Source organism: Emydura macquarii, unplaced genomic scaffold (genome assembly GCF_026122565.2).
Source record: "Emydura macquarii macquarii isolate MOO-44397 ecotype Brisbane River unplaced genomic scaffold, CSIRO-AGI_Emac_v2 contig_2422, whole genome shotgun sequence".
NCBI lineage: Eukaryota > Metazoa > Chordata > Testudines > Chelidae > Emydura > Emydura macquarii.
In genome coordinates this window covers 41122740-41411097 of record NW_027132559.1, presented here as the reverse complement: position 1 = coordinate 41411097, position 288358 = coordinate 41122740, and the positions used below count along the sequence as shown (strand labels likewise).

General features: G+C 42.0%; 1 protein-coding gene across 1 annotated transcript; it reads left to right on the top strand.

Moving 5' to 3' along the window:
• Positions 1–49311: 49311 nt before the first annotated feature.
• Positions 49312–255679, top strand: PIP4K2A (phosphatidylinositol-5-phosphate 4-kinase type 2 alpha). The gene is made up of 10 exons (XM_067562364.1): positions 49312–49758; positions 143435–143532; positions 144648–144744; positions 175260–175412; positions 196212–196358; positions 201316–201354; positions 224943–225056; positions 243681–243924; positions 244896–244999; positions 253378–255679. The coding sequence occupies exons 1-10, from the start codon at positions 49618–49620 to the stop codon at positions 253456–253458; spliced, it is 1218 nt and encodes a 405-aa protein (XP_067418465.1). The 5' UTR covers positions 49312–49617; the 3' UTR covers positions 253459–255679.
• The last annotated feature ends 32679 nt before the right edge of the window (positions 255680–288358 follow it).

Below are 288358 nucleotides of genomic sequence, written 5' to 3'. Positions count from 1 at the left end.
GACATAAAGTTGACAGTCAGTGGCATTCTTACTCCTGAATGGCCTGTCCCAGTAGTACCTTTTTAAAGCCAAATAATATTATTCATATTTGTTGGATCTATAATTTAAATTATTGGCCTTTTACAACAGTACTATCTTCCCAGGATTGAGAAATTGGTCACTCCATTGTCAGAAGTAACTTTCACTACAGTAATTTAGGCCTGATCTACACCTAATCTTTCAGTGGTGATGTTGACGTGGCTGGCGTACAGCTTCACGAGCCAGGGGAGCAAGTGGTGTGGTTGGTACCCAAGATCACTATTGGCAATTTAACATCGCCAGTTGGGAAAGAAAGTCTCTACTTGCAGCTTTCTGAACAGTCTTGTGTTCTTAAAGACACAAGCGTCATGCGCCTTCCCTGACCAGTCAAAATCATGTTGGTGAAGCCTCCTGGGTAATCCACCAGTGCTTGCATAACTGCAGAAAAGTAGCCCTTTCAATTGATGTACTCTGTTGCAAGATGGGCTGATGCTATAATAGGGATATGCACACCATCTACTGCTCCACCAAAGTTCAGGAACCCCATTACTGCCAGTCCATCCACTGTGTCCTGCACAGCAGGACACAATTAATGGCCCTACACACTTGCATTACAACTGCCCTGTAGCGGACGGGAGGTGTGACCTCCCTCGAAGATTGACGGTGAGGGAGGGCCACACCCCCTCTGGGAGGTGGAACCTGCCACACCCACCTGACCAGAAGCGGAGAGGCGTGACAGGAAAGGTAAGTATAAAGGGCGGGCCTTCCAGCTCAGTTAGGAGAGAGTGGCTAAGGAAAAAGGACATCTTTCCCTTGGTGCTGGGACTAGAGCCGGACCGCTGCCAGGGCTGTCCACTGGTTGGAGCCCCGAGGACCTGCCAGAACTGCCTAAGCCTGGCGAGCCAGAGGAGCTACTGGGCCCTGTGACCTGGAGGAGTTGCCCGATGCCAGTGATGGCAAGGGCCTACTGGGGCTGCCCCTCACATTCTACCCCAAGAAATGGGACTGCGACCTGGACCACAGGTATGCAGGTACAGGGGAGAAGGAAGTAGCCCAGGGATAGCCAACCTGAGTCTGGCTGCACTAAAGCTGGAGCACCGGTCAGCGAGTTGTGGCTGTAGCCCCGCTGACCCAGTGACAGGATACCCTGCCATTGTTAGGGCCCTGGACTGGGATGCAGTGGAGTCGGGTGGGTCTGCGTTCCCCTACCATCCTCATCACTTCCCTTGACCTGGGAAGCCTTGATAGGCTATAGCTGATTCACTTTGCCTGCCCTACCGTGCCTAAGGGTCTGGGCTATAGACTGTTTGCCCATCCTGCCTAGGGCTAGAGTCTGCTTACTGTGCCTACCCTGCCCTGACTGCAGGTCCGGGCCACAGACTGCTTGCTCGCCCCACCTGAGGGTTGGGGCCCAGGGCTTTGAGGTTTGCCCAGCTAGGCCGAAACGGCCCAGAAACTGCTCATTTCCCCCCATAGCCGACACCTCCCCACAGGATGTAGTGGCCAGGAGGTGTGGCCTCCCTCAGAGATTGACAGCAAGAGAGAGCCATCACCCACGCCAGGGATCGTTCACATGCCCCCACAGTGGATTTTCCCACTCCAAAATGATTGCCCACTGACTGGTGGCATTCTGGTGCTGCAAGTTTTCACAGTGCAATCACCACTCACTTCTCTACTGTCAGTGCAGCTCTCATTGTGGTGTCCCTGCGCTGGAAGGCTTGGGTGAGCTTGGTGCACACATCCAGGAACGTGGCATTTTGTATCCGAATGTTCTGCAGACATTGCTTGTCATCCCAAACCGGTATTATAATGCGATCCCACCAGTCAATGCTCATTTCTTGGGCTCAGAAGTAGTGCTCCACCATCTGCAGGTGCTCTGTGAACATCACCAACAACCTTGAATTGGTTCTCGCTATGTCCCATAGTAATCTCTCCTCCAAGAAATCATTATGTTCATGAGCGGACTTTGGGGGAGCCCAGGGGAGCATTGCTCCCCCCCTCCCCCCCAAACGGCAGCACCATAACCAGAGCGGGACAACCCCAATGGCAGCTCCACGTAGCCCGCACCTCCCTCTCGAGGCCTTGTCTCCTGGCAGTGCCGGGCAATGCGGAGCGGCTGCTGTTCTGATTGGTGCCGTGGAGTGGGCGGCTGTGGTGCTCCCCCATTTACTGCTGGTGCCTGGGGCTTCAGCTGCTTCTCAGCTCCCAGCCCCCTTTGACTGCTTGCGAAGCTGGTTAATGCTGCCCAGCTGGGGGACCTAGCTCTGGGGCTGGCAGAGCCCTCAGGGAGCAGCAACCACAGGGGGAGGCCCCTTCTGGCACACAGCTCCTAGCAGTGTAGGCATGACCTGAGTCATGCATACCAACAATTAGTACTTGATTAGGTTTCAAGATTGTTAGTATCCATAAACACCAATATGGGTTTATTTCATTATACAAGTTACCAATTAGAGTGTTACTCACTTCTGTCATTCTCAGCACATTGTGGAAACCATCTGACAATGTTTGGCTAATTGACTATGTATATTGACATTATTATTGCGACAGATTAAACAGAACAAAAGCTTTTGAGATTGGTACAAGAAGTGATAACAAGCTATGACGGGTTCAGATAAGAAAGGATAAATGTCTCTTTCACAAGAAAAAGATAGATTAATTGGACACTGTGTTAGGTGAGACAGGAATTCATCCTGTGTTGACAAGAAAGTTAAGGAAAGAAATTAAAGAGTAGAGAACCTTAGACCACTATAATAAGGACTGTTTCATTGTTTTTCCACATCACAACTCATGTATAAATTGGTGTATAAAGGGATGAAATGGATATAGGATCCTGGACAAAAGAAAGCTTTCACAAAAACTAAAGATGTGCAGTTCTTCAGTAGTAGGCCATAATGGGGCACTGCAAGCCACACCTTCTACCAGTTTTTATTTGTAACTCATTTACTTTTGTTAGTGAGACTATTTTATCTATAAAGTATTTGACTTGACTGTTGAGCTTTCTGCCAGTTTAGAAAATTGAATAGTATGATAGTTATATTGTATGTTTTTGCACCTTTTTGTTTTTGTCAATACCCAGGGATAATGATGATTTTCCTTGGATTTCTGGTACACGCTGTTCTCTCTGGTTTCTCTGTGGCTAACCGTTTCTCATGCTCTAAACCTGTCTTCACATTCTGAATTATTTTCTAACTCTAGGATAGTGAATCATCTGTGCAAAACTTCTCCTATGGGAGAAATTTATTCAAAACTGTGAGGTTTTACAACTATATCAACCCTCTTTTCTGAATCACATAAATTATACTATTAAATAGAATATAAGTAGAAAATTCTGGTATTATCTACTTTATTATAAATTGCAAATTCTGTGCACTGTAGGGTCTCTTATCAATAAGAATTCAGGGACTTGGTGGACCTGATTCTCCTCTGCCTTGCATCTTGTGCAGTCATTTACACCTTTCAAATGAGAATGGTAGAGTTTTACACCCACTTTGCAATGACTATGCAAGGAGCAGTGGAGAAACAGGCCCACTGTTCTCTGAATTTTCTTAAAGGCTTTACTAAATAGGAGAGAGGGTACAAATGTTGGTTTCCAAAAAGAGGGATGTTGTGACAATATGTGGCCTGACGAGGGGGGAAATGATAAACTTAATTCTGATTAAGGGTTAAATTTTGCACTTGCATGCATTTCTGAGACTGGCCATCACTGACATCTTCAATTATGTTGTAGTGCCACAGATTATGCAGATATGTTGCTTCTCCTGGTGAAGCTTTTGACTGACATAGACCGAATGGACAGCAAATAACCAGTGGTTATTTTCCAACAAGTTCACTCAATCATTTATCATTCAGCACCTCTTAGGTCAACTGGCAGCAAAAGTTGTTGGTTTTTTTTGTTTTTGTTTTTGTTTTTTAAATATGGGTACATACTACATTCATTTTCCATACATATTTCATGGTTATTTTAAATTAATTCACTTCAGACTGTGTTCATACCCCTTTTGTGCTATCTTTCTTTGAATAGTCACATGAATTAGCTACCATTCATGAGTGACCAAAGACATGGATTTTTTTTTTTTTGTCATTTTCATTGGCTATTAGAACCACTGTGATTTCAATAATTTCCACCCCACCATCAACCTCAGACTGGACCAGTCCACACAAGAAATCCACTTCCTGGACACTACAATACAAATAAATTAATAGCACCCTATACTGAAAACCAACTGACCGCAATACATACCTTCATGCCTCCAGCTTCCACCCTGGACACCTTACACGATCCATTGTCTACTAAGATACAACTGGATTTCCGCCAATCCCTCAGACAGAGACAAACACCTACTGGATCTCCAAAAACATTCTTAAAACTACAATACCCACCAGGGGAGGTGAAGAAACAAATTGACAGAGCCAGATGGGTACCCAGAAGTCACCTAATACAGGACAGACACAACAAAGAAAACAACAGAACACCACTGGCCATCACCTACAGCCCCCAGCTAAAATCTCTCCAACACATCATTAAGGATCTACAACCTATCCTAGCAGATGATCCCTCACTCGCTCAAACCGTGGGAGGCAGGCCTATCCTTGCTTACAGACAGCCCCCCAACCTGAAGCAAATACTCACCACCAACCGTACACCATACAACAAGAAACTAACCCAGGAACCTATCCCTGCAACAAACCCCGTTGCTAGCTCTGCCCGCACATCGACTCTAGTGACACCATCACAGGTGCTAACCACATCAGCCACACCATCAGGAGCTCATTTACCTGCACATCCACTAGTGTAATATATGCCATCATGTGCCAGCAATGTCCCTCTACCATGAACATTGGCCAGACTGGACTGTCACTATGCAAAAGAATAAATAGACACAAATCAGACCTAAAAAATGGTAACATCCATAAACCAGTCGGAGAGCACTTCAATATCCCAGGACACTCTGTAGCTGACTTGAAAGTTGCCATACTTCTACAAAAAAACTTCAAAAACAGACTTCAGTGAGAAATTGCAGAGCTGGAACTCATATGCAAACTAGACACAATCAGACTGGGTCTGAACAGTGACTTGGAATGGTTATCTCATCACAAGAAGTAATTGTCACTGTTCACACATTCTCACCTCCTAATCAATGGTTGGGGATAGGCCTCATCTACTCTAATTGAATGGACTTTGTCAGCACTTGCCCTCCCAATTGTTGTTTCTTACCCTTGGATGTATATATATACCTCCTCTCTGTGATTTCCATTTCATGCATCTAACATAGTGGGTTGCAGTCCACGAAAGCTTATGCCCTCAGAAATTTGTTAGTCTTTAAGGTGCTACAGGACTCTTGTTGTTTTTGCTGTATACAGACTAACACAGCTACCCCTCTGGAACCAAATCCGTGTCTTTATATTGGAGAGCTGTGTGATATGATCTATGCAATTTGAGGTCCAGACAGAGACCAGTCCCATATTTCTTTCACACCCAGTCATACAGACAATCAAATCCAAAACTACTGTGTTTGGACACAACTTAAAATCTTCCTCTGTTAGAGCTATTGTTTGTCAGGGCATTTCAAAGGTAGATTCATTTTGTCACAGTATTCTATGGATTCTGACTTTTAGTTCAACACTGTTTATTTAGCATTAGGTCGCTGTGGCAGGATCACTCCTAGGCTCGCAGCCAACCACTGCTAGGTCCCCGGCTGGGTGGACAAGACAAAGGTTTTATTCAGCCATCACCCTTTGTAGGTAGCCAACTGCAAGCAAGGCACTGGGAGCAAATTGAAACGATAGCCCCGCAATCGGCCCACCTTTCCTCAGGGAAGCTCCGGCTGGCAGCAGTCTCTCAAGCAGTTCCTAGCCCTAGCCAGGTTTCTCCTTTCCAATCAGCACAACATTTAACTGGGCTCTCCCTTTTTAGCCCTTCTCTCCAAATAGGACACCTATTACAGGATAGCAGGAGAGGGCTAACTGAGTCAACCTTTTCTTGACCAGTGTGGGATGTGTATACCTCCATCACTGTCCTTTGAACTGCTAATTGTCAATACAAATCTGACAGGGTTTATAAACCCCACACTGGGAGTGAAAGGGTTAAGGAACAACTCTGGCCATAGACTGCCCCACCCTGTCACCCCTGCAGGGGGTGCTCCAGGTGGAGGTGGGGCTTAAGAGGCACCAGACAGCTAAGAAGGGGGCTAAGCACGCAGGGAGAAGGACCTGGCTTCGGGATCTCCTGAGGAAGGACATGGAAGTTGCTCTTTTGAGAAGAGAGGAACCAACCCATTAGAACCCAGACAGACAAAAGGCCCCGTGTTTTTGTTCCACAGTACCTTGATTGCAGACTGGAAAAGGTTGAACTAGGGAGGACTATCTTAAGGTGCTCCTGGGTGCCTGACCTTGGCTACCCTCACAGGGCCCTGGCCCAAAGTCCAGTGGAGTGGAAGGGACTGGGTTCCCCTAGCACCCTCTAACCACAAGGTGCTACCTCCATCAAGCGCCAATCCCTGATCTGCAAGGCTTGTTCTTAATAGTCTACAAATGTAGTCCACAAAAAGTAGTTGTTTAAGTGCTTCCATTTAGTCGCTTAAAAAATCTACTGATGTGACTGATATCCTGTAATAAACAACTTGACCAGGAAGAACACACCTACAGCTGGTCATCAGTAATAGAGTATGAACTGCTGGTAACTAGAAATAATTTAAGGATATGTCTACACTCCCAGCGGCACTGCTGGCAGTGCAGGATTGGTGTGTGGTGGGTTTTGTTTTTGCAGATTCAATTGAGCAGTGGTGAAGACTTGCTCAGTTGAACCTGGAAGTCAAAGCCAGTAATCCACCTGGCAAGAAGAGTAGTGCTGCGTTGACAGGAGGGCATTTCCCATCGGCGCAGCACAGTGGAGACGCTGCAGTAGGTAGACATTAGGAAGTCGACGGAAGATACCCAAGCTACTATATGAGGCTTGCGTATCTCCTGTCAACTGCCGTCGAAATCCACGGTAAATGTAGACCAGGCCTAAAACTCATAGAATATATTAAATGCTTGTCTAAACTAAAATTTTAAGATGTTTGTTTTCAACATCTAACTAGACAATGCAGCGTGCTTTTAACACATGTTAAACTGGTTGAGTTAAGTCTAGGCTCCCCTCAGCTTTAATTCAAGCCACTTAACATGTGGCATGCTGCCTTGTCTAGATCAGATATTTAAAACATGTTTGTTAAAACATGTTAACTAATGTAACACACCTTAAAAGCATAGTCTAGACAAGTTCTAAAAGAATGTTACTGTATGACATGTCACCAAAATTGAGGATGTTCCTTTGCAGATTATACAGTAGCTAAACACGATGCAGAACTGATTCGTTTCAATAGATGAAGCATAATCATTAACTATGAATTTCTTGTTCTGTGGGTTTATGACAACTGTTCTTTTTGTTATAATGTAATTTTTATTAGGCTAATTTCTTTATTGTTATTATCAGTCTGCAGGTTACATACAAAGTAGACACTAAAATACAGCTACTCGCTGTAGTATGTAGTCCCTCAGCTAAAGGCATATTTTATCTCAGTGGGCCACATTCATCCTTCTGTAACTCCACTGGAGTCAATGGAGTGACACCAGGGACAAAACTGGCTCACATTCATCTGTATAATTCCATTGTAGTTACCCCAAGAAAAACAAGCTCCCGTTAATGTGGTGGCTGTACCGTGTTGGTTACATCTGCCAATTGTGTATCTGTGCTGTTTACTTGTTTTCTCTGGGTGTAGGATTTCACATTTATTAGTAGTGAATTTACCCTTATTGCCCACAACTCCTACTCCTCTTATGTCTCTTTGGGTTTCTCTTCCTCTATTTTTTGCTACCTCTCTGATTTTGGTATTATCTGCAAATTTCATCATAGCTGAACTTACATCAGAGAAGCAATCAGCAAAGAAAGACACAAAGAGGCCATGCAAGGTGCAGAGATACTACTTTTTAATATTTCCAATAAATGGACCCAGAAAGCTTGTGGAAACCCTACAGAATCCTAGATTGGGCTACAACTAATGGGATGTCTCCCTGTTTGAAAACTAAGGAGAGCCCTGAGTATTATTGCTATTGCTGTAGTTGTTCCCATTAAGTTGCTAAGGGGGAGATTTCCAAAAGTATTCAGGCACTGACAGATGGAGAGAGTTGCCCAGTGGAATTTTCAAAAGGACCCAAGCAGGACAGGCATCTAACTCCCCATTGATTTAAATCACTGAATATGCAGTAGTAAGGTCCCTTACATCAAGAAACCTGAAAAAAAGACAAGGGACAAAATGAGAACCATATTGCTCCAATTCTAAAGACACCCAAAGCACATGAGTAAGTCCAGAGATGTATTTTTATTCCTATTAATCTATTTGCTGAAGACTAAGCAGTTCTGAAGCACTTGAATTGCATCATTAAAACAAAAAGCTATGTTTATCTGTTTTAAGTGCAGTCTATCTGAACTATCATATGTAAAAAATAAATACAATGCTGTCTCTCTGTAAAGGTATATATTTAAACAGATATTGATATCCAAATTCTAGTTACAAAATCCACCTATGGGCACAGTTTTACCTTGGAAATATTTCAGTGTATATTCTAGTAACATCTTCTGTGTAATTTATCATACATGTATTTTTAAAAATACATTTTAGTAATTCAGTGTAAATAATTGTGATGTAAAAGTCATGGTGATATGTATTTTTCTACAGGATGCAGGTCAGATTTTGTCTATAAGGAACACTGGATTCTTTTTGGGCTCTATCAGGCAAGATGATGTGTGTTTTGTGAAAGACACTGAGCACACTCAATTCCTGCTGTAGGACTGTCTTTAGCCTCCCTCTTTAAATACGTTTTTGAAAAGCCTGTGTGAGCTCTTTTTTTAAAAAAAGATTCTTAATGTATTAAACACATGCACTAAATTATTATTCCCCTTCAATACAAAACAGATGACACAAGTAATCATAATGTATACAGAGAACTTAATCTAAAACAGCCTTGATCCATATCTGTAGCGCAGGGACAATTTATTTTCTTTTGTAGGTTAATTCCATTACAGGCTAAAATCATGAGGCAGACCTTAGTTATGTGAGAACCTACATTTCCATTGTGTTTTCAGTCTCCTCCTGACCAGTAACATTTGGATTAATCCTTTGTATTACCTTTTGACCAGGACCATGTAGGATGCATGACTGGTTCAGTGTCAGATTAATTTTACAATTTATTGTTATCTCATTTTTTTTGGTTGAAGTGTTCTCTAAGCTGCAACAGCAGAAGCTGCAGTATGATGTTTGGGATGCAGTACTGGAGGCTCAGAGAGCTAGATTCTGATCAGAATTGCCCTGATGTAAAGCAATTGAAATAAATGGGGCTGATTCTGCCCTCGTTTGTGATGGCTTTACACAAGTATAATTCCACTGACTTTGATAGTTTTTTCAGATTAACATCATTGTGAGAACAGAACTGGGCCCTCTGCAGTTATTCTGGAATTTTATTTATTTACTTATATTTCAAATGCACTTATTGCAAAGCTAGGTGCAATAGCTAGATAAAACCCCACAAACCTCAGTCAAATACAAAATGCATTACTAAAATAAAACTGCATCAACAGAACGGAAGTCAACAATCTATAAACCTTAATCAGAGCTCCTAAAAAACAACTCCTCTTCTCAGTCACCTTTTAGGTCTCCAACCTGGCATCTATTACAACCTTCCACCTTTCCTTTCCCCTTCAAGAAAGCTTGGGAGAACAGGTGAGTCTAGCAATGAGTCTTGAAAGTCACCAAATATAGGCACTGGCAAACTGAGGCGGGAAGCAAATTCCAGACATCCTTTCCAAACCAGTGCAACTGAGATAAGAATGTGGCCCAGAGACTTTGCAATCTCTCTATCAGTATTGATGCAGAGTCACAGTAACATTAAAAGGTGGGTAATGCTTAAGTGTTGGTTTATCAAGACATTTGATAAAACATTTCGTAAAAGAGCTATACTTATTTTTGTCATCTTACGCAACCATCCCAAATCACTTTATCAGTATATACTATACAATGGCAAAATGAGTTAGTTGTTTGTTCTTCTTAGCTGCTCAAATGTGACTGAATGGACCACTGTCTCTAAACTAGATTTCAGAAAAGCAGTAGCTTATGAGGAGAACTGATCAGTGGTGGCGTTGTAAATCAGACTGTGTGCAAGCCTGTGGCCTGATTGACACAGTCCTGCCCCTTTACCATACTCAAGGTGCATAAAGGGGTCATAAACTTAGCAACTCTGGCCACTGTACAATACCCCTTCCATTACAGCTTTCCTGGGTGGCCTAGAACCACAACTCCTCTTTAAGTCCCAGCTTAGGGAGTAGTATATGGGGGGCAGCCAGTGAGAAGCAGACATAGCCAGAGCACTGTGGAGCTCCAGTTAGTTCTGACTGCCACAATGATCCTCATAGCCAAGAGAAGCTGAGTGTAAGTTAAAGCAGCCCCAAGAGATGAACAAATATCTGTCAGGGATGGTCTAGGACAGTGGTTCCCAACCTTTTTGGCTCGAGGACGACAAATATGATTTTTATAATCCTGAAGAGCCACCAGTCTCTGCCAGCCACCCTCCTCTCACTCCCCCCACTGCAGCCAGTGGGAAGGAGTTCAGCAAGGAGGATCTCCCATCCTCCCATCCTGGCTGCAGCAGGGAGCCCTGAGCTCCACCTTGGTCCCTAGGCAGTGTCTCCCTGCTGCAGCCAGGGAGACGGGAGATCAGTGCTCTCCTCCCTCTGGCTCCAGTAGGGACCCAGTGCCTAGGGACCCAGCCAGAGTGCTTTGCTCTCTGCTGGAGCCAGGGAAGGGGAGCGTTAATCTCCTGTCCAGCCGGCTGCAGCAGGGAAACTGTGCTCCACCTTGGTTCCTAGGCAGCAGCTCCTTTCTGCAGCCAGGGAGACAAAGGATCAGAGCTCTCCTTCCTCTGGCTCCAGCAGGGACCCCAGCTGGATCCTTAGGCAGCAGCCAGGGGAATGGGAGTTCAGTGCTCCCCCCTCGCTCTGACCTTGGCGAAGCGCTTTGCTGTGCTCCCTGCTGCAGCCAAGGGGAGGGGATTACTGATCTCCCCTCCCCATGACTGCAGCAAGGAGCCTGCACCCTCTTTCAGCCCTGCAGCAACATGCTCCACCTGGGTCCTCAGGCAGCAGCAGCAGGTCCCTTCTGCAGCCAGGGGGAAAGGAGCGTGGGCCATTTTGAAAGCCCCCACGGGCCACGGGTTGGGAACCACTGGTCTAGAACATAGTTTCTCAACTTGTGATATGCGTACCCCTGGGGATATGCGAGACACAGGCAGGGGCTACTCGGAGAAAAACAGAGTGAAGGGGAGGTGGGTGGCAGCTGCCAACTTGTGGGGAAGCTGGGCGGCAGCCCCCGCTTCCTGCCCAGTCACAGCTCCCAGATGGGAGGCAGGTGGCAGCCGCTAGCTTCTGGGGAAGGCAGGCAGCAGCTCCCTGCTTCCTGCTGGGTCCCAGCTCCCAGGTGGGAGTATGGTGGCAGCTGCCTGTGTCTCGCAAGCTGGCCTCGCAGCTGGGTGGCAGCCACCCACGCCCCAGCTCTGAGCCGAGGGACAGCCTCCAGCGTCCCGGCTTGAAGATGGGCAGCAGCCGCCTGCCCACATCCCTGGGTCCCAGCTGGCGCAGAAGCCTCCTCTGCCCCAGCTCGGATTGGGTGGCAGTCGCCCACCTCCTGGGCTGGCAGCCAGGTGGCAGCCGCCTGCAATTTGCCCAGGTGGCAGCCTCCTCCCTGGCTCAAAGCCCACTGCCCAGAAAACTTGTCAGTTTCATTGCTCTAGCTTAGCAGGGAAATTGACAACTATGACAGTCCCAGATTTCACCAGTTACCCTCTTTTCCTGTCTCTCTCTCTCACCCCTTCTTCCTCTGAAATCTATGGCATAAAATTTGGCATGGCGCTTTATATTCCCCAGCATTGGTATGCTGCTCAAAGCTTCCTACCTTTGGCCAACATTCCCTCTAGCCCAGGTACATATTTGAGTTGCGCATCCCTGGTGTAAAGTAACCCTACCCACACTAGACCTGACATGTGTCATATTATGGCCTTATATACTCAGCCCTTCTTCCAAGATATGGCTCACAGACTGTAAATATAAAATCCCGTGGAAAATAGAGTGTTGGAGTACTTATTAAAATTTTCAGAAGTTAGGGGATACTTGCTACTTAACAGGTTGAGAAACACTGATCTAGATAATACTTAGTCCTGCCATAAGTGCAGGGGACTGGACTAGATGACTTTTTGAGGTCCCTTTCAATCTTATGTTTCTATGAATACCCTTCAGCAGGAGTTGAGGACACATGACACCTTTGGGAAGTTTCAGCAACTCTTAGGATCAAGCAACAGGTGCTGCAATAACTATACTAATTCAGTATGAATGCAGCCCTGTTTCAGAAAAGAAAACCATACTATCATTGAGAAAGTAGAATACTTCCATCACAAGCCCCTATTTTTCAGACACTTATGAAAAGTTGTGTTTTAGACTGAAATTTCTTAACCCAAATGTAACTTTACTCGTTTTGGTTTTGAATGGCAAGGAGTATGAGAATAGTCTATCTGGCCAATTTTCAGATATCCATCTGAGTTATAATTTTTCATATATTAAATTTTTATTTCACTAAAAATACAATAGCCACAAGAATGATACAAAACAAACAATGTCAGCATCCTGCACAAACAGGGCAAACAGAATTCTTTGTCTCTTACCTAAACCAAATACAATACAGTAATCTATTAGAAATGAGGCAAATCATCTCAGTGGCACCTGATTTTGTATTCATATGGTTAGGTTTGATACAACTTTTAGTCATGGAAGCCAGACACAAATTACAGCACATCAGTGTTGTGAACTGTGTAGGAGAAATCAGTAAGAGTAGGAGTAAAGTTATAGCTTTTTTTAAAAAAAGGCAATGACAGTAATGCAGTCAATAATGATTACAGTGTGTCTTTCAGTTTTCATTACATTCCTCTGCATTTCAAGTTTGCCCAAGCTCCAGTATTTAGTTGTCAATTTCAATTTTTTTCAAACCTGGTGCCCAAACAGAAGGCTCTATTCATCTTTTACACAATTGTTGCTCAGACAATTCTCCATTAAAGTTAATGAGACTAATTCAAACAACATAACAACTGTGTTTACTGATTTAAAAAATATTCTACTGATATTGAATTAATTAATATTCTGTAAAAGCATATTTTAAAACAAAACTGATGTTTTGAATTATCATGCCAGACAATAATACCTGTCTAAAAGCCTTTTAAATAGGTTTGTAAAATCAACTGTTTCTAATGACACATATTTGCAGTTATAAGAAGATCTTTTTGCAGTGATTATGCTGCCATTTCCAAATGTTTTGTTTTTGGATGAATGTGCACATCTGCCACAAAGCTTGATGTGTGGTTATTTTCTTTTGGAATCACATAGACCTGTCCCACAGAGGGAAAAGTTTTAGGGGCCCAATTACTCTATTAGATATTAGGCAAATCACCTCAGTGGCACCTGAGATAGGTGCAGATTTAAAGTTTTTTATTGAGTAAATGTTTCAAAAAATAACAAACAGGTAACCCATAGAGTTAAAGGGGCAAAGTTATACAACATCCAGGGACAATATGCAGGTTATCGGGAGGCATGGGGAGTGGTTGAAAGTCTGGGGAGAATAACAAAGGATAAGCTGCGGGGTCCTGGATGGGGGTGATGGTGTGGGCGCTAAGAGATACAAGGGAATATATGGGAATGGGGGAACATTACTAAGTATGTCTGTGGGTTACTTTTGGGGGTTTTTAACAAAGAGAGCAAATAAGTCCATACAAAGTGGTGCGTCCCTCATTAAGTCCGATGCTTCAGCAGTTGCTGCGTCCACTGGTGTGTCCCCTGCCATGTCCGCTGGTGTGTCCCCCGCCGCGTCCATCATGCTGGTGGTGGGTTGGGTCCGTCAGTCCGGAGGAAGGGTCCTGTGGTGGCGCTCCGTCCCTCTCCTCATGGTACTGCTGGTGGCCGGTGATGTGCTCGATGTAGATATCCCGAGACCACCGGATGGAGTCCGAGATCATGAGGCGACGCATGAGCTTGGCGTAGCGCCGACCCACACCACAGGGCCAGAGCACGGGCTCGTTGCAGGGGTCCCAGGCGCCCAGGGCCCAGACGATCAAGGCGTGGATCTGGACCTCGTAGCCCTGCTCCCTCAGGGTGTCGGCCAAGGGGGCGTATTTCTCCTCCTTGCGGGCTCGGGCGGCGTGGAAGGCCGGGCTGTGGTTCTCGAAGGGGACTGTGACGTCCACCATGATGATCTTCTTGTGCTCCTCGTCTGTGATGACGACATCGGGTCTCAGCTGGCTGTCGGTCCCGGGGATGGTGGAGTTGATGGCCACCGTGCCTTGGTGGGCCGGGATGGCCTTCGCCAGGCGGTCCTGGATGGTGTTGTGCCTCAACTGCCAAGCTCGGGAGTGGGGCTTGCAGCCGCAGAGGACATGGGGCAGGGTCTCGTTGACGTACCCGCACCTCCTGCAGCGCTTGTCCCGGTTCTACACTTGATCTTAGCCATGATCTTAGCTATTAATAGGCCGTTGTTTGAATCAGATTTTATAGATAACTGTGTTTGCTACTGTATTATGTTTACACAACATTTTTCATGCTGATCTCAACAGCAAAACTTCCCCTTACTCAGTAAGAGCAGGACCAGACGCAAGGCATAATATAATTATAGTCAAGAGGAGACTACTTAGAAGTTATAGAAAATTCTACATCTTTTGGATAATTTACTGTGGTGATTATCTGTTTAACCATCTCACACTTTTGTGGCAGACAGCTAACAAAATACTTTATTTAGTTTAACCAAACACATTATGCAGAGCTGTGAAATATAATATAAAATAAGTAATGCAGGCCAAAAGGCTTTATCAGGGAACAACCATAAATGAATGTAGAATGAATGTAGAATGTAGAACAACCATAAATGAATGTAGAAACAAGGTGTTTATTTTATTGTAAATCTGTCATGTGCTCTCAAAGGGCCAAATCCCACTCACCTTATTCATGAAGGTTTTCCCAACGATGGGTCAAAATAAAATACTTGTAAGAATCCATTGCGCAGCTGTGTAATGTAAAGACTGTTCATATTGAGGAGTCAGTCTGTTATTCACGTACAAGTGCTATAGAACTGTCAATTTTTAGATTTATTGAAATGAGAACAGGAGTTTCAGCACATGCAAATCAGTATCTAGCACCCAGTATTTTGGGGACAAAAGAGAACAATGGTTTGGCTGATCAGTAAAGGATGAATTTCAGAGGTTCTTGTCCTATAGTAAAATTTCATTTTAATTGTCTCTTTAAAATGTGTCTTGTTTCTGATACCACTGACTTCCTGAGAAAACTACAATCCATTGGTGATCTCCCAGAAAACACCATCCTAGCCACTATGGATGTAGAAGCTCTCTCCACCAACATTCCACACAAAGATGGACTACAAGCCAACAGGAACATTTTCCCTGATGATGATGTGGAACACCTGGTAGCTGAACTTTGTGACTTTGTCCTGACCCACAACTACTTCAGATTTGGAGGCAATCTATACCTTCAAGTCAGTGGCACAGCTACGGGCACCCGCATGGCCCCACAGTATGCCAACATTTTTATGGCTGACCTAGAACACCGCTTCCTCAAAACTTGTCCCCAAGCACCTCTCCTTTACCTATGCTACATTGATAACATTTTCATCATCTGGACCCATAGGAAAGAGTCCCTCAAAGATTTCCACCGGGATTTCAATAATTTCCACCCCACCATCAACCTCAGACTGGACCAGTCCACACAAGAAATCCACTTCCTGGCACTACAATACAAATAAATTAATAGCACCCTATACTGAAAACCAACTGACCGCAATACATACCTTCATGCCTCCAGCTTCCACCCTGGACACCTTACACGATCCATTGTCTACTAAGATACAACTGGATTTCTGCCAATCCCTCAGTCAGAGACAAACACCTACTGGATCTCCAAAAACATTCTTAAAACTACAATACCCACCGGGGGAGGTGAAGAAACAAATTGACAGAGCCAGATGGGTACCCAGAAGTCACCTAATACAGGACAGACACAACAAAGAAAACAACAGAACACCACTGGCCATCACCTACAGCCCCCAGCTAAAATCTCTCCAACACATCATTAAGGATCTACAACCTATCCTAGCAGATGATCCCTCACTCGCTCAAACCGTGGGAGGCAGGCCTATCCTTGCTTACAGACAGCCCCCCAACCTGAAGCAAATACTCACCACCAACCGTACACCATACAACAAGAAAACTAACCCAGGAACCTATCCCTGCAACAAACCCCGTTGCTAGCTCTGCCCGCACATCGACTCTAGTGACACCATCACAGGTGCTAACCACATCAGCCACACCATCAGGAGCTCATTCACCTGCACATCTACTAATGTAATATGTGCCAACAATGCCCCTCTGCCATGTACATTGGCCAGACCGGACTGTCACTACGCAAAAGAATAAATGGACACAAATCAGACCTAAAAAATGGTAACATCCATAAACCAGTCGGAGAGCACTTCAATCTCCCATGACACTGTGTAGCTGACTTGAAAGTTGCCATACTTCTACAAAAAAACTTCAAAAACAGACCTCAGTGAGAAACTGCAGAGCTGGAACTCATATGCAAACTTGACACAATCAAAATGGATCTGAATAGAGACTTGGAATAGTTATCTCATTACAAAACATAATTGTCACTGTTCACACATTGTCACCTCCTAATCAATGGTTGGGAATAGGCCTCATCTACTCTAACCGAATGGACTTTGCTAACACCTACCCTTCCCATTGTTGTTCCTTACCCTTGGATGTATATATATACCCCCTATATGATTTCTATCTCTTGCATCTGATGAAAGGGTTGCAGTCCACGAAAGCTTATGCCTGCAGAAATTAAATTTGTTAGTCTTTAAAGTGCTACAGGACTCTTATTGTTTTTGCTGTATACAGACTAACACGGCTACACCTCTGGGATTGTTTCTGATGGGTGTTTATGTGGATGAAAAATCATCTTGTGGTATCTGATAGATGTAAGCTCTGTTCCTGCATCTTATTGCTTGTGGGACTGGGGCTAATAGCTACATCTCCCCTGACTCAGTTTGCCTATCTGTAAAATGGAGTTAATAATTCTTCTCTACCACATAGGAGAGTAGTGGAGCTAAATAAATTAATATTTGTAAAACTAATTGCACTTCATGGGTGGAAGGTGATATAGAAGTGCAAGGCATTATTCATTAATTTGGTCACTCATCACTGGATCTCTCTCAAAAACTCAGGTATTCTGGTTCTTATTTTTCCTAATCAAACCCTCTCAGGAAGATTGCTCATCTCTGACAGTCTGAGGCTGAGCTACTGTACTTCAGCACATCTTTCTCTCTCGCACGTGTTTATGTGTAAACAATGTATTCACATATAGATTGCTATACCGGCTAAATGCTAGCATCAAGAAAATTAGAGCAGTGGGCCAAATTCTTCACTGGTGTAACTCTATTGATTGTATGGTCTGAACCTGGGACCAGCTGAGATATTGAATGAATTTGGTCCAGTCTTTTGAAGCCATTTTGTTTTCCTTTCCAGCTAAACAAAATATTTGCAGAATGCAGAATATAAACAGGGTTTCCTACTGTTAGCAATTCCACATAATTAATTTTGATTTTACTTTCAGATAAATGTACACTCAAAAGATTGGCAGAATGAATGATGTATGTGCACAAATCAGACACATAGATTAAAGCTTTTAGTTGATTAACTTAGCTGTGAATACTGCTGTAAAAATGAACAAAAATCCATTGTGTCCCTGGGTTATTGCTTCTCCACAGGCAATACCATCATGAGTGTGTGGGAGCAGAGGTAACAGCAAGTACTAGTTGTATGTTTTCAACTTATATGTTACAATAAATAGTGGCATCTGATGCACTGTAGAAATTGGTCTTTGCTGAAATAAGAGCTTTACAAAAAGACATAGGGAGTAATTCCAGGTATGTGAGCAGCAGGAATGTATTATAAAAAACAGACATCTGTAAAAATGCAATTACAAAATTTGTGACTAAAATCATTGTTGAAAGTTAAACAATTTTCAGATGACTTATCAGCAATTAATTGAGATGGTGTTGTCTGGAAAAACATATTGTGCTTCATCATAATAGAAGCATAAACATTGGACATGCTTTACTGTATCTACCTTATAGATAAAAAATGAAGAAAGTTCATTTCTCTCTATGATTTAATGGCCTAGGTTCTTAGCTGTACCAATATCCATTGAATGCAGCAGGGGACAGGGAGGGAGAGTTACTATAAAGGAATTGGCTGCAGCTCCCTGATCCTGGGGCTGTTTCTATATAAGACTCAGTGTACCATGATTTACAAAAGTATGGGGCTAGCTCTGGCCTCCAAGGGCCAGAACATCAGCCAAGAATAGCAGAATATGGTAGTGCTCTGGCCACATGCTGTCCTATCCATTATGACCCCAACATGCTCCTCCTACATCAGGAAAAGCACAGTGTGGGTTGGCATAGGAGCCAGCAGTCTCCAGCTGGAGAGATTCATTAGCATTCCAGCCACTTTGCACCAGTGGAACAGCAGAAAGAGCCTGGATCACAGAAGAGAAGCTAGCCAGTATGTGTATCCAGAATTGACAGAATCAAAAAGGGGAAGGGGTATAATAAATTTGTAAATGGTCTATAGGATAATTCTTCCAGTGTTGCTTATACAATTATATGTTATTGTAATTGTTGCCTACAATGAATGAGTGCATCAAATGTAAATATTCTAGCTCTCAGGGAACATGGAAGCTTATGTGTTAGTCAGTCATTGTGTTACAAGTGTCTATAGAATATGTGATAAGATAATTATAGGTGGGGCTGGTATTGGTGGGGCAATGAGACTGGGACTGGGAGCTGGGGAAGAGGGGAGGCTTGGACTGGGAGACCAGAGGGTGGAGAAGCTGGTATTTACTGGACAATGAGAAAGGGACTGGAACTGTGGGAGACTGGGAATGGGAATCCAGGTGGGAAAGAGAAGACTGGAACTGGTTGGGCAGGAGACTGGAAGCTATGGGGAAACTGGACTGTGAATCGGTGAGATAAACAAGAGGTCTAGGAGCCAGTTAGATTGGGGGAGGACACAGAAATTAGATTAGGAAGTGAGAAAACTGGGACTGGTTTGACTGATTGGATGAGGGGATTTGCATTAGCAACCAAATGGTAGGAGAATGGGTGTGGGGAGAAGAGAGACATCTGACAAGAAGCAGGGTTGTGAGGGCAAAACTGGAATTGGGTGGGCAAAGAGACTGGGACAAGGAAGTAGGGAAGGATTGGGGGAGTAACTGAAATTGGATAAGAAGCCCAGGGAGGGAGACTGCACTAGGAACCAGTGCGAGGAGAGAAGAAACAGATCAGATGAGAAGTTGGGAGGAGATTGGGACTGGGACAAGAAACCTGAGGAGTGGAGTCTGGGACTGGGTAGGCAAGGAGCCAGGGTGCAGAAGAGATAGGAGTGTCACAGGCACAGGCTGGAGGAGACAGGGCAGAAAGGGCCAAGCTTGGGGAAAACGGACAGAAAAGTCTGTGTCCAGTAGAGGACACTCCCTTCCAGAGTCTGGAATGGAACCGAAGAATCCTGAGTCTCACCATTCCTCTGCTGTCAACAAATATCCATGAAAGCCATGGACAATGCTATGATGGTGCCACTAATATGGAAGTCTGAGTATAAGGCATAGCAACCAGATTGCAACACGAATAATCATGAGCTACATGTACTCATTGGTATGGGTATGCTTTGAATTTGGCATGCGAGGCTGCTATTAAAAATAATACTCTAAGAGATACTCTTGAAACTGTTTACCAAATCACAAAATTAATTTAAAAATTACCCAGGTTGCTACATTTCAGGACTTTAAATATGTAGTATTAAGTTCATCACCAGGCATCTGTGTCCTCTGTCCAACAAAATGGACTCTTCATGCAGAAGCACTAGCTTCAGTTTCTGAGACCTACCTTGCACGGTGCGCAGCTTAGGAAGTTGTGAAGGATGCAATGAAAGATCCGGAAATTAGAGCTTGAACTGGTGGCACAGCAGCTCAAATGGAAAAGTTTAACTTCCACTTTGGTATGAAACTAGGTCTAAAAGTCCTAAACATAAGAGACAATGTAACAAAATGCTGCAAGAGTTGGACTGTTCTATAATAGAATACCTGTCTTATGAAAATGGCATTTAATTCATTACAATCCATCTGATCAGATGAAACTGGGAGCAACTTATTCTGGGAGCAAATCCACTAGAAAAGCTTAAAGTTGGTGATAGTCAGACTGCATGAGTGTCCAAGGAAGAGAAAAATTTCCAAGATAATGCAGCTAGGTAGAGGTGAACCCAACTACCCAAATTCAGCAAAGGAATTTTATAAATGCATCTGCTTTGAAGTAATTGATTTTACAATGTCCAGTATTTAATCAAGATTTGAACACAAAGGCTATAAAATTATTAAATATCTTGAAACACTGATAACTTTAAATGTAACAGAAATACAAGTTCAAGATGTTTCATGTGTACAGTTCCAATTCAACCATGATCAACTGATTATTCAGCTTCTGCTGCAAATCAGCTGTCAGCATACAGAAAGATTGCTGAAGTCAGTTCAGAAATAGCTTGCTCTGTCAAACTGAACTTCATTTTTTTCAGAACTGGTGAGGTTGATAAAAATTATTTTGGTAACCAGTAACCAATGCTGTAAGTGAAGGTTGCTTCAGTGCTCTATGTTGTATTGAAACATGTCTTCGATCCACAAGGGGACAATCATGGCTCAACAATGTATCATTTTACATGCGCACAGGACAAAACTGATGACTTACAATTTACAGATGTTGCAGAAGAGTTCATTTCAAGAAACCCCAGCGTGAAGATCGTTGTTTAGAACTTTTTTTTCAGATTTGTAAATCATTCTTTTTACTCTAGTTTAAACAAATAATGTTTTGAATAGTTTTGTACCATAACTAAATTTGTCCACCTGTAATAAAGTCTCCTATTTTAAACTCAGTGTTTTCTTTATTTATTCATGCAATTCCTAAAGCCCCCAGTTGTTTATGCTCATGCTGATACAAATTAAGCAGAGCCAGTTGGCATAAAACTGTATTGCATTTGACCAGGGTTGTGTGTATGATATTTTTACTTCACTGGCACATTTGAAGAAATTTGTTCCAGTGTGTTGAAACAGATTATAATGGAATCCAGGAATTGCACACAACAATGTAGCCTCTTAAGTCAGTTAGGTATATTGCATGAAACACAGATCTTCTGCAATGCTAATTGAAGCAAAGAGAATATCATGATTAGGAATCCCTTAATATATTTTACCAGTTTAAAAATAGGGTCAGAAATGAGTAAGAGCCAAATATTGGGTGAGATATATGGTTTTGAGGTGAGAGTGCTAAATACTGGCATACAAGATAATGGGCACTGTAAAAATACTCATAGTATAGGTATAGCCTTGATGTCAGTCTTCAGCTGTAATGCTGTCACTATCTACTTGTCTAAACATCTGTAGTGTAAGTTGACACTACAACAACAATACATGCCAGCACAGCAGTTAATACATGATCTTTTGATTTCCTTGCAAAAGCTATAGAGGGAAGAGGCTGCAACATATAACCTAGTGTTTTCATTTTCCAGGATCCTGTATAGTATTTCTTTTAAAATCTCTCTTTTATAGGAAGACCTGAAAAGGCCTGGTTTTGTTTTGATTCAGTTGTGTGGGATTGTGATTATATATGTATTTACCACTAGACTCTATCCCTTTGCTCATGGTGCATAGTACCTTATTCGGCAAATAATCTCTTTGATTTCAATAGCAATATTTGAGGAGTAAGGTTTTACTCAATGTATGGGTGTTAGAATCTAGCCCTTTGTGATTTGGGACTCATCTCGTTCAAGTCTCTGTAACAGCTAAAGGGCAATGTGGACTAGAAGAAAGAGAGTCAGGAGCTCCTGAGTAATATTCCTGACTGCCATTGACGTGTGGCCTTATCTAAGTTATTCAAACCTCTCATGTCTCAGTTTTCTCCATCCATTGAAAATCAATTAATCAGTTACTGTTTGTACAGTGCATTGGAAATGTAACCTGCTATACAAGTGCTAAGTAATTTTTACTTCTTTTTTGTCATAGTTTAGGAAAAGTATATGTTGGCAGGTGCTATGCTATACTTCTTAATAGCTCTGAGGTGGTTTCATTCCTGTCTGATTGCATGACCAGCAATTGTATTCAGAGTTTATTATCTGTACAGTACCATTAATGTACACCGTGCTATAAAATAGAAAAGTTGTGCCAAATAAATAATAGGTCCTTGCCACCCAGAACTTAGCATCTAACAAGGGAGAAAGATGGCCTAATGGCTATGACCCAGGAGCAAAGCCCTCAAGATGAAAAGTCCACTGTGGGAGGAAGCAGATGTTAGAGAGTAGCTACAACTTTCCCCTAGCATGGACCAGTAATGCCCCAAAGTGTGTGTTTCTGACTTTCTGATGAGGCAGTGGTTGGGGATTGCACTTATTCATTGCAACTTTCAGCAGCCTCTAACATCAAGGCTGCTGTGGAACTCCCCAGGCCTTGTCTAAGTTAGGAAAATAAAGGACCAGTTAGAACAATAACAATTTGTCATCTTGTATCATGCATTATAAAAGAAAATGTTACGGGACTCTTCCTTTGACCCCTGCTACCTTCCAAATGTAATATGCCTTTTTCTCAGACTACTCATTTTTCATTTCCAGGACCACAAATATGTTTTCCAGGAACAGAATCAGTGGCCAAGGCCACTCTAGAGGTCGTAAGCACAGTCCTTACTTAGGCAAAACTCCATCAATGTTTTTTTTTTTTCAGATTACAGTGCAGATTACAAGAGTCAATCCTTTAATTAGACCCTTTTACCCAGCCTCCTGATATCCTAAATCAAAACAATTTTCCATGGGAAAGCTATTTTTCAGGCAGGTCCTTTTTTCTGAACGCAAATGAAATTTATATGCATCCATTTAAAGTGCAATTTTACTGTGATAATGAACCAGTACCAAATGGCATCTTCTTACTCATCAGATCTATTCTTTGTGCCTATTCAGAGTGATGTCTGTTTATTTTACTGCAATATTTGTATTGCTTTTTACTCCAGTTAGCACTGTAGAACCAACACAACTAAGAAAGAATGAGTTGGACTCTGTTCCTTCTTGTGCATAATGAGCAGAATTGTTTACTAAGGTCAAATCCAGTCTGTTGCACAGGTGACATTGAAGGCATAATTTGTCCTGCAGAACTTTTATTACTGGAGTTGATGTGTGAGAAGAAAAAATATCCAATGCGATATTCAAATCTGATATTAAGTTTGTGGGATTGGCAGATAGCAAAAACATTTTGTCACTTGTAAACTCAACCTGTTTCAAACAGAAATCACTGAGACAACAGATATCATGCCATCTTCACAGTCAGTTTTCAGGGTGGGATTTTCTAAAGCACCCAGCCTTGGTCCAACTCTGCTCCCTCTTTTTGTAATCAGTTACCACTGATGTCAGTGAGAGCAGAGTTAGACCAATGCTTTGAAAATCCCACCATCACAGCAGAGCTGTACTTTAAACCAGTGGTTCCCAACCCGTGGCCCATGGGCCAAAAGTGGCCCGCCGCTCCCCTCCCACTCGCTGCAGAAGGGAGCCATTGCTTAAAGACCCAGGTGGAGCGTGTTGCAGCGGGGCTACAAGACCGGTGCAGGCTCCTTGCTGCAGCCAAGGGAACGGGAGATCAGTGCCCCCTTCCTCCTGGCTGTAGCAGGGAGCATGGCAAAGCACTCTGCCTGGGTTCCTAGGTGCTGGGGTCCCTGCTGGAGCCAGAGGGAGGGGAAATCAGTGCTCTCCTCTCCCAGCTCCAGCAGAGAGCAAAGTGCTCTGCCTATGTCCCTTGGTGCTGGGGTCCCTACTGGAGCCAGAGGGAGGGGAGCACTGATCTCCCATCCCACTGGCTGCAGAAAAGAGCCACTGTCCCGGGACCCAGGTGAAGCGAATAGGGTAACAGGATGCAGGCAGTTTCCCTGTTGCAGCCAGGGGAACAGGAGATTATTTAGGAGGTCCTTGCTGAACTCCTTCTGTCTGCTTGCAGTGGGGGGAGGGAGGCTGCTGGTTGAGACTGGTGGCCCTTCAAAGTTGTAAAAACAATATCTGTGGCCCTCAAGCCAAAAAGGTTGGGAACCACTGCTTTAAACTGTCTACAGTTCAAAATTGCTTGTTAGTCTAATCTTCCTGCTTGTGACTAAAATTACAGATTATTGGAGGCTCCAGCACCCAGAGCCGCATTACCTGCATAGTACTTTTCAAATAGTTTGTAATATTATATTACACAAAGGGTATAAAATATGTACGTCTATCAAGATACTTCTTGACCATTTGCTTTTACTGCACAGAAGAACTTTCTCTGAGATTTGACTGAATAACAAACTGACAGGCTGGAGAAAACCATTTCACCACCATCTGTTGTTGACATTAGAACTGTGGTAAACATCTCAAGTACATTTCAGAGAGTTGGGTAAGACACCCGAGGGGCAGGAATCAAGCTGCATATTCCAATAATTAATTTAATCCACATCCTATATTTAACATAATCTTTATCTATTCCAACAAAACGAGATCATTGTTATTGTTCTAAATTGTCATAATTCTTAAAAAGTTGTATATGAGCAGCACTTAAAGTTGTCTTATGGAAGAATTATAAGACTTTGCTGCTAACAGGGGATAAATGTTTTAGTCATCTTTTTTGTCTTCAATAAGCTACTTTAAAATATTACTAAAGTAACTGTTAGCAAAGTACAGAATGGAGTTAATTAGGGCTAAATCCACAAAGGGGACTTAATCTCAACATTGCAAAGCCTAATGTTTAGGTATCCTGCCACCTAATGGAACTCACTATCTTTAGTTAAGTGTCAAGGCTCCTTTGTGCAATGAATGGGAAGAGATTGGGTCCCTAACAATGGCATTTACAAAAGGCTGAATGGAGAGCTGCCTCAGCTAGCCAATAAGAAATGCCGAGGAGAGGACTAAACCCCACCCCTCAAAGGGATTTGTTGTGTATTTTGTGTCTTGCCTAATTGCCTAGGTTGCCGTAGCAACAGAGCTTAGCTTGTTGCTGTAGCAATAGAGTTAGACTATTAGGGGATAGCTCAGCCAGTCCTGGCTGGTTTTAGTGTTAGTTCAATAAAGACACTCCCTGTGTTGTATCTCTCTGTGATCCTGTGCTGATTTCTCTCTCTGAATACAAGCAATTAAAAGGAATTCAACATAACAAAAGTGGTGATGGAGGATGGGATCGACCTGTGCTGCACCGGCAAAAAAAAGATAAAAGTCAATGTAAGAAAAAGCTTTTTTGCTGTTTTGGGGGCTGGGCTGTTTACATTGACAGTTCAAACTGAAAAATAGGCTCTGCTTTGTTCTGACTGAAGTGAAGCGGACAGAAACAAAGCAGTGCTAGTGAATGGATATCACCAGCAATTATGTGTGAACAACCCCGACACACATGAATAAAAGACACTAAAAGACAAGAGAAAGAAAGGACGGCGGGTGGGGGGGGGAAGAGGGGCAGCAATGGCTACATTTATGGGGCCCCTGAGACCTTTTGATGAGACTCTAAAGGATTGGAACTCATATACTGAGTGTTTTCAGCTTTTTGTTATAGCAAATGAAATTACAGATGCAAAGAAGGTGCCCATTTTCTTAAGCGTTGTAGGAGCTAAAACCTATACTTTATTGCGCAGCTTAGTGCACCCTGCTAAGCCAGAGACAAAATCTTACAGTGACATTATGAAAATCCTGGAGGCACATTTTTCTCCAAAATGGCTGGTAATTGCAGAGAGATTTAGGTTCCACAAAAGGAATCAAGAAGAAGGTGAAACAATTGTGCAATATGTAGCAGCTATGAAAAAGCTTGCTGAGCACTGTGAATTTAACAATGTGTTAAATGACATTCAATGTGATAGGTTAGTGAAGCAATACAGAAGCGCCTATTGATAGAGGCCCTGCTCACCTGGCAGAAGGCCATTGAAATTGCAATCTCTATGGAGCTTGCCGGAAAGGAAGCCCAACAGCTCAGTGCATCGACCAGAGTGCATAAGGTGTCACAAGAACCTACCCACAAGACAGTGGGGAGCCGGGAATGTTACCACTGTAGAAAGTCGGGTCACCATGCATCAGAATGCTGGTATAAAGACCTAGTGTGTCGACAATGTGGTGAAAAGGGACACATTGAGCATGCCTGCAAACAAAAGAAAAGTGTCAAACAGAACAGGTAAACTGGAAAAAAAGAAGCCTGCTGTCTGGTGGACCAAAAAGAAAAATCTGCATGCAGTAGAGCAGACTCAGGATGATCAAAGTGATACCCAGTCAGAAGAAGTGCCACTCCATGTCTTGTCCATGGCAGCTGGCTCACATAAATACTGGGTAACCCCACAGCTGGAAGGTAAACCTGTACACATGGAACTGGACACCGGCGCAGCACTTTTGTTGGTCTCAGACACTGTGTATAAGGAAAAGCTAAAGCATCTCCTGCTTAAGCTGACAAAAATTGTTCTAAAGATGCACGCTGGAGAAGCTGTACCCATGTTGTGCACTACTGATGTTAAGGTGGAGCTCAATGCACAGATTGCTAAATTGACACTGTCTGAGGTGGAAGGCAATTACCCAGCCTTAATGGGAAGGTCATGGCTTAGGAAGATCCAGCTGAACTGGGCAGAAGTGTGCAGGATGGCTAAAGAAGAAATAGGTCTGACAGCTGTATCACAGAAACATGCTGTTTTTGGAAAGGATTTGGGAAATGTGAAGGGAATCACTGTGAAATTAAACATTAAACCTGACAGCAGCAAAATATCTAAAAGCCAGAACTGTGCCATATCATAGAATCATAGAACCATAGAATATTAGAGTTGGAAGGGACCTCAGGAGGTCATCTAGTCCAACCCCCTGCTCAAAGCAGGACTAACCTCAGCTATATCATCCCAGCGAGGGCTTTGTCAAGCCTCAGCTTAAAGACCTTTAAAGATGGAGATTCCACCACCTCTCTAGATAACCCATTCCAGTGCTTCACCACCCTCCTAGTGAAAAACTTTTTCCTAATGTCCAACCTAGACCTCCCACCCTGCAACTTGAGACCGTTGCTCCTTGTTCTGTCATCCGCCACCACCGAGAACAGCCTAGCCCCATCCTCCTTGGAACCCCCTTTCAGGTAGTTAAAGGCCGCTATCAAATCCCCCCTCATTCTTCTCTTTTGCAGACTAAACAAGCCCAGTTCCCTCAGCCTCTCCTCATAAGTCCTGTGCTCCAGCCCCCTAATCATTTTGGTTGCCCTCTGCTGTACTCTCTCCAACTTGTCCACAACCTTTTTGTAGTGGGGAGCCCAAAACTGGACACAATATTCTAAATGCGGCCTCACCAATGCCGAATAGAGGGGAATAATCACTTCCCGTGACCTGCTGGCAATGCCCCTCCTAATGCAGCCCAATATGCCATTAGCCTTCTTGACAACCAGGGCACACTGCTGACTCATATCCAGCTTTTTATCCACTGTTACCCCCAGGTCCTTTTCTGCAGAGCTGCTGCCTAGCTCGTCGGTCCCCAGTCTATAGCTGTGCATGGGATTCTTCCTTCCTAAGTGAAGGACTCTGCACTTTTCTTTGTTGAACCTCATTAGATTACTTTTGGCCCAATCCTCCAGTTTGTTTAGGTCACTCTGTATCCTATCCCTACCTTCCAGGGTATCTACCACTCCCCCCAGCTTAGTGTCATCCGCAAACTTGCTGAGGGAACAATCTACCCCATCCTCCAGATCATTAATGAAGATGTTGAACAAAACCGGCCCCAGGACCAACCCCTGGGGCACTCCGCTTGTGACCGGTTGCCAGCTAGACATGGAGCCATTGATCATATGACATCAGCCCAAAGGTTGAAGTGAACCTGGAGCACCTGGTCAAAAATGGAGTCCTAGTACCAGTTACCCACAGCCAATGGGCAACCCCAATCATTCCAGAATTGAAGAAAGATGACTCCATTCGGATTTGTGGGGATTTTAAGGTCACTATTAACCCAGCGCTATGTGCAGAGCAATACCCTCTTCCCTGCATCGATGACCTCTTCGCTGGCTTGGCTGGTGGACAAAAAGTTCAGCAAGATTGATCTGAGTCAGATGCATATTTACAGATGCACATCAATGAGAAGTCCAAGAGCTGTTGACTATAGTGACACATAAAGGGCTGTACCGATACTGTCGCTTACCCTTTGGAATAATGTCTGCTCCAACTTTGTTCCAGAGGGCTATGGACCAGATCTTGAGTGGCTTGCTGGGAATCCAGTGCTATCTTGACGACATCCTGGTCACTGGCAAGAATGAGGAGGATCACCTTAAGAACTTGGAGGCTGCCCTACAGAGACTGGAAGAGTATGGCCTACGAGTCCACAAAGACAAATGTGAATTCTTCCAGCCTTTGAATATTTGGGACATATCATAAATGCTCCTGGCATTTGTAAGGCTCCTGCAAAAGTCAAGGCTATTGTGGAAGCTCCACCTCCTCAAAACGTAAGCCAACTTTGCTCCTTTTTAGAGCTATTGAACTATTCTGGAAAGTTTATTCCACAGTTAGCAACACTACTAAAACCACTACATGAACTCCTTGGCCAGAACAAGGTCTGGAAGTGGACTGAAGCCTGTGATGTTGCATTTAACAAAGCTTAATGCGCATTGCTAAATTCAGAGTTTCTGACGCATTTTGATCTGTCCTTACCTCTACAGTTGGTCTGTGATGCCTCCCCTTATGGAGTGGAAGCAGTCGTGTCACACATTATGCCTTCGGGAGAGGAGAGACCCATTGCTTTTGCCTCATGCACCTTAAGTAAAGCAGAAACTAACTATGCCCAAATCAAACGTGAAGCACTGAGAATTGTTTTTGGAATTTGGAAATTTCACCAGTATCTGTTTGGATGGAAGTTCATACTTCTCACCGACCATTGATCTCTAACATCAATTTTTGGACCATGCACAGGCATTCCGCCATTGGCTACTAGTCGTATACAACGATGGGCATTGTTGCTTTCCGCACACACATACAAGATCAAATATCGGAAATCCACTCTGCACTGCAACACAGATGGTCTCTCAAGGCTGCATTAACCAGTTAAACATCAAGATATTGGCCAGAAAGAAATCTTCAACTTTGAACAGGCACAGAACACACCCATCACTGCTACTCAAGTAAATAAGGCAACTTGCGTTGACCCAGTACTGTCCCAAGTTATGGACCTAGTGATGCATGGAACATCTCTATGGGACTCTCAGGTCTCACCCGACCTTCTTCCCTACATGTCCAAGAGGGTGGAGTTACCAGTCCATTCTGGTTGCTTGTTGTGGGGGATGCACATCATTATTCCACCACTACTTAGATCACAGATGTTAGAACAGCTACATTCAGGTCAACGTGGACTAGTGCACGTGAAAGAAATTGCACGAAGCTACTTTTGGTGGCCTGGCAAGAGCCTGTACTTCATATCAGAGTGTGAGGAACACGCCTCAGTTGGTGCCCCTACACCCATGGGACTGACCTGAAAACCCGTGACAGGGTATTCACGTTGATTTTGCTGGCCCATTTGAAGGAAGCATGTTCCTGGTTGTTGTAGATGCCCACTCTAAATGGCCAGAAGTCTCTGTAATGCCGTCCACTACTGCTGAAAGTACTATCAAGAAACTGTGTGAAATCTTCAGTCATTTTGGTCTGCCAGAACAACTTGTGAGTGACAATGGACCGCAGTTCGTTTCTCAGGAGTTTGAAAATTTTATGAAAGCAAATGGGATACATCACATCATTTCAACACCATATCATCCATCCACCGATGGATTAGCTGAAAGGTTTGTGCAGACCATGAAACAAGCTTTAAGATCTGCAAGGGGACATTCGTCCATTCAAAAGCATCTGGACACCTTCTTACTATCCTACAGAAAAACACCTCAAGCTTCGACCAAAACGTCCCTGGCTTTTTTAATGATGTGATGACAGCTGCGCACTTGCTTTGATCTGCTGAAACCCATCAAAGCAAGACAAGTTGTGCAACGTCAACAGCAAAACCAAGTCATCAGACATGCACGCAGAGCAAAAGACCGAACCTTTAGTCCTGGATAGCCTGTCCTAGCTCGGACTATGCTTCTGGAGCTAAATGGGTCCCTGCTACAGTCATCGCCCACATAGGACCTGTCTCCTATACTGTCCAGACTGCAGATGATCTCACCTGGCGGTGGTATGTAGATCAGTTGTTGCCAGGTCATACATGTCCTAAGGACACATCTCCAGTTGAACTGCCTGACCTCAACATTACAGGTGAGATATCATCAAGTCAAGAGTCACCCGTTCCTGACTCCCCTTCTCCATCCACCTCTGCAGCAGATACAGCCCCTTCCCCTCTTCGAGCAGATACAACATCCTCACCTGTTTGAGCTACAAGTCCTGAGGCCATCATTAGACCCACACCAATAACACCTTCCGGTTCAAGAATGTGGAAACGGAGAGAAAAACTCTCTGATAGGTTCGGTTTGGGATACGGGGGGTTAAGCGAGACAGTGATGATTCTGGGGGTTTGCTTAACCAATAATCCCTTTATTTTATAATAAACAATTCTATCCTTATAATAAACAGTTCTATTTCTATAATAAACAGTTTCACAGCAAGCAATTACACAGCAAACAGTGATAGCAAAGGGCAAGAGAACTCCGTGCACGAAAGGACAAAATGTGCCACCCAAGACTTTAGCGTTTTGTGATCTCTCCTGGATCAACACGTGGCTGCCAGCATGTAACACTAGGGTGCCCGGTTTTGGAGCTCCCCAAAGAAGTTACAAGACAAACACAACAGAAAACAGTTAATCCATACTCACAAACATTATATACAGGTATACTATGCTGGCCCAATTCAGTTGCTGTTTGCTTTAGATACTGCAGACGGGAGAGAGCCACTGTGAGTGATCAGTTCACAGTGAAGCAGGCTAGTGAAGATGCGTCAGCCCGCCGAGCCGAGCCGACACGACCAAGAGATACGGGGGTGCCAGGTAGATTCAATTCCTCTCTGCCCTCTGCTACCTGGGTTTGAACTTTTATAGTTTCCCCTGGTCAGCAGAGGCTAAGCCCCATTGGTTGCTATTTGCTGCATGACCTTCTAAGGTCATGGCTTGGAGTTTAGCCAACCAGGTGCTCCTGATTTCCCAGGCAGGTATGAACCAGCCAACCAGGTGATTACAATTATCCTGGGCAGTTGCTGACCACGCACCAGCAGGTGGGGTCACTTCATTTCCTTATAAGGAGACTGGTACATGCGGCTCGTGCTGCTGAGTCAACCCTCCCCAGGCTGCCTCTTTATCCATGTGGGGGGGGCAGTGCATGTGGTGCTGCAGACGCCGCTATGCAATTCAGTCTCCACAAAGAACACTAGAAGTCCGCCATAATCCACCTAGAGAGAGAAGGTCTCCTCAACAGCTGGATCTTTAGCTAAGGCAAACCCATGTTATGGGGCAGAATAATCCCAGGGGTTTAGCCGGGAAATGAGGCAGTCTACCCTCATTCCCTAGTTTAATGATTGTTCTGTTAAATGGGTGTTTTCATTAAGGGGGGAGGAATATGTTGTGTATTTTTTGTCTTGCCTAATTGCCTAGGTTGCCGTAGCAACAGAGCTTAGCTTGTTGCCATAGCAATAGAGTTAGACTATTAGGGGATAGCTCAGCCAGTCCTGGCTGGTTTTAGTGTTAGTTCAATAAAGATGCTCCCTGTGTTGTATCTCTCTGTGATCCTGTGCTGATTTCTCTCTCTGAATACAAGCAATTAAAAGGAATTCAACATAACAGGATTAGATGCCTAATGTGTGCCAGAGGGTAGTGCCTCTTTCTGTTTGGGATTCACCACTGTGAACCTTCCCTGGATTTAGAGTCTAAGACGTTTCTTGCAAGAAACAGAGATGTTGGTAATGATGCCGCCCTCTTGTAACCTTTATCCCCCTGGCTAGAGCACTCATTCAGGATGTGGGAGACACAGCTTCATATCCCTTCTCTGCTTATTGTGGAGTAGGGATTTGAAGTCAGGTCTTCAAATTCCCATATAAGTGCCCTAACTGCTGGGCTATGGAATATCCTAGGGTAGGGTTTTCCTCAGTCTTTAGTGTTGAAGATGTTCCACTTTGTATAGATAATTAAATATTCATTGGAACAGGGGTCTCTCAGCTGACTTCCCTAACCCTAGGCTACAGAGTCAGTCTCATTCTTTCTCTGACCCAATGAGTATTTATTTGTTTGTATAAAGTGGAACAGCTTCAGCAGGAGAGACTAAGCTATGACAGTGGAGCTATGACAATTTATAGTAGCTGAGAATCTGCCCCATGGATCAACCCTTCTGATTTCTAGGCTGGGCCCCAGCACACTATTCCAATCACCTAATTTCCATTAGGTTACTGCCCCTTTGTTCCACTCTAGGGGCACGAAAGGGTTGTAAAGTCAGCAGATCCAGCTATTAGGGAATACCCCATGGTATTGAGGTAGTGCCTGGATGATCCAGAGCCAAAGTAGCAGCATTATGCACCCCTCTCCTTACAGCCCTTTGCAAAGAGGGGAGGTCAGTAGTATGGCTGGAGACCCTTGGCACTCTAGAGCAGCACACTGGAACCACAGGCAGTTGAATGTAAATTATAGTTGAGAATGCTGTAATTTATGCCATGGACTGTGCAGGTCCAGGCTGGGCCCAATACAGAGGGGACACAAGGATTCTTATTCTTATTCTTATTTTATTTATTTATTTATTTATTTATGTTACAGCAGCACCTAACAACCCCTACCAGGATCAGGCCCCCAATATGCCAGATGTTGCACAACATACAGTAAAAGAAAATATCTGCCCTTAAAAGCTTACAAACTAAACAGACAAATGAAACAAAGGGACAAAGAGTCCTGATCTCAGTTGGGATATCTGGATGCTACTGTAATAATAATAATAAATAAATAACAATAACCATTTTCTTCCTTAGTCTCCAAAGATTCTTCATTGTATATCGAAATGCTTTTGTTACCCACCCTTACACAATATGGTACTCTGTCTCCCTCTAGTGCCTGGGATACACAGAGCAGAATTATGAGTGCTACAGCCTTTAGTTTAACAGGTGTGAACCTTTTTTGATCCTGAGATCTCAGGTTCAATCCCTGCTGCCGGTGACCCATCCAGGCTATTGTATTACACACTGTATATTTTTTACAGTTTTATTATACTGTATAATATATCATATTTGCATTATCTCAGGAAAACAAAGTTTCTCTATGGGTCTGATTCTGGACCTGGTAATCCTGACAGGTTATTCAAATACTCTGGTTTTACATCAGTATAATTGAGATCAGAATATGAAGTTTGTGAATCTGATTCCAGGGTTTGGACACCTGGCAGCAGTTTGAGCACCCATACACTTAACAAAGTTAAATTTGGCTCTTTTTGGCTGCTAAGAAACACTGCTTTAAAAAAGCCACTAGTTTCGTTACTTTCATAACCCTCTTTTAATAGGCCTGAATTGCCAATAAAGAATTTGCCTAAAATATTCACATGCTTACCCTCACCTTGCATCCTGAGTCTCTGGCTATCTCCTCACTGCAGTCTAACTTTGAGTTGAGCAATCATGAGTTAGTCATGTTGCTTCAGAGTAACTTGATGGAGTGTGACAGCATGGCAGAACAGCAGTCAAGTTCCACTGTCATGCCCTGCATCTGCACTGGCACTGTATCCAGTTGTAAGACATGCAAAGATTTTTGGGTGCATATTCCATGGTTCATATCACCACAACACACTGAGCCATTGTATTCTTGCTTTTGGAGGGCATTGCAGAACAACTTGTCTATTTTCTCTGGGGGATTGTGGGTGGAAATAACCTAGGCTTGGGAAATTCATTTCCTGGCCAGGCCCAAGCTAATGTGATGTTACCTCCTTGTTCTGTAAAGTTTGGATCGTGCTCATCTTGGCAAAGAGACTGACAGCAGTTGGTTTTAATAGAGGCAATATTTCTTTGATGTGCTTCTCCAAAAGCTGCCACAAGAGATGGAGGTGGGTGTTTTAGCGGTGTCTTTTTGCCCAGCGAAGATGGCAGTTTGTTGTTATAAGCAGAAGGAGAAAAGGCCAAAACTATGTAGATGTGGAGCCATGGATCCAGGTGATGCTGTCTTTCATAGCAGACACACCTACACAGACCACTACTTCTGGGTCAGGACCACAAGAACAGTGGTCAGACTACTTTGTGATGGAAATATGGGATGACCAGCAGTGGGCCCAGAATTTTCATATGAGGAAAGCACATTCTTGGAACTGTATGAGAGTTCTCCCCATCTCTTGAGTGCCAGGACACCTGGATAAGAGAGGCAATAATGGCTCAGAAGCATGTTGCTATTACCCTGTGGAAGCTGGCAACTGTAACAGATCTGTTGGTAAACAGAGTAGGATGGACTCTTTTGAGTCCCAAAGTCATGAGTTTTGTTTGCTTCAGACCAAAGATTAACCAAAGCTTTGGTATTGCCACCTCGCCAGGTGGCTGCATGCTGACACATGAGCTTCTGGATGGGCATTCTTCTCACTCCTGCTTCAAACACTGGAGATGACCAGAGCTGAATGTATTGTAAGCAACATGGATCTGAGAATGCTGAGCAGAACCATAATAAGTTTGGCAACTTCCAGGAGGGACAGAATATGGATAGATGGCAAGACAAGACAAAGGCATAGATGCCCTGGGGGCTTGTGAGAAGGGATTAGTGGACCATCAGCTATTAATAATTGTGACTGGCTGTGGCCATGTGTTCTCACTGCAGATGTCTTGAGTTAGCAAAAAGCAAGACAAGCTAACTCATGGTTTGCCTTTTCCTCAGAGCAGGGTGGCATGACTGACAGTGTTGGTATCTGAACATGGAGCAGCAAACAAGTTAAACCTCCAGTGAAGACAAAGCCAGTGTCCACCCAACACTGTGGGATTGATTCACTTTTGCATTATTCCAGATTTTGATTTGCATTATTTGATTCTGCATTATTTCAGATTTTGATTCTACACCAGTTATGCTGGTGTAACACTGGAGTGATGCTATGCTGCTTTGATGAAACCCTTCAGCAGCCAGAAGTGGATGTACCTTAGTGTAAGTTAATTTATGTGGGAGCAGGATATATTACTTATCACTTTTAAAAGTGCTAATTCCTATGTCAGGGAATATGAAAAGGAGCATCTCATCGTAAATAAAAATTGATGTAGAAGAAGGTGGGGAGAGAAGCTAAAAGGGGATATTTAGAATCTCCTGTGCCTAGCGGTACTTGAGGCAACTCATTTTTCCCACTGCTGTCTGTCCAGAGCAAGATGTTTGACTTTATCATAAGTTATCTCCATGATGGTACCATCTTTTTTGATCATCCTGAAATAGGTCATTCCATGTTCTCCACACCTTCTCTTTCCTTCAGGTGGGATCCAATCTAAGATGTACCTGTAATCCTTCTGCCAGGTGAAGTGGGCAGCAATAAGAGCCAGGTTCAATACCCAGGAGTTCCTCTTCACAAAACAGAACCATCTTGAGCCCCCACCAAATAATCTGGGAAAACTAAACACCACTGCTGGGCCCCTCTAAGAGTTTGTCTACACTGCAATTAAATATCCATGGCTATTTTTATAAGCAAGTAGTTTTTAAGTGATGTGAAACTTGGGGGTATGCAAGACAAATCAGACTCCTGTAAGGGGTATGGTAGTCTGGAAAGGTTGAGAGGCACTGGTGTAGGTTACTTGGATCAGTATATTTAGTCTGCAGAAGAGAAGAATGAGGGGGATTTGATAGCAGCCTTTAACTACCTGAAAGGGGGTTCCAGGGAGGATGGAGCTAGGCTGTTCTCAGTGGTGGCAGATGACAGAACAAGGAGCAACGGTCTCAAGTTGCAGTGGGGGAGGTCCAGGTTGGACATTAGGAAAAAGTTTTTCACTAGGAGGGTGGTGAAGCACTGAAATGGGTTACCTAGAGAGGTGGTGGAATCTCCATTTTTAGAAGTTTTTAAGCTGCGGCTTGACAAAACCCTGGTTGGGATAATTTAGCTGATGTTAGTCCTGCTTTGAGCAGGGGGTTGGACTAGATGACCTCCTGAGGTCCCTTCCAACTCTATGATTCTATGAAACTCTGCTATCGTAGCAGAAGTTTTTGGATTTGTCTTTGGAGATGATGTTATTTTAAAATTAGCTTAATCTTGTGTTTAGACTGATGTTCCTCTTTCCTGCCTATAAAATGTGTAACCCTGCAATGTACTTTCCTTGTCCCAAAGTAGGCATAAAAAAGGGAAGAGAACACTCGTTTCTTCCTCTTCTTTTATCATGTCTTTCTTTCCTCTTAGTACTTCTCCTCCATTCCCTTCTTTGCCCATCTTTCCCCTCACCATCCATTTTCTTTCTTGTGTGTTTGTGTTTGTGGGTGCATGTGTCTGTATGTCTGCATATGTGCATAAGCAGCAAATGACTGGGACCATGTTTTTTAAATAATTGGTGTCTCCCTGCCAACTCAGTCAAACTGAAGAAGGAATGCAGCCTGCCAAGTAGGAAAATAAACTGGACTCTCTGCCCTATATAGACATAATTAAAACTTTATTTAGAATATTTAGCAGCCAAAAAGATCAGGACACAAAAATGTCATGTTGTACGGTTTCATTTACTAGAAACTCTCCTGAACTGAAATTGGAAGAGGTGACATCACAGTATGCCTAGGCCTGCCTTGCAGCACTGGTCTCTGTGCAAGAAACTGACCAGAAGCAGTATGAAGACAATAGCTCTGGTCTGCAATCTAAGCAGTATGGACATTTTTTCCTTTCCCTACCACAAATATTTAAATTTGTCTGGTTTTGAGGTTTTTTTTCCTCTTTTTGGGGGGGAGGGTGTGTGGGAGGGATGGGTTGTGCAGACTTTTATAAGTAAATATCTGTTTAATCTGAACAGCTGAATCCTTAGTAGTAGGTCATGGCTGATTCAAAGCCTCTAGTTAGTACCCTGAAGTTGAGTTTAAGACATTCCTTAAACAGTTACCACTTAGTCTGGCAGGGCTTCAGATGCCTGGAGGTTGAGTTGAACACAGTGTCAGACGAAGAAGTAATTGTCTGAGGAACTGAAAAGCACACTGGATTGCATGTACATCTCAAACAGTCATGGACTGTCTTTTCTTCTTAATCTTGGATTCAAAGCAGAATGAAACCTCTTGACTTTCTTCTTGCCATTTAACTCTCCCATTTAGTATTTGAGCTCTGCCTCAGGTATTGCAGGGCTGTGCAGCAAATGCCCTTGCAGGATTGCTATTTACATTTGTGCTGCAATTACTATAGCAACAAAAATGTACTTCCTCTGCAGTTTGCAAACTTTGACAGCTGACCTGCTAGCCTGATTTACAGAGGAAGTATCGACAGCAACTTCATCTGCAAATGTAGAAACTGCAGAAGTACAAGACGTATGCATAGCCAATTTGGACAGTTCTTTTACATTAAATTTCTGTTATTCTGATTCTGCAGTCCTTGGACATGAAAAACTGCCATTGATTTCAAAGAGAGTTGTGTGCCTTTGATGTGTTTGAAGAACTTTTTCTTAGAAATAAAAAAATATAGGCATTAGAAATGTATATACTTTTGTTCATTACTAATTGTATAGCAATACATGGAGGTGTGATGCACCAAATATATACCATATACAACTGGAACATTGCATGTTGGCATTTAGTGTGAGCTGGTAAAGACAATCCCTTAGAGCTTTGCTTTAATCCCATAATGCTGATTCTCTGTGCTCCCTGTGCAGTCATCCTTTTCCCGGTACATTCCCCTACATTACAAAGTGCTCTTATTTTATTAAGATAAGTAATAATGATTAAAATTACTTATCTAGCACTAGTAATAATGATTAAAATTACTTATCTAATGCTAGTACCTGGCACTTTGCAAATGAAAGTAAGACCAGGTATATACCCTGGAACGTTGATGATATTCATTGGACAGACGCAGTACAAATATTTCAAATGTAAGACATGAGAGCTGGAGCAGAAAGAAAAGTAAGAGATCATCAATGGAAGGACAGGTGAAACAAGTGGGTTTTAAGGAGAGATTTAATTCGAGCTAGTACCTGCCTCCTTTTGATTAAAAAGAAAAATCCAAGGCTGAAAAAAATGGATTCAATAGTTTTAAGTGATGAATGCTTAATTTTGGCAACCTGGAGCATGTGTATTAACATTTCTTACTCATTTTAAATGTTTTTAAAAGATCACTTTAAAAGGATGTACTTCCTGGGCTACCCAAGTTAGCAGCAATGAGGATGGGTGGGTGTGATACATAGTGGCTCAGTAAGAAGGTTTCCAGAGCACGAAATCTTTAGTATAGAATCATCTTTAAAGTGCTTTAGCATAAGCTTAGTTCTAAAGCACTTTACACTAGAACAAAGTGAATCACTCCATTTCAAGTAATTTACAAGCTCAGCAGACAGAGCATGTAAGTTCTGTAGCTGGATATCTGGATTCCAAGGAACTTTCAAGCTTCTCTGGTGATGTTGGAAGAACCTGTCAACCTAATAGCTCTGGATCAAGAAACTTACAGCTGTGCAGCTGAAGATCCTTGTACAGTTTTCAGTGATATTGTATTGTGTCTTAGGCCTTGTCCAAGACCTAAGACACAGTACACACACAAATTGTATTGTGTTAACTATACTGGTACTCCTCACTGATTCATCTCTCACCAGAACTGGGATATTCTGATACCAAACCACATATGCAGACTCCTAGCACAATTACATTGTCATCAGGATCATCAAGAAATACCACCACCCAGTGTTAACAATCACCAGGGAAAGAGGGGTTAGTGGGGAGAAGTTGTGTGACCAGCTCTGCAATGGTGTTAAATATGTACAACAACTATTTTTGTCAACCCTAGATTTATATTTGTATACTAGTCTAGTTAAAATAGTACAATACCCCTAGTCTAGATTCAGTTATATCAGTATAAAAGTGCTTATACAGGATAGTTTATCCTCATGAGGGAATAATAAATAAGCATATATGGCACCTTTAAATTGAATAAAACTGTGCCCACCTAGGGGTTGTAATAGTATAATTATTTTATGAATGACACCCCTAACCAAAATAGTTATACTGGTATAAAAACTGTGTGTAGACCAGATCTCATAAACATATATGTACATTGCATAAGCCCATACCCTCAGCTCATTTGCTCTATTAGAATTCACAGTGGCTTGTGCCAGCTTTCTTGCAGCACTTTTGGAGAAGGGATTTAGAACCCTGTACCCAGGCTATTAGATCATTCCTGCTTCTACCTCCCTTAAGGTGCAATGTCAGTTTCCTTTTCTCTGAAGTCCCTGAAGACAGTACATATTACTAAGGTCTCTCTCAACCTACCAGACTGTCAGACTATCAGCATGTGTTCATGGAAATCTGTTTAAGAAATCCCTGGATTTCATCCTTTTCCTCCTCTGATGTGATAACAACCCAATTCAGTGCCAAAATACAATAAAAATACATTACTTTCTCTTTCCATTTAGGGTAACTTTGAATAAAAGCTGGGTGTTCTGTTTATTGTTTAAGTTTCTCCTTTCCTATTCCAGTTTTTATCTCAATAATTATTTGCATTTAATAAATGTTTTTCCTCCCTCCAACAGATTACATGAGACCTAAGGAGTAGATCTTAAGCAGTTTCCCTTAAAGGTCATTTTCTCACTGATTGTTTTTGACATTTCTTGGAAGAAAATAGTTAATTACTATGCAGCTATAGAGAGCCTTTGACACAGAGGTGCTATTGCAAAATATTTCCTTAAGAGAATCATATATTAATTTACTGAATACTGCATATTAAACTCACTATGGTAGATAAAATTCATATGGGGCTTGAAGACACTAACTGCCGCAGGGACATACAAGGGACACTTCATGAGTAATATTGATGATTGAAGTAATAATACCGGTTCAAATTCCTGCTCTATACCAGGTAGGGGAAGGAGTGGTTGAACCTGGGTCTCCCATATTGTGGGTGAATGCTCTAACTACTGGCATAAAGGTTATAATGGGACCTTCTCTTCCTTAGTATTTTATGAGAAAGGGCTTAGGTGTCTAACTGCAGGAGAGTTCATATCTGTTAATGGAGATAGGCACCTCCCACCAACTCAGATTTTGGCACGCAAGTTTCTTTAAGGCGTGGGGCTTAGACCACATGCCTTTCCTCAGCATTTCCTGTTGGCTAGCATAGGTGACTCCCCACTCACCTTGTTGGCTTTAGTGAATCCCATTCTTAGGTGCCTAACTCTCCCAATGCATTGTATTGGAGCCTGGGTACGTAACTTGGGGCTGTGGATTCCATTAAGTGACAGAGCATCAAAGTCAGGTGTTGCAATTCTGAACTTAAGTTCCCTTTGTGAATCGAGCCCTCTGTCCCCATTTTTCCCCATTCCTAAAACATCATCCGCAGAGAGCTGTTAAATTGATCCATATTTGTGAAGTGTTCCTTCAGAAGTAAGACAGTATAGAAAGGTAAACTCTGTTTATAGTAACATTGAATGAAGTTAAATACAAGCATAACTTCTATTAAAACAATACATCATGACAATGGTAAATTATAACACTGGGACTTTGTGCTACGCCAAGGACAGCCCATAAGGAGGGAGGCAATCCACTTCCGGGCTGCTTACGGGGCCGCAATACGCCCTGGCATAAAGTACAGCATGTAGAACTTGCTTTTCTGTATAGAGCACTCCCCCCCACCACACACACTTCCAGGGCTGCCTATGGGCTGCTCAGCAGCAAGAACCCTGTAATGGCATGCTATGAGGTCTCCTCCTTTGGCCCCTATGCCAGGACTTGTAAGGGATGTGCAAGTGCCATAGTGGGAGGGAAAACATCTCCCAAAATCTTATGACTAATGAAAAAGTAGTTAGAGAAAGATGGAACTGAAAAACTATGTTTACCAAAGTAGATTAGATCTGCAGCAAACAGAAATTTTCTCAAAAAATAGGCAAGTAAAGCAAGTAAATAATTTCAGAGGGGTATCTGTGTTAGTCTGTATACAGCAAAAACAATGAGAGTTCTGTAGCACTTTAAAGACTAACAAATTTAATTTCAGCAGGCATAAACTTTCGTAGGCTCCAATCCACTTCTTCAGATGCAAGTAATAGAAATCATACCGGGGGGGGGGGGGGGGGGGGGGGGGGGGGGGGGGGGGCATATATAGGAGGCAATATATACATATCCAAGGGAAGTGATAACAATGGGGGAGATGGATGAAGGCAGGGTACTTGAGACCTAATTACAACCATTGAGTAGGAGGTGAGAATGGGTGATCAGAGGTAATTACTTCTTGTAATGAGATAACCATTCCAAATCCCGATTCAGATCCAGTTTGATTGTGTCACGTTTGCAGATGATTTCAACCTCAGCAGTTTCTCTTTGAAGTCTGTTTTTGAAGTTTTTTTGTGAGAGAATAGCAACTTTCAGGTCAGAGACAGAATGTCCTGGGAGGTTGAAGTGTTCTCCGACTGGTTTATGGATGTTATTATTTTTTATATCTGATTTGTGTCCATTTATCCTTTTGCGTAGTGACAGTCCAGTTTGTCCAATGTACATGGCAGAGGGGCATTGCTGGCACATGATGGCATGTATAACATTAGTAGATGTGCAGGTGAATGAGCCCCTTATGGTGTGAGTGATGTGGTTAGGACCAGTGATGCTGTCACTAGAGTCAATGTGTGGGCAGAGCTGGCAATGGGGTTTGTTACAGGGATGGGTTCCTGGATTGGCCTTCTTGTAGGGTGTATGGTTGCTGGTGAGTATTTGCTTGGGGTAAATAATGCATTTTATTTCTCAATCTGTATGTTTCAAAAATTGCTAAAAGCATGTTCAGGAGAATATCCTCCTAAATATTTTTGACATAGGAAAAAGAATATCTTTCTAAAAGAAATAAACTTCTGGACAAGCACAAAAGTAATTAAAAACCAGATAATTCAATGATGTGACATTTATAACATGATGAAGAAAAGAGGTGCAGATGAAAACATCCTCAAAGATAAAAATAAAGATGAATGATAGACAGATTCCTCTTTGAGATGAAAAATTCTCATTCAGATAGTTCCCCATATATGCTTACTTAATCTCCAGTAAAAGATCCACATTTTAAACAGAACTAAAATTAATTTATTTTTTGTTGTTAACAGCTAGACTTTGTAGTGGACATTATTTGAAGTATGGAATTGTGGTATAGTAAATTATGGACTGTCCTTGTACAAGAAAAGCTTTCTCGCTGAGTATGTACACAACAGAAGTGTGAGAAATAGAGGATAGGTATTTAGAAATTTGGTCACCCTTTCTAAAGGATGAGGACTCCCCAGCCAGCAAGCCAGAATCTTTAGCCAGGTTCTTTGAATATTAAATCTGATCCTGAATAAGTAATGTACAGTATAGTACGTTAATGTTTTATTGTAACTCTGCCTTAATTAAAATTTTAAAAATAAAATTCTGCATGTTTCTAGTGTAATATTCAAATTTAGATCCCTTTCACAGGAGACTTTGCTAAAAACAAGTATCTAGCTATTTATATAGGTTAGTATCACACATTAATTTAAGGCCAGCTACTCATTCCTTGAACAAAGCATGAGTAAACAGGCGTTCCCCAGGAAATCTACACCTGAACAGGGTGAGGTGAAGCTCTCCCACCCCACAACATGGAGCAAAGATATGTAGTAGCAGCCATTCCATGGTCTATTAAACAATGCAAAGTTGGTATTTTGGTTAGTGGATAATACTTTGCAGACGCACTGGCTACTCTATGAGTTCTGCACATGGAAGGATTGCAGGTTTGGGCTCTACTTCTTGTGAACCCAGAATGGGTTAACCATTTCACTGGCAGAAAGGAAGAGGTTAGCTCTTTTAGACTGCACAAGCTGCAAGATGGGCAGTTGTGGCTTGTTAAACAGCTTCGAGCTGGAACTGAGAGTTATGCTGCCTAAGTGGGGGAAGTCATAAAAAGGAAGCAGAGGGTCTGAGAGGAAGATAGCTAGCTGCTCTTGAGCTTCATCCAGACCAGAGGAAAAGAGTAACTAGGAAAATTAACTTCCTGCTTGAACTAAGGGGGTTTATATGACTGCCAGAGAGTGACCACAGTATAACTGTTTTTATTTGCTTGTTTTTGGACAGTTGAAGTAGATGGAAAGAAGCTGTCCAGTGTTATATTACATCTACGATTATAACCAAGAAAACTGCCCCATCACTGTTAATTTTCCAAGACTGGGCGTGGAATGGGTTTTCTATTTTTTGTTTTTTAAATAATTTAAACTAGCCCCTAAGGGTAGTTGGTGGTCTTGTTACTGGCCTCATAGTAGCAGATTGGGTTTCTTGCTGGGAAAGAAAAGAAAACTGGCAGTACTCAAATTGAAGCATCAGAGCCATATGTGCTTATGAAGTTATTAAAACTACTTTTTTCTATAAATCAATTTTCAATGTCTAGATCTTCAGAAAATATTAATTTTGCTGTCATTGGTCTTTGAAATTGTTTATCCATGTTCCAAGGGCCATTTGAAATGCCTTCCAGTGCTGTAGGATGCTGGGAATTCAGCAATTAACAAACATATCAGAGAAAGATGCTAGATAGTCAAGATTAGTAAAATGCTTATGCCTGTAAACTTATATGGAAATTATTACTGGTTACATACATTTTGTATCTGCCATTCCTAAAGGTATAGTGATTAACTCTCTCTTTGTATTCGTTAACTTTATGTTAAAGAAGTTTTCTTTAAAATATTGAATTGTTTCACATCCTTGCAGGTTTCATTTTCCTTTCTATAGAAGATTAAGGCACTTAATATATAGTTTGTTTTCACCATATGTTAATGTGTTTTAAAAGAATCCCAAAGAGATTCTAGAACTACAGGCAAGATTTAAAGTACCCCAGTTTGGCTAAAAGTGACATGTGCTTGGAGCAATTTATAAAGAAATGGACCAATTTATAATCATGCTCCAGCTGAAAGGAGTCTTTATGGCAGTTGGCCCAGGGAACCTCTGTGGGCCTTCTGTGCTTTGCAGCTGCAGAAGATAATTGCAAGTTTTAAGGGGAATTATCACCTTCCAGTAGCCAAGAAAAGCCTTACTTAAGAATTCTGTGATTCCCCCTTCTTCAAGATACAGTCCCTAACTCACCAGCACAATTGTCCTTAATGACAATCTGAATGCGTCTTAAGCCATATGCACAGTGGGAAAATACCATGTTAGAAAACATGCTAATATGCTTTACCATGATGCTAAAAACAGCTTAGCAACTAATGTCACCAGGAACAAGTCATGTTTTAAAGCTGGTTACCTGATTATGGTTAAAATCAGCTTCTCTTTGGCTGGTGAGATGACAGCCCCCTTCCTGTTTCAATCTACTTTAACCACTATTGAGGTTAGTCAGGGACAGCCAGTCATTCATACAGTATTGTTGGGGAAAAGAGACAAGTGCCCAGAAGCCCAGAATACCCTACACCACATGAAGAGTGAAACACAGACTGATACAGACAGGATGAAACACAATGAATTCCTCCAAGCCTATGCTCAGGCTGTATTACAGACCCAGAGAATGTTCCTTTCAGCCACTGAAGCTGCCAAAGCCCAGCCCAAGGAAGGATGGTAAACCAATACATCAATCCTGAGTGTCTACAGCAAGGGTAGTCAACAGTCAGACTGCAGGCCAAATCCAGACCTCTAGGCACTTTTGAACAGACCTCACAATCTTCTTCTTCTTCTTTTATTATCTTCTCTGGAGTCTGGGCCTTGATTATACCTTGGCCAAGAAATTTGGACCGTGACAAAATATAATTGACTACTCCTGGTCTACAGCCTGCATTAGAACCAAGTTCTAACAGCTGTAAAGAACTATCATCCTACTTCACTGAAAAGAACATGCACATCTGGAAAGGCTTCTCAAATAACCCGGATCCACCCCACTTGTATCCACCAACCAATAGCATGCATTCCAAAAGTTCAGTACACTCACCAAGAAATTCAGGACCCATCTCTGGTTGGCTATCCCATCCTGATGAATGAGGGCCTCAGTTATACATACCTTTATCACCTCTTGTCTAGACTACAGCAATGTCATATTCCTGGTCAGAAAGGCTTCAGTGCTTAGGAAACTCCATCTGGTACAGAATACTGCAGCATGTCTCCTCAGCAACAAAGGCTACTGCAAACACATAATACCTGTCCTCCACTCTCTACACTGGCTTGCTATAGAATTTCAAATCGAGTTCAAGGTCTTGGTCATTATCTTCAAGGTGCTCCAGAACTTATGCCGAGGATATCTAAAAAAAATTGAAATGAAGATTGTGGATAACAACTTTGTTCCTTTGGTACAAGGGAACTTTCTACAGTAAGGATGAAGCTCATCTGTCCAGGAAACATGGCTTTCTTGGGAACTAGTCCAAGACTGTGGAATGAACTCCCAGAGAAAGTAAGGACCATCACAAATCTCACCACCTTCTGCTCCAAGTGCATGGCACATTTCTTTGATCTTGCTTTCTCTCATCAGTGTATAGGGGTGTGTGTGTGTGTGTGTTATTATGTGTCTTTAATAAACCCCAAAACATTCCACTGCACACACTTCTGTATATGTGGGGAGTGGAATTCTGGGGACAGATGTGACAGATAGTAGTCAGGTTGCTTAATGCAGTATTGGAAGGCACTTTTGTCAACATAAGTAATGTCAGTGTAAAGCTGACAAAGTTATTATATTGGTCATACATAGTATGTGCTTGAGTTGGTGCTGTGTATATTAACTAGTAGTGCTTGCGTCAATGCAAAGTGTTGCACACCATGGTAGGTATCCCAGTGTGCCATGTGCCACTGTATGGCATGGTGCCTTCTGGGAAGGGTTCCATTCCATAATGCTATCCATATTCCATAAATTTTCTTGCCTTTTTTTTAAATCCTGCAAACTCATGCAGCACTCCTCGGTGTCTGTCATCCCTAACAAAAGCATGAAGCCCGAACAACTCTGCACTATTTTCACGAACATTGCAAATACAGGACGAATAATCCTCCAGTATTTTCAGACCCACAGAAGTAACTTCAACAGTGAGGGACATGACTGTTAAAGGACATAGCAAAAAGCAATTCAAGATTATTGATAGTATTCAGGGACCAGCTGCTTCTCGGCCCAAGATATAAGCACTGACTGGTGGGATCACATCATCATGCAGGTTTGGGACAATGAATATTGGCTGCAGAATTTTCAGCCATCCCTAGAAATCTTTGGGAGAGGACTGCAGACTATCTCCAGCAAAGTTTCATCAAAATCTCTCAGGAGGATACAATGGACATCACTGGGTACATAAACAAACTGCTCTACATGCTTTCCACACTCTGTATAACTCTACAAGGGAATGAAAAGCAGATGATAACTCTACCTATGTTTATTGTACCACTACTCTTCTGATATGAATAAAACAATGAAAAGTTGATACCTGAGTCTTGTTAACTTGGGGATGGGATGGGCACCATCTTCACATGTAAACTCTGTAAGGGAAAATGCATGCACACACTTATCCAAAGTTCCTTCCCTTTCATCAGGCTCAGCTGGCAGGACACACTAGACTGCAGTGGAGTCTCCATCAGATCCTCCATGCCGCATGTCTCCCCCTCCTTGCTGCTCACAGCAGGACTCTCTGTCTTGGGCTTCTGCTCACAGCAAGACTCTTTGTCTTGGGCACCATGCATGGTGGTCTGTGGGGTGCTCATGAAGTCTCCCAGTGTGGCATGCAGGTCACTGTAAAAGCAGCAGGTCTATGGCTCAGCACCAGAATGAGAACTGACCTCCCTGGCCTCATATGCCTGCTGCAGTTCCTTTGATTTCATGCAGTACTGCTGCTGATCCCTCTTGTATCCCTTTGCATTCCCCTGTGGAATCTTTTTGTAGATGTCCACATTTCTATGACTGGACTGTAGCTGTGCCGTGACAGCCTTCTCGTTATAAGTCCAGGAGATCCAATACCTCTTCTCTACTCTAGGCAGCAGTACATTTAATACATGGAGCAAGCATGGTCAGTTGGGCAGCTGAACATAAGAAGAGAGACTTGCTAAGTGTGTTTGTGGAGTGTTTTAAGGGGAGGGGGAGGAGAGGTGGCTTCCAGTCTCTGTTACTCCTGGGCTGTGGAGTTCACAATTGTGACCAGGTATTGGTTACTGTCAGGCACTGTGGGACAGCTGCTGGAGGTCTGTTAGGATTGACATAAAGAGACAAGGTAGGTGAGGTAGTATTTTTTTTTTGGACCAACTTCTGCTGCTGAGAGAGACAAGCTTTCGAGCCACACAGAGCTCTTCTTAAAAGTTGACATAGGTTACATAGTGTCTACAGTCACACTGTGTCGACCTCTATAGGTCAACCATGGTTGAACACTGTTCAGGGAGGTGGTTGGATTGCCTTAACTGGGTGCTTCTGTTGGCCAGAGATAAATCTGATGTAGACTTATGCACAAATAAGTTGACATGAGGCAACTTACTTTGACCAAACTTTGTAGTGTAGACCATGTCTCAGATACTACGGTGATGAGTACAGTATCAGAACCGCCATAGCATAGACTAGCTGCTGGGTGCTGAGCTCTTTTAAAAAATGGGCTCTATGTTTATTTTAGGCACCTAAGTAAGTGGTCTGCTTTTTCCCCCAAATGTGCTGAACACTCAGCAGCTTGCATTGCAATAGCAACTTTAGGCACTTTTTTTTTTTTTTTTTTTTTTGGTGAGTCTTGTTTTAGGAACAAAATAAAAAACAAACAACAACAACAACAAAAACTGGTCAGAACACATCTCCATGCACTCCTATATAACTTTATAATTTAAAAAAGAACTGTGAAGAATAAGCTGTGAAGTCCTTGTTCTTCCTTCTTCCATCCCACCCTATCTTCTACCAGAAACTGCAAAGATTAGAACACAGAATAAGTTCTAATACCTGCTTGGATGCAAGTGGGGTGGAGAATAAACACCCCTGTTTATCTGGCTTTCACCATGGTAAATAATGTTCATATAAAGGATGAAAGTTAAAGGGAATTGGAGAGGGTGAGAGACTCAACAATTGGTGGTTGTGTATGAGAATTCCTCTAGATTTGTGAGCTTCCATTTAAATCCGGTCATTCTGTTGTGTGCTCAGCCCACGAACAAAGCAAGATGTGCAAGATTCAGATCAATATGTGCAGTTCAGAAGGTGTTGGATACCTCCACCATAAATACATTAACAGTGCATGTTTGACCTTTACAAGGATGTGGAACCTGGATATTTGCTGAAGCTGTAATTAAGGTTCTTTAGTAGACAGTGAGGGAGAGGGGTGCGGTGACGTGTGTGTAGAGTTTCCTTATCAATCAGAGACAGAAGGAAGTGCCTTGTGAAGATGCCAGTTCGTCACTGTCAGTGTGTGTCTGGACACTGGAATGGTTATGATGTATCTTGTAATCTGGTATTTCCTTGCTGTTTAGGACCTGGGTGAAATCACTTAACTAACTGTAACGCATTTTAAAAACGGAATATTATAAACTACATATGACAGGAAAATGCCTTTTTTGCGGCAAGGCCCACTGATGTTCCCACAGGAAGGATCTTTAGACTCAGACTAGGCACCAGAGAGAAGATGGATCTTCAGGGGAAGCCCCATGGCGCTGATTGCCAGTAACGCCAGCGCGCCCTGACCCACAGCATGGGGCTGGGGCCTGACCCGGTGGGCAAGGCTGGGTCCCAGCAGCCCGTGTGTGTGTGTGTGTGCGCGCGTGTGTCACACGCAGGTGCCCCAGGGCAGCACAAAGGCGGGTAGCCGGCCGCTGTAGCGCCCGCTCCGTTATGGAGCCGACGGAGAGCGCGCGAAGGTGACGCGCTCGTGCCCCGCGAGCTCAGGAAGGTGGCGGGTCGAGCCTTCGCCAGACTGGCCCCCGTGACATGGAGCCAGCGGGCCCCTTTCTGCTAGGGAGGGGACTCAGCCGAGCTAGTTTCCCCACCAGCCTGCCCCCCCCTCCTTTTATTAAGAGGGTTTTTCTCCCCCCACCCACTTACCCTGACGTTACCCCCCTCCCCTCCCCTCCCCCTGCTCCGCTGCTCAGGGAGCTGAGAACCCGGAGGGATCAGGGAAGGGCAGAAGCGTCATTGTTGTTAGTGCGCATGCTCACCTGTCTCGGGCATGCGTGTTCGTAACGAGGGAACCGAATCTCACGCTGTGCCCTGAGCTGTTCCCGCCCTAGGGCGGGGCGGTCGGACGCGGCGAGTGCGGCAGGCGGAGGAAGCCTGGGGCGGGGGGAGAAGGAGGCGGTGCCCTTTCAGCGAGCGAGCGAGCGGCGCAGGCGGCCAGGCCCGGCCAGGATGCGCCTGGCATCCCGCTGTAGGCAGCCCGCCACCCCCGTGCAACGCCAGCCGCGTCTCCTCCGCACGGGCTCGGGGCGCTGAACCGCCCCCTCCGCTCGGGCTGCGCCATGGCGGCCCCCGGCAACATCGTGTCCGTCATGGCGAGTAAGACCAAGACCAAGAAGAAGCACTTCGTGGCGCAAAAAGTGAAGCTGTTCCGGGCCAGCGACCCGCAGCTCAGCGTCCTCATGTGGGGGGTCAACCACTCGGTAAGCGCGGGGCTGCCCGGCCTCGTCCCCGCCCTCCCTGCAGCCCACTGCCCGCCCAGGCGGCTGGGGACCCAGGTATCCATCCCCTCCTGCGCGAGGGCAGCGCCTCTTCTCGCGAGTGGGGGGCGCCTCTTGGGGGTCCCCGCGTGACGCGGCGCCGCGGGTGACAGCGGGTGTGCGGCGCCCTGAGCCGGGCTGGCGGGGAGCCCCGGGCGAGGGAGCCGCCGGCCTGCGGCGCTCGCTATGGGGCTGCTGGCTGGCAGCAGCTACCGGCCGGCCGCAGGGCAGCGCGGTGGCGGGAGCGGCTGTCCTCTGTCGCCAGCCCGGTGGCTTGGCCGCCGCTGCTGGGGATGGATGCGGCTCGCTGAGCAGCGGCGAGTGTCAGGCAGCAGCAGAGAAGCGGCTGCTGTAAAGGGGAGGGAGGGAAGAGGCGAAGGCGGCTCGCTAGCCGCAGCCTCACTCCCCCGCCCCGAAAGCACGGGTGTTCGTGTCTGAGCCAGACAGCGAGCTAGGGAAGTCGGGGGAGCGCTGTCGGCTTTCACTGCTGCAGTGCCCTGTCTCTGAATCAGCGATAGCGGCTCGTGGAGCGGAACCCGTGCGGCGTTAATCTGATTATACTGAGGCGGAGGAGGAGGAGGAAAGCTGAGACACCACCACCGCTGGGTCTTGGCAGAGCCATAAAAGTTTGCATGTCCACATGCATGTTGTCCCTGATCTGACCTGCTGCTACAGCAGCCGGGTGGGAGAAAAGTGCTTCCCTTCTCACGGTTTTGAGCTCTACAGTGGCTGGGTGTGTGTATATGTGTATTATGTACACGTCTCTCCTTCCCATCCCTCCCCCTTGTGTAACTGTGACGATTGTTAAAACGTGAAACTACTGAGGGCTAAATGTCTGCATTAAAACCTCTCTCCAGATGAGGAAAAGTGACTGCATGGCTCATCTTGAGTGCCTGTGGTAGCCTGTGTCCTATTGATCGGTGATGGAATTTATTAAGTAGTAGGCAAAATATGTATTACATATAAACAGAGGTGTCCATTAAGTTGCAATACTTATGATTTGGGCTGTTCTACCCTCCCAACAAGCCCTTTTCTTAAGCAGCCAGCATATTGGATGCATTATGGTAATAAAAAGCAATTATAAGCTTTTAACTGATTTAAGCAAAGGTTTCTGTTATTTGTTGGTTTTAAGAGGGTTTTTTGTGTGCTCTTGGGATGGTAAAACAGCCAAATGGCAACCTTTGCCAAGTGCTATATTGCTCTGCAGCTGATATGCTGTTATAACTACATGCCTTCAAGGAATTTAACATAGCCAGATACATAAATACTAACTGTGGCTTGTGAGTGTTTAAAATTGGGAGCCTAATAATGAGTGTCACATGCATGGGGCATTACCTGACTTAGGAAACAGCTTTACATCTTTAAATAGCTAATGCAGAAGGCTAATGATGTGGAGTCTAAAGATCACCTAAAACCAGGCATTGGGAAGCAAAGTCAAAAGCTTTTTGGTCTGTTAGCTCTGTTCTGTCAAACATGATATTCTCTATTAATGGAGTCACACAATTGATACTTTACTGTTCTTGCAACTACTTTATAGGTGATATAACTTGAGGTCCCTGGATAAAAACAGAAATTTCAGTGCAACAATAAAGTAATTTTACTACCAAAAATCAGACTTTCCTTGTCATGCCACCCAACAACTCCAGTCCTGCTTTTTTTGAAAGGAAACAAAAGGATTTTTTTTAAAAGTATGGAAAGGTCAATAACCTCATCCAGAACCTGCAGTCCTCAGTCAACAATCTAATAATTGGATCATGCACCCTTTAACAGACAACAAACTTGATGATTTTTTAAAATAAAATCTGTAGGTTCAGATTTCTTTACAATGGTAGAAAAGCATCATGATCTCCATGGAGACGGATAAAGTAAGTAAGTCACAGAGGCTATGTGACTTGCTTAAGAAAACAGAGGAGATTGGTGGCAGATCTCAAAATAGATTCCACACGTCCTGAGGGACAGTTTTATTTGGTGGCATCCTGTATAGTGGACTGGTAAGGGACAAGGCAAGTATCTATTGCCTTTTGTCACTTAAGCAGAAATTTTCTTCCATTATCAAGGAAGAAGCACTGCAGAACAGTAGTTGCCAGACTTGATTTAAATGTGCTTGATGGAATTCATTTTACACCATTCCTGGGAGGTGACGGGGAGGGAGGGGAGGGGGAACACACTGAATATAATGATGATATAGCACCTCTTCTCTTGTATGTGTATTATGCATATAAACTGTTTTCTTTCTTTAAAGAAAGATGCCCTTGGTTACAGTAGAATACTTGTGATCCGTAGCAGAAGACTGTACTACAAGAAGTGAACAGATCCTCAACTAGGAGTCTGTGCTGAGGAAGGAAGAAGGGAAAAGAGGTCCTATAGGGGCTAATGTTCCTACAACAACCAATAGTTACATATGTCAATTCCGGAAACATGACTATTACCAGTCCTAGCTGTTATAGAGCAGTTTGAATTATGTTTCCTTCAAACTTAAAGCTTTTGCATACCTGTTAGGGAAATATAGTACAATCTAAGTGCAAATAACTTATTTCTCTTTTCACCCCTTTCTTCATTTCTTTCATATATCTAAAATTCATTCTGTCCCACATATGTTTTTCATTCTGTTCATTGTCTTCTTTTCCTTCTGGGAGGAAAAAGCAGTCTCTCCTCACTGTTTCATATTCACCATCTGTGCCATTTTTCTTCCTAAGATGTAACATTGGGGAAAGAAGGTGAACTCTTTCTCACCTGCTGCACTCCTGTCAGGTTTTTCACATGGTGTCTCTTCTCTACTTCTCCCCACCCTCAAATAACTTGAACATTGAGGGTATGTAGTAGGACAAATTCTGCGACTGTGTGGGCATGAACAGTTCACCTCCTAACTGCACCTTTGTTTCATGTGCTCTGAAGAGACTGGAGAGCAGAGGTTCTGTCAGTTGACTAGATACAAGAGTGATGAGAGAGGTTGCATGTAGGAAACTATGCCTCTAGTGTTAAGATGAAAATTTCTATAAAGTTACACAACATGTAAGACAAATCTGATATGTAGGATGCAAGACTTTAGAGCTAAAGATGGAACTGTTGTATGAAATGCAAAACAGATGAGAAGCTTCCCTTTGTGAAAACTATCTTTCTGTCTATGAGGCATTCTGGACAAGAGGAGACTGTAATATTTGAACTGAAAATAAACTAAAAATATTGACTAGGGCTCAAGTAAAATATCAGTGCTTTAGCAGTAAACTTACTTAAAGTAGTCAATTTCATGTGAGGAGTGTATGATTCTTTGTTGGAGGGAAGTGGTTCTGGGTGTGAATGCATGATATACAAGTCTTCCCATGATCTGGTCACAAAAGGATACATTTATAAAGATTAGAGTGAATAAAAGAATTAAAATGCAACAGGCTAGTGTGGATATAATGTCAAGGGAGGAGGAAGAATTTTTAAATGACTTCTCATCATGGACAATGTTGAAGCAAAAGGACATCAGATGAGGGGAACTTTGAGGTTTATCCTGCAACAGAAAAGCAACAAAGTAGCTTTCAGCAATTGTACTGCTGTGCCAAGATTGATAATTTGACAGCTCAGAAGAAATCTGAAAGAAAGTGGGGAGATATCTGGATTCTTCAAGGACAGAGGTTGGAGATATTTCAGAGTCAGTAACAGAATAAACTGGAAACCACTGAAAGACTTGAACTATTAAATGAGTGCAGATATTACAAATATTTTTAAAAATGTGAAGTCCATAGTCATAGTAATGAGACTAGTTAACCAGGCATAAAATAGATTACATTCATTAGAGGATATAAGGTTGGCAGTAAATGAGACAAGAAAAAACTGAAAGGGGAAGGAAGTTGACAATGTGGAGCATAGTGAATAAAATCAGCTTCAGTGAGGGTAGTGAACAAAATACATGGTTTGGAAATTGTGGGGAGTTTTAAGAAGAGTTCTGAAGTATTACTTGTACAAAGTGATGTGTTCTAATTATTAACAAGGTTCAAAGTGCCTTACTAAGGTAGAATTGTGAATTCCCATTCCCAGGGTGGGGGGGTGGGGAAGGAATCCATCTGGATCTGTGCTTGCTTTCTCCTCCCCCCCCCCCCCCCTCCTGTCGTTCTGAACTGGCAAAAACAGTGTTTTGAAAATCTCCTGATGCTAAAAACATCAAGGTTTAATCTGAATCTTTGAATGAAAATTGATCTAAAATAAAAAAGAAAGTTATGAAAACACTCAAGTTCTTGTGTCTATTAGGAAACTAAGTTGTAGAACGATCTAGAAGCCTAGAGGGGAAGAATAGGTAGTTGCTGGTGACTGGAGAGAGATGAATTGTTAAGGAGGGGAACTTCTGGAAGGTGGGCAAATGTCACCTGATTTTAAAAAAAAAATTGTATTTATTTTTTAAAGCTGGCTAGCAAACCTGTTTTGGTCTTTATTGGTGACTTCAGTAGGTGACTCATCCGTTCTAACCAAGTAAATATGAAAGTTGCTACTCGATAGTGCAAATGCATGACTAGGGACTGAATTTGTCTCAAGATGCCTAAACTTGAGGGATGTGATGGGACACTAGAAAAATTGTTTACATTACGTCAGTGTATTCAAGGGCTAAAGTTAATGAAAACATTGTCCAGAATACTCAAGCAAGGAGAAAGAGAGTATTTGTGCTCATTTCAAAATGCCAAAACTGATTTATTTGGATTATTGCAGATTAAATGTGCTATTGAATGAAACTTTGCCTATTGAAGTAAAAGAGTAGAGTGTTTCTCCAGGTGAGAGATTTTTGGTGTCATAGTCACAATAATAACTTAAGTTCCTGTTTCATGTATTCTAGCAGTTCTCCACATGTGCATAATTCAGGAGTAAAATCTGTTGGAATTGGACATTTGAAAATGTCAATGCAATTAAAACAAATAGGGCTCTATCCTTGGTATAGAAGAGGTGGGAGGGAAGGGTGGAAGGCCAAGATGATTGTGTGCCAGCTTTGTGTCTTCCGGGTTGGCTTGGTCCCAGAATGAAGTTAGAATGACCCTGTGTCTACTTATAACTTATGTAAATTATCTACTAGGAGGTTGTTTTGTTAGATTGGATTTGGTGGAGCCCGGTAGCACTTCTAGGTACATTTCAACTGGCTGTCCTACTTTTGTCTGCTGTCTTGGTTGCAGTGTTTAAGAACTTGGATGGAGCCATCTGCAGTTTTCTTTTCTGACAGAAAAAGTGGCCCTGATATTGAGCTCCATTATAACTCCTTTGCACCACTTGGCATACATGCAATATGCAGTTGGCTTAGTCAAATAGGTTTTTACTATTTGCTATGACAACAAAAATAAAATGGGGTTGGGGACAGGGAAGGAGAATGGGTACCATGGAACTCAGATGTAATCATCTTAAACATGTGTGTGTGTCTAACACACTTAAACCTGGTTGAAAAAGAACTAATACCTAACACAATCCTTGGGCACGCTGAGGATGTTCAAAATTTTTTTTTGCAGTCACCATCAGTCTTGTGGATGGTTGGCTGATAAAAGGATTGGTGCCTCTGCTTCCCAGTAGTGGTATCTAATTTTGCATGAAATTACTGTTAATATGTTGAAAATTGCATAGAGCACAAGGCATGCATTTTCTACAGTTAAGGACATTAGAGGCATTAAATTTACAAAAGCAATTGAAGGCGGATTTGGAGGTACTTGACAGACTATATACTGTCACTACTGTTGAGTTGATACTCAACTCCAGTCTGGCTCAATCCATTTAACAAAACTGGAACCACGTGTAGACAAAGTTGTTTTATTTTTTTTTAAAAGGTTCTGAGAAGCTCTGAAATCTTTCTGTTACTTAGCCAATGTGACTGTTAAATATAAAGCTCAATGGTTAAGCCGGGAATGGGAAAGAGAAACAAACTTGGCTGATAGAATGTAATCTTGTTCGTTCTCTTCTTCGTTGAAAACAGAATGAGATTTTTACATCAAATCTGTGAAGGAGGTTGTTGCACCTAACTCATTCAAAGTGATGGAATATTATGGAAGTTAAAATGGTAGGAAATAGGATAGCTGATATCTTGTCCATTTTTAAAAGATGGGTGTTTCTGTCCAGCCAGCTCAGCATCAATCAAGCATGTTTTTTAGCACATTTGCATTGGTCTGGCCAAAATCTTGTAACAGACTAGGAGATAAATTAAATCAGTTTAAAATGTAAGGGTGGATACATAAGTGGCAGGTCAAATCAATTAGCTAGAAGTGTGGTTTATGGTGGTGGTTACTTACTTATAAGCTCTTTATTTTGGTTTAATATATATTTTATTTTGAATACATAGGCTTACAATCTGAATTGCAGTTTTTCATAAAATCTTCCCCCTTCAGGTTTCTAGGAATTAGGAAAAGCAACATAGAAAAGAGATTATTAGGTATCTACAATATCAGGAAGGATGATGGGAAGACTGAGAAAATATTACAACTCAATTGCAGTCTTTATTCTAAAGACTGTTTTTTAGATGGCGTTTTAAAGAACTCATCTACACATAGCAGCAGCATTTGCAACTGACATGGTATTCTACACAATCTATTGGAGCTGGCTCTGAGATTAGCAGTACAACTGCAATCATGGTTCGCTATGCTTCTGATCCGTTCCCTTCTTGGACTGATTGGTTTTGATCCAGTGGTAGAGAGACCATTCTTTCCCCTTCTTTATAATTTTTAAAGTAATAATGAAGACTGTTTAGCATCGGAAGATTTAAATCTGCAGCATTCTGTTTTGTGGCATCAGCTGTCTGCACCACAGGTTGCTCAAGAAGTATCTCTGCAGAGGAGGGAGGAGTCAGGCACATCAACTGTACTAGCAACTGCGTGGCTAGTGTTCATAGCAGTGATGAATACTATTATTGCAGTTGTCAAAATAGTAGTTTTTTGAGAGAAGGAAATGGCAATACTAGAAGCTGAGGGACTTTGATGTGAAATCAAAATATATTAATGAGTGACTTGAATAAAGTCTGTAATATCTTTTTGAAAGAAGCAGACACTAGGTTAAGGCTCTTTCCAAGGAGGGGGAGAGAGGAAATAAAATACGGTTGATTACACCAGCGGGTGTAGATAATAAAGCAGCTAATAAAGCAATTAGAACTATAAAAAAAAAAAAAAAAAGTCAACTGGGCATCATGCCCAGATACACTAAATCCTAGAGTACTGAAGAAAATAACAAAAGAAACAGGAAAGCCTTCCCTGGAAATCTAGTTTACGATGTTCTGGGCATCGCAAGAAACTTCTGCTCTTGTGTCCCCGGGGACGCCAGGAAAATACAGACCTGGAAACTTGAAAACTTCAGTTGTGTGAAAGGTATTAAAAATTCCTAAAGGAATAGGGACAGGACTGGTAATTCAGTAAAGGATATCCAACATGAGTTAATGAAAGGGGACCATGGGTACGTGACTTCCTTGTTGCAAGAATGTTGTGCAGTTAATATCCTCTAAAATACAAATACATATTTGATATTGCACAAAGATTAAGATTCATACTAAGTGTGATACAGGAAGAGCTATCAAAATCGATCTTAAAGTAGTTCAATGGGAAAGCTGTTTCAATCTGTAGTAATTTATCAGTTTATGAAATGGGATGTTGCACAGGCTGATCTTTTTCCACTTGACATAAGAAGTAGAGAATAATTTTCTAAATTTAACAGACTTACTATCTTTAACAGGGAGAGGCAGGATTTAGCAGCACAAACAAGTTAATAAGGAACATAGGAATTGTCTTACAGGTGCATGCTAGTGGTTCATCTAGTTTTGTAATCCATTCTCTGAGAGAGAGCAATATGAGATACTATAGAAGAAGGTAGAATAAGCCCTGAAGTGGCATGGTACAGAATTAACAGCCCGTAGAGCAGTGGTCCCCAAACTTTTTACGTTATGCCCCCTACTTGCCTGTGTCTGGCCCTCCTCCCCTACCCCCCCAGGAGTCAAGGCTGCGGCTGGGAATCGGGGGTCAGTAGTGGGCCAGGGCCGGAAGTGGAACTGGGGCTGGGCTGCAGTCGGAGCTGGGGGCTCATTAGGCTGGGGTTGGGAGCAGAGTCGTGGTTGGGTGTGGGGCCACGGCTGGGCCAGGTGCAAGGGGCCGAGCCTGTGGTCGCAGCTGAGGTCAGGTCTGGGATCAGGAGGGAGCAGCGGGGCCCTGATTGGAAGTGGAACCGGAACCAGGGGCCGGGACTGGGGCCAAGAAGGCAAGGGCAAAGTGGGGCTGGGTGGCACTCCCTCCCCATCCCCCTGTGGGGGTCTGGCTTGTGTCCTGCTTTGCCCCACTGGGGGGGCCTGCCCCATAGTTTGGGGACCTCAGCCATAGAGAAAGAAACTTCTTAAGGTCAATCAATAAGCGGCTGACTTATGCTCTGAGGCAGGAGGGTTTATATCCCTCCTATTCATTTGGGTGGCTCTTTAAATCCTATCTAATGTAACTGGCTTTTCTCACTGTTCATATAAGTGTCTAATCCTGTTATTCTCTTGGCTTCAAATATCTTGCGAGTTCCACAGGCTATTTATGAATAGAGTTACTACATGCTTGATGTTTTACTGTTAAACAAAATATAAATTCATTTGCCAGCAGGAGTTACTTTCAGGCTAGGGGTAAAATTGTCAACAGAGATGTCTCCAGAGAGGGTAATGGGGGAGTTTGGCTGACTTGTGTAAAGGCTATTAAAAAAGTAAAGCTATAAGCTATGTATATTATTTAGTCCTGAAGGACTTAAGAGTCTAATTTTTGTAATTGTGTGGCTTCTTCCTGGTTTTTAAGGGTGACCTGCAGTCTCTAAGGAGAAAATCTAATGTGTATGAATTTAGTGCCTTATATTAACTTTTAATTCTTATCTCCACTTGTTTCTGCTTTTTACTCTGGCTTCTTTCTAAAACAGTTGTGTAGTTTAAACTACTTTTAGATACCCCCTCTAACAAAACAACCATTAATTTTTCTCCTCCCTCACTTCACTGTGTTCCAGTAGAGGTTGTCCTGTAACTTATTGCAAATCTAATTGATTTGGTAGCTAGAACTTTGCATGGCCTTTATTGTTTTAATCTAGTTTTTTAAATGTATGCCATACAGACTCTGACTTAGTAAATAGTCTGACCTGCTTCAAATTTGAGAGATTTTTGTCTCCATGCTATACTTGGTACCAGACTTCAAGGGGCAAACTTAAGGTTGGATAGTTGTGTGGACTGTGTATGTTTCTTAACGTGGTAATGGATGAAGGGTTATGTGGCAGAGGGAACTGGATGAATCCCTTGTTTGTCCCTTATGGATCTTCAGTGTTTGGTCCTTACAAGAATTCTATACTTGTAAAACTGTCTCTGGTGTGTTAGCTGGAGTCTCTTGAAACATGTTTTCAACTTTAATGCTCTTCAACAGTCTGAGGTTCTTTCCCTTGGTCCCTCCTCTCCCCTCCCCATTTTAAATCAATTTATCGAAGTGCTACAGGAAGTGAGACTTGCTCTAACTGTTCTTTCGAAGTCTGCCAAAGCCGGGTTCCCCATTGCAGAGAGTGGTTAGTTTTCATGACTAAGTTTCCTCCACTAGTCCATGTCTAACCTAGGTATAACTTTCTCACTTCATCCCTCTCTTATGAGCTCATTACTTTTGGATAATGCTCCCATGTGCTCCTCCATGCCTTGCTGGTCCCTGCCCCAGTGTCATGACTCTTCCCTGACTTCTGTCCTGCATTTCTTCTCCAGTCTGTTCTGCTGCCTATCATCCAACTTGTCCCATGTCTTGCTCAGTCCAGCAGTAGCCCGACCTGGAATCAGCTGTGTGTTGGCTTATATTTTAAAATGATTGTTTGTAAACTTGTTATATATAACAGGACTGCTTGCACAAGTGTGACTTGGCTTTTGCTATATAAAAATGGAGTGGGTGCAAGACAAAAATAAAATATGGCATGCTCCTTTAAGATACAAGTACTTCTGTCTGGAACACTTCTTTGGTATGGCCCAACGTGCTGGAAATGAGAATTGGACTTTCTTTAGTTTAGTCCAAAAATGCTAAGGGACTTGTTTCAGCTGGGGTAGTTTTGTTACAAAGACTAGTAAGCAATGAAGTGATGCTTACAAAGGATTATCTTTACTTGCTTGTACACGGGCCTGGGATTTGCTTACTGTTTGAGCCTGGGAGCTTCTGCTTCCAGTTGCCTTTCTGAGACTGAGAGGGAGAAAGGACTCTGACTTCTCTCATGTACTCTTCTTAGCTGCCTTATTCCTATTCCTGACCTAATGAATCCTGGGTGACACCTTTTGTGCCTACCTAAGGGTGGAAGAATGTTAATTTAATATTTTAATCTTTAATTGTTCAGTGTATGACCCTAGGCCTTATTTATTGCACACTATTTAAACCCTGCTCTGAAGACAGGTCTTTTCTGCGGTGCTCATCCCCATAACACCTGAGTCCTTCAAAAACATTAACTTGTCTTCACAACTTCCATGTGGAGTGAAGGTATGGTAGTATCCTTATTTTATGGATGGGGAATTGAGGCACTGAGATCATGGTCAAAAGAATCCACTAATTCTAGGTGCCTAATTCAGTCACCTAGGACCTGATTTTTTTTGAATGTACTTAACATTATATATCACGTGATGTACCCAAAACACAGCTCCCAGTGACTTCAGTTGCAGGGGTAAATGCTCAGCATTTCTGCAAATCAGATCCCAGGTCACAAGCTGGGTAGCCAGAGAATGAGGAACACACTGTTAGAGACCCCCATGAAAAGTTTGGTTTTAGTGACTTGCCAAGCGTCATAGGAACTGTGTGGTAGACGTAGTCATAGAATCCAGTTTTCCAGGACAGCATTCATCTGCGTTAACCATAAATCCTTTCTCTTCCTGTGATTCCCTACCTCTTTCACTACACATCTTCTAACTTCTGCAGTAAATGAAACAGAAGTTCTGCATACAGCAGGCCTCCTTCACTACACAACCCTAATTCATCATCAGAATAGATCCATCCTGTTTACTGAATGGACAGAGGTCCTGTAGGGAAAAAACAGTATGCGGCCATGTAACTAAAGATTGTATCATAATGCAAATGTACACAGCGGGCAAATTAAGGTTGTATAGGCACCTTAATTCTGCCATTTCTTAACTTTTCAGTGATTGAATTTCTAAAATTAATGTTCACAAGTTTTTCTGGGTAACTTGCTAGACTTTTAAAAAAGCAAACTGCAAAAGCAGAAATTCCATCAAGATGGCATCTGTTAGCACAGGGGTGGCCAACCAGTCAGAGACGAGCCACAAAGAGCCACATTTACCTTTTCAGTTTCCTCTAATCTCTTACCCTCCACAGAAAATTCAGGCTGATCCAAGCTTGACAGTTTCACTTGTCAGTTTCCCCTCTCTCTTACCCTCTGCAGAAAAGCTTGTCAATTTCAAAGAGAAAACAGCTGCATGCCCCTTGGGGTGGGTTGGCCACCCCTGTGTTAGCACCTGTATGAGTCTCTAGATCCACTGAACAGACCTCAGTCACTTCACCTAACAGTGATGACTCATTGTCCAGTTCCCCCCTGTTCCTGGGCTCTTTGTCTCTAGCTCTTTGCCCATCCAGTCCCAAGACTCTTGTATCCCCTAGATCCTCATCAGATGGGTCTATCCTTTCCTCCCACTGGTATGCAATCCCAGCCTCCTTTGGGGTTAGACTAGATGATCTGATGCAGTGGTTTTCAACTTGTGGTCTGCAGACCCCCGAAGGGGTCTGTGGACTATGTCTAGAGGGTTCGCAAAAGACTTAGACTGAAAACTGAACAGAATTAAACTAGAGAGAGAGAGAGAGAGCGAGCACGAGAGCGAGCACACGCAGATTTCTAAAGGGGTCCGCACTGCCATTCAGAATTTTTTTAGTGGTCTGCAAATGAAAAAAGGTTGAGAACCACTGATCTGTTTGTCTGGCCTTAAAACATATACATCTTCTGCCCCACCACATCAGTCTGACATTCCTGGTATCAGAGCTCCAATTTCAGGGGAAAGACCTGTTTGATCCCCTGCAGACTTCGGCTGAATCATGCTCAGTGTGGATGGAATCATTGGTATTTTTATCTGAAAAGTCCTAGTACATAGGAGTATATTCAAACTGATTTCCTCCCTACCCACTGCCCCAAAGGGTTATAATTTGGGTGGACTTTCATGGATGGCAAAAAGCACATTCCTAACACACAAAATGAATGACTTCTTTCATTCTTGTCTTAAGTGCTCTGGCCTGACTACGCAGGTGTAGGATGGATATCTTCAAAATAACTTTACCTCATTGGAATTGACGAGGACTTGAAATTGCTCTCATCTTTTGGGAAGTAAATAGCTCTTGGCTGTTGGCCCTCGCTTCTGGCTGGGGGAAGGGCATGGACACATTCTTTTACTGGTAAAGGGGGGCATGAGAGGAAAAGTTTGGGGACCACTGCTTTACGTACATGTCAACTAAATCAAATATATAAAACCCTGTGTCTCTTGCAGGGAGAAATATCATAAGGTTTTGTGATGTATCCTGGAAAATTTGAGATCCAGAAACCTGTGAAAGATGATCATCATAGGGGCACACATGGCAGAGCTACTTATTTTATTGACCTGTTCAGATTATTGAAATTAGAAACTACCCAATAAGGTTAGAGCATCTCAGTAAAGAGCAAGCCATGTAACACATTGACTTTTTGGCTGGATCAAGCTAAATCTAAATAGGATGCAGATACACAAGTAATAGGGCAGAATCTTTAATATATTTATATATACAAAATTTAAAAAACCACTCACTCTCTCTTTCTTCTTCTCCTTGTTATGCTGCATAGAGCGCCACGGAAACTTTCCAGGTGAATTGCAAGAAGTGTTCGTATTAAGTGTTGTCACTGAAATTTTGTTCCTATTATACTTAGTATACTAAAAATTAGGTATACTTCAGCAGTTGGTAGGTTTCACTACCAAGACAGAATATTTCATTTTCAAAGGCATTCAAAACTGATTCTAAGTTACTGTGAAATGGCTCTAATGTTGTATAACTAAATTTCAATAGTCCATAGTTATAGGGTAAAATTGCATCCAGTGTGTGTGTGTGTGTGTGTGTGTGTGTGTGTGTGTGTGTGTGTGTGGGGTGACTTGAAAAGAAACCCCAAATATCCTTTTGCAGGGAGCTTACTTCAGCATTAGAAGTTATAATTTTCATCTGCATATTAGAGATATGCAAAGTTTGAAATATGGTAGACAAAGCCTCTTTGGCTTGCATTGGGACCCTCCATGTTCAGTGTGTTTTGATTACTGTTCTTTGTAAATAGGCTTGAAAGGATTACATTTTTATAGCTAGACTTCACCATACACACAAACAAACCAAAAAAACCCCCAAAACTCCATCAATAATAGAAATTTACAGATAGGCAAAGTAAGAAAAATGCTGCTTGTGAATAATATTTACTTTTTGTATTTTGACATGTAATGTTGTGTTAATGGTTTTAAAGGTTTAACTTAATCTCATCATCTGTCATTAAATAAGTATGTAACCCCTATAATTTCTTGCAACTGTTAAAATTTGAGTTGGTAAAAATAAAAATGCTTAAAATATCTACTGTCCATCAAAATTATTTAAAAAATTGAATTCTTCCAAGCCTGTTCATAATACTACAAAAGTTTGGAGAAATTTAATCCAGCAACTAAACAGCTAGTATCAGAGGCTGCATCTTGCTGTCTTCTGCTAGGGTCTCTCTTCCTACTTCTGTGTGCATTTTTTGTCTTGAGAAGAAGAAGGATTGGATGCTAATAACAAAAGATAACCGTTTTCCAGCAACAAAAATCTGAGAAACTGAAGCAGGCCATCTACCTGACTTGCATGCAGTTTACACATATCTCGCTCATGTACAGCTGTGCTTGCTTAATTTGAGATCTAGGGGTAAAGGTAGATGTATCTGGTTTCAGTAGGGGTCCCAAAATAGATAAGCCCTTCTTTCAATTTTAATTTAATTCATACTAAACATTTTTATTTGTTTTAGCAAAAATGTTGTACCTTCTAGTTATATTTAATACATGTCCACATGACCCTTTACCTGTAAATTATGTTAACTTTAGTTGTGCTCATAACATGCAGATGGCCTCCTGCTTGAAACTACACATGAAGCTTACCATATGGACTTAATTCATTTTTTCAGAATGTTGCCAGATTGCATTAATGAGTGTTTCAGTACAGCTGCAGTGTAACTCTAACTGGTTGTTTATGTACAATGCATCACTGCTAAGTAATTCTCTTAATAGTTGTGTAATGCATATTTATATTATAGGCCAAAATAATTATTAGCTCTTGGACAGTATTTCTATTCTGAGACTGAAATGTATACACTTTTTTCGGTAAGATGTGCCTTGAATTACAATGGTAAAGGACTCTTAATGGCTTATACTCTGTCCCCTAGGGCTACTAGCCTTGCATTACCTGCCATGACAGACATTTTGCACACAAGCCTTTACCAAACTACCTTCTCTCAACACAACCAAATGCTACATCAAACATCCACCACTGCTAATGGCATGAGAGTGAGGAGTGAATAATTCGGTAAAGTTGTGTGTGTGAAAGAGGAATAGAGTTAGTTATTATGCGTGATCTGGTCTACAGTAGTTGTGGTGTAGTGGTAAGATGTGTGCTTGTGGGTGGAGGAGTAGAGGGCAAGTACTCCTAGGCACCTTCACTTTTTACTTCCTTATTTCTATGGGTTTCAGGTGTGTTGTAAATCAATTAGGATTGCTACACAACAGTTGTATATTAATAGGTATTTAATATTTGTGCATATGCCTAGAGCCTCTAATACAGGCAGACATACTGCACAAAACATCCTTATTCTGTTATGATGGGTGGGCTCTGGGCTTAGGCCCATACAATCCTAAAAGTTCAGCTGGGGCTAGTAAGACCATATCTGTAGTTTTTCTACTGAGGCATAATATTCAAATCACTTCTTAGACCTAGCATCCCACAAAAGTACCAAAAAGGTCCTACATATAATCTGGAGATGTGTCTTATTGAGTCTATCTGTACTTTGTATATAATAGCTCAAATAAGACTGTAAAGTCTAGTATTCAAAAGTTAGGAAATTCCAGAAGTAACATTGTCCATGAAACCCTAACTCGGTCCCCTTTTTTTGTAAATGTATTGGCAGTTTTAGTGAACCAAGACGTTGGTGGCAGGGCCAGGGAAAGAACACACCTCCCTTGAGAACCTAGTCTTTTATGGCATTGGAATGTCCTTTCTGTTCTTGTGACTTGCTGTCTCATTCACTGTCCAATTGCACTGAGTGAAGTTGGGGTCCTATAGAACAAATTGTATGTGATCATGTAATTAAAGACAGCATCACAATTCACCTACATAAGGGGCTGAATTAATGTTGCACAAGCAACATTAATTCTGGCATTTCCTAACTTTTGAGTGCTTGTTTTTCAACCTTTACATACAAAAAGTACAGAAGAAAGTTATTTTCTTTGAAAAGGCAAACTGAGAATACAAATTACATCATGTGGAACTATATTGATCCATTGCTTGGGTCATCAATAAAATTGGAATTCAGAACCTCTAGATCCATTCTGCAGACCTCTACTTCTTGAATGGAGCAACTGGGCGCAATAGTAGGCTGTTATTCTCTACCAGTAAAAGGGAGTGCAACATTTTTGCCAGTGGCTTACAAAACTACTTACTAGACAGCAGGGGAATGTTAGGAATCAGTTTCTGTATGTTCCTCTGGAAGAGAATATGGTAATGGTTAGACAGCACGTCCAACCACGCCTCATTCTCAGGCAAAGTCACCACTGTCAGATAGGTCTTTCTGGATCGATGGAGCAGTCAGTGTAGATCCGCTTGATCAATCAGGAAGTCGACGCTGGTAAACTACCCCCTCAAGTGGTGCAGTGCCGTGAGGACAGCACGCAGAAGGGAAGCACAGCAGTTGACGGGAGTTACGCAAGCTATGCAGAGTAGTTTGCATAACACCCGTCGACTGCCGCTGAATCTCCAGGTAAGTGTCGACCAGGGCTCAGAAGAACCTTCTGAACTGTTTTTCTACAAACACTTTCTACCTCCAGTTGAATTTTTTTTTTGAGAGCAAGCCTGGGAAAACTTCAGTCCAAATAGTTAAAATTTGGCAAAGTTTTGTAAGAAACTTAGGAAATTTGCTTACAGTGGAAAGTGTTCGGCAATATTAACTAAAGATGTTGCTACCAACTATTTTTATACCTGGTATGTGTGTCTACTTCTATACCACCATGTTGACCATGAGACTGAAGAAAGATAATACCTAATTCTGAGTTTCTAATTTAGGGGCTCATGCTGAAACATATGTTTTTTTAAATCTAGAACATGGCTACATATGGGGAGTAGTGCATTTTTTATGGGCAACAATCGCAAACAATATGAGGTGCTCTATTTCTGTTTTTTCTACCGCTTCATTAGGGGCAGCACACCTAAAGTGAGGGAACAAGGAGTTCATCTGTCTGCAAGGTTACAAGGTCATTTAAGGTATCTAGTGATAGGTTAAATGGGGGAGTAATCTCTGTTCAGATGTTGTTTTAAATTAATTAGACTTTGTATTTTTGTGGGACTGTCTCAGTACTAAATGACATGCTGGCATTCTATACCAGCTTTATTGAAGGCTTTTAGGGTGTGTTTTTGAAGTGTCTTGATCTGTGAAATCCCAAAAAGTACCATGTGTTCACTCAGCACTGCACTTGGGAGCAATGTCTTCAAATAGTGTCCCTTTGGGTGCTCCACTTCAGGTGTGCCTGCACCCTGTGTCTTTGATTGGAGATTTTTTGTAGCAGTGCCTGTTTGGCCCACACATCTTCATGCTCCTCCCTGAGGACATATGAGGCTGTACAGGCAAATTGCCCTCAATTTCTTCTCAACTGCCTTTGGCCCAAAATGGAGTCTGCTGTGTGCCTGTTCTCTAATATTTGGCTGTAACCTTATAGTGTTAATTGTTGGAACAATTGTTTCTTTTTGTATTTTGTTTTCTTAAAAATTCCCCAAAACCTTTTTTATTCTTAGAAATATTTAATTAGTTAAGAGATTTCCCCTTCTAGGGTTACATTTTTGTTTGCGTTTGTTTGGGAATGCTAGACTTCCTGGGATTCAAGAGTTGCCTCTCCTGTCAGGAGACTGTTCTGATAAGTGATGGACACTCCCAGCACCTCCACTGTCTTGGTGATATGCATATCCCGTGTAAGTGCAAGATCTGCATTTTTTTCAAGAGTAGATCACCCCAAAATAGAGACATTAAGTTTAAACTGCTAATGAAGGAGCAAGCTTTATGTGCAGCTTTTGATCCAGGAGCGGAGGACCCCCAGGAAAAAGACCTCCTGGTACAGCTAGTGCCCTGTCCACATCAGTCACCAGAGATTGATAGAGAGGTAGGTGGTACTGTGGCACCAAATACATCTGTGTTACCATAGTCCTCATTTACATCTGCCTCTAAGCAGAAGAAGGTAAGAGTAGATCTCCAAGAAGCTCTCGGTCACCGTGTCACAAGAGGGCTGTGGAGACCTCGGGGCCCACCAGGAGTTCCATGCAGGCTCAGAGTGAGGCCGGTGTTACCTGCATAATATTTTGCGGCTACTTTTTGGTATTATGCTTCCAAAGAACACCAAATTTGTTACCCTAAAACTCTGCGACGCACAAAGCTCTGTGCCGGTTTAGTACACTAACAATACTGTTCTCAACTCTGTTTCTATAGGTGGGGTAATTAGTGTGGTCTGCCCTGGGAGTTTTATAAGGGTTTAGCAGGGATTTCCGTTTGCAATCACTGAGAAACTCCCTTGGCTTGCTTGCTTGCCTCGGTTTACCCCTGAGAGGACACAGATACAGCTCTCCAATCAAAGGATTGACACTTAAACAGCAAGTTCTTTGAAAACAGATGTCTCTTTATTAATTAATAATTCTAACACAGTTAGGTTTTTAATTGAAAGTCATTCAGAAAAACAGAAATAAGCATTTACCACAATACAAAATATTAGAAACTATATGGTATAATGATTCTAAAATTGCAACACAGCATTCACAACACACTATGGTGTCTGGTTAGCATAAGCTACAATGTTTATGAATACTTTATTGCAGCATATACAAAGTAAGAGCATATACCATAAAGAAATCCTGCATACATATGCAAGAATCCCTAGCACACTGCAATATTTGGAGCTTATTACAATGTGGCAGGTAACGCATACAGTAACAATACTATTCTAAACAATACTATTGCTATAAACTATCTCACATTGTGGGAGTGCTGACCAGGCAGTCACAGAATGGGTAGGGTGATCATTCAAGTGGCAGGCATCAGCTTTATTTGCAATTGTTCCCATATGTTCCTTATTATTAAGGAAAGGTCCTACTTACTCCTTCTATATCCTCCCTTTGTTTCATCTCTGGTCTGGAGCTACTATTGGTGCTGCTGCTGGAGCTATGGAAGCCGCTTCTGCTACTGCTGCTTGAGAGCTGCTTAGAAAGGCTGGATCTTCTTCTACCCCCACGATCAACACTGAAGTCTGTCAACCTTCTGCCTTATGTACAGTTTTGCTAACCTTTAGAGATCCTTGCTGATTGGTTGCTCTTCTACTGCCACTGGTTCTTCTTCTACTTTGGGCCAATCAGTTACCTGATATGCTAATTAGCTTAGCCTCTTATGCTAATTAGTTTCACCTCCTATGCAAATCAATCTAACCTCCTATGCTAATTTAGGGGTTGCCCTCTGTTCCTTCTACCTAGTGATCATTTCTAACCAATCAACTAAGGGATGAGATCAATTGTTGACTTCAAACCTGAATCCTAGCCAGCTCCACCCTTCTCATGTGCTGACCCCTCCCTTCATGTATCAGGAATGAATTTTCTCACCCCACCTTGCCTTCCTGCTATTGGTCAGCCTCTCAGTACCTCTATTTTGCTTTCTGCTCCTTCTGTTTCTGATGACATCATCAGCCACCATTTTGATTTCTACTTAAAACTTACTCTAAACTATCACTAATTACTATTTATCAGAAACCTTAATCTTAAAACTAACCATATAACTACTTATGGCTAATCATTATAATACCATCATTATGTTTATTCCCTTATTTAAAACAGATAAAATCCTTGCTAATTTTGCTCCTCTCCACCTGCATTTTCCAGCTGAATGGCTATAAAATAAAATGCTGTCTCTGCTGCTGAGCATCTTATATGAGTTAAAGCAAGCTAAACATTTCTCATATCACTGGTACCACAAAGGTGAAGAGGAGTCAGTTATCTAAGACAGACTTGATACCGAGTTCAGATACCCGTACCCAGAGGGGGCAGAGACAGGGTTGAACAGACCAAGCCCATCATCAAATAAAACTCAGTACTGATAACTAGAAAATCATTGGTATCAAAGACTGCTCATGTATCTCCAGTACCGAATGAATGCCATACAAAGTGCTCGGTACCAGCTGCATTGATACCGAAGCCATCTTCCACGGGTTCCCACTCAGCCCAATCTCTGATACCATCGGTACTGCAGTAGTTTAGGTACCCAAAGGATCTGATGATATCTTTTGAGCTGGAGTATCCTCTGTTAACTAGTGCTGGGGGGTTATCAGTGTCAAGACTCTCTGTCACCGACCCCTCTGTCACCTATAGCACCACACTTGCCCTCATTACAAGGGCTGCAAACCGAACAGCTATCTACCTCCTTAGAGAATGTGAAAGAACTCATCAGACCTCAAATTTCAGTGTAGGGTTCCCCTGCCTATTCTAGGACACATCACTCTCTGTCCTATTCTGACATATTACAGGAGGCTAGAGCTCAATGACACCCACATGGCAGGAGCACAGACGGCTGCCACCTCCTATGCCATTTGGGCCCCCTCAGTGGTGGTGTTGGGATCCCTGAGCATTCTGTCACCAACAATTTACATCCTGCCGCAGCACTGGAAGGAACAGAAGAGCCCATTTTCCTTAAGCCCCTTTACCACCACCTGTGCCAGAGAAAGAGACGTTTAAGGAACAAGAGGCAAGGGCCGATAAGAAGGTGACACCTCTCACTATTATTTCTTGCTCCTCTCCTCATGAAACTGTCATGCCTCCACCATCTCCTATGACAGACGACTTCAGGCAATTTTAGGACCTGATGAAGTGGATTGCTGACACACTGCAGATTCCATTACAGGAGGTTCAGGAATTCCACCATAAACTCCTAGATTTTTACACACTTAGACATCTGTGAAGATGGCCATTCCAGTCAATGAAGCTCTTATGGAGCCTGCTAAGAAGGTTTGGCAAACTCCTCCTATTGCATCATTTACCTGCATGAGTGTGGATAAAAAGTATTATGTTTTGGCTAAGGAATTGGAGTTTCTATTTTCTCACCTAAATTTCTCTGAATTCCCTAGCAGCGGGGGCTATTAATAAGGCAGAGAACATAACTCGAAGTGCACTCCATACAGCAAGGACCATAAGAGGCTTGATCTTGGTCATAAATCCTATGCTGCAGCACACTGTAATTCAGGATAGCAAACCATCAGGTGTCATAGCTAAATATGACTATTTGAATTATAACAAATTCAGTTTTTATTGAGCATCTGCCAGAAGATTATCGGGACCAGTTTAAGTCCATTATACAAGAGGGTCAGCTCCTGGCAAAGACATTGCTCCATGCTTCCTTGGATGAGGCAGATATTGAAGCAAGGTCTATTTCTGTTGCAATGGTCATGAGAAGGGCCTCTTGGCTACAACTGTTGGGTTTTCCAGGAGAGGTTCAGAATACTGTCAAAGACCTCACCTTTGATGGTCGCAGGCCCTTCGTGGGCTTGATGGATACATTTCTCCACGTTTTAAAGCCATGCTAGAACCCCTAGGGATTTACACCCTCTAAATAAAAGGAGATTTAGTAGGTCTCAGACAACCCAAACAGCATGCTCAGCTCCATATTCAATGTATCGTAGACCCTCTGAACCCCTTGCTAAGAGACTAAGATACTCAAAAAATATTCTGTTAGCTACACTTACATGTTTTCAGCCATCCCTGTCCTGCAAGCAACAGTTTTGATGGCTTGGTCTAGAGTCTGTTATCCAACCAACAAGGTCTTATAGCTGCAATATCTTTCCATCCTCTTTTTGGATGCCATTTTCAGGATACATGGGAGCATATAACATCAGACAAAAATTGTTTTGGAAGCCATAACATCTGATTATGCTATCCATTTAAAATCTATTCCTCTTATCCATTCCCTGTCCCTCTTCAGGGACCCTTCTCACAATCAATTGCTAGAGCAAGAGGTGACCTCTCTTCTATGTTTAGGATCAATAGAACCAGTTCCTGTGCAGCATGAGAAGGGGATTCTATTCAAAGTATTTACTGATTCCCAAAAAGAATGGAGGGTGGAGGTCAATTTTAAACCTTAGGTCTCTAAACAAATTTGTAAAGCAACAAAAATTCAGGATGGTAAACCTTGCAGCATTAATTCCTTCATTAGAAGTTGGTTCGTAACATTTGACCTCCCAAGACATGTTTTCATGTCACCATTCATCTTTCACACAAGAGATTTCTTTGTTTTCTAATAAGCATCAAGAACTACCAAATACAGGGTACTCCTTTTCAGCCTATCTTCAGCATCAATGGTATTTTCAAAGATTCTGGCAGTAGTTGCTGCTCATCTGCATTGTTTGGGTATAATAATTTTCCTATTCCTAGATGATAGGTTGATCTGGGCAGATCATATCAGGAAGTGTTAATGTCAGTAAAGATCATGTGTTTCCTGGGTCATAGCTTGGGACTTTAAATCAGCTTCAAAGTCCGTTTTGACTCCACCTTAGTATCTAGATTTCATAGGAGCTTCCCTGGATGCAGTGACAGGCAGGGCATACCATCCAACAGATTTGTCTCACTAGAAAATCTCATCTCAGAGATTCAGGACAGTCCTCAAGTAATAGAAAGAAATATGTCAGTTTGCATCTTTATAGTGCAGCATGCCAGATTACACCTCTGAGGTCTACAGGGATGGCTTTGAATGGTTTAAAAACCAAGCAAATGCAGTCTATACAGGTTACTGTCTGTTCCCTAAGGGGTTCTATAATAACTCAACTGGTGGAAGGATATGACCAAAACCTTCACTGGTATTTTACTCTTGCAGATTCTCCCTACTGCAGTGATAACATCTGCTACTTTACTTTTGGGTTGGGAAGCACATCTGGGACCTCACAAGGTGCAGGGAAAATGGTCACTACAAGAGCAGTTTCTCCACATCAATCTTTTGGAATTGAGAGCTGTCCAAAATCCTTGCCTACATTTTCTATCTTTAAATAAATCAGACATTAAAGATAGTGACAGACAATGTGGCATGCAAGTATTAATCAACTGTCGGGGAGGCACATGTTCCCCATTTTTCTGTGCCAAAGCAATAAAACTCTGGAATTGGTGCATAGCCAATCACATAGTCATCTCAGCTTCTCACCACGCACTTATTCAGAACACCATTGCAAGCGACCTCAGCAGACAATTTTTCCCCCACTAAATTACAAATGGGAACTGAACTCCAGAGTCCTTCACAAGATATTCTTTGCTTGGGGGTGGCCCGAAGGTTGATCTCTTAGCCACAGCAGCCATTATAAACTGTATCAGATATTGCTACAAAAGGGGTTTTGATCCTCCGTCCATAGATGCATTCCTCATCTCATGGGTGAAAAGACTTCTCTGTCAGTGGTTCTCAACCAAGGGTATGCAGTCTTGCAGGGGGTACATTAACTCATCTAGATATTTGCCTATTTTAAAATCAGGCTACATAAAAAGCACTAGCAAATTCAGTACACAACAAAATTTCACACAGACAATGACTTGTTTATACTGCTTTATATACTATACACTGAAATGTAAGTACAATATTTATATTCTGGTTGATTTTTTTCATAATTACATGGTAAAAATGAGAGAGTAAGCAATTTTTCAGTAATAGTATGCTGTGACACTTCTGTATTTTTGTCTGATTTTTGTAAGCAAGTAGTTTTTAAGTGAAGTGAAACTTGGGGTACACAAGACTCCTGAAAGGGGTACAGTAGACTGGAAAGGTTGAGAGCCACTGCTCTGTATATCTCACTGGCACCATTACTGTTAAAGATTCTCGACAAGTTTGAGCCAGAGACATGGCCAAGAACGGTCTCATGTATCTTGATCAGACTCCCCTCTCACCTTTCCTAACCAACCTCGGATACTGGTCAAACACTTTACCCCAACCTGCAGATTCTGAGGCTCCAAGCATGGTTCCTCAATGGTTGTCAGGAATACAGAGATCCTGGTGGAGGCACAACACATTTTATTAAATAATAGAAAAGAATCTACAAATTTGCAAATGGAAATATTATCTTTGGTGTAACAGACATTGGATTTTGCTGCCTTGCTCATCTCTTCCAAGGCTACTGGATTACCTATTGGAACTGAAAACATTGAACCTTTCTATGAATTCCATTAGGGTTCACTTTAGCAGCAGCAACAGCTTTTCACACACCTATAGGGGGATTTTCACTCTTCGCTCACCTGACTACAGCATGGTTTTTAAGAGGTTTATCAGATCTCTGGTTTGTGGAGAGATATTCTACTCCAAGCTGGGACTTGAATCTAGTACTTAATTGCCTTATGAAACACCCTTCTGAGCCACTATCTACATGGCTTTATTAGAGTTATCAATTAAAATAGCATTCTTGGTAGCAATCACTTCTGCTTGAAGTGGGGGGATTGAGGGCCTTAATGACTGTTATCAGATCTGCCCTTCACCTTGGGGTATGCTCATTTATTAGGGCTACCTTCCTGGAAGGGGTGTGTGATTCTACTAATGTACTGCTTGTGTTACCTGTGTGTTCATATGGCTACAAAAGCCACCTCCCAATAGAGCTATCCTGCAGGACCTAAGGTTTTCAGGGCTGGGTTCCTCCAGCACCAGATTCAGATAATCATATTCCCCCCTCACACACTCACACTCACTCACACACACACTCTCCGGATTAACTGAGTGCGTCTGAGCGGACTGGGCTATCAGCACTGTCAGCTGACCCCTTATGCATCCCTGAACTCAGCAGGCTGGGTGATACCACACTTTCAGTGGCCATCCTTATATGCCTCTTTGCAACGCACCAGAATAGAGCACACTTCTTGAGCAAGCTGGGTCCAAACAGCACTTTTTGGCTACTCGCCTTATTTGCCTCTGGACTCAATCAGGCTGGATCAAACAGCACCTTAAGCCGCACCCTTATTTGCCCCTGGACTCCGTAGGCTAGGTAGAGTAGCACTTCTCAGCTGTACTCTTCATATGCCCCATTTACACCACAATTGTTTTAGCAGTAACCCCCTTGATGAGCAAACCCCATAGGACTTTTGGGCACTACAGAGATCTTTGGCTTAGGTACGAGAAGCGTAGCTACAGAGCAATATAGGGACCAAGAACACAAAGGAGTACATGCAGTTTGGAGAAAGAGAAAGTGGCAACCAGTTTGATTATAAGTTAGGTATATTGCTAGGTATATAAAACTTATGTTACTAATAGTAATACCATACAAGGATTGAAAAACAATCAAATGCTTACAATACTACACAATTACAGTTGGGGTATTGGAGAAAGCTATCCCAGGTTTGATTACAAAAGTAGAAAGTTATACCTGGACTAAGAGAGAGAGGGAGAGAGACAAAAAGTGTGTTGGGGGACAAACGGGTGGGGAGTCGGCGGGGGCGGAGGAGGGCTTACCATTCCATGCAGCACAGAGGTTCCCAGGAACAGTCTGGTCAGCTTAGAATCTGGAATGCTTTGAGTCTGGCAGAGTCCCCAGCAGGATCAGTCAGGAAGAGGGGAAGTTACAGTGGAACTGATGCAGCATTTGGATCCAAGCATCAGAACAGAGCTTGAGTTTGAGCTTTGATAGGGGATTTGTAGATGCCAGGTTTGTTTATGGATAAACGATGTCTGGACAAAAGGAGCTGATCCTTCCTGGAAGGGCGTTTTTCCTTGAGAGAGAGCTCATAATGCAACCAGGTTTCAGTGTTTTGCATATCAATAACTAGAATGGTCTGATAAGTGCGGAGCTGGATGTGTACAGGTGTTAGTTCATTTACATCAAGAGTAGGGATTTCCCAACATGCAGTGCTTCTCTGCTTCAGCAATCCCAGAGTTCAGTGCATTCCCTGCCTTACCAATCCCAGAGTTCAGTGCGTGTTCCATCTTTGATGTAGATGAGACTTCTGTATGCCTCCTTTTTACATCTTTGATGTAGATGCGGCATAGGGAGTTGTATCGCCCTTGATGGGAGGGTTTTCCACTGCCTTTTCATATTGTAATACCTTTGATTTCTGGTTCAAGCAGCCTTTGGTTTCTGGTTCAAGCAGGGGCTGGTGTGTGTGTGGGGTGTAATTCAGGTGAGCCAGAGAGAGTTGGGGTTTTGCGCCCTGGTTCCCCAAGAACACAGAGCTGCCAGGTAACATGACAGATCCCCTATTTATGGTATTCACCAGAAAGAAAGTGTCACTGCGGGCAAGATTTTTATCCAAGGTATACCCAGAATTTCATATTAAACCATTCATCTCCAAGTTTTCTCCAAAACTGCACTGAACTACTAAAGAAGCCATATTCCATACCCTAGATGTCAGGAAGGTATTAGCCTTCTATCTAGCTAGGGCCAAACCATTTAGAAGATCTCCTAGACTATTTGTATCCATTGTGGACAGAAACAAGGGTTTGGTAATTTCAGAACAGGTTATCAAGTTGGATGTCCCTTTGTATTAAGATTTAGTATCACAGAACTCGTGTCCAAACCCTTTGAGAGTGACAGCACATTCTACAAGAGTACTAACTATGTCTATAGCCTTATTTAAAATGTACCAACTTGCTCATTTATTTATACTATTTCTAATCATTATACTTTGGTACCTGCAGCAAAATCACATGCTGTTGTAGGCAACGCAGTTCTCTTATATATTGGACTCTGCTCTAAACCTCCCTTGTCCTTAAGGGAGGAACTGCTTGAGAGTCACCTGAAGTGGAGCAGCTACCGGGACACTACTTGAAGAAATGGTTACACACTTTATGTAATAAATGGACTTCTTAGAGATGTATGTCCCAGTGGATGCTCCACTACATGCCCTCCTTCCTCTCTGCTTCTGAGTTTCTCTTGTGTGTCTTTGCAGTGGAGAAGGAACTGAAGGTGATTTGCCTCTGCAGCCCAAGATAACCTCAGGGTGAATGTATGGGCCAAACAGGCACTGCTACCAAAATCTCAGATCAAAGGCACAAGCGCACCTGAAGTGAAGCATCCACAGGGAGACACAGCTCTAAAAACTCCAGTTACTGCACAAGTAACCCCTCCTTTTGGGGATCAGTCCTTCAGGGAATTCATTGCTAGTCAGTATCCCAAGGGTGGGGCTCTGGAGAGAAGATAGGTAACTGGAATACCAACTCTTGTAAGATGCAAGTATAAGTATCTGCTAGAAGTATTGTGTGTGGTGTTGGTTTTTTAGGAAAACAATGGAAATAGCTATTGCAAAGGTTTTGCACTCATGCAAGAAAGGATCTTGAAAATTGATTGGAGGCCAGAACTGTTGGGCTGCCTATTTTCAGGATATGTTTTGAAGTTTGTAGCATTTTGGACAATTTTTCCTTTCCAGACATATTTGACTGACTCCTGTAAAAGTTGAATTGTACTTTATCTTCTGCCCATTTTGCTAGAGTGACCATATGTCCTGTTTTGGCTGGGATAGTCCCTTTTTTAATCCATGTCCTGGCTGTCCTGATTTTTTGGCAAAAATGGCCATTTGTCCTGTTTTGCAAGTGCAAATGGGACAAATGCCCACTTTTGTCAAAAAAAAGTGCAGCATGGAGGAGTGTTTGGGGTGGGGTGGGGGGAATGGCAATGCCAACCTCATGCAGGGGGAAAGCAAGGGTCGGGTGGGGGGCAGGCAGGGCTTGGGCAAGCAGTAACATCAGCTACATGGGGGTGGGATGGGGTTGGCATGGCTCAGGTGAGTGGCTCAGGCCGGCCCCACATGGGGTCAGGGGGAGGGCTTAGGCTAGCCCCATGTGGTGTCCCATTTTTCTTTTGAGAAATAGGATGACCCTACATCTCTAGGTTCTTATGTATTTCTGTTCATAACACTTCCCAATTTAGCATTATTAATGGACTGTAAGTAGGGGTGGCAGAAAACTAAAAGATGTTAAATAAGACCAGACCCAAAACTGCTGCACCAACTAAATACCTTCCACCAGTGAATTACACTGTTATGATTGAAAAGCCAATATGAATGAGTTTTATAGATAAGAATTCTTGACACTTGTCTCCTGACATTGTATTCAGTATGGCTATGAAAGGAATTGGCTAATTCAGGCAATACTGGTTGATATAACTTGTTGAGATCTCTATTCATTTCTCTCGAGATGATACTTCAGACCAGACATTGGCTACAATATGTTCACTTCACATGTAACTAGAAATTTATCTTCCCCTGGGACATGATTACAGTATTTGGTAACACTTGTTGCAAACCTTACTGAGCTTTAGAAACTTAGAAATTGCGCACATTTAGGGACTGCTTAATTTCACCTTTCACTGAAGTGCATTTGAGGTGGAAGGAGACAACCCCCACAGCAGCACTAGTAACGCTAAAAAATGTAAATACAGAAAGTGGAGAAATCTATATCCACATACAGAATAACTAAAATGGCCTAAATACAACTAGCCACACTGGAGTATAACCAGGACACAGACAGAGCTTTTGGAAAATTTTCAAGTGCTAATGGAGTATGAACGGTGATCAAATTTATTGCAGCCTCCAAGTCGTCTTGGTCTCTCAATTTCTATATATATAATGTGTTAAATTTTATGCCTCTCAGCAAGTCTTAATATATTTAGAAAAACAGTAACAATCCAGAAATATTAAGACAGGTAGTCAAATATTTTTTGTCAAGATCCACGTTTCTTGGTCAAGGTATAGTTAAGGTCCAGATTCCAGAGAAAATAATAAACAACAACAATAGACATGGTGTACTTACAAATCAAGTACATCAGGAGAGTTGGGGGTGTTGGCATCAAATGAAATGAGTGAAAGGATACAGCAAACTATATCATTTAATAGATGGTGATAGAAGTATAAATAGAAGACTTGCAGAGCTTCCTTAATCACTTGGGTAATGGACTGGTGAGTATGCTTATAAAATTTGCAGAGGACACCATGCTGGGAAGGGTTGCAATCATGTTAGAGGACCGGATTAGATGTGGACAAATTAGGGAGAGTCCAGAGGAGAGCAGCAAAAATGATAAAAGTTTAGAAAACTTGACCTGTGAGGAAAGGTTTTTTTAAAAAAACCCAAACAACTGGGCATGTTAGTCTTGAGAGCAGAAGACTGAGGGGGGAGACTAGTGAACAGTCTTCAAATACGTTAAGGGCTGTTATAAAGAGGATGGTGATGAATTGTTCTCCATGTCCACTAACTCTAGGACAACTAATCTGCAGCAAAGGAGATTTAGGTTAAATATTAGGAAAAACTTTCTAACTGTAAGGCTAGCTAAGCTCTGGAATAGGCTTCTAAGTGAATCCCCATCACTGAAGGTTTTTAAAAACAGGTTGGACAAACGCCTGTCAAGGATGGTCTAAGTTTACTTGGTCCTGCCACAACTTGGGCTGGACATGGTGATCTCTCAAATCCTTTCCAGCCCTACATTCAGATGATACTAAGATTTAAAGTTAGTAGATGAGCCTTCAAATGGTAATGTTGGGACATTCACTTGTTTTGTTTAAGATTTAGAAACCTTGTTTTAAGGAATGTTGGTATGTAAAACTTAGTCTCCCCTTCCTCTCCCCCCAATCTGATGTCTTATAAAAGATACTAACTAAGGCTAATTATTCTGATGCTGCTGCATGTGGCTTTGTCTGAAGTATCTGGTTGTTACATTCATGCAGCTGTGGAATTTATCAGACACTTAGAAATATCATACCTTTTAACAAGAGGTGAGTATGAAAGACAAGGATGAGGTTCCACTGGTGAGATCTTGGTACAATACTCAAATGAGAAGCCCATCCCCCTACCTACCACTCGGGAATATTTTCCCTCAGTTAGATCAGAGATCAAAACTCACTTTTGTTTGGCTGCTGAGAGAGATGACTTGAATGTGTTTATCAGAGTGACTGGTCTTTTTTTGTACTGTTTAAAAGCATGGGTCAAAATTTTCAGAAGAAATAGTGACTTTAGGGTGCCTCAGTTTTTGGGTGCCCATCTTGACATCTTAATGGGAGCCTGACTTCAGAGCACCCACCTGCTGAAAATCAGGTTCCATTAAAAAGTGTCATGGATTGGGCTCCTAAACTAATATTCATTTCTGAAAATCTTGACCATATCCGGTATACCCTGTAGCCTGCGGTAAAACTTGAGGAAATCTCTCATTTACTTCACCTTTTGGGATACATTTAACTGATCATCTTTATGGACTCAGACTGGGATTTTCAAGGGAGCCTTAGGAAGTGAGGTGCCCCTACTTCCACTGCATTTCACTTTTTCAGATTCCTTTGAAAATCCCAGTCTTGGTCTTCAGACATTCAAGATAGCTTTGAAATTAGCGTTTTATAAGCACAAAGTGGCAACTACAGGAGCTGTCATCTAGAGAACATCTGATGCCTGAAAACTAACACTATTGATTTTTAAAACAAATGTAATTTGCAGACTAGAGAAGTGGCTTAGTTTTGCAAGAAGCCCCTTGCAAGCCTGATTTTTAAAAATGGTTTTAGTAGGCAAGGTACTGTTGTTGTGTTGTATGTAGAAGTACTGCTCCTTCTACCTGTGCAGTTCTTATGCTACCAGTCTCTAATTCATGCTACTGATATCATATAGTACTTCTGCTCAAGGTTAGTGTTGCTCAGATACTTAACAAATGTTGGGTCTACCAGTTAATGAGTGAACTTAATTTTTCTATACCAACTTAGGAATTCATCTCCTGTGATATAGGGAAAGTAATTGGAGAGAATCCTCTGTTTTCTAATTAGAACAGTTATGGTTTTGGGATTTTTGTCAATGTTTACAGGCCCAATCCTGCAAACACTTATGCTAGTACTTAACTTGACTACCGTGACTAGCCCCGTTGGAATTAATGGGCCTACTCACAGTAGTAATGTTAAGCATGTGCATAAGTGCAGGATCAGATCATAGGGAGTATGTGTGGGTGTACGTACAATGGATTATATCAACTTTCTAGGTAGAAACATAAATTTTTGTTTTTTACCACTTACATTTTTATATATTATAAGATATATGAGTTCATTTGTCTAAACATATGCCTAAACATTTGTCTAAACATACTTTTGACATGATGAGCATTTTGCTCTAACTTTGTGTCTTCAACAGTATATACTGTTATTTTCTACTAGAGACCTTATATCTCAGAAATAAGTCAGTGAAATTACAATCAAATCTTACTGTATGACTTTTAAAATCTGCTGGCAACTGCATGGATTTAAGGTGCAATCTAAGAAGTGAGGTAACATTGCCTTTGAAGTGTTTCTATTTTAAAAATAAAATGTGGTGACTAATGCAGCAACATGATTGCAACAAATTACCAGTTTATAGAAAAAGTGAAGGAATATTTATTGTAAACATCTGTTAAAATAAATATCACAACTAGTAACAAGCAAGGCTTTTCAGGTAAGTATGTAGAACTTGGATTTTGTGTCCTAAATGAAAATAACTCGAAAAATCTTTGAAACATTCTTGATTAATTGAAGATAATTTTTAATCAGTTAACTGTATATAGCTGTAGAGCTGGCAACAATTTGTGTACTGTATTATATTAAGGCTTGAGATAGGGTTTAGTTTTCCATGTCATGATCTCGTCATTGCTTCAACCTTGCATTAATTCCCTAGTAAGAGTCACATCACTTTCAGTGCACTGGTGCTGAAAGGATGTGTATTGATGCTGTTTCATTTTGTTATATAAGTCTGAGTATTACATTGATTATTGTATTCTGTTCATGAAAAAATTCTCTTCTCTGGTTGTGATTCATTATTACATTAATCTCTTCAGTTTTATTTTTATGACTGGTTTTGACACCAGTAAATAAATTCATGTGCCTAAGTAAGATGGACTGACTCCTCATTAAGGAATATTCATTGCAATATTGAAATTCCTGAGCTGGAGCCTACCTATGTATAGCGAAATCCTCTTTTTGAAAGTTTAAACAGAAACCTGACAATATCTTTGTAGTTTTATTTGGGATGTGGGAGTGATAATATTTATGCACTACACCTTTGAAGCTATTGACACATCTATAGTAGGCTAACTCTTGTGGAAAAACAGGAATGTTTTGGAAAGAAGTTTAACTTTTTTGCAGGAGGATCAAATGTTATCTGAACTCTGTGGTCTCCATTTATATTGCATACACAGTCTCTGTATGATTAGAGACTTGTCTCTGGCAACTAAGATTCTGCCGTAAGTTGTTTGTGTTGCATGTACTTAAAACACAAACAATTACAAGTGCCTATGTAGGGTTTTGTTGAACAATACTAACAAAATTGGGAATGCAGAATGACTCCTAAAGCTTTTCTGGACAAACCATAGTAATCCACTAAAAATTAATAACTAAAAATCTATCTGAATTTTTTCTCCATTACAAGATTAGAAATTGAGGTTGATATTCCACTTCCTTCATACAGGTACCAAAATTATAAAGGCATAATAGTCTCATTCTTGAAACAATGTCTGAGTGTTTAAAATGTCCATTGGAAGACTTGAAAGCAAACCTGTTACATTCACTTTTGGATTGAGAACAGTTACCAATAACATGCAAAACTGCCTTTCTAACAGTATGGTCAGCCTTCATGAAACCCTGCATACAATATCCAATAAACATCAAACGCTTGTGGGTTCTGAGACAATTTTGGACAGCGTGTTAAAGTGCATATAGTTACTAAAATTCAAATAAGTTGGTTCATGGTGGTACGTGAGCAGTATTTATTGCCAATAGCAGTTTTTCTCCAGTGGATTTACTGAGTATTTAAAATTAATATTTTACTTAAACTGCTGTGCTAAAATGACTAATCTCCTTTAGTTTGTGAATGACTGATAGTAACAGAAATCTGGAATGGTTTATAAGGCTCATCCTCTAAAATGTTTTTCTTGACTCAATATGTCCAAATCTCTACTGCCTTGCAAAGTGCGATAGTGCTTTATAAGTGTGCTAAGTGTGAGTTTAAAATAAAGTGCTTCTATTTTGAGTGGGTAGCATTTTATACCCATGTAACTTTTCACCTGGTCTAGTCCTTTATATCTGTTTAGAGATTTGGACACAGTGCTCTTAGTCCTGGCTGTGCCGTATGGATGTAACCTTATACAGACCTCTAGTTCTTTGAGGGCAAACACTGATATCTAATGTGCTTTCTTGGCAGCTAGCGTACTGATCCTAAATGGATTTCAGACTCTTCTGAACTGATGTCAAAACAAGTCTCTGGTTAAGTAGCAGGTGTACTACTTATTACTTACTTGCATTATGGTAGTGCCTAGAGGATGCAGCTGAGATCAGGGTCCCATAGACAAGACAAACAGAAGGTATGTATAGAAACAGGCACAGAAGTGAAGCGACCTGCACAAGTTCACACAGCAGGTCAGAAGCAGTACTAGGAATTAAGTTGGGTTTCCTGTGCCCTATCCACCAGACCATGCATGTGTACTTGGTCCTAAAGAGCAATGTGACTGACACTCTGTATCTCAAAATAGGACCCTGGAATCCCCATGTTCACTATTGTGATATGATTATGATCTGTTTTGTACAAAGTATGCCTTGTGAGGTATCACTTGAGAAGTCTTAATCTGTTGAACATTATTATCCTGTTGAATTATATGTATTGCCATGGTATGTGAAGTTATGAAGTTTTGGGGGTGGGGTGTGTGTGTGTGTGTGTGTGTGTGTGTGTGTGTGTTACTCACTCAAATATATTGTGATTCTGAGAGATGCCCAGAGCTGACCTTTCTGTGGCAAGAAAGGAGCAACTAACACCCCCAAGATGGATTTACATTAGGACTAGCCAGCCATGTGTTGGCACATTAACCCTGGGGGTTTGTCACAGTGATATGGAGGCCCCTTGATATTTACAGAAAGCTTGTAGCTTATCAAGACACACAATCACTAATCACTGTGAGATGTATGTATGGGTAATATTCAAGGAATAATGTAACTATACTGAAAATATTCTTTTGGTCTTGGAGTAAAAGCTAGTCATTAAGGGATAATCTCTTGGTGATGCTCCATTCAAGTAAGGGGGAGTTGTTGCACCTCCCAATTACCTGGTAATGTAATGCAAGACTCGGTTGTCTCCCCTTGCTCCATTTCAAGACTATCAATGGAAACCTTTGGACACAACTACAAACAATTAAAAGCACTTGGAGGTAGAAAAGGAACATTACAATAGATGAGGGATTGTACCGCTTTATGAATAGACAAAGCTAAAAGACTTTCAGTATAACAACAGAATAGGGAGAGGCTCTCTTTATCCACACCCTGAGGAAATACCTTGTAAAACGGGTGTTCTCCTGAAAGTTTGTATCTTGGTTCCTGTGATGCCTGCCTGCTCTGCAATAGACAGAACTTCAGGGGGAAAACCTACTTTATAAGATAGAAAAGTTAACAATTAATATGTGTAGGCCCTAGTTTGTGTTTTTATGACAAGAGGCAAATACCTGTGGCTGACGTGTCAGGACCTCTGGTACCCAACTCTGGACTTGTATAATTATGGCATGTGGGCCCTTTGGGCACCCCAGCACTACCCCAGCCCAGCCTTCCCAGGGCATTCAAGGCACAGATAGCTATTCCTGCACCAGAGGCTGGAACTGTCCCGGCTTCATCACTGAAATTGGAGCCAAGAGTGTGCAGCTCTGGTGCGGTAGGCAGGGCAAAGGACAGATCGGATCTTCACATCTAAAGTACTGTGTCCAACAATGGCTAGATACCTATTTTAGTATTAGCGTGAACATTTTGTAAAGGGAATAGTGTTTTAATAACTTATCCCTTTACTTGACCTAGTGATTGGGAGCCTGAGATAGAAATGCAAAAAGGGGGCTGTGTACTTGTTTTTAGCTTCTTGATAACCAGTGTGGGTAATTAGAAGCACTGTTTGTGACTGGTTGGTGAATTTATTGCAGTGTTAGCCACCAGTTTGGGAGGATCTACTCTCCTTTTTGCAGCCTGCCCTGACCGTGGCATTTTCAGGTGCTACCCTGGGCACAGACAGGTTATACTGGTTTCACAATTTGTTAGATTTACCAATCTATGCTTGACTATGCACATCTGGCCTATAGTGATCTACCTCAAAGGTTTAGATGGCACAGCAGTAGTACAATGGCTCCAGTCCTCAGAGTGGTGAGGAGAAACTTGTCCTCTCCCCAGGCCCTCTCCTATTCAGTTCCATTGGGATCCACAGAATCCCCCACCCCCTTTTAATATCTACAAGACCACTGGGGGAAAGAATGAAATGTATCAGGCTCAGCTGCCAACAACATTCAGACAACATCCAATTATATATCATTCATCTTGGTGCAACCAACACCACTACCAAGATTAGCTCTTGGATGAAGAGCATCTGGCTCAAGATGAACCCAAATAAGGTTGAAGTGATCCTGGTTGGAAGGGGAAATGCTTTGAACTACTACTTCAGAGATTGTCTTCACCTTTCATTGAAAATGTACTGTTCCTATTTGTCAAAGTGCTGCAAAGCATCAGGGTCCTGTTTGACTCCTCCCTAAGCTTGGAAGACCACTTACCATTGACTAAAAATACCTTCTTTCACCTCCAGCTTGCTAGGAAACTGCCCCTTCCTTCTGGATGAGGGCTTGATGGCTGTGACTCATGAATTTGTCACCTCCACACTGATTTCTATAATGTACTATATCTGAAGCTAAATGTGACAATGCACGTGCTCTAGCTGGGATAAAATGTGTGTGCAATTTGGTTGCTTTGAGCCTCAAATACTTCCACTACCATTACTTCCCCCTCCTCCTCCATCTGTTTCAGTTCCCAGATTAAAGACTTGGTTCTAATATTAAAAGTAAGATTGATCAATATGTTGTTTCAGCTACATTCAAAGACTGAATTTCAATCTATGAACCCCTGAAACAGACCCCATTCTCTTGACCAATGCAGATCACAAAGTCCAGGATGAAGGGCACAAGAGCTGGAGACAAAGCATTCTCTGTCAAGGGAATGAGCTTTCAGAAAAATTAAGCGAGACTAGAGTCTTCAGGAAAAACTGCCAAACCTTCCTCTTTGAAAAAGCCTTTGCACAATAGCAAGAATGACTCTTATAACCTTGAGAGAACTCCCATACACACCAAAATAAATAAATAAAATAGCCGGAGATTTCATGAAGTCCACTAGGGACTCTGCTGTTCATTTTCATGGAATTATACTATTACCCACCACTGTAGTAAACTCAAATAGTAGCAGACACTAAAGTAGCTCCCAGTGAAATAAGTTGTTTTCTGTGTTTTACAGTCATGTCCTTTTTAAAATAATAGAAAATAGGCAGAAAAGCTTTAAATAGTGTTCAAGACAAGTTTATGTATTTAAAACAAATTTGTGCACATTATACTCTGCACAGAAAAATGTTGCCTTTGTAACCAATTGATTGTCAATAGCTAATGTGTATACTTAATAAAACTTATCAATCTCTTATATGGGGAGTTGAGGGCAAGGATAGCTGTGCAGAAAATGATTGTCCATTTCCTCCTCTTCTCGGTCCCTCTGTTACCTGCTAGTGTGCATTCTGTCATGGCCAAGATAACTTTACTGTTACCACTTAGCTAAATAAAAAGGTGCTTTTATTCTATTTCTCTGCTGCCTTTTGACACCATTCTCTTCTTGCTTGTGCAACTGTGCACTCCTGGCTGTCCTTACATTTTACTGACTTCTCCTCCAAATGGCTCCTCATCTTCAGCCTTGTGTCTCTTGGGGTTCTGTTCTTGGTTTTTCCCTCTTCTCTCTATTCTCCAAGGCAAACTCATCTGCTCCCATGGTTCTACTAACATCTTTATGCAACCAAGTCCCAGACTGACCTGTCTGCTTCCTCCTGTCCTGGATCCATCTCCAGATGGATCTTAGATGTGCCCCCACTATCTCAAACTCAAATCTGTCCAAAAGTAAACATTTCTTTGATTGTCCACAAAAATCTGATTTCAGCCTCTTCTTGCTCCCCTGCCTTTTACTAAATCATTTGTCTGTCTGAAGGTTTTCTCCAAGGAGGATTGATTAATTTTTAAATCAAAGCAGCTTAAATTAGATTTTAATTATTTAAATCATCAAGTGGGAAATCTTTTATTTTAAATCATTGATTTTTAAATTTGTTTTACATTTGCACTATAATTTTCCTAAAGAGGTTGATTCTCATTGGTTAGTAACTATTAAAACATGCTGATTTGCAATCAGATATACCTTTTATATTAAATTAGGTACTCTTTGATAAATAGAATACTGTATGTATATAGATTTTAAGCAATTATATAGCTTAAAATACTTACTCAGATTCTTAATTTTTACATTTGTTAGAAAATGGTGAATGGCACTTTTTATTTACTAGATTAAATTTTTGCTTGTGATTTATGTTGAACTGCATTTAGATGGAAATTAGAATTCAATTTAAAGTGCACAAACCCAGCATTTTAAAATTGTTTCATTACTTAAATAAAACGACCTTAAATTTTTTATATATCCAGCACATTTATCTTAAGCTTTTATATTTAAAACTGATTAAACAAAGAAAATATTATCTGCAATTAATGAACTGAAGTAACTGTTTTCTGGTCATGATGTCCTTCAAGATTTTAGAACTAGTAGAACTTCCTTATGCCTTTTTTTATTCATTGATAAGAAGAGTAAAAGAAGCTTTCCTGCTTTTCCAGCTGTCAGTTTCTCAGCTTTTAACTAGTCATTGAACTGAATTAAATGAATATACTGAAGTGAAGAATGCATTTTTTCTGCTCCTGTAGAAGGGGCTACTGCTATGATGTCAAAAACTGGCTAAGCACTTCCAACAAACTCTGGTTCCAGTACTTAGCCAGTGACTTGCTCCAGTTCAGTGGTTAAAAACTTTGGCGACAAACATGTACTACTCAATTTTTTTTCTTTCATTTATTTTTAATAGGTTATAGTAAGGTTAGGCCTTAACATAGGTTCTTCTTTGAGTGCTTGCTCATGTCTATTCCAGTTAGGTATGTGCATGTTGTGTGCACAGTCGCCAGAAGATTTTTTCCCCTGATGGTAGCCGTAGGGTTGGCTCTGGAGCTCCCTGGAGCCGCGCCTTCATGGCGTCCTATATAGGGCTCTGCGCCCCCCTCCCCCCCACCTCATCAGTTCCTTCTTATCGCCCGTGACAGTCAGCTAGAATCTGTTGCCTCTTGCTCTGCAAGGGTCCTTCCTTCCAGTGTTAGCCAACTCTCTTCCTGTAAATAATTAGAATAGTGTTAATCGTTAGGTGTTAAGTAATTAGAATTAGAATAGAGTAGTTATATTAGGCAGATCCCCTTAAGGGATCATTCCGTCCCCTTCAGGGGCCAGGGCATGCATCGGTCCCCTGGATTCAAGCCATGTGGGGCTTGTTAAAAGCCCATGCCCAAAAGTGACCTGCACACCACATGTCTTAAGTGTCTTAGTGAGACACACCAGAAGGACTGCTGCAAAATTTGCAGAGGCTTTCGTCCCCAAATGAAGGACAGAAGCCAAAGTTCCTCCTCATGAAGGCAGCTCTCCGTCCATCTCAGAGTCCATCGGAACCGGGGTCCAGCATGTTGACCTTGACCAGGAGCAGACCAGTGTCCGTTCGGGTTCTGGTGCTGAGGAAGGACTCTAGCTCACAAGACCCTCAGCACCGCAAGTGGTCAACGGCATCAAAGGTCACGGCGAGCTCACAGCACCACTCTGACACCCCTGTTCCTAAGAAGAAACAGAGGAAGACAGACTATTGCTTGCCCATGCCTAGACCATTGGGGCATGAGTGCTGGTGGAGTGCAACCTGTGCCGGGCCACTAAGGCACCACTCTCGTGACCACAGCACCGTTGATTCTGGCCTTGGACAGGGGTATGTTGAGTCCGGTGCTGACCAGGGAGTTGGAAAGAGGAGGACTTACAGCTACCATCCACCTCAGACACTTTCAAAGTGGCCAGGGAGCTCATTGAAAGCACCGGGCCGTTGCTGCAAACCTGTGAAAAGCCACCAGAGGTGGTAGAACCGGTACTGAGAAAGTGGGTGATATCATCAAAAGGAAAGCCGGTGATGATGTCCCACCAGCCATCACCCCAGCACCATTTGCTGACATCGATGGGCACTGCACCACCTTGATCCCCTAGGAGTGAATGTTCTGGATCCAATTCTGAGGCAGGGTCCTATATCTCACAGAGGAATCAGCACCAGGATAGAGTGTGGTACGGAAGCCAGGAGATGGCTCACCCCTTTTCCATGCCTTGGCAGGTCCCGACTCAGTGGCCCTTTTGGACCCCATGGGCCTTTCATCAAGCCCAGGGGCCCCAGTCAGGATGGTCTCTGTCTCTGGTGTCAGGGAGCAGGTACTGCCAAACCTAGTAGGAGATGCTTTTATGACCTGAAGCTGACATCGAAACCGAGTATGACCTCCATGGCACCGAATACGGTATCAGTACCGAGCTAGATGCTGCAGGCACCAACTCAGAACTAGAACACCGGTACCATGAGATCCCCTGAGCGCAGAGGGACAGGAAACTTCCCGATAAGGGAATCATCTTCCTCATCACCCAACGAGGCAGTTGTCGGCTCCTCTCTGGTACCAGCAGTGGAAGACAATAGGGCCCATCAGGACCTCCTCCATAGAGTTGCCCAAAACCTGGGGATCAAGACTTGGGGATCCAAGTCTCCGAAGAGGGATGGACATGACGACAGATACTCTGTCACCATCAAGACCAGCAAGGGTTTTGTCCCTGATAAAGATGATTGACAAGAACAAAAATGCACTGTGGCAAACCCACGCCTAGATTCCCTCTACCTCCAAAAAGGTGGAGCAGAAATACTTTGTACCCTCAAAAAACTGAGTACCTTTATACTCCCCCTTCCTCCTGGGTCTTTGGTTGTCGTGGCCTTGAACAAAAGGGAGAAACAGGGAAGCCAAGTCCCTACACCAAAACCCAAGGAGGCAAAGAAGATGAACCTTTTTGGCAGAAAAGTATATTCTACTGGGGGCCTGCAACTCTGAGTAGCAAAATAGCAGGCAATGTTAAATAGATATTCCTTTTAACACTGAGGAGTCCATGATAAAATTTACGGACTCTATTCCACCTGATTCCAAAAAAAAATTCTTGGCCCTGGTAGAAGAGGGTAAGATCAGTGACTCAAAACTTCATAATCTTAAAGACTCCTAGGCCACCCTGGGTCTACATATACCAGCACCCCAGAGGAGGCACTCTAGTCCTCAAATGCTTCCATGTTTCTACCAGCCCCAGCAAAGACAGGATTTGATCATACGAGAGGCAGGAACAATAGAAGGAAGCCTTATCAGACTTCATGCAGCCATGGTGGCAACCCAGTGAAACAATACCCTGGGCCGAAACATAACTTCTGAGGGTGCGCCCGGGGATGGTGTACCAACCCAGACCTTGGATCTTTTATCCCTATTATTTTCAAACCACTTATCTCACGTCTACCATGCATGGGCCCAGATTACGGCAGACTGCTGGGTCTACTCAGGGTAAAACTGGAATACTCTATTCAATTCAGCTCTCTCCCACCATCAAATTCCCCCCTTTCCCGTCCCTTTTCAGGGACACCACTCACAAGCAACTTCTGATTCAAGAAGTGCAGTAGCTCCTAAGAGTGGGAGTGGTGGAAGATGTTCCTTTGGAGGAAAGGGCTTCTACTCACAGTACTTCCTAATCCCAAAAGCCAATGGTGCGCTCAAACCAATCCTACAACTGAGAATCCTCAACAGATACAGGAAGAAGTTGAGGTTCTAAATGGTCTCCCTGGCATCAATCATCCCCTTTCTGGATCCAAGAAATTGGTACACCGTCCTCAATCTGAAAGATGCATATTTCCACTTGTCGATCATCTCAAGACACCAGGAGATTCCTCTGCTTCATGATCCACTGATCGTACTACCAGTTTATGGCACTGCTGTTTGGTCTCTTGGCAGCTCCCCGAGTCTTCACAAAGTGCATGGCAGTGGTGACTGCGTTCCTCAGAAGTTGGAAAATACAGGTCTAGTCCATACTTAGATGATTGGGTTGATCAAAGGTCACTCCAAACAATTAGTGGAGTTAGACATAGAATTCATTAAACTGACATTTGCCAGACTAGGCCTCCTGATCTGTGCCAGGAGTCCCATTCTCAGGACTGTCTCCCACCCTGACCCTAGTGACCAATGCTTCGGACACAGGTTGGGAAGCTCATGTAGGCCACCTCAGGAGCCAAGGTCTGTGATCACAAGAAGATCTTTCTACCTACATCAATGTGAGAGAGCTAAGAGAAATACAACTCGTCTGTCAAGCCTTCGGTGCTCATCTGAAAGGCAAATGTGTCCCGGTAGGAACAGACAACACAACAGTGATGTTCTGTATAAACAGATACCAGGGTGGTGCTCATTCCTCTCTCCTGTGTCAGGAAGCCCTCAACCTTTGGCACTTCTCAAGTCCCAGTTCAGGACATATGTAGGGCAGCAATGTGGTCATCCATCCACACCTCGCAGCGCACTACGTCATTACTCATCAGGCCAGAGATGATGCAGTAGTTGGTAGAGCAGTACTGCAATTGGTAACCCATTGAACTCCGACCCCGCCTCTTAAGGGGTTGCTTGGGAGTCACCTAATTGGAATTGACATGAGCAAGCACTCGAAGAAAAGATTACTGACCTTCTTTAACTGTTGTTCTTCGAGATGTGTTGCTCATGTCCTTTTCAAGACCCACCCGCCTACCCCTCTGTTGGAGTCTATTGGCAAGAAGGAACTGAAGAGGTGGAGAGTCGGTAGAGCCCTTATAGGATGCCATGAAGATGTGGCTCCAGAGCCAACCCTACAGATACCACTGAGGAAAAAACCTTCCGGCGACTATGAACGTGGTGCTCACACACCTAATTGGAATATACATGAGCAACACATCTCGAAGACCAACAGTTGCAGAAGGTCAGTAACTGTCTTTTGTCATAATTTCAAATTTATTTTTAAAAAGATTAATAAAATCTGACTTTCTGGAAAATTTGATAATTTTTATTTACCTTTCACCATAGTAACCAAGTGTTCAGTATAATAAATCTGCCCATTGCTCATTATCCTTACTGATAAATCCATTTCCATACCTTAGTCACCCCTCCTCTTGCTTACTTGTAACCTTTTCCTTTCCAGCTCTTCCTCTTCTCAGCTATCCCTCATGTCCATTCTGTCTCAAACATCACAGCTGAATACCTGTTTCCTCTCTCCTTACTGTTGTAGTTTAGCTCTTTTTTCTTGAATCCCTTAATTGTCATCCTGTCTCTTTCTTCATATTTAAGCATACTGTCTCCACTTCAACCCCAGTAATATGATCCCAGGTTACATCTGCTCTCACTTTTTCCTACTCCCCACATCTATTACCTACCCATCTTTTATGATCTTGCCCTTTGGACCAGTTCATCACTGCTGGGGATCTTGTGTATATTTTGTCTGCTTACAATATTGTTGTAGTCCTTTAATTAGATTTGGTTAGGAACCAAAGTAAGCTACATCAATATGAGATGTGTTTAAAGTGATTTAACAGTGTCCTCATGGGTTTGTGCCAGTTTAAATCTATATTTAAAAATACAACTTAATTTAAAAGGGGCAACTTTGTGTTTAAACAAGGCCTTGGTCTCTCCTACCAGTGGGAAGTGCCATGGATATAGAATGCTACCAAGTTATAGTAGTGCTTTACCACCACCACGTAGAGCCATGGTGCAAGTGCCTATCATCTGTCCATTGTGCTAACCTTATGTTTGAAATTGTCGAAGTCCACTCCCTTTTCACCTCTCCTCACCCAACAATCTCTCTATTTCCCCATGTGTTCTAATAAAACACAACTTAGTGAAAGACCATCTTGCAGTGTAAACTCTTCCGAGTCAGGGAATGTGCCTTGCTCCATGTTTGTAAAGTACTGCACTGCAAATTAAGAATCCTCTCTTGCTAGCAGAGAGAGACTAGTTTTTTTTACTTTATAGTCAATCAGTAACTGTGTTTGTTTTTTCTTTTTACCCCAGGGTAGCAGGCCACATCATTAGTAAATTATAAAAAATTGAGAGTTGGCTAGCACAATCTCGGTCTAGCTACAGCTTTGACTGGTACTATGCCTGGATTTAAGAAAAAGGCATTAGTTATTATGTTAATCATAAACAGTGCTGAGTTCATTATTCTAAATTGACTTGCTTTTGTGTATTAGATAGCTATTAAGAGACTGTGGTAATAGATTATGAAACAGGTGAGAGTAGTAGGTGCCATTATTGGCCCTGAGAAACTAGTGTAACATCAGGGAGAGTAGTTTTCTAGTTTGTTTTTTAAAGGGGATGGAGTAAATTTGGGGTCATCACCAGCGTTTTGTATTTTAATGTGTGAACTTATATTTGTAACAACTAATCTTTCTGCTTAAGACATGACAAATTTATCGTTTTAAAGAATTGTTCTTTTACTGATGTGGACAATTTTTTTGTTATTTTTATGCTGCACATTATAGATAACTTGAGAGCATAATATCTGTTTAGTGACTCTCCTTTTAGACACTTGGATATTTGTCTTTAAAGCCATTACTATTTTAAAAAACTAACTTCAATTACCTTGTTAGGCCAAGTAATTTCAGAGCTTCATAACTTATTATGGTTTATAAGTTCTAGTGCCACACTTAGAAAAGGGGAAACATTAATTTTGTTATTTATAAGCTGGGAGACAGTGTCTGTGGGCAGGATTTCTAGAGAAGGGCTAAATGCCTGAAACTAAAGCCATTCTATGTAGGATATTAAGACAAGAATTGACCCAGGGCTAAAGTAAGAGCTACAAGAAAAACAGCTGCAAGATTTAAAATGATCTAGGCTTCATATCTTAAAATTAAACTATTGTTTAGCTCAATTTTTTATTTCTAATATAAACAATTTGCAGAACATCAAGTATCCCCTACCTCTTTTTTGATTCGAAGATTAAGGTCAGAAAGGGACCATTATAATCTAGTCTAATTTCCTGCATCACAGAGGTTATGGAATTTCACCTAGTAATTCCTACATCAATCCCATAACTTCTGATCTGAAAAATTATTTTTTCTATAGCATTTACTACCATATTATCCAAACCCTGTCTGTGAGATGGAGATAAAGTTGAGTTTAAAGTGAGATAGATCAGGGCACCTATGTATTTACTGTGAGACAAATAAACTAGTTTCAGATTACCTTTTCTGCTACTTGTTGTTATGAAGGGGACCATATGAGATGACATACTGACAATGTTTTCATATAGGTCAATTGTAGCATCTTGCAACTAATATAGAAATAGGCTGGAACAGTCTATGCATTAATAGACTGTCAGTGCTCAGAGCAGAGTTCAGCATGAAAGACGTTTAAAATCTGACATCATTTTCAAGTTTTTGCTTTTGTGGCCCTGTTTGTCCATTACTCCAGATGACTCTATTGTATGGTCCTTGTTTAGCAGTTTACATGTAGTTGGGGAAATAAACCCCTAACATACTGAGCTGTTGGCTTGATTTTTTTTCAAAGGTGCTGAGCACTTGCAGTCTGACTTCAGCCAAGCTCTGTTGCGCTTCCTTCCTTCAATCTTAAGTAAAAAAATCTTCTAAAATCTGAACAAAAATTTCTCCAAAAAATTGAGAGAATACTGTATTGTAAGATGACAGGGTCCTACACCATGAGTGTTAGCTGAGCCAACAAGAGCTGTGCCTTAGCTGAGAACCTAAAAAAGTGGAAACCTCTGAAAATTAATCAAATTCAGAAAACTTCATTCAGCTCTACTGAAAGCTAGCAGACTACTTATGAAACAGCTTCAGAATAATGCTGTAGTCTGTAAAAGAGAAGCCAGCAAGATTCATGGACTAAAATATCTTGGAGAGTAGCCTCAAGAATAATCAGTCTTTATTACTTGCAGTATTTATTTTCATTTGGATTTAGGAGAGATGAGCTCCACCAGGTTAGCAAATGTAAAGAACTCTGAACCTAGAGATATTTTGCTTAGAGGGTAACCTCTTGCTCAGTACATCTGTAAACTGTTCAGTTGCTGTGTAGCATTTACACGATATCGAACAATGACTGCTCTTAAGAATAATGTAGAAATAAGATGTCCCATTTCTCTTGCGTGCACACTTCCCCATTTCTCCAGTGTTTTATCTATATACAGACTTAAGGAAGGAGTTACATTTCAGGCAGTATCTTTTTTTTCTTTGTTGCTCTTTCATGGGGCATGGAGGGAGGGAAGATTTTTAGTAAGCAATACCAGTTACAGTTTCGGCTGAGTTAGCAAAGGGAAAATCTAACAAATTGTGAAACCAATGTAACCCGTCTGTGCCTAGCATAGCCACCTGAAAATGCCAAAGTCAGGGTAGGCTGCAAAAGGAGAGCAAATTCTCCCAACACTGGTGGGTGATGCTGAAGTCAGACTTCCCAGCCAGCCACAAATAATGCTTCTGATTTCCCACACTGGTTATCAAGAAGCTAAAACAAAAATATATATAGTCCCCTTTACTGCATTTCAGTCTCTGGCTCCCAGTCAACCACTAGGTCCAGTAAAGAGATCAGTTATTTAACTCTATTCTCTTTACGAAAAAGGTTCCTCCTGACCCCAAAGGGTCAGCCACAGTACCAGATCAATATAAGTTTGGATCTTACCCAAAATACCACTCTACCAGCCAATCCTTTAGTAAATAAAATTAAAGGTTTATTATAAAAAGAAAGAAACAAACTAGAAGAGAAATGTTAAAGGATTAAAGCAATCAGATACATACAAATGATTTGAAAATCCATATATATCAGGTTTCCAATAGAATTGTGGAGTTTGCAGGCTTGTATAGTCCCCCTGGTGTACATCCAGTACCTGGATGGGTCTCAGTCCTTTGATTTACAGCTTCAGTTGTAGATGAGTAGTTGATCCAGAGGTAGGTGAAGACTGAAGACAAAATGGATGTGGTGCAGCTGCCTTTTATGTCCCTTTGCCATGCTGCTTGTGGAAATTTACAGAAATAAGATGGAGTCCAGGGTCACATGAATAAGTCCTGGTGACTCATCAGGTATATCCCTTGCGTCTCCCCCTGGGCCCATTGTACCTGTGAGTTTCCTTAATGGGCCATTAAGCAGGCTACTGAGGCTAGTGCTGCAGCCATCCTGTCTGGGGTGTCGCCCAGAAACACAACACAAGTTGAAATACAGATACATCAACCATATCCATAACTTTCAATACAAATATGACACATGCACATAAACAATATCATCATACTTAGCAAATTATAACCTTTCTAATGGTACTGACGTGGCCTATCTCATATGAATTATTGTAATTTTGACATATTGATGTTAAATCACATTATAAATGGTCCTTCTAATCCAGCCAGCAAAAAATCAAATTCTCCAGTTTTACTTTGAATGCTTTGCGAAAATAAAAGGAAACCTCATTAATTTAAGAAAAATAAACCCTACCTCTGCCCAGCTGAGAAACTGCAGGTGGCCTGATAATCCTCACAAGCCATCAGCAAATGCAGTAAAACAACCGTTTACTGACTTAACCTCATTGCCCTCTGCTAGTCTATCATACATCTTGTTTTGGAGCCTCCAAAATTTCCTAGAAAGCTAGGAAAGTGCGCTATGAAATTCCTTTGTCTTCATTGTGCAGCATATCTATATTTTCCTGGACAAGACTACAAGTCAATATAACTTTTTATACTTAACTCTCTGGCCACCCTTGTCCAAGATCACTGACTCCAGGCTGGAGATCTGACTGGTCTGCTAAGGCACCAGACCACTTACTGGCTCCTAGACATAACCCTCTACCTTAGCAAAACAATTTTTAGCTGTACTAAATGTTTGTGCCCTGACTGTCAGTTCAATATTTTTAGCACTGCAAAATGGGCCTGATCCAAACCTATTGAAGTCAATGGCAGTTTTACCTATTACTGATGGCCAGTGAGAACCACTCAAAAGCAACAATTAAAACAAAACAAAAACAAACAAACAAAAAACCAAATTATAAAATGTTAACTATTTTTCTGAGTTTATAAGCACACTCGTGAGAAAGAAACAGGAGTTTTCTTTTGTTTTTTTTTAGGTAGCTCTATTGCCTTAGTTAGAGAAATCTGAGCTTGCTTTAGAGACAACTTATTTTTATTTAAATTGGTTTTTTTTTTTGCAGACTGCAGCATTGGAAAACCACCATATGAAGTGACTTGTTATCCAATTTCAATGTTAGTAGTGTTTGGGTTTTTTTGTACCCTGTGCCTGAGGAGACTTGAAAATGTGTCTTAGCAGTCTTTACAGGATTTAGTGGAAGCAGTTCAGTTGGTTGGACGACTTCTCCTGTCTAATGTATGGTACCTCTAAGACCTAATATTTGTTGACAAATTTTTCATCTTTAGTGTTTTTAAAAATAAAATCTATGCTGTGCTTCAGTGTTCACTTTACACCAAGATAAGTTTTGGGTTTGAAGATGGGAAAAGAATGCTTGGAGCTGAGGGAAAGTGTTATCACTTGGTAAATATGATACCCAAAACCAATGACCCTGTCCTGTGGGGTACAGAGTGCCCTTCACTCCCATTTAAGTCTATGAGAAAGAGTGCTAAGCTTTTTTACCAATATGTCCTCAGCACATTAAATGAGTTAATGAAACTGTAGGCAAATTAAGTCTTTTCCTATTGTGAAGAGAAGCTAGAGATTTGAAAAACGAGAGGTCTGACATGTTGTATTGTTGACTATGTAGTGCATCAGGAAATACAAACAAAGCCAAGGAAAATCAGCAACCAGTGAGCCTTTGGAGAGACCAGAATCTTTGTGCCATCATGCAACATGATTAAATGGGGCAAAAAAGAAAAGCTGTTATTGCAGACCTGTAAAAACCTGTAAATGATGGAAGTATCTGAGAGGAAACAAGTTAGAGACACAGTCAGACAGCTTAGTTCTAAAAGAATGTAAAAACACTTTACAAGGCCATTGCCATACTAATGGAAATATTTTCAAGAAATTGATTAAGAAAGTAGTTTCATTGGCAGTAAACACTTCCCTGCCAGTGTTTGCAGTCCAAACACTGCAACACTGAGTAATGCATGCACCTGAAAATGAAACTGACTGGAAACTAGTTTTAAAAAAATCACTAGCTTGTACACATTAGTGAAAAGCAAAAGTGTAAATTTTAAATAACTGAGAAAAGTGCATTCAGATTTCTTAAGGCTTTGGTTTACAATCATCACTGGTTTTTTTAATCGTAGTAAGGTAATTTTATAGAAGCATTTATCTTCTCTTTAAAACACACTTTTCCATGTTTGAGCAAGGACTGTAACACCAACCTCTTTAGGTGTGCTATGGTGCCTGGTATGGAAGTTTACAAGCCCTTTCACATGATATTGGTTAAAAGTCCATGTCTTGGCACTATGTCAAGGTAGAAAACACTAATGTACTTTTCACTTTGAATGATGTACAGTGGTGATTGCTGTGATATTTTCACACTATCATGTAGACTAGCATATCCAAAACTAGTTTTTTTTATACATGATCCTGCTCTGTTTAAACTGTTAACAAGGTCACTCCCAGGATAGATGAACTTTAATATCCATATTTAGTTCTGTGCCATTAATCTTAATATTTAAAGCCAACTAGTCCAGTGACCTGACTGCAACCAGAAACAATGTAATTACTATGTATTCCAGTGAAAACTGACCTTCACTTTTGGTGAAATAAATATTTATTAGAAATGTGTTTAATATAAGATAGCAAGTAAACTGAAGAGTGCAAAGATATAAACAACCCTTCCAGCCATGTTGCTCAATAAGACTTCTCTAAGCAGTTCTCTGAATCAACTACAGTGCCTATTTTTCATATATACAAGTACAATTATACTGTCAATATAAAGAGAACACTTTAAAAAGTGAAATCTTTAAAACACTATCAAATAAGTAATTGCCATTATTTTGTTGTTCTACTGTACCACCTATATAAATATTGCCTTACCTTTATGTTACACTGAAATATCAAGGTGAAAGGACCCAATCAATGCTCATTAGTTGTATTTTTTTCATGGTGGGTATGTAACAAAATGAAAGCTTAATTATCACTTACAGTGGACTTACTAGTGCTACTAAATCCACCTGTCATGGCATCAGTAGTTATAACTTCTGCTTTTTATTCCTTTGAATTTTTCTGTGGTGATATGGACTAACCCCATCTGCTGATCTCAAAGCCAGAGGAGAGACTTCAGTTCAATACAATGGATTCTGGTTCAGATTCTCCAAAGGAAATAGTTGTGTTAACTAAGATAAACCTCTACTCTTAAATGAAAAGTTGAATAAAGTAAGTTACTACATAGTTAGTCTGTAGAGATCTCTGATGCCTCTCAGAACATAGTCTTCACCACTGTCTTCTGTCTTTGGCAGTCTCCTGCTGCTATCTTAGCTTCTTCCCATGTCATTTTGATAGCTTTCAGTTCTGCTTTTATTGTGCATTTCCCCTTTTTATATTTCCCTTAGTCTACTCATCGCCTTTTGCCCTGGGCTTTCCACACTGTCTATCTTGTTAAGTTGTTTCTGTTTTTCTTATATCTATACCCTAGCCATATCCCATTTTTGTTCTATAATTTCATGTCCTATTGGTTTCTGTTCTGTCTTCCTCCAGATTTTTTTTTTGGGCTGTCTGATACTGAGGATTTGCCTGAGGCTGATAATAAGTCTTAAAGTCTCCAAGTTTCAGCATCATGTACTAAGACTGACTTTACAGTGGTATTAAATATTCAAAGTTTAGTTTGGAAGACAAGATTTCTGTTTCTCCAGATCAGCCTTAGCATTACAAAGGCAAGTTTGACTTTCATTATTCTACTTTAATATCTTTGTCTGTTCCATTTGTTGCACTTAGAGTGCTGCCAAGTTATGTGAAATATCGGACCTCTATGTCGGTCACAGAAAACATTATTGGTGTTTCTTATTGTGTGTTGATTCTCATTTTTTTGGTTTTCTCAGTGTTGATTTTCAGCTCTATTGATTTGTTAACTATTTAAGAACATAAGAATGGCCATGCTGGATCAAACCAATGATCCATCTAGCCCAGTATCCTGTCTTCCAAAAGTGACTGGTGCCAAGTGCTTCAGAGGCAACAGAACAGGGCAGTTTATTGAACGATCCATACCCTGTCATCCAGTCCCAGATTCTAGCAGTCAAAGATTTAAGGACACTTCGAGCATGGGGTTTCATCCCTGACCAGTTTGGCTAATAGCCATTGAAGGACCTATCCTCCATGAACTTACCTAATTTTTTTTTTAACCCAGTTATAATTTTGCCTTCACAACGCCTCCTGGCAATGGTTTCCCCAGGTTGACTGTTCATTGTGCAAACAACTATTTTCTTATGTTAATTTTAAGCCTGCTGCCTATTAATTTCATTGGGTGACCTCTGGTTCGCGTGTTATATGAAGGAGTAAATAACACTTCCTTATTCACTTTCTCCACACCATTCATAATTTTATAGACCTCTGTCATGTTCTCCCCTCAGTTGTCTGTTGTCTAAGCTGAACAGTCCCAGCCTTTTTATTTTATCCTTAAGTGGAAGCTATTCATCCCCCTAATCACTTTTGTTTTCCTTTTCTGTAATTTTTTTCTATTTTAATATATTTTTTGAGATGGGGATGGCCACAACTGCATACAGTATTCAAGGTGTTGGTGTCCCCTGGCTTTATATAGCGGCATTGTTATTTTCTGTCTTAACTGTCACTTTCCTAATGGTTCCTAACAGTCTTAGCTTTTTTGATTGCTGCTGCACATTGAGCAGATATTTTCAGAGAACTGTCCTCTGGAGGTTGGCAATACTGCATGTGGGACTCAGACTTTGGATGCAGTTACAGACTAGTGACCACACAAGGGGGACTCTGCCAGGTCTGCAATATAAAAGAGGAGTTAACTCCTGATTTGCACTGAGGTAGGAGGAGAATCAGGTTGCTGAATACCTACACTCATCTACAGGTATGATTAAGGGCCTATTCCAAATTCCATTAAAATCAATGAGTCTTGTTGATTTTAATGGGAATTGGATCAAGCCCTTTAAACGTGTATTATGAGCTCCTGCATTCCACCACTTACATACCAAACTCGGGTAAATTTTGTTTTCAGCATAATTTTAAATAAAAGCAATAGTATATCTACTTATGTGGTGTTCTTAACTTAATACAACCAATAATGCAAACGTAAGAGGTAGGAAGGGAAGTGTAAATCCAATAGAGGAAGTACAGACCATCTTTGCTCTCTCCACCACACCCTTCCTCTCAGAAGGGGGAAAAAGCAAAAGTGCTAATACTCTGCACTGATGTAAATATTGCATGTGAACTACAAAATTACACAGAAATTGTAACTTCACATGTGCACACAAGACTTTGCTTCATTTTCCTGTAATAAGATAGTTGTTATTCTGGAACAGAATTGTTTTAAGATAGACATACAGAAACTGTTCTGAATGCAACTATTTAGATACTGTACTTTAAAATCAGATAAGAAATTGTACATCTTGAGTGTCTAGTACAACATTAATATAAGAATCTCCAGATAGAAAATATACAAACAGTATGCACAAAACTGTGCTCATTCTGCCAAAAATCTTAGCTAAATGAAAGTCAAAAGAACGCTCTATTCAGCACCGCAAAAACAAACTGAAAATTGTGGTTTCTTTTAGTTACTTGCTACATTTCATTTCCTGGCATCTTATTTTGCTGTGACCACTTCCACCATGTCTCTATTTTTTGTGCCTTTTCTTGATAAGTGAACACAGTTCACAGGTACAGTTAAAAAGTTTTAGAAAAATATTTTACTGCAATATACTTTTCAAATCTGTAAAATTTAAGAACAAATCAACTGGGACCTCTCTCTTCAGGCACACAAAAACAAGGAAATTCTTCTCCAATATTGCAGGAATCTAAAAAGAGAACATGCCCTTTAAGTACTACAACATGAACTACATACAATACCTAGGTCTTGTCTACACTTCAAATGCCTCAGTGTAGATACAGCAAAGGAAAGGGTTTTCCTATTGGCTTATGTAATCCACTGCCCCAAGAGGTGGTAGCTAGGTTAGGGTTAGGATGGCTTAACTACGTTGCCCTGTGCTGTGGATTTTTCACACCCCCAAGTGACCTAGGTGGTTGATTTAACTTTTTAGGGTAGACCAGGCCCATGTTACAACAGTGTAAGCTAAAGATACAAGGCAAGTGGGGCAGGCAGCCAGTCATAGACCTCAAATTTGCAAAAGGGCTGGAGCGTCTCATGTCATCACCAGACTGGCTCCAGTCCCAGCTAAAATGCTGTCATTAACCCAAAAAAAAAAAAAAAAAAGTTGGCAACACTTCATATGCTTCCAAGCCAGCTGGAGTGGGTGGCATCCAGTCACTCTTTCTAGCTCTGAGCCTCGAAAGCACATTCCTGTGTGCAGACCTTTTATCTGGCACTGTTCCTGGTATGTGGGACTCAGCAATCCAACTTCTGTAGGCCTTGCAACCAGTGATAAGATCTCCTAAGCTTCCCCAGTCACTTACTCATGCTCCCTGAGAGTTCCATTTTCATGGTTTGTAGTTTATTTCCTGGGGGATTATGTGGCAAGTAAAGTAAGGCTCAGCACAGGTGTTTCTAATACCACAGTAATTTACTTTTAAAGCCTGAACATTTGTAACTCTTATATGAAGTTGATAAAAGCAAACATCTTCTCTGATCTGAGTCTGTGCTCATCCCTTCTTGCGAGTAGTTAGGCCCAGTCAGTGTGTCAAGCAGGTAGGCCCCTCTGCCTTCTACAGTCTTCCTTAGCAGGTGATGACAGCTGTTGAGAGGGCGAGACTGAAAGAGATCCTGCTATTAAATAAGGTTTTTGTCCCGTCATCTGACAAATTGACCAGCTTCAGAATTTCCATCAGGTGGTTAGCTGGGAAATCCTGACCCTTCTGGGGTCCAAACTGGCAAAACCAGTTTCCTTCAGCCTGGCTCCCCCATGTCCCACAACCGTTGTTCCGGGGGTGGACCTCTTCTGAATGGAAGATCATTATAGTTGATGACTAAGGTTAAGATTTTGTCACGGTTATTTTTAGTAAAAGTCATGGACAATACACACACATTCACAGAAGCCATGACCGTCTGTGACTTCTACTAAAAATAGTGGGGAGAGGGACTGACCAAATGTCCAAGGCGGGAGGAGGAGAGCCCTAGCCCCACTATGGGAGGAGGAAAAGGGAACAGCAATCACGGTGAGTGGCTCAGGGTTCCCCGCTGAAAGCTGTGGCTCCCAGCTCCGGGGTCCCCAGTGCGGGTCCGCAGCTGATGTCTCTGGGATCCACTGCTGAGTCTGGTGGCTGCAGGGTATCTCCGCAGCCCGAGGCAGGTCAGGGCTGCAGGGGCCCACGGTGGCGGCTGGGCGCTACAGGGTCAACAGGGCTCTGGGATGCCCCTGTCACCTGTCGTAGCTTGCGGCTCTGCGGCAGTCTGTGGTGGCTGATGGCTCCAGGGTCCCTGTTGTACACAGCCCGCTGTGGCAGACAGCAGTGGGGTCGCCGCCATTGGTGGCTCAGAACTGGGGGGTTCCTGCCACCGAGTCTGTGCCATCCATGGCAGCTCAGAGTCAGGGATCCTGACGGTGGCTGAGCTGCCCTTCCCCCCAAAGCTCCAGGACCCTTGCCGCCTGTGTTGGCTGAGAGCTCCGGGTCCCTGTAGTCCCTAGAAGCTGTCAGCTTCCACCCTATGACCTGAAGAGGATAATTTTATGGAGATCTTTGGAAGTCACTGAATCTGTGACTTCCGTGACCTCTGACAAAATCTTATCCTTACTGATGACTCTTGTGTTTAAACCATTCAGGTAGGTGTCAGACATTGGAATAAGATGCCCTTGTTTTGCCTTTGGCATCTTTTGCAGGTTACATCCTTAACTTAACATGGTAACCTCCACTGAAAGTTGCAGTTTGATACCGACATATACTAATCCATCACATCCTAATTTTACTGCGAGCTCCATTAAGGTTTAAGGTTTTTCATTATATTTTTAGTTCTACCTTAATATCATGACATTTTGCTCTTATTCAGAATTGTTGCCATCTCCCATTACAGTCACTGGGCCTGAACCCAAAGGCTGCTCTCAGCAAGACTAATTTTTGTAGGTGAAAATGAGACTGCCCCTAGCTAAGATGTCTGCTGCCTCTTATTGTTTATAGCAGGGCTGAAACCAGGTTGCCCAGAGGGAAGATGGTTGCCCCATAGGCACTGTGTGAAGGCCTGACATGGGAGAGAAGAAAATGAAGGTGTGAGAAATTAACCTGTAGGGGTGGTAGGGACAAGGAAAATGTAGAAACAGCACAGAAAACTGAGAATGTGGGTAGCAGGAGAATGCTGCAGAGCAAAGAATGTGAAGGGTGATGCAGGAGATGGAAGAGAGAAGCAAATATGAGAAGCAAGTGGATGTAGGTGGTAGGTCGGGGACAAGAGACTGTAGGATAACTTACCTTTCCTTGCTTGTTAGGCAAGGTGATAGAATGGCAGCGTCACACACCTTGGGGGATAGGAGAGTAAATGTTAGTCCCTTCAGAATAATGAACAGGGAGGACTGCATTTTCATGTGTGTTTAAAGTTGAATTTTGAACTTGAGAATGCAAGTTGGAGATCGGTGGCTTCTCTGTAAAGATGAAAAACTAAGAAGGGAGATGTTGCAGTCCTGCTAAAGTTTAATCTGTTGGACACGTACAACGCTGCTGTATCTGGATCTAACACACTAGACCCACGTACTTTAAGGTTCTTGAGTGAGTATGCTCCAACTACTCTTTTTCAGTGGCCTCTCAAGCACACTTTCTGGGCATGAACTCTGTCTATTTACCCCTTCATAAAAGTGGGACCTTATAGTCCAGCTGTCCTAAACCCATTTGACCTGTGCTGACCCTCTTCTTTCCCCAAGATGCACCCCGGTTGCTTCAGCCCACCCTTTCCCAGAGCTCCAGTGTTGTGAGCATTATGGTTTACAGTTTGCTTGTCTGGAGACACGTGACACCTGAAGTGTGTAACACAGAGAGTTTGCAAAGGTTCCAAAACCAGTTACTCTTTACATTAGTCAGCACCAGAGAGAGTTATAGATCCAGACAAAACAGATCACCTATATGCCATCCCCGCCTCTCTTTGGATTGTTCTTTGAGTCAGTGTCTAAATCCAAGATCTTTCCTTCCCTCCTGCACATGGCTTCTCCTCCAGAAGGTTGAGTCTCTTGTCTCTTCTCCTTCTCTCTCTAAAGTGGTCAGTGAGAGACTATTCCTTTTACAGCAGAGACCGCAAACAAGTCCACATTCACATTGGTGTTTGCAGTCTGACACAGATAGTCCCTAATATCAAACAGAATTCATAAGATGTACATAAAACAGATTCTCTGAATTTACACAACCCAAAATGGTGACTTAAAATCTTGATTTGAGGCCTGTTTTTTTTTTAATGCTTGGGGTTGGCGATACTGCACTTAAGTGGAGTCTCAGCACTTAAAGGAGGATCAGGACCATAGCTCTTTGTCTGGAGACTAAAGGTTCAGGAGGGGAACCAATCCTGTGCTCATGCTGCTCTGCGCCAGCTACTTCACAAAAGGGCCACATGACTCTCTTGGGGTACACTTCTGGTGCAGTTGCCTCTCCAGTTGGTGTAGAGCCAGCTATGCTGATTATCTGCTGTTCTTGCAGAAGTCTCCACCACAGAGAATGTGCTGGGGCATGGCCAATGTATTCCTGTGCCCCGACTATTTCCCAGTTTCTACAAGGCCTATTGGGGGCATGGCAGCTGACACGCAAGTTAGGTCAATCATATGACGGTCCAAGCCAACACTGGAGGCTAAACCAGACCCCAGTTGTCCTAGGCTGAGTGCACACTGCCACCTGCTCTGTCTCTGCACCAAATTCCTGTACTGGTACAGGAATAAATCCAGCCCTGCACTTTGATACAGTACCTGCAGTAGCAGACTTATTTTTCCTAATCTGTGTAGTGCTCCTCACTACATTTAAAGGTAGGATAGAGCACAGGACAGCCAGCCCAGTCTGTGTACTTGTCTTTATCAGCACCTTCTTTGCTCAAGAGGTTTATATTTTTCATTTCATTTTATAACCTGAGTTTGACACCTTACTGGACTCCTTTCCAATCTTTTAAAATGAGGTAATTCTCTGGTTCGTTAATCTCTATTGGCATTTCAAAGAACTTGCTATCTGCTTGCAAGAACCAATTGTGGAAAGTCTATCATTCCTACTTTCAGACATGGATGGAGAGTGTCCTACTAGAGGGACACAACGGAGAGCTGTTCGAATCAGGGAGGCTTTGAGACACCATTTTGACAATGAGTACCAGTAATGTGTCTTCCTATAAAGCACTTTGCTATGCTTTATTAACTTGCTGCCTTGCATGGAAATTTTGATGATTGCTTCCTGACTGTGATTTGTAGTCTGCAAATGTTCCAGTTGCCACTGTGTATCCAGCACAAACCACTGTGTGTAGGAGACAAATATAGATTGTTTATCTTTCAGAGAGTATGTTTTTATTAAATACCAATGATAACAACACATAGAAAATGTTTGGTGAAAAGGGAGATAACAGTAAAGGCTCCTGATGTAGGCTCTCATAGCTGTGTGTAACTCCAGCTATAATTTTGGAAGCTGTCCGAAGGGATGGAGTGAACAGGGTACTGCGATGGGTTGGGAAGATGCAAGCAATGTGTGGGAGGAGTTTGGGGAGTGCAGTTTTGTATAGGCTGAGGGGAAGGGGATGAGCTCGCATGTATTCTGCATGTATTCTCAATGGTGGGGAAGCAGCTGTCTGCAGCTCATAGACGTTGAGGCTGCTTTCCTGCTTCTGAGATGGGAGTGGGGGTTGGCTGCCAATCAGCTGTTCGGTGGGACTCCCTTGTGGGTTGTCAATCAGCTGTTCCATGGGGCTCCCCTGTGGGCCAGCAGGGGAGCCCAGCTGAAGAGCTGATCGGTGACCTGAAGGAGAGCCCCCCTGAATAGCTGATTGGTGGCAAGTAGGGGAGCACCAGAGCCACAGTTTGACTCCCTTGCCTTCTGGTACACCTGCCTCAGTTTTCTTTATCTTTGCATGGCACAGATGTGTGTACCATTCGTAGCCCTTATCCATCATGCCACAAAAATCTGACTATAGGTATCAAATTTCCTATAGCTGGAGCAGAGCTGGGACTGCGCAGCGTACTCTCCCCACAAAGCCAGCAGATCCAACAACTCTGGGGCACTAAGTGGGAGAGTATTTGCTGCTTGAAGCTGCCATGGTCAGCTGGGAAGATGCGATTTGATCTCTACATGTTGAGCAAAGACAAAGTGGAATTTCCAAAATTCCTGGTCCTTTAAAAGGGTAGGGTTGGATGCCTATGTACCTGGCTGTAGGGCAGTGGAGTTCGAACTGCTGACCAGAGTGGTTAGGATGGGCACTGTAGGACCCCTCTTGGAGGCTATTTACAGCGACATAACCAAGTGCAGTGTGTACACTGACATTTTGTCGATCTAACTTTGCCATAAAATGCTCTATGCCTCTTGTCAAGATGCTTTTATTTTGTTGTCAAAGCAGGAGAGTTTTGTCAGCGAAAGGAGCATTGTAGTATATACACCTCCATTGTTTTGTCGATGTTGACTTTTGTCAGCAAAACTCTAGTGTAAACAAGGCCTAAATCTATAAGGTTCACAATTCATTTACTTGAGACTAGACTGTCAAACCTACTACCAATAGCAGTGGAAGTGTTATCTTCCACTAGGAAGATTGTATGCATGCCTTGTACATTTACTAACATTAATTGACAGATTAAGTCCAAAATGGAGGTTGAAGATTCATTTGCAAAGAACTATTTCTCAGACTAAGAGTAGGTCCGGATCGGCAAACAGAATGCAATTTCTTTAATCCAAATATATCCATTTTAATATTTATAAAATAAGACAGTTTTCCAGAAGCAAAGTTATTCATAACCAAAAGAACATCTACAACTCCAGCAAACCACACATAACACAGGGTTTAAAAGTGTCTAATGTTTGGTATTCTCTGCAATAGATATCTAGTAATATATGAGACATTCACGTCCTGTGGGCCAGGCTGAGATTCCCCTGGAATTTCTTGATACGTTATATTGATATCAGAGTTTTAATAATTCATGACCCACATCTTTCAAATCCCATTTTCTCTTCCTTTCTAGTTTAGAGACAGGCTGATCTAGTGTTTCTTGTGAAGCTATCTTGCTGAACTTTCAAAATTGTGACTGAGCAGCACTCAAAATGACCGGTTAAGAGCATCTGAATTATTGGCTGATTATGTTAGATCTGAAAGACCACCGGGGAGCAGTTTTGCAGTAAAACATTTGAGGGTTCTTTGCATCTTCCCTAAGTGGAGTATTTCTGTCCTTGTGGTTGTAAGATTATGCAAGCCTGCTAAAAGCGAAGTCAAACATCAAAACGCATAATAAAGAGATGCCAGATGTATTGCAGTGTGTGAAACGGCCAACTTTAACTGTAAAATAATTAAAGCAAACAAAAGAGACACAGAATATTGTTAGAACATAGTACAATCCAACTGTTTGCATTTATCTCTTTGTTTTTTTAATAAACCTAAAGTTAAGGTTAATGCCTAAGAGCAAACACTGCCATTAGCCTGTTAGTGTGATAGAGGAACCACCTACCACTCATCTAATGGTCTGCTGTGAGAATTTTGTACCTAGGCTGCTGCTCCTTTTAAAAATCATCACATGCAGTATATTTAAAGGCAACTATTTGGGGGTTAGAGAGGAATGCTGAATTGACCTGGGGAACAAATCTGTTTTCTTCACCAAAGTCTCTTTAAATTTACAAAAGCAACAACTCGACTTTAGTACTTTCCAACTTGTAATGAGTGCAGTGGTGTCAATTATGCAGTTATCACCAGAACAGTGTACTGACTCCATTATTAGGCAGTTTAAAATTAACTCTGACATCACCTCTGGTGCCAGCAACTATTCTGAATGCAATACTTGACTGAGCCAGTTATTATAGTGCTACAAAAAATCCTCATATAATTGCTAAGGTAATTTGAGTAACAGCAAATCAGCATCTTGAATCACTATTCTTTCATCAAACAGAAGACTCTCATTTAATATTAATAGTTGTCATATTTGAAACCAAAAAAATTGAGAATAATTACTGGGGGGAAAAACTAGTGAAGTATAAATGTGGATGTTTGCCAGTGTTCAAATAAATGGGTACAAACAGTTGACTGTTGTTTGCAATCAGAGTAGCTTCACTCTTATTTACACTATCACGCAGAAAACAAACTGCATTTAAAAATAGTCAGGTGTAGTTCATTGAACATTTTCACTTAAAGCTGCCCATTTGGTTCATTTCTAAATTATTTTAAATGGGCCTAGGTCATGCTAGTGGCTAATAATGGCATATGGAGCTTTTATCTCCTACTTCAGAACCAGGCCCGACACAGAGATTACTATCTTCTGCTTTGTGGCATATGTGAAATGAGTTGAACAGTTCTATTCCTACTAAACAGAAGTGATCATAATAAATAGCATTAGAGTTTATGCTAATTATGTAGTCTACTCCCTACAAAAAGTTAAAAATTCAATTATTTCATAGGGTTTGGGTTTTTTAACAAAGAAATTATAACATCATAAAAACATTCAGCTCAATCTTTTAACCCAGAGTAGGTAACTGTTGCTAGATTTTCCTGTCTCAGGATTGCTTGTTCCTCATCTAGGATTTTCTCAAGAGAGGCAGTTCCATTATGGGAGTGAGTGTGGGGGTGGGGCGTGGTAGTAACGATACACCTGTCTAAGACTCTGTCTACATTTAAAATGCTACAGCAGTACAGCTGCAGTGTAGCATCTGTGCGCACTGTAGCACTTCAGTGTACACATTCACTATTAGGGTGACCAGATAACAAGTGTGAAAAATCAGGACTGGGTGGGGGGTAATTGGTGCCTATATAGATCAAATCCCCTGATATTGGGACTTTCCCTATAAAATCGGGACATCTGGTCACCCTGCTCACCCTAACTTTTCAGTGTAGACTGGACCTTAGTGAGTCATCAGAATTCACTTACCTCTTTCCCATGATGATCAACACATGCTAACATCACGTTTCAGGTGAACACTGCCAGCTTGCTATAAACAATTTACTAGAAATCTCAGCAAAGAAGCCACAGAATGAACAGGCACTTGGGTGTGACTTCTCCAGGGCAACATTAGGGCATGCTGACCTGGTAGTGCATGGAAGGTTCCATTGCTATTAACCATGAGTATCTAGTCTGTGGATAAATGGAATATGGCTGGGGATGCGGTTTGTCCAAAGTCACATTCTGATTGGCCAGTTGGGCCTTTTTAGCAATGTCAAAATGCAGTTGTGCATGACTAGGATCTCTTGCTTAAATTTAAAAATATTTGCACAAAATCCTAGTGTCTGTTAATTAGGTGGGGGGAATTGTTAAGACAGGGAAGGTAAGGGAAACTGAGGATGAGAGGGATGAAAAGAAGCAGTTTGAGAAGGAGGGAAGGGAAGTGAGGAGTTGAAGGAGGAAAAGTGCTAATAGTTAAACTGAGTGATCTTCAAAATGCCAGGCTGCCATTTCAGAAACAGTTTGTGGCCCTTTGAGCCACTTTCAACTAATTTTTTGGGGGGTAAAAACTAAACAAAACTAGGAACGGTTTTTGATATTCCTTTGAAAGGGTAGCTGGATTTCCGGGTCAGGGGCCAAATGGGGAAGGCAAAAAAGTAGTGGTACTCTTTCAGTCTCCATCCATAAAACATTTTCTATTTGTCTGGGATGCCAAAATGAAACACTACCCACAGGAGACTGTGCAGTTATGCTCAAAATATGATGAGGCATGTTCAGTTGCACTCTTAAGCTTTTGCTCTTTCATGGCTGGAAGAAATAAGTAGTCGTGGTATCTATCGTACACCTTTCTCTTGTGGCACCATAGTGAGCCATCATTCAGATTGGCAGATTTTCATATTATGGTTATTCTTGTCTTTTCTTACATGTTTTGATCAGTGGTGAAATAATTAACAATTTTTATCATTGGGCATGAATGGGGCAGTTCATATCTCATAGCTCTTGTTTCAGACTCCCTAGCCTCAGGCAGATGTTACTGTATTAGTTATGCTCAGGTCACTTTTTAAAAGGGGTGTTTGCAACCATAAAAGCTAAAGAATAGCACTTAAGAAAAAAAGAAATCTGAGAATCTGGAGAATACAGTGTCAGAGGGAGAAATACCAGTATGCTATATTCCTGTGAAACTCCCAATTCAAGTCAAGTTTCTGGGAGGTGGGGTGAACCTTGAAAAGAAAACTATATTAACAAATATGTTCAACATAGAAGAGAAAAGAGTGCATAATCGCTCCCTGATACTGAGTTCACTGCAATAAATGTTGTGGTGCATGTCACCTTTTGAATTATAGATGCTCGTCAATTAAAGAGGCTTTCAAGACCTGATGACAATTGTGACTGAAGAAGAAATCATCATGCAGTGAATGAAAATGTTTAATTTTATTTCTTTCTGAACTGATTACTTGAAATTTAGAAGCTGCTGTTTCTCCATCCTGTTATCCTAGAAGATCGGCATTACAGTTAACAAAAATTTACTTGATTATCACTTTGAAATAGGGAGGATAGGTGAGACCTTAAATAAAACCTATACAAAATGTTGATTGATAAGACTGGTACTATAGCAACAACGTATTGCAAGAAAACCACAAAATTATCTGCTAACAGCCCATGTGAATCACAAGCTGCAACTTCAGAAGTGGATCAGTTTAAAAGACTGTTTTTATGCTGTAGTGGGCCAGATGACTGCCTTACACACTTCCAAAAGAGGACAGCCTACTGTAGTTTAGCAGAGGATGCAGCAATCCCACAGAATGTGCCATTTCCACAAAGTTTTCTAGGTGGAGAAATTCTAGTAATTCTTAAGAATGGTTTATGCTCCATAAAATGAAACTTCTACAAAACATTTCCTTGGTGTAGCTGGTCCTTTGTCTTGTGAATTATATAAATTCATCAACTGTGATAAAATGGGTTTGTTGCAGTTGCTACAAAAGGAGCTTGTAAGCCCTGATCTTGCAACTATGAAAGGTGAACATTACTATTTTGGAGTCTAATGGCCTACGAAACAGAAGATTACATTCACTGGTCCGGTTGCCAACACCTGGTTTACAATGATAAAATCTTCTTGTGTAGCCAATAGTCTTCACTGAAATTTGATTTAAAATGGCCAAATCAAGACCAGAGAATAAATTATAGAGAAGCAGCTACAGTAGAAGCTTTAGTGGATAATTTAATTATCATTGATAGAATATATTCCATTCTTCCCAAATTTCATGAAAGCTGATTAAAAAACAAATAAGGGATCATAAAATTCTTAGATCTAGGGCTAAAGCCATCTATGGATAATCCCTTAAAGTAATAGATGACAGGGATTTGTGGTCTGCTGAAAGGACTGGAATGGAGCATTTCATATTGATTGTTTTGAGGAATGGATTTCACCCCCACTTGAATTGAATGGTAAATAAGATCCAGTTTTGTAGTGCAATAGTGTGGAATCTCACAGCAGAAAATGAAATTGCTGTAACAAGCACATATGGGAATACTGTTTTTTCTGACTTGTACAATAGGTACTAGATGATAATGTCTGTGGGGAAGCAGACTCTGAAAACTACATCCGTTAGTGATCTTCCCATGTAAAAAGAACAAGCTGTTGCCAGTTAAGGGCCTGACTTTTTGCAAACCTTTTTATGAGAAGAGTAGTCTATTCACATAAAGAATCCCACTTAAAGTCAGTGGAACTACTTGTATGAGAAAAGACTCCTCCCTAGAGTCAAGGTTTGCACAATTGAGCCCTAAATGTGCATTACAAGTAAAAAGTGATGGCTGTATTGTTGCTATCCCTGGTTAAGTGAGGGTAACTTTTCAAAGTAAAACTTTTTCAATTATGAAACATCAGTATGTAGGTTGTTCACAAAGGATTTTAACGTCAGACTTAGATGATGTGAGCTAAGAGCTTTTAGAACAGCTGGAAAAGCACTAACCTACATAGTTTTTGGTTTTTATTTAAAAAAAATCTAATTCCACTTTGGACTTTAATTGTATTGGCTATTTCCGCTACTAAGTGGTAGTATATCCCAGGAGTGGTATGAGCTGTACAGCTTTGTTCTCTTTTCTTCTCATTCCAACCCTCTGCTGTTGATCTAAGAAGAATTTGATTGTTTAATCACTTGTAATGTCACATGTAATTCAGCCCATGTGTCACCGTGCCCCAGAGGGGCTACCAGGTTTAGGACAAACTGCTGAGAAATGGGGCAGACCCACCCCAAACTGGTGGTTATTCTTCTATAAGAAATACCAAGCCAGCAACAAAAGTAACCTTCTGTCTCACCATGCTGGTTAACAAGAAGTCAGAAAAGCAGTCTCCTTAATTATCCTAGCTTTTGTTTCATCACCCAGACACTAGGCTTTCTGATGAGTGGTTATTTAAAACCAATTTAATCAAACAAAGGGTTCTTACACTACCAAGAGATCAGCCACACAGCCAAGCCAATATACAACTCAGACCTTACCCAATAATCATGCTACTGCCAGTCCTTTAGTATCTAATATCTAAAGATTTATTCATAGGGAAAAAGAAAGAAGAGTTAAAACGATCAAAGAATCACATACGTACAATCATAGCAAAATTCTTGCATCAGTTTGCGGCATTGGTGAAATAAACTGCTAATTTGCAAAAAGTCTCTGGAAATTACCCAGAGAGCTCGGGGGTCATCAGTCCTTGTTTAAAGCTTATTTGTTAGAAACCCAGTCCAGAGAAATGAAGCAGGAGATGAAGAAGACAAAATGGAGATGGTGCAGCTGCCTTATATACCTTTTTCCATGGGAGTGGATGCTTTCAATCTCAGTTAACGTTTGTGGAAAATTACAAGTCCAGGTTCACACGAGCAATTCACATGTTCTTGCATGTTTTGTTGAGTCGTAGGAGCAACCATTGTCCATGTTCTGGCTGAAACATTCACATGAAGGCCCATTGGGTGAGGACAGGTGTCTTCTATGGTCTGTTGTGCAAGCTGTGTCCTTAAATGGGCTATTAACTTGCATAGTCCATTCACAATGTAGTAGGTTTTACCTGGTGGGTGTTATTCAGGAATGCAGCATATATGCAGGATGCAAGTACATAGTCAATATCTATTCCATCAGATACAAAATCTGTATTTCAGATACAAAACAATATATGCATATCAACGTGATAATCATGCTTAGCAAATCATAACTTTTCCATTGACACCTTACATGACATACTTTGCATAAGTGTTATTGCAATTGTATAACAGTGGGAGCAACAATATTATATATGTTTATATTTCAATCATACAACATCACACCATGTTCTTACCCAGTTGCCCTAAATTCATTTGCATATTTATTAAATAGCTTGTATTGGAAAGGGCAGGATCAATGCTGCTGTACTGTTTCTACACCATCCTCTCTTCTGCATTCTCTTCTCTTCTGCCATCCTTCTGCTACTAGATTATAAAGAGTCAATGTTGGGTGCTGGGCCTGAGACAGAGGTAAATCAGCCAATTGTAACACTCCACCTCTTCTCCCTTGCCCCCCACATAACTTATTATGTATTATTCATGAACACAATCCCCCTTTCATTTCTATTACACAATAGACTCTTCATTTGTTTAGTTGTGTCCCTTCCATACAACAGTTTTGTTAAATATCACCTTTTTTTTTTTATTTAAGTATCCAGTATTTGATCCACGTTGTTTTAATGGTATGAAATTGCTACAGAAAACTGTGATTTGGAATAACCCTTCTTCCATCCAAGTTAATCAGAGATCCATAATATTTTAGTTATTCTCTCTCACAAACTTTGTTAAAAACATGCCGGTATAGCTGGCAGGAGGCATGGGGGTCGGCCGAACTGAGGGAATGATTTCCCTCCTATTTTCCACCTTACCAAGTTAAACCTTCCAAAGCCCCTGATAAAGCTAAAGAGAAACTCAGTTGAGATGGGCTGTTCTTCCTGGAGCAATATTCCTACAAGGGTCAGGCCTAGAAGAGCATGTTCTTCTTTATGGAAGGTGGTTTTTATGTTAGTGAAACAATGTGAGCATTTTCTGGTCATAAAACAACCAACAGCATTTTCACAATTTGTTGCTTCATGTTTGGAAACTTTAGAAAAGGAAAAATCAGAGCTCTTGTTTTGTGTATGAAACAATTTATGCTGTTCTAATCTAATAGATGAAGAGATATTTATAGACTCCATCACTTCCCTCACAGTCTGTTCATTACTTAAAGATGTCCATTCCCCAAGTAGTGGTTTATACTATGTACATTGTACATTTCAATATGTCTTTGAACACTGAGGAAGTTCCAGAAGACTGCAAGAAAACTAATGTGCCCATATTTTAAAAGGATAAACGTGATGACTGAGTAATTATAGGCTTGTCAGTCTGATACTGATCCTGGGCAAGATAATGAAGCAACTAATACGGGACCCGTATAATAAAGAATTAAAGGAGAGTAATATAATTAATTAAAATAAACATGGGTTTCTGGAAAATAGATCCCGTCAAATAAATTTGATATCTTTTTAAAATGAGATTACAAGTTTAATTGATAAAGGTAACAGTATTGATGTAATAGACTTCTGTAAGGTATTTGACTTAGTACCTGATGACATTTTGATTATAAAGATATAAAATGAACATGACACACATGAAATGGCTTAAAAGTTGGCTCGCTGATAGGTTTCAAAATGTAATCATAATGGGGAATTATAAATGAGTGGGTGTGTTTCTAGTGGGGGTCCTGCAGAGATTGCTTCTTGGGCCTATGCTATTTAACCTTTTTATTAGTGACCTGGAAGAAAACATAAAACCATCGCTGATAGAATTTGCAGATAACCCAAAGATTGGGGAAGTAGTAAAAAACAAAAGGAGAAAGGGTCTCTGATACAGAGCATTCTGGATTGCTTGGTAAGCTGGGCTCAATCAAACTGTGTTTTAATATGTCTAAAAGCAAAGTCTTGCATCTAGGAACAAAGAAGGTAGGCCATATGTATGATGGGGAACTCTATCCTGGGAAACAGTGACTCTGAAGGAGATTTGGGGGTCATGGTGGATAATCAGATGAACTTTAGCTTCCAGTACAATGACCAAAAGAGCTGATGCAATCCTGAGATTTCCCTGTTTATGCATCCCAAATAGGACCAGAGAGGTTATTTTACCTATATATTTGGCATCGGTGAGACTGCTACTGGAATCCTGTGTCTGGTGCTGGGTGTTCATAATTCAAGAAGGATGTTGATAAATTGGCAGGGGTTCAGAGAAGAGCCACAGGAATGTTTAATGGATTAGAAAACATGCCTGATAGTGATAAACTAAATAGATTGAACCCCTTGAGTCTAACAAAGAGAAGGCTAAGGGATGACTTGATTACAATCTATAAGTATCTATGCGGGGAACAAATATTTAACAATGGGCTCTTCACTCCAGCAGAGAAAAGTATAACACGATCCAATGGCTGAAAGTTGAAGCTATGCAAATCCAGAGTAAAAATAAGGTGTAAATTTTTAACAATGAGTATTAAACTATTGGATTCTCTATCACTGACCATTTTAAAATCAGGATTGGATGATTTTCTAAAAAAATGTGCTCTAGGAATAATTTTTGGGGAAGTTCTATGGCCTGGTTGCCTGTGTATATAGGTCGTCCGACTAGATGATCACAATGATCCCTTCTGGCCTTGGAATCTATTAAATGTTAGTTGTGCTATTCCAACAGTACTTCCAGCCCAATCAAGTTGTATTGCATCAACTGTACTTTTCATTTGTTTTGGGAAGGAAGGGCAACTCAAAGTCTCAGAGGGAAATTGCCTTTGCATAATGAGGTTTGTTGCTTAGTTATGGCACTAAGGGTAGAGTTTCATTAAACAGGTAGTTGATAGGAGAAAGACAAAGCAGGGAAAATGTACCTGGAGGATTGCTATATTTGTTGCAGTTCATGAAATAAGGGAAATTAATTCGTACATGAGTTTTTAAAAAGTGTGTTTAAACAAGCCAGCCATGTCCTGTATGGCCCCTTTGTGGCTTGCAGTCAGCTGTAGACAGCCTGCCTTAGTTTTCACTCTTGTAGTGTTCAACTAAAATTTTATGTCAGGTTTTTCTTGGTGAAAAATCTCTCTCCTTAAGGATTGGGTTTATTAATATAAAATAAACCTCAGATAAAACTCAGAATCCCAAACAAAGTTCATTCATAAATCCATCCAAAACAAAGATGTCTCTTTCTCCTCCCAGACCTCCCTCCCTCCGTGGTCTGAGTTCTCCCTTTAGGAGCCTTTCCTCATTCTCTGTAATACATTGTACACAACTCTTATATTGTACTATACTTCTGTAGCTTCCCCCTTCACTACAGCCACCTGCTGCACTTTATAGGGAATTATTTGATATTCCATTGTGTGTGCCTTATTCTGTAATTAGGGCTGTCTAGCCCCCGTGCTCCAGACCTTAAGGGGTGAGCCACTCTGTTACAGTGTGAAATAAGCTCTTCAGAGTTATTTCTTTTTCTTTTTTTTTAATTGGAATGTAGCTTGTCAGAATTTATTGGATGAAATAGGGTCAATTGACATACAGAACTCTTTTTAAATTTTTTTCCATTGCTTCTCCCAGCAGTGTTTCAACTTTTTCTGGTTGATGGACATGGACATAAAATCTCTTTTTGGCATGATACATCTCTGTTTATTTTGGTAGATGCATTATCTTTTGTAAAGTTAAGTTTGAAACCTTTGGGAAAATAAATGATAAAACTTAGTATTTGTCGTAGAATGTCTTTAAAATTTTCAGTTGTGAACATGTAGTGGTAGTACTCTGTAGTTCTTTAACTCCCTATAGAGGCCCTGTGAAAGTCAGGGATGGGGGAGTGTTGCCTTTAAAAGTTGTGTACAATGTACTCTCTCCACAGTTCCTCAGAATGACAAATGGGGATTTGAGTTTTCTTGCAGGAAGTAAGAGTGGTGTTGAATTCTTGCTATTCAAGCTATAAACCTTTGCTGGCTCCAAAGAGTTCAGTACTATTTGTAACAAATCCATGTTGCTATGAAAAAAGCTTATTGGATTAATACAATGGCTATTAAGTGAAATATAAAATGAGCTTGTTAGGGTCATTATAAGGTCTTCTGTGCTGATATGAGAACAGATGCTGCATTTAAAAGGACATCTGTTTTGGGTTTTTATTTTTTGTTTTGCTAAAAGCATATAAACATCCCATGTGAAATGAGATCTCTTCCTGCCCTCTCAGTTCATTCTGGTTTTACATCCACTGACTGCAGCAGTAGTGGAAATATATAATTTTTAGTTCAGAGAGCGGGGTGCATTTCTTCCCTGTTTAAGGATGGTTTGGTGTAAGTATGGTGTTTTATGTGATTTTCTCATATGCTGATAAAAAATAAGATAATCTCCAAGTACGTTCTGCCCGTACTGAGCTGGTTCCCAGACACTGAAACCTGTTTGAGAAGTCAATGTTTTATGTGTAGCTTCTTGTTTAATATAGCTGGCTCAGGACTCTATATGAACTAGTCTCTTTTTGCTTTGAATTGATTATATATATAGTATCTCGGAGCCTGCTGGGACATTTTCCTGTTTAAAAATATCATACAGCAGCTTTTTAGTTTTTCCTAATTTTTGATGTTTTCAGGAAGGTTAGTGCTATAATTAAACTACTAGGTTTCTAACTGACACTGGATGGTTTTTCAAAAAATTTTTCAGGGAAGTGGTCATGGGTATTTTATCAGTAAGAGATGTATGTTGTCTTAAAGTATATAACTGCCTATGATGCACTTTACCATAGTGAACTGTTTATATATTAACATTGTGATTTCCACCCAGTACTACAAGAGCTTCACAACTACATTGCAGACTGCATACAGGGAATGTGTGGCGATTTTTTTTGCATTTAATTTCAAAATGAATTTGGTAAAATTACAATAGAAATATATTACCTTCATGGTAAGAGGCAAAGGCAAACTCAAAAACTGAATAAAACCCAGCTATTCAGTGTTGAATGCCCATGCTAAGCAGATTGTGTGTGTGGGGGAGGCATTTCATGCAAAAATTCATTAACTATGATTTTTATTATTTTTTTAAGGGAAAATACTCTTGGTACTTCCTGGTTCACAGAAAGTATTCAAAAATATGTCATTTCATTAAGTCAAAAGTATCCGCTACTGGCCCTGTTCAGTTTCCAGATAAAATTGTCAGAATCTGTTAAGAGGACTAGAGTTCACAGCCAGATTCAGAACCTAAAACTACAAATACAAGCAATGTTCTGGAGTTTCAGAAAGTGCATGAAATTCTACTTAAAATCACTTGTGCATTTGGGCCATTATATTACAAATGTATCTGCGCATGCAGCGCCTTCACCTCTGGGGAAGCCCCATTGACTTCAAGGTAAGAGGCTGACTGCCTGGATCCAGTTGCAGGCTTAGGGCCGTAGGTAGCTAGAATCTACTTTTAGGCTTGGCAGCTTACATAGCTATGATATGGACTGATCGGTCAATACGTTATTGATTACTTTTTTAACACAATAGTCAGGATCTTCTTTTAGTGAGAGTTCTCTTCTAAAGAAGTTTGTCTTAATATAACAAAATTAATATTTTAATGTTAAGTTCATTCTATTTTCTGTCACCAGCTTTTAATAATTTTTCCAGGCTATAAATTCCGTGAACCATATCTTTATGGGAAAACAGGATTATGGGCTTACATGGTAAAACTAGACAATTATAAATTCATCATTTAATGTTGACTTACTTACAAAAGTCTTTGCCTAATACATCTGCTGTGGATTTCTCTCCTGACTGAAATTGACAGTTTACTTAGGAAAAATCTTAACAGCAATTAATATCTTTTTAGCAGGATATTTCTTTAGGTCAAAATTTTCAAAAGAGGCCACTGATTTTGGGTACCTCTGTGTTTGGGTCCCCAACCTAAACTACATTGGGTCTGGTTCTCAGATGAGCTGAATTTCCACAACTCCAGCAAAAGCCAGTGGGAGTTGCAAAGATTCAGCACCTCTGAAAATCAGGTCTAATGTGTCATCAACTGGGTACCCAAAATCGTTGACAATTATTGAAAATTTGGGATTTAAGATAGTTCTACACTACAGACTTTTGTTGGCATAGTTACATTGGTCAGGAATGTGATGAGCTATGATCTGTGACTGACATAACTATACCAGCAAAAGCCACTAGTGTTGATGCTGTTATATGAGCAAACTGCATTTTTGCCAGAATAGCTTATTCTGCTTGTGGGACCTGGATTAAGCTATGCAAGTTCAAAACTGAAGGAGATGAACAACTTTTATGCATGGGATGCAAATTCAAATGTCAGTGTTGTTGATGAGATTCCTAAAATAACATAAAAAAAACAAACCACCTATAAACAAATTATTACAAGATCTATTCCAGGAAGAGTCAGATGTTAGTGTTTTGGATTCATCTGAGTAGAGATGGTCATGTAAGCCAGGGTGAGATGATTCAGGATAGGGATGGTCAGCTAAATATAAAAGAAACACTGTCAAAGACATTACTTTGTCTTTGCTCTTCACATATTCTCAAAATGCAATCCATCCTGTGATATAATGAAAGACCGTTGTTTTCTCTGCCTCTGTGTAGTTTTCCACAAGCATCGCAGGGGATTACAGTGGATGAGAAGCTGGATATGAGTCAGCCGTGTGCCCTGGTGGCCAAGAAGGCTAATAGCATATTGGGCTGCATTAGTAGGAGCATTGCCAGCAGATCAAGGGAAGTGATTATTCCCCTCTATTTGGCATTGGTGAGGCCGCATTTGGAGTATTGTCTAGTTTTGGGCCTCCCACTACAAAAAGGCTGTGGACAAGTTGGAGAGAGTCCAGCAGAGGGCAACAAAAATGATTAGGGGGCTGGAGCACACGACTTGTGAGGAGAGACTGAGGGAACTAGGCTTGTTCAGTCTGCAAAAGAAAAGAATGAGGAGGGATTTGATAGCAGCCTTTAACTACCTGAAAGGGGGTACCAGGGGGGATGGAGGTAGGCTGTTCTCAATGGAAGTAGATGACAGAACAAGGAGCAATGGTCTCAAGTTGCAGGGTGGGAGGTCTAGATTGGATATTAGGAAAAAGTTTTTAATTAGTGCGGTGGTGAAGCACTGGAATGGGTTACCTAGGGAGGTGGTAGAATCTCCATCCTTAGAGGTTTTTAAGATGCAGCTTGACAAAGCCCTGGGTGGGATTTTTTAGCTGAGGTTAGTCCTGCTTTGAGCATGGGGTTGGACTAGATGACCTCCTGAGATCCCTTCCAACTCTAATATTCTATGATTATACCCTAGCTGTTAAGACATTTTTGCATGATGGAAAGGGTTGTGACTCTGTTTTCTAGCCAATACTTTTTTTATTGTTGTTATGGGATGGAGCACAGGGCATCATAATAAGTAATTATTGGAATATGTGGGAAAATGACAAATAAAAACAAACTTGGTTCTAACCAAAAGGGTGATCCCGATTATCTCGTCTTTGTCCCTGGAAATTTGTTAGGCTATTGATCAATGTCAGTAAAGATATGCCAGCCTTCTTGCCTCATTGTTTTCATTACAGGAAAGTTGATGGTATATAATTTAGTAGGTGCATTAAAGTATGTTGACTTGAGTTTTCCACACTGAGTTATGAAATAGGTTTTTAAACATTTTCATGATATCAGCATTTGAGGTTCTGAAAATCTAATATTCAATTCTGGTTGTCATTTTAAAGAATGACTTAAGTGTGTAATGTGTCTTAAAGTACAAGTGTGTGTTTTAGATATAAACCCTTTGTTTTCTGCTTAAGTATGTGAAGCTCAGTAGGTATTAATGGCTTTAAAGGATAAGTTTATCTGAGAGACATGCCAGATGATGAATTTGTCAGTACTGGAAAGTCATTACCAGATCCTGAGTTAGCGTTCTCATTTTCTCTGTAGTCATAAATTATTTGATTGAAAAGTAAGGAAAGAAAGTTGCTTCCTTGTTTTTCATGGATGTGCTCTGTTCTCAGACAAACTGGGATTTACCAGTCTCACGGCAGTCCTTAGCAAAGAATTTTGGTTTATTTCAATTTTCTTTGGTACTTTGGACCAAATTTATATAAGCTCTTGCTGTGAACAGATGAGAATCCAGTAATTTCTGAGTAAATAAAACTTTATTAATTGGAGCATTTATAATATTCCTCAGGAGTACCCAGAGTTGAGGCCCTCTGCCACCACCTGCCCTTAATGTGAGGATGTCTTGTCTGTGTCTGTTGTGGGTCAGCTCCCTGAAACCATCCTCTTCTGACAACACAAGCTCTGCCTTCCAGGCTTCTGCAGGCTTCTCTGTATAGGTTAACAAAAGACACATGCCAACCTCTTGAGTCCTCAGAAAGTTCCCTGTAGTGTCCAGCCCCTTGTCCATTGAGCACTCAGAGAATTACCAGGCCTACTATCCCCAAAAGAACAGCACACACCAGAATCAGCTCAGGACCACCAGTTTGCTTAATACCAGAACTTATATACATTTACAGTGAAAACAAGAATGTTTATCATCAAAGAACAGAGATTCAAGTGATAGTGAGTAAGAATATTGGAAACAAATGGTTACATATAAAACAAAATCATAACTTGTTAGTTTACTTTCTAGAAAGCACTTTCTCTTCCTGTCTAAAGAAGCTTATCTCACCTGAAGTTCTCTCCCATGTTTTTAACCAAACCTGGTTGAGTCCCGTGCTTGCTTTTCCTGTTACTTTTCTCTCTGAAGTTTTCACAATCCTTCATTAGCATTCAGTTCAGACTGGTGAGGGAGAGTGATTGTGAACTATACAATATTTAACTTGCATGTAAACAACCTGTTAGACAAACATATGTCTCATAGAACCTGTTTTTCACCTTTGCTGATGACCAGACCCTAAACACAGACCGCAAGAACATAATATTCAGCTTACGTACATAACTCCTTACACAACATCTGTGCATGCGTTTCACAATGATATTGATTACCAGAATAACACTGGCTTTTATTTGAGACTTCACATGACATTCTTTGGCTAACTAGGTTGTACATACCAGACTTAGGAGAATCCAGGAACCCCTGGGCATTCCTCCTGTGTCCCTTGCTAGTTGGCACGAAGAGGTTCTAGCGTCACAGGATTGATAAGTTTGAATATGCTAGACACATGACCAACTATGCCAATTCAGTGATCCAGAGGAGTTGAGGAATACAAGCATACTGAACTTATTCGAATAGAAAGCCAATCATAAAAGCCCAGTAATAAATTCTGAAGTTACCATAGCTAGCAAAAAAGCCCTCCTTTTGCTCTTAAGGCTGCATAGTATTTTTTGTGTCATTTGGGGAATGCTTACACATACAAATTAAAACAAATTAAGTTTGTTAGAGAAAATAAGTTACATTCATAATAGCTAAATGGATCAAATTAGGGAGCAAAACCATTTTGGTTAAATTAACTTTCTCTGTCCAGTTGGCTGATGGAGGTCTTTCTATTCTTGCAGACCCTCAACTGTGGCATGTAAAGAAGGTTTTGTAGTTTGTTTTCTAGAAGTGGAGGGGTATTAAGTTGATGCCCAATTACACATGAGTGTTTGGAAGAGCATGAGATCTGTGAGCAATATCATATCAGCAGATTTAGTTGGGAAATTAATTCAATTCATTTTATTTATATGTATATCCATATCTTTCACATTATATATTATAAACTTTTAAGGAAAGGCAATCCAAGTATTAACCAGTTTGGCTTTCCAGATACAGATTTGTAACCTATTATAACAACAAAAAGCGTAATGCAGACATTAAACTCAAAAGATTTGAGAGAGTTTATTTTCCCTGAATCAAAGATGATGTATGCTGGAACATTAAAAAGAATGAATCATACACACACAACTTTTTTCATAGACTCAATATAGATTTGAATATTTAATCCCAGTTTTGAATGAGTGGTCTCCAATAAATTCTATGACTCAAAAAGACGGAGAGAAAGCTGTTGACTTAGAGAATGAATACTTGTATCCTTTTTCCATACTTTTTCATTACAATCAAATATAAGGCCAGAGTTCCTTGTTTCTTCAAATCTATGGAGCTTTTATATTTCATTTCCTTTTTAAGAATATTCTGTATCACTGAATTTGAATTACTCTTCACAGTCCTTTTTCAGGACTCTCCACAGCTAATGTAGACCCTATTATATTTTCTACAACAGATCCATGGTTTTAAATAAATGTATAAGTGTTCTGGAGCTAACTGAAAATTCAATCAAAAGTTGCAAAAAATCATATGTAAGACTTGAAATTTTTACAAAAAAATCTACAAGACAGTGGACAAAATTTGCTGGCCTTAACATACAAGAGATTAGGATGGATGGGTGGCCTTACTAGTGAAGTAAACATGGCCATCACTTCCTTTCTCCGGTTTGAGTGCTCTTTTCTGCCTCCTAACAGCATGGGGTGTTGAGCAGCTTGATTTTACTCCCGTTGGGAACTGTAGAAGACAATAGCCATCTTTACTAAGGTCTGCCTGTGGCCTCAATCCCATTGAGGAACGTTTGGTGGTGGCCATTTTTTCACAAGTTTCTCTGAAAGGGAGTTTTACTTGCTAGCATTGCTGAAGGATAAACTTAGTTATGAAAAATAACAAAAAATGATCATGAATTCAAACATTATTTTTAAAAAATTACTTGTTGCACCAAATCTACAGCAGGAGTGGGCCACTGGTGAGTGTAGGGGAAAGTGGATGACAGGAGAGTGCATGTTTTGGCTGCTTTCAGCTGCTGTGTTTATGGCCAATGCAACAAGCAATCAGTGAACTGGTGAATCTGGCCCTAAAAGTTAAAATTGAGAGGGGGAAAAAAAACCAAAACGCAATTCAGGTTCATACGATCTTTGAAACATTAAAAATATCACATGGTAGCCTTCACTTTGGGTTCTTGTCTAGAGGTCATGTATGATTTTTTAAAAAATAATTATTAAAAATCTAGGAAATTCCCAGACACACACTGTTAAGATGACATTAAGGCTGAAAGTATGTATTACCGGTTTAAGGTCTTGGGGAAAAAAAAGAGATTGTAGTTATCCCTAAAAAACTATTATTATCCAGTTATGCTAAACTAGTGGTTTTCAATCTTTTTGTCACTTGCAGACCCCTAAAACATTTTGACTGGAGGTGCAGATCGTTTTGGAAATCTTAAACATAGTCTGCAGACCTCCAGGAGTCCACAGATCACAGGTCGAAAACCACTGTTCTGCTCTAACAACAATCTTTCATGGACCCCTTAGACATAGTCTGCGGACTCCTAGGAATCTGTGGACCACAGTGCTAAGATATGGAAATGCACTTGCATCGCATCACATCAGGGTAGAATTAAGGTGAGAGAACTGGGCAAATTCCCTTCCTGGATCCTTTTTTGTAAATACGACTATCTGACAGGAGAAAAATTGGACATCAGTTGAGTAGTTGTTGCAGAGACTAATTCTGCTGTTCAGGATAATGTGATTTGTCTGTCAGTTGAAGAGCAGAAACGAGGCAACTAAATTAAATAGGAAGCTGTACAAATACAGAGACATCAAACAGTATTCATAAGGAAAATGATTTTTGCCTGGATTTGAGGTAATTGAAAGCTACAATGGCTAGGACAGCGGGAAGAGGTGTAGGGGTTAGTAAACTTTTGTAACAACAGTAGAAATTTGCTAATTCAGATTTCCTAATCTGTAAATCCAAGAAATCTCTCAAAAAACAATGGCTGTACCCCATTTCTTTACAAGGACTTGTTCATAATGCACCTTTACTTTTACAAAATAAACTACGATCTTTGAATGCAACATTTCTTCTGTATGTTACTGTGGTTATAACAGAGCTCTAGGAATCAAGGTTCTATTTTCAGCTCTGTCACTGACTTGTGTGACTGTAAGCAAATTCACTCTGAATCTGTTTGCCTAATTATGCAATAATTTACATGGACCAAATATTGGTTTGGCTAGCATGGCAGTGCGAGGGAGTTAAAAGGATGTAAGGCACCCACATGAAAGGGTAAATATGCTCTGCAGAGTTCCTACTTCTTTCCTCATTCCGCAGATAGGTTGACAGGAGGAGATGGAGGCATGGATCCCAAGCACGCAGCCTCTCCACCCCCAATGCTCCTAGCAGGTGTTGCTGTGCTGGTACATAGGGCAGCATACTCTGCATCAGGTACCGATCCAATGCAATTTACTTTCTCCCCAAAACATCAGGGAAACTGAGAGAGACTGAGTCTCTGAGTCAGTCTCTCTCCTTGGCTGATGGGGGCAGATCGCATAGGTACAATCTAGTCTAAAGTGATGCTGCTTATTATTATTATTAATCCTGGCTAATAGCCATTGATTGACCTATCCCCCATGAACTTATCTAGTTCTTTTTTGAACCCTGTTATAGTCTTGGCCTTCATCCAGCATCCTCTGGCAAAGAGTTTCACATTGTGTGAAGAAATACTTCCTTTTGTTTGTTTTAAACCTGCTGTCTATTAATTTCATTTGATGACCCCCTAGTTGTTGTGTTATTAGGAGTAAATAATACAAGAACTAGTTATGTTGTTGTGTTTTCACTTGCTAACCGGTAATATTTGGTAATCTGCAGTTGGGTCTCTAGTTGGGTCAGATTTTGCTATATCATGTAATTGTAAATCCAGAGTAACTGTTAAAACCTGTGGAGTTACTTCTGACTTATATTTGCGTAACTGACAGCAGAATTTGGCCCATTGTAAATTGCTATGGTTTTACTGTAGATTCATTATTTTCCTCTGGTTTTCAACCAGTACTAAATAAATTGTAATCATCAGCACTAAACATTAATACTAAGAAATTGAGCCTCATCAATATAGTAATAAATACAAGAGTTATCGAAACATAGGTAGTATCACCTTGATGATTTTTCAAACCCCAAATGGTAGTTAGAGGTTAGATGATATGTATGTTTAATAGGCAAATGGTTTGGAATATCAGCCTAATAATTATACACAAGCTGTGGTTTCCTTTGACATCAAAGTCTGACCTGTGAACTCTGTTGACACACGAGAAAAGGTCTTGTAGGATATTCTGAGACTTGTAAAATAAAATATAAATAAACATAAGTGTCTTTGTGTCTCTCTCTTTCTTTTCCTGAAACAAGGTGGGTGAGGTAATATCTTTTATTAGACAAGCTTTTGAAGTACAGAGAGCTCTTCTTCAGGTCTGGGAGAGGTACTAAGAGTGTCCCAGCTAAATACAAGATTTAACAGATTGTTTAGCATAAGTAGTTAGCACATTCTAAGAGACCATTCAAAGTGAAGTGGCTCATTAGCACCCCTGTAGTCAAAGGACAAAAATGAAGGTTGGTGGGCTACAGATTATTATAATAAACCTTAATTCCAAAGTCTGTATTAAGACCATGATTTTTAGAGTCTAGCAAAGTTATGAATTTAAGCTCCACGGCTTGTCTTTTGAAAGTGTTCTGCAGGTTTCCTTGGAGGATGAGGACTGGTAGGTCAGATAGAGTGATTGCTTTGTGAAAATTGTTCATCCACAGGTGAGATATGGGTGTCTTTGAACTCACACCAGGAAAAGATAAAAGACCAAATTCAAAATTTTGACATTTCCTGCAAATTGGAAATTCTGACTTTTGGCCAGCTCTAGCTGAGTTCCTGTTGGGTATACAGTACATGAAATGACTGAAGTCTCTTTTCCTATTGTACTTTTTTTTTTTTTTTTTTGGGGGGGGGGGGGGAAGGAGAGGGGTAGCGGGGGGCCTTGGGTTTTCTCTCTATTTGCATTTCCTTTTATAATTATAGCTTTCATGTAAGAATGTTGATTTCTGCCTGCTTATCTGTTAAGTTTTACTGGAATATGTCAGGTATAACTCTCTTGAACTGGGAAACAAAAGTTTTATACCCAAACAACACTTCCATAATGCCATTAGAACAAGATGAGCACTGTTTAGGAAGCTCCTTTGAACTTGTTTTCTTTAGGATGAGTAATGTTCTTTATGAAGTGTACTTGGTATATCACAGGCCTTTTTTGTGGTGATTGTACCTTGGGATTGTGTTCATGTGTCTATTGGACTGATTTTTTTGTAGAATCTACAATAGAACATGTAGGAAGTCAGCAAGGTATTTATGTATTTTGAGTGGGAAGTGTTGAGAGTTTTTAGAGGTTCTGACTGCTGTCTGACCTGGTGCAATATGATACATCCTAAAACAGCCTTTTCCTTTATACAAAGGTGAATATTTGCATTATTATCTTGGTGCCTTGTGCATCTTCCCCTTTTTAGATGCTCTCTTGTGAAGTTTTCAAGGCAAAGCTGATAAATTCACGCACATCTTTTAACCTATAGGAACTTGTTTCTTTTTTTAAAGTAATTAGAAAAATGAAGTTGGACTTGCTATCAATAATCACTTCCAGCAAATTTAAATAATAATGCAAGGTGTTTCAAATGGTGGATGAAGATATCAGCTTCTGTGAAAGATATAGTGACACAACTTCTTGTTAGTATGCAAGACACAGTAAGGAAAATATGTTGTGTTTAGCTATTTCTGCTCCCAAAAGTAAAATATTTTTATCAGTTTTGTGATGTGTTCACTGGAGTATAGCTTGCAAATTATGCTAAGTTGTTTGAACTATAACCATGTCCTGTTTTCTTTCTAATGCTAAATTAGAAAAAGTAAGATGAGCTTTCTTTATTGTGTGTATTGCCACTCATCCAAATCATTGTGATTTTGGCTGTATGCAATTTCTCTTTGTCTATGAGATTGTTTGTTTTAGAACGGCATTGTTTGGCTTTCGTAAGCTGCTTGGAGCTTTTTAAACACCTTTGCATCTCAAGTTTCTCACATACCTGAATATGGAACCTTTGCTCACTTGGTTTATCCTCCTTGTTATTGAACAGATTCCCTCATGGACATTAGTATCATTTTTATCCTGGCATTTCTAGAGTATCAGAGTATCATGACATTTAATCTGAGTTTCTCAGTTTCTGTTTGGTAGACTTGTGTAAAAGTTGAGCGTATTTGGCACATAAAAGGTGTAAATTTTTGCACTCAAATGAAAGGTGCAAGCAGATGCACAGAAGGTTTTTTTTTTAAAAATTACATTAGCAAAAATGTGGCATTACACTTGTCTGACTATATACAGCAGATGCACTGGATTTTCTCGAATATGGAAATATCCTATGTTTTGATTCCTTAAGGGTTTTTTGGATTTTATTTCTTAACATTAGGATTTGATATGACTTAGTTTTGGTACAGTTTGCTCGGTACACTTTCTTGAAAGAGAATGTCAACTTGAAATTACATAGAAAAGTAATGATGGCCGAATTATAAAATTGTGTTCAATTGGATGTTTTTGGGTCTGGATAGTCTCAATTTAAAGACAGACGTATTAGCAGGCTGTGGTGAATACCCAAATAGTGTGTCTAGTTCCACATCTTAATATGGATACATCTGACAGTGTGGTATAAAAAAACAGTCTCTTTAGTAAATAGATTGGGACAAATCTGTATATGGTAGCTTGGATGTATATAAGACAACAAGGAAACAGCATTTGTTACAACTAATTCTCTTCTGAACACTTTCTTTCTTTCCCATTTATGTCACAATATTCTGTTTTCCATAATGGATTCATGAACGAACGTCTCCCACCCCTGAGATACTTCATTATGTTCCTACCATTGAAAACAACAACTAAAAATTCTTTAATGAGAACATCTGTTTCTTAGCATGAATTAATATATCTTTTATGAAGTGTTTTATTTGATTAATTTGTACAGTAGTTCAGGGTCAGATCCCAAGAATCCAAAAGTAGCACATTTTTTTTTTCTTCAAAAATAAGTCACTTTCAATTGGTGCTTCAGTCAGAATACCTAAATACATAAAAATATTTGGTGGTAAATTAAAACAAGGTTGAAGATGTTGATGACATAGCATTTTGTGAAATTTCTGCCTTTCTATGTTAATATAGTTTCAGAAATACTTGGCTTCCCTAGATCTACTTTTCTAACATTGTTGGCTTTTGACAAAGCTGAGTAATCCAATCCAGTGACAGATATCGCCAGAAAGTAAGGCTAATACAAGTGATTACTGGTGGGTATTAGCATATGGATAAAACTTCTAAACATACTAAACTGTCAGCTAGGTAGGGTTTTTTCTCCATACATTTAAGTGAAAATAAATCCCAAAATATCAGTTAAAATTAAATACTTTAGACTATATATTCTTCAGACTCAAATAGTAGGTGTTAATTTAGAGGCTGATTTAGGGATTTATTTATACAGCATTAACTGTCTCCTATGACATTTGAACTCGTACCACATTCTGTAGTTACTGACAAAAGTCTGAATAGTTATTTTTACTTTGTGCTTTTTGGGTGGGGGGAAAAACCCCTCAAAGATCTGCATATTTGACTTCTAGCAGTTGTAAAAACCTCATATTTCAGCAAAGTACACTTTACTTGATATTTTTGAACTGATGGTTTTCCTACTGAATAACAGTATTTTAAACTTTATTTTTCTTGCAAAAATTGCTTTGAGTGCATCTTAAACTGTCAAATGATATTTAGAAAATGACCATTCTGGTCTGTGACAAACACAAATAAATGTCTTCCACAAAAATTGATTATCTGCTGATCCCTTTCACCCTTTCCAAGCCCATGAAGTGAGACTTCTTTGGTTTTAAAATAATCAACTCACTTTCGCTTCGTATTTTAATAGGAGACACACACTGTCCCAAAAGCAATACTGTGGCTTGGATTGAGACTACTCAACAGACTATCTTGTATGCCTGTCCCAACAAAGTCCCTTATGTTTTAAACCAAGATGATAACCACAGCAAAACAGGGACAGAACCAGAATTTTACTAACTGTACAAGACAGCAGTAGAATATTACCAATGATTAACACATGGAAATGTTGTCACCCTGATAACTACTAGTTGGTCAGACTTACCTAGTTTCCTGACTTGCCAAGAAGGCTCTGGAAAAATAACACATCAGCTGAACAAATAAGACTTATTAGACCCACTGATAAGGAAGCATCCTCTGAGGCCTTGTCTATACTACGGAGTTTTATTGACAAAAGTCAGTTTTTGTCGAAAAAACAGTGGAAGTGTACACATTACAATGTTCCTTCTGCCAACAAAACTTTCCTGCTTTTCTGACAAAATAAAACCACCTCAATAGGAAACATAAAGCTTTTTGTGGAAAAGTTAGATCGACAAAGTGTCAATGTAGACACTGCGCTTGGCTATGTCACTATAAATGGCCTTCAGGTGGTTCCCATCAATGCCCATCCTTACTGCTCTGATCAACAGTTTGAACTCTGCTGCCTTGCAGCCAAGTACACAGACATCAGTCCCCCTCCCCCTTTAAAGGACCAGGAATTTTTGAAATTCCACTTCCTGTTTGCTCAGCATGGAGAGCTCACATCACATCTTCCCAGCTGACCATGGTGGCTCCATGCAGCAAATGTTCTCCCGCTTGTAACACACCAGAGTTGTTGGATCTGCTGGCTGTGTGGAGAGAGGAGGCTGTGCAGTCCCAGCTTCGCTCCATCCCTAAGAACTTGGATACCTACAGTCAGATTTCTCATGGCATGTTGGATAAGGGCTACAAATGGGACATGGCTTTGTGTCATGCGAAGATAAAGGAGATGAGGCAGGTGCACAAGAAGGCAAGAAAGTCAAACCATCGCTCTGATGGTGTGCTGAAGACTGGCCACTTTTTTAGGGAGCTGGACGGCATTTTCGGCAAGCGACCCTATCTTGGCCACCAAGAGCCCCGTAGATACTTTAGGGGGACTGGAAACAGCGGCCAGCAGACTGAACCCTGAGGACGAAGTGGTGGATGAGTAAGTGGAATTGGAGGATGAGATGGGACACATGAAAGGGTCATTTCGTACCACGGCGAGCCAGGACCTCTTCTTGACCCCAGAGGGTTCGAGCCAACCTCAGCACTCTATCTCTGGCACTCATGATGCAGGAGAGGGGAGCTCTGGTAAATGATCATTTTGAGTAGATACTGCTTGGTTACATGAGGTAGAGCTGTCCTTTGCTTTGTTATATGATGAAAGTGGGTTAAGGGATAGAAATGTAGAAGACTAACTGTGGTTGCATGTGCTTCACATTCCCCAGTGCAGCTACGCAGTGGGGTGGAACAGTGTGTTAATGCACAAGATTTCACAGGACACCTGCAGAGAGATCTCAAGTAAACTTTCCTGGAGGTATTCGCCAATGCTCTGTTGAAGGTTCCTTGGCAGAGCTGCTTTGTTTCTTCCGCTGTTGTAGGAAACCTTTCCTGCAGGGACCAACGTGGCACACAGGTGAGCAGCATAGGGACCTGGTCTGAAGCCACCCAGGCAGGAAATGCACCCTTGTTTCCTTGCTTACCCTTAGGAGTGAGATATCACTTTTAATGACCTGCATGTGAGGAAAATAGTGGGAGAATTTACAATTTTTCCCTGAGTCACTTGCAGTGAAACCCCTTTTAAAAAAAAACACCAAGACCTTTCACCCCATCTTGAAGGCTCTCAGTCAGGCTGAACTCACTATGCTTAGGATGTTTGCCAAGTTGTGTGCTTGCCAAGGAACAACAAAAAGAGGTGTATTTTACTATTATAATTTGATGCTGTGAGTCCACTAACAATCATGGTTCTGTTTGTTGTTTCCTGTGCTTCTGCATATGTAGCCTTCAGGGTAATCCTGTACATGATGGCAGAGTGCCTCTGCCAGATAAGGAAGTGACTGAGGAAGAGGAAGCAGTACATGTTTCAAGAGATGCTCCAAACCTCAGACGATGAAAAACAAGAACATACTCTCTGAAAGATAAAATTTATTTTCTCCTACACATGGTGGTTGCTGCTGGAGTTAATACAAAGTGGCAACTGGAACATTCGCAGACTACAAATCACAGTAAAGAAGCAATCATCATTTTCATGCAAGGTGGCAAGTTAACAAGGCATGGCAGAGTGCTTTATGGAAAGACATTGCTGGTGCTCATTGTCAAAATGGTGCCCCAAAGTCTCCCTGATTCGAATAGCCCTGTGTTTTGCCTCTCTAATAGCCCTGGTATCTGGCTGTTCAAAATCAGCCGCCAGGCAATCCACCTCCACGTGCCACCTGTGGGGAAACATTTCACCCTTAGCCTCAACAAATATTATGCAGCACACAACAGGGTGCTATGATGATGGGAATATTTTCCTCGTTTAGGTCTAACCTGCCATAAAGGCAGCACCAGCGAGTTTTTAATCTGCCAAATGCACATTCAACTGTCCTTCTGCACCTACTCAGCCTATTATTGAAGTGCTCCTTTCTGCTGTCAGGGTTTTCCAGGTAAGGCTTCATGGGCCATGGAAATAAGAGGAACGCTGGGTCTCCCAGGATCACTATGGGCATTTCAGCATCTCCCATTGAATCTTCTGATCTGCAAAGAAAGTCCCTGCTTGCAACTTTCTATACAGGCCAGCATTCCTGGAGATGTGTGCGTTATACACCTTCCCTGACCACCCGTTGTTGATATCAGTGAAACGACCTTGGTGATCCACAAGCACCTGCAATAATATAGAGAAATACACCTCTCTATTGATGTTCTCGGTCACAAGATGGTCCAAAGCCAAGAATGGGATATGCATGCCATCTATCGCCCCATCGCAGTTAGGGAATCCCACTGCCGCAAAGCCATCCACTATTTCACGCACATTTCCCAGAATCAGAGTTTTTTGTAGCTGGATGAGATTTATGGTTGTGCACACTTGCATGAACGCAACCCCAATGGTAGACTTCTCAACTCCAAACTGATTAGCGACTTAGCGGTAGGAGTCTGGAGTTGCCAGCTTCCACACAGCGATAGCCACGCAATTCGCCACCAAAAGGATAACTGTCATTCTAGAGTTCTTGGGCCGTAGTGCTGGTGCGAGCGCCACACACAGTTCTAGGAAGGTGGCTTTGGGCTTCCGGAAATTCTGCAGCCACAGCTTATCCCGGATCTGCATAATGATGCGATCCCACCACCCAATGCTTGTTTCCCAAGCCCAATAGTGATGGTCCACTGTGCACAGCTGCTCCGTGAATGCCAAAAGTAATCTGGTGTTGTTTCCATGACACACAGCAGGGCAAACACTGCGGGTTCCTGTTTGGATTCGGGGTTCACGATATACTGCATGATCAGCCACATTGTGTTCATAACACTGAGCACAACAGCAGAGAGCAATGCAGGATCTGTCCTTTCATGCAGAGATGGTGGGCTCACAGTAAACATGGACCATTGAAAAATGGTGCGAAACTTAGTCGCAAGTCTATGGAATGATGGGACAGAAAAAACTGTATCATGAAACGTTGAGCTCACACTCATGATGCTTTACAATCCACTCCACCTTCCAACAACTCCTAGCTGCAGAAGGTGGTGAGTTGCACAGTGGGATAGCTAGCCACAGTGCATTGCTCTCACTGTAGATGCTAGAGCACCAACTGTGGATGCACTCCGCTGACAGAAGGAGCGTTATGTGAACATGCACAAGCAATGTAATTATTGTGGTTTATAATCATTGGCATAACTTTCATAGACTTAACTCTGCAGTGTTTCAGTCTTCAAATAAAGAATCTCCACCCACTCTCTCTCTTTGGGTGGAGTCCTTTTAACCTTGTGAAAGTCAATGGGCTGCTTGCATGGGGATTACTCTGTTGCAGATCATGCCTATTGTTTTGTCTCTTCCTGTATTAGTGTATTTTGTGCCTTTTGAAAGAGCCATATCAAGGACAATACGTGGATCAACCTTTCTCACCTTAAAAATCTACTATTTAGTATTTTCATCTAAGAAAGACAAGATGGGTGAGGTAATTTCGTATTGGACCAACTTTTGTTGGTGTGAGAGTCAAGCATTCAAGCTTACACAGAGCTCTTCTTCAGGTCTGCATTTTTCATCTTCAAAGTTCCATACAAACAGTAATAATCCTCATAGTATGCCAGATGGCAGGTAAGTATTTCTGTCGCCATTCTGCAGAGGAGGAAACTGAGATACAGAAAGTAAATGACTTGCACAAAGCCACAGGGGAGAATTGGTGTTGATGTTGGAGTCAGAACTCGTGGATTCCAGATTTCCAGTCTTTCCTGGAGTCTCTTCTCTCTGTCTCCCTTCTAGCCCAAGCTCAATGAGCCCTCAATGTTTAAAATGTGTTTAAATACATAAATTTGTTAAAAAAACAAAAAAACACCATGCATCACTTTCTTTCAGTCTAACAATAAACAAACCAGTTCATTTGCACTCTGCCTGCCTCAGGTAGTCAGATGATAGAGAAATTTCTACCCATTCACAAACAAAGATCTGGAAAAAAGTGCTACTCGTACAGCTGTGGCCATCTGCATCTGTCAAGAGAACAGCAACCTAGGTTTAGTTTATTGAAACCACTAAAGGTTGTAATTGAGACATGCTGTAGTGTTTAGCACAAAAAATCCAATACCATCCTAGCTTCAGCCCTGAGAGGTTGGTATGAAAAAGGATGTGGCATTTTAAAAGAAGTCAGAAATGTTTTGTGATTTTTAATATTTACATTGTCTCATCAGAGATGAGATATCAGATATTTATTGTATTCCATATAAAAATAAAATTGTTGGAATTTAATTGGAAAGATAACTTGCATCAGAAGCAACCATTAAGGATCGCTGGACATGCCCATTATGATTGTGTGATTCACATGGGGTGGAAACACAGACATTGGTGGACTTGGATCCTTCCCTCTTCTAAGTTTCTAATCAGCCACAACATCTATAGCATGTTATGCAAGCTCTTAGCTGCAATGTAAAAAGAAGATATCCACTAGACTATTGGAGAACAGAGTCATTGTTCTTTGTCTGCTCCATCTAAATATGCAATATAGACAGTGAACTGCTTTTATTGTACACAGCTTAAATGTCTCATTGTCTGCTTTGCATACAAGTAATTTATTGCTGTTTGTATTTTGACATAATGAAACCTAATGCTTAATTAGGTATTGCACTGGTAATCTAGCATTTAGAGGGAATGTATCTGAATTAAATAAGGGCCATTAATAATGTCTAACAACTTGAATATATTCATTACTTGATTTGAAATCATATAAAATGAGTTAGGTTTATTTAAAAATGTCACAGTATAAAATGATTTTTGGGAACACCTCTGTGTGCACTAATTTCAGAACCATTACCAGCTGAGTCTTACTACTTATTCAATGTCCAGTAGGCTTTTATTATTCCCCTATTTGCAGTTTAACTGCAGTCTCCGTTTTCCTGCCATAGTGAATTTAATCCTAAACCTGCAGGAGCAAAATGAGTTGCAAACACAAATTTTGGCTGCAAGCTCCCCTCTACCTGTGGCTGAACTGCAGGTCTGAGGAGATTTGCAGAGTCTGATATTTCTCAAATTGACCCATCTATTTAGAGGGGCAAAATTTGCCTTCCTTAAAAAGATAAATGCTTGTGAGTGTCTTTTTCATAGTGCATATATGGAGTATAATCTTGCTTAGATAAATCTCATGGGGGGGAGGAATTGAACTAAGGGAAAGTTTCCTAGGCCATTTGTCACTGTTGTGCAGATATTTATGTACTTTATATAATTAATAGACAAGTATTGCTAAAGAGCAGTCCTATAGCAGTATATGGTAAAGGCCTGTTACTGCAGGCAACCAGACTTCTGACTGGACACTACCAGGTCCCCTTTACAACTGAACTTTCCAGTTGAAAACTGGACACCTGGTAACCCTAGATTGCCATATCCCTCAGTCATATGATCACCTACTCCCCACAGGTGCCGCTGGCATGACTGCATGGCCAGCATCACAAGGAAGGTTTCCAGGCCCAACTAGGACAGAAACAAGGAGTATGAGCCTCTGGGACAATGCCTGCACTCCTGATTGGTGAATTGATGACCAGGGCTGTGACAGTGGGGTCCCCAACACTGTCAGTAGGGCTAAAGGGGGTCCGAGACACCTGGGCACAAAGTGCAGGGGAGGCTGTGATCCTGATGGGGCAGAGCAGAGACCCCCCCCAGCCGGGGCCATAAAGAGGAAGACGAGTGTCTGGCTGTGAGGGAGGCCACCCTGCTGCTTGGAGGTTGCCCCTGTACTCTCAGCTGGTGAGTGAATTAGTGAGGCCACAACAGCAGAGCTGCAGAGGGCTTCCTGCGCAGCTGTGGGGCCAGTAATAACAGATCTCTGCAAGCGCTGGGTGCAGGGGAAGCTGTGCTTGTGGATGGTTACCGATGGATATTTTTTCATTAATTTCAGTGTGTCAGGTGAAATCAATGTTTACCAATGACTAATGATTCAAATTGAATCCTGTCAAGCCTATTTGTACTGTACAATTAAAATCATTTGAAAATTAATTGTAACCCCCTTCTATTTCTGGGTTACTTGGGAGCCGGCAACACTCACCTGTGTGCAAAGGCGCCTAAGGTTGTTAACAGTAAAGGAGATCCTGAGTATTCCAGTGATGATGTAGGATAGGTGGGAATCCTCTATCCACCCCTCTGCTGCAGTCCTTTTACTTGTAACGGAATTTAAAACTGACGGTGCCTCTACCTGGCTGGCCCCTGTACACGCTCAATAGCGGGCCTTGGGAGCTTCTAGGACTAAACCTAGTCTAATAATTATAATAATCTGAGACATAGGTCTAATTTAAGAATTGCAATTATACAAACTAAACATCCAATATACTTAAATTAGAGTTAACACACCTTTACTTATCAAATTAAAGAAATATGGCATAACATACTGAAATTAAACATCACTATTATTTTAAATCCACAGGGGCAGTTGAATAACTCAATAAATATAGTATACAGTAATAAATGAAACTTGTCTAACTGGCATGTACACTGCCACTATTTACCCCACCTCCAGAGTGTACACTCCCCTAGAGTTCAGAACCTTAACCCCTTGCTTGCGTGGACACGCGTGAAGATCTGAAGAAGGAGACAGCGCTCTGTTGGTTCAGTGTACCAGTTCAGCCCAGTTATCAAGCTGGAGATTTGGAGTTGGCCCAACCAAATGTCAGCAGTCCTGGCCCTGCTTGAAGGGACTCTCTCTCTCTCTGCCTCTTCTCAAGCCCAGTCAAAGTCTCTCAGCAGTGCCCCTTCCTCTACAAGCCCTGCCCCAAAGAACGCGGGGGGGAGGAGGGAGGAGAGACACTCACACCACCTTCACTGCAGGCCCGGCTCAGTCCCTGCCCTGGCCTGGGCAATGCCACCAACTTCCGAAGCTCCCTGCTTGATCAAACCTCAGCAGACTCTCAGCAGGCAGCTTTGGGACTCCAGCAGCAGGCAGTAACCAGCAGCAGTCAGCCTGCAGCTTCCAGCCTTGGCTGAGCTCCACTGCAGCACCAAAATGGAGTCCCCCACATGCTTTTCTCTGACTCCCCGGAAGGGGAAGAGTCTCCCTCCTTTTTCCCCCAAGGCATCATGGGAGTTGTAGTCTCCCAGGATCTTCCCAACTGTAAAACTCCCTATTAAGTTCCAAGGCCCCTAAAGTACAGGGTGCCTACATAATATATAAAAGTCATCCTCCAGGGCTACTGCCTGGGGTTTATTTTCCTTAAAGAAGGTACAATTCTGTTAGTGAGTAGTTGACAGTGTTCTGTTTTAAATCATGAAAGAAAAAAAAATACAGCAAAAATTCACATTGTGACTGAAAAGAAGTCTGGACATATGCTTAATTTTAAGAGAGGGTGCCTCTCCCATTTCACTACAAATAGGAATAATTTTATTTCATTTATGCTCTAAATGATGTCTCTTGACTAATTGTAATTAAATTAATATATTTGGTTTTGAGTGGTTTTGCAAACAGGAATCTCTTCTTTCTTTTTCTCTGTGCACGAAGCCTGTATTAGTGCATCTTAATCAGCTTTTGTGGAAAATCATTATAGACTTGTGATTTCATTGCACTCAAGAGAAACAGTTAAGAAGAAAATGAATGTTTCATCAGTTTTATTTCATGATTTTGCCAGTGGAACAATCCCAACTATTTTATAAATTGTTTCGAGTTATAGCTGTTGTAATGCAGTTTTTAGTTTTAGCTGTTGGTATTGCACTCTTAACCTTGAAAATGACATTTTATTTCCTAATAGTTTTATGTTCTGTTTTCCCTTCTTTTTTATCTAATGGAATTTAAATCAATAACTCTTCTTTTCTTTACTTTCATGTGACCAAGGAGCATTGGTATAAGCACTACTCTGAGAGGCATGTATGTTTAACATCTGTGTAAAGGCACACACAAAATACTTTCAGAGGGGTAGCCGTGTTAGTCTGTATACAGCAAAAACAACGAGAGTTCTGTGGCACTTTAAAGACTAACAAATTTAATATTTGTAGACATAAGCTTTTGAGAGATTTCAGCTCTCTTCTTCAGATGCAGTAATAGAAGAAAAGAGCTGAAATCTCTCGAAAGCTTATGTCTACAAATATTAAATTTGTTAGTCTTTAAAATGCCACAGAACTCTAGTTGTTTTTACAAAATACTTTGTGACAGATCCCATATAAATATTACTTTAAATTCTGTGCCAGAGGTGGTCTTAAAATAAAAAGAGAGAATGAGAATGAACCTGTTATCCCAAAGTACAGGTTTGTCGTTGGTTTAAAACATGTAGAAGGCATAAAATATCTGAAGTTGATTGCACTATTAGGTGTCTTTAAAAGATGATTAATTGTTTTATTTATGTATTAGTAGTAAGTGAAAAAGTTAACAGCCCCCATTGTGACATAAGACTAAAAATTGACGGTATGTTAACTTTATTTGAGTTTTACTAGTTGTGTTCATATGAGCCTGAGGCCAGGTCTACACTACAGATTTCTGCCACCATAGCTGTGTTGGTCAGGGGTGTGATGAGATGTGATCCCTGACCAGTATAGCTGTGCCAGCAAAAGCTCACAGAGTAGACACAGTTATACTGGCAAAAAAGTGCTTTTGCCAGAGTAACTTGTTTCTCAGGGTGGGGAGTGGTCGCGGTAAAATAAACTATACCAATAAAAGCGTAGTTTTGCTATACAACAGTGTCCACATTAGGATTGTTTTGCCAGTACGGTATCTCGCATGCTATGCCAGCAAAACATTTCTGGTGTAGAAATGGCCTGATTCTGCACTCCATTTCACTGGTTTTATTTTGGCCTCTGAAGTGGTAATACAGCATCATAAAACAAGTAATAAAGTGGAGAATCAGGCCCTTTGACCCCCTGGTCCAGCCCTCCTGTATCGAGAGCTGCTTTATCTGTATGGTTCAAGTTTCCAGAGAGAGCTGATGACATGGCAACCCATTCTTTGTTGTATAGAGTTACAAAATTAGATAGGTCAAAACTAGCCTACAGAAAATATTAGTACCTGAAAATTAGATTTTGTGCTTGAAGGGTTTGTTAATTGATGGCCTGTACTGCTAGAAGGTGTCATTCCTTAGCTGAGACATTAAAGGTTACATTTGATTTTGTGCAGTTTTGTTGCACACGAAAAATCTGGAATAATTTTCTTGAAGAGACAAAGATAGCCTCAAATTATTGAGAACTGACTGTCATAAAGTCTAAGATGGAGTGAATCTTTTAAAAAAAAAAATCTGAGTCTTTTCTCAAATAAAATATTAAATCCCATTAGGTTGCATTCATGCCCTTTTCTGATGTGTTTTTCTTCATACTCTAGCAGAAGAGCTTGCTAGAAGGAATGTTTGTGAAAACTGTGAATTTTATGAGAGTTCTGGAGAAACTTTTATTTACATATAAAAAATTTTCTATTTCCACCAGACACCTGATTCTAAGAGTTACATGTATTCAGTCAGGGAACAGAAATGATACCATATGACCTATATATCCAATTAAAATTAAATCCAACACAGCTTGAATATCAGGTATCAATTTATCACACCATACTGCTCATGGACAATCTAGTATAGACCAAGACTTACTCATAGAAATTGTTCAGCAAATTAGAACAGTGAACAGATGAAAATTTGATAGTGTTCTGATAATTCATGAGTAAAAATGCTAAATTTGCTGACTAGATTTGTAAAGTAAATGGGTTACCTTTTTAAGATGTGTGCATTAAACATAATTAATAGTTCTTATTTTAATAAACTTAAAACACATAAGTATCAAGAAAAATTGAGTGTGTGCTCGACGTTGTTCGTGACCAGAATACAGACCTTATTGGTGCTGTTTTGACAGCATGTGGTTGTGCCTGCTTGAAGATCTGTTCTCCCTCATTCCAGGCAGCAGCCAAAATTTGACCTGTAGAGTGCCTGTCTTTTACTTGAAAGAACAGGACACTTTTAATACAGTATAACTAAAAGCTACCTAAAAGAGTAGGTAATTTCATGCAAGTAAATTTAAACATCCATGTTTATTAGATATCTATATTTTATTTTCTATATCATCCAGCTTTTTGTGTGATAGTTAAATATGTTCCTGTATCATTATTGAATCATTAGTGCAGGTTGTTCCAGTGAGAATTTGTTATGAAGAACAACGAAATCAACCAATGACTGCATATTAAATAGTAGTGAGTGCTAAATCAACAGTTTCTTGCTGCTTTTACTGGCCATTGTAGTTAATGAGTGTGTGTCAGTGATTTATTAGACTCTGTAGATGGTTTTTACAAGTAGGTCTTGAAAAAATTACCCAACGCCTACTAATATAGGGATTCTAAGACTGCTCATATTTCTGGGAGGAAGGAGCATTCTCCCTAGAACCTCTTGGATGCTGTGATATGTGCAGAGGGGTGCATCACTTTGCCTGTCCCCAAAAACTTTACTTTTGGTTCAGTTTCTCTGTTACATAACTTCAATGCCTATCTCTATAGTTGCTCAGAGCTTTCCAAAGCAGCAGTGGAGTAAAATTGATTGATTCTTATCAATTTCATTGCTGCCCTCAAGGGTCTGAGTAACTGCAATGAAACATGACAGGAGGAGCCCTGCTACCACTGGAGAAAGTTGTAAACAGGAGAGAGGCAATAGAGCTGTCTGGCTGCAGATTTAAGAAGTCAGCACTGCACTGATTTTCATTCACTTCACATTTGTAAGGGTTAAAAATATTAATTTTTATTTTGAGAAAAAGCTCAGTTTCTGGCAAGTTTCTGGCAAAAGTTCATGGCAAGTAGATATTTTTTAGGAACTGTTCACAAACCACTACTCTGATTCAGTGAAATCTTCCTGAAGAGTACCTCTCAGTGTGTGTAATATTTACAATGAAACTTCAGGAAATTAAAATCCTATATATTAGGTCATCTCCAGCCCAGTGCAGGATTATTCCCTGTTGGGCAAACTAAGGCCCCCATCCTGCATTTGTCTTCACGTGGAGGCTTTCCCATGTTTAGAACCTTGCTGAAGCCAACAATCCTATGCATGAGGACTATTAAACACTTGATTCATAAACAAAAATAGCCCATTTTCAGATAGTAGTTTATGTTGGACAGTTGTCAGAGACTGAAATTGTTTTTCCACTTGTTACAAGTTAAAACTTCTTGTTTCACTGAGAGCAACCAGTCCTAATTACTGTGTTTATTAAGTTGTGGTTCAAATACTGTGCAGGAAAATTTAGTAGATTAATAAGTACAACAAACATATATTTGTTTGCAAAAGGGGTGAAATACCTGTTGTTTTATTTTGATGTATGGAAAAAAATCACGTTTATTTTTAACATACATATTGGTAATGAACTTAAAGATGTGATAAGTGGGCATTTTTGAAATTTTAAATATAATTCTGAAACGTTCACTAGTTTAAAGGGATGCTATCAAGTCAAATTTGCCACAAGAATTTAGGCATTACTAAAACAACTTTATTAAAAAATTAAGACCATTAAATGTTTCTATTAATTTAAGAAATAAAATTACAGTGGAAACAGGGTAACCCAAATAGTCTTCCTCAGTGTTTGCATCCCAGGTGTAGCATGATTCAGAACTTGAAATTAACTAGGAACTGACTGACTGATTTTTGTTGTCCAGATAGGCAGGGCAAAAAGTAAGGTCCTAATTCTCCAATTTACCACAAGATGCACATATCCACTCTGATGCTAATTGAGACCTAAGTTAAATATATTATGTGCAGGATTGGAACCTAAATGAAATAAATATATAAAAACTTGACATTCTTTGTTTTAATAATAAATGGTGGTAGTAACATGGGCAAAGAAATTTGTTGTGTTTTTTGTTTGGTTTCTAATACTTTTAGCCTGACAATGTTCTTTTAAGCAATTGCTCTTTTTAATCTATATTTGGCTAGTAAAGAAAGATATCTTAGCTTTCTCTTATTTCTCTGCTCTTTTCCTTCCTACCACCACTTTTGACAAACGTATGAATGATGCTGGATAAATGAGACATATTCTACCACATAAAAAACAAAGAATGTCTTCACAGTTAAAAAGTGCAAGAAACATAAATGAGATCATTAGTAATATTATTAAATGATAACATGTCTGACTGGAGATAACTTCAGAAAGCTACTCAAATCATTTCTCGGTCCCATATTGCCTTCACAGCATTTCCAGGATCTGCTAACCCAGAAACGAAGGGCCAAGTTACCTCCGGGGAAGCTGCTTGTGCTATTGTTAGGCCATCACCTCAGCTCAAATCAGTATTATTGCCATCTCACAATCTTTGTTCTTAGCTCTTTCAACTCTTCATCCATTTTGGTGATATTAGTACTGCACCCATCAGATAATAATTGAAATTGAATTCAAACCCATATGTAATTGTCCTTAAAATATTCATTGCAAATAATGCTTAACCTGAGGTGTTTAAATGGTGGATTTAAACACCTCAGATGTTTAAGAAAAAATGTTTAAATCAAGGCATCTGTTTTCAATGAGGTTGCAGTAATGGGACTCAAGCACACATCAAGAGGAGAGGGGAGAGAATCTAGTTTATAGGTTGTAAGGGAAAGTAGTAATTGGTGTATGAAATTTGGCAAAACTTTGACAAATGATCTGGAGTAGAAAAATATCTCTGCCCAATAAACAGGAGCAGCATTTTCAGAGTTAAACACAATTTCAACTCTGATTTCACATTCTGATTGACATTCCTGAGAAGAAGTACTTTCCAAGAGTGCTTTGGAGGTTCTTGGCACTTACCACAATATAGATCATAAATGCTTTTCCTACTCTCTCCATCATGTCTGGGCCTCTGAACAAAGCACCATATAAAAAGCAATTACTGAAGATGCAACTAATGGCATCAGTCATTTTAACAATAATTCAAAGTAATGATGCCACTTTTAGTGATCAAACTGGACGCATGTAATTTTAAAATATCATTAATTTTTTCATCCAGAAAAATCTGAAATTGCGTTAGAATTTGTTTTCCTGAATTTACCACGTTTTAAACCAAACTAAATATACCGTCTTTAACATTAAATCATGTGTAGAAGGTATTTGTAAAGTGTCAGCAAAGCTAAAGTGTATAAAATGTTTTTCTCCCCCTTCTAGATCAATGAACTGAGCCATGTTCAAATCCCTGTTATGTTGATGCCAGATGATTTCAAAGCATATTCAAAGATAAAGGTGGACAATCACCTTTTCAACAAGTAAGTGCAAGTAACAATCCTTTGTAGAGGGGGATAAAACTCCTGGCAGTGATATTTTACCAAATTCTATAAACTCTGTTATTTTTCAATGGATTGTAGTAAAACTTTGCTGATTAAATTAATCCTGTGATAAACATAACCCTCTGTTATATTCTAAAAAGCAACAGCAGGGCCTACTGGGTTGTACTCTCTTGCCATATGGTATATTACCCATTAATATTTTATATATAGAAAATGGTTGTTCTCTTTATGATGAAAATATTTGTTTAGGTATTTTTAAATGCATAAATCTATGTGCAGTTATTTTTGATAAACAAAAAAAAGTTATAAATGAGAATTGAGGGTGGGATAAGGAGTATTTCAAAGCCAAATAAAGAATGTTCACCTTTTTATAATCCCTGATATGAAATCATATAAAATGTTCACAGTATTACCCCATTCTGTTATATGATAAACTATGGAATTAGTTGGAAATGTATTAGAATGACTTAGCAAAATAATGACTCAGTCATTTATTTTCAGCAATGTACATTAGTTGTGTGTTTCAGATGCAAAAGAATAGCATGTGCACTTTTATAAAGATGAAGGTTAAAAATATTCTAGAAAACGGAATAATTCCATTATTTTGTACTTCCTAATCTGTGGCAAAGTTCAAAGAGAAGTAGCAGCAATTACTCTTTCAGAGTATAACAGTAAGGTTAATGATAGGATTTTAAAGATAGTCTATCATTAAAGGAGTCCATGTTTTGTAAAAGCTTTGATGTTTCTCAGGTTTTTTTGGTGTCATAGTTGAATTCTTGTATAATCCAATTTAGAGTTTCTCCTAGAGAGCATTAGTAGGGCAAAGGGAAAATTGTTTCACTGTTTTTGAGTTTTTGATGTTAAGACTAGTCAAAATTGAGTATGTGTAGACTTCATCCAGTTCTTATGTAGCTGATTACTGAGCTCAATGTGTATGTTTATAAAAAAGAGAAAATAGTATGGAAACAATCCTGACCTGATATAGACTATAAATCTGTTCCGTCTCTGATTAGTACAAAAGTTTAAAGTATTATTGTCTTAAGTTATTTAGTCGAACATACATGTGAATTTCACTGTTTTTCATTCTATTTCAGAGAAAACATGCCAAGTCATTTCAAATTCAAGGAATATTGTCCAATGGTTTTCCGCAATCTGAGAGAGAGATTTGGAATAGATGATCAGGACTTTCAGGTAGGTTCGCTATCAAAATACCTGTGATGTACGATTCACAGTTCCTCTGGTTCTGAGCAGGAAAAAGTTAATTTGGGTAGAAGTCTGGCCACAGATGATCATTGGTTTATACTTCGAGAGTCTATGCCTGCTCATCCAGAGAAAAAATGGGCTTCTCTCATCCCTCTTAGTTATGATTAAGAAAGTATACTCCTGTCCTGTTCTGACTTTAAGATTGTCAGTGGCATAGTTGTGCTCATGCAAGTGCAGGAGCTATAGACCCACATGTTGAAATGATGAAGGTGGATTTTTTGTTTTTGTTTTGTTTTTGGAGTGGGTTGTTTTTTAATTATAAAACTCAGTGGAGGGGTTTGGAATCTGCTTAGGCATTTAATAATGGATCCAGGAGCAAAGCCCTAGTAGGGAGATGCCTGCTGGCTAGTCATCTGATGTAGACTATATTGAGGCAGAAAGAGAGTCTTGTGCTTCTTGATTGAAACTTGCTGAATTATGATGTTTTTAAGCAAAGTTTTCATTGAAACTTGAAGTTTAGATGAGAAGATTGGGATAACTTTTTTGCAAGCATTTTCTCAGAAGATTCGACCTGTTTCTCAATCCGCTATAGAGCTTGTCAAATTCTTCTGAATTTTGATTTAAAAAGAATCAGAGAAAACTTTCCATTTTTCGACCAGCTCCATAAGAAGGAAGACATTCTGTAATGTATTTGAGTTTAATATTTACATTCAGAAAGTTTCCTTGAAATTAACAGATCCTTCCATTGTTAAACTCATTAGGTTTTTGGTTTTATGTAGGTTTTTGGTTCATATTTGACTAATGGTGTTCCTTTTGACCAAGAGGAAAGTGGATGGTATAGCTGAGGGGACTTCCATGGAAAATATTCTGCCAGGAGCCCTCACCCATTTAGATTGGAGGGAATATAGCGCATACACCTCCAGTGACCACAGCTACAATCTGTACATTCTACTGGACAGAGGTGATCCCTTAAGTAGGCAGGTCCCAGGCTATTTAAGACTTTATAAGTCAAAAGCTATATCTTAAACTCACTTGAAGACAATAGGCAATCAATGTAGATCATGGAGCACCTGTATCATGTACTTGCAGTGAGATAGTCCACTTAATATGTGCGTCACCACATTCTTCAGTAGTAATGAAGCAAAGCTGACCTCATCTTGGTGATTACTAAAGATAATCAACCATCACAAAATGTGCAGTCTCTGTTCCATTACCTGGTTGAAATGTTACTATATGTGATCTCTATGTCCAGTCCAAACTAACCAGACCATACTGCATTTACTATATTGAATTTGTGAAATTAACTGATCACCAGCAATCTATAGACCAGGAAATTTTAGCGGAAAGTATTTGGTGAATAATTTCGAACAGCTAAGAAAATCAATAAAGTTATAAGATGTTTATGAAGGATTCTTGAACAGAAAGAGGCTGATTCAAATTATTTACTGTGAATTATTCATATAATGCTACTTGTTGTTTGTATTAAATTCTTTGTTAGTATTATGCTCTTAGAATTTAAAAAATAGAAAGTTCTATCTGCTGACTGTGCCATTCTAATGTTTCATTTGGCAAATATGGTTAACCTGTCCCCCATCCTAGATGAAGCTCACATTGAAACAGCTTCATTTTATTTATTACTTGTTTGTGCAGCTGAAGCAGCAACATTGAAGTCAGTGGAAATGTTCATAGCTTTGGGAATAGGGAATAGGAGTAGCTTCCTCCTGCTAGAGAACCAGTCCCAAATGACTTTTCCTTTGTGCCCCATAACCTCTGACTTGTATGTAAAAGTTTAAAAAAGAATAATAATTGCAAAACCTTAATGGAAGTAGATTATAAGAGAGGATGTATTCGCCATGTCTTTTCCAACAAAATTGCCAATTGATATTTAAGGGGAAGGTGTTTTCACAAATCCCACGCGAGCTATATATTACTTAGAAACAGCATCCTTTCTCCCTCCAATCAAAAAAAATGTACACACCTTAACATTACTATAACTGCCATGCCCCACATACTATTCACTGCAGCCTTAACTCTGCCCCCTACAGGTGCCAGCTTTCTATCACCTCCTTTACCAAACTACCCCCTCCCAATACAACACACTACTACACCAAACAGCCACAATTCAGCGTTGAGAGGGAGTAGTTTGGTAAAGGCATGTATGCAGGAGGGCAGATTGAGGCTGTGGTATGCAGTCTGTGATGTATAGTAGTTTGGTGGTAATGTTAAGGTTTGTGCCAGTGGATGGAGGAGAAGAGGGTATGTACTGTTAGCTGTGTGAATTTTTCATTTCTATGATCTTATGGCTTTGTGTCATGTATTTGTATACTATGTATGTGGCAACCCTAGATGCTTCACAAATAAGTTTTTTTGCATATTAATTATATGGTACTGCAGAGTTATGAACTATTATTCTTAATGGGAAACTAATGAGAGAGGAAGTAAATTGACCATCATGTTGATCATTAAGTCCCAAGCTACTAACTGATAAACTTATGAAGCCAAAACAGCAAATTGCACTCCTAGGGGAGGTATTTCTATCATAAGAGTAGATAGGGGACTTCTTAATGCACGCTCCATAATTGACCCCTTTAAGGTTTTGGAGAATTTAGATTTTCACCCCTGTTCTTTGGCAGAGATGGAAAGGGGTTGGTGCTCCAGAGAAAAAGAAGTGGGGTGGTTGTTACAGTTTAATAAATGGCATAGGCTAATGTTTGAAATGCTTTAGAAAATTAGGATAAAATCCAGTGTGTTCAAGGTGACAGTTGTCATAGCAATATGTATATAATGATAACAAAAATTTAACAAGGTGCAAAATGACCATATTTTCAAAGTCAAAAACCAGGACACTTCTGTGGCAACATTTTTCAGAGTTACAAAATAGTCATACAAAAGGCCTTTAAAAAATGCAAGCTGGTGTCAGTATGCCTTTTTCTGATTCAGTAACAACCGAAGCGTATTATTTGAAGTGAAATACTTTTTTTTCCTTTTACTTAGTGTTCTGAATGTATGCAGTGTTGTTGTAGCTGTGTCAGTCCCAGGATATTAGAGAGACAAGGTGGGTAAGGTAATATCATTTATTGGCCCACCTTCTCTCTCAGTATTCTGAATAAATTTATAGTGAAACATTGAACAAGTGTAATTAACATTCACTTTGATCAAAAGAGCCTTAATGGTATACTATATACACTTACTCAACTTTTTTTTTCACTCCACTCCAAACAGTTTATCACACTGACTGTTAATTCTTCTTCAAGTGCTTGCTCATGTCAATTCCAAGTAGGTGTGTGCGTGCCGCATGCACAGTTCGCCAGAAGGTTTTTCCCCTAGTGGTACCCATAGGGTTGTCTCTAGTGCCCACTGTAGTCATGCCTTCATGGCACCCTATATAGGTCCCTGCTGACTCTCCATCTTTTCAGTTCCTTCTTACAGCCTGTGACAGTTGCTGGAACCTTGCTTTTGGTTTGCATTTGCTTTGCCATTGTTCTCCTAGGAGTACCTGTAAAATAGCTGTAAAAAGTTGTTAATTAGTAGTATAATTTTAGAGTAGGATAGTTACTGCTTATCGGTTTTGTTTCCCTCTCCCCATCTTGGGGTGCAGCATGCCTGGCTTCGAGCCCTGTGGGTCCTGTAAGAAGCCTATGCCCAGGGACGATCCTCACTCATCCTGCCTGAAGTGCTTATGAGAGTCTTGCCAGCGGGATTGTTGTAAGATTTGTAGAGGCTTCTGCCCTAGAACCCAAAAGGAAGGAGCCAGAGATTTAAATTCCTGTTAATGGAATCAGCCCTCCATCCATGGAGCAGGGCCTGGTGGACCAGAGACTTTTCACTTTCCTTGCGAAGTGTGCCAGCATCGGTAAGGGAAGCAGCGCAGAGGCAGGACTCCACACTGAGAGATTTCCGGCACTGGCATGCCTCCCTGGCACCGAAAGACTTGATGCATGGAGAGACATGGCCCTGTTCCCATTCCCCAGTGCAGTGCAAGAAGCAGAAAAAGACGGGCAGGAGTTGCTCACCAGTGCGAAGGTCATCGGCGCGCAAGGGCTTGAGCAAGGTGCGATCCACGTCGGGACATTTAAGCCACAAACCCGCACGGAGACAGACAAGAGGAGGAGTTACAGCTTCCCTCCATGCCTGAAACATTTGAGGATGCGAGGGAGCTTCTTGAGGATACAGTCCCACTGCTCCCACCGAAGTGGGACTGGGACCAAGAACCGGCACCGAGAAGACCGTGGTGCCGTCAAAGGGCAAACCTGCCATATGGCGAGATCATGCTCCCCATGACCACGAGGAGCTACTTTGCATGGTGGCCCAGAATATGGGCCTCCGGGCTTGAAGGTTGTAGATGGAGCAGACCCTATAGTGGACATTCTGGACCCAGAGGGGTCCCTCTACAGTTGCTCTGTCACTAATTGACTATCTGAGAGACCACAAAGTCCTTGTGACAAGCACCTGCCTCTCTACCTCCTGCAGAGAAGGTAGAGAGAAAGTACTTTGTGCCTTCAAAAGACCACGAGTACTTCTACACCCACCTTCCTCCAGTTTCACTTGTGGTGGCAGCTGCCAATGAGCATGAGAAGCAAGGTCAATGAGGCCCCATGCCAAAGGGTAAGGATGCCAAGAAGTTGGAGCTCTTTGGAAGGAAGATGTGCTCCACCAGGGGCTCCAATTTCAGATTGCAAATCAACAGGCCATCCTCAGCAGCTATGCTTTGAATTCCTAGCAGTCCATGGAAAAATTCATGGAGTCAGTACCACCAGACTTCAGGACTGAATTCACTGCCATGGTGAAGGAGGGTAAAGTGGTGACAAAGACCCGGCTTCAGGTGGCCCAAGACGAGGCAGATGTAGCAGCTCAGACTATGGCTTTGGGGGTAGCCATAAGAAGGAGCTCCTGGCTGCAAACCTCCTGCACAAGGTCCAGCTAACAATCCAGGACCTACCATTTGCAGACCCAGCCTTGTTCTCATTTCAAACTGACTCCAAGCTGCAGAGCCTGAAAGATTCACGAGCCATGCTAAAGTCACTGTGTTTGCATAACTGGCACTCCAGAGGAAACATTTCAAGCAGCAGCCCATGTCTTGGTTCTACTAAGGCCAGCCAAGGCAGGATCCCAATCTCAGAAGAGGCAGAAAGAACAGGAGGATGACCTCATAACCATCTAACCAGGGCTCTGGACAAGCAAGGCAATCCGCAGGGTCCAAGCAAAACTTTTGAGGTTCTGCCTGAGGATGGTGCACCAGTCAGTGTCTCAGATCCACCCCCCTTTTATTTTTGGACTGACTATCCCACTTCTACCATGCATGGTCCCAAATCATGTCTGATCCTATGCACAGTGAAATTGGGATACTCACTCCAATTTTCATCTCTCCTGCCTTCCCATCCCTCTTCAGGGACCACCGCTCTCATGAGCTACTTCTTCAGCAAGAGGTGCAAGCTCTTCTGAGAATAGGAACAATGGAAGAGGTCTCTTGGGAGCTAAGGGGAAAGGGATTTTACTCCGATTATTTCCTAATCCTAAGAGCCAAAGGCAGATTTCGTTCCATTCTCTGCCTGTGAAACCTCAACAGATTCATGAAGAAGCTAAGATTCCGCATGGTCTCCTTGGCCTTCATCGTTCCATCTCTGGATCTGGGCAATTGGTATGCTGCCCGCAACTTGAAAGATGCATACTTCTACATAGTCATCTTCCTGGGTTTCTCCGATCTGTAGTCAGTCAGACCTATTACCAGTTTATGTTCCTGCCCTTTGGTCTGTATGCAGCCCCTTGGGTATTCACCAAATGCATGGTGATAGTCGTGGCATTTTTGAGAAATGGAGAGTACAAGTGTATCCTTACCTCAACTACTGGTTAGTCAAAGAATGCACCAGAGCTCAGGTGCAGGCGGATGTGAGGCTAATAAAGTCTACCTTCGACAAGTTGGGCTTTATGAGCAACAAACAGAAGTCGACACTCACGCCCGCCCAGTGGATATAATTCATCAGGGCAGTGCTGGACTGTGAAGCTTGTTTTCTGGCTCTTCGGGACATCATAGAAGATTTAAAATGTTATCCCCATACCACTCAGAATTACCTAAAGTTGCTGGAGCACATGGTGGCATGCACTTACGTTGTTATTGTAAGACTATGCCACAGGCCATTACAAGTGTGGTTAGCCTTGGTTTACCATCCAGCTCAGAACAACATGAACAAGGTAGTCTCGCTCCTCCCTTTTGGTGTTAGAGACCCTAGACTAGTGGTGCAACCCTCACATTATATGTGGAGGAGTCCCCTTTTCGGCACCCCACCCCTCACTATGTGTGGTGACAGATGCCTCAGCTTTGGGTTGGGGAGCTCATCACCTAGGAGAGCTGAGGACCCAAAGTCTTTGGTCCCAGGCAGAGCTCTTAATTCACATCAGTGTGAGGTTAGCTGAGGGTAGTGCGCCTGGCTTGCCAAGCCTTCCAAGGTCATCTAAAGGGCAAGATAGTATCAGTCCTAACAGACAATACAACAGCAATGTTTTATATAAACAGACAGGGTGGAGCTCGCTCCTAACCCCTGTGCCAGGAAGCCCACAGACTATGGGGCTTCTGCATTGCTCGATCAGGACATTTGGAAGCATCCTACCTGCCTGGAGCTCAGAATGCACTGGCAGACAGCCTCAGCAGGTCCTTCCTCAGTCATGAGTGGTTGATCTGCTCAGATGTGTTGAGCAGTGTCTTCCATCGGTGGGGTGTTCTCCACATGGACTTATTCGCCACAAGACTCGACAGGAAGTGCCTGCGGTTCTGCTCCTTCCAGAATCACAGCCCGAGGTCCATCATGGAAGCCTTCCTCATACCGTGGATTGGCCAACTGTTCTACACCTTCCCACCTACCCCGCTCATCCACAGAGTCCTGTTGAAGATCAGGCAGGAAAAGTCTGCTGTGATTCTGATAGCCTCTGCTTGGCTTCGCTAGCATGGGTACACCACACTTCTTGATCTCTTGGTGGACACCTCAATATTTCTTCCTCTACTCACTGATCTGATTTCTCAGGAGCATTGCAACTTCCAACATCCCAGCCTTGAGTCACTACACCTCATGGCATGGAAGCTCCATGGCTGAATCCCTGGAGCTAGCATGTTTGGAACTGGTTAAGGAGGTCCTCCTCGGCGGTAGGAAACCCTCCACTAGGGCCACTTTCCTAGGTAAGTGGAAGAGGTTTTTGGTCTGGGATTCCCAAAAGGACACCCAGCCCACATTGGCATCAGTTCTGACGATTCTGGACTATTTGCTACATCTCAAGCAACAAGGGCTATATTTGTGTCATCAATTAAAATCTGCCTAGCGGCCATTTCAGCATTCCATTCTGGGATAGCAGGTTGCTATCTTTGCTAACCCATTGGTTGGGTGTTCCCTAAAAGATTTGTACACTCTGTACCCACGTATGCACTTGCCAGTTCCCAAATAGGATCTGAACTTTGTTCTCTTAAGGCTGATGGGATCACCATTTGAACCTCTAGCAATGTGCTTGTTTTTCTACCTATCCTGGAAGGTGGCCTTCCTAGTTGCCATAATTTCCACCAGGAAGGTATTGGTGCTCACATCAGAACTACCCTATACAATTTTCTTCAAGTTTAAGTTTCAACTTCACTCTCACCCAGATTTCCTTCCAAAGGTGGTTTCCCAGTTCCATGCAAACCAGGATATATTCCTTTTGGTTTTCTATCCTTAACCTCACGCTAAGAGTCGGGAGCATAGACTGCATTCGCTGGATGTCAAGCATGCCTTGGCCTTTTACATTGAAAGAACCAAACCATTCAGGAAAACAACCCAGCTCTTTGTAGCAGTAGCAGAAATAATGAAGCGGCTACCTATTTCTTCATGGATTTTGTCATGGATCACTTCATGTATCAGGACTTGTTACAAGTTGGCACATGTACCTGCCCTGGCGATAACAGCCCATTCCAGGAGGATGCAAGCGTCCCGTGCAGCATTCCTGGGCCAGGTTCTGATCCAGGACATTTGTAAAACGGGGACCTGGTCATCCATTCACACTTTTACCACTCACTATGCTATTACCCAGCATGCCAGACATGATGCCACCTTTTGGTAGAGCAGTGCTTCAATCAGCAGATCTTTGAACGCCTACCCCTCCTCCTACGGTTTAGCTTGGGAATCACCTACTTGGAATTGACATGAGCAAGCACTTCAAGAAAAACGATTACTAACCTTCTGTAACTGTTGTTATTTGACATGTGTTGCTCATGTCCATTCCAAGACTCACCCGCCTGCCCATCTCTCAGAGCCAACCGGCAAGAAGGAACTGAAGAGGCAGAGGGTCAGCAGGGCCCTATATAGGGTGCCATGAAGGCACGACTCCAGGGGACACTAGCGCCAATCCTATGGGTACAAGGAGGGGAAAAACCTTCTGGCGAACTGTGCATGCGGCACGCACATACCTACTTCGAATGGACATGAGCAACACATCTGGAAGAACAACAGTTACAGAAGGTTAGTAACATTTTTTCCACTGGACTGTTTGTTCCTGGTAACCACAGAGAAGGGCTTACTCAATATAATGGTTCATCTTGAACAAACACTTATTTTATCAAAAAAAATTATAAATACTAAAAACCCAGGACATTTCAGGTGTGCTGCAGGAAGTTCCCTGGACACCAGGACGTTGTAAGTAGTGCTGGGCCTATCACAATAGAACTAGGATGTGATCATTTTAATGCTATAGCTCTGATGATTTTTAAAAATATACTAAACAAGAGAAGGTATTGCCCTCTGGGAAACACACCTATTTGATCATGGGACATCCTGCTTCAAACGATCTTTGACAGAGCCTGTATGTCTCTCAGCTCTCTCTTGGGGGGAGTTACTATATTGTTCATGGTGTGTGAAAACAAACAAGAATTTATAGTAGATGTTTGAGGGTTATAACCTATGACATTTGTATTCAGAAAAGACTACGCTGACATTTAAGTGCTGAATTGTGATTTTTATCTAGAAAATCTTCACATTAGTCACTCTTCAGAATCATCATTTGTACACTAGAGGACATTTAAATTGAATTAGACAATAAAAACATCTAAAATTTCAAAGAAAGGTAACACTCAAATTGAATACAGAGGAAATTGGCTTATTTACTTATTCTTATTTTTTGTTGTTGTTTGTATTGTGGTAGCACCACCAGTCATTGTCTATCCCTTGTGCTACTCACTCTTCAAGCACATAACATATCTGTCCCTCAGAGCTTACTTTCTTGATGGGTATCTGACATCTGTTGTGTCCTAATATAAAATCCCACTATAAAAGAATACAGATTATTTTTTCTCTCCAACAATAAATTGCTTAAGATAATGCAAAAGAGACATGTAGAGGGTGTATAATTCCAATAAATTGCCCAATATGCTCTAGAATTCTCTCTAAATAATTTTAGATTTAATTTTTTAGCTCCTAGGCTTTTCAGGGCAGGATTTTTGTTTTACTGTCCAAAGCTGAACATATCAATGCTACACAAATGATAATTGATGGCAATCAACTTTTCTGCAGTGAGATATAACTTTTTTAGGGAAAGTGAATTTCCTTACATTGTTAAAGGAGCATAATGAAATCTTCATGAAGGCAAACTACTTAGAGATTCGTACAGTGGGCATATGCTAGGAGGCATTTAAATTCTCTGTAGGAGAATTCCTATTGAGTTTTCAACACTTAAAATATTTGTGGAAGTTGCTTTGTGCTTGAAATCTAAATTGGGCCAATGCAGAGCATGAGAGAATTCTGTAAAGCTAGAATTAAATCTCATATTAACCTGAAGTGTTGTGAAGGATCTTGAGGTAGAGGGTATATGAATATAGAAATAAAGTTTGGCCAAAGTGTCAAATAGAGATTTTGTAGCAAAGCTAATACTTCAAACTTAATATGCTGACAGCAGATCCCACCAAGATATATGCAATATTATTGTTTTATATAGTGATCTGTGATCTTGAACAACTACAGTGGTGGGAATTCAAGTATATTTTAACCGATTAAATCTTCCCCCACCTAATTAGCAATAAGCCACATTGGCCAGCCTCAGAAAGTGAATTCAGGGATACCATATTCCCAATGGAAAGATAAAAAGCCTTAGGCGTGAGCTGACTTATGATTTAATTATTTTTAAAACACAAACTGCCACTTTTACTTTCAGTAACATATTGTGAAGCCTTTGAGGAAGGTTCACGTCCTAAGAGGAGCCATATCATTTGTATTTAAATCTGAGAGAGATCTCCACCTTGTCATTTTATTCCCCATTTTCCCTTCTAAATGACTTCAAAATAGTAGCTAAAATACTGATGGGTTAAGAGACGTCTTCCAGAAATAATCATCTGTGACCTATCAGAATTTGTCCAGGACTGAGAATTTGAAAAGGCTGTTCATCTTACTAGTGTGGTCCTGTTCACTAGCTGAACACATTATACTATGGAGCAAAAGCAAGAGTCTGCCAATTCATTAATAGTAGAGGCATTTTCTCTCTTAAAGGTATCCTCCAGGGTAGTTCTCTTTCACCCCTTCTATTCCAATTTTTAGAGAGACCTTGGCTCATTTAATGTGAAATGTCCCATTGAGAGGGAGGTTCCAACTTGGTAAAGAAAGGGATGTAATACCTTATTGCAGATTTTTCTACTTTATGCTTCAGATTCAACAAAGTGCTCCAATGAGCGTTGCTGTTTATAAGGAGTGTCCGGCATTCAGGTCTGAGAATAAATTGGGAGAAATCTAGTATTTTCATTGAGAGAAGAGATTATGGAACAGATGAGTGATTTACTCTAGATAAGTTTAAATACTTGGAATATGGTTCACAAGAAAGGAATCCCAATTAACTTTGAACAATGTCATCCCATTACAGAGCAAGATAGGACTAATATAGACAAATTGGCCCACTTACCTCTTTCATTAATCAGACATATCAGTGTAATTAAAATGAATGTTCTTCCCAAATGTCTTTGTTTTCAGAGTCTTCTGCAGATATCCTTGATAAATTGTTCCAGAGGATAGATAGAATTTATTCATAAGGAAAGATAAAACACCCAGAGTAAGTCTAAAAATAACTCTTCTACCTCATGAAAAGGGCGGGGGTTGGAAGTGCCATCTCTTAAGCTGACTGTGGCCCAGTTTATAATGCTTATGACAATGTAGCTTCAGGAGAACAAGGATTCTTCACTTCATAAAATAGCTTGTGAACTAATTAGCCCATAGGCACTAAGACATATCTTTTGATCTGATCCCTAGGAGGAATTGAGGCCTCATAAAATACAATGCTGTTCACACAACCCATGCAATCTGAATTTAAAGTCTTAAAGTCCCAGGGAATCTCTCCCCTGTGGATTCTGTTTCACAGTCCATATATGGGTGAAAGTCCTGAAGGCAGTCATTTCTTGCAGTGGGATGAGCTAGGAATTATGACAGTTCAGGGTCTATATAACAGACTCCTCTTTCCTTGAAGCAGCTAAAGCCAGCTATCATGTCCCTAGATCTTTCACAGGTTTCTCCAACTTACACATTTTATTATGGAGGAGATGAAGTCTAGGTTTTCTGGTGAGCCAAAATTTAACTCAAAGTTCCATAGCTACTGATGGTTCTAGTTTTTAAAAAGTTACTAATTTAATATAAACAAAGGGCTGGAAAGGAGAACTAAAACTAAATGGGAGGAAAACTTGAATGTACAGTACTCAGTGCAACAATGGAGTGATAGTTATGTACAAACAAAAATCATATAAATCAGTGCAAGACTGAGACTACTTCTCATCAATTTAATCATCCTAGCAAGGCTGCACAAAATACATGTTAGTTTTGACAAATAAGTGCATGAAGCTGGGATTTGTTATGGGAATGTAGAAAAGTTCAAATATTCTTGAGCACAATCTCACATCCGTTAGGAGAGATACTGAAAGTGAGGACTAATACTACTTTAGATATGTCTTTCGAACCACTTATCCAAATAAAGTATCAGACAAATTTTCTAGAAGTTGCATTCTTCATAGTCAGACTTTGTATCATGGGTCATTGGTACAAAGTTTCAATACCCTCACTGTGTGAAGGAACTTATCAGATTGATATTTCCTTGACCTTGGGGGAAAAAACACTATGAAATATTAGATAAAATTGTCAATCCTTGAAAAAAGGCATAATTAATATGTGGACCTGTCACGATGAATGAAGCAGTCTAGCCTAGGATAAGAGATGTGGATCTTTTGTTAGAAAATAAATCAGTAGGATTCTGATCTTTTTACCTACTGATAATGAGCAGCTATATATGTTATGTTGATATGTAATTACTGTGTCCTAGTCTTAGTAGCCTTTTGGCTCAGTTCCTAAGATAACCGCTGAGATACATGTTGAAAATTTCTAATAAAATAACTTAAAATGTATAAATATAATTATGCCCTGCTCCTCTACTTTTTTACTAGCTCTGCCTCCTGCTACTTCAGGTGACAATTTATGCTTCAGAGGCTAATTTTTTTTTCCTATTTGGAAGCTTGAATAGCGGTTTAATTTCAGCTGGTGCTGCCATATCTCTGAAAGGCAGCCTGAAGTACTTATTCCTAACTGCTCGGGATATTGGAGGAATATGAGAAATAAAGGAATGTGACTTTCTCTGAATTTTGATAATTAGTTTCCACTTTTCTTTTTGCTCTCTCAGCCCCCCAGATGGACTCTCCTGTTTTTATTCTCCTATCCCCTTTGCAACTGTTAGTTCAGATACTGTCCTCATTGTCAGTTCCCTCTGAGGCAGTGTGGCTGAACTCAAGAGCCTCCTGCAGTAGAATAGGAAGTGCTCAACTCTGGACTTCAGCACAGCATTTAATCTCTGAGTGGTGACTCATTTTTGCAATGTTCCCTACCTTATCAGTGGGTCTGGTGGTCCAGTGATATTAGAGTGGTATTTTGGAGGAAGGTGAGGCTGAGCTTGTCACCATCTTCTCCGTTGCCCTCAGACTTCACCCTGATTTCACTAATACTGATTTCAGGTTAAGAATAATAAATACAGAAAATAAAGTGATGTGAGATGGCACTTGACAAATCTGGTTTTCAGGGCTGAGCCATAGGTGGCTTTTGTGTACCGGTGGTTACCAAGTTGCGGTCAGGACATGCATAGTGGGGTCGGGGTCGGGATACCAGGAAGTCAGGATCAGGCACCAAGATTCAGTTGGGATTGCAAGTAGTGGAGTCGAAGATGAACTGGAGTGAGAAGTTAGGGTCTAGGGTTCACAGCAAGACAAGGTCTGGAGCAGAAGCAAACAGGCCATCTGCATTTTTGCTCAGAGAGTTCCCTATGATGGCTTTCAATACTCAGTCTCTAATATGAGTTGCAACAGATGATGGAATATTTAATCATTATTCCTAGCTCACGCACTAGAGACCTGGTTCTTTTACCAACTCAGTACCCTCTGAGCCTTGTTAAAGTGGAAAGGAATTCTACCTCTGAATTATCTATCCTACGCCTAATAGTGTAATTTATTGTCAGTGCTGTCCTCTAAATCAGAGGTCTTTCCCAACCCCTTTCTCTTATTTTCCTCCTTCATTTCCATCCTTTCTTTGCTGTAACAGTAAACTTCATTTTGTCATCTTCATAGGCAATCAATGTAGAAGACATCTGCCAAAAGAGGTAGGAAGCTTACTTATAAGATAAACACATTGGGTAAAATTCTGGCTCCACTAAAGTCAATAGCAAAACTCCCTGTGACTTAAATGGGGCCAGTATTGCTCCCACTGATCCTGTAGCATTCCTCGTGCTGACTGGCAGGGAGCAAGGGACGGATCTCAGAACCCATGCCTGATTCTCCTCATAACCATGAACTGTGAAATCACTAGGCTGACATAATGAGCTTCAGTTTTAGTCATCGTGTTTTGAGTACAACAGTATGTTGTACTCAAACGTACTGCAGCAGGCATATTACCTAAGCAAAGCTGACCCGTGTGGACTCCAAAAACAATTTACATATTGTTGGGGCTTGATTTTGATCTCAGGTACATAGTTGCATAATCACAGAATATCTTGTAAAGTTAGTTCTTCTGTTTGTTCATTTTAGCATTGTGTGTTTGCTTGAATGAGATTAAACTGTATCAGAGACTAGCATTTCTTCTCAGTACTTCTGGCCAGACCTCATGTGTAATTCCACTGAAAGTGAAAAATTTAGATCATAGTGAGTACAATGCCATTCAGTCAATTCCATTTAAAAGATTAACGTCATACTATTTTTCTAAATCTCTCCATGTTTCATCACAAGCAGCTAGAATTTTCTTCTCCTTGTAGAAAAAGCTGCTTTTCTGTGATAATTTTTATTGACTTCCTTTTTACTTAATAAAGTATTTGTACTGCATCCAACATGTAGCTTAAAAGTTTAAAGTGTTGAGAGACATAATCTTGAGTCTGTTATAGAGGTAGCAATTATTAAACAATGACATTTTCATGAGATATAGAAAAGAGTAAAGATTGGAATGAGCTAGTTAAACTGACCTTTAAATCTCCTCACTTTCTTTGAGACTTTGGCTAATCCTAGACCTCACACTGTGAAGATAAACATCCTCACTGTGAATTTATGGGAAGGGAAGGAAGAGCTGCACCAGCAGTTCTATATATATAAGATTAAAGCAGTATTTTGCCAGTTGTAAATGTAACTTTTCAGTGTAGAGTAAACCTCATCTCTCCTACTCTTTTGTGGAGGAGGGAATGGAGGTCCCACTTTTTCCCCACAAGAAGAATAACTTTATTTGAAACAAGTAGATCCAAATAAATATCTAACTTGTGTGGTACAAAATTGTTCAGTGTTGGCAACAGAGTTTTTGAGGTGTTGAAGTTACTTCCTTTCTTTATTATCTGGCATTAGGATAATTAACATTAGTGTATTAACATTTTTAATTAAATGAAGCTGCGTCTGTTATTGATTAACTTGTGGCTCCTACTGTATCTGAAAGTCTTACTAATGTGAAATATAGGAATAGAGAATTAAAGCTGCAAAATGTAAAATGGGTGTTTCATAGACCGACCTGCTTGTTGCTGCATATAATAGGGTTTTCAAGAAGTAGGTGGCTGTGTATCTGTGCTTTAAGAGTCTAATTCAAAACCATTTTAAGAAGGCAAAATAATGCCAAAATGATGTTGCCATCCAGGGCGCAATAATGTAAAAGCTGATACCGGATTCAATTGACAATTATATTCCTATCCTTTAATTTTTTTAATGCAATCAACATGTTTTGATGGAAAATAGATCTTGTCAAACAAACCTGATTTCATTCTTGATGAGATAAATTTGTTTGCTAAAACTAATTGCATAGAGGTAATAAACTTAGACTTTTGTAAGATATTTGACTTAATACCACATGACTTTCTGATTAAAAATTTAGCACTGTACAGTAGAGTGTATTAAATGGCTTGAGAACTGACTGACCGGTCTCAAAAAGTATTTGTCAATGAGGAATCATTTGAAGGGGGTATTTCTAGTTGGGTTCTGCAGGGAATAAGTCTGACACTATTCAACATTTTCATCGGTGAACTGAACGAAAATGTAAAATCACTGCTGATAAAATTTGTGGATGAGACAAAGATTGGCAGAGTGATAACTAAAGAGGACAAAGCTGTCATACAGTGTGATCTGGATCACTTAGTAATCTGGGCCTATTAAAAAAAATGTGTTTCAATACAGCCAAATGCAAAACTAGATATCTAGGAACAAAGAATGCAGGCCATACATATAGAAGGAGGGACAATATCCTGGAAAGCAGTGACTCTGAAAAGGATTTAGGTGTCACAGTGGACAAACAACTCATCATGAGCTGCTTGTGTGATGCTGTGACAAAAAGATCTAGTATATTCCTTGGATATATAAATAGGGGAGTAGTAAGTAGGAGTAGGGAGGTGATCTCTGTATATGGCAGTGGTGAGACCGATAGTGGAATACTGCTTGCAATTCATGTATCCAAATTTTAGAAAATATGTTGAAAAATTGGAAAGAGTGCAGAAAAAAGATTTGAAGCCTGGAGAAAATGCCTTAAATTGAGAGTCTTAAAGAGTTCAATCTGTTTAGTTTATCAGAAAGAAGATTGAGAGGTGACTTGATTATAGTTACCTTCACAGGGAGAAAATACCTGGCATTAAAGGGCTCTTTAAACAAGTAGAGAAAGTTCTAACGAGAATCGGTGCTGGAAACTGAAGTTAGACAAATTCAGATTAGAAATTAAGCACAGTTCTTTAACCATTGGAACAAAACTACTGAGAGAAGCGGTGGATTCTCCATCTCATGATCTCTTCACATCAAGATTGGATTTCTTCGTGGAAGCTACATGTTAGCCAAGTACAAATTATTTGGTTCCATACAGGACTAACTGGGTAAAATTTAATAATTTGTGATAGACAAGAGATCAGACTAGATCAGCGGTTCTCAACCTTTTTTTTCCCCCGAGTACCACTCGGGTCAGGTACAGTCAGGTCAAGTACCACTTGACCTGACTGTACCTGATCCGAGTACCACTCGGGAAAAAAAGGGGGGGGGGGGTCTCGTGGTGGTGGCGGGCCGGGGCTTGCGGCGGGGTTTCGCGGCAGGCCGGGGTTTGGGGCGAGGTTTCGCAGCGGGCTCCGTGGCGGAAACAATGCCCTCCGTCGAAACCCTTCCACCGTTTCCCCTTTTCGGCAGCAGACTTTCGCAAGGGTGGGTGGGAGTGCCCTTCTGCCAGCGGCAGATTCGGCGGCACGGTACGGCTTGCGTACCACCCAGCCTTCTTCGGCATACCACCGGTGGTACGCGTACCACCGGTTGAGAACCGCTGGACTAGATGATCTAATGGTTCCTTCTAACCTTAAACTCTATGAAAAACTCATTGCAGTCCAAGGAAAGATTCCAATGGACTTCAGTGCGCTTTGAATCAGGCCCCAAGTGCCGGACCTGTTGGTAATAGTTTAGAATGGGCTATGATCCTGGTGCACCTGCCTGGACCCAGAACTGTGCAGGAGAGACACCCCCCACCACTCTGGGGGACCCAGGCAGTGTGCACTCCCTCCCCCCCCCCAAAAAAAAAATTGTGGAACTTACATAGCGTTTCCCACAATCACATTGTTTACGTTCCTTGTATGCTATTCCCCTTCCCCACTCTGTGTCTGTTTAGACAACATTGTCTCATGTTTCCTTGTACTCCCCTGTCTGTCTGTAGCTATCTCTTGTCTTATACTTAGATAGTCCCTGCCCAAAAGAGCTTACAATCTTTTTGTTCTGTGTTTGTACAGCACCTAGCCCATGATGGGCGGGGGTGCCTGGGCCAAACCCAGGCAACATCCAGAGCAGAGAGCTGGCCCCAGGCCTACAGGACAGGAGCCATGGGAGTCACCGCTGTGGGATGAGTGAAGAAAGTTCTCCGTCTCCAGCACCGCTTGCCATCCTAGGCCTTCTGCCCCCCCAGGGGCAGAAACTAATCCTCCTTCCCCCAAACCCCAATATGGACAGAGTTAATAAAATGACATAAAAAAATTGCTCCAAAATAAAATGAAAAATTATTTTAAAAATTACAATTTCACTGATTCTTAAGCTACAGTAGAACAGAATGACCTTTCAATTCATTTACTAATGCGCATGTACTGCCTATTGCAATATAGGTGAAACAAATATAGTTGTGCTGATAAAGTTAATCTGCATCAAGAATGCTTTAGGGAATGAATTACTCACAAAAATCAGTATGGCTTTCAGTATATTTAATACTGCAGAATTAATGCTCTCATTTATTTTACTATCAAGTAGTTCTGTAGTGTGAGGCACATTGTCATAATTCTAGCCTATAGATGTTGAAGGTCAGATTAATTTCATGATCTTAAATAAAATCTGTTGCCTGCTCCTCAGTGCACATGTAGGTGATCTTTTTATTGACTTGTGCAGAGGCAATATGACATTTCAAGATTCCTCAGAAGGAAACTATTCTGTGGGCTGTGTGTAAATGAAAAAATTCTGTTATTAGAAGAGTCTTCAAACTTGTCAGACTGAATGTGTCTTCATTTGTGCAAGTAATTACTGTACAAAAGTTCAGCTTATTCTTAAAGTGATCTCAGAAAAGTATTCACAGTTACAAAGTAGAAAAGCTGTTCACTCTCCTGAGATCAAAATCCAATAGGAACAGGCTTAAAATTTCAGAAATTAAAAGTGAACAGGGAATTCAGCGAGAACTATTTCACTCAGAATAATAGACCTGGAATAAGTTGCTAAGCAAAGCAATTAAGTGGAATAGTATACATGAGATTGGCAGACATTTTAATCATGAGAGAGGGGATTGAGGCACCTGGCGATAAAACAGAGAAGGCTGGGATAAACCTAAGGGGGACAGGGTTTTTTTGACCTCGTGATCTTTCCCTGTTCTATAATGCTCTTTGGAGACTACATAGCTGTATTGCTCTTACTGACAGCACAATTAATAAAATGACTTGTTTGTGGTTAGTATGACTAATGCTTCACTATTGTATTGTTATGTAAACATGGCATTATGTACAGTAGCTGCATAATAAGTGTCCTATTGGTTCATAGTGAAAGACATGAAAGGACTTTTAAAATATCTAATCTATCCCCTTGCAAGGGTAGAATACAGCTGCTTTATAGGGCCGCTCTTAAATACATTTAAAGGATAAATCCTTCACTGCCCCTCCTTTCCCTAGTCTATACATTTCTAAAGAGGAACTGTTTGGTTTGGTTTCTTTCCTTTCTCTTTCTCTAATCAAGAAAAAAATTAGAGTAAGAGCAGGCCAGAAAGGGGGTGCATACTGTCTGTCACTTGCTATCACTTACCCCCATTCTATCTATTCCTTCCCCTCCACTATTCTTTCTATTTTTTTAAAGCTGCCTTGTGTCTGGGAACTACTTTTATCTGAGTTATATTTGAGATTGGGAAGGAAATAGGAAAAGACTGACAATCCGTTTATAAAATCCCATGTACAAGAGGAGTTATGCCAATTAGGGGTAGGCTAGTGCCAATATATACAAGGCTCTGGCCTTGACAGCAGCTAAGTCTAGAAGAAGGAAGAGCTGAAGAGACCTACGCTGCTTTCTTTAAGCAGGTCAAATCCAGTTATCTTTATATGTATCATGCATATTCAGTTTTTTATGGTCCTGTTTGCTCATTTTCACTAGCATGCTATAATAAAAATGATCCAGATACTCTACATTGCCACCAAAGTCTAGATACATTAAACAGTTGTTTTATCACTTTCCATCACAGAAAGTAGTGTGATACATTTTATCTCAGAAAAACATGTCTATGAATTAGGACTGTTTATAATCTATCTGTGCTAAAGAGCAACACAATTCAGGAAACACAACAGTATTTTTCAGTCTGCCTGTTACCCATAAATGCTGTATAAGTGACAATGATTATGTCTACACTAAAATAAGATGGTGGTGTTTTAAAAAATATTTCTATCTTCGAGTGATTGCTCATATGCATTCCAATGTAGGTGTGTGCGCGCCCCGTGCACAGATTCCCGGAACTTTTTCCCTAGCAAGCCCCGCATGGCCAGCTCAGGCGACCCCTGGAGTGCCGCGCTCATATCGCGGTATAAAGGGCGCTGCTGGCACCGCGGGTCCCCAGTTCCTTCTTTCCGCCTGTGACGGTTGCTGGAACTATCGCCTCTTGCTGCGTGCAAGTAGCTCATTCCCTAGTGTTTTCTTACTGTTTCAGAGTTGTTTTGTTATATAGTTAGATAAGTTAGTTAGTTATAGTGATAAGGTTAGAACCCCGGACGGGGTTCCTTCTACGAGGAAGTCATGCCGGGTTCCACAGGCTTTAAGAACTGTGACTTGTGTGGTAAAGCCTTCCCGATCAGTGACCCGCATGACCGCTGTCTCCGGTGCCTTGGCGAAGAACACCGTCGAGACAAGTGCAAAATTTGTAAGTCCTTTAAGCCTCGGACTCAGAAAGAAAGGGACGCGAGGCTAAAGGCAATTCTAATGGAGTCGGCGCTCCGTCCAGCTTCCGAGCCGTCCCGGTCTCCGTCGGCACCGAGTGTGTCGTCGGTGCGGAGCGCCCCCCCCACTGGCACCGCTTTCGGCACCGCCGCGGGCCTCGAAGGGGCCCAAGAAGACGGCACGGCCCCTGGCCACACCTAAGGACTCCCCACGGCCCGCGGAGGGAGTACGGAGACGCCCCAGCCAAGGGCCGTAGAGATTACTCTGGCACCGGGGTCTCCGTGCGGGCTGCCTCCCCCGACTCCTGGGGGTGGGGGAGTGCACCTGCAAGGGCCGTCGACACCGGAGGCGTTTACTGCGGCACGAGCCCTCATGGCCTTGCCCACGCCTCCGTCCCCCCCTCGGCTGAGGGACAAGGGACCTGCGTCTCGGGGCAAACCCGCGCTGGGTGGTCCCGGTGGTTGGAGACGCTCCCAATCCAAGTCTCCTTCCAGGCGGTCACGGAGGGTGGAGAGCGTCGGCTCCCCTCCGAGCTCTGACTCTAGGTCGTCGAGCGACTCGGCACCGCGGCACCGTGGGCGGTCCCGAGTCCATCGCCGGAGCCGCAGGTCCAGCTCCGATCTGAGCAGGGACCGGAATTCGGGCTCGCAATCTTTGGTGCGGAGCCTGTCCCGGCACCGATCCAGGTCACTGTCGGCCGTCTCGAGAGGCAGCGACTCACATCTGGCGGCACTGCTGCCTGCTCCGGCACCGATGGGCCCGGCGCCGCTGCCTGCTCCGGCACCGGTGATGGGCCCGGCACCGACATCGGGGCGACTGGACTCCCCTCATCGTCGGCACCGCTCTCGGTCCCGAGGGGGTAAGCGGCACCGCAAGTCCTCTCGCCGCAGGGGCAGGTCTGGTGCGTCGTCGTCGTCCCCGACCTCCTCGTATCGCTGGCACCGCAGACGTCGGTACCGGTCCACGTCGTCCTCGTCGGACCGCTCCACGCGCCGGCGACATAAGCAGCGCACGGGGGGCTCCAGCGTTAAGAAGGCGGTGCGGCTGCATCAGCCTTCCCTGCAGGCCGCCGGGTGGACCCAGGGCCCTTGGCAGTGGCCGTATTGGGGACCTTGGAATGCCCCTATGCCCCAGGGCTCGGTGTCACTACAATCGGTGGTGGCCCCCCCATTACCCCCAGCCCCTAAGGCTCAAGAGCAGGGTTCGGAGGATTCGGACCCAGGGGAGGGACCCTCTACTGCACCCCTACCTTTCTCTTCCTCATCCTCGCCTGATGAGGCAGCAGCAAGGGACCGTAAGGGGCCCCTGTTCGATTTCAGGGCCCATCAAGACCTCCTAAAGAGGGCTGCTGAGAACTTGGGCATGGCGTTTAAGCTCATGTCCGAGGAGGAGGACTCCCTCTTTGGGCCCTCGAGCTCTCTGGGACCCTCCCGGGCGACCTTGCCAGTACATGACAATGTCATGAAGATCGCAAGGAAACTTTGGCAGACCCCCTCCTCCCTGCCTTCCACTTCCAAGGGGGTGGAACGGAAATATTACGTCCCCAAGGAACCATTTGAGTTCCTCTACAACCACCCCGCGCCAAGCTCCCTGGTGGTCGATGCGGCCAACCAGAGGGACCGTCAGGGGAACCAGGGTAGCACTTCTAAGGACAAGGAGGGCCGTAAGCTGGACTTATTCGGGAGGAAGATCTACTCTACTGCAGCACTGCAGTTTAGAGTAGCGAACCACCAGGACCTATTTGGGAAATACAATAAGAACCTGTGGGCCTCGATGCAGAGGTTTGCCTCCCAGCTGCCCCCTGACCAGGAGGCAGACTTCTCCACTGTCCTCCAGGAGGGGGCTGCGGTGGCTACCGCTGCGCTACAAGCTGCTAGCGATGCGGCGGACACCGCCAGTAGGGCAATGGCCTCGGCGGTCGTGATGCGCCGCTGTTCGTGGCTTCAGGCTTCTGGCCTCACCCAGGAGGTTCAGCAGGCCATTCAGGACTTGCCGTTTGATGGCCTGGGTCTGTTTTCGGAGAAGACAGACGACAAACTCCACGCACTCAAGGACTCTCAGGTCACCCTGAAGTCACTTGGGTTGTATACCCCTCAGGCCTCCAGGCAGCAGTCCAGACCTCAGGCCCAGAGGCAACCACCACCCCCGCCCAGGCCGGCTCCCCGACCCGCCCAGCAGAGGAGGGGTCGTGAGCGCTACCGCGGTCCCAGCAGAGGAGGCCGCCAGGGGTCCTCTGCGGGGGCCAGCAGGGGCCTGCAAAAGGGGGTAATCAATCTAATAAACGTTTTTGACCCAGAGCAGGAGGGTAGTACTCTTCCTTCTCTCTGGGATCTTGGCCGGCCGTTTGCGGATAGGCTTCGCCCTTTCCTTATAGAATGGGAAGCCATTACTACGGACCGGTGGGTCCTGGAGGTGATTGCCAAGGGGTACACCCTCCAGCTTACAGCCTCCCCCCAACACCCCTCCAAGGCCGTCCCCCATTGGGGATCTAGCCTCGGTCCGACTCCTAGTGCAGGAGATCGAGTCACTCTTCGTGCTGGGGGCGGTGGAGGAAGTCCCAGTGCCCGAGCAGGGCCGGGGATTTTATTCTAAATATTTCTTAATCCCCAAGGCGAAGGGAGGCCTTAGGCCCATTTTGGACCTATGTCGCCTAAATAAGTATATTAGGCGTGTTAAGTTTCGTATGGTCTCCCTCGCCACAATTATTCCGGTCCTTGACCCAGGGGATTGGTATGCCGCCCTTGACTTGAAGGATGCATACTTCCACATCTCTGTATTACCGGCCCATAGGCGGTTTTTGAGATTTGTGGTAGCGGGACGCCATTATCAGTTTCGGTCCCTACCCTTTGGGCTCTCCTCAGCACCCAGGGTGTTTACTAAATGTATGGCTGTGGTGGTGGCCCACCTGCGCCGTAGAGGTGTTCAAATCTTCCCCTATTTGGATGACTGGTTGATCAGGGGGAGGTCGAGTTCACATGTGCAGCATAGTCTGCTTCTCACATGCGAATTGTGTGCCAGACTGGAGTTGCTTATTAATGAGCAGAAGTCCACACTTACTCCGGTGCAATGTATAGAATTTATTGGAGCCAGGCTGGATGCGGTACAAGCCAGAGCCTTCCTCCCTCAAGCGAGGTTTGAGGCGATGGCAGCCATCATATCTGATCTCCACCTGTCCCCATGATGACAGCCAGGCACTGCCTGCAGCTGTTGGGACATATGGCAGCTTCTACATATGTAGTAAGACTGGCACGATTGAGGCTTAGACCTCTCCAGAGCTGGTTGGCTTCGGTATACGTACCGCACAGGCATTCTCTAACTAGAATGGTCCTGGTTCCCCCACAGGTTCTGTCGTCCCTCGATTGGTGGAGGGACCCGAGGGAAGTGATGACGGGCGTTCCCTTCAGAGAGTTTACCCCATCTGTGACGCTCATTACAGATGCATCCGATCGGGGATGGGGAGCCCACATTTCTCACAACCAGGGCACCCAAGGGCTTTGGTCACCGGAGGAGAGAGCTCTGCACATCAACGTACGCGAGCTCAGAGCGGTCCGATTAGCCTGCAAGGCTTTCCTCCAATACCTGAGGGGCAGGGTAGTCCAAGTCCTCACAGACAATACGGCAGCCATGTTCTATGTGAACAGGCAGGGAGGGGCACGCTCCTCGGCACTTTGCCAGGAAGCTATTCGCCTCTGGGACTTCGCGGTGAGACACGGGTTTCATTTATCTGCCTCTCACCTCCCGGGGGTACGAAACAACGAGGCGGACCGCCTCAGCAGATCCTTTTCTCCCCACCCACGAATGGTCCTTACACCAGGACGTGGTGGCTTTCATCTTCCAGCGGTGGGGTACTCCCCGTCTGGACCTGTTCACTACAGCGGAAAACAGAAAATGCCCGAGGTTCTGCTCGCTCAGGGGTCGCGAGCCGGGCTCTCTGTCCGATGCCTTTTTGGTTCCCTGGACAGGGGATTTAATGTATGCATTCCCCCCCGTCCCGCTCCTGCCCCAAGTTCTCCTCAAGATCAAGAGGGACAGGGCGAACATCATCCTGATCGCCCCAGCGTGGCTGAGACAGCACTGGTACAGCGTGCTGCTCGACCTCTCCACCACCGAACCGATTCCGCTACCCAGACGGTGCGACCTGATCTCCCAGGACCATGGGAGATTGTTGCACCCCGACCTGGACTCCCTCCACCTCACCGCCTGGAGACTCTGTGGCTGACGGAGGGAGAGAGAGCCTGTTCCATGCAGGTTCAACAGGTCCTCCTGGGCAGCAGGAAGCCGTCCACGCAACTCACATATAAAGCTAAGAGGCTTGGGTGCAGCCCTCTCTCTCCTGCCCACCCCGAAAACCTCCGCCAATCCCCTATACAGGCTATCTTGGAGTACTTGCTGCAGCTTAAACTGCAGGGCCTGGCTTTGGCCTCCCTCAAGGTACACCTAGCGGCCATCTCGGCCTTCCACCAACCGATGGAGGGCCGCTCCCTATTCTCTCACCCCATGTCGGTAAGGTTCCTTAAAGGGGTGGAGAGGACTTTCCCTCAGGTGCGGGACCCGGTGCCACCCTGGGACCTCAACTTGGTCCTCAATGGGCTGATGGGCCACCCCTTCGAGCCCTTAGCTACATGCTCCCTTCTCCTTTTATCATGGAAGGTAGCCTTCCTGGTGGCTATCACCTCGGCTAGAAGGGTCTCCGAACTGAGGGCGTTAACCTCGGAGCCCCCTTACACGGTTTTTTATAAGGATAAGGTCCGGCTGAGGCCTCACCCGGCTTTTATGCCTAAGGTGGTGTCTCAGTTCCACTGTAACCAGGACATTTTCCTTCCTATGTTCTTTCCAAAACCCCATGGTTCGGAGGAGGAAAGGAGAGGACATTCGCTGGATGTCAGGCGAGCCTTGGCCTTCTATCTTGAGAGGACCAAGCCTTTCCGGAAGTCGACACAGCTCTTCGTAGCGGTGGCGGACAGGATGAAGGGCTCACCTGTCTCCACCCAGCGCATCTCCAATTGGATTACTGCCTGCATTAAGGCATGCTATGAGCAGGCAGGGGTACCCCTCCCAGGTGCGGTAAGAGCACACTCCACTAGGGCCCAGGCCTCTTCCGCAGCCTTTTTGGAGTGGGTTCCCCTGCAGGACATCTGCAGGGCAGCGACCTGGTCGTCAGTCCATACGTTCACGTTGCATTACGCCATCGTGGAACAAGCAAGGGAGGACGCAGGGTTCGGCAGAGCCGTGCTGTCAAGAGCAGGTCACCGGTAACTCCTACCCTCCTCCAAGGTACGGCTACGCAATCACCTACATTGGAATGCATATGAGCAATCACTCGAAGATAGAAAACAAGGTTACTTACCAGTAACTGTTGTTCTTCGAGATGTGTTGCTCATATCCATTCCAAACCCACCCCCGTCCCCACTGTCGGAGTTGGCAGAAAGAAGGGACTGGGGACCCGCGGTGCCAGCAGCTCCCTTTATACCGCGATATGAGCGCGGCACTCCAGGGGGCGCCTGAGCTGGCCATGCGGGGCTTGCTAGGGAAAAAGTTCTGGGAATCTGTGCACGGGGCGCGCACACACCTACATTGGAATGCATATGAGCAACACATCTCGAAGAACAACAGTTACTGGTAAGTAACCTTGTTTTATTCTAGTCTAGACTTCTCCTATGAGGTTAATATCTAACCTTAAAGGGGAAAAGTCCAAAATAATTTGCACATGTTTTGTGACATACTGTACACTAGATGCCACATATTACTTTACTGATATTTTCATGTCTGGCTTCTCTTACCAGCTGTCAGTTCATCAGTTACTATGTTAACCCCAGCTTCTGTCAGGATCTCCTTGTCCACTGTGTACAATTCCTTAATAGAAACTGGAAAGGATCTGTGTGAAACTGACATGAAACAAAAATGCCAATTGCCCTATTAAAACTATTTTTTACTTCCCTTTCCCACACAACAGTATCCTGCTTCTGCACCCACAACACACATGGTACTTATCTTTATTATAAACTGGAAATGTAGGGGCACAAATGTTTTGATTGATGGTGTCTGTTATTAAACCAAGAATCAAGCAAGCTATGCCAACACTCTCTAGGTGGGAAGGTGTCTTATTTTTTAAATTTATTTAATTTTTAGCAAAATAGCTGATGTGTTTTTCACTCCATGGCTCCCTAAAACTTTTCTAGTTCAGTATATTTCATTGACGTTTGTGTGCTCTATTCATTGTTTACAAATGTTGGCATTTGAACAAGTTTTCCTCCTTTACTCTCTCCGTTCCTGTCAAGCAGAAACATAAAGGATTTGCTAAGGGAATCGCTTAACTTCCACACAACATGTGAAGATTCTCATTTTCCAATTACACTAGTTACATTTATCACCAGTTACAAATTTCCAAAATTAGCATGGACATCAGAGCTATTGATTTCTCCCTTTCTCTCTCTTTCTTCTGGTAAATTTAATGTCCCATTTTTATACAAAAGTACCTACAAAGATTGGGGAGTTTCAGAAACACTGCAAAAAGTTTCAGTGATGAGGAGACTTTTACATTATGTACATGAGAACAATTTCTGATACCCTTACTTAAGTGCAGTAGTACCTTTCTTTGCGAGGAGAATCCTCTCCCTTTTATGTAGCTATGCTGAAATAAGTGCCCCTCAATATAGGTAAGTAATCTGAATTGGGCCCTTAATTTCTGAATATTGTGATTGACAATGTTGCTGTAGATTACTTAGTAGAAACTGAAATTTTCAGACTATAATGCCCTCTCACATTCACCTTCATTCACCTTTCCTCTTCCTTATTTCTGTAGTGGCTCTTTGGAACACACCTGTTTGCAGCTCTTTGTAAAAAATATGAATGTATAACAACTCGTCCTGCTCCTCAGCTAATTGCTTTCAAGATTTATGTCACAAGGCTCACAACTCCAAGGCTAGGGTTCTGAAGGAGTAATGTATGCAGAGAACTGCAGTTACTGACATACCCTAGTTTTATTTGTATAGTTACCAGAGACTAAGGTTATGTCTATACTGACGGTGGCAAAGTTGCTGCCATCAGATCAATCTTTCTGGATCGATTGAGCGGTCAGTGTAGACCCGCTCAATCGATCAGGAAGTCGACATAGTAAATTCACCCTCTCAAGTGGCATAGCACTGCATTGATGGGAATACAGTTCCTGTCGGCACAGTGCAGTGAAGACGGTGCGCAGAAAGGAAGCACAGTAGTCGATGGGAGTTATGTAAGCTACTCTGCGTAGCTTGCGTAACTCCCGTCGACTGCCGCCGAATTTCCAGATAAGTGTGGACCCAGGGCTAAGAAACCTTTTTCTTCTGGGATCAGTTGTAATTAATTATCCAGTAACTCCTGTTGTTGCTAACTGGATTATATCCAAATAACTGAACAAGAGTTCATGTGACTACTGTACATGGAACAATAACCTGTAATTTACTTTTCTAAGAAATAATTTATTAAATTAAATATTTAATCTTTGACATTTTTAAGTCCTAACATTTTTCTGGAAATTGTAATGAAGCTGACTGCTACTGTTTCCAGGATTTGAAAAGCTTCGATTATATTTAAAAAAAACCAAAACCTTAAGCTACATTTTAACCCATTATAGAAAAGCTGTGAAAACAGAACTGTTACACTTCAGAGTTATGGGGGAGGAGAGGAGTTGCACTGAGGATAATTTCTATGATCATCAACTTAGCTGAAAATTAGTCTTTTAATTATAAAATGAATGGAATGCTGAGCACCAAATGTAGTGTTTATATGGTTTGGTCCATTTACAGCCTTGTCTCTCAAAGACCACAATTTAAAAAAAAAAACCAAAAACTAAAAAAACAAACCCACACCTCAATGGCAGAACAGAGAGCATTCCTCTGGTTTTCTCCCCAGTGTGAAGTGAGGAACAGAGAGAGAAATTCACAGGAGGTTGGAACGTCTGAAAGTGGATGCAATACATAAATACATAATATATACAGCAATACATAAACTTACAGGCTTCCATTCCATTTGAAACAGTGACTCAGAACATGGTGTGCAAAGCCTATCCTGCCTATTCTGAGGAATCTCCACTTGGGCAAATGGGTGATAGAGAGCCTTTCCAGTGCAGGGAAGGAATTGGGCCATCAGTGGCTGCCCCAAAGTTCTCTGTAGAGCACAGGAGGGGAATGGGACATTCACTACCCTAGCATATTATCAGCATCCCATGTCTGTATGTAGAGGATAGGGGAAGGAATCATCCTGCAGCTGTTTCATCACAGATGTCAGGATGACCCCAGCTAACTGTGTTTGCCTATTTAAAAAAAAAAACAAAATAAAACAAAGAAACTGGCAAAGATTTTCTATTTTTTCTCATACACTCGATGTTATAATAAGGGCTTTCATTCCAGTAAAACTTGGTTGAGCATTACATTTATATTTGGTATCTCACTATTCTTGCCAGTCATTACCTGACTGAATAAGGAACCCTTGTGGAAAACCTTTTCACTTAGTATTTAGACCCTGATTCAGGAAAACCTCCTCTGTTCAGGACAGAACTTAAGCATGTGCTTAAGGCCCATTGAAGTCAATGAGATTTATGCACATTCTTAAAATTAAATATGTGCTCAAGTGCTGTCCTGAATCAGCACTATCTTCATTACAGGTTACATAATCTGGCTAACAAATGGCATCTAATATTCTATGCTCTTCACTGATAGCTTCTAACTTGGGAGCCGAATACTGCCTTTGGATCCGTGCATATTCTGCATTCAAAGTCTAAGGGACTTGTATATGTTTCTCCTAAGAGCAGATTTGGATCCATGCAGTGCTCAGAGATACTGATATATAAAATCATAGTTTCAGTAAAATGTACAGTAAGACTGGAAAGGTTTGTTCCTCTTTGGTGGTTTCTGCAGTAAATTAGAACAAGAAATGCCTTGCATTTGCATTGCCATTACTGTGAACATCTTCAACAATAGGTCTGGCATAAACAGCCATTATATTTCTACCAGTAGTTTTATTTTGCCATGTTGAGCCACTGAGATGTTATTTCTGGCGCATGATCTATTGTGTATTTAATGAAGGAAGAAGCAGAGATAATTGCCCCACTAAAAGGACCTCCATGTGAAATAGAAGATGATTCCCTTAAAAATAAACCTTTGTGTCCTTGTTCGTGTGGAATGAATGTGCTTATAATCACTTTCTGAAAACGTTCTCATTCTTGCAGTGTGACCCTGCATCTATCTCTGAGTCTTTTTGAACAACATGCTATATTGAAAGATTAAAATATATTGTACTGTGTTGTTACTGTAATTATTCTGCCTGTTAAAAGTACTAAGACATGATATTTGCTGGGACTATCGCCATTTAGTAATTTGCAGTTGAAAGTTGCAAAGCATACATTTATATCGTATACAAAGTTTTAATATAATTCTCTATGAAAATGGCTTTTCATTCAGAAAACCAATAAATTGTATATATTTAAAGGGGATGGGGGTTGTTTTGTTTATAGCAGGGTATGTTTGAGAAGAATGGCATTATGTGCACTGAGGTAGGGGGTTGGATTTCTTTTCATTGTAGCTAATGGTAACCAAAGTGGGGACTGCAACCTCAATGAACCCAAGGTGTTACAGTCTCTGAATATATTCCAAGAACTCCTACCTAACTTGATTAGTCTATTTGGAGTAAAGTCTAATTTTGTGGAGATTTAAATGGGGTGTCAGAGTGGTATTTTATGTTTTTACTACATGCTGTAACTTCGTTATCACTATTATTATTTATATAACTTTTAAAAATTATTAGGTACTATGCTAGGTATATACCGACCAGTATAAACATATGTAATGAAAGTTATTTCAAACCAATGGTACACTATATTTGTTGTATTTTATTGTATAATTTCATTTTGCTAGTCTTAATGGTAAAAGTAACTCTGATCTGGCTACTGATTGGTTTTCCCTAAAATGCAGGAGAATTCTTTACCTTGTTGGAGCTTAAGGTCACACAAGCATCAATTTAATAATACTGGCTAATCCTGTAGCATTTTGTATCTTCAAAACATTCTATAAACATCAGCTAATCCTCCCAGTTCCCCTGTGAGGTAGATAGGTAGGTACCCTCATTTTACAGAAGGGGAAATAGACTGCACAGTAATGTGACTTGCCCAAGGCCACACATCTTCAGTTTCAGAGCTGGGATTAGAACCCAGGAATTCTGACGCTCATCTCATACTTTGTGTGCTAGGTCACACTGACTCAGGCATTAGCTAATATTAATATGACACTGCTCCAGCTGATTCATCTTGTATGTGCAATTATTGTGGTGTACTGTTATATTTCAACTGTTTTATTCCTTATTTAATTTTCTTCCAAAAGCTAACTGTTTTTTTAAATAAAGTGTAGGAGATCACTGTAAATTTACTTTACAAATATCATTTAATACTGATCATTTTCTCTTTGCAAAATATTTTGTGAAATAAATGTCCATTCAGCCAAGCCAGCAGCATATTGTCATTTTGGTGGAACTGAGCAAGGTGCAAATGTTTTGAAAGAGAATAGAAAACAAATTTGAGTTTACTGTATGCATTTCAATTACAGTGTGTTTTTTGTCTGACATGTTTTCCTTTTTTTAATTAATTTGGCAGAATTCCTTGACGAGAAGTGCTCCACTTGCTAATGATTCTCAAGCACGAAGTGGTGCCCGTTTTCACACATCATATGACAAAAGATATGTCATCAAAACTATAACAAGTGAAGATGTAGCAGAAATGCACAACATACTGAAGAAGTATCATCAGGTAATGTGTTAGTTACTATCACGAGGGGAAGTATTAAAAATTTTAATTTGGAAATATTTTAATTAAAATCTCTGTGATAAAGGAAGTTGAAACATTTTAAATGTGTGCTGTGTTGGCTGCAGAGATGCTGCATTATTAATGTATTGTCAGTTAATTTCAGATTTTTTCTTCCTCTGATATGTCAAAAGAGCTTGATAAGTGATTGTGATAATAGGACCAGTTCAGATTCTTTAGTTCATTTTCCTTTTGTGTGTGTCACACTGACTGTCTCATTAACTAAATGCTGCTTCTTTATTTTATTAATACTAATTGCAAGTGATGAATGTTGTATTTATATGAGTGTTTTGTGCATATGGAGAATACATGGTGATGTGTAAAAAGGTTTTATCAATATGAATTTGAGGTAACCATATTACTCGTGTGGCAAAGCCATGAGAGGCTAATGCAAGTCATCTCAGATGAGTGCTGATAAAAACCATTATACTGTGCCAGCATGTATTCTGTATACACAATATAGGGAAAATACCTAACAAATCTTTCGGAGAGGTAAAGAAAATTGATTGATACTATTTTTCATATCCCCATACCTGTTAAACCAAGCTCTCAACTGCATAAGCCTTTGTTGAGGGGGGGAGAGGGGAATGTGGATTATAACTACATCTTAAAAATATCTAAAAGTTGCCTAAAAAAGCATCTTCTAAAGGAGTTTTTCTCCTTCCTTAACTTTTGGTGATTTGGAGTAGTGTGGAGGCATTGGAATGGTAGGGATGGGATCTGGCTTTGTGTGTGGACAGTGCCGGAGTTTGGGCTTAAACTTGAATCTGAGCCTGGGTTTACAGTGCAATGTAGTGTATCCTAAGTGGCTTCAACGTGCTTGCTAAATGCCATGTTGCTAGCTCTTGTGATTTTATCATGCATTTTGTGATGTTGGTAGTTTTTCTTAAGGCCCCAGCTCTATGACTGACTGACAGTACATGAGAATCTCAACTTCTTCTTTGAGTGCTTGCACATATCCATTCCACATTAGATATGCATGTGCCCTGTGCATCATTGCCAGAAATTATTTCCCTCCGTGATGCCCGTCGGGTTGGTTCTAGCACACATATGGCACAGTATAAGGGGTCCAGCCGACCCTGACTCTCTCAGTTCCTTCTTATCACTCATGATGGTCACTAGAACTGCTCTTCTTCCGTCAGCAGGCTACATTCCGTGGTTCTCATTTGTCAGTACATCCCTTCCTTTTTTCTTCTTCCAAGTAGTTATTTCTCAGTTGTTGGTTGTAAATAGTTATTTAGAGACTCACTGCATTAGTGGAGCTTCCTCCACTCCCAGAGCCGGGTATGTCTCGGTCTGTGGGCTTCAAGCCCTGCGCCTCCTGTGTCAAGATCATGCCTTTAGACAACTGGAGTGTGGGTCGCTCAAAGTGCTTGGGTGAGACTGATGTCAGGGATCGCTGTCAGATCCCCTGCCAGTTCAAACTGCGTACAGAGAGAGACTGGGAGGTTAAAGTCCCTCCTTTAGTGCCCAGGCCCTACTTGGGGCTGAGCTGGTCAGATTCAGGACCGAATATCTCGGCATTAGTACAGAATGCTCCCCCTGCCATAAGGGACTCTCAGCACCATTCCCCGTCACTGATGCTGAGAAAGGAACATAAGCAGCAACTAGCTGATGGGGCGTTCCCCAACTCTAAAAACGGCCAATCATGGGTAGAGCAGCAGAGTGCGACCTGAGTCTGGCCACTGCTCTGCCCCTGCTCGACAGACTGTATTGTTGACTCCATCCTGTTTGCAGGCTCCATTGAGTCCCCAGAAGAGCTCTTTTTATATATAAACATCAGAGAGCTCAGAGCAGTCTGTCTAACATGTCATGTGCTCTTACTCCACATTGCAAAGAAGGACATGAGGACACTTACGGACAACATGGCAGCCATGTTCTACATCAACAGGCAGGGAGGAGCTCGTTCTTCCCCCTTGTCAGGAGGCTGTTCACTTCTGGGAGTTTTGCGTAAAGCACTCACTCTACCTTGAAGCTTCTCACTTTCCGGGAGCCCAGAACGAGCTGGCAGATCACCTCGGCAGGTCTTTCTCCACTCACCATGAGTGGTCCCTCCGCCCCAACATAGCAAAGGTCATTTTCCAGCAGTGGAGGCCTCCCCTCGTGGATCTGTTCATGACCAGGCAGAACAGAAAATGTCACCAGTTTTGCTTTCTGCATGGCCACAGCCTGGGCTCGCTCATGAATGCCTTCTTACTCCCCTGGACAAAGCACCTGTTCTGTGCTTTCCTCCCTTTTCCACTTGTGCACTAAGTCCTGCTGAACGTCAAGCGGGACAGAGCGAGGGTTATTCTGATAGCCCCAGCCTGGCCATGTCAGCACTGGTTCAGCACACTGCTAGACCTGTCAGTAGTGACTTCGGTGATGCTCCCTCCCCTCCCAGATCTGGTCTCTCAGGACCACTGTTGAATGCGCCAGCAAACCTCAACATCTTCCACCTGACAGCATGGAAACTCCTTTGTTAAAGCCGTCAGAGCTGGCCTGTTGAGAGCAGATCCACCAGGTCTTGCTAGGCAGCAGAAAACCATCCATACCTCACCAAGTGGAAGCATTTTTCCATTTGGTCATCACAACAAGGCCTTTCACCCACTTGGTCATCTCTTCATACAGTGCTGGAGTGTCTGCTTCATCTGAAACAGCAAGCTCTACCAATTTCATTGATTTAAAGTACAACTCACAGAAATTTCAGCATTCCATCCCCGGCGGATGGCTAATTGGTTTTCTCACACAAAATATCCATTTGTTTCCTCAAGGGCTTAGAAAGGCTATTCCCACAAATTCAGGAGCCCATTCCTCCATGGGACCTAAATTTAGTCCTATGAAAGCTCACAGGCCCTCCCTTCGAGCCCCTGGCATCATGCCCCCCTGTCATACCTTTCCTGGAAGGTGGCTTTTCTGGTAGCAATTACCTCAGCCAGGAGGATCTCAGAGATCAGGGTCCTTACATCAGAAGGATAGTCTTCTTGAAGGACAAGGTGCAGTTCCACCCCCACCCTGTTTTTCTCCCAAAGATAGTTTCACAGTAATCAGGCTATTTTCCTGCTGGCTTTCTTCCCAAAAACCACACGTAAATAGGTAGGAGCAGCACCTCCATACATTGGATGTTAGACATGCCCTAGTGTTCTATACAGAAAGGACAAAACTGTTCCATAGATCCATGCAGCTCACTGTGATAATAGCAGACAAAATGAAAGGCCTACCCATTTCAGCTCAGATGATTTCATCCTGAATCATGTTGTGCACACGTGCTATGAGCGGGCAGGCGTCCCTCCACCAATCATTCTGTCCACTAATTCCATGAGGGAACAAGCTTCCTCAGCAGCATTCCTCAGCCAGGTACCGATCCAGGACATTAGCAGAGCAGCGACCTGGTTGTCAGTGCATACTTTTTCTTCCCACTACACCATCACTCAGCAAGTTAAGTATGACCCTGGTTTTGGTCGAGCTATGTTGCTATCTGCATATCCATGAACACTGAGCCCACCTCCTATAGCATTGCATGGGAGTCACCTAACGTGGAGTGGACATGTGACTCGAAGAAAAATGGTTACTAACCTTTCCGTAACTTGTTTGAGATGTGTTGCACATGTCCACTCTACAACCTGCCTTTTTACCCTTCTGTTGGAGTGGAGTTGTCCAGCAAGAAAGAACTGAGAGGGTGCAGGGTCGGCTGGATCCCTTATACTGTGCAGCATCAGAGGGCACAAGAGTCAACCCAAGGGTACCACTGAGAGAGAAAAATTTCCAGTGACTCTGTATGGGATGCGCACACATCTAACATGGAATGGACATGTGCAACACTTCTTGAAGAGCAACAGTTACAGAAAGGTTAGTAACTGTTTTTTCCATTTAAGAAGATAAAAAGCAAGCAACCATCTAGCCTGTATAGTGCAGGAAAAACAGCTTATAAATGATCACTCTAAAGGCTCAAAACCCCAAAGGCAAATAAAAATCACATGATTTTTAAATCAGTTTAATTATTTTTGAGGAGACCTGATTTGTGAATACTTGGAATTGACCGTCCTGTCAAACTTCCCTATGAGGGGCTTTTTCCCGCTTACTCTCTCTCTGATGCTCCAGTCCAGTGTATGAACTCCATTTGGGTTCAGAATGTATGCTGGGCCTAAAAAGCTGTGTGTGCTTGAGAACTACATATTTGATGATATCACTGTTATACATTTTGCTGGAGGTTTGCAGCACATTAAGACCATCTTTGGATCACACTCCTGCAGTAACTGAACTTTCTTTGCCCAAGAAAGACAACTACAAATGGTCAGAAAAATTTTGACAGAACATTTTTGATCAGAACTTGCCAGTTTTTCAAAATTGAAACACTTTGGTGGAGTTGATTCGATTTTGCCAAAGGTCCGAAGGAAACCTGTCTGCTTTCCTGCCAGCTTGGCCGCCTGGTTCCTCATCAGTCCACCTAGTGGGCTGCTGGGAGCCCTGGCTTCCTGGCTCCACAGCAGCCATGTGCCTGGAAGCCCTGAGAGCCTTGACTCATGGCTCCTAGACATCCCGTTGCCCCAGAGCTTCCACGGTCTATGGCTCCAAGACAGTCTGTCAGGCAGACCACCCCAGAGCTGGAGCTCCTTTCCCTTTTACAGAGAATTCAAAAATTTTTGGTTTTAGTTCTGAATCAGAACAAAGCCATTTTTCAAAATATCAAAATCCTCTGCAAAACAGAATTACTTCTCCCTCCAGCTCTACAGACAACTTGAAAATAGTCAGAGGAAGGACAATGTGTAGTAATAACAATATTACTTTACTTTAGATTTGAAAGTCGATCACTAATGAGCAGAGCTGCTGCTTTAGCAGCAGTGAGGCAGTTGGAGGACAGCAGGGAAAGCTGCTTTCCCAAAGCAACTCAGTGGCTGTGGTGCTGAAAGGAAAGGTGGGGACCCTACAGTTTTTGCATTGTTCACACTGCTGTTCAAATGCTTCAGACTTTCATCAGGGGATTGCCTTCATGGTTTTTTGGACTTTTCCTATGACTGTCTTAGCATTTCAACTTTTGACCTGTGAGTAATGTTACCTCCTCACATCAGGAAACTCCATCCTTAATTTCTCCTGTTTTCCTCTTGCTAGTGGAATTTTACTTTCAATGATGGAGTTCATTCTCCTGTCACTCTCAAAACACTATGGTTTTGAAATAGAAATGGTGTGCTATGAGAATATGAATTGGAAATTCCTGAAATTGAGGTAGAAGCTCCTTTTACAGTATCAGTGAAGTAGGACAGAGTGAGGACAATACTACATAGGAGAGGAAAGAGAAACCAAAAGCAGGAATAGAAAGAGGCAGCAGAGGAGCGAGGCACAGAGAGAAGAAGGCAAAGGCTGATACTGAGAAACAGGACAAAGGTGTCGTGATCTCCCTTTCTTCATTCATAGCCTTCTTTAAAACTTCTGTGAAGTGCATCAGTGACTATGCATGAAATATAGAGCACTTACAAAAAACTAAACATTTTATTTCTTCACAATTGACCCTTCAAACGCTGGATTACGGGCCTTCTTTTCAAATTTTTTATAGATGTGCATAACTGTATGCACAAATGCAAGAGTATCTTCTGTGTGCACTGGTGGATCTGACACAAAGTGCAGACCTACACAGATACTGGAAGTCAGGCCTGTTATGTATTTCAACTCACTTGCTGTATTGACTAATGTTGCAAGAAGACAGCATTTTCCTGTTTCTTTGGTGCCAAGCACATTGATGGGGTTTATTAAATAGTACCAGTGGTGGTGTGTGAGATTAAGATAATCTCATTAATCCTGAATCTTAAAACAAAAGCTGTGAGAGCAAGCATGATGGTATGCAGGTGACACTGTCAGGGAGGGAGCAAATTAAGAGAATGCAAAGCTTTACTCTCTTTTCCAACTTCTAGGAGTGGAGATGGAGAGAAATGCTTAAACTCCTCTCCCAAAAGAAAGAAAGGAGAAACGTTTCTGCTTTACAGCATCTGAGGGACATGGGAAAAGGGAAAGAATGATGCTCCGTCCTCCAATCAGCCAGAGCAGTGTAGAAGGGAGGGTGAAGGAAAGAACAAAGCTTCCACTCACTCTTAGCAGCTGGGGCAGGGAAAGTGGAGGAAAGAGAACAAGGCTCCTGCTCATTCCCACCAATCTTTGGTATGTGGGGGAGGAGGCTTCAGATTTATCACATCTGTAAACCAAGGTCATAAGGGAGTTTGGCCCTTCATCCTATGGAATCACAAAAATTCAGACAGGATGCCTTAAACTAAAACTGTGATAAAAATGCTAAATTCGGGCAGGATGTCTTAGAACTACAATAAAAATGCAAAATCGTTGGTCTATGTTGTAAGACATTAACTACCTTTGTAACAGCACCCAGCCATACCCTGTTAGATAAATAACAAGTGACTATATGTGACTCAGAACTCCCTGGCACCAGAAGAATCACCGGGACATGCTGGCACCGTGAGACCCCCATTGTGTGTTATAAGTACCCTATGTGCGGTAAATGACCTGTTAAGTATTAGAAACTCCACTATACGATCTATATGTAAAAAGGAATCTTAAAAACCTATATAAGCCACCTGTATTTTGTACCAAGGCAAAGTTCCAGAGATCAGCACTGGGACATGCTCTCTGGGCTTTCCTATAGCTGTCTGTGTGTATGTCACAATTAAAGTTCTGCTTGATCCAACCCTAAAAGAGAAGCTGCGTGATCTTTTCCACAACAATCTGATTCCAAGGCCAGCACTCTGAGAAGTACTGAGTGCCCCGTTTCCAAGCATTTGGGGGTGCTGCTTACTTGGGCACCCTCATCAAACCCCACTCAACAGCCTCTCATTATTGCATTTAGCTAGTAGATTTATTCCCCTGACTAGTAAATATCTGATTTTTCAGGCCCTGCCTCTTACACATTACTCATCATCATTCTACTGGTCGTCATAAGGCAAACTGTAAGTTTATGTAAACATCTATTAACCTGTTCCTTCTGATATTCTGTTTCTTAGAGAAACAAAAATTTACAAAAAATACTGGAGGAGTCAGACCAAATGAACATTTTACATAATGTTTCAGTCAAAGTGTTCATACTTGTGAAATTCTTCTTTCCAACACAGCACAAGCAAACTAGGAAGGCTATCACATATCTCAGGATCTGACATCACAAGCCACTCACTAATTGCTTTCATTGTCATCACAATCTTTTGGTTTGGGTATTAATTCATAGTTACCTGGATATATTATCCCTTGCTTGTTTCTCTCCATCTGTATAAATAAAATATAAGATTAATGTATTTTTATTTTGCTGAAGATATGCACTGTCATTTTAGTAAAAGATGATATTGTGAAAACTTCTTAGTTTGACAGTTTAGCTATTAAAGTTATTCTCTAATTGTAACTTGTGCTTTTTTAGTTGATAAAGCTTCCAATTTTTTGTCATAGCTTTGATTTCAAAGCATTTGATCTGTAAATCAGTGCAGCAAACTGAAAGTGTTACTCAGTTTATTTGTCCAGGTAACTAATGGTAATCTTTATTATCTGTGGAGTTAATGATCCAAATTTTGAGAAGGTTGAATTAGTTAAAAATTCAGATTACCTTTCAGAATAATTCAGAGTAAACCATTACTCCTTTCAAGAGTTTGACTGAAAGATGAGGCTAACGTGAATGAAAAATTCTTGGTGATGTTTAGTTAATGTTTGTATGGCATTTTGAAAATGTCAAGCTCTAAGTTAATAACTACAGTAATAGTAATTAATAAGACATCTTCACCAAGGTACATAGATGGACTTCACACCAATTAAAGAGAACCAAATATAAGAATGGGGAGCATGTATTACTTGAGAATGACTCTAGCCTGATGGTTCAGGTACTCACTAAGATGTGGGAGATACAAGTTCAAGTCTCTGCTCCAATGAATTACTTATTAATATGTGTTATGTCATTATTACTGTTGAATCTCTAGTAACTTGATTCAGATGTTTGGAAAAATGCGGTTGGTATAATTTTTGGATATAGCATTAAGTAAAAATACTTTCTGCTTCTAACATGCTTTTTACTGAAGAATTTCAGTGCATTTAACATGTTAGTTAAGCTTCATAAACACTCAGAAACTAAGGCACAGAGCAATTTCAATGTATGGTATTTTTGATAACTTGCTGTTAAAAGAACAAAGTGATTATGATAAAGCTAAAAGAAAAGTTAAATCCAAATTATCAAATTAAATCAAATCCTGTTGCAATGGCATTTGTATTGGAGTTGTTATATCAATGCCCATATACTGTATGAAACTGCCACTGGAAAAACAAGAATCAAAGTCTTTAGAAGTATAGTATCTGGTCTCAGACTACTTTTCAGTAACTTGTCAATGGGACAATTAATATTAATATATTGTGTGATGACCACTAATCCCTAACCAGTCAGTCTTCTGCGCAGTGCAAGTTGGTGGATATTTCCAATATGTAGAAGGTAAAACTGAGTTTTCACTCCTACCAGATTATTATCCTTTTGTGTTTAAATTTTCCTGGACTCACAGCCGTCTCCCTGGATGATGGATTTCTACTACAATATTGAATAGCATTCTTCAAAACCTGTAACGTTAGACTTCTCCCCTTTTACAACCCTATTACTGCTATTTTAAATAAGACTTTCAATAAAATAGCAGAAAATTGATAAAAAGATCAAATTTAATTAACACTAGAAACTAGCTATATTTAAGTATCCACAATTAAAAAGTTAAACTGAGCTAGTCTTGAAAGAATTACATGAAACATTACTATAAAAACCAGAGGGATCACTATATAAAAAGCAGAGAGGTGACTGAAGCTTCAATCTGAAGTCTCTCGTCAATTCACCAGATGGGCCTGGGACGTTGCTTTCATTCCTATAAAAACCTGCCCAGTAGTGAGAGCATTCACCTGGGACAGAGGAGAGTTAGGTCTATGTCCCTGCTCCAAGAAATGTTTGTTTATACAAAGTGGAACACATCAAACAGGAGACACAGAGAGAGAGACCCCAGAATACCCAGTAGCCTGGCTCCAAAAATTCCCAGCCTGCTCCTGACTGGTTGTCTTTTGCAGAAGGCCTGATACAGAAGGAACATCTAATTTGAGAATCCTGCCAAGATGCAGACATGTGCTAGAGCTCCAAGCTGCTCAGCAGCATCAGGACTTGGCAGTTTTGCATCTGCCCACTGGCAGAAATTTAAGATCTAGGGAATTTAGGCACCTCTTAGGTGGCAGCTGAGTAGGGGATTTTGAAGCTCTCAGTGGTTTCTAAGTGTTGGACTTTACCACCTAAATTGGCAGTCAGTTAGTGCATACTGCCAACGTTTAAAATTCTGTCTTGTATCAGGAGAATGGAGGATAAGATCAGTATGCAAAGTTCACTAGGGAACTTTTAGTGCACATCAGCAGGGTCCATGTGGAAAGTTAGCACACAGCATGCTGGAGTTCTGTAGATGCATAACCCATCCTGCTGCACAGTAACTGTTTGTCTAGACAAGCCCTTAATCTGGATTTTAAAAAACAAATGTAAAGGAAAATGTTTATGTTGGCATTATGCTTTAACCTACATTTAAAGGGTCCTTTTAACTATAAGACTTTTATTTTTCATTAAGGTTCTAGACTATTTTACAGGATACATTTAGCAAGACATTATATCAAATTTTCTAGCTTGTCAGAATTTTAAATGTTGAGAAGCTTCTGAAAATTCCACCTGCAAATTATAGCAGCATTTTTACAATACTGTACTATAAGAGAAAAAGGCTTCTTAATATAATCTATTGTATAAACATAGTCTCCAGTTTTAAAGCTTCTTTGTATAGGATTTTTAAAAATTAAAGTGTACTTTGAGAAAATGTAGGCAGCTGATGATTTTCAATAGAAGTTACTCTTTAATGACTAAACAGATTAAAACTGAAGTCTTATGACTGCTATAGTTTATCCATTTTCAAAAGAGGCGGTGTAGGTTCCAGCATCCTAATTTATCACTAGGGTATAATTCTACAAAAAGGCAATTTGATGTTCTGTTAATAATAAAAGGGGGAAAAATACCAAGTGAATAAGGAAAAGATAAAATGGGTGTGCAGCAAAATCTTCAGCATTTTAAAAGCATGAGATGCTGAAGAAACCATGAGGTGTTAAGCCTTGTCTATTCTAGAAAAGTTGCACCAGATTGATTTTAAAATTGATTTAGTTTGTGCATCTTCATTAGGAGGTTGCATCAGTTTAACTAGATCATTTTAAAATCATTTTAGTTAAACCAGTGTAATTTTTCTAGTATAGACAAAGACCTTAGAGCTTGCAGGAAAGTGCAACCCATCAGTCAAAATGTACATAACAATGCTGTGGAAAAATGAGGTTGGAATATGTTAGTCTTCAAAGTGGGGGGCCAGTGTAAAGACAATACCCTGATGACACATGAAGAATTTGAGCAGCAATGACAACTGAAAAACTTTTGTGATTCTTTTGATATTGCCATATAGCTTTCCAAAGATATTAATGTAAAAATTATTAAAACTGTAAGTGCCTGACACAAACAGATGAGTTTTTTTTAAAAGTACACAAGGACATTTCAAACAGCAGACAGTAATCATAAAATCATAGAAATGTAGGGATGGAAGGGACCTTGAGAGGTCATGTAGTCCAGACCCCTGCACTGAGGCAGGACCCAATATAACTAGACCATCCCTGACAGGTGTTTTTTGTCTAACCTGTTCTTAAAAATCACCAACGAAGGGGATTCCAAAACCTCCCTTGAAAGTCTGTTCAAGAGCTTAACTACCCTTATAAATTAGAAAGGTTTTTCCTAATATGTAACCTGAATCTCCCTTGCTGCAGATTAAACCCATTACTATTTGTTTTACCCTCAGTGGACGTGGAGAACAATCAATTACCATCCTCTTTATAACCACCTTTAACATATTTGAAGACTAACAGGTCTTCCCTCAGTCTTCTTTTCTCAATACTAAATGTGGCCAGTTCTTTTTAATTTTTCTTCATAGGGCAAGTTTTCTAAACCTTTTGTAATTTGTGTTGCTCTCTTCTGGAGTCTCTCCAATTTGTCCACATCTTTCTTAAAGTGTGGTGCCCAAAACTGGACACAGTATTCCAGCTGAATTGACACCAGTGCCAGTAGACGAGCACAATTACCTCCTGTGTTTTACATACAACATTTCTGTTGATATATCCCAGAATATTAGCTTTTTTTTGCAACCATATCACATTATTGACTCATTTAATTTGTGATCCACTGTAACTCCCATATCCTTTTCAGCAGTACTACTACATAGCTACTTATTTCCCATTTTGTACTTGTGCGTTTTTTTTTTCTTCCTAAGGGTAGTACTTTATTGAATTTCATGTTGTTGAATTCCGCCCAATTCTCCCATTTGTCAAGGTCATTTTGAATTCTAATCCTGTCTTCCAAAGTACTTGCAACCCCTCCCAGTTAGATGTCATCCACATATGTAGTAAGCATACTCTCCGCTCCACTATCCACATTATATTGTCATACACTGGTACCCAGGTATTGAAAAACAATAGTTTATAATTTGTACTACCGTAGCACCTAGGAGCTCATTGTGCTGGGCTCTGTAGGAACACAGAATAAAAGAAGGTCAAGTCCTAACAGAATGTATTAGCATAAAATCTCTGAGGAAAATATTTGTTAAACTTGTGCATAGTGTGAGACATTAACTAGCTCAGCATATATATATTCAGAATGATCCCTGAGGCTCATCAAAAGTCAACAGAGGAATAAAAAGTACAAGGGGGAAAAAATGTTACTTGGGAATGTGACTGTAGATTGCCTGAACAGGGAGGAAGGCTGGAGGAACACACATGAATCTTCTGGAAGCTTTATGATGACATAAAAAGTAACTAGAAGAGAGACTAACTAACTGTTGATACATCCAGATTTTCAATAAAATGAGGTCCATGAAGGGATCTAATGACGGCTATTGCTAAAATGGAGGAGGCTTTAGTGAATTCACAATGAGAGAAACTTGAAAGCCAGCTCAGAGCATGAGAAGCAGCTAAAATTTCTTATGGATAAGGATTTCAAGCCTGTGGGACCAAGGGGCACAAGATTATTCCATTGCACACCCACCCTTCTGGTCTCATCATGAGTAGCTGCCCCGGCTGGCTGCATATTTTCTCCCTTGCCCCAGATAACTGTACACAGCAGTGGTACCTGCTGCACTGCCTGCTGTCTCTACGGCCACAGACAGCCTATAGTGAACAGCACTGTGCAGTGCAGTGGAGAGGGAGGGAGAATGCCCAGTCAGCAGAGGCATGGAAAGGTGGTGAAAACTGGAGATGGGTGGAAGGAGATGGAGAACAAAGAAACAAGATAAAAAGCAACAGCAAAAAAAAAAAAAAAAGAAAGAAAGAAAGAAAGAAAAGCAGAAAAAATGCACCAAGTCAGACAGAGGTAAGAAAAGAAAGGAGACAGAAAGACAGGTCAGAGACAATGCACAGAAAATAGGTGAGAGAAGGCAAAGGACACCAGGGCATGGTGCAAGACTATGTGGAGTTCAGGAGCTAGCACAAATTCATTGTATAGGGGGTGTAATCTAGGATTTGAGTCTAAGGTTGAGAGCCATTGCTGGTGGGAAGGAATTTTCTAGCGCAAGTGAGGGAAATGAGCTGGAGAAAATCTTTCAACCAGAAGATGATGATTACCAGCCAAGGAATCTGGATAAGCCACTTGTAGAATAGGAGACCGTGATGTCCTGACATCAGACCCGTAGGCTGGAAGAGAAAAGAGAATCTTCATTCAGATTGTACTTGACTTTTATGTGTGTTCTGTATGTATGTACTAAAAATGGTATTCTGATATCATTCTGAGGGCTTGTCAACAGTGTGAGGATTTAATGTGCACTATGGGATGTGATTTCTGAGGCACCCTGATGTGTTGAGCATGAATTGGTGGGTGTAGTCCCTGCTGGTATTCACTAAAAATTCCTTAGTGCACTTAATGTAGTATTATTTCAAACAGTACTACATTAAAGCACACTAGGGAACAATCAGGGTGCAACAGTAGTGTCTATATGGACCAATTAATGTGCAACACATCAGTACACTTTAGAAGTTACATAGAGCACATTACTCCATTATCTAGACAAACCCAAGATGGGTAGTTCTTGAGGAAGTAACCAACATATCGGAGAAGCACAGAGAAGATAGCGGTAATTTTTTAAGCAAAATAAGGAAATATTATGTGCCGAGTTACTTCTATTCAAAAGATAAGTCAAGAATCTTAAATTTTTTAGAATATTAGTATGACTGTGTGTGTGTGTTTATCATCTTGCAAAGGGAAAAGGTTCCTAGGTGTTCCCCCAATGGTCCTTTATGGCAGGACTTTGCAGGGAGTGGAGAAAAAACTACAGATTTTGGGCCAAATTCTTTGCTGACTTGAACTCCATGCAAATCATGAGGTCGCACAGGGTGTTTTCCACACACAGTATGGCCCTTCGTGCTTACAATAAAATAACTGTTCTGTAAAAATGGTCTTGCTACAGAAAATCAGGAGAACCAGAAAAGTAAAGCTAAGCTTAATTACTACCTACTGGACTGGAACTCTTTTTCCTGAAAAAGACGACCACAGAAAACTTTAAAGAACAGTTATCTATTATGTTACTTCATTGAGTTTAAATACATACATAGGATGAAATCCTGGCCACACGGAAGTCAATGGCTAAACTTCCATTAAATTCCACAGGACTGGGATTTTACACATAGTTGTTAAATATTTACCCCATGAATGTTGTGTGATGTGTCCATTTTAAAGAGATATTTAGCCTGCAGCTCATTTATCAGAAATCAGTGTTTTATGTGAGTGTTCCTGCTATCAGACCTGTGTCCTGGACAGACACAAAAATTGGTGATCATCCATCCAGACTAACTTTCAAATTGATATGTAAAACTAAATATTATGTCCTCTTGCGGCCTCGTATCTGTAAGAATCTGAGCTCTAGGACTGTGAGTTAAGGACATGTGCCTCAGAACTGTGTTTATGAAAAACTGAGCTAAATGAGTGCAATTTCATTTAAATCTCACACCGTTTAACAATGAGAAGCCTCTTTCACAGCTTTTACAAGACTCATGATGTATTGCAGATATCTCTTGCATTTATTACTTTTCATTGCTTTCTTTGTCTTGTAATTCGGCTAATGAATCCCTTCACTGGGTCAGCTACATGCCGAGTCAGATAATTTTCCTGTTAAATAGTTCATCGGTTTGATAAATTCCATCATACTAGGGCTTGATAAAACAATAGCACTCAACCCTATTCTGAGCGAATGTGTGAGCCTATGTAAGGTTCTTTTTTTCCTTCTTTTTTTTAATTTAGAGACAGTAATTTGTTATAACACAATTCTCTGATCTAAATTTTCCAAGAGTAGGATTTTTCAACCTGTTTTTTCCCCAACACAATGAGATGTTTTCTGCTGTCTAGGAAAAGGAAATGAAAGGGAAGAATGAGCACAAAGAGCAGTGTCTACTGCTGCTTCTTTAACTTCTCCAATGTATTTTTGAAGTTATATCACTAATCAGTTTACCACCCCCACCACTGCTTTAATCTGTACTATTGCCATTTGTGCAATTTATAACTTAAGTCCACTATAGCTTTGGTCGCATTGCTGGCAGTCTTTTTGTAAATATCATAATTATTTTAAAGGGATAACAAGGAAGAGAGAGAAAATCCAGAGTACATACAGAATTAACATTTGCAGAGTACCTAATTAAGTGAGAAAGGGATGTTGAATCTTAGACTATGGAGGAATCAACAACTCTTCCCCACTCAGGCTCTGGGAGATCAGGGGTCAACTACCTGCAATATCATCAGGCTGGTGTTGCCAAAGTTCTCCTGCAGAAAAACTTTTCTCTTTTTTGGAGGGAGGGCAGCAGCCTTATATATCCGGGATGATCTGGAAAGGGCACAATTATTCTTCCTGTAATTGAGTGTCACCATTGCAATTGTATGCCCTGTGTCACCACTGCAGTCCTCCTAAGAGGTCACCAAAGTCATCTTGCAAAAAGTGGAGGAGCCAGGATCTGTTATTTCTAAGGCAAAAAGATGCAGAAAAATATTTTGGATTGAGGAGAACTTTGAGACTGAGTTTATATAGCACATAAAGGAGGATTTAAGATCACAAACATTTGTTACTCATTTCACCTTTGATTTGTGTTAACGAAAAGGTCATATCATTGCCTAGTTGAAAACTATAGTTGGATGCACAGCTGGCCAAATGTGCCCATATACTGATGGTACTTTATTTTGTTAAATGTAATACAACCTTTCCACTGTGCAGAAAATCTATGAGAAAAATTATCTATCCAAAGTAATAAGAAAAATGGATAGTAGGGTGTTTCATGCAATGCCCATGTAAGAAAATGGATTTTATACACATAAGGGCTTGTAATTGTATTATTAGCTAAGTATTATAAATATTTTCACAAGGCTGCTTGATAGAATGGTTTTAATGTTCTTTAAAAAAGAATTAGCCTTTATTATTACAGGAGTGAAGGTCTTCTCTTTCACTGAAATTAAGCAGTCCTGCTAAGTATATACTGGCTTGTTTTCTAGGCTCACTTTTATTCCAGCTCTGAGCGGAAACTTCAGGAAAACTTTCCTAAAAAGCACTTGAAGTGACTAAATTGCTACTTCATTTATATCAGGATGGACAAATTGAAAATCTGCCAACCGTGGCCATCAATGCAAGTCCTGCTGGGCTCCCACCCAAAAAGATGATTCACTTTACCTCCTCTGTGATGCAGAGATGGGGGATATATAGTTTCAAAGGTAGGAAGTTCTAGACCAACCTCATAGATTATGGCTGCAAGTGGCATTCCTCCCTTTTCCCTTTGTGTCTCCCCATCAAGATAAGAAATGCTATAAAGTAAAATTTGGGGTAATCTCTAATATTTTTTTAAGTGGCAGTTGTACAAGTCTCCACACTCAGTCAGCAACAAGTAGGAAAGAAAAGTTTTTATGATGGAGCATGCTCTGTTAGAAGAAAGCCTCTTAAAACTCTACAATGACATGGCCAAGTACCTCTTTAATCCTCCTAGTGCCCTTTGAGCTATGCTCGGGGAAGGTTCTAATATAAAGAATTCTACTGGTAGAGTCAAAACTGATCACTTTGTCTGAAATGTACTAACAAATAGCTAGCTTTAACTTTACATTCCAGTAAGACATAAATCAGATTTCTTCTGTTCCCCTCTTGCATAATACCAAAGAGAAAAGATCATTTACATCTTGCTACGTGGGATATGAATTTCAGGGAGTAGACCAGAGTTGTTTTTATGCTTACAGTAAATACTTTGCATGTCTGCAATGTTAACACATTGTTATTTTACAGATGGGGTTGCTGAGGCACAAGAAGTTTAAGTGATTTGTTCCAAGTCACACAGCAAGTAGCAGAGCTGGGCTTGAGCCCTAACAGCTATGAGGAAGGATTTTCCAGTGTTTAGGGCACTAGTCTGGGACTTCAGATACCCAAGTTCAACTCCCTGTTCTGCCATGGACTTCCTGTGTGACCTTGGGCAAATCACTTAGGGATAGGTACACAGAGGAATTAGGTGCTGCAACATCTAATTCCTAGGTACCCTGCCTCCAAGTAGAATCGACAGTCCTGAGTTAGGCACCCATGCTCACCATGCATTGTATGGAGAAAGTTAGATTCCTTAAAAAAAAAAAGGGATTCACAGAAGTTTGCTAACTGAGCGGGGAGCTGCCTAAGCTAGCTAGCACCTGTTTCCTCACCATGTTCTAAACTCTGCCCCTCGGAGGAAGTTAGGCCCCTAACTCCAGGCTGGAGGAAGGTACCTATTGCCACGTGGGATTCACAGCTGATAACCCTTTCCTGGATTTAGGTACCCAAGTCAAGTCAGCCCTCCCTTACAAACAATTCATAGATTCCAAGGCCAGAAGGAATCATTGTCATCTTCTAGTTTGATCTCTTACATAACACAGGCTATAGCTATCCCCAAAATAATTCCTACAGCATATTTTATAGAAATCATCCATTCTTGATTTAAAGATTCCCAGCCATGGAGAATCCGCCACAGCCCTCGGAAATAACCATTAGAACAGTTTATCAAGGGTCATGGCGGATTCTCCATGGCTAGCAATCTTAATTTAAAGATTAGATGTTTTTCTAAAACATCTGTAGGAATTATTGTGGGGAAGTTCAATAGCCTGTGTTATACAGGGGTTCAGACTATATGGGAGAAAGGCCCATTATAGCCAATAGCCCAGGGGTTAAGGCACACACCTGGAAGGTGGGGAAACCTGTTTTCAAATCCCCACTTTGCCTGATTTGGAGCAGGGACTTGAACCCAGCTCTCCCACAGCCCAGTTGATTACTGTAACCAGCAGACTATTGGATAGTCGTGGAGAGTCTTTCTCAGTCTTTTCTGCTGAAGCTGTTCCACTTTGTATAAATAAATAAATATTAATTTGGCCAGAGAGAACAAAAGTGAGAGATTGACTTAGTAGCCCAGGGGTTAGGGCATTCACCATGATATGGTGACCTGGGTTCAAGTCCCTGCTGCAAATCTAGGAGAGTAGGGATTTGAACCTGGTTTTCCTATATCCCAGCTCAATGTTTTAACAAGTGAGCTACTGGGGGACAAATGTTAGGTAGTGTGCCCCCCAAAAGGCCCTTCCCTTGTGTATGGACTAGGCCTGCCCAGAGAATGGCTATTGGATCAGGTCCCACATGTGAGAGAAGTCGGGGGAACACTTAGTTTGAGAATCCCACCAGGGTGTGAGCACAGTGGCATACCGGGGGTCTCCAGTGCCCGGGGGCCAAGCCTGCATTTGCACCCCCCTGCCTCATGCCATCTCTCCTCCCCCCCCGCCACCCTCCAGCTGCCCCGGGGAGGGGGGCTCTATACCTGGGGGGTGGAGGGATGTGAGGCCAGGGGGGCGCAAATGCAGGCTTGGCTCCGCCCTCCCATTTACCCGCCTCTCCCACTCCAGCCTGGCAGCAGCTTAGACAGGGAAGGCCTCACCCCCATGGGGGGGCGGTGCAGGAGAGGGAGCAGCCGCCCCTCAGCCTTCTGTGCCTCCCGTCTGTCGTAAAGGGCCGGCCCAGTGCCCCTCATTTACCCGGACAGGGCAGCCTCACCCCCGTCTCCTGCGTGTTGTGACGCCCCTCCCCGCAGGCCAGCACTTGGGAGTCTCCCCCTCCACCCACCTCAGTATGCTACTGCTTGAATATGCTCTGCAATATTAGGACTTAAGCAGTTTTGTGTATGCTCACCAACAGAAACTTGGATGGCCATGGGGACTTTATCAGCAGAAACTTAGGTGTCTACAGTGATAGGTGGTAGCTGAACAGGTATTTTGAGAATATCAGTGGTGCCTGAATGTTGGATTCAGGCACCAAAAGAGGCAGTTAGGTGCTTAAGTAGCTTTGTGGATCTAGCCCTTAATTCTCAGTTCCCCATCTGTAAACTGGATAATGGTACTTCCTTACCACACGGGCACTCGGATGCCATAGTAAAATGGCACCATAAATTCCTTACATGGATAGACCATTCTACCTTTACAGTTGAACAATCCATGGACAGTTTCTTCAGCACAGAAATTCTTCCCCAGTTGGATGTTTCATTTTCAGGGTCATCATGGAAAACAATCATCCCAGTGGAGCCAGCACCTAGAAAATGTTTTTATGAGCACAATTCCCAACCTGCTAGAGCACAAATATAAGACATTAGCCTTTACAATATATGCACATAATGGTGAACATAACTCAATAATAGAAGAAGCTACTTGAAATAACGTGGACTTCACTTTTAAATGGGTTAAAAATATTCTATGACCTCAAATTTAGTATTTTTATGTCAATTTATGGTGCTAAAATCTGGAAGATAATACCAGGTTTGTGTGTAACAGTGATATGTTTGTGGCTAAAATGAGTGATATACCCTATAATAGGTGTAGTGTAGCATGCTTACAAGGCTAATGACAATCATGTAATCAACAATTTTTCCTCTATAACTCAGGACCTTTGATCAAGTGGATACAGAAGTTGAGTTATTAGACACTGTGCACTGATTAAATCATCTTTTGAGCTTTTATCTTTAGTCTCCTTGTACTGTTTGGCACATAAAGTGATTCAATTTCTTGATCATAATTTGTTCAGCTCATAGTAAATTCCAGCTCTGCTGTTTACCTATTTTCCTTCAGTTCTTGCTGGACAGGATTGTTTTCAGGACCATTTTGAAATTTTTCCTGAAAGTTAGCTAAAAATTTTCATATAAACAGAATTTCTTTCTTTAGTGTCTCTAAAACTTTATATCAGAATAGTGACAATGAGTGAGACACATTCTTTAGATGTTAGCAGAACACTAAGGACTTGGAAAATCTGCAGGGCTCCACAAGAGACAGACCAATTTGTATGGCCTTCTGGATTTGAAATTTGATAAGAACTTTCCTAGAAAACTGCACTTAAACATGTTTCTTATTAAAAAGATGCTAACATAATTCCAAATCTCATTGTAATCTGAGTTTGAGTATCTTTGTCAAATGGTTTAAATTGCTGTATTTAGGAACTTGATGTAAAATCACCTGTATTTCAACAGACTGTGCTCTGACAACAGTGGTTATTTTGGATGCAAAAAGGACAGAGGCTTTAGGTTTCACCAAACACTACTAATTGTTCTGCAGCTGTTTCTACTTTTAGTAGAAGCTTTTGGTAGCACTTTCTTTCCCCATCTTATAAGGATTTGATTTTTTATTTTATTTTATTTTTGTTAGGGCCATCTGATTGAGACTTATATAGGATTAAGATAGAGAGGAGCACTATCAGTTCTTTTTCTGTTGTCTCATACCAGACCGGTCTAACTTTCGTCTTATGTTTTTTCCAGACAGCGGGAGGGAGGTATTTGAATTAATGTTCAGATTAATCTAGTTTTGATACTTGAAAATGTGTTTTTAGAATAACTTATTATTCTTTCTTAACTTTTTTCTTGATGAATTCTAGACTTATTTATGCTTCCTTTAATATTGTTTCAACAATACTCTCAATTACTATTTGGAAGACAGGTGATATCAGAACTGTGATGGAGCACCCTATGTCTGTAGGGTGATAGACTCTCTTCAGGGGTAATAGCCTATCTGTGAAGAAACATGGGGAAATTAAATATTCTATAAATAAAAAGCACATGTATTCTACATTTTTTTCTGTCTGCTGGAAGTATTCTGTGTAATCCTGAGTTGCCGACTTAACATGGGAACTAGCACAAAGGAATTGACAGATACCATTTGTTGTTTATATACACTGTAAGCATACAATATACTAAACAGGTATGGGGGAAATTATACCAAACAAAGTATCTACAAACTAAAGGCAAAATCCAGTACAACAAAGAGTAAAACAAACTGGAGTAGTGTTTGAAAGGACAATTTCTCCTTTGTATGAGATCAAATTGTGCTGATTTTGGTATCCTTTGGACTGATAAAACACAAAGTACTGTCAATTAACACAATCAAAAGTCTACCCTATTCTGAAAAGCCAAGGAATTCAGTAAAGGAATGCTGGTAATATAAAAAAGATTTTGTTTTTGACAGTGGTCTACAAGTACCTTTTGTGTGGCTTGCCTATGACAGTGGTTTTTGTGTGAATGCAGTGTGTTTGGACACTTGATTCTTCAATGATTTGTATATCCACATATGACAAACATGCAGTATATATATTTGTCTCTTTGTGCTTGATTTTTTTAAAGCTTTATTAATTTCAATTTTTTTTCTGTCCCTTGTAGTATATTGTGGAGTGTCATGGGATTACACTTCTTCCCCAGTTTTTTGGCATGTATCGGCTTACCGTTGATGGAGTTGAAATATATATGATTGTAACAAGAAATGTGTTCAGCCATCGTTTGTCTGTTTATAGAAAATACGATTTAAAGGTAAGAAATAACTTTGGATATAAATAATGGCTAAAATAGTCATTAAAGTAAGTGTAAACTATTCTATTGAGTGTTTTAGACATTGGTTGTTGCAAAGCACAATCAAATCTGTTAAATGAATATTGTTCAGAAGTTATGTTGGTTACTTCTAAAATAAAGAAAACTTGTGGTTAGCTAAACCGGAAAACATTTTAATACAAGTTACACCATTTAAGCTGTATCAGGCATCCTTTAACATTTTAAGAGTTGTAATTGACTAGGTTTAGCAAAATGTCTATCACTTATTTAGTTTTCAAAGTGATAGTTCATTTGATATGTAGGTAGAAGAGTTGGACTGAATTGTTTTCCCAATAAAAAATGTTTGGCTATTATTTCTAATTCTAATTCAGCCAATATTTAATATATAATTCTTAATGAATTCTCCAAATGTATTTTTCAATCTCTTTTCTTACGGGATTTTGTTTTAATTTCCTTCAAAGTCTTTCCTGATATTTCTAGACAGTCTTTTTAGTAAATGTCATTTCCACACATTTGACTACATAAGTATGTCTACAAGCTCATCCAAAGATTACTTAGTACTGTATATTACTGAGAGAAGTGTTATACTACAGAATGCATCATCCCTTCCATCTCCACCTATTGCTGCCAAATAGTTACCTAGAAAAGGTGTCACATGGATGTTTCACCCAAGCTGATTTCTCAGAACTGACTGGCAGGTGGTCAAGAATTGGCTCATCAGTGTCTAGCATTATGGCCACAGTGGGGGAGACTAAAACACGAGAGGAGATTACTAGGGGAGAATGGGAATGCTACTTAGTTGTGCTATGAACTCTGTCTTTCTCAAATAGACACTCACATTCATGCTGCCCTTTAGTCCACCTTCAGTTAACTAGCTGACACAGGCCATATCTTGATCAGTAAAGATACAGGAGTTTGTACTGAACCAAAAGCACACACATTGTGGGAGCCCTCCAAAGGTGTTTCAAAGAATGAGTCAGCAATCTTTAACTGAATTAGAGATGGATGATTTATAAAAGATTTGGGGAGGATTCAATTTAGAAAAGCGTCCAGATGCTTAACCAGTGATCTTTGATCTGTTCAAAATTGGTTTTATCATAAGATTTCCAATACTTCTTGGCTTGACCATATTGGAAATACCCAAAGAAATGCTCTCCTCATTTTATATTCTTGTCTTGAGCAAAACTTGGAAAATACAGAGAGGCATTTCAAGTTTGAGGCCATTTGAGCTCGTTTGCTCATCTGTAACTATCATCTTCCTTGTCAAGCCAGTAGGCGCAGTGTCTCCCCCTCTCACAGCTCACCAAATTTTTGTATAATTTTAGACAAAACTATCTCAGTTATGGGTTAGGGTTGACATGCAGTCAACACATATCATAATTAGTCTTGTTCCAAAAATGGGGAATTTGGTTTGTTTGTGTGCTGCTTGGTTATTTAATATTATGTATTGTGGGACTTGTTTTTCTTCTTTGATGTTATTGAATTTTTAAGTATTTGTCAGGGTACCTAGAGTGCTCTGATAGGCACCTCCTGTTATTGTATAAATGTGTTGTTTATTTGTATTGCAGTAGTGCATGGAGACTCTAGTTTTATTGTAGTAGTAACACTACAAACACATCATAAAAAGAAATGTAAAGAAAAAATCTGTCACATTTAGCTTACTAAACATAGCATTTGTTGCTAGTTACCTCTCCAGCTACGTCTGTACTTCTATTAATTTGTCCAATTGAAGAAGGAGAATCCAAAAGTGCTTTGGTGGGAAGACTCTTATTTCACAGGCTAGGTTATTCTTCAGGATGAACTTTCACCAGACAGATTTACGGTGACGTTGGGCATAATAGTACTAGAAAGAAAATAATCATTGTTTTCTAACTTGGTTTAATGTTACAGTGCCTGCAAAGTCCATGGGAGCAGAGGCCATTGTAGTTAACTGAACATTTTCAAGATACATTAATTGAGAATTTACACTTCTATTTTTTCTCTGTGTTGTTACAAGGAAGATCTAAGATTACTATAGCTAAAAGAACTTAGAGACAAAGGGTGAGATTTTCAAAAATACTCAGCATTGGCCTAACTCTGCTCCTGTTGAAATTAGTAGTAAAACTTCCATTGATGTTGGTTGGAGCAGTCAGGCCAACACTGAGCACTCCTGAAAACTTTATCCAAAATTTGGTGTAAATTTTTTTTCAGTTTGAATACTTTATACATTTGACCTTCTGTATATAGCCATTGTCCCCAGTTGTTTGTGAATGCCCATCACACAGCAAGAGGGAGAAGACAAATATTTTTATAAGTAAGAAAGTATGATTGTAAAATCAGAAAAATTGGCAAGATTTAGTGGAAAAGGCAGTACCTAAAAGTACATTTAATTAATTTTGTTTAAATTAGCTTGATTTCAAGTTTAATAGTGTCCCTTTAACTTTAGCTTTTACAGTTTTCCTTTTTGCTTTGTTTGGTTCTGAACTGATCTTTCTTCCAGACAAGTAGCCCCTGGCAATAGATGGGAGTGATATGACGCAGAACACAAAAAAAAATGTGTATAACTACCTAATTCAAAGGGCCTCCTCTCACTGGGTTATTTTGGCAGCTTATGATGTAGTGAAATGAAATCCCTGCTCAGTTTTCCATATAATATAGCTAATGACTACTGTCCATACATCTGTTCTGTACATCTAGTTCCCCAGATACCTCTCTACAAATAAAACATTGAAGCATTTGGCTTTAAAATGTGTGTAGAGAAAGGGAAGGCTATGAATTTTTAGGATCATTACAGTTAGTATCCTCCTTTTCAGCATTTCTCCACACTGCACGTACACTGCAACAAAAGTACTCAGTGAATGCTTTATAGATCTTGTGAGGCTGTTGTCTGCATGCTGTAAAACATATTAATTATTTATTATTATCCTTAGCCTTATTTATTTCAAACATTGCCTACTGTGTGGGAGGTACATTCAAAACACTTAAGAAGGACAATTCTTGATCCAAGGAGCTCACAATCCAGGAAATAAACACACACCTTTTTTTGTCACTTGCAGCTTGCTCAGAATGCACAAGCATGTTTGCTCACTAGTTTGAGCACAGACCATTTTAAAACAGCATTCAAAACTCTATAATCAGACATAGTTAAATCCCACTAAGGACAAAGTCTTGATAAAACCACTGCTGATCCCATGTTTGTATATATATTTTTTACTTTCCTTTCTAGCTTTACATCACCCCTAATTTTATATTTCACAGTACTGCTGTACAGTGCTTTCATTGCTTTTGTTTGTACTTTCTAATATTTTAAATATTACACAGTATATCATATTGTCACAACATCCTGTGTATCTTAGCAAAGTGTGTTAAAATAAAATAGTATAGTTATCATATATTCTCCTTCCATATTAGTGACACTGCAATATAGGCACACAACACTTAGATGTCTGTCAAAGAAAATGAGCCTCCCAGATGTTTTCTTACTAAAATGCAATAGGATTGGGTCTGAGGAGAGAAACCACAACAGGAGGAAGAGAATGGTTGTAGAATACTCATTAATTTAAACTTACTTCCTCCCCTTCATATGGGTCCTCTCCATCCTCTTCAAATTATTGCAGCAGGCCAAACAACCTGAGCTGTGTGTGGCAAAATAACCACTTTACCACGTGATGGGTCCCCTGGGATGCCACCTGGGACTGGGATACCACTGTACCTCCTTAACTCTCTAAACTGGGATGTCTCCCACACTACTTTGCTGGTGACAAGCAGCAAACCCCTCCAGGTGCTTTTATCACTTAGCCTGACAGTAGGTGGAGCCCTATGCCCAGCTAGATTGCATGAATGCTTTCAGAGTCACTCACGAATCTCACAGAGAGAGACCCCAGCCAGTTCACCCCAGTTCCCTGCCCTCCCCCCGAAGTTGCCCTGTCCTGTCCTGGTCAGAAGTCTGACCGGTAAGTTTATCATCCGGTTCACCCTTCCCTCAGTGTGGAGGAGACATTCACCAACTTTTTTGTTAACTGAGCGGGGATTTTTCCAAACACTTCATTGAAACACACTGTTTAAGTAAAGAATATAAAACAGATTTATTAACTACAGAAAGATGGACTTTAAGTGAGTATAAGGAGTAGGCATAAGAAATAAGATAGATATCACAGAAAATAAAGATAAACATGCAATCTAAATCGTAAATCTTTAACACTAGCCAATATCTAGATTAAGCAGTTTTCTCCCTCCACTTGGATGTTCCAATTCTCAGTATACAGGCATCTCTCAAGCCTGGGGTCCAATCTCTTAGTCTTCCAGCATTCTTGTTGCTTTCAGCGTAGATGTGGGAGGAGAAAGGACAAAGCATGCAGCCTCTGTTCCTTTTATATCTTCTGACCATGTGGCCACTGGACGTAAGTCTAGACATGTCCAGGTGGGCTCTGCTGATGCTGAGTCACCAGATTGCTTATTCCCTCCCATGGGAGTGAATCATAGAGTTGAGCAATCTTTATTGTATAGTCTTGTGCAAAAGTCATTGTATAGTAAATCCTTTATTTACAGCTCCTTTGCTGATTGATGGCTGCTGAACCCCTCATAGGCAGGGGTGCCTCCTCTGTTACTAGTAAGCTTATAACATATTGTAATAACAGCCCAATTTTATAACTTGATACATACTAGCAATATGAATATTTTGACAGCACAATGGGTTTTAGCAGATTATGACCTCTCTTTAGATATGTTACATGGCATGTTTAATATGTATTATTACAACTATGCAGAAATGATGAATATGGGTTTACAGTGTGCTGCTTTGGAGTGTAGTGTGTCACACCACATCTCTGCCAAATAGTTCTCAAGTTCAGGACGCAATTTTGCCAACCCATTCTGTACCCAGTTCTGATAAATTATCTTAAAAGTTTTAAATTTATTTCCTGTTATGTGCACATTTTTAGATCCAGTCTTTCTGTTTCAGGGCTCTACTGTGGCTAGAGAAGCCAGTGACAAAGAAAAGGTATGATGAATTTACATTTCTTGTCCAGTTACTTATCTGCTAACTTGTTTTAGGGCAAGTATGATTGGTGCTCTTGTGTGCTTACCCTTTCTTTTCCCTTCTGTTCTACTCCTTCTTACCCTTTTTTTCCCTCAACTCTGGTTCATCTATTGAAGCCCTACAAAGTTCTGTAGTGTGATTATGATATCAGAAGTAAGATTTCTAACCATCAGGGGAGTGAAGTTCTGGAACAGCCTTTCAAGGGGAGCAGTAGGGGCAAAAAACCTAACTGGCTTCAAGACTGAGCTTGATAAATTTATGGAGGGGATAGTACAATGGGATAGCCTAATTTGGCAATTGACTGATCTTTGACTACTAGCGGTAAATATGCCCAATGGCCTGTGATGAGATGTTAGATAGGTTGGGTCCTGAGTTACTACAGATAATTCTTTCTGTGTGTCTGGCTGGTGAATCTTGCCCACATGCTCAGGGTTTAACTGATCACCATATTTGGCATCAGGAAGGAATTTCCCCTAAAGGCAGATTGGCATAGGCCCTGGGCTTTTTCGCCTTCCACTGCAGCATGGGACACGGGTCACTTGCTGGTGGATTCTCTGTACTTTGAAGTCTTTAAATCATTATTTGAGGACTTCAGTAACTCAGTGTTTGGTTAGGGATCTATTACAGGAGTGGGTGGGTGAAGTTCTGTGGCCTGCATTGTGCAGGAGGTCAGACTAGATGATCATAATGCTCCCTTCTGACATTATAGTCTATGAGTAAGTGAACAAATCCACCTCTTCTTCTCCACCTATCCTCCTTTTTTCCTCTCCTCTTCCCAGGTCCTTCTGTTTCTGCCCTGTGAAAAGCTTATTGTTGTGACTTGTGGCATCAGAAAGTTTTCTCCTACTTCCTCCCCTTTCTTCTCTTGCCACTTTTCATGCTGCAGTCTTATGGATAATCTATTTTATTTGATGGAAATGACATCCTTTCTAGAGTGACTATAACATTAAGAGCCAAATTTTGAAATGTGGGCACCTCAGCATTACAGGTTAAGCCTATATTTGTGTATGCAAGCTGGATAACTGTGATCCTGTGACAGACTTGTATGCATATGCAATTATGGCCATTACTCACAGGACAGGTTCCCATTCATATTTTGTGGATACAACTTAGGCATCCGTTACTGAAAATGTTTCTCTAAAAGTAAGATCTCCACCTTCTGTTCTGTCTCCCCATCTCTATCCTCTCAATTCATTTGGGCACTTCAATCTTACTGGTTTTTAAAAAAAAACCTGAATTCTTAAATCTTTTTTTAATTACAAAACAAATCTTTGATCCACATTTTGTTAATGGTTTCACATCTACGCTCAAATGCACTGATTGAATAATAGAGATTGGAGAAATTGTTGTAGGTACATACAGGAAACTGAATATTTCTTTATATATGACTTAGTAAATTGATTTCTAGCTATATAAATTTCAAAATATTGGAGAAGATCAAGAATACATTCTGCTTATTTTCCTGTTTTCCTACTGAAGCTTTATAAACTTCCCCTTCCTCTGGTTGTAAGAAATTCCTGAATTATGCCATTGCATGGGATCACATAGCAGCGTGGGGTCAAAGACCTGGTTTTGCTTTTCCCCAGGCTCCACTTTGGTATTTTCTTTAAATGGAGCATTAGTTATGGTGTCCTCTGTGGGCTTTGGAGCCCTCCTGTGTAAATCACACTGACGGCACCGATGAGTTCGAGACAGACATGATCAACTGCAGTAGCAGTGAAAGCTACTAACGGCTCGTTGTGACTCAGATAGAGGCTTTTGTTTTAGACCCATGAGAAACTCTCTAAGTATTATTTTTCTCTCCCTTCCAAGAGGAAATGACTGGACAGTTCAGATCCTCCCGCATTTTCTTTCAGCATCATCCATCTAGCAGCTCCCAAATGTGAATTGGAATCATCATGACAGCTGATATCTGCATTTATCTCCCTTCTGCATTTATCTCTCTTCTGCATGAGTTCGGTCAAGACCACAGCTTGAACAGTCTTTATTTTTCTGGTCTGCTTTTATTTTTATAGCACAACCAGTGGTGTTTTTAAAGCTGAGTGATTAACCCTCGACTGTTTTGGAATGACAGCTAGTGCACAGTAAAGACATCTGCTATCAGCACAGTGATAATTTAATATAAATGCAAAAAACCCAACATCCCAGTATGTAAAAACAACACTTGAGATAATATAACATCAGACAATGTCAAGGATATTCAAATTGCTGTGGAATCTAACTTGAGTGCCCTTGTGTTGTAGAGAGTCTTAAGAATATTGAGTGATTGGTATATATCACATGGGGGTACATATTGTGTTGGTATAAATACAGTTAGTATGTTAATGGTAGGACTCTCAAATACACAAAGCATTGACCTAACTTTGCTTCCACTGAAGTCAATGGTAAAACTCCGATTGATATTAATGGGAGTAGAGTTAGACCAATGCTGAGCACTTTCAAAGATCCCATCCATAATCCTTATTTTAATTTAGGATGAAATCCTGGCCCCTACTGAAGTCTATTGTAAAACTCTCATTGACTTCAATAACACCAGGATTTCACTTTTGATTTCTAGTAGTTTTTTCTTCTTTGATGGAAACCTAAAAAATACAAATAAAAATGCTGCCCAAAAAATCTGCAGTTAACATCTGAATGGCTGAAATTGTATTTTGTAAAAAAATAATCTGATTTGTTGATTGTAGATCAAAGCAGGCCTAATGGTGCAGGCAATTCAATGGGTGTTGTAAGCAGGGAGTGCCTGCAGCATTAAGTCCTGAGACCAAATATTCTACAGCTCCATCACCCCCAAATGCAATGGTGATGCACCAGTAAAATGACAGATTAGCACTCTGTGTACATTTTTTAAAAATTGACATGGTTTAGGAAGAATCTAAACTTTGCAGAAAGAACATTTTTAAAACTTCTATTTGTAACTGGATCCCAAGTTTTACAAACTGTTTCAATGGAAAAATTCCATTTTTATTTTTTGTTACCTTGTTTTCTATAAACACCAGAGTTTGTCTGAGCTGTGTCAATTAAAAGGATCATAAGAGTACACTACAATCTTCTATCGATCTTTAACATCGATGTTTATAGGGCCCAAATCACTGTCGTGTCTAGATGACAGTGTCTTCTGCTACGTGCCTTGAGATCCAGTCGTGTTTTAACCCAGTGTAATTTTAGTCATAGCTTAATGGTTTACTATTTAAAGTGCAATCTTTTTAATCTCTGTGTTTTACACAAAATATTTATTTTATATCTTTAAGTAAAGTAGCAGAATCTGGATTATGTGTGTGTGAACCCTGGGTCTGTATGGAACCAAGCAGGATCATAAGGTTGACCTATGTGGATCCTATTGCACAGTCAGAGCCTCAGCATGGTATAAAGACTATATTAGTCTGAGTTAGTGATGGCTACATTACTCATGAGTGGCAAATACAAACTTTGTACATCATTACTTATTTCCTGTTTGCCACAAAATAAAAGGTATTTTAAAACATTTTTATAATGATGCTGAGTGGGCAAGAAAACAAATGTTTGGTGATGTCGTATGCTTTTTTAAGAGAACTATCTAAAAATGACATCTTTTAAAAATTAAGTTTACATCCACATTTTCAAACGTTGCATCTTTGGTGGGAGTATAGTCTCAAATCACTTTTGAAAATGTAGGAATGTCTGAAAAATTATAGTTTAAAAAGAAAAGTGAGCCATTTTTAGTTAGCTCTCTTGGTAGCCTCTGACATCACCAAAATATGTCTCTCTCTCCTGTTAAGTATCTTTAAAGAAATTCTTAACTGATTCAACCAAGAAATAAAAATATCTCACACTCTTATCTGGCGTGGTAATTTATTGGTTAAGTTTTATCCTGATGCAAATTAAAACCACCTACTTCAGTAATAAAGCCCTGAAATTACCTTCAGAATGAAAAACTCCCAATTAATAATGGTACTGTCTACCTAGGTATTCTTAATCCATACATAACTATTGCATCTGAGCACCAGGGAAGTATTCGAGAGGGAGGAGTCTTTTGTGGCTAAGATTTAGGGCTAAGAAGTTAGGCCCTGCTATAGATTTATTATGTGCCCTTCAGGACATCACCTATGCTAAAATTTTCAAATGTTGATGACTAAAGATAGGCTCCTAAATTCATATTGAGGCATTCAAATGAGGAGCCTGATTTTGAAAGTTGCTGAGCACTAACAGCTCCCATTAAAATCATTTCATGTAGCTTCAATGGGAACTCTAGGTCAACTTCATTCAGCACCTCTGAAAATCAGGGGAGTTAGGTGCCTAACAGGGATTCAAAATTTTAGATACTCTAGCTCGAAAATGTTAACCAAAATGGTGATGTTGCTCAATACCTTTTTCTGTTTGTCTTTAACAGTTACAATGCCCATAAATAAGAGGTAATTAATTAGTTATGCCATGAGCTTTAATGGACCAAGGAAGTAATAAATCAATTAAAAAAGCATATTCAATCTCTGCTTCTTTCTCTAATTTTCTAGTACAAAATAGTTGTCAAGGTTCAAAAATTATTTTTTTTTCAGGAAGAGGGGCCAATTGGAATGAGTAATTATTGAGAACTTTATTGTTTTCTGCACTATTCTCAGTTTTTCTTTTGTTTTACTTGTCATACCTGTTTAATCTCCTGATGTGTTAATGATACTCTGAAGTTGTCATTTCAAATATTTTGTGATGCAGTGCCATCCCTCAGATGTCACCATGACACACAATTTTTGTGATTTATATTAGGAGTGATATTTTAATAATAACAGCATCGCTTTCATTGCAACAGGCATCATAACCTAAATGTACAGATGTCTTGAATTTTAAAAGAACAGTACACTTCAACAGTTGTCAAATTCTGACAACTGCTGCTTTCCTTTTTTTATTCTTTAATTTTCTTTTTTAAAATAGAGGGCATTTCCTATTCATGCCTTGAACAGTTTTGCCCTCTTTAAGTGAGACAGAGATAATGTGGAACTCCCTGGTGGTATCTCTTTTCACAATTGTGCTGCACTTCCAGTGTGACATTAAATTAGTAATTATAGCTGAGTGTAGTACTTCTGACAGTCTGAGCACACTGCCAACAAGTGAACTGCTCAGCAGGGAATTTGGAGAAGAAAAAGAAAACATAACTGGACTGTCTTTTTTTCTTAAGGAGGTAGAAGTGATTATTTAAACATCCTATGTTCCTTTCTTGCTAGACTGCCTTCAAACAATTTTATAACTAGACATCAATATGCATTTTTATGCTTAATCTTCTAAAATCATCATATCACTGCTTGAACTGATGTATACTCTTATTCATAGAACAGTAACTATATCATGAAAGCATAAATCTACTAATTAAAATAACAATGGATTTGCTTTAACATAAGAACTTTTCCATTGATGCTGGTTTGAAAAGAAAATGTTGCTCTTGGCAGTTGTTGTAAATGTTTCTTAGCTATTATTAATCTTGGCAGCTCTAACTCAGTACAAAAAAGATTTGGTGACTCTTGTGAATTTTATGTGGCACCCATGCACAAGCAATTCTCTGAGGCTGGACACTTTTTTCCTATTACAGTTTGAGGGTTACATGAGAATTAATGTCTGTGTATTACAGTTAAGTTATTACATCTAGGAATATCTTTCATACCCACTTTTCAGCATTTCTTTTGTGCCCTGTAAATTACAACATATTATAATTAATTACTACTTTTACCCGATTCCTGAAATCACAGTTATAACTAAGATAAGTGATTGTAATATCAGAGCATTTTAGCACAATAGCACAGCAACTCAGTCTTATTCCAACACTTCAATTTAAGGGTATTTTTCTTTTGCTGTCAATAAACGAATAGTTAAAGGGACTTCATCAAGTTCTAAAATTTGACCTACTTTTTCATTATTTCAATTTAAAGTTTTTGTAATTCCATAATAACATTACTTCTGCTTCGAGTGCTTGCTCATGCCCATTCCCAAAGTAGGTGTGTGCATGTGCCACATGCACCAGTGCCAGACAGCTTTTTCCCTCAGTAGTACCTATAGGAGATGACTATAGTACCCCCTGCAGCGGCTGCATATAGGCGCCATCGACTCTCCCTTCCTCTCAGTTCCTTCTTGCTGACAGTGACAATGCTGGAACGTCTCTTGCCTTTGCAAGTTCCCTTGCTAAACCTAGTGGTTTTTTCATTGTTCTAGTTGTTAGTTAATAGTTAATACTTTAGTTTAGTTGGTTCCAATTGTTAGTTGTTAGAAGCCCAGGGTCAGGGCATGTCCCATTCTCCAGGGTTTAAACCCTGTGCTTCGTGTAAGAAGCCAGTGCCGAAGAGCAACCCCCATCAAAGTTGTTTAAAGTGTCTGGGAGAAGCGCATGTCAGTGACAGTGCAAAATCTGTAAAAGTTTTTGCCCTTGGACTAAGAAAGAACAAGATATCCGTCTTAAGGCCATCCTGATGGAGTTGGCACTTAGACCGGTGTTGGAGCCCAGTAGATCTGACCCGGTACCGAACGTGATGGCCTCAGCAAGCAGCGTTCTGCTGCCGCCCTGTGCCTCATCTCAGCACCGATCACTATCTCCAGTACCAAAGAAGAGGCAGAAGGAGGTTCGCATGGAATGGGAATGCTCTCCTACAGAAAAAGTGAAAGGGGACCAGGCGGGACCCGGGTCGGGTCACAAATCCTCCCCACCTCAGAGGGGTCCCTCACCGCTGCAAGCATCAACCATGGCACCGGACCCTCCACTGACTCCAGGAAGTGGTGGAGGCCCTCACCTCCTGGGGGTACCATCAACCCCAGAGGCTTTGAGTCTGTGAAAGACCTCCTGGCATTGCCCATGCCACCGATGTCGAGGGATAGTAGGCCACTCTGAGATTCAGCACCAGCACCAATGGGCAACGTATCGAGGGACAGATCTGCCTGAGAGTCGCCTTCTTCAAGGCACCGTTCACCAATGCACAGGCAGTCCCCGGAGTCAAGACCGCACTCTCCGGGTCAGGACAGCGTTAGCCTGGGCTTCCGCTATCAGTCTCCTGAGGGCCAGCACCTGGTGGAACACCACCATGGACCCCCGAAGCGATGCAGGACACCAACCTTGCGGCATGTCTTCCCGGCACTGCGGCCCCACTCACCTAATCCATACAAGAAGCCAAAGGACTAGAACAGGTCCCGGCATGCCCAACACTCGGGCTCCCCACACCACTCTCTGGTGCCGGAGCAGCATGCCCTGCATGGCATCGTGCGATATTTGGTCTCAGTAAAGGAGATTCCCCAGGACCTAAAGGGTCGAGGATTTTACTCCCGTTATTTCCTGATTCCAAAGGAGGGCTGAGGCCTATCCTGGACTTAAGACACCTCAACAAATACCTCAAAAAGTTAAAGTTCCGTATGGTTTCCTTAGCCACCATCATTCCCTCTCTGGATCCTGGCAACTCTTTCACATCACAGTCTTCCCTGGCCACAGGAGATTCCTACGGTTTACAGTAGGCAGCTGCCATTACCAGTTTGCAGTGCCCCTCTTTGGTCTTTCAACCACACCAAGAGTCTTTACCAAGTGCATGTCGGTAGTGGCAGCATACCTCCGAAGGAGAGGGGTGTAAATGTTCCCTTACCTGGACAATTGGCTCATCAGGGGCAGGTCAAAGTCCTAGGTCCAGGCTGGCATCATGATAACCTGGAACGTCTGCCAGGTGCTAGACCTCCTAATAAACAAGCAAAAATTGACATTAGTCCCTGTACAGAGGATAAAGTTCATCGGGACAATGCTGGACTTGTCCAAAGCCAGAGCATTCCTTCCAGAGGAAAGGTTTCTGGCTATGATGGACATTATAACTCGCGCTTCATCTCATCCCCTCATGATGGCCACGTGGTAGCCTGCACCTATGTGGTCCCCAATCCCAGACTGCACCTCAGACCCCTCCAGATGTGGGTGGCATTGGTGTATTCTCCAGTCAGGCACCACCTGGACAGGGTACTTACAGTTCCTCCGGAAATATTTATCTCTCTGGTGTGGTGGACAGATCCATATCTTGTGCTCTTGGGAATGCCTCTTGAGATGCTCCAGCTGTCAGTAATGCTGATTTCCGATGCTTCGGACAGGGGATGGGGAGCTCACTTGGGTTCCCAAAAATCCCAGGGCATGTGGACCTCAGGGGAATTGCAGCTACATATCAATATCCTGAAGCTCAGGGCAATTCGTCTAGCTTGTACAGTCTTCCTACCACATCTTGCCAACAAGGTGGTGCAGATACACACAGACAATATGGCCTCCATGTATTATATCAACAGACTGGGGGAGGTGGGATGTCAATCTCCGACCCTGTGCAAGGAGGCTGAGTTTCTGGGATTTTTGTGTCACTCACAACATTTACCCAATCGCAATACATCTCCCAGGGGTCAGCAACTCTTTGGCGGACCAACTCAGCAGGTCCTTCTGCTCTCGCCACGAGTGGTCCATCCACGCAGAGGTAGCATCCTGCATCTTTCAAAGGTGGGGCTTTCCCCAAGAGGACCTCTTTGCCACCAGGGACAACAAGAAGTGCCCTCGCTTTTGCATCCGTCAAGGTCTCAGTGCAGGCTCTATCACAGATGCCTTTCTCTTCTCCTGGGCGGGGGACCTCTTGTATGCTTTCCTGCCAGTACCACTGATCCACAAAGTTCTCTTGAAAATGAAGAGGGACAGAGTGCGGATTATCCTCATAGCTCCAGCGTGGCCCTGGCAACGTTGGTTCGGAATGCTTCTGGAGTTAGTGGGACCCAGGCATTGGACCATGCCAGTGTGGCCGGATCTCCTGTCTCAGGATCAAAGTCACCTGCTCCACCTGGAGCTGAGCTTCCTGCATTTGACAGCATGGATGCTTCATGGCTGAGTCAGGAGGAGCAGGCCTGCTCAGCCCAAGTTCAGAGCATACTGCTAGAAAGCAGGAAGCCGTCGACCAGATTGGCCTATAGGACTAAATGGAAGCGCTTCACCTGCTGGGCGACCGAACGTAGTGTGTCCCCGGGGGAGGCGTTGATCCCAACAACTTTAAATCTGCTCCACCTAAAGCAGGGGGGATTGACCTTCTCATCCATTAAGGTCCATGTAGCGGCCATATCCACTTTTCATCCCTTAGTGGAAGGTAGAACAGTCTTTTCACATGAAATGATGGCCAGGTTCCTTAAGGGATTGGAAAGGCTGTTCCCGTCAATAAGGGAGCCTTCTCCCCAGTGGGACCTGAACTTGGTCCTTTCTAGACTCATTGGTCTTCCCTTCGAACCTACAGCCTCGTGCTCCCTTACTCATTTGTCCTGGAAGGTCACCTTCCTGGTGGCTATTACATCCGCCAGACAAGTTTCAGAGATCAGGGCATTGAGATCAGAGCCATCCTACATTGTGTTCTATAAGGACAACGTTCAACTACGCCCGCACCTGGTCTTTTTGCCTAAGGTAGTTTTGCACTTTCACCTCAACCAGGATATATTTCTACCTATCTTTTGTCCTAAACTTCACAGCTCTAATGAAGAGAGACACCTGTACACTCTCGGTGTGAGACAGGACCTGGCATTTTACATCGACAGGACCAAACCCTTTCGTCATTCGACGCAACTTTTCATAGCTGTTGCAGACCGGATGAAGGGACTGCCAGTTTCTTCGTGGTGTATCTCGAAATGGATTATGGCCTGCATCCAAACCTGTTATGAGCAAGCCGGTGTCACACCTCTGGGGTCCTTGATGGTCCATTCAACAAGAGTTCAAGCCTCGTCTGCGGCCTTCCAACCTCATGTGCCCATCCAGGACATCTACAAAGCAGCTGCCTGGTCATCGGTACATACTTCTGCGTCCCATTATGCCTTAACACAGCAATGCTGGCTTGGTACAGCAGTGCTCCGAGTGTCACGTCCATGAACTCCTGCCCGCTCCAGAGATACTGCTGGTGAGTCACCTACTTTGGGAATGGACATGAGCAAGCACTCGAAGAAGAAAGAACAGTTACTTACTTGTAACTGTTGTTCTTCGAGATGTGTTGCTCATGTCCATTGCACACCCGCCCACCTTCCCCTCAGTTGCAGTTCCAGCAAGAAGGAACTGAGAGGGAGGGGGAGCCGATGGCACCTATATGCGGGCACATATGTGTGCCGCTGCAGTGGACCCTAGAGTCAGCTCCTACGGGTACTACTGAGAGAGAAAGCTGTTGGGCACTGGTGCACGTGGCACGCACACACACCTACTTTGGGAATGGACATGAGCAACACATCTCGAAGAACAACCGTTACAAGTAAGTAACTGTTCTTTATTTCATCTGAAGATTTTAAAGTACATTACGGACATTAATTAACCCTCACAGTATACCTCTGAAATATGTCTTAGACTCATTTACAAATGGATATCAAATTGAAGTACCGTGAGATTGTAACTTGCCCAAGGTGTCTCAGCAAATCAGTGACAAAAGTTAAAATTAGAAATCAAGAGTCCAGACTCCATTTCCCCTACTCCAACAACTAAATTATATTACCCTATGATTCTTCACAAAGCAAATTATTTTAAAAGTTTTTTCTTTAGACTATTTTTTTTTAAAAAGACTGTGCTGTGAGCCCAGCACTCATAGTGTGTGTGTGTGTGTGTGTGTGTACCTACACCTGTGCACAAAATGAAGGGAAAAATTAGCAAGAAAATCAAGTCCAATAGCTAAAGTGAGTTTGCTTAAGAAAAAATTATTTAAAAAATATTTGAATTATATCTTGATTCGAAACTTTACAAAAGGAAAAGAAAAATTAGAAATTGTTGTTATGACAATTACATACCCATGCCACTGAAATACAGCCAATTGTTTAACAAAATGTTTGAGTGCTGGTCTTTATCTGTATTCCACTGTGGGTATGCATTCTGTCCATGCACCCAGAGTCAGAGCATTTTTGTAAGTAGTGTCCATTGGTTCGTGCATGTGGCCTTGCCCCCCTCATGTTTCCAACCAAGGGCATAAAGGGCAGAGCAGATTGACTAGCTTTCCAATTACTTCTTATCATTGCATGGCTTGGATTGGAACCTCCAGTGTCTGGACCTCTCCTTCAATTTCCTTCAATCTGTAAATATTTCAGAGATTGCCTTTAGTGCATTTTGTATATAGTTCTTCATAGTTAATCATTTTTAGCAAAGTTTTTCTAGTTAGATTCCCTGCCTTGAGGAATTCTTCTCCCACCCCCCCCCCACCCCCAATATCCTGTTATGGGTATTGGACTATGCTCAGAACTCCAGATTTAAAAAATTGTGTGTCCTGCCCCCTTTCCTTCTTGGTCACCAATGACCACCAGCATTGCTTGTACTATGTTGGGGAGGAACATGTCACCACAGGGTGTAATATCTGCCACTCTTCTGACTTAGAAAGCACCTCACAGAGAAGACCATGAGGGCAGAGTCACACCCAGACCCAGGGATCTCCCCACAGTATGTCGGCCTGAAGTGACACAGAATGTAAGGGAGTCCATACCCACAGACCTGCCCACCCCATCAGGGTCTCGTCGTGAAGGCAGAGAACATTCACACAAATATAAGAGCAAGTCTCCCTTTATGTCTGCTTCAAAGATGTCTGATGCAGCTCTGGCTAAATTGAGCAAATCTATTCATTCAGCCCATAGGATTTAGGATATACTAAGTCCCAGGGCCATGATTCTTAAGCCTATAAAACCAGGGCTCTATCTACCAATTCCACTGATGCTGGTCAAGTCCAAAAGTCAAGAATCTTTTGGTTCAAGCATAATGAGAGCTTCAGCCACTGGCGTTAATGTTGCTGTCTCATGCACTGGCCATAGTCATCCTCCCTCCTACACTCCCCTCAGCACAAATGGGAGTTCAGAGACTTATCCTCCCGTGTACTATGTCTTTCCTCTTCCTGAGCCTCAGTTTTCCCCATCATCAGGACCTTCTTTTACTATGGTGATTTTGACTCCCCAGGGGAAGTTACCTATGACAGAAGCCTAGCCCCTGTTCCATCTACCAGCTGCACCTTTCTTCCATTGGAACAGTCGGTACTGTATTGGATCCAGACCCTTTTTTTTCTTTCTCAGAAGAATCCAAACCACCAGCATCTCCTCCTCCAAGAAACGTTAGTCCATTCAGGAGATCCAGATCCTCCTGGTACCAACCACCACCTCAACATTTACTTAGGGACCGGTGATACAGCATGTTTTGTGTACCTCCACAACACCCTTCTAACCCAGCTTTTTGGCCATACTGGGGAACATGAGACCATATGCCTGATATACAGAGCCCATTCATTCTGCCAGGGAGTCATTCCATCATTTCCCTCTGAGAGAACAGTCAGAATTTCCTCCTGACTCCATGGAAGAGGAAGACTACAAACTGGTTTCATTGGTCCTGGCAAGATTGTCTTCATCTCCCGATGAAGCAGTTATCCAGATGAACATAAACAATTTCAAGATTTATTGCACAGGTGCCAGAGAAACTCCAGATCTCCCTAGAAGAGGTCCAGGACTCTCAGCACAAACTCCTGGATATCCTGCAATCCACTGGGTCCAGTCAAATAGTACTTTCAGTTAATGAAGCTATTCTGGAACCTGCTAGTGTGGGCTGGCATACACAAGCCATGTGCGTTCCTACCCCCAAGAGGGCAGAGAAATGCTGTTTTGTTCTAGCCAAGGGAACGGAATTTCTCTCTACCCACCCTGCACTGAAATTTTTGGTCATCCTAGCTGCCATGGAGAGATCTAGACAACAGTATCCTAAATCCACTCCTTCTGACAAGGAAGCTAAATGTCTAGATGTCTTAGGAAGAAAGGTCTTCACATCTATCAGCCTCCATTTTTGCATAGTGAATTAGCAAACGCTGTTTGCTAAGTATGATGATCTAAACTATTCCAAATTCACAGACTTTGTAGATAAGATACCAAAGCTGGACAGAACTCACTTCCAGGTTCTTATACTACAGGGCAAGCTGGTGCACAGAACTACTTCAATCAGCGATTGATGCACCAGACACATCATCTAAGGCAATGGCAATGGCCACTGTGATGCACCCTGGGTTATAGCTACACACTTTAGGATTTCCCAAAGAGGTCCAGAACAGGAGGACTTGCCCTTCAGTGAAGCCCATCTTTTCAATGAGAAGACAGATAAGTCCTTATTTACTTTAAAGGACTCCAGGACCTCCTTCTGCTCCCTGGGAATATGTACACCTGTCCCAAGAGGAAATATTACAGATAGCCTTACAAACATAGACTGGCGGCTCAGCAGTTTTATCACCAGTGATCTTTCGACCTTCCTCGTAAGAGACAATGGGTATAGAAGTATCATTTCCCTGCATTTTCCATGTCCTCAGCACCATCTCAAACCCATCTCCTGGCCAAAATAGACGCAGAGATTCCACCATATCCTCATGATGTCAGATAATATGACAACTATCTTTTACATCAACAAACAGGGTGGGATGAGATCCAAACCCCTGTATGCAGAAACAATCACCCTGTGGAAATGGTATATTAGGAATCGAATCACTCTGTCAGCAGCTTACTTTCCAGGAACTCAGAATGTGTTGGCAGACACGCTCTGCAGGCATTTCACCATTCATCAGGAGTGGGAGATGCACAGTTCAGACAATGCTGTCCTTCCCTGGTCAAACCATCTGAGCCATGCCTTTCCTCCCTTGCTGCTGTTACCTCAAGTCTTATGGAAAATTCATCAAGACAAGGCATGAGTCATCCTCATCACCCCTAGTAGGCCCAGACAATTTTGGCTCGCAAATCTCATTCCCCAATCTGCATCCAGTCCTTTCCTGATTATCTTGACAGAGGAGAAAGGTAGGATCAAACATCCCAGCCCCAAAAGACTTCATATCATGGCTTGTTCTTTGGATAGGCAGCAACCCTAGAATGTTCCTGCTTTGAGGACATACAAAGCATCTTTAACAATAGCAGAAAATCTGAGCAGCATTTGAGGAGGAGAGGAGTGACTTCATTCCCTTGACATAAGAAGTGCTCTTGCCTTCTAACTGCAAAGGACAACACCAGTCAGAAAATCATCTAGACCAGTGGTTCTTAACCTTTCCAAACTACTGTACCCCTGAAGCCTGAGTCCCACCCCCATGGGGCTGAGGCATGTAACTTAGTTTCATGGCGCCCCTGTGGCTCCAGGCAATTGCCTTTCTTGCCATCCCCAATACCAGCTCTGCACTTGCGACCCCTCTAAACCCCAGGTTGAGAAACACTGATCTAGACTTTTTCTCACTATAACAGAATGAGTCCAAGATCAAGCTATCTTCCCAGATTATCTCTAAATGGAGCTTGGGCTGTGTCCTTCTCTGTTCCCAGTTGTCGCATCTTTCTTCCCTTCATGTGATAAGGGCTTATTCTACAAGAGCACAAGCAACTTCAGTGCATCGCTTCAGAAAGTGCCTGTACTTGACATTTGCAGGGCACCTATGTGGAGTTCCATCCACATGTTTGGGAGACAGTATGCTCAGGTGCAGAACTCCTCCGCTGACCCATTCTTTGGGACTATGGTCCTCCAAATAGATCTGCTGTCAGCATCCCTGCACCCTCCTCCTTCTTGTGTACTGCTTGTCAATCATCCATAGTGGAATACACACTAGAAGAAGAAGAGAAAGTTACTTACCTTCTAGTAACTAGAGGTTTTTCAAGACATATGATCCCTATCTATATTCACTACCTGCCCTCTTTCCCCTTTGCTTCAGATCTTTACTGGATTTGTGGTAGAGAAGGATTTGGAGAGGTGGTTGGTCCTCTCCACCCTTTCTGCCCTCAGTCAGAAACATGAGGAGGACAAGGACACATGCAAGGACCAATAGACTCTGCTTGCAAGAATTCTCTAACTCCAGGTGCATGGAGCACATACAGATGCATGGTGGAATATAGCTTGGATTACCCATACAGAAGAACCTCCAGTTCTATAAAGGAAGTAAGTTTTCTCTTCCACCTATGCAGTCACTTTTCATTAAAATTGGTGCTTGTAGTCTTTTCCTCCTCTCCCTGAACATATTTATCTGATGCGCCACATAATTATAATTGATGTAGTGAATAGTTATGTGGTAAATTGTATTTTGAAATTACTTATGATTTGGTTGCTTTTCAATTAATAGTTGTCTCAAATTTAGAAATAATTCTCAAATTAAATCAGAAGGATTAACCTGTGGTTTTAATTTATTCCAGGTGTCCAGCTCAATTAAAAATTGATAAAATACAGGCACTTCTATGTTCTATCCTGCACAACATGCAGCAAAATAACATTAACCTTTGAAACTCGTACTGAATTAACTTCACTGAGTATTGAAAGGTGTATACTCATATGTGCAGTGCCCCATCACCACCTCCCACCTTCCTAACCTGCCTGCAGTTTCTTATTACAAATCCTCTGCACCCACTGCTAAAGCCCTCCCTTTAAGACAGAGCAATCCACACAATAAAATCTTAAACTCAGCCTCCCATGCCTCTAACTGGTGAAAACAACAGATAGACTGCAAAAAACCCCAGACAAATGCCCAAATGACTTTCCCCTTCTTTTATGATAGTTGTCTGGTGCAGACCCTCCTGTCCAGCTGCAGAACCCATCCATGACACTCCAAACTTCAAAATATATTTAATTAATATTCAGCATTTCTTTTTCAGGATACAACCTTCTTTCCCTGGGGAACACAATGTAGCAAAGCAGCCAAAAGTAACAAAAAGGCTGAAGTTACTTGACATTTATAATTAATTTATAGAACAAGAAAATTATGTGCAAAGGAAGCTGGTGCGTGGCTGATTACGGGCATTTTTATAACAGCTTGGAAACCAAAGCAGTTGACAAACTATGGGCCCAGTCCTGCAAACATATAGACGTGTGAGTAACTTTACTCATTTGAATAGTCCATTGAAGTAAATGAGACTACTCATGTCAGTAAAGTTACTCACATGCATAAGTGTTGGCAGCATCAGGTCCTATGTGCATATAGCACACTCAAGTCCAGCCCCCACTGGACTGAAATTTAGCAACTAATTGTCAGATGGTGCACTTGACAGCAATAAGGGGAGAGTAAATTCTGGCTGGTCACACTTCAGTACAAACACTTGTTCATTCAGAGACTTAATTGTCTTGCAGAGATTATCACAACCAGGAAACTATCTGAGGTGTCAGATTTAACATTACCCATGATTGTCACTGTGGATAATAGTGGACAAAACCCCAAAAGAATTACTTTTAGCAAAAGAGCAACAAAACAAATAATTACTATTTTAATTTGATATTGATTGGAGAAGGTGTTGAATTAAGATGTCTGTAGAGTACATGAAATCAGACACAAAATATTTGTGTTCACCTAGAAGCAGATTCTGTATTTCATTGTCTGTCTTTCAGGAAACACTTAAATGTTGTAATATTTTTCTCTGATTAAATGCAAAAAGGTTATATAGAAACAGTGACGTGATCTCAATCATTGGGATGGTAAGAGGCGCAAGTCATTGTTTATCTCCTTAAGTATATAGATTTTTAAAACTCAAAAAATGTATTTTTTAGGAAATTAAATAGGAATTGCAATATAAGACTCATTAGTTATCCAGATCCTAACATAACTGTCTAATTTTTTGCATGTGCACATGAAAAATACTGCAGTTATTAGAATAAAATTTTACACATAACATAACTGTGACCTCTAATTTTTTTTAAATTGCTCAAGTCTGAAAAGCTGTTATGTAAAAATGGCACCTTCTTATTTGGTAGATCTTCTCCTATGTGTATTAAGAATCATAACTTTAATGACAAAATTTAGATTTTAGTACTTTTTATACCTCTTAGTGTTACAGTTGACACAGCTAATAGAGTGTGAATTGGATTCTTTTCCTTCATATGCATCACGAGCAGAATTGCTTACCATGTTTCAATGTTAGACTTGTGCCATGATTTGAAGAAAATGGGGTGGTACAAGGGTATTTCAAGTCCTATTTTTGCCTACAGAGCTGTCATTACTGATGGTGATGCAAGAGAATGAAAAATTTGGCTCAGCTCTGATTCCACAATCCCATTTTTAAATAGTCACTCTTTCAAATAGAAATGCACTTTGGTCCTATCCTGCAAAGTACAGAGCACCTACAGTTCCTGTTTCCTTTGACTAGAGCTGTGGGTGTACAGCACTTGGCAGAATCAAGCCCTCTAAGACTTAAACATGATAAATGGCCTAATATCTGGCAACTTTGCGTCATGGTATATAAAACCTCCTAATATCTGAATTAATAGATTTTTAATAAAAATCTATTATCTTGAGCACTATTGATTAAACTTCCTGCATGTTTGTTAGTTTCATACTTTTTAGGAATCTGATATATTATGTGGTCAGCTAAGTAATTTCTCTTGACCTAGACCTAGATATTATAAAAGGTCCTAAAGTTGTATTTTAAAACTGATACTGTGAAAGCATATTATAAAATCAGATGACTCATGTTACATTAAAAAGTACAAGTGGCATTGAATTACCTGTCATAATTTAATAATTGTACAATTGTTCTATAACTTAGCACACTATGATTTTCATTAAAGATCTGGGGAAGTTTTGTTAGAGGCCAGAATCCACTTTTTACATTTTGTTCTATACCTCCAGCAAATTTTGAGCTTTCTATGAGTTGTGGACATTAATTATGTTTAATATAAAACCAGAATAAATTAATATTTCACATGTCCATGCATCTTAATTTTTCAAAACGTCACACTATAGATTAGGCCTTGTGGCCCCAAACCACAAACATACTTAGGCACCTAAATCCTGGGTTTAGGCTTCTCTGTGATCCACACAACTCCTGCTGAATTCTGTAGGTGCCTTAAATCACTCAGTCCCTAAGTTTTTGGAGTAAAAGTTCCCTCAGCACTTCAGTTATGCTGCCTCACTCTAGGCAAGCAGACACCTATCTCCTGCCTAAATCCAAGACTGATCCACAAACTGGGGGAAAATAGGCAGAAGAATGCCTATCTCATGTGCAGGGCCTAATCTGGTAGGTGTGTTTAGAGGCCACCTACCTGATTGGGTGCCATTCAAAATCTGGCCACCAGAGGAGGGGGGGTGATGGCAGCAGCAGTAACCAGTTTATCTTAGTAGTTAGAGCACTCACCTGGGATGTTGGAGACCTGTGTTCAATTCCTGAAAGAGGAAGAAAGGATTTGAACAGGGGTATCCCACACCTCTCATGAAAATGCTCTAAGCACTGAGCTATGGAAAGTTCTGATGTGGGCCTTACTGAATCTCTCCTGTTGAAGCTGTGGTTAAATATAATGAAAGCATGATTGGAGCAGGGGACTGAATGCTGGGTCTCTCACCTTCTAGTTGGGTGCCCTAATCACCAGGCTCTAACATCATTCTCTCTCTGGCCCAATGACTATTTAAGTATTTACCCATAGTGGAACAATCATTGGGCCAGAGAGAGGAAATATTGCTGTAGCCTGGTGGTTATGGCTCCCACTCAGGTGATGAGAGACCCATGGTTTAGTCCTCTTGCTCCATCTTTCATTATTTATCCAAGTGCAATAGCTTCAACAGGAAAGATTGAGTAGATCCAAAATCAGAATATCCTGTGGTGAGAGCACACACCTCAGTGGTGGGAGACCCCTGTCCAAATCCTTTCTTCCCTCAAGCAGAGGAGGGAATTGAACTTGAGTCTACCACCTCCCAGACTCAACCATTGAACTAAATGTTACAATATCACCACTGTCACCACCTCCTCCTCTGAACATTTTGTGTGGCAAGAGAGAGGATTAAACTGAGAGTGAAGGCGCAGAGAGAAAATCCATTATTAATTAAGTAGGAGTAGTTATGTATTCATCTCCTATGCAGCTTTTAAAATATGTAGTTCTTTAATATAGTAATATGTTTATTATAATAAATTACAATATCGGTGACTTTCTCTACCAAGGGGTTTTCTTCACTGGAAATATTTGAGATGTCATCAAAAATTGTCAATTATTTCACTAAAGCAAAGTCTCTGTAATTTTTCATCTGAATACAGAGTTTTAAATGGACACATGGAAGGAAGTGCTTTTTCCCATGTATACCCACTTAATTGCCTTTGTGCATGGGTAGAACGTAGGTATCCCCAAATCTTTGCATATCACTTCATACAATATAGGTTTTTAAATAACAGTTTAAACCCCATTCCAGTAATAAATCTGTTTTGTTTAAATTCCTAAATCTATAATGTCCCATCACTTTCACAGATATTAATTCAATAACTTTGTTGATGGGGGTAATGGTTGTTAATACTAATTTTGTATTACAATTGTACCCCATCTTGCCAAGGGCCATACAAACATATGGGAAGACATGGCCCAGCTCAAAAGAGCTTATAGTTTAAAAATATCAAAACCAGAAGATGAAGGATGCAGGCAAGAGATACAGCATACATGGTCAATGTGACAATTGGCATGTGGTATGTTTGTTCCAGGTTTATTTTACATATGTATAAATTGTGCTCAGCTACTCCTCTTCCTAGCCATTGTTAGCGGTTTTGGGGGTTTGTTATTGTTTGTTTTTTACTTATTATTACTTTAAATGCCTCATTTATAGTGTTACTTGGTGCTTAATCTATTAATTTAGGTATTTACATAGCTTTTATCACCATAGCCTCTCAGTGCCTCATAAACATTAAAGATTTTCACAGCAAGCCTGTAAGGGAGGGAAGTGTTGTTATCCCAGGTTTAAAGATGGGAATTCAGGCACAGAGTGGTTAAGGAGAAGGTGTTCAAAGGTACAAAGGGAAGTTAGACACCCAACTTTCACTGAAAATCTCCAGGAGTTGAACTCCTGACTGCATTATGTGCCTTGGAAAATCTCCCCCCAAGGCCTTGTACTGAAGGGCAAAAGGGGTATGTTTTTCATTTGTGTTAGTTCAATCATGTTTAAAGACAAATTGGCTGGTAGTATTATAGTGGTGGGGCCTAGGCTACCACATTGATAACTAATATGCCATCAGATGTGTTAGCTTGTATTTTAATGAATATTATGTGGGTTTTTCTATCACAGTAAGCTAACTTGAGTGAAAGACACGCTCTTTTTAACCCATCAAGACAAGGCCCAAATGATTCACCCAATGTCATACAGGAAGTCTGTGGCACAGCACAGAACTGAATTTGGTGCCTTAACCATAAGGTCATCCTTCCTCTTCCTCCCTACCATTTGTTTAACATGTTAATAGTGCCTATTTTATTAAAAGGGTGGTTCTAAATTAGTTCTGACTTTTTAAATATAAAAATATTCTAAAATCAGGATTACTAGTGACTTCTGTGCTGGAAGGAAAGGGAGTTTGGTTGCTTTTATTTTTTCATTGCTTTGTCTCAAGTCTTCACCTAATTCCATATCAGTCTCCTTCCTCCAGTCTTAAACATTCCACTCACTGGATCCTTCTGGCTTTGGCAGCATCCCTCCATCCCTGTCTGCCAAGTCAGCCTACAGAGTTATGTGATAATTTCCTAGATGGAGAGCAATAAGCTTTACAGCTGCTAGTCCTGAATATTTTATCTGCTTTTTCCTCCTCTTTTCCATCCCAAACTACTTATCCAAGCTGGCCAGGGAGATAATTGATATATGCTGTCACATTATAGTAAACAGCAACCCACTGTTTGCTTCTAAGAAACCTTCCAGATACTACCCTAATGCCTTTGGGTTAAACACCAGAGTGCTTCAGACAGGATTTTTCCTCTCTGGAATCTGGTATGGATGGACAGGAACCTATAACTTCTTCTCAAATGTCTTTTTTTTTTTTTTTTTTAAACAAAATGGGAGGGACTTTAAGAACAAAGTTATAGGGCATTTTAACAAGGCAGAAAGTAATATATCCAAGATAGTAATAATCCACAGCTGCCAAGTTCAAAGCTCAACTTTCCCAAAGTTCATGGTTGTTGGGATCTAAGTGTTCAGTTTGGGGCCCTCTCTATACAAAAATCTTTGTGGTTTTTTTTATATTCTCTTGATATGTGGGGAGGGTGAATCATATTTTCTGAACAAAGGCAGCTACGTTATTCATGCCAGGATGAATAATGCACAGCCCATAAAAACAAACCCAAGGAAAGGGATTTGTTGTATTGTGGAATCGAAACATCCCATCCCTTCTTTTGTTTAGAGGCAAAAGAGTTTTTCAATATTAGAGGGAGATACAAAAATATTTGAGAGGGTTACATTTTGCGGCCTGTCTGCTATGGCATAGTTTCTCAACCTGTGGTACGTGTACCCCTGGGGGTACACATGACACAGGCAGGGGGTACCTGAGGAAAAATAGAGTGAAGGGGAAGTGGGTGGCAGCTGCTGACTTCTGGGGAAGCCAGGCGACAGCAGCCCGCTTCCCGCCCAGTCACAGCTTCCAGCTGTAAGGCGGGCAGCAGCCGCTACAGTCCCGGGAAGCCGGGCTGCAGCCACCTGCTTCCCGCCCAATCCCAGCTGGGAGGCAGGTGGCAGCCGCTGGCTTTTGGGGAAGGCACGCGGCAGCCGCACGCTTCCCACCTGGTCGCAGCTGGGAAGAGAGGGGCAGCTGCCAGTTCTTGGGGGAGGCGGGTGGCAGCCACCCGCTTCCTGCCAGGTCCCAGCTCCCAGGTGGGAGCCCGGTGGTAGCCTCCTGCATCTTGCGAGCTGGGCTCGCAGCTGGGTGGCAGTCACCTGCGCCCCGGCTCCGAGCCGAGGGACAGCCTGCAGCGCCTCTGCTTGAAGAGAGGCAGTAGCCACCTGCCCACATCTCTGGGTCCCAGCCGGCACGGAAGCCTCCTCTGTCCCATCTCGGAATGGGTGGCAGTCACTCACTTCTCGGACTGGCAGCCAGGCAGCAGCCGCCTACAGCATGCCCAGGTGGCAGCCCCCCACCCTGGCTCAAAACCCAGTACCCAGAAAACTTGTGATTTCACTGCTTTAGCTGAGCAGTGAAATTGACAACTATGACAACCCCAGATTTCACCAGTTACCCTCTTTTCCTGTCTGTCTCTCTCTCTCTCTCTCTCTCTCACCCCTTCCTCCTCTTAAATCTATGGCAAAAAATTTGGCGTGGCGCTTTATATTTCCCAGCATTGGCATGCTGCTCAGAGCCTCCTAGTTTTGGCCAATATCACCTCTAGTCCAGGTACATACTTGAGTCGCGCACGCCTGGTGTAAAGGTGGTAACCCTACCCGCACTAGAACTGACATCTGTCATATCACAGCCTTAAATACTCAGCCTCTCTTCCAACATATGGCTCACATTAGTCTGTAAATATGAAACCCCGTGGAAAATTGAGTGTTGGGGTACTTATTACAATTTTCAGAAGTAAGAGGGTACTTGCTACTTAAAAGATTGAGAAACACTGTGCTATGGTACTATCACTCTGAATCCTTTGTTTTTCATGTATTTGGGGTGGGGGAACAGAGGAGAAAAACTTCTAGGTCACTTTTTCCTTCTTGGGTTTATGAAGAACAAAATAAAATGGTACATTGGAAAGTATTGTACTTAATAAGGTTATAAGCAATGTATTGGCATATTTTTCTTGAAGCTACAGGAAACATTCCAATAGGCTGTTGTTAACTATGGGATTGTTTTTCTTTCCTGTTTGTTTGCTTTTTAGGTGTTTGGGGGGGAGGAGATTGGTGGGTTCCCCCCGTTATTTACTCTCAGTAGAAAGATTGCAGACTAGGAGGGAAATTTTGGCTTTTATTGAAGTTAGTCACAAAGGCCCAGATCCAGAAAGATACTTAGGAACCTAACCCCAGAATTAGGTCCCTGCTTTAGACACCAGTGCAATCCACAGAATTCATGCTAGGCTGCCACCTAACCCTGTAGATGCCTAAACTCACTGAGTGCCTAAATTTTCTCCATAAAAGTTCTCTTGGTGTCTGAGCTGCTGCCTCACTCTGCTGTCCAAATACCTACCTCCTTCCTTAGCGTCAGTGTAGTCCACAAACTGGGGAAAGATAAGCAGAGAGTGCCTATGGTGCTGAATCAAGCAGGCATGTTCAGGGGCTGCCTACCAGATTGGGTCCCATTGAAAATGTGGCCAGAAGAAGAGGTGCTGCTGCTGCCTTCTAACCTTTAGACTAGTTGTTAGTGCACTTACCTGGGATGCAAAAGACCTGGGGTCAGTTCCTCCTCTGTCTAAGGGGGGATAGGATTTGAACAGGGGTCTCCCACACTTCTCAGGAGAGTGCGCTAACCACTAGGCTATGGGAATTCTGCTGCATGGCTCCCTCAATGTCTCCCATTGAAGCTGTTCCACTGTGGATAAATAATAATAGGTCCTTCACAGTTAAATTTACTGAGAATGAGTTTTGTAATTAGCAGACTTTTTTACAACATTGGTGAACTGTGAAAGCAAATTAGGTTTCCATTAAATTCATGAACAAGTGAATATGATGCAGGTGTATTTTGATTACACTGAATGAAGCTATAGATATCTGCATTTGAAGTGCTAGTGCTTTCAATTGTCATAGCTCACTAGTGCCCTCTTTTGGTTATTAGTGGCACGTTGCATTTGGGGAGCTGTTAATCCTGCTGTGATCTGAGCAACCTTTTTCTGCGGATCCAGCTTGAAAAAGCAATTTCAGTGCACTCATATTTGTGTTCTAGCTCTTATTCATTGGTTTTGGTTTTTGCATTTGTTTTAGGCCAAAGAGCTGCCAACATTCAAAGACAATGATTTTATTAATGACGGCCAAAAGATTTATATTGATGAAAGCAACAAAAAGATGTTCCTTGAAAAGCTCAAAAAGGATGTGGAGGTAAGAATGTAATCTGCTCAATTTTTATATGATTATACCATACTGTGTAGGAAGTTGAAGATACCCTAGGAATTCATATGTACAGCTGTGCAAAAAACATTTGTAGTTCATAAATCATAAATGAAAGCTCTTGTTTAATTATTAGGTAAAATAAATCTGTCAGCACAGACCTCTTTAAATGAAACACAATCTAAGCTTTCAGGAGTGATCATTAATAAAGATCCCTTCTACCATGGATGGTTGTCATACATTGCCCATGCCCTTATGATGTGATTGTATTTAAAATGTACAGGCTTTAAACTGCATAATACCGCAAGGTAAGTATTGTTAGTTGTATTTTACAGATGGGGAAACTTGAGGCATAAAGAAGTTGTGGCTTACCCAAGGCCATACATTGAGTCAGAGGCAGGGAACACAGGTCTCCCAGCTCTCATTCCTGTGCTTATTCTATGTGTTTATCAATATACCTGTCAATCATTTAGTTTTATACCATGCTAATTACAGTAGTATGAGGGCCTTATGTTTGTATATATTCCCTCATTATTCTAATACTGTATGTTTCTACTACATTGAGCACATAGCCAACATTCAATACAAAATTACTGGTTTGATGTGCTATTTTCAATGAAAAACTTAAAATACTGATTAGGCTCAGAGTAAAATAATTTTATCATAGCTGTCTATTCAGCAAATAAAGTTAAGAGGTATTTCCCTATCTTTTGAATAGAGCTCATATCAGTATGGCTTTCAGGCTTAACAAGGGCCTTCAGCTTTTTATACGGAAACATTTTTGTGCATTGACATAACTGTCTGATATTAGCACAGCTCTGGGATTTGTATTTGTCAGTGAAAAGCTGCTGCAAAGCAGCACAGACTATTGTGTGTGTGACATTTACAAAATGGTCTGGAGGTTAATTTTTCATCAGTGGAGTGGTAGATTTTGAATATATATCAAATAATCACAATTGTGTATATATAATTTTATATAAAATACATTAATCCAAAAGGTTTGTCTTCCAATTTTTAGCATCTTTAGGATAGGTCAAATGTTAGACTTAAATTCTTGCGCCTTTCTTTAAGCGTGTAACATTTTTGCTGACTAAATTTTTTACGGTAAATAGGCTTCACACAAGTTGTAAAGAAATTGAATGAATACAGTAGCTGTTTTATCTCCAAAATATAGATCATGTGTGGTCTTCTACATAGCTTTCATTTACTATGTTTTAAATATGATGACAGACGCTAGAAGGTCAGTCTTATAGTCACATTTTGAGTGGCTTCTATAGTATTGACACATTTTTGAAATCCATACAAAAGATTCATTAAATTTGTATGCAGACAACTATAGTGAAGTGACTTGACATCTGATCCGAATAATGGGAGGCCAGAATTTAACCTTGTTTTTCTTTCATCAGTTACCCTGTTCTTATTTAGATAGTTAAGCTTAACTGCTCAAAAAAGTGAGTGCAATTTCTACCAAAGCATAAACACTCAAATTTGAGAATATATTTTAAACAAATGCATAGCACATAATAAAATCATTATTTTATTCCACAGTATTTGTAGTTAAACACACAAAGTGTAACAGTCTTCAGGCTGTACAGTTTAGCTTTCCCCCTTTCTCACTGAGTACTGACCCCATTTCTCTGTAATTGTGTGTTGTCTCCCACTTCTCCTTAATTTCCAAACTCGTTGAGCCAGCTTTCTGTTCCTATTGCAGTGACGTCCTCTCATCCAGCTCCATATTAAATTCCCGCCTATCTGGCTTTTCACTCTACTGAAACTCCTCACAAAAGGCACTAAGGAACTCTTCTTCCATTACAAGTGTAAGGATCTCTTCTCCATGCTGAGTTTCATCAATCTCTGCTGCCTTTTACACTTCTTGAGACCTTCTTTTTCCTGAGTTTCCATTACAACTGTCCTTTCCTGATTCTGCTGTTACCTTCCTGATTTCTCTTTCAGCCTGACCATCAATAGCTCAATCATCTTTCTTTGTTGATGTTTCTCAAAGATCTGTCTTTGGACCCCTCCTTCTGTCGCTCACCTCATCCACTCCTGTGGTATCTCATCACCTCTGTGTTAACACTCAAATCTACCTCTCCATCCCTGACTTCTCCCCCCCTCTCCAGGCTCAGATCTCTTCCTGTTGCTAGCATCACCTCATGGATGTTCTGTCACTTCCTTAATCTAAAAGTGGCAAAAATGACTTTTTATCTTTTCCCCTAATCCTTCCTCCGGCTCCCTTTCTTCATCAACATTGACAACTTTATCCTCCTCCCTGTCACTTGAGCACGCGACCATGGTGTTATCTTTGATTCCTCCCTTTCCTTCTCTCCTCACAATCAGGATCTTGACAAACCTTATCATTTTTCCCTTTTCGGTGTTTTTATAATTTGCTGCTTCATGTCAGTCCCCTCTGCCCAAACCCAGTCTCAAGACATAATTCTTCAAGTAGTGTCCCTATGAATGCTCCACATCAGGATATGCATGCGCCCATACGTTGTTCATTGAAAAATGTTGTCAGAGGTGACTGCATGTCTGCACCCACACCACAGACGCCCTTGTGCCCTGATATTAGGTATATAGGGAGAGACAGACCCACCACCACAGTTACCTCTCAACTGCCTGCAGTTCATCACAGCTTTTGTTAGCTGAGCCATGCAGCTTGCTACACCTCACTTTCTTATACTTTTTTTCTTTTAGTTCTTTCTTAGGGTTTTTTTTTTGTTTGCTTTTTTTTCTATTATTAGCACAAGTTCATGCTTTGAGCAGGTTCTCTGTCCTCTTTCTTTGTTTGCCCATTTTGGGCTCTTGGGGCTTTTCCTCCCAGGTCTCTCAGCCTGAAGTGCAGGTTATGCCCAAGACCCTGGGCTTCAATCCTTGCCAGACCTGCCTCAGGGCCTTTCCTCACAATTATCTGTATCCACTGCTTGGGAGAAACCCACATTCTTCTTCGAGTGGTGTCCCTATGGGTGTGTCTGCATCCCCGTGCTGTTGATCTGAGAACTTTGGTAGCAATCCGTCCCGCCTGCCATGAGGCTAGCCAGTGTGCGCAGGTATTCTCTCCTTTTTCTAGAGACAGAGCTCAGAGCTGTCCATTCACAGATTGTTAACTCCCTATTTTTTTTTTTTAATTTTAGCATCCCTTGAAACATTTTTTCCTTTATTACCTTGTTTGTTTTTTGTTGATTGTGCCAAAAAAAGAAAAGAAAAGAGAGGATTTGCCCCCCCCCCCCCCGCCCCTCGCCGTCAAGAGTATGCCTGGCTCTCCAGGCTTCAAAAAGTGCCTCAGTTGCAAGGAATCTATCCCAGTGACTGACGAGCACTTGCAGTGCATTTGCTGCATGAGAGAAAAGCACAGTCCACAAAGGTGTGGTTGGTGCCAGCAACTAAAGCCCAGGTCCAGGAAAGACGGAGTTAAGGCTCAAACTCCTACTCATAGAGTCAGCTCTTAAACCTCAGATCCCAGCAAAATGTCTTATCATAACCTTCTACTTCAAAGGCAGGTGATCCCAAAGAGACAAGCCACTCACATAAGGCTACTAAGAAAGTCTGTGAGTCCCCTCAGTGAGCCCCAATCAAGCCGAAAACCATCTCCGACTCTATCAGTACCAACAGCACTGAAGGGCATGCATGATACCAAGCCGACACAGCAAGTCAATCTGCTGAAAGACCCAACTGGCATGGGCAAAGTACCAGTACCATGACGGCATGGAAGGCATAGAAGATTCACCCCAGGAAAAGCTACATCGGCACAGACATGGGCACTGGCACTGACCCCAGAGCATGTGACACTGATGGATCATACAGCTAGGTCCACATCTTCGACTCCATTGATGCAAACCTCTCAATACCGACATTCACCACTGGTACTGATGCTGTCCGCACTGCCGGATTTCTGATGCGTAGTTGATGTCTGGGTGTCTGATGCAGCAGACTTACCCCTACTCAGTACCAGGACTCCGGCACTGAGTTCTCCCAGAGCACTGTTCTTGCTGACATCTCCCTGCCGTGCACCACCTTTATCTTTGTCGAAGTCGGAAAGTGAGCAAGAGGATTTGGATTCCTATCACTCTTCTTACCCAGCGTATGGGACCCAATCTCATTATGGGCAACAGGCGCATTCTCCACGCAACCCTCACCTTCCATGGTTTGGCCAACCGTGGTACCAGCCACCAGCTGCCTACCCTCATTGGCCATACTGGGACTCTTGGCAGACTCAGAGGCAGCAAGCCTCCCAGGTCCCTAGCATGGCATGCCAACAGGCAAGGAGGACACCCTCCTTCAGCTGTGGCTTCAAAGGCTTCAGAACCCTCTGAACAGCCAGGGGAGGAAGAGGTAGAGGCAGAGGAGGAAGAAGTTCTCAAGCTCACTTCTCAAAGCCCTCACCAGACAAGGTGGTGATGCCCCCTCCACCATCCATGGCTAATGATTTTTAAATCATTTCAGGACCTAGTTCAGAAGGTGGCAGAAGCCCTGCAATAGAGTTGCAGGAGGTGACTGAGCCTCACCACAAATTGATGGACATTTTACACTCTTCCACCTCTGCCAGAGAGGCTCTCACAGTAAATGAGGCATTCTTGGACCCTGCCAAAGTCATATGGCAGACCTCTGCATCTGTCCTGCCAACATGCAAGCAGGTGGACAAAAAGTATTATGTGCCGGTAAAAGACACGGAATTTCTATTTTCCCACCCACCTCCCAATTCCATCATTGTGGATGCAGTTAATTCTAGGGGCCACCAGCAACAATCTAAGTGGACCTCATATGACCAAAATGGGAAACATAGAGACCTATTTGGGCAAGAAGGCATGTTCATCAGCCACCCTCCATTCCATGTAGCAAATTACCTGGCCTTGCTGGCAAAATACGACTACCAGAATTATACAAAACTCAGTCCCTATATTGAACAGCTCTTAGACCCCCATAAAGACAAATTCAAGGCCATAATCAACAAGGGTTCAGCTGGTGGCTAAAACATCTCTTCAGTAGGCATTAAGCACGGCCGACATGGTGGCATGTTCAATTTCCACAGCTATTGTTCTGAGACAGGCTTTGTGGCTGCATTCATCTGGCTTCCATAAAGAGGTCTAAACCATGATGGAGGACCTTCCTTTTGAAGGGACAAAGTTATTCGTTGAGAAGACAGATGCATCCCTTCACATGTTGAACGATTCGTTGGTGACTCTTCAATCCCTAGGGATATACATGCCAGTCTACAAGAGAAAATACAGCCCTCAGCTGCCATTTTTAAACCCCGGTCATCACAATATGTGTCTCAGTACTCATCACAGAGCTTACAAGTCATAGAAGAAGAAACTGAGGTTCCTTAGGCGAAAACAATTGGGACCCCAACCAACTGAATCTCAGCCCTCCACCTAGAAGTGTCAGTTTTGATGAGTGGTTGAGGCACCGGTAGAACACTCTCCTTGCAATTTCATGAGGGAAGATATTGCCCGTTCTCGAGACAGCCTTACTCCATTCTGCAGCATATGGAAACAGATAACCTCCAACAAGTGGGTATTGGAGATTATCCAAAATGGATATGTCATTCATTTCTCCTCCTTCCCCCCTCCCAAACACCCTTCCCTGTCCCTTTCCAGGGATCCTTCTCATGAGAGTCTACTACATCAAGAAGTAAACCATCTCCTTATTCTAGGAGCTATAGAATCTGTGCCTGTACATCTTAAAGGTAAAGGCGTCTACTCTCACTACTTCCTGATGCCAAAGAAAAAGGGAAGTTAGAGACCCATACTGGACCTTCGAGTGCTCAGCAGATACATCAAAGTGCAGAAATTCAAGATGGTCACTCTATCAAAAATAATTCCAGCATTAAAGAAAGAAGATTCATTCTCAGCCATTGACCTTCAAGATGCATACTTCCACATTTCCATCATACCGAGTCACAGGAATTATCTCAGATTAACACTGGGCCAGGACCACTACCAGTACAGAGTGCAGCAGAACCCCAGAGTTATGAACTGACCAGTCATTTGTAACTGGAAGTATGCAATCAGGCAGCAGCAGCAGAGACCAAAAAAATCCACAACCAAATACAGTACAGTACTGAGTTAAACGTAACTACTAAAAAAATAAAGGGAAAGTTTAAAAAAAAATTGACAAGGTAAGGAAACAGTTTCTGTGCTTGTTGCATTTAAATTAAGATGATTAAAAGCAGCATTTCTGCATACTAAAGTTTCAAAACTGTATGAAGTCAGTTCAGTTGTAAACTTTTGAAAGAACAACTGTAATGTTTTGTTCAGAGTTATGAACAACCTCCATTCCCGAGGTTTTCGTAACTCTGAGGTTCAACTGTATTCCCTTTCGGCCTCTCATGGGCCCCCAGGGTATTCTCCAAGTTCCGTTCAATAGTGGTGGCCGACTTATGCTCTCAAGGCATTATGATTTATCCTTACCTGGATGATTGCCTTCTCAGGGCACGGTCCTTTGCAGAGGCCCAACAAGTCACTCAGGCCACACGGGACCTGTTTCTGAATCTGGGCCTAAAGATCAATGAAAAAAATTGTCCTTAACACCAATACACAGGCTAGAATTCATAGGAGCTGAATTCAAATCCACTCAGTCAAAAGTGTTCCTACCACATCACAGATTTCTCAGTCTCTCCTCATTGATAGCGACAATATAGTCCAGCCCACAAATTTCGGCCTGACATTGCTTCCAGCTTCTGGGGCACATGGCCGCAAGCACATCGGTCATTGCTCATGCCAGATTACACATGAGATGCCTCCAAGCATGGTTCAGTTCAGTTTCTAGGTCGAACAGAGACAATATAAACAAACTTTTATTGATGCCCAGCAGGGTCAAGTGATCCTTGGACTGGTGAAAAGACCCGGCAAACATCTGTATGGGAATCACATTTGCTCAGTCTTCCCCATCTCCACGCCTGACCATCCCTCATAGGATGGGGTGCACATCTGAGTGGTCGCACAACACAGAGCAAATGGTCCCCAACAGAGACAAGCCTTCATATCAACCTGCTCAAGCACAAAACAGTCAAAAATGCATGTGCTCACTTCCTCCCACTGATCAAAGATGCACACAAGGGTCGTGACAGACAACATGGCCTACATGTATATCATAAACAGACAGGAAGGTGCCAGTGTAGACGGGCATTAGCAGCTTTTGTCAGCAACCGAGCAGAGAGCACAAAGAAAATGGTAAACAGACGTGATGCATGGCTGACCATGGCTGACTTTTGGGGTATCTGGAAAATGACCTTTTGTGGTGTCCAAAAATAGTAAAAATATCTCATAGAAACCTTAACCGCAAGATGTTCCAGATGCCTGAACAATAAACTAAACCACAAAATGTAGATATAACAGGTGTCATGGCAACATAACCTTAGACAAGTTGTGGGTGACTTTTAAGAACAATCACATGTCAAGGCAGCAGGTACACAGGATGTGGTCAGGGTGTGCTGTCTTCTTCTTCCTCCCCCTCCCTTTTTCAATGACCCGCTTGCAATAAGGAAATTGACTGCCACTGCTACTGTAAGAGTTAATGAAAAGACAGTGTATAAATATTGGCCAGTCTGATTGTGGAGAAGAAAAGCCTTCTGAAGTCCAAAGACTGACCTCATCTTGTACTGAAGGAAGGTACAGAATAGAAGACCCCTCCGGTGCAGAACTTTGACTGGCCAGCAAGATCCATCAGGAGATTGTAACATTGGTTTGGTGAGCTATAACTTTTGCTGCTGTATTATCATTTATCTAATCTATGCTTAGCAATTATAGTGCAATAGGTTAATAAAATGCAGTCTCTGTATCAGACGGATGTGCTGTGCTCTCATGAAACCCGTTAACACCTTTTGAACCTTTTAAACCTAAGTCAGCGAGTTCTCAGGAATTGGAGGAACTGACAGGGGTTTGTTTCTTTCTCAGGGAGCCCTCAGGGTTGGGGAATTTGTAACGGTAGGCAGTGAGCCCTTCAGGGTTGGGGAATCTGACCTGCTGACCCAAGGCCAGGGTAACCCCACGTCTCATTTCCTGTGTGTAGAGGCACTAAAAGTATAGATTTGGTGCATCTCTCACAACGTCCTATCATCAGCGGCCTACCTACCAGAAATACACCACATGATGGCCACAAATTTCCACACAACCACGAATGGGACATAGAAACAGTAATACTACGTGACATATTCTGACATTGGGGAACACCGGTAACAGACCTGTTTGCTACTTAACAGAACAAGAAATGTCCACAATAATGTTCCATGGGAGACCCTCTCCTTCTTCCTTGGGATAAGGGCCTTCTTTATGCCTTCCCCCATTCCCTCTATTACTGAAGGTCCTGTTGAAAATAAGAAGACAGAAAGCAAACATACTGATTGCTCCCACCTGGCCCAAACAGATGTGGTACCCTTATCTGACACAGCTGGCATTATGTTCACCTAATGACTCTCTCCCAATTGCTCCTTACCTCCTGTCACAGAATGAGAGATGCACTTTCTGACGAATTTGTGGATTCTGCGACTCAAAGCATGGCTCCTTCATGGTTCCAGTACATAGACAGATCTTGCTCTGAGAAGGTACAGAAGGTGTTATTACACAGTAGAAAGTGAACTATTTGTCATACCTACCTTCAGAAATGGAAGGGGTTCCAGATCTGGTGCCAGCCCAAGCGTGTCACCCCAACTGCAGCCACCCTGTCGATTATCTTATACTATTTTATTGGCTTTAAAGAAGTTGACTCTCTATTAGTTCGCTGAAGGTTCATCTGGCAGCTGTTGCAATCTTCCACCAGCAGGTAGAAGGCTACTCAATCTTCTCCCACCTGACTATGTAGATGTTTCTTAAGGGCATAGCAAACCTCTTTCCACAACCCAGGCTCCCCACTTCCCAATGGGATGTCAGTCTAGTGCTAAAAGGTCTGACTAGACGGCCATTTGAACCCTTGCCCACTTGTTCACTAACTCACCTTTCCATGAATATGGCGTTCCTTATCACCATCACCTCTCCCAGAAGGATGGGAAGATAATGGCTTTGATGGCGCATCCCCATTTTACTGTGTTATTCGCGGAGAAGATCACACTTAGACTACATCCAAAGTTCATTCCCAAAGTGACTTCTGCATTTCATCTAAATCAGCTTATTCAGATTCCAGTCTTTTATCCCAAATTTCATGAGAGTGATAGGGAAGCCGTCCTCCATATGCTCGACATGAAGAGAGCCTTGGCCTTCTATTTGGACAGGAGAAGGGCTTTCAGGAAATCCTCGAGACTTTTCCTGTCTGTTGCAGATAGGTCAAAAGGCACAGCAATATCAACTCAGAGACTCTCTAAGTGGGTCTCCAGCTGTATTAAGCTCTGTTACCAATTGCATAAGGTAGCTCCCCCATCTTCAACACACACATATTCTACGAGGTCAGTCTCCTTGTTGTCACCTTCTCCAAGGGTATCCTTATATCAGAAATCTGCAGAGCAGCTACCTGGGCATCTGCACATACCTTTGCAGAACACTATGCCATCCTGAAGGGATTTGGCTGCAATGCCAAATTCAATGCCTCAGTACTATCATCTGTATCAGCACTGACTCCAAAGTCCCTGCCTCCAGTGGGAGTCAGCTACGGTGGAGCACCCATAGGGAAACTACTTGAAGATGACGAAGTTATTCATCTTGTGCAGTAATGATGGTTCTTCGAGATGTGTGTTCCTATGGGTGCTCCACAACTCACCCTTCTCCCCTCTGTTTTGTAGTTCTAATAATTGACGCTGCAGTAGAGAAGAAACTGAGGAGGGAATGCCCACATACACTGGCTAGCCTTGTGACAGATGGAGAGCAGCACATGCGTGGGCAGGATGGACTGCTACCAAAGTTCTCCGATCACCAGCACAGGGGCGCAGACACACCTACAGTGGAGCACCCATAGGGACACGCATCTTGAAGAACCATTGTTATTGCACAAGGTGAGTAACTTTCTCATCTCTCTAAATGAAAAATCTGCTTAGGATTTAAAAGCAGACATAAAAAATTGAGGGAGGATAGACTTGAACTCCTACTCATGGAGCACTCTCTGAGCTCCCCAAGGTCTGAGTCTCCTCCCTGTACATCAGTTCTACCAACCACCTCTGCTTCACCAGTGAGCAAAGATTCTGGAGGCTCAGGGGTTTTCCCCAGACCTTCCAAGAAGAAAATACTCATTCTCCAGAATGAGAAAAGAAAAGGGGAAAGTCACCTCCGTGATCTGGGTCTCAAGAGACTTCATGTCCCAATATGGAACTGAGGCCTCCCTCTGGGACCATGACTACAGTACTGACTAAGAAGACCACATCACATACCAAGAAGCCATCTATCACGGCATTGACATCAGCACCTGACTTAGTGCTTCTGAAAGCCAGAACCAAGGCAAAGTCCTCATCGGTAACAACTTCCATAGCCAGAAACAAAAAACATACTATACCTATTTAGGTGCAGTCTCCAATACCACCTAATATTCTTACTCCTGAGGAATCACATCCAGGGTCCCCAGTACCAACCAGACTCCTATCTCACGAGGATCTCTGAATCCTCACAGAGCCCAAATCACCATTATGAAGAGGTATTGAGAGGTACTCCCCGCCAATACTGACCCACCTCACAGAGCCTGCTTATCCTCCATCCATTTCTTCAACAGTGATTCATCCTCTAGTCCTCTAGTCCCAACACAGTCCTCTAGTCCCAACACAGTCCCCATGCAGAGTCTTTGAGGACTCCAAGAGATACTTCCAGCTGGTACTGTAACAACTTTCTCTAGCATGGCCTCACCAGCCTTTCTTTCTAACCTCAGTATCAACACAAATGCAAATCTCTTCCCAGGGCCAGGTACTGACCTAACCACCAGTATCTACACGCTACTCCCACCCCCAAGGATACAAGGGATGACACGTCATCTGACTCAGAGGTGTCTGTACATGGTTCCTCCACTTTCCAACCTCCCTCCCTAGAAATTCACACTGAAGAAGGAACTTGTAGCAGGAAGTATGATACCATGGCAAGGACAACCTTGGGATCCTGCACCATTCCCTTATGCCCCGCCACAATGGGCTTACTGCAGTGTTTTTCAACCTGGGATCCGCAGACCCCTAAGGGTCCACAGACTGTCTGAGATTTCCAAAGGGATCCACACCTCCATTTAAAATGTTTTAGGGGTTTGCAAATGAAAAAAGGTTGAAACCCAGTGGCTTACTGGAATCCTTGGGCTCCTTATGGTGATGCTTTCTCCAGAGAACCATCCCAAAAGAGGTCATGTCAGGAACATCAACCGACCCCCCCTAGATCTTTCCCCATAGATACATCCTCTAGAACAGGAACCAGTGGAAGAGGAAGAAACACTACCTTCCTACAAATTCTCCTCATCACCAGACAAGGCTGTCATGCCCCTTGCCACTCTATCCCGATGACTTCATGGCCTTTCAAGAACTTATAAAAAAGGTAACAGACACCTTATAAGTCCCGTTAGAGGAGATTCAGGAAACCCAATGCACCTTTTTGAATATCCTTCATTCACTTCCTCAGGGCAAGATTGTCTTGCCCATCAACGATTCTTTGCTTATTCTAACACACGCAGTGTGGCAAACTCCAGCCGCTGTCCCACATGTGTAAATGAGCTGACAAAAAGTACTGCATTCCCCCACAGAGGCTCAGTATTTTTTTTCTCTTACCCACCTCCCAACTCTCTGATGGTAGAGGCTATTAACCAATAAAACAGGTAATGTCAGTCCCGTTCAACACCATCTGATAAGGAACTAAAATGGTTAGACCATCTGGGCTGTACGGTCGTCTCTCCCATTTCCTGCCTTCCTGGGAGCTCATCACTTTGGACAGATAGATCCTAGAAGTAATTTCCACAGGCTATTTACCAACTCCTTACTATCTCTCAGCCTCCTTCTCTGTCTTATGAAGACCTCTTGAGGCAGGAGCAATACTCCTTCCTAGTTCTGAGGTAGATTGAACCTATTCCACTGGACTTTGTCAAGAAAGAGTTCTACTCTCAGTACTTCCTCGTCCCAAAGAAAAATGGGAAGTGGAGACCAATTCTAGACCTCATCTACTCTCAATGATTCAGAATGGTGACCTATACAACAAGAATTCCCTCTCTGGCTGTGGGTGATTGGTTTGCTTCCTTCAACCTTCAGGATGCCACCATTCATCTCTCACACAAATGATTCATGTGTTTTGGGGTAGGTAAGGACCACTACCAGTATCACGTCCTACTCTTTGGCCTCTCTACTGCGCCAAGTGTCTTTATCAGAGTTCTGTCGGCTGCAACACCCTATCTTTGCCAGATAGCTATCCTCATCTTTCCCTAGTCAACGACTGATTCCTGAAAGGTGTGTCAGTTATTGAAGCACAGACAGCTTCCAGCAAGGCCCTGTCTCTGTTTCACTCTCTGGTCTCCACCTTAACATGGAAAAGCCTACCCTAACACCAATGCAACATATAGACTTCATCATAGCCACTCTGAACTCCTCTCCTGCGAGAGCGTACTTACCCAGGGACAGACCCACCACAATATCCAGTCTTGTCTCAACAATCCAACAGAGTCCACAAACCACTGCAAGGGCTTGCCTACAACTTCTGGACCATACGGGAGCCTGTACATTTCTTACTTCCTTAGCAAGGCTTCACTCTGTCTTCAAGCATGGTTGAGAACTGTATATACCCTCAACAAACAGTATCCAATCAGGTATTTTGGAAGGGCCTCAATTTTCTGAACTGATGGAAGGATCCACAGAAGGCATGCACAGGAGTTCTGTCTGTATAGCCTTCTCCCACAAGGATTATCACCACAGATGCTTCCTGATAGATTGGGGTGCACAGTTCCAAAACCTCGCAGCTCAGGACAAATGGACTCTTCAGCAGGTTATCCACCATATGAACATATTGTTGCTCAGAACAGTCTATTACGCTGCCTGTGCTTCCTACCACACATCAAGGACTACCCAGTCAGAATACTACTAGATAATAGAGCAGCAGTGTATTACCTCAATCTGCAAGGAGGTGCAAGATCCCAATCCTTATGTGCCAAAGCCATAAAACTATGGAACTGATACATATCACACCACATACAAATCTCAGAAGTTTATCTAAGAGGACTACAGAACACAATGTCATATTCCCTCAGCAGACATATCAGTCATCTGGCCTTTTAGCCATCTGGACCACTCCTTTGACAACATAGCCCTGTTCACTGACCAAACTGATGCCAGACTACATGGGTTGAAAGACTCAAGGGCCATGCTGTGATCCCTGGGCTTGTACACACTATCATCTGCCAGGAAGCACTTCAGGCCCCAACAGCCACAGATGTTCATAGGACCACCTTGTGGAGAGCCCTATAAAAGAAAGAACGGGGTTACAAAAGGCACTAAGGCTATTCATCATCTATGGCCCCCCAATTGGACTCAAATCGCCACCACCAAGGAGGCAAACAGAACTTTTGAAGGCACGCCTGAGAGAGACCTACCAACCACTACCCAGGATCCAGACTCCCTACTATTTTCCTCCCGTTTTACCCCCTTCCTCCCAGCCTGGACTACCATAACGTCAGATCACTGGGTCTTGAATATGGTAGCCGCTGGCTACACCCTCCAGTTTACCTCACTCTCACCTCTTTCCCCATCCCTCTTCAGGGACCCCTCTCATGAGCAACTTGTCACCCAGGAGGTGCAGGCCTTCTTGCAAGAAGGTTCAGTGGAGGAGGTTCCTTGAAAACTGAGGGGGAGAGGTTTCTATTCCCACTACTTCCTGATTCCAAAGGCAAAAGAAGGCTTGAGACCTATTCTGGACCTGAGAGACCTCAACAGATACCTCAGGAAGTTGAAGTTCCGTATGGTCTCTTTAGCCACCATTATCCCTTCTCTGGATCCAGGCGACTGGTATGCTACCCTCGACCTAAAGGATGCCTATTTTCATGTCTCCATTTTCCCAGGTCACAGAAGGTTTCTATGATTCATGGTGGGCATGCAGCACTACCAGTTCATGGTGCTCCCCTTTGCGGTTTGTCCTGGCGGCAATCACATCAACAAGGCGGGTCTTGGAGATTAAAGCCTTGACCTCTGAGCCACCTTATATGATCTTCTATAAGGACATGGTCCAGTTGCAACCGCACTCGGCTTTCCTGCCAAAAATGATTTCCAGCTTCCACATCAACCAGGATATTTTCCTACCGGCCTTCTTTCCAAAGCCTCACACTTCAAATGAGGAGAGACATCTCCACACTCTCGACATCAGGAGAGCTCTGGCTTTCTACATGGAGAGGACTAAGTCATTCCAAGGAACTCTACGTTGCAGTTGCCAACTGAATGAAGGGGCAGCCAGTGTCATCACAGTGGATCTGGAATTGGATTACAGCCTGCATTCGAGCTTGCTATGAGCAGGCGGGAGTCGAACCCCGGCATGTATGATGGCCCACTCCACAAGGGCCCAGGTGTCTTTGGCGTCCTTCTGTATGGGGACGTGCACCAGGGACATCTATAGAGCCGTTACTTGGTCCTCAGTGCATACCTTTATGTCCCATTATGCCATCATGCAGCAAGCCCGAGACGATGCCAACTTTGGCAGAGTCGTGTGGCACAGGGCATATCTGTGAACTCCTACCCACTTCTGGGAATATACTGGTAATTCACCTAATTTGGAATGGACATGAGCAAGAACTCGAAGAAGAAAGAATGGTTACTTACCGTGTAACTGTTGTTCTTCAAGATGTCTTGCTCATGTCCATTCCACAACCCATCCACCTTCCCCTCAGTCAAAGTTCCGGCAAGAAGGAACTGAGAGGGAGGGGGCCCAATAGCACCCTATATAAGGGTGCATTCACATGCCACTGCAGAGGGCACTAGAGCCGGCCCTATGGATACCACTAGGGGAAAAACTTCTGGCACTGGTGCATGTTGTGCACACGCACCTAATTGAGAATGGACATGAGCAACACATCTCGCAGAACAACAGTTATGAGGTAAGTAACTGTTCTTTCCACCAGGACTCAGTCTACCTCTGTAGCCCTTCTCAAAACGGTACCCATCTTAGATAAATGCAGGACAGCCACCGACCTTCGCCACACTTGTTTTACCAGCATTATGTTCTCATGCCTGCTTCCAGGACTGACACAGCCTTCAGTGAAGCTGTTCTACAATCTGTACTGAATCCACTTCCTCAGCACACTCCTCCATGATGGAAGTACTGCTGGAACTCTTCTGATGTGGAGCTCCCATAGGGACACTACTTGAAAAAGGAGAGGTTCCTTACCTTGTACCGTAACTGGGGTTCTTTGAGATGTGTGTCCCTATGGGTGTTCTAATACCTGCCCTCCTTCCCCTCTGCCTTAGAGTCTCTTTCTTGGGACTTTCCTGGTTGAGAAGAAACTGGAGTGACAGGAGCCCAATGTACACTCATATTGGGGCATGAGCGTGTCTGGGGCACAGGTGTGGACCCGCAGACACTGCTGATAACAATCTCCAATCAAGACCACAAAGGCACGTGCATTTTCTGATGTAGATCATCCATAGGGGCAGACAACTCAAAAAATTCGTTACTGTACAAGGTAAATACAGTAGAACCTCAGAATTATGAACATCTCGGGAATGAAGTTTGTTCATAACTCTGAATAAAATGTTATGGTTGTTCTTTCAAAAGATTACCACTGAACATTGACTTAATACTGCTTTGAAACTTTCCTATGCAAAAGAAAAATGCTGCTTTCCCTTTTTTTTAAGTAGTTTACATTTAACACACTACTGTACTGCATTTGCTTTTTTTTTTTTTTTTTTGCTTCCTGTCTCTGCTGCTGCCTGATTGCATGCTTCCGATTTCAAATGAAGTGTGTGCTTGATGGTCAGTTTGTAACTCTGGTGTTCGTAACTCGTGTCTCTTTCTCTCTCACCTGGACTACTGTAACCTCCTATCTGATGACCTTCAAGACTCTTCCCTCTTCAACAGTTAAAATTATCATCCTCTCAAAATCTTGTGACCATATCATTCTCACTTGCTCCATCACTCTTTCCATAAATGTTGTGACATTCCCGCCCAGCAATCTGGACTGGTGTGCAGCTGGGTCACCCCAATTCCTCATTCCTGGGGCCCAACTTATTCTGCTTTGCTGTGTGAACAATCCGCTCCTGGGTAAGTCCACACCTAGCCTTCTGCGAGTACTCTGTCCCAGACCTAGTGAAAGAGTGCTTCTGGCCAGCTGCTTATGGGATAGAGTCCCAGCAAACACCCCCAGCCCCAGATGCAACCCTGGGAACTGCCATCTTGCAGGATTCCGTGCTGCATACTGCACCCAGCAAGCTCATTTACATTTTATTGGTCAATATATCAAAGAAATTGATACGTGCCAGATCTGTCATGCTAAGCGGAGTCTCTATACACACACAATCCACATGCACTGTTTTAGATAAAACAAACATAAGTTTAACTACAGCAAGATTTTAAGTGATTATAAATCAATTACTGTTAATCAAGAGATTTGACCACAATTAACTAAAATAATAAATCGCATGCTAAACTAGACTTGATATTTCATTAGCTAATCTGTGATGTCAGTTTACCCACAGCTGGCTGTGATGCTCTTGCAGCCTGCCGCTTCCCCCCTCTCCCCCGCCCGTGGGTAGATTCTCAGTTTTTGGTGGTGCTTAGAAGATGGATTTCAAGGGAGAGCCACAAGACAAAGATATCTCTGCTTTTAACAAGTTTTCTCGACTCTCCCTCGGGGTCAGGTGATCAGTCATGTCTGGCAATGGGCATGATTTCTTCCACCTGAGCCAAGGTGCTCAAAGGTGCTCAGGCCAGTTCGTTATTCCTGTATGCATGCCTTTGCAAGTTGTGACCCTCACTTTGCTTGTTATCGGCCTGGATCTATTCAAACAATGTGAGACATATCTTTGGGGATATTACATAGCAGAGTTTCATATTTGTACATATGTGACAATGCAGGAAATATACTACCATAACAATGTTCAGTATGTCATGAGCATTCCAAAAACACCTTACATGACATACTTTGCATTAGACAATACACAATCATACTATAAGGGTCTACATGGGGTACAGCATGTCACAAACATTCACATTTTTCAGCCTTTTTTTTAAGGCACAGTACAGCTCTGCTGCACCTGCATCTCATCTCTTATTAGTATCCCTTTATACCCTGTTCTCTGCCCACTCTTCTCACACTGGTGCTCCCTTCATGTCCACCTCTCTCTCCTTCTGCCTTTCTTATGGTGCTCCCTATGCCTGGAATTGACACCCTTTCTTCCTGTATGGCAGGGATCTTTGTTCTCCTTCAGTTCTTTCCTCAACCCCATTTTTTTCACCTGGATTTTCACTGTTGACTTCCTTTTCAGTGTTACCTATGCCTCGCCTCCTCCATCTCTACTGAAAAATACCAAAACTGGTATGTTAATGTTTGTCTGATTTAGATTGTGAGCCACTCAAGTCAATGGTCCTGAAGAGAATGTGACCTTGTTCTAATCCTACCCTATGTAGAACTTAACAATCTGTAGGTCCAAAAGATGCACTGTCTACTTTCATTGGGCACAGCATTTAACATATTTTCTCTTTGTGTGGTTCTTGAATTGAGCCTGAAGACCAAAGGGAAAGGCACATTGTGGTCAGGCCTTAATGAAACAAAAGTACAAATGAAACAAAAAAAAAAAAAAAAAGTACAAATGAAACAAAAGTACTGGTGAAACAAAAGTACAGCAGATAACATGGTATTATTTGGAACTCTGGACAGCAGAGACAAATGACTGGCTAAAAGCAAGACTGATCCTTCACAAGAGAGAAAAGTATTCCTTTTCCTGAAAACTTTGATCATTACTAGAACAGGGTGGTAAAGTTTAGATTACACCAGGCTATGCTTGACCTCTGGGCTGTTAACATTTCATGTTTACTAATTACAGTATCACATTGCTAGCCTCTTCAACCAGTTAAACACACACATTTTGCTCTCAAATGTTATCTGAAATATTTTTAAAAGATTGCAGCTCCAGTGGGATGGAGTGAAACCTGACTCTCATTTGTATAATTGGCTATGTATGTGAATTGTGGGTATTTATGAAGGTGATTAGAAAAAAGCCTGACGCAGGCACTATGCAAACTGCCTTGTATGACTCTGTTTGTGCATCTTAGTGGTGGTCTACAGCATCTGTGCCCCTAATTGTCCATGAGCCCCCAATGCAAATGATGTTATAAAGTGTAATAGTCTAGGGTGGACAAATAAAAGATAGTTCCACTGGAGACCAAGTTCTTTAAAACACACATGTACACATACCCCTCACCAAATAACTTAATCCTCATAAAAATGATTAATTCAGTATTTTGAGATTTCCATGTGCCTAGATTTAAGCATGGTGAGTTTCATCTTGCAAAATAATTAAATACATTTAAAATGGACACTCGTCTATTCCCACTGCCTCTTCACACACTTCAGGTTGTCCTCTCTGTATCTGGTACAATCCTGAAGATATCTCTCACTTTAAATGCAATCTTAGCCCCCATCCCAGCCACCCTCTCTTAGAGGTATTTGCCCATCTTTGTAGACATTCATCGTTACATACTTCCCTATGTTTGTAGTTAGATATAAGACTTTACAGATATATTGACATTACTTATTATCACCTTCTAGTTCCTTGCTCAGTTAAAACTCATGGACTACAGCTTGCTGGTTGGAATTCATGATGTTGAGAGAGCTGAACAGGAAGAGGTAGAGTGTGAGGAGAATGATGGAGAAGATGAAGGGGAAAGTGATGGCACCCACCCTATTGGAACACCTCCAGACAGTCCAGGAAATACACTGAACAGCTCACAGCCTTTGGCTCCAGGAGAATTTGATCCAGCCATTGATGTTTATGGAATAAAATGCCATGAAAGTAAGCAGTATGTCTTTGAATATTTTTATGTATGATACGTTTTTATTCTTCATAATCACATAAAGGTAAAATTATATTGCACAATATAATCCATTCTGTAGAAAAGAAAATGAGTTGATTTTTGGTGCAGCAGAAAGTTGAAGTCACCTATAATGCTCGGCTTTGATACTAATATAATGTATTTCTTGGATATTGTAATGTCTGGGAACAGAGTAAAACAGTTCATCTACAGCACAAGCAGCTCATGTACTTGCTCAGCTATTTACACTGCTGCATACTGTGTGGAGATGCAGGGATTCTTAGAATCCAACAGAAAAGCTTCTTTGCAAGGAGGGGTGGAAATCTATTGTATATAACTACTTCTTTACACTGGTAAATAAGCCAATATTGTTAGCAGTGGTTCAGAAAAGGAGCAAATCACTGCTTTGACCTGTTTTGCATAAGAAGCAAGTGGGCTTTAAGATAGTCCATACAATTGAGTTATTTCTATTTAAAGTTACCATGGATTGTTCAAGGTGGAAAAAGTATCTGCTTTCCATCGAGGACCTGCTTTGTAAATATATATTACTAAATCCATTTTTCTACCATTCATAAATGAAATGTGATCTTAATTGTTGAAACACAAGCACTGTCCATAAAATATATACTGTATGTACTTGGCCATTTTTCCATACTCATACATCAGAAATAATTGTGGATGAAATGAAAATACATGTTGATTTTAGCAGAGTATTGGATTCTGTCTACTAGTGTTTCACTTTACATTATCTTTTATTTTGTATGTATGAATCAGCTAATCTACAAATAAAAAGGACCTGAGCTTATACTCTTTACACCCCTAAAAAGCTCTGACTGAAGTCAGCCTCTCCCTTTGCTGAAGATTGACTTCATTTTAGTCTCGTGTCAAAAGAAGGAATCTTGATTAAAACATTTCTAAAGTCATTCTTGCTGCCATGTTTGTCATTCTGCAGATGCACCTAGGAAGGAGGTATACTTTATGGCCATTATTGACATTCTTACTCATTATGATGCAAAAAAGAAAGCTGCCCATGCTGCAAAAACTGTTAAACATGGTGTAAGTATCTGTTTGTTCTATAACTGCTTCTGAATATTTGCTATTTAATGCCCTGCTAGAGCATAGTTTTGGGGATTTATGAAAGAATGCAAAATAGGTCATTTGCTTTTTAATTTTGGTAATTAAATATTTAAATAGTTGTGATACAGAACCATAGAGTGATTCTTACATGTTAAATATTAAGAGTGAAAGTGACTTCTCAACCTTACCTATAGTGTTCATCCTTGATGAACACTATAATAGATGCTGCATCATTATTACATCATTTCCTGGTATTGTATTTTTGAGACTTTTTTTAAATGAGGTTTATAGCAATAAACACCTGAATATATCCATTTCAGAATGTGGCATGTATTTATCACAGTGGCTTTGGTTGTACCTTAGAATGTCTTCTCTTGAAGGCCCACAAAGTGAAAGCTTTTTTCCAACTTGGGATTGTATTAGCAAAGAGTCTTTAAAAAAAAAACAAAAAAAACCACCTATTCCAAATGCGGATAAATATACAATTTATAGTGTACTGAATTATTTTTTCAAATAGCCAACACTTAATAGTTTGTAACCAAGTTAAAGAGCAAATCTCAGCAGTTGAATAGCCTCTACTATTGCAAATAATCCATAGCACAAGGCAACATCTTTGCCAAAAAATAACCCAACCCTTTAATGTTTTGCTGATTTGAGCAGTAGTTTTAGCTATATGTCATTCATCTCTTTTTAAAAATTGTTAAATATAAAGAGAACTCTGTGTGCTGAATTTTTAAATTAGGCAATAATCCTGCAAACAGATCTGTCTGGCAGACCCGTATGCTCATATGCAGCCCCACAGAAGTCCCCTATGGATTAAATTGCATGATAAGGAACATAATTACTATGTTGTGCATTTGTTGACCCAATCTGCTGAAAGTTTACTCCAAAAATGTATAATATGGTTTACTTTGTAAGGCTTTTAGAAGAATACAATTTGAATTGAAAAAGCATAAAAACTCAAATGTACTGCTTTATCGAATACCTTAAAATCCCTTGTCTGCATGTTATTGTAAATACAGATAAGGCAGTATGGCTATCACTATTCTTCTTTGAGTGCTTACTCATGTCCATTCCATGTTAGGTGTGTGTGTGCCACATGGAACAGGTGTCGGAGATTTTTCCCTCTGTGGTATCCGTAGGGCCAGCTCTGGCACCCCCTGGGGTTGTGCGCATATGTGCCGGTATAAAAGGTGCTGCTAGCCTCCCACCCTCTCAATTCCTTCTTACTGCCTGTGATGGTTGCTGGAATGACTCTGTTGCATCTGTAAACCTTCTCTGGTGGTTTTACAGTATTTTAGTGTGCATAGTTGTATATAGTTTTAGTTCTAAATATAGCTGTAGTTTTAGAATTAGTAGTCTTTGTGGACAGCAGTCCCATCTGGGGATGTCGGCCCAGGGACAGGGTATGCCATGATCCCCGGGCTTCAAACTGTGCCTGACTTGTCATAAGCCTATTCCTGTGAGTGATCCCCATCTGAAGTCCCTTAGGGAAACTCATGTCCGAGACAAGTATATGATCTGCAGACGATTCAGGCCACGCACAAAAAAGGATAGGGACATTTGATTGAAAGCACTACTAATGAATGCAGCTCTTAGACCTGCCTCTGAGCTGTGCCACTCTGACTCAGCGCCAAGCACATCGGCATCCGAATAGAGTGTCCCTCTGACACTGGACTCTTCCCGGCACCGCACACCGTCACCAGTACCGAGGAAGAAGGACAGAAAGCATCACGCCAGAAGAGGGTGCTCCCCGACACCCAGAATAGACAGGAAGGGAGCAAGGGATGAGTCAAGACTTGTTCCAGGCTGCTTGTCTTCTCCAGAACTGCAGTCGGCAATAGCATCGCCGCTCAGGACTCCGAGCTCAAACCGGGACCCACTACCAACTCCTGGGAGTAGTCAGGGCACCCGGCACCTGAGGGATCCTGCTACACCAGAGGCATTCCGGGTGGCCAGAGACCTCCTCTCACTCCCGATAGCACCTACAAGACCCCTTAGCTACTAAGGTTACTGGTGAAGTGTCAGTGTCATCCAGAGGGAAACAGGCAATGGAACCACCACAGCAGTGGTCCCCGACTCCATAACATCGATCACCAGCTCTGTGCCACCAGATCTCCGGCACCCAGCACCGGTCCTACTTCAAGGCATCAGTCTCCGGTCACCCAGCACAGGTCTCTGGAACCCTGGTACCAATCACTGCAACACAGCCAGCAAGCTGAGGTGGAAACGGTCCCCACCATGGTCACTGAGAGAGGAGTCCTCCTTAGACCCGGAAGGGAAGGCTATCTTCCTTCCCAGGAGACAACAAAACCCCACATACTCACTGGATTTAAGTGCAGGGCCAGCTGTGGGCATTTGGCCACCAGGACAACGGACAATGCCTGGACAGTACTGGAACCCCACGGGGTTCCGCCAGTACTGGGACCCTACTCTCAGCAGTCATTCTGAGTAACATCAGAGAGACGAACTGCAACAGCCTCCTTCTCAGCACTGGAACCCAACTTGGCTCAGACCACGGGACTGAGACTCCGACTGTAACATCAGGGGATCACTCCATCAAGGGAGGAAGAACCAGCCCATCCCCTTGTGCTGGCTTCATCCTCATCCTCCCCAGATGAGGCAGTCGCGGGCCCAGCAAACCCAGTATCTCCGGATGACTTGAGAGCTCACCAAGAGTTTCTCACACGGGTTGCCATGAATCTGGGTCTGGATGGAGGCCGAGGAGCTGAAAGAGCCCACAGACTCCTTATTTGATGTTCTGGCTGCAGCAACCCCCTCCAAAGTGGCCTCGCCTGTGCATGACAGGGTATTAAAATTCTTCTTCTCAGCCCATTTAAAAGTAGGGGTTAGAGAAGTATCATGTACCAGCTAAGGGGTTTGCATATATATACTCCCACCTTCCCCCCAGATGCTTGGTGGTCTCGGCCATTAATGAACAAGACAGGCAAGAGCAGGCTAGGGCCATTTCTAAGAACAAAGATGGAAAAGGGCTGGACTTGTTTGGGAGGGAAATTTATTTGATGGCCTGCCTGCAACCTAATATCTCAAACCAGCAAGCATTACTGGGGAGATACGATTTCAATATTTGGGAATCTATGTCCCAGTTCAGAGACTCCATGCCTCAGGAGTTGAGGTTTCCCTGGCCTCCATCATTCCCTCCCTGGATCGAGGAGACTGGTATGCCACCCTTGACCTAAAGAACGCATACTTCTACATCTACATTTTCCATGGACACAGGAGATTCCTCAGGTTTGCTGTGGGCCAACACTACTACTATTTCACAGCACCCTCCTTCAGTCTGTCCAACAGCACTGAGGGCATTCACAAAGTGTATGGCAGTAGTCACGGCCTACTTCAGATGTTGGGCATAAAAGTCTACCCGTATCTTGACAATTGTCTGAGCAAGGGGCATTTGAGAGCATAGGTCCAGCACCGCATCGCTGTAGTTCGAGCCACCTGTCAAGCTCTGGATCTGTTGATAAACTAACAGAAATCAACATTGATCCCAATACAAAGAATAGACTTCAAAGGGGCAATCCTCAACTCTTCTCAGGCCAAGGCCTTCCTACTAGAGGCCAGATTCCGGACTATCTCAGATTTAATCACCCATGTCACAGCTCACCCACTTACCACTGCCAGAGTATGCTTCAGGCTGCTAGAGCACATGGCAACATCTACGTACATGGCGCACTATGCAAAGCTACGCCTCAGGCTCCTGCAGATGTGGCTGGCGTCAGTCTACTCTCGGGCAGATACTATTTGGACATAGTTCTCATGATTCCATCGTCAATACTAGCTTTACTAACATGGTGGTCACACCCGCATTCTTTGATAAAAGGGATATCCTTCATGGCCCTGCAACCGATGATGACCTTCAGATCTAGGGTGGGGAGCCCACCTCGGCAGTCTCAGAATACAAGGTCTCTAGTCCCGGAAGGAACTGTCTATGCATATAAATGTCAGGGAACGCAGAGCGATTCGCTGTGAAGTGTTCCTTCCACAGCTTTTGGGCAAGGTCATGCAGGTCTTGACAGACAACACAGCCTCGATGTTCTATGTCAACAAACAAGGGGGAGCATGGTCCTCAGCCCTCTGTTAAGAGGCCCTCCAACTGTAGGACTTCTGTCTGAAGCATACCATCCACCTGGAGGCCTCACACCTCCAGGGGAACAAAATGTGTTGGTAGATCACCTGAGTGGGTCCTTTTCTTTTCACTGTGAGTGGTCTCTTCACCCAGAGGTTGCCAGAATCATCTTCCAGATGTGGGGGACTCTCCAAGTGGATCTATTCACTACCATGCAGAACAGGAAATGCCATAGTTTCTGTTCACTGCAAGAGCTCTCTCTCCGATGCCTTTCTTCTGTTATTCACAGGAGCCCTGCCATGATTCCGCTGATTCCCCTGGTTCACGAGGTCCTCCTGAAGATCAAGAGAGACAAAGTGAGGGTCATCGTGATAGCCCTGGCGTGGCCTCGCCAGCATTGGTTCAGCATGCTACTAAACTTGGCAGTGGCAGTCCCTTAGGCGCTCCCGAACCGCCCAGACTTGATAGGGCCACAGCCAGCTGCTACATCTGGACCTAGTTTCCTTGCACCTGACAGCGTGGTTGCTGCATGACTAAACCTCGAGGAGTGGGCCTGCTCCAAGCAGGTCCAACAAGTCTTGCTAGGCATCAGGAAACCCTCCACCAGGGCCACCTACCTGGCTAAGTGGAAGCATTTCACCTGGTGGGCTTCTGAACGGAACCTTTCTCTGGCTCAGTCTTCTCTGCAATCCATCTTGGAATATCTGCTCCATCTGAAGCACCAGGGTCTGGCACGATCATCGGTTAAGGTTCGTTTGGCAACCATCTTGGCCTTCCAGCCTCTAGTCCAGGGCAGATCAGTCTTCTCCCACGAGATGACAGTTAGGTTCCTCAAGGGCTTAGAAAGACTCTACCCCCAGGTTTGTGACTTGGTTCCCCCATGGGATCTGAACCTGGTCCTGTCAAGGCCCACGGGACCCTTGTTTGAACCTATAGCGCCTTGCCCATTACTGCTCCTTTCATGGAAGATGGCCTTCCTGGTGGCAATTATTTCGGAAATCAAGGCCCTGACTTCAGAACCCCCTCATATAGTGTTCTACAAGGACAAAGTCCAGCTGCATCCTTACCCGGCCTTCCTGCCAAAGGTGGTGCAATTTCATGTCAGTCAGGACATCTTTCTACCTATCTTCTTTCCGAAGCCCCATAGGTCTGACGAGAAGAGGTGGCTGTATGCTTTAGGTGTTAAACAAGCTCTGGCCTTCTACATTGAAAGAACTAAGATCTTCCATAGGTCTATTCAACTTTTCATTTTTGTGGCAGACAGGATAAAGGGTCTCCCAGTGTCATCCCAGAGAATCTCATCCTGGATTACCACCTGTACCCAAACTTGCTACAAGCAGGCGAGGATTCTGCCTCCAGCTGTCATAATAGCTCATTTGATGAGAATGCAGGCATCAGCAGCAGCTTTTTTATTGCAGACACTAGTCCAGGACATCTGCAGGGCCGCGACGTGGTCATCAATCTATACCTTTGCGTCTCACTACGCCATCACTCAATAGGCCCAGGATGATGCCAGTTTCATGCAATCAGCACATCCATAAACTCCTAGCCCACCTCCAAGGCCACTGCTTGTGAGTCACCTAACATGGAAGGGACATGAGCAAGCACTCAAAGAAGAAAGAACAGATACTAACCTTTTGTAACTGTTGTTCTTCAAGATGTGTTGCTCATGTCCATTCCATAACCCACCCTCCTACCCCTCTGTCAGCGTTTCAGGCAAGAAGGAACTGAGGGCAGGGGGGGCCACCGCTTTCCTAGTTTCCTTATACCAGTGCATATGCACATGACTCCAGGGGGTGCCAGACCCAGCCCTATGGATACCACTGAGGGAAAAATCTCTGGCACTGGTGCTCGTGGCATGCACATACCTAACATGGAATGGACATGAGCAACACATCTCGAAGAAGTCAGGGAGTAAATATGAAGTAGGCCAGTTTCATGAGATGAAAATTTTGCCTTCTATGATCATTACATTCTCATAAGCAAACTAGGAACGTGTGGTCTACATGAAATTACTATAAAGTGGGTGTACAACTGGTTGTAAGACTGTACTCAAAGAGTAGTTATCAGTGATTTGCTGTCAAATTGAGAGGGCATATCTAGTAGGGTCTCATGGGGGTCAGTCCTGGGTCCGGTACTAGTCAGTAGTTTCATTAATGACTTGGATAATGGAATAGAGAGTATGATTATAAAATTTGCAGATGACACCAAGCTGGGAGGAGTTCCAAGTCCTATGGAGGCAGGATTAGTATTTGAAACAACCTTGATAAATTGGAGAATTGGTCTGAATTCAACATGATGAAATTCAGTAAAGACAAGTGCAAAGTACATCACTGAGGAAGGAAAAATCAAATGCACAACTACAAAATGGGGAATAACTGGCTAGGCGGTAGTGCTGTAAAGGATTTGGGGGTTACAATGGGTCACAAATTGAATGAGTCAACAGTGTGATGCAACTGCAAAAAAAAGCTAATATTCTGGGGTGTGCTAACAAGAGTGTCAAACATAAGACACATTTGGTAATTGTCCTGCTCTACTCTGCACTGGTGAGGCCTCAGCTGGAGTACTGTGCCCAGTTCTGGGTGCCACACTTCAGGAAAGATGTGGACAAATGGGAGAGAGTCCAGAGGAGAGCAACAAAAATGATAAAGGTTTAAAAAACCTGAGCTATGAGGAAAGGTTAAAAAAAACAACTGGGCATGTTTAATCTTGAGAAAAGCATGAAGGGAAAGGTGGGAAGGCAACCTTCTAAGTCTTCAAATATACTAAGGGCTGTTACAAAGAAGATTGTGCTCAATTTTTCTCCTTGTTAACTGAAGGTAGGACAAGAAGTAATGGGCTTAATCTGCAGCAAGAGAGATTTAGGTTAGCTATTAGGAAAAACTTTCTGACTATAAAGGTAGTTAAACTATGAAAGAGACTTTCATGGGAAGTTCTGAAATACCCATCATCGGAAATTTTAAAAAACAGGTTGGATAAACACCTGTCAAGGATGATCTAGGTTTACTTGGTCCTGCCACAGAGCAGGGAGCTGGATTTGATGACTATCAGAGATCCCTTCCAGCTCTACAGCTCTATGATTCTGTAATTGTGGGCCACCATTTTAGAGCTTTATCCTGTAAACATGAGTAGCTTATCCAAGTTAGCAGTCTCATTGATTACTCAGTGAGACCGCTCACATGAGTAAAAATGCACACATACAGTAAGTATTTGCAGTATCAGGCACTTAACTATGGTTTTTTTTCAATGAGAACAACATTGTTGATGGTATAGTTGCTTTAGAATTCTCAACAGTAAATCCCAGATATGAATTTATAAAGATTATTTCTGTCATACACTATAAAGACAGCTAAAAGTGGAGACAGCCCTTGTATAGTCATCAGCTGATTACTAACAGAGTTTAAATTGAATCAGCTTTTCACTTCTCTGAAATATTTTATCTACTATTGTTATAAGCAATGCCTATGATTACTATATGATTACTATAACTGAAATATATTTTTCTCTATTTTAAGTTCTTTTTTTACTTTCTTCATTGGACAGCATTTAATGTGTATTCAATTTCACTGCTCAAGTCCTGATCCAACTCTTATGAAAGTCAATGGGACTCTTTCCTTTCACTGCCTCAAGTTTTCCCCACCTGTAAAATGGGATATACCACCCACCTTTGTGTAAAAGGCTTTGTAAATCTGAGATGAAAACCACTATGGGTGAAATCCTGGTCCCATTGAAGTTAATGGGATTTTTGCCATTGACTTTGATTGGGTCAAGATTTAAGCTTATCTCTAAGTGCAAAATGATGAGTTATTGTTATCAGGCAATCCAAAAATAGGCTGATTTGCCTTTTCAAGGTAAAATGGCCAATCAGATTGCCATATATTAATAAACAGTGATGTACCAGATGTCAGTCCTAATCTGGAGTCATCTTCCATCTGAAGATACATGTTTGAAGAAAACCTGGTGAGTCTGTCAGTACCATGGTAATTAAATGCTAGAAATTACAAAGCATCTTAAAGTACAGTTAGAGTAGAAAGAACATTACACTTTTAAAAGGAGGGGACTGAACCTGCAGTTATGCCATTGAGTGCAGTTACTCCAGTGCCAACTTCCATGGGATTCTGCATGGGAGTAACTACATTTGTCTATTTAACCGTTGGCAGGATTGGATCCTGGGACAGAAAATGGCAAGGAAATTTTAAGTAATGGTTTCCATACAAAAAAATTCAATTAAAACTGCTTTTCCTTCCCTTTTTAATTCTCCCCTGTATAGGCTGGTGCAGAGATTTCAACCGTTAACCCTGAACAGTATTCAAAGCGCTTCTTGGACTTTATCGCCAACATCTTGACGTAACCTATCGTGTTACATAGGACAGACACAAGACCTGGAACAGCATCGGTGGCTACAAGTGTAGGGAAAAGAAAGGAACTCAGAGAAGTGCTCATCTTGCAGAAAGCAATCCCCTTGTTTACATCTGCTGGCAAAGATGACTAATTTGGGGTGGAATACTTGCTTTAACAGCTGCCTGATATTCCCAGCATAGTTCTAGCTATTTCTGACTTTTTTGTGTGTGTGCAAAAATATATATATATATATATTAATTAATTAATTAATTGAAAAGATCAGCTATACTCAGAGTGCATTGCAATGGCAACACTCCGATGCTACTAGCTGAAATGGAATGAATGAGCAGAGGTATGAGGGTGGGGGAGGAGTAAATGCATGTTAAATCTACAATATTGGTATCAAATTGTAAACTGTGGATCAGTTTATTTTTTGAATGAAAGGATGCAAGACAGTATTCGTGATGATAATAATAATGATGATAATAATAATAATAAAACGGTTACTGCGAATGTTACACTTATACCCTGCACGCTGGCACTCCTTAAAAATAGCAGCAACGTTAAACCGTTGGTGCCGGAAGCTTTCCTGTTGGCTCCATTGCTTTTTTTTTTTTTTCTTTTCCAATCAGCACATTGCATCAGGAAGTCCAGCCTCCCAAGAGTCCAAGAGCTAATGTCTCTTGTTTTACAAAGAGCTAAGACCATATTCGTGCTGCATATATGTTTTTGCTATAGTGAATTTATGTCAAGGGAAAAACCTGCTTATTTCATTTTTATTAACAGAAGTTTTTCATTGTTATACTGTTATATTCTTGCAATATATGAGCTAATAATGGCTACAAGGGAAAAAAAAAAAAAGAAGCTTATTTGAAGAAGTGCATAGTTTTGGGCAATAGTAGCTACATCTTCCAACACAGGAAGGTGAGCAAAGTGATAGAAATCGCCATTCTCCTGTAATCTAATGAGAATCTGAATTTTAAATGATTATATTGTACTGTTTAAACAGTGGTATTTTATTATAAATTATCCCTCTAAAAATCAATCCTGAATTTTACTGTTTACATTATTAGGAAAACAGGGATACTTTTGAATTTCAGTGTTTGTGTACAGTATGTGATTTTGAAGTTTACATGTAAAGTTATTTTGCATTACAGATGAAGTAATCTTTGTCATCTCTCGAGGTGTAACATGCAGTAGTGTACTAAAGTGAATGTCTCATTCACCTCCACAGTAGAGTCTCTTTTACAATAAACTGAAAAAGGTTGTTTTTGAGGTTTCTTTCAGATGTTCTTTGTCATCTTAAATTACTTGTTTTAGTGTTTACCCAAATTTGGTTGTATAATACATTGCCTAAAACTGTGCTGATCATGTTTAATCTGTTAAAAATTTAAACAGTGATACTATATTTACTTTCTTTCCTGTATTTTTTCTGAAAGGTTCCAAACTTAAAAAAGTGAGAGACAAACGTTTATCTATTTTTACACTGTGCTAAAGCTGTGCCTTTAAAGCTCTTCATTGAAACAGTTATTTTTATAGGCAACTTACCAAACAAACTCCCATCTTCCCACCATAATTTATAACTTAACAAACCCAGGAGTGCCAGGATGCCTTCTCCAATAACTTAATGTCAGTGTTGTTAAGACTGCAACTGTGCATAATGTACGTAGTGTTTACTTCAGAGAAATCTATTAAAAAAGCAGAAACAGAATCTTCAGCAGCCAAAGGCAATACAATCCCTATTGCTACATACTGATTTTTTTTAAAAAAAATGGTTTTGTTACCCTTAACTTAGGATGTTAACAGCACTGTAATGTATGTGTACAATTCTGTATATTATGTATTTCTATACGTTGATACTGTAGCTTGACTTTTTGTCCCCTCTTCATGACCCCAGTTAACTGAGGCATCTAATGGTCATTCCGTTTTTTGAAGTATACGGTAGCACCTCTAAAGGTATGAAACTGCCAGGAGGCCCTAAAGTAAAAACAAGGTACACATACGTTATCTGAGTAAATACTTAATTGCAGCCAATTAGAGTATGTCTTTTAGAGGCTTACTTCAAAGCATTCTTTTTGTTTGTAACAATCTTTGTCACTCATTTTTGCGGATAAATTGTTTATTTGGACAGGATGAGGAAGATTTACATTGTATCTCCTAGTGCTAAGACTACACTCCAGACACAAGCAAGGCTTTATAAAATAAAGCATTTTGATGACTCACTAGGTAAATCCTTTGTCCCTGTGTTTCGACTGCACTTTTGATCACCTGCAGATGAATTTTGGATATTAAAGTGAACATGTTATTCAAATGTGTATTCTCAAAGGACCAAATATGAAACTGAAGATTTTTCACTACTTACAGCCTCTTTTTTTCATATTTCCAAGTGACTTGAAGGTTTTTCCTTTGTCTCTTTGTGCTTGCTTGAAATTTCTGCGGTAAGTCAACCTGCGCTCTGAGAGCAAATATGAAGATTTGTTAGTAGCAATTCTATGGAGTAACATTAAGGTTTAGTACAAAATGGAAACTTCCTCCACTGTGGCTTATTGAAAGAGGGGATTGATAGAAGAACTTCAATAAATAATATAACAATTGATTTGGCAGGAGGTGTTATATAGTACTCAGAAGCAGGTTAGAATTCAGGAGCTTGCAGACAAAACACCCTTTGTGTTCCCACATGATAGGGCTCTGATCGTCAGAGATTTCAGCATATGATGTTGTCTATGCTGTTTCTTTAGCAATACTGTAGGGGCTACAATACCAGCGTAGCACCAAGAAGGCAGAGCACAGGCCTACTTCACACTGTCCTTTCTTCCATTTTGACTGAGAGTCTCAACGTTTTAATATTTTTTTTTCTATTTTAATTTCCTTATTTTATCAAGGAACTGTAATAAGATAATATAATAAGCCTTTTACCTGAAGAATGTACATTAGAAATTGTTTATTTTCCTCATAGGGGACAACTCTTGTAACATAGTTATTATCTTAAAAGCAAGGAGTGGGAGAGAGAAGAGGACCAGCTCCCTAGTAATCCAGTCAGCCTCTTAACATACTTTCCAGTCATCACAGGCCCTGCTGGGTCCCCACTAGCACTTCTGCTTGTGCACTGTATGTGGTCACTGCTACAAGAGTTTGGTTTTTAATGTGAATTTGATGCTCAAGGAAGTGCAGCACAAGCTAGAGTCAGACTAGTATGGGAAGGTCGTGTGCAAGTGTCCCCAGCCATCTTTGAGATTGTGCCTCAATCCTAACCTGTATCCTAATATTCATTTCTTGGGCATGGTGCCAGTTGAGCCAAATAATGTGCTAGTTTTATAGAATAGACTCATATCTGTTGGCTCTGTGAGGAAACCTCCAAAGGTGATTTCACTGGCAACATACAATAAGATTTGCACCCAGGTTTTCAATGGTGAAAGGCACTACTTTCCTACAGTACTAGCACCTACAGTGAGGAAGATACTGGCTGTCCAGATACACAGAAATAAAATCTTTTCCTCAATGAAGTTACTCCAGCAGACTTTTCAATTAAATACTCAGCAGTCAGGACCTTTTCCATTACTTCTAAGTGGTTCTTTACACTCTCCCCAGAGCTTCTGGACATGTTCCAGCTGGTCTTTCCAAGAAGTATCCTGCATTCAAATCCTTTATATGTCCCTAGAAGTCTTGCCTATAGAATCGAGGGTTCAGTGCAGTTACTCCAGCAGGCCCTTAGAACACCATTCTGCATTTAGTGTTTTAATGGCCATACTGCAGTGTCTCTGGTGGAATCTCCTATCTGCAGTCCTCCCAAGGGCTTCTAGGCTGCTGTCAAACTCTGGACAATGTGCACCACACTAGTCTCACCCCCCACCCAGGGACCAGTCCTTGACCCCACTCTTTATAACAGATCCCCACTGTATGAGGGTGACTAACTCTTACGTGTATGGAGAGCTCCACAATCTAGACCCTGGCTGGCAGCTGCTGCTCAATTCTTCTAGCATCTGAAGAAGGCATGGACCTTCAGTGCATGCCCACATGGTACAGTATCCACTGGGGAGGGATAGAAAGTCATTTCTATGCAATTTCAATTACATTTTTTGTTTTGACTTTTGCTTGTCTGAACCTGTGTAAATGTTGGTTATATACAAAATGTATGTTTGTATTTGCCACATTAATGCAATTTCTACAGCCGAAGGAACACTTATGTGTTTTCAAATTCACAAGTGGTTATTGGAAACCAACAGTGCCAAACTTAATCCAAGTTTATTATCTGAAAATCAGCTGAACTCTAGCATTTACCTCTTCTTTCCAAACACAAGATGAGTGGGCAGGGGCCTGTACAAAAAGGAAAAGTTACTTTCTGGTAATGGTACTTCTCACATTTTCCCCTTATATATAATATTTCATCCTTCTCCTACCCACCCATAGCCCCTCTTTTATTCTGGTTTCTTCTGAAGTTTACTTAAGTTGAAGGAGGGAAAGGAAATTGCTGACTCAATGGAGACGGAGTCGTCTCTTTGCCTCCTGTTTCCTGTAAGTGAAAATAGAGCGCTCTGTGGTAGGTTTACATTTTTTCCCGACTTTTAGATGGATGGAGAAAACGACTGTGAAAATCACCAGTAATTGATCTTATTGTATATACTGAACAGAGTAAATATTTGCTTCTGTGCAAACCAACAGTGTTCATTTCCAAACACATGATTTGACAAACTAATCAAAATGGTTGATCAGGATAGAATAACATTCTCAAAGAACTCCAGTTACAGATAAGTAACCTTTGTTTTTCTGAAAGCACTGATGAAAAGGCATCTGAACCTATTAAAATGGTTCTTCTGTCTCTCTAGTACATTTATACATGGATTTACAGAACTTTTAATTAAATAAGAATTTCTCAGTCAAATTAATATACCAAGAGATTTGAAACAAGTGCAATATGAATAGATGAGCAGAATGTTATTTTTAAAATAGGAGTGATAATGCTACTTAATTATAGTTGCGTTTCCAAGCTTGCCAAGCATCGACATCTTGGTGATAGATCCCATCTTCCAAGTAAGCACCATCAGATGCATCAGCATGGCTGCTGACCTCAGTACTGGTACTGCCCCCAGCACCAGATGCAACTGTGATGAATTCAGCACTGGCTGTGCCAGTTCCATAGTCTGTACAAGTACCTCTTCCCTATTAGGTAGCGGAGGAGTCAGACCGACTGCTTTTGCCATTGGGACTATTTCCACCAGTGTCCCCAGAGAGCTGGAGCTCCTCAGGATCCAGGTCAGGGTCCTGTTCCCGCTCTCCATCACCTGATCAGCGCCGAGGACCATTCTTGAAGCAGCATTGGTACCGAGATTGGCACTCTGTGTAATCAGGACAGGAACCCTTGGCCTTTGGCTTACTTGCCATTAATGCCCTATCCATATCCCCAGTGACCTTTCGGGAATCAGTGGGACACTCCTTGGTCTTGGATGTCATCCTGTTCCAGAGCAAGATCATCAAGCACATCAATGGCTGCAGTTGTTGATCCACTGCAAGCTCGGGCATCGATTGATCTTCCCCTCTCAGGGTCTCTGGAGTTGTCCCATCCAGGTCTGAGAGTTATGGGGCATGACTCATCCCTAGCACAATTGACCATGTTGTTTTCCTTGCTGACAATTCAGAGGTAGCAGGCTCCTCTTCCCCGTTGGTACCTGAGGACTTCAAGGCCTACCAGGAGCATTCACAGGACATGGCTGCTTCCTTGGGCATCTAGGCAAAGTTCCTGCAGTAGAATGCTCACAAACATCTGAATATTCTCTAGCCATATGCACTGGGGAAGGTAGTCCTCCCTATTAACAGTGCATACTTGGAGCCTGCAAATGTTCTTTGGAGTACTCTGGCTTCAGTGCCACCCGTTGCAAAGCATTCAGAGAAATGCTATTTCATACCTATGCAGCATTTTGAGAGCTATTGCCACCCATTCCCTAATTCCCTGATTGTGACTGCAGTGAATGACAGGTCCAGGCAGGTATAAATTTATGCCCAAGGACATGGAGTCCAAGAGATTGGACTTAATGGGTAGGGAAAAAAATCTATACCTCCTCTTACCTGCAAATGCATATTCTGAACCAGCAAGCATTGCTATCCAAGTACAATTTTATTAATTGGCAGCTATACCTAAATGTGTAGAACAGTTATCTGAAGCCTCTAGGAGGGAATTTTAAGTGTTTGTATCAGAGCCATTTGGTGGCCAAGACATCCTTGCCATCAGCTTTGGCTATGGCAGATACATCAACCATGGTTTTGGCCTCAGCAGTAACCATAAGTGCATCTTGGCTGCAAAATGCAGGTATTGCTCCCATTGTACAATAGACTATTAAGAACCTGCCCTTTAATGATTGCTTGCTTTTCTTGAATAAGACTGATGACTCTTTAAATGAATGCAAGATTTCAAGGGCTAGCCTATGGTCTCTGGGGGTGTATAATCGGACAGTGCAGAGACACCATTTTGACTGTCATCAACAGTGCTGCTCACAGTGCTCTTTTGGGTAGTCTTTCCCTATCCCGAGGCAGTGAGACTACCTCAGAAAGGGTTATAAATCTCAGAGATGGAGGCCTCCAGGTTCTTGGTTCAGCCAGACAACTCATCCTCCTCCAGTACCTACTATGCACCTGTTTTGACTTGTGTGTCTTGAGCAGCGATCCAGTCATGACCCCTATATCCCTATTCCCCCTCTTCTGGGACAGACTGACTCATTTTCGTGATGTTTGGAGCTCAATTACCACTGACAGCTGAGGTTTAAGCACCATCAGATCAGATTATGCCATCCAGTTCCTTTCCATTCCTCCTCCCCTCCTCCTGCCTCATCCCTGTTCAGGAACCTCTCTCATGAGACACTGCTCTTCAAGCAGGTTCAGTCTTTACTATCACTGGAAGCTGTAGAAGAGGTTACTCTGCAGCACCATAACCAAGGGTTTAATCCCCAGTACATTTTGGTTCCCAGATCTAAAGGAGGGGTAATACCTATTCTCGATATCTGCAACCTCAACAAATATATCAGATATGTGAGATTCCTCAGGTCCACCCCATCATTGATCCTTCCCACATTAAATCAGAATGGCTGATTAGCTGCTCTGGACCTTCAGGACACTTATTTTCATGGGACAATTCTCCCGAGCCACAAACGATTCCTCCAGTTGGCTGTAGCGCACCAATGTTATCAGTATACTTTACTCCCCTCCTTTGGTCTGTCCTCTGCTCCCAGGATTTTTATCAAATGTATGGTTGTAGTGACAGCATACCTCAGAAAGAGAGGAATTCATACTTTCCCATACCTCAATGTTTGGTTATTGAGGGGCAAATCTAGGAAAGAAGTTTCCTCTCACGTACACTTCACACTATGCTTTCTCAATCACCTAGCTCTTATTCTCAGAGACAAGTCACGGTTGGTCTGCACTCAAAGAATTGAGTTCATTGAGGCTGAAATAGATTCTATGCATTTGAGTGTTTCTGCCAACAGAACGTTTTCCGGAAATTTGTTGCCTGTGTCTGGAGCTGCACTCTCAGCCTTTAACTACAGATTGAATATCCTTAAGGCTGTAGTTTCAGAAGGCTGCGTGCACACAGGTGGTCTTTGTCAGGTTTCATCTTTTGGTCCTCTACAAATGTGGCTAATTTCAGTTTACTGTCAAACCCATCACCTCTTGGGCAGATTGGTCTGGCTTACTCCACTGATCTTGGACTCCTTACAGCAGTGGACAGTTCAGGACAAGGTATGCTAGTGTCTTCCCTTTCCTCAGCCCCTACTGACCAGGACCATTGTCATCGACCTCCATGATAAGCTGAGGATCGCATCTTTGATTGCCGTGAGTTCAGGGTTTATGGTCAAAACTAGAATCTACATTTCATATTAACATTCTCGAGCTTCGGTCTATTTATAATGCATGTCACACCTTTCAAGATCACATCAGGGGTTCACATTTTTACAGTCAATACCACCACAACATATTATATGAACAGACAAACAGGAACATATTCAAGATTGCTCTGTCAGGAAGCTATCAAGCTTTGGCAGTTTTGCATCAGAAAGAACATTATTCTTGTGACCTATCACTTACCTTGGGCCCAGAATCAACCTGTGGATCACCTCTGCAGAAATTTCTGAGTCATAAGTAATCTCTGAAGCCCAGTGTCCTGTGGTCCATCCTGGCATGATGGAGCATTCCTACATTGAGACAACAAGAATATCTGTTTTGCTCTTCGAGGGAGTCTCAGTCCAGGCTCCCTGACCAACATCTTTCACCTGGGTTGAAAATCTGCACTCCTGAATGCTTTCCCTCCAATTCCAATCATCCTGCAAGAAATCCTCAAACTCATGTTGGGCCATGCCAATGTCATCCTTTTTGCTCCAGCATAGCCAAGACCATGTTGGTTCTCCAACCTTCTGGCATTATCAATTCAGCCTCCTATATCTCTTCCTCTTCATCTCAAGCCAGTATCATGGCCACATCTTACATCCTGAACTCAGCTCTTTACACCACAATGTGTGGCTGCTGCATGGTTAATTGAGGGGGAGGGAAATGTTCAGTGGCTGATGGACAGGTTTTACTTAATAGTACAAAACCCTCCACCAGATTGGTCTATTTGACCAAATTGAAACATTTTTCAATGTGGTCCTCAGCTCGTGAGCTTCAACCAACAATGATAGATTCAGGACATCTTTGAGTACGTGTTGCATCTTCAGTCTTCAGATCTTGTACTCAGTTCATTGAAGACTGCAGTTTTGGCATTTCATCCACCCATCCAGGACAGGTTTGTATTTTCAAATGCCATGGTAGCAAGGTTCTGGAAGGGAGTTCATCTCCATCTGCCAGTGAGCGAACCAGTTCCTTTGTGGGACCTCAGTATGATCTTAGTGTCTCTAATGGGGCCTCCGTTTGAGTCTTTGACACCTTCTTTTTCCTCAACTGTGTCAAAAGACTACATTCCTGGTGGCTATAATATCCACAAGGTGAGTGTGAGAGTTGCAGCCCTTGATGACAGATCATCCTTATACACAGTTCTCCAAAGACAAAATGACCTTGCAGTCATACCCTAAGTTCTTATGGAAAATGGTGTCTCAGTTTTACCTGAATCAAGCACTGCATCTACCTGTGTTTTGTCCTAAGCCACATTCAACCCTGGAGGAGTAGCATCTTCATTCACTGGATGTCAGGTGGTGCTTCACCTCTTACTTAGACAGGACTAAACCCTTTTTTGCGTTGCTTTGTCTGTTGGTGTCATATGCAGACCCGATGAAGGGACAAACAGTCTCTTTGCAGATGATCTCCAGATGGATAACTTCCTGTATCAAGACCACATATGTAATACCACAAATTACACCCCTCAAAGGGAGCAAGCTCACTCTACGAGGGCGCAGGCTATGTTGATGGCGTTTTTAACTGATGTTTCAATATTTGACATTTGCAGGGCCACCAATTATGCATACATTTACTAACCATTACACCATTACCATGACATCCAGAGTAGCCATTTTGACGCTGGCCATTCAGCCATACAGCCCTGAGGGAAAGGGCAGCCATATTAACTCTGGCCATTGGGCTGCACAGCCCTGAGGGAAGGACAAACATATTGACTCTAGCCATAAAACTGCACACCCTGAGGCTAAGAGGGTCGGGGGAGACAGCTGCAGGGCCATAGTGACCCCTACCCACCCCCAAAAGGGGAACAGGGCACCCTTACCCCCACAACAATTTGGTGGAGAATGCGGGCATTGTCTTGGACCTGGTAAAGAGGTCTGTCGGAGGGGAGAGCCCCAATCTATCCACTTCCTTCTGTTTCTTGTTCCTCCCTCCTTGTTTTTCCTTTGTGTCAGTTGCCCCCTGGCCAAGGAAGATGAAGGTAGAGAAGGTCCTGAAATAGCTACTGGATAGCCAGCAGCAACAGGTGGCCCAATAGCAGCAGTAACAGGCCCAGCAACAAGAACAGCAGAGCAGATGCTGCAGGAAGTATCAGCATTACACCAGGCCCAGCAGGAGCATGTGGTGCAGCAGATGGCGATGCAGCTGACCATCTGTCCAGCCATGCATGCCAGCAGGCCATGGGCAGTTTGATGGGACTCCCAGTACAGCTGACCAAGATGGGACCTGGCAAGGATCCTGAGGCCACCTTGGTGACATTTGAAAAGGTTGCCACTGCAACTTGATGGTCAGAAGGACCCTGGGCCACCTTGCTGGCACCATACCTGACTGGTTCGGCTCAAGTGGCCTACCACAACCTAGATCCACAGGAAGCGTTGGAGTACCACAAGGTCAGGACCACCATCCTTGATAAGACTGTCTCCCCTGAAACCTACCACCGCCAGTTCCATCAGGAGTGATACCCTCCTGGAGCCTGGCCCAGGGCTGTGGTCCGAAAGCTCTGGGACTATGGCTGGCACTGGCTCGGGCCTGGGAAGTTGACAGGTTCCCAAGTGGCAGACACTAATACTAGAACAGTTCTTGCAGATACTCTCCATCAGGGGGAGGGAATGGGTGCAATCAACATCACCTGTCTCACTCCCATAAGTTGTCTCCTTGATGGAGAACTACCTGGCTGCCAAGGGACCAGAGATGCAGGTGCAAAAGAGAGAGACCCTCCAGAGACACAAAACCAGGCACAAGAACGCAATCCACACAGACCCGAGGTGGGGAGTCTGCAACATCAGCCCAGAACTCCAATGGACTTAGAAATGTTGATCCAGGGACACCTGGTTGGTACACCATTGGGTTGAAGGAGGAGTGGCCTGCAAGGGGAGCAGATGAGCACAGATCCCCAAATTATCAAAGGGAACAGCTTGGAGGAAGTGTTATGAGTGTGGTCAAGAGGGACATTTCCATCCTTCCATTGACTGTAGTTAATGAAGAGGTGTGTCAGGTCCCCTTAGCCTAGACACTGGCTTATCCCATGATATTGGGGTGAGACTGGCAGGGGTTCCATGGGATCATGCAAGACTGGAGTTGGCAAGGGTCAGAGGAGAGCCAGCTGTGCCCACTAAAGAGGTAATCATGGCACAAGAGGGCCTGAATGATATGGAGGGCCATGCCATCTCCACACCTGATGCCCCCACAGCAACTCCTGTCCAAAGAGGAGGCAACCCCAGTGACTGACCCTGACTGGCTAAAGTCTGATGGGGATTTCCTAAGAGAACAATGGGAAGACCAGCCCCTGAGCCTGGGACTTGGTAGAGCAGGATGTGCCCAGGTCCTCTACCCTGGCTACCACCCACCTCAGGCAGCAGCCTGACCTCTACAGCCCTGAGAGAAAGAACAGCCATATTGCCTCTAGCTATTGACCCGCACAGCCCTGTTGGAAGGGCAGCCACATTGACACTGACCATTAGGTCAAACAGCCCGAAGGGAAAGAACGGCCATATTGACTTTGGCCATTAAGCTGTACCCCCTGAGGCTAAGGAAGTCAGGAGATACAGGCATGGGACTATAGCAATCCCTACCCTGCATCAAAAGGGCGACAGGGCATGCTTACTCCCAACAGAAAGTAATGCTGAAAACATTATACTGCCATTATAAAAACACTGGTACACCCTCATGTGAAATATTGGGTACAGTTCTGGTCACCCCTTGTTAAAAATAAAATAGAAATAGGTTCAGAATTGGTCAGGAATGTGGATAAATATCCATCAGAGCAGAGACTGAGAAGACAGTGTTCTATTGAGGGAGGAGAAATGATAAAGGTACATAAAATAATAATTACAGAAAACAGCAGAAGGGGGGGGCCTCCTCTAGTCATCCTTTCAGAATATAAGAGCAAGAGCACATTCAGTTGCACTGAAAGGCAGCAAATTTAATAGTGTTAAAAGGACATATTTTTCATGCCATGTATAATTAGTCTGAGAGATTCACTGTCACAAGACATAATTGAGGCCAAGAGCTTAGTAGGTTTCCAAAGGATTAGACATTCGTATGAATAACAAACAACCACAGATGCATTAGATAAGGTATTTTTTAAAATAAAGAGTATAAACCCTGCTGCTTCCAAGCACAAGATACTGTTAATCTACTGGCAGGTTATTTCATAATAAATGCCAGGGTTTTGTGCATCATCTGCTGAAGTGTGTGGCACAAGCCAAAGTCTGAGAAAGGACACTGGACTAGACTGACCCATAGGTTTGGTCAGAGACCTCTTACATTGCTCACCTAAGCTAGTGCCACAACAGCCCATGTGCCAGTACTGGACAGACCCAGACAAGGATGGAACCCTGAGTTGCTTGGAAGGCTTAAGTCAGAACTGTGCTGCTGTTCCCTGCTCTGTACAAGTGAGTGCCTCAAAGATGCACTCCCCCCCCCCCCCCACACCACCGGTGAGGCACCAGCTACCTCACAGAACAGTGCACCTGAGCAGCTGTAGACCAGGGTAGGACATTTTCAGTGAAATGACATTTCACTGAAATACCCTGGTTTTGTTGAAGCTGAACAAGTTCACAGAGATGTATATATTTTGATTCAGCTTGAGAGCGTCTCTCTTCCCCACACAACATCCTAGGCCCGTGCCCTGACCGGCCACATCACATGCCTCACCTTACCCAATCAAAAACTCAAGCTGTGGTCTGCCAATGTCTTTCGACACAATTCTGTTTCCACTAGGGTGGTTGAAAGGTTTTGTTTTTCATTCCAATGGAGAGCAACCTTTTTTTGAATTCTGAAGTTGCTGTGAAAGGGGAGTGCTGTCCTCCTGTCAGCTTAAAGCAGCAGTCATTTCCTTCTCCTGCTAGTGGGGCTGGATAGAGAGACCTCCTTCTCTGATCGCCCTCCCCCATCTTGTACTTCTGACACTGCCCAGGACCCTAACTGGCCAGTATGGGGGAGTGGAGGCCTAGAAACCCCATCCACCCTCCTCTCCCTTCCCCTGCTACTGCTGCAGTGAGAGAGGGAATGGAGTTAACAAGGGAAGGATGAGGGGAGACATGGAAAGAATTTTGAACTATTGTAAAGACGATGGGTGGGCTTCTCACTGCCAGTCAGTCAGTCTGACTCGGGACATAACTCTGCTGGGGACTTGTGATTTGGGCACACAGAGACTTGGTGAACTGGTGTATTAAATTTTCAATCTTTGTGTGAGTTTTGAAGACAGGGTGCCTCCCCAACCTGGTAAGTGGATTTGAACCTGTGAACCTCCAGTGAAGAGCCCAATGTGGCATTCGTCTTTCACATTCCTGTCCCAGTGAGCAGAGGCTCATTATGCTTCTGCGCACTGCTGAATCACTCCCCAGTGTTGCACAGCATCATCTAGCACCTGAAAATGCATTAAGAAAAATAAGAGACCCTCTCTAAAAGCCTGTCGAGCAGAGCCCGAATGAAGAAGGAGAAGATACGGACCGGTTCTGTAGGGTCAATAGCAATCAAACTGTATTACAGTTTTAAATAAAAAATGGGTTATGAAGTTTTTTGAGAGTGGGGAGACTCAAACTAGCATTTGTCTTCTAAGAGAGGCAAGTTCCATCCCTACAAGCGGCCCCAGACAAGGCTAGGTCCCTTACAAACTTAAGAAGAGATGGTGGGAACATTAAACAATATGAGTCCAAGCACAGATGTTCGGTAGGCCAAGACTCAAAAAGATGGTCTTAAACATAGCCAGGGATTAAGTGCTTTAAAATCAACAATGCCAGTTTAAAATTAATCCACTCCTTTACAGAGAGCCAAGATAAAGAATGCAGGACTGGAGTAATAGCATCAGGATAGCGCAAACCAGGCAGTAAATGTTACTGAATTCTGAGCAAGCTGTGAGTGAGGAAGAAGCCATACTGAAAACCCTGGCTTAAACATACTGAAACAGTGTTCTTTGGCTGGGATTGGTTTTAATTCCTGAATGAGGCAAGGGAAAAACAAGCTCCAGCCTCTTCTGAATTAGGTAAGCACAACACTTTAATCAGAACAAATGGGGAAAGTATATTTATTTAATGCTTGCATAAGTCAACAATGACAGAGCCAATTTTGCTAAACTGTCTCATTATTATTCACTGAGAGGAAGCATGGAAAATTTCAGCCCAAAAGAAGTTTATTTGCAGAAAATGATGAGCAACTGGGAAACAAAAAAATGGAGGTTAGATTGAAAACTGGAACTCAACCATAACTATATAGTAGTTTCCACTACTGCAGAAAGTATCATTTTTGTACATATCTCATCCAATTATATTTACTGTCAGTGAATTACTCCCACAGGCTCCAATTCAGCAAAGTACTTAGAGATTCATATATTCTAAGGCCAGAAGGGATCATTGTCATTCTTTAGTCTGACCTCCTGTATAATACAGGCTATAGAACTTCCCCCAAATAATTCCTAGAGCACAGCTTTTAGAAAAACATCCAGTCTTGATTTAAAAAGTGTCAGGGATGAAAAATACATCCCAACCCTTCATAAATGTTCCAATGGTTAATTCCCCTCACTGTTAAAATTTTGCTTATTTCCAGTCTGAATTTGTCTCGGTTCAACTTCCAGCCACTGGATCATGTAATCGTGTTATACCTTTCTCTGCTAGACTGGAAAGCCAATTATTAAATATTTGTTCCCCTTGCAGATACTTCTCAACTGTAATCAAGTCACTCTTTAACCGTCTCTTTGTTAAGCTAAATAGATTGAGCATCTTGAGTCTATCACTATTGGACATGTTTTCTAAGCATGTTTTATAAGCCTTTAATCATTCTTGTGGCTCTTCTCTGAACCCTCTCCAATTTATCAACTTCCTTCTTGAATTGTGGGCACCAGAACTGGAAAAAGGATTCCAGCAGCAGTCACACCACTGCCAAATACAGTGGTAAAATAACCTCTCTGTTTTTACTTGCAATTCCCGTTTATGCATCCTGGGATCACATTAGCTCCTTTGGCCACAGCATCACGTTGGGAGACCCTGTTCAACTGACTAGCCACCAAATCTTTTTTGGTCACTGCTTCCTAGGATAAAGCCTCCCCGCCTGTAAGTATAGCTGTTTCTTGATGCATACATTTAACCATATTAGGCACACATTGTTTGCTTGCACCCAGTTTACTGAGTGATCCAGATTCCTCTTCGTTATTTACCACGTTTAAACACATGTTCAGATGGTTTGCTGAATGGAGGTGGACTTCAGCATGTGCTTTAGAGCTTTGCTGTGTCAAGTCCATGGTTCTGATCCACTGTAGATTAGTGTAGTGTCAGTGGAATCATATTTTTTCACTAGATGTGCGAGAATAACCTTTGATCCAATTTATCTTTATTTTCAGTTTTAAGAGTTAAGTATTTTAACCCACTAAGTTGCAGTATGCACATTAATTAAGTGGAAGGGCAGAGTACAGCGAAGACAAAAGGAAAAGATGACAGTTGTTGATTTACCTTTGATGGTACAATCTGCTGGGGAAGAGTAAGGAAGAAAGTGATGATTAACTGCCATTTTTGCAGCAAAAAGTGACAAACCTTGCAGTTCAAATACACCAAGAGAGAGTGAGGAACCCCCCACAAATCCACCTCAAAACTCATGACTGGTCTTAAAGTCATGAGCTTTGCCTTGCCAAAGTTATTTTGTTCTGTTCACATGAATTTGAAAGCAAAATGAAAAAGATGGCCAATTAATGTGTCATTATTTGAATGAGCCATAGGTGTGCATGGTGCTTTATACTCCAGTAAGAACACAGATCCCTGACACCAGAAACTTACAATCTACTTTGGATCTGATGCAGAAGGGGATGACAGACAAAGAGGCAAGAGTGGGAGAATCAGTGTCACAAAAGTAAAAGAATGAGAGCAGTTTCTGGTGCGTAATACTAGGGAGCACTGGTCAGGTTGCCTCATACCCCTAGGGTATGTCTACACTTGCAGTGTGTACCAGTGTCCTGACTCGTGCATTAGCTAAACCCACCTCCAAGAATCCATGCTGCGGAGCTGCACATGCTCTACATACCCATAACTGCACTGGAGCTTCAGTTGCACATGCCTAGCTCTGGGACTTCTGGGGGTTTATTCCAGGGTTTTTATTGCCTTGCCTACTGGAGCTGTTCTACTAATTGGTTCACTGTGTATTGTGGAAGAAAAAAACAGTCATTTACCTGTATTAAACTGTTCTTTGAGATGTGGTTCACATGTGTATTTGTACCAAGGTGCTGTGGCCTTCCTCGGAGCATGGGCCAGAGGAAGGGCCGCAACACCCCTACTGGATAGAACAAGGCCCTGCAGGCCAAGCCACCTGGAAGCGGAGGGGCGGAGCCAGGGCCAGGGAGGGAAGTATAAAAGGCCGGCCTAGTAGCTCAGTCAGGGGGAAGTTGCCCCCGGAGGCAGATGTGTCTTCCTAGAGGCTGTGGTCTAGGCCCTGTGGCTGTTTGAAGCAACTGCCCTGCAGACTGGAGCCTCCAAAGCCTAGTTGGATTGCCAGGCCCAAGTGACTGGGAGCAGCTACCTGAGCCTGCTAGGTGGGAGAAACCCCCTGAAGCCGGCCCTGACCTGGAGGAACTGCCTGATGTGGGGACCCACTGGAGCGGACTGAACCTTGTGGACTGGAGGAACCCCTGGGACCTGAAGGAGCTACCCTCTGCGAATGATCCTGAGGAGTTTCTGGACCTGCCGCTAGTCAACGGTGAGGGACTCGCAGGATGCCCGCTTGCCATCTACCCCAGCGACCCAGAGGGAGACACTTGGATGCAGGTACCCGGGGATTGGGTGGAGCAAGTAGCCAGGGACAGCTGACTAGAGAGTGGCTGAGTGTGTGGCCAGACCAGTCAGCGTGTAGCTGGGACGCATTGGAGTCGGGTGGGCCTTGTCCTCCTTCCCTAACCACCTGGGAGTGCTTGGTGTCCTCTGAGCACCCAGAGGTTACTGAGCTTTGCCAGCCCCATCTGCCAATAAGTCCAGGGCCTTTAGACTATTTTGCCTGCCCTGCCCGCTCGAGGGCTGGGGGCTATTGACTCCTTCGCCAGCCTTGCCCGGCTTAAGAGCTGGGGGCTTTAGACTGCTTTGTTCACCCCGCCTATTGGAAGACTGGGGGCTACAAACTACTGTGCTTACCCTGCCTGTGGGAAGGCTGGGGGCTATACACTGCTTTGCCTGCCCCGCCCACCTGAGGGCTGGAGGCACCAGACTACTTACCAGCCCTGCCTTGTTTGAGGGCTGGGGGGGGGGTACACTTGTACTTGCCTGCCCCGCTTGAGTGCCAGAGGCCAAAGACCACTTTGCCTGCCCGCCCTGCCTGAGGGCCGGGGCAATAGGCTGCTCGCCCGCCCCGCCTGTTGGAAGGTGGGATTGGGGACTCCTTGTCAGCCTTGCCATACGTGAGGGCCAGGGGGCTACCGACTACAAAGTAAGGCCGCCCTGCTCAGGACCGGAGCTACAGACTCATAATCGACTAGCTTATTGCCCTAGACCAAGGCACTGGGGCCTTCCTCGGAGCCTGGGCCCTAGGAAGAGTCGCGATACCTGGCTAGACTGTGCGACCAGCCTACAGTATTCTACTCAGATGTGCGTGCACCCAGCTCATCAGAGCTAGAGAGCTTTCTGTAATAGTATCCATCAGGCTGGGGCATGCACCTTATGCCTCCTCAGGGCCACTCCAGAGGCTATATAATGGCAGCTTTGCCCTGACACACACACTCATCAGAAATGTGGCTCGAGACTCTGATGCAGAGGGGGCAGATGGTGGGTCATGGAATACACATGTGAACCGGGTAAGTAACCATTTTTTCTAAGAATGATTGCACGTGTGAGTCACTTGAGTGGAACACACAAATAGTATCATTCGACAGTGGGAGTCAGAGTCTACTTAAATGGAGACCGTAGGATTGCTTTCCCAAAGTTTTCAGCACATCTGGAAGCCTTTGTGATGGCAAAATGGTGAGTGAAAGTATGTATGGAGGACCAAGTAGCAGCCCTACAAATGTTCAACATGGGAATATACCTCAAAAACCCCACCAAGGTGGTTTGAGCCCTGGTTGAACAGTCTCGGTGGGGGAGGGGTGTTCGCTACCCCATACACCATTGCGATGCAGGGAGTACTCCATCTGGAATTTGTTGTGCTGAATCTGCCTGACCTTTCATTCTGAGAGAGACAAAGAGCCAAAGACATAGTCTTGTCCAGATAGATGGCCAGTGCTTACCTTATATCCAAAGTATGACGCCACTCTTCATCTCTACTCGACTGCAGCTTTGGGGAAATAAACAGCTGAGTATATAGTCTGCTTCAGATGAAATGCTGAAACTACTTTAGCTTGAAACTTAGGATGTGGTCTCATGGCTATTTTAACCTTTGAAAAATTGGGTATATGGCAGTCCCACCACCAGAGCCTGCAATTTACCTGCTTTTCTGCTGGTGTAGTGAAATGCTGTCTTCTGAAATCAGTCTGCCTTACCTGGTGTTAATACAGGTATTAGAATTCTAAGAATGTGTTTAGACTTTATTGTATGCTTGTTAGTTGCTGCATGCATTAATCTCACTTATGACCTCTGACTGGTATGGGGGTTAGACTAGGTGAATCTTGCATTCCCTTCTAACTCTAAGGTTCTATGATAACACCTTATAACATGAGATACAGATAATATTTGAGCATTTGCTTTGTAAGCCTTTCTAACTATGCAAATCACCAAAAAAGAGAGACATTAAACTAGTGTGAGATGCTGGTCTCCAACAGAAGATGTTATGTCCTACCTGACAAGGAAGGTCCATCAACACCAGATGGACTAGAGTGGACCATTAAAGAAGACAAAAGACTATTGTTTACTCTCCCTCACCCCCATTGAAGATGAATCTTGCAAATGAACTCCTTTCATCAGTTGAGTTTGAAATTCAAAGCAGAAGTGGGAAGGGTTCTAGGCATAAGCAAGAGATCTCCAGCTGTTTAGCCTGAGTTTTTCCTGAAGGACATATAGAACTTGCTTATTATAGAAGCTTCTACTTAAAATCTTCAGTTTCAACAGGTAACTCGTTTGTGTATGCATGTTTTCCTGCTTTAACCTTCTAAATGACTCATTTCCTTTTCCTATTAACTCTGCATATAGTTTATTATAGGATTGGCTACAAGCATTGCCTTTGGTGTGAGATCTAAGGTTTAGTTGACCTGGTTGAAGTGACTGGTCCTTTGGGACTGGAGGTAAGCTGAATATTCCTGTGATTTGCAGTGTAAGGTGTGACCCGTCCCATGCCCAGGGTAGCCAACTGATAATGCCAAGGTCAGGGCAGGCTGCAAACGTAGAGCAGATTCTCCCAGCACTGGTGGGTGGCACTGAAGCCAGACTTCCCAACCAGCCACAAACTGCACTTCGGAATCCCCACAGAAGCCAGTATACAAATGCACACAGCCCCCTTTACTGCATTTCAGCCTCTGGCTCCCAGTCAGCCACTAGGTCCAGTAAAGAGACCAGTTATTTAAAACTCTATGCTCCTTACTAAAAAGGTTCCCTCTGACCCCAAAGGGTCAGACACTGTACCAAATCAATGTAAGTTTGGATCTTACCCAAAATACCACACTGCCAGCCAATCCTTTCGTAACTAAAACTAAAGGTTTATTGTAAAAAGAGAGAGAAACCATAAGAGAAATGTTAAAGGGTCAAAGCAAAGCAAATACATACAGATGATTGTAAGTCCATGTACATCAGGTTTCTAGAAGAATTGTGGAGTTGGAGGCTTATACAGTTCCTCTGGTACACATCCAGTACCTGGATGGGCCTAAGTCCTTTGGTTCAGTTGCAAAAAGAATTGATCCAGAGGCAGGTATGTGTCTGTAGCTGAACAAGAACAAAGACAAAATGGTTTATGTGGCTTGGCCTTATATACCCTCTGGCCTTGGCCATGCTGTCTTGTGGAATGTTACAAGAACAAAAATGGAGTCCAGAGTCACATGGGCCAATTCTGGTAACTCTTCAGGTATGCCTTTAGTTTCTTCCTGGGCCCTCGCATCCCTGAGTGTCTTAATGGGCCATTAAGCAGGCTATTGTCCTGCCACCATCCTACCTGGGGTGTTGCCAAGGCAGCACAATTTGAAATACAGATATAGATATATTTGAGATATATTCATGTGTAATATGTGAAATGGAAGTTAAGTATTAGCATCTTACTTAGCATGTTATAACCTTTCTAACAGTACCTGACATGGCATATCTCACATGAATTATTATGATTTTGACATGCTTTCCCCCCCCCACAATCTACCCAGCATGACAACCCCAACGCGAAACTGGTGTAGAAAGGAATAATCAGAGCTCCTGAATACACCTCAAGGCCCCCCTTATTCAGACAGCGTGACATAAGGGACCATCTATCACAAAGGTAAGCTTGCCTACATGGTAAGCTATATATTAGAGTACCCAATGGACTTGTCTGTGTCTGTCTCAATATTTAATCTGTTATCCATTGTAAACTCCACTATTGGTTGGTGAAATCTAAGTATAGAACTCATGGCCAGTTTGGGGCTCTGCTCTGGTTCTTGGTGCTCATACTCTTGAGTCACTGCAGGACAGCTTGCAAGGTACAGTAAAATGTCCTCAGGAATCAGTGCCTTCACTGAACCTGGGACCAGTCAGCTGCCTTGCAGCTGAACACCCTGATTGACTGAACCACTTAGTTTTATTGATGCCTTTCAGCCAGCCACGTTCAGCCCAGCAGCAGCACTAGGCCAGCAGCTGCTCAACACTTACGTGCAAAGCTGCGATCATATCTGTGCCTGCCTTGTTCCCAGCCTTCTTCCTGCCCTGCCTCAGCCTCGCTCACTGACTCCAGCTCTGACTTTTGGCTCTGACTCTGGCTCTGACCTTCACCATTGTGAAAGTTTGAGCAGCCCAAAAACTTAAGAGCGAAGGGACAGCTGGCTATGGCCAGCATCTCCCCGTCAGAGATAGTGGGTGCTTTGCAGAACCTGCAGATTCTGTTTGCCGCCCTGCAGGGGCAGAGTGCTGTGCTGCAGGCACACATCAAGACATCCATGACTCCAGCTCTGGCCCCTCGAGAACCAAAAATTCTAGTGCCAGACCAATCTGCTGGTGACTGCGGTAAGTTCCGTGGGTTTCCTAATCAGTGTCTGCTCCTATTTCTTTTGTGCCTGCAGCCATTCCCCACTGACTAGTCCTGAGTGGGATTTACCACCAGGGAGGCCTTGGCCTGGTCTCTCCAGTCAGGGCGATCTAGCCCTCTCCTGAGTCAGTTTGAGAATTTTGCTCAAACATGATGGTGATTTTCCAGTCTCCTGAATAAAGGCTGTATAACAGAAGCTGCACTCCACGCGTTGCAGCCGGGGTGCTGATCAGTTGCCAGTTAAGCTGCCACTTTCAATACCTGGTGGCAGATGCTGAATAGAATGAGGCTATGCAGCGCTGTCACTTCTGGCTTGGGCTAGGAGGCAATGAGATCAAAGACAAGCTGGCACAGGTGAAGCCTCCGTCCAGTCTGGACACCATAAGCAAACTGTGCATTAAAATTTACAACCACCTGATGGCATGCTGCCAGAAAATAAGATCAGCCTTCTGACCCCAACCTATCCTTACTGACACTTGCCCACCCCGCTTCCATGCCTTCCCCACAGCCTGAACCCAGGTAGCTTGACCAAATCCAGCCCTGTCTTCCCAACGCAGAGAAAAGCCAGCATTGAGCATCAGGCCTATGCTTACACTGCAGAGACCTGGACACTTTGCATCCAGTTGCCCTACAAAGGCCAATCTCCATCCCCATTGGACAACACCATGCTCCTAGCCCCAAAAGGGGTCTGGGCTGCATCAGCTTCCCCCCCCCCCCTCCCTTGCTCCACTACCCCGCATCAATATTTGTCCACCGATACTTTGGAAATGGCTAATCAGCACACAACACACCTCTAACTCCTGCTACAGGAGCAGCACCCTACAGTATTTACTCTTGGGGAAATTCTGCACTGCTGCACAAGGGCAGAATTCATGTCCTCTGCAGATTTTTTTTTCCCCTCTGCAGAAAATACATTCTGCCGAATAGGCACTGCAATTATGCCTTTTGCCCACCAGGGGCAGCTGTAGCGCCAGAACAGAGGGCAGCCAACACATGGGCAGAGCAGCCAGCTGAGGATAGGGAGGAGGAGAGACTGTTCTCACAGCATCCTGCCTGCAGGGCCAGGTGGGGAGGCGGTGGAGGAAGAGACAGAGTGGGGAACATGGGATTGCTGTGGGTTCTGAAGAGCTAGTGAGTGGGGACAGACTGGGGTGGGGGCTGAATTGGAATGGGGGTGCAGGGCCACATGGAGATGGGCGATGGCTGAGTGAAGGTGCAGGGCTACATGGGAACAGGGGGAGAGGGAGTAAGAACACATGGGGACAAGGGGAGGGGTGGCTGAGTGAGATACAGGTACACACGGGGACAGGAGCAGATGTGCCTGACTGAATGGGAGAGGCTAGGGGTTAGACAGGGGCTGCATGGGGGAGGCTACCCAAGTCCCTAACTATCCCTCCCCCTTGCCACCAAAAAACTGTTTCATACTTCTCCCACCCACAGCCAATAACCTCCAGGTTCAGTTCCAAGCGCCTTCTCAGCAATTACTTCCCTCTCCCTCAGCTCCTCTGTTACTCCTGACTCCCCCAAGCCTTTGCGCTGCTTCTGAAGAGTGCAGGAAATAAGTTTCTTTGCTGTAGTTTAAATGGATTATTACTCACAGTTCTGTCATAATATGCCTAGTAAGGAATCTATTTGTCAAAAAACATTTCCTGGATCTTTTCTGCTGTCTGTAATGTTACAGACATACTTGCTGACAGGTATTTTGAAATAAATTACCAAAATAATTGAAACTGATATGAATATATTGTGTTATTTTGACAAATAAAATATGCAGAATTTTAAAATATCATGCACAGGATTACTTTTTGTGTGTGTGTGTGTGCAGAATATTTAATTTTTTGGTACAGAATTCCCCCAAGAGTAAATGTTGGAGGTTACTCTAGAACAGTGTTTCTCAACCTGGGGGTTTAGAGGGGTCGCAAGTGCAGAGCTGGTATTGGGGGTGTCAAGAAAGGCAATTGCCTGGAGCCACAGGGGTGCCATGAAACTAAGTTACATGCCTCAGCCCCGTGGGGGAGGGACTCAGGCTTCAGGGGTACAGTAGTTTGGAAAGGTTAAGAACCACTGTTCTAGAAGCACTAGAGGACTCTGGTGCCTCAGGTAATTTCATGGACTTGGACTTTACTTGAGTGCATAATGTCTCCCACCCAGCGCAAACTTTCTCCCAACTTGGTGGAATCCATTTTCAGATTGCTCTTCTCTTCTTGCCTGGTCACTCACTAACTTACCCCCTTGTAAATTGCTATCCTTCAGTTTGAGTTGATCTACACACCACATTTTCCAGCTGTCCTTAGTATTCCCTGGTTCATGATCTGTGACCCAATAGTCTCTTTCAGGCAGGCATGATGCCTTTTTTTTGCCATATTGCCAGCAGTCTTGCCTCCTAAATATCAACCACAGACCAGAAGTCCTCTGCAGCTCTGCCTGCTTCAAAGGGATCCAAGACAGAAGGGGTTAACCTAGAGACCCTCAGCAATCCCCATGGCTTCCCAAATACCCTCACTGATGCCTACAAAACATCAGAACTTTGTCAATGTGTTCCCCAAAAAGAAAGCCAACATCTTGTCTCCCCCTATAGCAATGACTGCCCCATCAGCCTCCAGCCTGCAGCAGAGATCCCTTTTGGGTTTATTTATTCCCTCTCTGAACCTAACTTACAGGCTATCTCCAAGAAAACCTGCAAAAAGGCATTATCTATTCCTTCATGTCCCCGAGTGGGGCTCCGATTTTCTTTGTGAGTAGGAAGTATGGTGTCCTCTATCATAAGGATTGCATTTATGTTCCAGATGGGTAGCCTTGACTTCAAGTCTTGAAGTTATGTCACAACATGCCACTTGTAGGTCACTTTGGCCAATCCAAGCCTGATTTTGCAGAATTTCTGGTGGCTGGGTCTATGTGCTTATGTTCAGGAATATGTAATGTCCTGCGACCTCTGCTCTTGAACCAAGAGCCCACGCTTGAAACCACTCTGCTTTCTCCAGCCCTTTGCCCTACTACCCCATTCTTGGTCTATCAGATGTATAGACTTCATCATGAAGCTACCCCAATCTCATGGACACATAATGATCCGAGTCATGGTCAATCTTTCAGCGAAGATGGCATACTTAGTTCCATGTCATGCCATCCCTCCTATCCTGGAAACAGCATTTCTCTTCCTAGAGAACATCTTCTGTTACCACAAGCTACTAACCATTGTGTGGAACCAGGGTCTCCAGTTCCTCTCCTATTTTGGTGGAAAGTTCTAAGACTTCATGGCACAGAGTCCCTGTGATGGGGAGTGTACCCCACACCAACCCTCATAGGGTTAACAAGGGCCTGAGAGGCCAATGAGATTACCTGGTATCCCAGGAGAGAGAACAAGGGCCAGAGTTAATTGAGAATGAAGCCCATCTGGGGTAGGGCTGGAACAGCACTATAAAACCAGGAAATTGAGAGTAGAAGGGGGCTGCAGGGGAAGGAGTCTGTGATCACTGCCTGAGTGGAGAGAGACCATCAGAAACAAGGAAGAAGTCCAGATGGAAGTCCTACCCTGGAGTAAGAAAATTGGCAAGATGCTAGAAGGGGGTGAAGTATCCATGGGGAATAGAGTAAGTACCAGTGATAAACCCAGAAACAGGCAAGAGAAGCGAGAGGGAGGCTTGGTAGGAAGGAGCCCAGAGAAACAGCAACAGGAATGGGACTGAGGAAGCCTGGGTTGCAGGTTATAGGGTCCTTGAGCTGGAACCCGATATAGCGGGTGGGCTTGGGTTCCACTGCTAGCCACTGGTACATGGCATAGAGCCCAACCTGGGCATGAATCCCATCTGGAGATGGCATTTGGAGAGGGGTCTCATTGGAGTTTGTAACCCCAGAAAGGGTCGGTTAAATGGTGACTTGGCTGGAGGGCCAAGTTACCAGAAGAAAAATTATTGCAGAGCAAGCAACAAGCTGCAAGGGGACAACTGATGCAGCGATAGCTACATATCCAGATCTAGACCCAAGGAGGCACACTAGCAGTGAGTGGTGACCCCGTTACAGTCTGTGCCCTCACCTGCCTATCACCTGCAAACCAATGGGCAAATAGAATGAGTCAGCCAGATTCTGAAACAGTATCTTTGTTGTTTTTTTAATTTCCTCCAGGAAAACTGGCTTTCCCTACTTCGCTGCACTGAATTTGCCTACAATAATGCACCCCATGCCTCCACTCAACAAAGCACATTCTTTGCTAACTATGGCTTTCATCCTCATTTTCATCCAGACAAGCCCACGAGTTCCCTGGTATCAGTTGCTGCAGACTTGGCTACCCACCTGCATCAAGAACTCAAGGAACAATTGAGATCCACTAAAAGAACATGCTGAGCAGGGCTACCCTGACCTTGCTGTAGGGAAGAGGGTTTGGTTATCCAACCAGAAGCTTAAATCAGCCCACTAGCTATGATAGATCACCAGTACATGAGCCCGTTGAAGATCATTGAACAGATCAACTCAGTATCATTCAACCTGCAGCTACTCAAGTTCCTAAAGATCCATTCCGTATTTCTTATCTCCCTTCTCAAACCTTACACTGAGAACACATTCCCAAACCCCTCCAATCTACCACCATTCGAGCTCAGGAAGAATACTTGGTCTGATGAATTCTTGACTCCTAGTAAGTTAGGGGGAAACTCCAGTACCTGGTGGACTGGGATGGCTACAACCCAGGTGACTGGTCATGGGAGTCAGTGGAAAACATCCACACTCCAGACATGTTATGGGACTTTCATCAAAAGTATCTCAAGAAGCCAGGCCCCCAGACACTAGGAGATAACCTCAATCGACGGAGGAAGGAGGGGAGAGGAGTATGTCAAGAGTCAGGGCCTGCAGCTGAGTTTGGGACCAGTTAACTGATGCAGATGAACACCAATTGACCAAACCATCCAACTGGCTCAGAGGCATCACCAGATCTGCTCTTAAACCCAGCAGCAGCATTAAGCCAGTGGCTGCTCAATGCTTACACCTGCAGTGATGATCATTCCTGTTCCTGCCCTGCTCCAGTCCATTCCAGCCCAGCTCCCCTGCTTTGTTCCTGACTTTGGCTCTGACCCCTGGTTCCTGACTCCATCTCCAACCACTAGGCCTGACTACCCACACCCTGGTCTGTGACAGTCCTGGGTCTTAGCATCTGTTGGCTGAATTTTCAAACTAGTGGACCAGATCCAAAAACACTTCCATTTGGCTAAATAGGTGGACTGTTTCCTACTATTAAGTAGTATCTCCTGAACTGCCACTGAGTAGTCTATTGCCACTTGATCTAACCACTGAACAACCATGCTATGGGGCACAGCTGCTCGGATCTGGGTGCTACATTTGTTCATACTGCTGGCATGGCAGGTCTGGAAGAGGAGGCAGAAGCCATGGGATTTGAACAGAGACTGTGAAATTCAGGGAATCAGCACAGTTTCAACCATGCTAGCATGAAAATTATCTTGGCACAATTTTGTTTCAATGTGAGTCTGACCTGAGGAATGAGCAGAATAGGAAGGGAAATACATGAACCCCAATTCCCATCACAGCAGAAAGGCATCGGTTAGTAAGCCTGGACTGTGACCTGCTTGAGAACAAAACTGATGACATTCTTGTTGTCTTTCACTGTGAATAGGTCGACTAATAGAACACCCCAGGCTTTGAAGATGATTCTCAGCACACTGTTCTTTAGAGACCATTCATGATTCTAAGAGAAATGCCTGCTGAGATGGTCAGCCAACTTATTCTGGAGCCAGGTAAATGAGCACCAAAGGAAGCAATGCTTTCCTTGATGCAAAAGTGCCAGAGTTTCATTGCTTCCTGTGAGAACTGATCTGACCATGCTCCTCCCTATCTGTTCATATAGTACATTGCAGTTGTGTGGTTGGTGAGTATCTGGACTGACAACCCTTGATGTGAGGGAAACAGAACAGCAAACTTTGTGAATCACTCAAAGCTCAAGGACATTGATATGTAGAGCCAATTCTTGCACCACCCACAATACTTGGGTTCACAAAACCCCTAGATGTGCACACCACATTAGAAGGTAACTATCATCTTTGTTAGGAAGGATAAGCAAATGGTAGAAGGTAACTATCATCTTTGTTGAGAAGGGTGAGCAAACGGTATGGCTTCACATACGTTGTTATGATCCATCTAGCTTTCTAAGGGAACTCAGGATCGCACGAAGAATCTGGATTAAATTTGCCCAGGGTTGTTGGTTCAGTCAATAAATTAGCTTCAACCACCCTAGCCTGGCATGCTGGGTCATGTAAGTACATGAAACCACCTTAATAGCCTTAAAACATACTTGAACTGTAGTTGTTGGGTATATTGTTAATTGTTGTATCCCCCCAGGGTGGTTTTAAATTGGGAATACAGGCCCATCGCCATCTTGGATTGTTAAAAGGATAGTGAGGACTCCATTTTGGGAAGCCTTCTTTATGGCCTTTCCCGCCTTTTCCAGTAGAGGGCAGGAAAGACAGAGAGAGGGAACAACTGAAATCTGCCCAGCAACACTAGGATATAAATGAAAGTGAGACAGACATCTCGGGGCTGTCCATCCCAGAGACAGACGTACACGCATGCACACTGCCTATCCAAGTGGCAGTGTGTATCGCAAAAACAATCCAGAAGAACACAGAAGGACAAGACTGAGGGCAGTCCCCACGTGGACGCAGCTACTTACATTCATAGAAGGACATTCCTGTTCCAGTGCTGGAGCCTTGAAGCCAAGGACATCTCTTCATTCTAGACGGTCGAAGCCAACACCCTGTAGAAGGAAGAAGAACGAATCTTAAGTATTACATCTGGACTTGATCTGGGTATATTGAATTTTGGGTAGAACCTGGAGTATACCTCTGCTGTATTTTAACCCCTCCAAGTGACCCCCTATTATAGTTCATTTATTGTACAATAAATTTGTTTTGGTTTACTTTACACAGTTTCCCGATTCATCTCCAAATCACAGGGACCGGTGATAGATACGGTGGGGAACCCTTAAACACTACCTCTTGTTTCTGCCGGTGGGTGGGTTTCAGTGTTTACCCCTCTTTTCTGCTAACATAGTGGTGGGGTAAGACTTGAGAGAGAGGCACAACTGGCAAATAGCCTAAAACCTACCTTGAGGGGAAAAAGCCTTTGATTTTGTAGAATCGAGGAGATACCCAGTGAACTTGATTTTCCATGCTAAAACTAATGTGGCCTTTCTCTTGTTTGGCATGAGTCCCTGATGATCAAAGAGATGGACAATGAATTGTATGTGACAAAGAATTTGAAGTTTGGTTAGGGTGAGGCAAATCCAATCATCCAGCTAAGGGAAGAAATTAATTAATTTCCTCCTTAAGAAGGCTGCCACTGCTGCCACGCATCTGCTGAATACACATGGGGCCAAGGACAGGCCGAAGGGAAGTACAGTGTATTGATAACGTTGGCCTACCACTACGAATCGCAGAAACTTCCTGTGACTTGGCAATACTGCCACATGGAAGTAGGTGTCTTGGAGATCGAGGCCAGATAGAGTGGCTCCTGTCCATTTTATGCATTCTTTTACAGGGAAGCCCCAGAAAGGAAGATCCCTTTTTCTCCATGGAAAAGCGTCTGAGTCTGGGGGTATGTCAAAAACCACTGCAGCCTCAGCAGTTGATGGCATGCGGGCAGCAGGGCATTTGGTGGAGGCCCTAGGACCAAGGCAGGCCTCATTGGCAGCTGCATGCGGTTTTGCTTGGGGTGACGATCTCTAGTTATCGGCATTCTTTTCCTGAAGGAACAGCAGACACTGCACCTCTCTTTAATGCGTGCCTTGCAGAAACACAACCAACAGCACGTGTGTGGGTCACTTCTTGGGAGAAAGACCCCACATGACAGGCAGTGCTTAAAGCCCAGCGAGCCGTGCATACCACCAGAGGCTAGCATAAAAAAAACTAGAAAACACAACTGGACTAGAAAAAAATAAAACAACAAAAGAACACCTAACTACTGGGTGCTAACTGTTTAAAAAAAAAAGGGGGGGGGGCAGAAGCTATATTCGCTAACTGTGTAATAGAAACAAAAATAATGTGAGATAAACTGCACAGGGAGAGCCAACTTGGGCCCCGGGTAGTGAGAAGGAACTGAGGGGGGTCTGGGCTGTGACCATAGCTTACACTTCTACAGCCTCAGGAGGGGCCACAAAGGGTATGTCTACATTGTGTTTTGTGTTTTAAAACCCACAGAAGGAAATCTCAGAGCCTGGGTCAACAGACTCGAGCTCATGCTACGGCATTAAAAACAGATGTATAGACATTCCGGCTCTGAAGCCTGGGAAATGGGGAAGAATTCCCCCCCCCCCCATTGTAATTTCTGTATCAAGACAGGGCTGCAGTTTGAAACCTATCAATCTGGCATGCCTTTATTCACTCCTTCTACACGGCTCTATTCGGAGAAGGAGAAACCATGATACAAATTTCAGATATGCTGAACTAACAAACAAAGAACAAAAAAACTGGTCCCTGGTTGAAGAAGGGCAAGCAAATTAGGGGTGTTACCAATCTCTCTTTCAAAATTATTTCAGGCTGGTGAAGCCTGGGAAGATGTGAAGAGCTGTGAACAGACTGGAAGAGAAATCAGATTTTCCAAGCTACTGGGGGAGTCCCATCTATCTGAGCAAAGGAGATTTTTCAACTCCTGGTGACAGAACAGCATGTTAGGAATGGAGAGGGCTGGTAAGCAGCTGCCGAGGCAGCCGATGGAAGTTTGCCCTACTTAGGGCTTTTACAGACTGTCTTGAGTTTCTTCTACATGGAAAGAGCTTAAGATCACTGCCAGGAGTGGGAGAAAATTTGGGCAAACATTAACAGGATGCAAAGCTTTGCTAACAGCAGAGCTGATTCACCACCCCTTTCCTTCCTGCCTCATCCTTGACAGTGTGCTGTCACATTGCTGTAAACAGACTGAACCAGAAGGCCATGCCATGAGGTCCAGAAGAGACTCTGCCGCTTAATACAGTCACTGGGATTGATAATCCATGATCTCTCGGACAATGCTTTAGTGCTAGTCAACGTATTAATCTATATCATTACATTACTGTGACTGAGTTACAAAACAAGAGCATTTACAAAGATATGCATTAATGCTTGCTAAACCTGCATGCAATCCTTTAATAATTTTTAAATAATATTTGAAAATAGTTAGAAAGAATCACTGTGTGAATATTTAAATTCCCCCCTCCCCTGCCCTCTTGGAATCTATCTTGGATCACATGTGATCCGGGGAAGAGGAAGAAAAAGGGGAAAAGACAGAACGGAAAAAAGGAAGCTTCATGGTTTCCACCCTCCACCAAATCTGAACCTATCCCTTTGCTTGGAATATCTCCCATAACAATAATATTATTGGTAATAACCTGGAAATACCTCCCTCCTAAGATATAATTTCACCAATAATAATACTAAATATGGGCGGCTCTTACCAGGCTGTGGATCAGGTCCCGGTCCTGCACTGCTTCTTCTCCAGGCTGTTCCTAGGTCCAACCTTGAATAGGTCCTCAGAAAACTCACCTGGGATGCCTGTTAGCTCATCTGGTCTGATCCTGAGACTCCACTCCCTGCTCTGGTACAGTCCCCAGCCCCCCTTCCTTCGATCTGAACATGAGACCATTCAGAGGATGGTGGACTCTGTTCTCAAGGAGGTGGCAAGCACCCAGTTAAACTCCTCAAATAAGGGACAGGTGGAGGAGGCATTGCTGGTCCTGCTGTGAACCTTGGTGTGCTACTGCAGCCAGCTAGCAGCACATTGGAGCGAGCAGCTTGCTGTTTGGTAGAGCTGTAGAGAAATTGGAGCAGGCCCTGTGGAAATGACCAATTAAACACCAAGCAAGGGTATATAAACTAGCAGGTAACTTCCAGTACACAGAGAGCAAGTGGGAAGTGAGTTGGTAGAAGGGCTAGAGGATGCAGGTATAGGGAATCAGGACTGGATTTAGAAGCTGGCAACCAGCAAGTGTGCTTTTTGTTGTAAGCGACAAGGGAAAATCGAATCAATTCTGCTCACGCTGCCAGTCACAGTCGTGAGTGGTAAGCGCAGCTTTTCAAAGCTCAGGCTCATTAAAACAGATCTTCGATTGACAATGGCTGACGAAACTGGCTTCACTTGCTATTTTTATCACTTGAAAATGCCATTGGCCAGTCTTTGGCTCTCTCTGACGCTGTGCTTCAGTTCACCATGGTCAAGGTGAGAAAAGCGCCCTTTTGAACTAAAGGACTAGAGTTAACGTTATAAGGCTGTCACCTGCTGTAACATTGGTCCACCCAGTGTTGGTGCATCATTCAGTTTCTTGATGCTAGTGCATTTCAGTTATTCTTAGAATTAAAAAGTTTCTATAAGCTTCGAGGAAACTACTTTTTTTATTTGCTTATACATGGCATGAATAAATACAGATTTGCAGATTTTAGCATACAAATCTATAGGATGGGGAGAAATCATGGATGCAAATCATTCATCAAAGTCATGAAATGGGCTACAAATGCAATAAAAAATAAGGTATTCAAAAGTTTAACAAATGGGGGGGCACTGAACTTGCTCCTCGCCTGTTGGTCTACGGTGGCCTTGCAGGGAATTGTAGAAAAGGCAGTGAAGCATTATCAAGGCACCAGCCCAGGTACCCATTTGCTTTGGCTACCTCCTACATTGCAAAGTGGGTAGGTAGGGGCATATGCTTTGCTCAGACCTGCAGATGAGCACACCATTATGCACATTCTAGGGCTTTGAATGTAAATGGGGGGCTGACCGTTGGCTACAACACACAGCAAGCTGCAGAGGAGATACGCTAGGTGTCACAATCTCACACGGGGAAAAAAGGATGAGGAGGGAGAAAAGGAAGGAAGGCAGGAGAAAAGAAGAGAGGTAGGATGTCATTGGCTGACTTGCCTCTGATGTGGCAACTCCATAACCCCATAACGAGCTTTTTGTAGGGCAGCAGCATGGACTGTTTGTGTCCTGGAACAGCTACCAGCTATCAATTGCCTGTAGCACCAGCATAAGGCTATCAGCGTCTGTTTCACTGCTTGGAGACATTCTTTCCACTCTCTCGTTTTTATTTGTGCTTTAGCCCAATCTTCCTCAGTGTGCTGTTGAGTCCATCTTCAGTTCTCATCCTGTCCTCTGAAGGGTTGCTCTTCCTGGCCTTCAGTCTGTACTGCTTTTTTAATCCTGGGTCTCTATGTACAAGATATGTGGATTATATGTAGAGTCAAAACCTACACAGATTTACAAACCCATGCTATCCCATAGAAGTCAATGTAATTCAAGTGTAACATGGCGCATCATTTGGAATGTAGTGTTTGAAGCCACTTCTAGACATACAACAAGGAATAGATCTTTAGATCTATAATGTTAGGATTAAAAGTTTCCTGAGTCTTTTTTGTCACTACTCTTGACTATACAGTCGTGAGACCTTGAACGAGAACATGCTGCACCAGGCTATTGCTCCACAGCCTCTTTCTATGGCAGCTTAGGTTATCTAATCAGGAAAGCCCCTGGAGACAGAGCCTCTCAATTTTAAGAGTAGCTTGGAGATTCAAAAGTGCAAAAAGTATTTCCCGTTCAGTTAAAAATAAGGCAGTCTGTTATCTGTTTTGCTTATAAAAAGAAAACAAAAAAACTAAGTGCAGGTAAAACTGCAGCAAGCTTGCTTAATACATAGGATGTACAAGTTCAGAATCATACTTGGGTTTCACTGCCCCAAATACCTTCATAGTATTGCTGCCTGTCTAAATACTCAACAACCTGACAAACAGTGAGTTACAAGGTAACATACAGCCATATTTAAAAAAAATAAAATATTTTTTTCCCAATCTCATAACCTGTTCATCTGATACCAGAAGGTTACGTTTTCCTATACACAAAGGATAAATTACTTCTATTTCACATTAAAGAAAGACAACCTAGAACAAAATTGGAAGTCTCCCAGAGCATGAGAAAACACTGTGACTCACTCTGTAACCTTCTGCATCTGAACTGAAACATATAATGGCAGCTGCCTCACAGCTGTTCCTGGTCAAGGAGGCTGACTCCTTTTTAAAGTGAGATATGAAGAAAACAGACTGGCAACATCTCCTTTCAGTTCTATTGCTACAAATATCATGCAGGAAAGTGGATGGTTTTAAAATCACTTTGATTTTAATCATGCTTTAAGTCAACAAACAGAAAATCTTGATTTAAAGTCACCAATTTTAATCCTGTTTTCTGTTTGTACTTTGAATCTTTCTCTGGGAAAATAATTATTCTCATTGGCTGGCATAGCCATTACAATATATTGACTTGATTATTTACCACTAATGGAGCCTGTACACTAAACGTGGTACTTTTATTTTTCTAATCACGAGGATACACAATAACTATACACATTTATTTAAGCATTTTATATAGCTTAACATAAGTATCTGACTAAATGTAATTTCTACATTTTTTTTATTATTAGAAAATGGTGAATGATTTTTCTTATAATTTATTTGTTACTTCGAATTTGTTTCCAGATGCGTTATACACACACACAACCAGTATTTTTAAAAATTAAACTACCATTTTTTTCTTTCCACTTCCCAGTGGTTGAAATCTACATTAGAAGTTATACTCTGAAGAATGCTAATGACTGATCAATAGACTGCAAAAGTGAAACTAAAAGTATTTCTGCTAACCTGAACCAAAAGTAATTAAGGCAAAAGCTTTTCTTTGCAGAGAGACTGAAAGCGCTGACATTTGGAAAAACATAAATACCAGCATTCCCTCCATTGTAAAGTTTCAGCATTCACTATAAAATGATACAGATACTCAATGAAGTATTGAGCCATATTTATAAAGGTTGACCTCAAGAGTCAGTAAAACATGTTTCCCCCTATTCTGTATATAAAAAAGTAACTTTAGCTCATTAAATTTATGAAAAGGGCTCATTGATTCAACATATCTAAATGATTTCAATAAGTTTGTCTTAGAGGTTGTCACAAATTCAAATTTAATATTAATAGATTTATTTTTAAAAGAAAACATTCATAATTAAATTTTAAAAATCAATAGAACAAACCAGATATTTAATTTAAAAGGATTTTTATCCATCCTGCCACACAGTGAAGTGGATCACAATTACTTTTAAAACTTCAGTTGTGTTCTATGTTCTGTCCTCAGCAGTGGGAGACAAGACAGCACCATATTGCTCTTTCTTTGGGAAAAAATGAACAAACTTTAAAAAAAAAAAAAAATGTGGGTTGAAAGAATATCTTCAGGATTTATCACGTGGTTTCTCATTTTTCTGCTATTAAATTTAATACATTAATACGATAATCTGATCCAAAACCCATAGAAATCAGTCTTCTCATTGACTTCAGGGGGTTTTGGATTAGGCCTATAAAGCAAAGAACATACATTAAACCTGGGGTTCTGGTGATCCAAAGAATTCCAGCTTTACTCTTATTTGTTTTCCCGCTAAGCCTCCATTGCATTTATTCAGCACTTCATTAAACCAAGTATCTCTAAGTAACTTTAACTCAATATTCATTTGTGAAGAAATATACGACAGAGGTAAGATGTCCCTTTTCCCTGAGCCCGCTCATACGTGCACCAGTATTCCAGCTCACTCCTGGGACAAAGCCGTTTTCTCATATGCTCACCTACCTGTAAAAGATGTTTCATTTTGTTAACCAAATAGAACATCTTAAATTTTAAATCTTAACACCTTTTATTTTAATTCAATCATATAAATGGTATTCTTGTGTTTAAACCAGGTTAATCCAATGTATACAAGACAGACATTACCTCATCTGGATAGCATATGAGGCTTTTTAAATGCCATCTCCTTTAGGTTACAATCTATTCAAGGTTCCAGAATACCATTTCCCTCTCAGTAACATGAGAGCATTTTCACATTATGAGAGAAGTATTTTTGGAAATAAAAGCACCACCGAATCCTATATTGTTATTAAAATCCTCTG

What these genes read in the sequence shown, in the direction of transcription:
- PIP4K2A (XM_067562364.1), top strand. Translation starts at nt 49,618, where the DNA reads ATGGCGGCCCCCGGCAACATCGTGTCCGTCATGGCGAGTAAGACCAAG. An exon ending in TGGAATAAAATGCCATGAAA is followed by an intron (nt 243,925 to 244,895) that starts GTAAGCAGTATG and finishes GTCATTCTGCAG; the next exon opens with ATGCACCTAGGAAGGAGGTA. An exon ending in CAAAAACTGTTAAACATGGT is followed by an intron (nt 245,000 to 253,377) that starts GTAAGTATCTGT and finishes TCCCCTGTATAG; the next exon opens with GCTGGTGCAGAGATTTCAAC.